This window comes from Talpa europaea, assembly GCF_964194135.1.
Source record: "Talpa europaea genome assembly, chromosome: 12".
NCBI classification, from domain to species: Eukaryota; Metazoa; Chordata; class Mammalia; order Eulipotyphla; family Talpidae; genus Talpa; species Talpa europaea.
The window spans coordinates 27,748,105-28,036,462 of record NC_140079.1 but is presented as its reverse complement, the minus strand read 5'-3'; the positions used below and the strand labels follow the sequence as shown (position 1 = coordinate 28,036,462).

Here is a 288,358-nt window from a genome sequence, read left to right as displayed (position 1 = left end):
TGACCAGTTACACCGAGGGATTGTTTTTGAGGAGGGGAATTTGTTAAATATCCACCCACTGAGCACTTTTCATGGTGAAGCACAGGACTAATTCTGTAGATACAAGGTTGAATGAGTTATGACCTTAGTCAGACAGGAAAATGATAACAAGAAAGACCAACACTACATGTCATCTCATATGTCACTGGTTCATGAGGAGAACTAAAGAGTGAGGTCCTTTCAAGGTTATACAGGGGATTTGGATTCAGGGGAGTGCACATGTTTCTCTCCAATATCCTCTTGCTTCTGTTGTTTTTGAAGAAGTCCTCTGCTGTTGACTGATTTTGTTTGAGGTCAACGCTGTGCACAACAGACCACTCCAAGTCAAGGACAGTCACCAATGTGATGTTCAACCCTCAAATTCTTCCTTCCCTTGTTACTTCTTAACAGCAACCAGGCAGAAATACGCCAATGACATCATCCCGCCAAGGATGGTCACAGGAAGAGATAAGGAGAACCCACCAAGTCTGGAAGTCCAAGATCATGAGGCCCGAACTCTGACCACAACAGAACTGACTAAAGGTCACTTGAGGCTGCCCAGTAACTGAATTTTCAGAAGAATCTCTGGAAATTTTTATGAACGACAGTGACCTGACAAGACTTGGAGAAGTGGAACCAACTTAGCGATTAACACAATGTCATTTTCCCGGTCCTCTCCCCATTGCTTTACTGACATTTACTCACCTTCACAGCTCAAACATGAGCTTATATTTCTGTCAATCCACATGTACTGTTTCCCACTCTGTCTCTGGTGAATCCTCTCAGCCCCCGCACCTCTGGCCTGTACCCCAGTTCTTGTGTGCATAAATAAATAACTCTTTAAAACACACACACACGCACACACAAACATGAGCCTGAAAGATCAGCACCACTTCTGCTGCTCTGATTTCCCTGCCTGGTCCCAACATGTCTCTTGGGCCAGGAGAGTGACCCTGGACAGATGGGATTCCTTCAGCAGAAGTGACCCTGAGGCGCCTTAATGATCCTGAGGGGGAATTTGATTTTACTGTTTGCAGCACAAACAGGATGCCACATATTTCAAGCACAACAGAATAATAAACCTCATGGAAATGCCACGAAATCCTTGGGGGGGGTGTGGAATAATGCTGATTCCGGAGAAAAGGGAAAATTGTAATAATGATACTTCCCCAAAGAAACCACTTAGAGAAGTCAGATGAATTTCTGCTACGGAGGGACTAAAGTAAAACACCACGAGCTAGAATGAATGCCAAAAGGAGGTCCCTTGAAACAGTCAATATTGCAACATGAATATCCAGATGGTTCTCTCTAGGGCAGGCTGACTCTACTGGAGAAGGAAGTAGGTAGGAGGGACAGGGAGCAGGGCAACATTCACACCAGGCTAGGAGAGGGAAATGTGCATTTGATTTTAAACTGTCCTCCTGGCCTCCCCACTGCTTGGGCCCATCAGAGAGTAGAGGCAAGGAAAATAGGCGCATTGTGCTGTGTGTCTGTGTGTGTTCTTGCTGCAGTGCTGTTTACACAGTTTGCATGAGTTACCCCAGGGCAATTTATTCCAAAAGGGGTCCTAGGCAGCCCCAATTCTTCTGGGAGATGTTAATCTGTGTTATTGTTGGGGAAGGAGAGGAAGCAATGTCCAGTGGTCAAACTATTTTGGAAACACTGAATTTTTCCAAATTTTATTGTAGCAATTCTAGGCTGCTTTAACATGCCAATCTGCATTGTGACTTTCCTGGCGGAAATAGACAGTTTATCCCAAATTTAGATGAATGGATATTTCCCATGGAGTGCTCTCTGAATGTTCTAGAAAATGTTGCCTTGGAAATACCCTCTATACCCTGTGCCTGTGTGGTGTCTGTCTCACCCTAATCCCAGGAACAGCAGTTCCCCTACTGGGCTGCCCAGGTCAGGTTCTTCACACAAAATCTATTCTACATGCTTCTCACAGCCTTGTTTTTATTTACCAAGCCCAGTCTAACCCCTCTAACTGCCTGTGAGGTCCAACAAAATCTGCACCAATATATCTTTACTCTTACCCCAAATAAGAAGGAACATGGCGTGAGTGCCTATTGCGTGTATAGAACTGTTCCAAGCACTTAAATTACCTCATTCAGTCCTTCCCACGACTTATGAAATAGGTACATTCTTTTAAATTTTATCAATGCGAAAGCTGAAATATAGAGAAGTTCAGTAACTAGGCCAAGGTCACATGACTAATAAGCAACAGAGTGACTGTATAAACTTATGCCATTCATCTGCAGAAACAAGACCCGCCAGAGCCACCTCTTGCTTGCCTCTGCAGTCAGTGCCTCATTTCGGCCTTCCAGGCTTAGCTCAGGAAGTCAGCCCAGTCTGGAATGTCCTCTCTCCCCTGCCTTGTCCACTGCAAACGGGGAACAAGCCTGGGTCAGACTTTGGAGGCTCTAGCCCTTTATGGAATTTTGACTTTGTCCTCTGGAGATCAGGGAGTCATTCGAGGGTCTAGGAAGCTGCACAGCAGCATTAGATTTGGGCAGTTAATGCACTATCTCTGGAGAAAGAGTGCAAAATAGATTGGGTTAAATTTGACAAAATCAGAAAACAGAGAATAAAGCTAATACATACAGCACATAAATGAATGAATAAATGAGTCCTCATAACCCTGTGAGGTCAGTGCACATTCTCATACCCCTTTTTTATAAATGAGACAGGAAATTAAGTTATAAAGTGGTTAGGGAATCTGCCTAAGGTTACCTAGCTAGAAAGTGAGGGGACAAAGATATGAGCTGAAACCATTTATTTCTAAAGTGATCCTCTCTAACCAAGAGCTGGAAACAACCTAAGCGCCCATCAACAGATAATATATAAAATGTGGTATAGATTCAAATTTAGCATTTGTGAAGCCTTGCATACTACTCTGCTTTCCTCCAACAATGGGGCGCCAACTGTCTTCAGGTGAATGGACAATCCAATGCCTAAATTCACTTTGAAAGTCTGCTCTCTTGGTACCAAGTGCCTTAGCTCTAAATCCCGGGAAATAGAACTTGAGACAAAGGCTTATCGGATCCCATTTAGTGGAGAGTGCAATTCCCAGGCAGGTAGCAAAATAAGGGGAGAGGAAAATGAGCCACAGCAAACAGAAGAAGTGAAACAGAGAGCTTCGTAAAATATTTTGGTAACCAGTGTAGTGGGTAGCTGCTCTCAGCTGTTTGAAACCCTGGGTGCTTTCTGAGTAGCCTGGTAAATAACCAGCTATGGGGCAGGTCAGAGAAGGAATTTGTCCTCAGGTTTTCTCCCATCAGGAAAAAAAAATGTGGTCCATATACACAGTGGAATGAATACTGCTCACCTATAAGAAAAGATGAACTTGTGCCATGTGCATCAGAATGGAAGGGCCTAGAGGGCATTATGCCCAGTGAAATAAATCAGGTGAAGAAAGACAAACACCCTATGATTACTTATATGTGGCACAAACAAGTAAGCTAAACAAAACAAAAATAAACTTTTAAACTATCAGACCAAAGTAGTGGCTACCAAAAGGCGTGAAGAGAGGAAGATATATCGGGTAAAAGGCGTTAACTGGTAAAGAATGGAATTAGAGGACCTCCTTGGTGGTGCAAGGGGTTAAGCACCACACTATGAAGCAATCCGCAGCCTCTGCAGCAAAAGTTCGATCCCCCGGCCAGGGAGCAACCCACATGGCGCAGCAGACCTCTCCTGTCTCACCTGCTGCTCCCCTCAGCAGTGTATTTCAGTCAATCTGCCTCTCTGTTCCCCACTCTGTCTCTGGTGAATCCTCTCACCCCCTGCATCTCTGGCCTGTACCCCAGCTCTTATATGCATAAATAAATAAATCTTAAAAAAAAAAAGAATGGAATTAGACTTTTAGAGGTATTTAATGTTATATATACATATAAAATGAAACCTGTACAATGTTATATACCAATGTCACATCAGTAATTTTTAAAAATAAAATGATACTCTCTTAATATTTCCAGTCTTACTACCTCTGCGGAAAGTTTTTATACTTAGAAAGTTGTTCTCAACTTTTCTCTGCTCCAAACATTTCATAAATGTTTTTCAGTGAACCGCAAGGGGGCAGATTGGCTGCAAACCTGTGAAGAGGTTGTTGCAGGTGAGTCACCCAGGGGAGTCCTGATGAAGTCTTGAACTAAGGAATGAGGAAGGGAGTATGCAGTTGAGTGGGCGAGTGGATAGATAAGAGAATAACCCAGGAGGGAGGCTCCACAGAGAGTGGTGCTGAATGAGGAGTAAAGAATGTGGGAGAAAGAAGAACCCATTCAATTCCAGTGTCCCAGTTGGAAATATGGGAACCATTTTTAGCTCTTACCGTCTCATACTAGCTGCCTCCTGCCTGGGCTGTCTGGCTTCCTATTCTGCAACCTAAATTCTATTCAGCATGTTACTGACAGTGTCATCTTTACCAAAGACTGCGTCAAGGAAGCATATTTGTATCACATTATTGTTTTTCTTTTTAGCAGAAACCAAAATTTCCAGATGGCACATGTTGTGTGCCTCGCCCAGTGCTAGGAATTAGGCATGATGGATGGAGTCATGGATAAAAGTGCATCAAATTATGTGTCTCTCTCAAAAAAAAAAAAAAATCTGCTCCACAGATAGCCTGAAAGGTTAATAGGAAACATTCTTATCTACTTATGATCTGCAGAATTCTCTCTGATATGCCAGATATCTGCAGTGATGCCTGAAACCCACTTTGAATGCCTGAAACCCCATTTGAGAGACCATAAACCTCCAAATAGATCTTGCAGCCTGTATAATTAGTCTAATTTTTCATAGGAAGGAATCGGGCCCAGAGAGATGATGTGATTCGTACAGCATCACACAACTTGTTACTGAACCTAGATTTAGAGTCCTGAATTCCCCTGCTGACTCTCTCTGGAGTCTTCTTTGATCATGAACATCCTTTCCCCCTAACAGAATGAAGGAGAGACAATACTTTGACATTCCTAGGACCTTGAATTCCTAACAGGTTTTCCTCTGTTCTCCAAAAAAAAAGGTTGCACTGGAAGCTTTGCTTAAGAGGCCACTGGTATTTTACCACAGCAATTCCTTTCTCCACAGCAGGCAGCTAGGATAGCATTCCCTGTTCTTCTCCAGGTTGCAAAGGGACATTGTCCTCAGAAGCACTATTGATGTCTCTGCTTAACCATTTGAGGAACAGTCTGCACACTTATTTTAAACATCTAGGGCTTAGCTAAGGCTTTGCTGGGCCCTCGGTCACTGAATCATAAACCTTTAGCAAGAGGGATCTCCATCTGGTCCAGCTCCCTGACTTGAGATAAGATTTTATTATCTCTAAATTTTTCAGATAAGGCCCTGAATCCTAAGAGGTTAACCATCTTGCCCAAGGTCACAGCGCTAGTAATTAGAACAGCCACTTAAAACTATTACCTACTTAGAATCCTAGTGGCATAGAATGTCAGCTCTGAAAGTGATCTTATAAATACAGTGACCATATTTTCAGAATTCAAAACTAGGCCATTTGTCCTGACAAACCCAAGTGCACTTATAGGGACAGCAAAGAGTTTATTTGAGTTGGTGCTGCCCCAGAAAAGGGGATTTATGGCTGTGATTCTTAGAGATCATCCAGTCTAAGCCCCTCATTTCATACTCCAGGCGACTGAAGCCTAGATGAATTGCTGGAGGTTGAGGTCGTAGGCAGAAATGTTTTCTGTTTTCTCAACTCTGAAGGTTGAGTCAACAGGGTGTGGGTGGGGGAGGACAAGAAGGGGCCATTGTTCAGACCAGTTTCCCTCAAGCTGACTGACCTAACCCCAGAGCGCCTGCTTTAATGGGTGCGGCTGTCCCCTGAAGACCCGAGAAATAACATTTGAAGCCAGATAAAGCTTAGGGTCTAGAGCGCTTGCAGACCTGGGCGGCTGGGCAAAAGGCACTCTGAAGACTTCAAGCATTTTTCCTCCAGGAGGTAGCATTCTGTGCAAAGTAGATGTTATTTTCGAGGGTTTTCTTGCTCTTCCCCATCCAGAAATAGTTTGTTAAAATGACAAGACAAAAACTAATACATAACCCCTCTGTATTTCTAAATTCTAGTGTAAATCAAAAAAACAGGTCAGACTGACAAGTATTTTAAAGGGATCTACACAACCCTTGTAATGAGCTAGGTACTATAAATATTTATTATTAAATCTTCAATTTGCCCCTAAACCCGCTTCACCCACTGTTTGGCCTCATTTTATATTTAGTAAGAGAAAAGAAGACTAAAGAATCAGTTCAAGGACTGAGGGTAAGTCCATTTCCAGGCAGCTACTTTGGCCCGGAGGCCCCCAACCTCTGGATCAACACTCATTCCCATATTAAAAAGTGCATTTCATAGTGTCCTTTAACACTGCAGCCATCCAAATTGGGACTCCAAGTAGCAGATGGAATCCTTCCAACTGTCAGCCTAACCTCTCCTCTATGCAAATGCAGAACCACTCTGCTGATAGAGAAATTGCTTCCCGGAAAACCAATTTCCTCCTCATTGTCCCACAGGCTGCTGTGAGATACCCTGCTGTGTGGGGTGGGTCTGCAGCCTGCTTATTCCACTCAGAGTGAAATTGCACAGCACATGTTGCTGAGACTGAGATTTAGAAGACGTGTTTGAATAGGAGTTGTGTTCCCAAGTCCCTGGTTTAGAAATTCTTTGCCTGATGCTTATTTTCCATTGGTCTAGTTGCTTTGCACCGTCCGAGGCCCTGGAGCTAGAGTTCTCAAAGCCTCACTGGCCACCATACACTGGCTATTGTCAGGGTTCAACAATTATTGCATTCATTACTTCGTTCATTCATTTCCTCTAAATTTGTTTCCAAAGAACCGTAACCTGCCATTCAAGACCACCCTCTATTCTACTGGCAAGGAATCAAGATGGGAGGTGAATGGCAGGACTCTACAATGTGCTCCTCAAGTCTCGGTCCAAATTAGAGCACTTTTCTGTGTCCACCATTCACCCCAACCTTCAATCCTGCTTTGGATGAAAGCAAATGACAGTGAACTTGAGAAGAGCCAATAAAAACCTGATCTCCCTGATAGCATCTTCTTTAATTATTTAAAGAAAGGGACAGCCTGTTTAAAAACTCTTCCTGTTCCAGTTCTTTTGTCAAAACTCCCTCAGAGTCAGTGACAGGTTGCAGAGTTGAGAGTAGGAAGGAGAAGGAGTTGGCTCTGCTGATGGGATACAACAGCAAAGAGTTTTTCTGGATGTCAAGGGAAGGGGTTGCAAAAGACCCTTTGTTTAAAAGAAAGTTGTGTATGCACTTACTTTGCCAACCAAAAATGTCAGAAAAAAATACTTTATGTATTAAAGAGCTGATTTACTAAGGCTAAGAGAATAGTCAAGTCTAACTTCTATGGGAATTTGCTGGTACCCGTGATTATGGTATAGTAAGCATGTGTGTTGGAAGTAGATTTAAGAACTGGTTCTGCCACTTACCAACTGTGAGACCTGAGAAAACTCATTTATAAGTTCTCTAACCTTCAATTCCTCCATCAGTAAAATGGGCATCCTAATTGCTGCCCGCTACAGGTGATTTGAGGTGGGAATGGGGAAACACCTAGACTTAGTACATAGTAAACACACAATAAAAATATGTAGTGCATTCAAAGAATTGAGAAGTCAATAGAGTTACTCACTGGACTGTCCTAAGATTGTTTCTGGTGGATTATTCCCTTGCTTGACCTTATAACCTGGAATATGCATTTGTGTCCACATAAATTTATTTATTTATTTTAAAAAAATTTATGCATACAAGAACCAGGGTACAGGCCAGAGGTGTGGGAGGTGAGAGGATTCACCAGAGACAGAGTGGGGAACAGAACAGGCAGATTGACTGAAATACACTGCTGAGGGGAGCAGCAGGCAAGACAGGAGAGGTCTGCTGCACCATGTGGGTATCTCCTTGGCCAGGGATCAAACTCATGCTGCAGTGGCTGCAGATAGCTTCACAGGTTGCGTCTTAACCCCTTGCGCCACCTGGGAGGCCCCAAGTCCACATAAATTTAATAAATATGTGCAGAATTAGAATTAGACCCTGCATTCAGGGGAATCTGAGTCTTTTCATTAGAGGTCACAAAAGGAAATTCACGTGGAGCTGCACACCAGTAGAGGGAATGGAAGGTGTCATTGGGCTAGACTTTGTTCATATATATTCTCAGTACATATGGGGAATTTAAAATCGGGTCCTGTTCCTTTCTGGAAAGAGAAAGCTCTGGGCAGAGGGAAAAGAAAAGATGGATATGGGTCCAGATCAGGGAATCTGTAATAGAAGAAAAAGCAGAAGCATGCCAGTCAATCTAATCAACAGCTGCCTCTTGCCTCTGCCTCCTTTACACCTGTGTGATCTTTAGATGAATGTCAGCAATATTCACAGAAGCACCTAGCTGGAAAAGTAACATCCAGATGTGGTAGAAAATAACAGGATGATTAATCTGATTTAATAACACTTAGGCAGAGCTTGCCCTGTGCCAGGTAACTTTCTAAGAACTTTATACATACTATCTTGGTGAATCTTCAAAGCAACTCAATAAGATGGGTCTTTTATTGTCCCTATTTTACAGATGAGGAAAGTGAAGCCTGATCATAATAACTACTTTTTATTAAGTATCTAAATTGTAGCAGAAGTTTGATGCCTCATAACCATAGTCCTCAGACTCTATAAAATAGGATCATTACTATTTATCCTGGACAGATGATGGCACAGAAATTCATGGAGCTCTAGTGACTTGCTTGCAAACACATACTCAGTTTGATTCCAACCACCAGACCACCTTCTGGATCTCCAGGACACACCTCTACTCTCAGAAAGCTGAGCTGAGATGAGGGATAACTGTAATATATCAGATGCCATTTCAGATGGAAACAAGTTCTGTAAAAGCATAGGAAGAATTTCCTAAATTCTGCCCTCCCTTCTCTTCCCTATCACCACCACCTTGCAAGAAGACCCCACTTACCGTGGGGTTAAATAATCCTTTGCAGAAAAACTTAAAGTGAGAGAGACCCTCTTTCCTCCTCCTCTAAGTACCATCCCTCCCCTCAGTGCCATGGTTATAATCCTGGTCTCTTTGAACCTTACTCTTTTTTTTAATCTCCAAGTGCATGTGATTAAAAAAATAATCACATGCCTGGGAAGGGAAGGGATCTCAATAAGGAAAGAGAGAACAGAGGAGGGGGTGGCTGGGCAGAGTAAAACGGCAGGGTCAGAGGACTGGGCAGGGATGATGGGGGGTAATGTCAGGGGGGTGGAGGAGAAAGTAGGGGTGGTTAGAGCCTGTAAATACCCCCTAGGCAGAGGGACACCCAGCTCAAGTTCTGTGAGCAATCTGCTGCACAGCTTCCAGAACTTGCGCTCAGGGTTCGTACAGACATCTGCCTTCGTCAGGGTGGAAAACCAATGCAGTTACCTGCATGAAAAGTAAGAGGTTGGCCAGGCACCTGAGGCAGGCAGTGGGGCTGGCTGTCCTGCTCTTTGCCCCTCCAACAGCAGCTAAAAGTCCCAGGTTTAGTCCCTGCTGCTTTGAAGCCTGGCTCTTTGTCTGGTTGAACAAGTCGAGGCAAACCTGGCCCAGCAGGTTGGTGCTGGGCGGAGCCCGGAGACCGCCTTGACCCAGGGCACTTGTTACCTGAAACGGGCAGAGAGGGCACGTAAAAATCAGGTGTGATCTGTGTTTACATTGCCTCCCCGCATAGAGGGGCCTAGGTCATTCTGGGAGGGCTGGGAGAGGGAGCCTCTTACCCTATGCCTGGGGAAGATGAATCAGAAAATTCAGATGCTGGGGAGAAAGACAGGACAGCATGCAGCAGCAGGTGGGGAATGAGCAGGGAGCAACCAGTCTGGGACAATTGCCGAGAATAAACACTATTGTCTACCACAGGTTTTCCATGCCAGCCTGGACCTGCTGGGTTGACCACGTTTAAAGGGCCAGTCCCTGGGCAGCAGAGGCAAACTGAGATGAGTCCTGGAGGAATAGATCATAACTATGAACCTGAGGTCCATGGCAGGATGTGAAGACAGAGGACAGGAGCTGGTGGGAACAGGACCCGGGCAGGAGGTGGGAAGTGAGCCAGATGTAGAGATGGGCCAGGATGAAGGCTGGGCACCAGGCGAGGTGACAGTTCATTCTGACTAAAGGTTGGCGGCCTGGTATCATCTTGATTGTTCGGTTTAACAGAACAAGACCTGACTAGAAACCTGGCAGCCTCGTCTAGATACTTGGAGCTGACTTCACTGGACACCCGATGCTTTCTTGTGCCCTGGAATTCACATGCTGTGGGCAGATTGTCCTTGTAATCCCTTCCATTTTTACCTACCTCCAAGTACTATTTCTCTACCCCAGGAAACTTGCATGCTTCTATTATTATAGTCTCTTCTCTGAAACCCAAACTGTGAAGACAAAGATTTAACCACTCTGAAATCTACATTTTACCCTCATTTCCCCCACAGTGATGTAATTCATCTCCCACTTCCTGGGGGAAGATTCATAGCCTCCTTCTCCCTTTCCCTTCAGACACTGAGTGCTGGGAAACTATTACCTGGATTAAAGGCCCATTGACAAGGGTGCTGTGGTTGCCTAGAAACAGACCTGTAGGAACTGTACCATCCAGATCAGAATTGGACTGATTGGTCTCCTAGGGGAATGGCCCCCCCATCCCCATCCTGAGGTTATTTAAATTCAGGAATGATAAGCACAGATCTCCTCCAGCAAAGCTCTTTCTGGGCCATTGATTGAGTCAGAAAAAAATCCATGTGGAGGAGAAACGGGGAGTTCTAGAAGGGAGACCCAAGATGATCTATTTGTATTGAAAGAAAGAAGGAGAGGGAGTGGTATGGAGAGAGGTAGAGCAGGGGAGAGAGAGAGAGAGAGAGAGAGAGAGAGAGAGAGAGAGAGAGAGAGAGAGAGAGAGAGAGAGAAAAGAAGGGAAGAGGAAAGGAAGAAAGGGAGCTAGGAAGCAAATGGGAATAATAAAGAGGGGAAGCAGTAGTAGTAGTGACAGTGCAATTGTCTACCTTTTTCCAAGCTGTAGCTTTCACCTTACAGTCAGTTATATATGAACAGAAACTAAATGGGGCAAAGGAAAATGGTGGGGCTGGAAGTGGAGGTTCTGGTCCAAGCAGAGGGATTATACTTCCTTTTACTTATGTCCCAGCCAAAGACCAATTCAATGGTCAATAAAGTTATGATTCCTTTTTCTGTATTAGGAGATGAGCATTATTTGCTCTGCTTTCCCAGTATTTCAGCCTCTTTACATTTCTTGTAATTTGTACATTGTGGTAGGAGAGGCAGTATATTTGAGGTTTCCTTGAGGACAAGGGCCCACCTGCTAGACTAGTACACTGCCTGAAAGCAATTAACAAGCATCTCTAACTTGAAGGCTTTTTCTAGTTCCCTGGGCTCCTATAACTTGGTTTCACAGTAGCTACTCTTCTGACATTCCTTGGCTGATACTCAAAGTCACTATTGCCATGTCTAATCTGGAAGCTAGTGACAGAAGGAGTAGCACGTTTCCTCATTAAACCTTTTCACACTTTCCCACTTATCAAGGTAGTACCACCAGTGCAGAGGCTGGCACTAGAACATTTAGGAAAAGCAACTTCAGAGCTTTGCCAGAAGTTCTGGCAGAAGCAGCCTCTTAAAGAACCTACCTGCTGATTATAGTACTAAAGTATTGCACTGAAAAGGGAAGATTAAATATGGTGTCTGGTGCCCAAAAAGTCTCTTGGAAAAGTTTTTGCTGCCAGAAATGGGGCTTTCCTTGAGGACAGACTCAACCAATCACAGTTTTTCCTGATGATGTAATGCTCTGCAAACAACTTTGATTGGTGGGAAAGCTCTTAGGTGTTGTGAGGGTGTAGAGTTTCCACTGCAGCTCAAGGAAAATTGTCTGTGGCTTCCTTTAAGGGTCTACTGAATTCCATCGTGCTTATATTTCCAACCAAGTTGAGTTTATATTTGGCATTTGTGAAAAACTGGAATATCAAGAAACTTTCTATTCCGCTGATGTCAAAAGCTTCTGATTTCCCAGTGTCAGTTATTCGGCTGTACTTACAGATCCTACGCCCTCCACCCCCAGGCCCCAGGAAGCTGACCAGCAGAGCATCAGGACACGTTAGTGGATAGGAAATACACCACCGCATGTGAGGTTGTAGAAAGGAACCTTTTGGGTGGAAAGGACCTTAGAGAGGCGGCTATGCCCGCACATATTTCCATCTGATGAATTCGCAGGCACGCACACGCCTTAAGTCCGCTCGGCACAGAGAAGCAGCACTAAAAATAGCTCGGAGCTTATTTCCCTCCATTCGAATGTGTTGTCCCCAGTTTTAGTGTCTCTCCTCCCCCAGACAGAGCCCCTGCTGTCTGCCAGTCTGCGCTGGAATTAGCACACCGGTGTCTGTGCAACTCAGTGTCCCTGCTGGCAGAGGCTGCCTGGCACACTTCCGCCGGAGTGGGGTTGGGCCCCTTGGTTCCCTGCATCCAGGAGGCCGGGAGTACCCAGCCCTAACCACATAGTGAAAGATGTCATCCACTGACTCACTCTCTCTGTTATTTCGGACAACAGGTTGTTGGTGCCCCCACCACCTGGCTGCCACACTACCTCCTTTCCTTCTGAAGAATGGGCTCCACCCTCACCTCATTCAGGAAACCTCCGAGTAGCTCCACCTTACTGCAGTCCCCCCAACCTCCAGCCAGTTCCTTTCTACCAGCTTTTATCTTTGCCACCCCACTTCTCAAATATGTGACACTTTATTATGACTGTCTCAAGCTGTGTTAGTGATTCATGAATATGAATATGTTGAAACTTCTATGTAGTACTCATATTTTCCCACCCACCGCTCACTCCCTGCCCCCCCAATAGAGTAGAAACAGCACTGGGATTGGACTTGAAGGATTTAGGATAAAATTGCTTATACTGCAGAGATTTTGTCGAATTAAATGAGATAATATATACTTGGCACATAGTAGGAGCTTGGAAAATAAAATTGAATCTGAATCGTATAATGTAAATTATTTAGACATTTGCTTTGCCTAGTAATTTGAGTGTCAATAAATCACAATAATGATGAATAATGCCACTTTACAATCAAGGCTCTGTATCTTAGGCTCCTCACACTATTTTCAGTGGCATATTCCAGGGCCAATGTAAACAAAATTGCTATGAGCACATTTGGAGACTCTGACTTGTCACTACAAAGGATCTTTCTCCAATGATTTCCTCTTACTCTTCTGACCTGTTCTTTTAGCTGACATTCAGCTAATTAATTCCTACAGAGGTTTTAACGGGTGAGCCTAGGCTGATAAAAGCTTAAGGACCCAGTCTGACTTGTTTTGCAAGCCCTCCCATCACATCTGCTAAGTGACTTCTAAGATGCAGAAACCCTTTGCAGGTGCCAAAGAAATGTTTTGCTTGGGATGAGAGAGGAGGAAGGGGCAGTGAGAGGCTGATGCTCCCTCAGTAATGGTTGGCTATTCAGTTACTGAGGGAGGCTTTTTGGATCCCACCTGCTAACTCTGAACCTCCGGTTCTTACTGCTGCCAGGAGGCCAAGCCAGACAGATTTAATACTGGGTTTCTCTCAACCTGTTGACTACCTCACTTCTCAACATCTTCTAGCTGTCATTTTCAGAAATCTGATCTTTTCAAATAGCCCCCACTCTCTCTTCTTGTTCCCTGAGGACCAGCTAAAGACAGTTCTTCTGAAAGGCTCTCTGGTCTTGTACAGAGTTCTCATTCTTGCAGGCAGGGTACCTACACTAACTGGAGAGGAAGCACCCCTGTGAACTGTGTACCCTGAACTGTACACTTGCATCACCTAACCCCAGCCTTGCAAAGTTGCTAGATGCATAGATATGCACACTCTGCTTATTTTTCAATTACTTTGGTACATTAAAAATATCTCCATAATCATTGCTTTATTTCATCTTTACTAGAACCATGTAAGAATTTGAAATTGACTCTTAGTCCACAGCCTGTCTTCCATGCTGCCCTTGAACACTCAAACCCAGGCATCCGTGCATAAAGGATACACTTGCTAAAGGGGTAAAACACCCAAACTTTTCTTGAAAATATTCTCTGTTTTTTAAAGTATCTTTCAAAGAAAAAAAAAACAAAACATGGGATTTGGGGTCTTCACCCAAAGTACTAAATAACACCAAACAGTAGCTTAGTAAATAATGATTGCTTGACCAATGAGGGTATATCGCCCATTCGGCATCAGTCCCTGATGACCGCTACCCACCTGAACACTGCTGCATCCAGTAGGAAAGTGTGGGTAGAAGAGTTGTGTGGCTGTTTCCAAGGCTGTCTGAGAAAGGCCTTTTTTTTTTTTTTTTAAAGATTTACTTATTTATACATATAAGAGTTGGGATGCAGGCCAGAGGTGCAGAGGGTAAGAGGATTCACCAGAGACAGAGTGAGGTGCAGAACAGGCAGATCTACTGAAACACACTGCTGAGGGGAGCTGGAGGCAAGACAGGAGAGGTCTGCAGCACCATGTGGGTTAGCTCCTGGCTGGGGATCAAACTTGTACTATAGTGGCTGCCTATACCTTCATTATGCTTAGTTTTAATCCCTTGCGCCACCAGGGAGGCCCCAAGAAAGGCCTTTCTGAATTTATACAGAAGTTGTGTTAGTGGATCTGTGCAGTCTCACTAAACCTGCCTTGCTGAAGGCACAGATGCTTTCTGTCCACAGACCCAGCTCCATCCCATTTTCAAGCCAATGCAGACCAAGTTAGGTAGGAGAGAAACTGCCTCTGTGTGTCTTTCTGTGCTAGTCCTGGTATTCAATCTGTCAGAGATGAGGCCCTAGGAAACCATACACCCCCATAGCTACAGTCTGCCTTCTTCCTTTCTCCTTGTGTAAGCCAGCTCTCCTAAGGAGGCACCGAATTGTGAAGCCCTGCCCCTTAGTAGAACCCCAGTGACAGCATCTCTTGCTAGGAATTTTTTAAGAGGTGGACTCTGCTCTCACTACCGCTAGCTACTTGTCAGGGTCCTGAGCCAAACATTTAGGAATAACTGCCTTCCTCTATCAACCACCCTCCCACCCCATCCCATGTCTCTGTACAGGTTCATGCCCGCTTGAGCATTCAATTCTTACTTTCTGGGTGCTTCCTGAGATTGTGGGCTCCCCTTATGGCCATGGGACTGCTGAGTTGCTTCATTTTGTCTAGCTAACCCATGACCATTTAAACTCAACTGACTACATGTCACAACCTGTTCTGTCTTAAGAACAAGACTCAAATGGCAGCACACATTTGAGCAAATTGCTCAAATCTCACTTTCATCCCCACCCCACATTCTTGGCTTTCTGTTCTGACTTTAATTCCTGCCTTTGGCACTGCCGGAACCTGGCAGTCTTCCGAACTTTTTCCATTCTATTTGGACCTTGGCCCTCCTCCCCGATTTCTGGCCAGCTCACCCTCTGGCTGGTATTTCCATTACTTCAATGGAGAGGTCCATATACTTTTGGTCTCTCAGAAATCCTCATTCCTTCTGGCTGACTCTTGTCATGTCTCAATCTTTGGTCTTCTCTCTCTATACTCCAACTACGTTTTGAGAGTTAACTTTATGCTTCAAAGAGTTAGAAGGAGAAGAATACCTTTAGTCTTGGAATCATCTTGTTCCAATTTCCTTCTCCTTTTTAACAACCAAGCTCACTGTTGACTATTTTTAAAACAATGGTAAGCATGCAGCTATATGTTCTTTTTTGTATATACATATATTTAAAATCAGTCCAAAAACCAATGATTTATTTGTCATATCCCCCCATCAAAGCTACAAAATATCTTGCACATTTTCCCAAAGCAATCCATATTATTCTGGAGTACCATCTTTAATCATTGCAAAGCTTTTCATTATGGTTGCCTCATTTACATACTCTTGGGGAGTCTACTGTCTTTCTCTGCCTAAATTGCTTTAGTAACATTTCTGTTCTTTTTCTCCATATTTTATCCCTTACTTTCCCTCCCACTCACAGACAGATTCTTAATCATCTACATTCATAGAATGCAAATGAGACAAACTAAAAATAATTAAAGTGGCCATGAAATTCACAATGTGATATTTTTGGATGGGGACAGAAGTAGCAAAGTTTTTACATGTATTCATCCTCCTAATTACTATTATTGTTGTTATTATTATTCTTTGCTTGGTAAATCTTAGTGTTTTTCTCCGAGTAGTAACTACTGACTTGCAGGGGCAAAGGAGATTCAAGATGAGGAGCAAGGAGAAGCTGCTTCAGTTAGGGTTTGAAGAAATGCTGCCATATACAGAAAAAAGGAATGAGTTAAAGGGAATGATGTGTAGAAAAGCAAATATTGCACATTTACACAGTAGACAATTTGACAAAGCAAAATTCTTATTAAAAACTAGCAGAGGGGCCTCCCTAGTGGCGCAAGGGGTTAGGCGTCAGCACCATGAAGCAATCTGCACCTACTGCACCATGAGGTTTGATCCCTGGCCAGGGAGCTACCCACATGGTACAGCAGGCCTCTCCTGCCTCGCCCACAGTTCCCCCCAGCAGTGCATTTCAGTCAATCTGCCTATTCTGTTCCCCACTCTGTCTCTGGTGAATCCTCTCACCCCTGACACCTCTGGCCTATACCCTGGTTCTTGTATGCATCAATAAATAAATCTTTAAAAAATAAGTAAAATAATCCAATCATTGGTGATTTAGTTGTGTATAACTATAAAACTATCTCAGATCCCATGGATGATGGTCCAACAAAAGGAAAATATCAATTACATCAATAATTGAATTTCATCAAACTCTTGCAATGAACAGATGGGCTAAATAAATACACATTCAGTGCTCTAATCCCTGCTGGATTTCTGAAATCAGCCAACTCCTTCTGAACGAACATGTGCTGAAGGAAAAACTGATAACTCCTTGAGTATCTTAATTAGCACCTGGTTTCATCAGGATGGTGCTATATGATACACCACGAGCTCAGAGCTGCAGATTCCATGGCACACCTAGGTCTAATTCCCAATTCCTCAAATAAAGGAAGTGAGAAGAGTAGGCTCTATATATAGGGGAAGAAAGCCAGTCACCTTCACACTTCAGCACCTCTGTTCTTGTTGCTTGAGCTGCGTAGACTCCCTTGTCCCTTATCTATATGAAGAAATTCTGTTCTTTTTTCTCATTCTTTTTTTTTAAACAGTTGCTTTCTTTCTTTTTTTTTTTTTTTTTTAATATTTATTTATTTATTTATTTATATAAGCACTGGATACAGTCAAAAGCGCGGGAGGGCGAGAGAATTCACCAGAGTCAGAGCGGAGAGCAGAGCAGGCAGAATGACGAGGTACACTGCTGAGGGGAGCAGAGGGCGGCAGGAGAGGTCTGCGCGCCATGTGGGACCCTCACCTGGTGGCCAGAGATCAAACCTGCGCTGCAGAGGCTGCGGGCAGACTGGCAACCCAGCACTCAACTGCTGCGCCACCGGGGAGGTCCTCTTTTTTCTCATTCTTTAAAGTACTATTCAAATTTTTGCTTCTCAGGATGCCTATTTCTGGACTCTCTAGTTGTATGTTTCCTTCACTCATTCATTCAGCAAACACTGAGCAAGTCTATCACAAGTGTGGTGCTGTCCTGGCCTGGGGTGGGGGGACTCGCTTGTCAACTCGCTTGTCTCTACCCTCAGAACACATCAACACCAGGTAGCTTGGCTGGTAGTGCAGTTCCCTTGATGGGCTGGACTGTCTAAACAAAGGAGAGTTTTTAGAAGACAGAAACCTGGTATTTTAATTAACAAATACAGAGCTCTTGCTATATCCCAGGTGCTGTCCTGTTTTATGCATTAAGTATGATGAATATTTTAAGTCATATAACAACCCCATAGGTTATTGCCTTATTCTGCAAAAAATGAAACTGAAGCATGGAGAGGTTAAGTGACTTGTCCAAGGTCATGCAGCTAGTAAGGAGCGAAGCTAAAATGAGTTTTAGGGATTCTGACAATAGAATGCATCCTTCACTAATATGCTCTGTTTTATTATTATTACTCACTATTATACCCCTATTATTGAATAGGATGCTAGAAATGCATTTCAAAATGTGTGTAGAATGGAAATGAGCTAGCTACTCAACATGAAGGCAAGTCATCCTCTCCAAGACATAATTTCTACAAAGATAAAGAGGAGAGATTGGACAGGAAATTTTCTAACATGACTTACACTTTCAATTAGTTTCTCATTCACATAGTAGATAGTCTTGAAGCTTGGTTCTGAAAGATATCTTGAAGATCCTCTGATATAATCCTGCACTTTAGCCACACTTCACCTATAGGACAAAGGTGGGAATTCTTTTAATATCTCAAGCCCTCTAAGATGTCCCACATTTTGACACTAAGGAATGGATGACTCACAGATTTTATGACTAATTTACTGTAACAGCATAGTTAGGATATCTAAAAAGTTCCTTCACATAATGAAAGATATGTGTTTTTCTCTCTGCATTGATGGCAGTTTTGTATCAAAGGATATTCTGAAAATATTTTACTTCAATTTTAAGAGGCCTTGGATTATGTACTTGTAATAGAGAGAACACTACAATGCTTCTCAGATCTCAAATGTTCATAAACCTGGCTGCAAACAATACCTTACCTCCAACAGACTATTCTAAATTACGTCTTCAGATATATTATGGCCTGACATTGTTTCCCAAAGACCTAAGGATACAGTGCCAGTCCTTTAGTGCCAGGCAGCAAAATCCCCATCATCTGACCAAATGCCAGTGTGGGTCATTTTACACTGGCCAGGCTTCTCCTTCCCGCAGCGACACTTGGCGACATAGGCCTCTACCATCCAACTCATGCTGCCTGGTAATCACTGAATTGGCAGAACTGCCTTCTCCCGTGAGTAATGGTTAGGAAACTGTCAGAAAAGTAATGGTCAGAAAACTGACTTGGACCGAAACTAACTGTAGGGGAGCATATTGGTGGTAATGAATTTCACTGCATCTAAATCCACAGCAGTATTATTTTCTCTGTGGGGCTGATGTCAATAGGCAGCAGGACCGTAGACATTGCATTTGAGAATTTAGCATACTTTACATAGTTTTGACTATTTGCTGACTCAAAAAATCCATGGTATAATGATTGATTGTTTTGCTGAGGTGAGAATTGAACATGTGCACTTTGAGATTGGTATAAAGTTCGCGTGAGTCACCTTGCCAGAGAGTGAGTCCAGTTACGCACCTGATAGCTCTATGTGGCTATGTGGTTCCATTTGGGCATCCAATGCCAAATCTCTTTTCATTTTCTCACTAAACAATTAAGATTCTTCTTATTACCCCAGTTTTATACATGAAAGAATTATATGTTCTGGTGCTATTCACACATTTAAAAATATTTGAAGGTCTAAGAATGTGTCCTTTCCCTCAATGCTGACTTTGTGAGGAGTAGAGCTGGGGGTAAACTGCAGTAGAGAGACATTGGTCTCCTTCTCCTTCATCACCATGTACAAAGGCTCCTCTCTTGATGGATTAATTTCTTCCCTTCACCCCCAGTCTATAATTTCATTTTTTTCAGCCATAAATTTTTGTAAATGATGTAATGTTCTGTATTATGTGTTTTTTAAATTTACAAAATGGTCTTGAACTTAAAACTCACTCTCTTTTTATATTTTGAATGCAAACCAATGTTTTTGATGTCCATGGATAGAACTAAATGTATATCGAGTTCAGTACTTCAAACCACAGCATATTATTCTACGGTATGCATTTTTATTTTACCTATTCAATTCCCTAGTTTTATATATGTGAGTATATATAACATATTGATACATAAAATAAAAATATAACATCATTATAATGTATAATATATACATAACATATATAATGTACATATTATAAATATATATGGCATTGATGTGTCATAGCACATATGTAAACTCACTTCACTAACTAGTGCCAGATGGTTTTGCAAATGATTGTACCTGTTCATACTCCCACCAGCAATTCATAGCACATTCTTTACATTACTCATCAAAATTTTATTTGAATTGATTTTCTTCAGTTTTTGTATAGTCGGACAATTAAATACAAATATTGGCAAATGAAGCACAGGGAGGAGTTGGATGGGTCTGGCCTTTTGGTCTCCTTCTCCAGTGTGTTATTCCTACCATTCTCTTATCTTTCCTTTTGTTCCTCATTCCTTTTATTTATTTATTTATTTGTTTGTTTAAGATTTATTTTTATTTATTCATGCATACAAGAACTGGGGTCTAGGCCAGAGGTGCAGGGGGTGAGAGGATTCACCAGAGACAGAGTTGGGGAGTAGAACAGGCAGATCTTCTGAAATACATCGCTGAGGGGAAGGAGCAAGCAAGACAGGAGAGGTCTGCTGCGCCATGTGGGCCGCTCCCTGGCCAGGGATCGACCCCATGTTGCAGTGGCTGGAGATAGCTTAATAGTGCTGACTTTAAGCCCTGTGCCACCAGGGAGGCCCCTCATTCATTTTAGATTATTCCAGAACCTGCAGAAGAAATTTTTTCCTCTGAACCTTCTCCCTGCATAGTTTCCTTCCTTTTTATCAGGGTTTTCACCATACCTTAACAGAGTGTTCTGCCTGGTCATAGCTTTAAGTGTCCAGATTCTTCCCATTTTATGAGGACCATTTAAGATGTAACTCCGGGCCTCCCCGGTGGCCAGCGGATTGAGCGCGGCGCTGTGAAGGTGCGCAGCCTCTGCAGTGCGGGTTCCATCCCGGCTAGCGAGGATTCCACATGGCGCTGCAGACCTCTCCTGTTGGGCCCGCTGCACCCCTCAGCAATGTATTTCGGTCCATCTGCCTGTTCTGCTCCCTGCTCTGTCTCTGGTGGATCCTCTCACCCTCCTGCGCCTCAGGCCTATTCCCCAGCTCTTGTATAAAAATTAATACAATACATTTAAAAAAAAAAAAAGATGTAATTCCTCCACAAAACCTTGTTTAATTAAGATAGCCTACCTGTGTCCTTTCTCATTTTAACTATATATCTACCATTTGAGGGACTGGTTTATACTCAATATAAGTATCTATTATGTTCTATGTAATTTCCAAAAAGAGAGATCAGACCAATGAAATGTGTAACTTGTGGTCAGACTCATCAATCCAGGAGGTCAATAGTCTTAGACCACAGCCTGTATTTGACTTGCACTCTCTTGGCACCTGTAGGAAAATCAGATCTGCCCAGGTAGCCTCACCTGCCACCTCAAGACAATCTTCAATAGGACTATAGAAAGAATTCTATAATATAGAAATATGTAACAAGTGTGACATCTGCAAAGTCGATATCCAGGGAGTTTTACCAAACCCCTCTTTTACTGATTATACTTATCTCTATTAACTCCGAGTTTGTGGAGTTGAAGAGTGGAAGATAGGTTCCAGGTGACCCTCTGGAACTCTGCTCAGCTCTAGCCTGCCCTGGTGTGTGCTGTCATCACGTGTCTTTCAACAATCCCTGCATGCTTTCCCTAAATAAGCAAGTGCCTGTCAGAAGTCAACTTTTTCTCCCGCTTTCCCATAGTCCACCCATCAAAATTAAATAAGTTGGGGAAAAAAACACCCACCACTGTTATGTTAAACTATTTTCCATTCTTAATTTTCACCTAAAACCCTCATGTTGTAACAAAAACTGCTATGTTTAACCAAGATTTTTGCCTATAAAACCAATTTGTTCACTTAGCCAAAATTCAGCCAAAACATTGACATTATTCAGGATGCATGAATGGAGTTATAAATCCACATTTTCCAATCTGTTTGGCAGTTGAATTTTATGTGACATTATATGTCACTCAAATGAAAACCGTGATTAGGTGTAAGAGTTTTAACCATGTTCTTTAAAGAGAAACACATCAGCTAGTATTCACCATCGTCCTTTATCCTCCCTTCTTCCTGCCTAGAATGTGCATGATGCCTGGGGGTGGTGCCATTTTGTTATCAGGAAGATGGAGACAGTTTACTGGAAGAATGGCTGAACAGAAAGACAAAAGGAATCTGGGTCTCTGATAATGTCCTGGAGCTACCACACCCACCCTAGACTGTTTCCTCTAGGTGCTTTCCAAGATAAGGAAAAATAAACTGGCAATTCTTGTCCCAAGACTTCCTGCCTGTATCCCTCAGGTGTCTCTTAACAAACCTTTCCCTTTGCAAAGTAGCAGCAGTAGCTCTCTGTCCACCTGTGACTATGCAGGTGACTTTCTTCCTTTCTCTTTTCACTAACAAACCTATCATTTTAAAATGAAAAAGAAGGACCTCCCCGGTGGCATAAGGGGTTAAGACACAACCTATGAAGCTATCCACATCCACTGCAGCACAGGTTTGATCCCTGGCCAGGGAGCTACCCATATGATGCAGCAGACCTCTCCTGACTCGCCCGCTGCTCCCCTCAACAGTGTATTTCAGTCAATCTGCCTGTTCTGTTTCCCACTCTGTCTCTGATGAATCCTCTCCTCCCCCACACCTCTGGCCTATACCCCAGTTCTTACATGCATAAATAAATAAATAAATCTTTAAAAAAAATGAAAAAGAAACCTCTAATTTGTTTAAACACCGTGTGTGTGTGTGTGTGTGTGTGTGAGATCTGCTGGAAGCAGTCAAACTGTAGTTGTGATTGTTGTTTATTTGCCTTTGACAAACATCCTCTCCCTGAGAATCTTGCACTAGTTCAAAGACAGCTTGAGAAGGAGAAATCTGCTTGTTTTTTTTTTTTTTTTAAAGATTTATTTATTTATTTATACAAGCACTGCGTACAGTCAGAAGCGCAGGGGGGTGAGAGAATTTACCAGAGCTGGAGCGGGGAGCAGAGCAGGCAGAAGGACCTAAGTACACTGCTGAGGGGAGCAGCGGGCAGCAGGAGAGGTCTGCGCGCCGAAATCTGATTGGTTTTAAGGAGAGCCCCATAGTTGTCCACACCAGTCCTCTTGTTATAGGACAGGGAGAGGGGCAGCTCAAACCCCGCAAACCTGCCTATTCTAAATGGGTTCTGCCATCCGCCGCATCAACACAAAACATATGAGACTTTAATGGGAAGGAACTGTAATAAAACTAGGAAACAATACAGGTAAGGCAAAGAGTCTAGTTTCTAAGTGAAGCACCCAAAGTTACCCGTCCCCTCGTGGGTAAAAGTCCATCCAAATGGGATTGGCCCAGAGCAAGGCCCCAAAGCCTGCCACGAGTCTAAAGCACCTTCCAGTGGGGACCCACAGCAAAGGGTCAGAAACAATCAGACAAGCCCAGAAGGAAAAGAGCAAAATCAACATCAAGATAAAAGCTGCCATTGTCACCTCCCCACGGGTCTCACCCACATCTGTGTCACCCAGTCCACAACCAAAAGACAAGAGCAGTTTCTTCACGTGTCTCTAGGCTCCATGTGCCTCCTCCAGGTCTCCTGGCTCCATCCTGCTTCCTTCCTCAGTCTCTTCTTCAGCTTCTCCTCTTCCTGCTCAGCTCCACCCTCCCTTGGGTGGGGCAGGGAACCTCCCCCTTTCCTGGGGACCACCCTGTTACACTCTGGTGTCAACATACCAAGCTCTGCCTTCCCCTTCTATCTCAGGACCTTGCTGTGGGTGCTATGGGACATTGCTCAATGGGGCAGAGGTTTCTGGCAGACTCTGCTGCTGGCACAAATGTCCTCCATCGATAAAGGCTGAAAATGCTACATGTTTGCTTTCCTTGTTTCCCTCATAGTTAGGGTCTGGGCATGTGGCCTAGTCCTGGCCAAAGAGATCTGGGGAAGGGGAGGGGTGGAAAACTTCTCTAATAAAAGGACATGTGGAAACAATGTCCCCTCTTCATTGCCTAGAAATGCTGACTCATCTTGTAATCAGTGACCTGGCTAAGAGGACAAAGACATTCATGAAAGCACTTGAGTCCTTGACTTATCTCCAAGACACACCACTGATCCGGGACACAACCATTGTTGAACATCTGGTTGTTGTTCACTGCACTTTTGAGATTATTCTGTAGCTGGCACTTGAAAGAGCTCTAAGTGATATATAGGTGTCAAAATATGGCTGGCAGCCCACTTCAAACTTCATAGTTTGCTTTCTGTAAATCAAGTTCCTCAATTCCTCCACATGTCGCTCTCCAGACAACTTGCCTTGCTGGTCAGCAAACTTGCCCAGACAGGTCTGAATCTGCAAGGAGTGGAGTCCAGGCTTTGTGCTGGAACTACCTTGCATGCTCATAGTGATCCCACTTCAGATTCCTCACTTTTTAGTAGCACAAAATTTATTAAAGCGACTACTACGTGATATGCCATTATTTTTTTACTTTTTAACAGTAAAACAATCTGGATGCTGGATAAAGAGCATTTACGAGGGAAACCTGATCTTTACCAAAAATCAGAATTGCATTTAAAAAATTCACAATTGTAAATTAAAATAGGTGAAGTAAACATAGGCCTAAACTCTTATCCCGTCATTGAAAGGACTTTTGAAATTATTTGAAAATAATTATTTCATCATAGTTACATTAATTATACTTAATAACTATAAATTACAATTATTTGAAAATGATTTGTAGAACTTCAGAAAATATTAATAGCATTCAAACATGATACCAAAGAAAAATGTCTAATTTGCTATGACGAAGTATTATCTTATTTCCGTAGGCAGACTGTGCAGATGAGATATTTGCCTCTTGTTAATCTGGTGGTCTTTATGTTCTAAATCAGGAAGGGCCTGTAGCATAGACAGGCTGACATTTAATATTTTCCTCTGAACCTTCTAAAATACATGTACATCTTAAGTTGTTCTTTGCACACAATGGCAGTAGTTTTGCTTAGCTGTTCGATTGTCAAATGAGAAAGTCCACCTCTATTTACCTGCACAAAACACTTGAGTGAAAAGTGAAAATTTCAGTTAATCTCTGAATAGTTTAGGATTGCAGGGAAATATACTAACTTCACTGTTTACTAGTGATTAGAGATCCCAGTGTTAGTGAAATTCCTTGCTAAGGTGAGGTTTTGGTTTAATAGAGATGCACATGATTTCTGTCCTATGAAACACATCATCTCTAAGATTTATGTTCTATTGGTTTGCTTTTATTTTTAAATCAAATCTGACAATCTTATCCTAAGCATTTCTTTGCTGAACTGCTTATAAGCACTGAGATTTTCAAATGCTCTCCAATCAATGATATCATCTTACTGATTTCATTTTCTTTGGATAAACACCCAGAAGTAGAATAGCTAGATCATATGGTCTTTCTATTTTTAACATTTTTTAGGAAACTCCAAAGGCTTTCCATAGTGGCTGTACTAATTTACATTCCCACTAACAGTACATAAGGGTTCCCTTTTCTCCACATCCCCACTAACACTTGGTATTTCTTGTTTTTTTGATAATAGTCATTGTTATCTAACAGGTGTGAGATCTCATTGTGGTTTGGATTTGCATTTCCCTATGCCTAGTGATGTTGCTTGCTTTTTCATGCCCCTGCTGACCAACCATATTCCTTGGAAAAATGTCCATTCAGATTCACTTCCTATTTTTAAGTTGGATTCCTTATTTTGCCACTGAATTGTGTTAGTTCTGTATACATTTTATTTATTTATTTATTTAGTAAGTTCAAAACTCATTTATTCATGGATACAAGAGCTGGGGCATAGGCCAGATGTGTAGGAGGGTGAGAGGACCCACCAGCGACACAGCGGGAAACAGAACAGGCAAACTAGAGAAATACACTGCTGAGGGGAGCAGCTGGTGAGACAGAAGAGGTCTGCTGTGCCATGTGGGTATCTCACAGGCAGGCCAGGCTGGTATTAAACCCGCGCTGCAGAGGCTGCGGATGGCCCCAAGCGCTGCTCTCAACCGCCTGCACCACCAGGGGAGGCCCAGTTCTGTATATATTTTAAATATTAAAGCTTTATCATATATAATAACCCTTAATCAGATAAATATAATATATAATTTGCAAGTATTATCTCCCATTTAGTACATTGCCTTTTCATTTTGTTGATGCAATGTACAATTTTCATGGAAAAAAACACACTATTAGCAAACTGACATAAAGGTAAGGTATCTTTCTGTAGCTCATTCTCTATTTGCACCTAATTCCCATTCCTTATACCAATATATTTTAAGCCTTGAATCCTCTGTGTATTTGTAGGGAGCTCTGTTTGAAGCTCACATACCAACTTACTAGCTTATTGCATATATATATTAAAAATTTATTTATTTATGCATACAAGAACTGGGGTACAGACCAGAGGTGTGGGGGGGGGGGGTGAGAGGATTCACCAGAGACAGTGTGGGGAGCAAAACAGGCAGATCCACTGAAATACACTGCTGAGGGGAGCAGTGGGTGAGACAGGAGAGGTCTGCTGTGCCATGTGGGTAGCTTCCTGGCCAGGGGGGTCGAACCTGTGCTGTAGTGGCTGCTGACAGCTTCACAGTGCTGAGACTTAACCTTTTGAGCCACCAGGGAGCCCTCCCCCCCCCCCCCCGCTTAATATATTAACCAATTTAATATATAGCAGTTGTGTTGCTTTCTAATTTACCCGTTCTCTCAAAAAACCAAAATTGTTTCTTTGAAAGGTAAAAGGGTTTTGTTTTTTTAAGGTTAGAAGTACTTTTAGGGCCTCCCCTGTGGCGCAGCGGTTGAGCGCTGGGTTGCGGGGCTGCCCGTAGCCTCTGCTGCACCGGATCGATCCCCGGCTGCTCCCCTGCTCCCCGGCCACCGGAGGAGTGTCCCACATGGCGCGCAGACCTCTCCTGCCGCCCGCTGCTCCCCTCAGCAGTGTACTTCGGTCCTTCTGCCTGTTCTGCTCCCCGCTCTGGCTCTGGTGAATTCTCTCACCCTCCTGCGCTTATGACTATACCCAGTGCTTGTATAAATAAATAAAAAATAAATCTTTAAAAAAAAAAATAGTCTTAAAAAAAAAAAGTACTTTTAGAGGAAGGGATCAGGACAGGTTGCACCACTCCTACTTTTACCAGGCTGCTATGTCCAGGTGTAGGGAAGGGGCCAAACACACAGCCTTTCCCTTTCTGCAAAAGGCCCTGGTTTCTGCTTCTGCTCTTCCAAGGGCCTGGCCCCCACTATAGACTGTGTGTAGCTGAAAGCTGAATACAGAATACTTTTCTGTGCCTCTTGCTGTGGAGCAGGCTTGTCTGGCCCAGATCACACTTGAATAGATGAAAAGAATCCGTTTTTTGCCTTGGCCCAAAACCTGCGGTGGAGGCCACAAAGGCCCTTACAGACATGCTGGAGAAGGAAGGGCAAAAAAGAAAGGAGAGAGAAGACTTGAGAAGTTTTAAGAAGAAATAAACAAATCTTCCAGAACATTTCCAGCTGATGTAGGTTATGAGTTATTCAAACGGTCCCTTTGCTCTCATTTGGAGAAATGAAAATTGCAAAGAAACTAACTACAGCTTCCTGTGGTTTCACTGGAATCCTGTCTCCCAACCTCTTTAAGGAAATCTAGGTAAAAATAAAGCCATGGGTGTGGCCCTGGGAGACAAAAAAACACACCATGAGCAAGATGGCGATCACCCCTCACCTCCCCCCCCCCCCCCCCCCCCGCCCCGCCGCAACCCCCAGCTTGATCCAGGAATTCAAGATATAACCAAAGTCTGAGAAATGCTGTTTCATGCATGAGGATGATGCTGGGAAACCTAGAAGCGGTTTTTATCAATGTGCTTTGTTTGGGAGGTAATTGTGAGAATTAGTCCCTTTATGTAAAAGCTGTGTTTGGGAGTAGTGGGAAAGGCAAGGCTCTGTTCTCTTTCTACTCTGGTTAGAAGCTGTGAAATGGGAATCTCTCTTCTGAGAAAAGAGCCTGGAGAGCTTTGCAAAATGCAGTCCCAGATATAAATTTAGGGGAGTGTTCGCTGTAGCTCCAATTCAGATAAAACAAGGAAGTAGGGGCTGCAGGAAACTGGATCCTTTAGTTACTGGATGGGTTACTCCTGGTTATTTCTAAGCGACAAGAAACACAGTTTTTGGAGAAAAGTAAGCAAACTATCAGAATGATTGTAATTCACAGGTGAAACCTCTTCTATCTTTTTTTCCTACAATTTATTTCCACCCTTATTGTTTATATGATTGTTTCTGGCTATGCTGATGTGTAAAGTGGTATTTTGGTGTTTTTGGCTCAGGCATCTGAGCGCCTGCACCAGCACCATCTGGGATGCATGCCAAAATGCAGACTCCCAGGCCCCAGCCCAGATTAATTGAATCAGAGTATCTGGGAAAGAGAAGTGTACAGATTTAATTATCTCAAATTTGAGAAGAACTGGGATTCTGAAGGTGAGAAGACCTGACTTCAAATCATAATGTTGCTGTTCCCATGTGATCTTAGGCAAGTTATTCAACATCTGTCTCAGTTCTCTGGCTGCAAGGGAGAGATCATTATGACTACTTGATATTGTTATTGCAAATATTAAGTACCATATTTTTAATTAGCACAGCAGCCTAGAATGGAGCAGATTAAGCATTCAATAGACACTGACAATTCTATTTGCTATCATTTCAAAAAACCTTGAAAGCCAGAGCTTGCAGAGCGGCTGCAGGTCAACCGGTTTGCTCCTTCCAGGCCTGTTCCTTCCTAGCACTTCAGTGACCTGTGTTCCCACACACTGCAAAGAAGAGACATTTTTTTTAATTAATTAAACTTTTTTATTTTTATACATTGTTATTCATTTTGTACAATATTTGATTTCTTCCCTTAGGTATAGTCTCCATAATTCTCCCACCACCACATTACCTGTGAACCATCACCACAGTCCCTTGTGCTCTTCCCCCCTATTTTTTTTTTTCTTCTTCCCCCCTATTTTGACCTTCTCCCTCCGCCTTCCCTGCTGTATGCCTCAGGTCTGTAGTTTGCCTGCAAGTTTTCTCTCTCTTTTTTTTTTTGACCCTTTGTTTGGTTCCCCTATATTCCTCCTATAAAGTGAAACCATCCAATTTTTTCTTTTTCCTTCTGGCTTATTTCACTGAGCATAATCCCTTCTAGTGCCATCCATGTTGCTGCGAATGGCATGAGTTTATCTTTTTTGATTGCTGAGTAGTATTCCATTGTGTATAGATACAACAAGGAAGAGCCATTTGATACAAGCTCTTGCTCAAGTGTTTGCCAGTACAAACTTCTCTGGTGTCCTGGACCTCACTGTTCCCTATGTTGGTCTTCTTTTTCTGCGCCCCCTGCCTCTGATCTCTGGCTTCCATACCTGCTGCTTTGCTCAACTTAGTGGCCTCTAGAGACTCCCTTTGTTGCATGATCTTTGCCTCTTTAATCTTGGTGTTATCTTTGGTCTTCCTCATAATTCTCTGTAAAAGACTCTTCCTCATCCATTCTTTTTCCTGTGCATCTTCCAGTGGTGCTATTAGGTCCCCAAACCCTGTCAGAGGAAGGAAATCCAGACAAACCACACCCTCAGCTCAAATTCTCTGCAAATAAACATATATAAAGCAGTAGAAAACAACTGGGGTATCTGCCTAAAATCTGGCCTCATAGAGTTTGAGGCTTTGGTCCTTACCCCATTTTTTGGAAGCCTCTGTGTTTCCTTTGAAACACACTCTCTGCCTTTTAAAGCTGAATAGTGGGTTTGTGCTGAGCTTTTTCAGGAAGGAAGGTGTGCTCGGTAGGGTGTATGAGAACAATTAAAACAACATTGTGAGCCTGACAGCTTCCAACTCCAGGAGTTGGTTATTAACTACTCAAAGCTTGAAATGCCAAATATGTGTACGTGGGTGGTTATGATTTCTTTTTCTCCCTCACCCACTCCCCCTCTCTCTGCCTCTCTCCTCTCTCATACTTGCTAAGCTTCAGCAATTGGGTACCCTTCCCCAGAGAGCAATATGGAAAAGAAACATCTTTAGCATAGTTGTCCTCCTTATAGTTGAGTAAAACGAATACAAGTGATATAAATGGAACATGAAGTAATAATGTTCACACAGAATCTCAAAACACCCACTGTAAACCAATTCATTCTTAAGTCTTTTTAATGGAAGGCATAGGAAAATATTGTTGCTGGTGTTCAGGTGCGAGATGGGAGGAATGGCAGCATATAGTCATGTCCCTAAGGTGGCTGGCTCAGTGAGTCTCTGGTGGAAACAGAACTTTAGTAACAATTAGCACTTAAATCCTGACAGTCCTTGACACTGCCAGACCCTCAGTCTCTGGAGATGGACACTCCTTCTAATCATGAGAAATAGCTCTCTCTCTCTCTCTCTCTCTCTCTCTCTCTCTCACACACACACACACACACACACACACACACTTGCATACTTGCATAGAAATAAGAAACTTCACTTGTCCTTAGGCTCTGTCTTTTACAACAGAACCAGTGTATTTTTTTTTATAATAAATTTTATTGTTATATTCCCCATACAATTGCAGCCCCCCCATTCTGACCCCAATCCCTCCCCTCCCGCCCCCGCCCCCCTAAAAGTGTCTCTGGTTCATAGTTTTTTGTTGATTTTGATTTTCACTTTCTTATAGTTATTCATTTTCCTGGTCCCTTATTTAAGTTTTCTAGATTCCTGCTATGAGTGAGACCATCCGGTATTTTTCTTTTTCTTTTTGGCTTATTTCGCTGAGCATGATCCCTTCCAGCGCCATCCATGTTGCTGCAAATTGCATGTGTTTATCTTTTTTGAATGCTGAGTAATATTCCATGGTGTATATGTACCACATCTTCTTGATCCAGTCATCTATTTTTGGGCATTTGGGTTGTTTCCAAAGCTTAGCTATTGTAAACAGTGCTGCTATAAACATAGGGGTGCAGGTGTTCTTTGGAATTGATGTTTCTGTGTCCTTTGGGTAAATACCTAGGAGTGGAATTGCTGGATCATATGGAAGCTCTATGTTTAGTAGGTCCAGAAATCTCCACACAGCTCTCCACAGTGGTTGGACCAGTTTGCACTCCCACCAACAGTGCAGAAGAGTTCCTTTTTCTCCACACCCTCGCCAGCATTTGTTGTTGCTAGTTTTTTTAATATGTGCCATTCTCACTGGTGTAAGATGGTATCTCATGGTAGTTTTGATTTGCATTTCCCTGATGGCAAGTGATGTTGAACATTTTTTCATATGCCTGTTGGCCATTTGCATTTCCTCTTCAGAGAAGTTTCTTTTTAGCTCTTCTGCCCATTTTTTGACTGGATTCTTTTCTTTGTTGTTGTTGAGTCTCATCAGCTCTTTGCAGATTTTTGTGATCAGTCCTTTATCATTAGTGTTGGGTGCAAAAATGTTCTCCCAGTTGGTGGGGTTTCTCTTTGTTTTTGTTATTGTCTCTTTTGCTGTGCAGAAGCTCTTTAATTTGATGTAGTCCCAGCTGTTTATCTTTGCCTTCACTATCACTGCTTTGGGTGATGTGTCTGTAAAGATGTCTTTGATGTGCAAATCACGTAGTGTTTCGCCTATATTTCCTTCTATATATTTTATGGTTTCAGGTCTTATGTCTAGTTCTTTAATCCATTTTGAGTTGATTTTTGTGTATGGTGTGAGGTAGTGGTCAAGCTTCATTCTTTTGCATGTAGCGACCCAGTTTTCCCAGCACCATTTATTGAACAAACTTTCTTTGCTCCAATGCATAGTCTTTGCTCCTTTGTCAAAGATTAGTTGACCATAAATATGTGGGTTTATTTCTGGATTTTCTATTCGATTCCATTGGTCTGTATGTCTGTTCTTGCAGAACCAGTGTATTTGATAAGACGTGTCAGAGATACATTCACTGAGATGAGGAAAGTCCTGGTTATGTGCATGAAAAAGCTGTACCATCTCTCTGGGGATATCCCGGTACCAGACCTGAATTCTAGGGGCACAGCTAGTAGTTATGTCACTTGGAATTGAAATGAAAATTGAGGTTTTAAATAAGTGACTGCAGTAATGAAGATAGGCTGTAAGGTAAGTCGATTTACATTTACTGAAGAATGAAACAAATATAAAATAAGAAATGTGAGAATAAAATTAATGAAAATCTGGATCAGGTATTGAGGGAATAAGCTAAGATGGAACATGTTTCCGATAATAAACTAAATTTAGGCAGTAATTAGTACCAGATAGCATTAACTGTGTTTCTAACTGCTCAAGGATTTTAGTCAATTATAAAAGTATAACAGTTCTTCCAGAATATGCCTGAACTTTGGAACTTTACTGGCCTCATCAGCCAATGTTCCAACAGAGGCCTTAGTACAGAAATAACCTTTGAGACCCTCCTCAGGACTTTCCAAGAAAAAATGGGAAATAAGTGTCAGCTGGCATTTAAGGAACACCTCTCCTGGGGAACTTTTTAACTAAACAAAATCCTTAAACCAAAGGGCAGACGTATTGAGCATGAAATTGTAGGTATCAGACAGTAGGTAAGGCAAGACTTTGTTCTGACTCTTGCTGGTCTATGATATTGGCAACCTACAAAATAGAGTCAAAATGAGACACAATGTCTTTTAATTCACACTGCCAATCTTCATCTTTTAATGAGTGCATTTCGACAATTTCTACTTAATGTAATTACTGGTATTTTAAGACTTGTCTCCCATTTCATTTTTGGGGGTTTTTGTTTGTTCTCTTCTTTGCACTTCACTGGTTTCATTTTTTCTTACCTTTCTATGGGTTACCCGAACATGTTTTTGGAAGTCCATTTTGATTTCTACATAATGTTTTTGAGTGTATCTCTTTATGCAGTATTGTTGTCTTTGACAAAAGCTGTTATTTTGAATTGGCTTTCAACCCACATCTTCTCTGTACATTTCTCTCTAAGAAATAGATCAGTTTTTATAAACCTTGATTTGAGAATGACCCTGGACAATGATATAAACATTCTAAAAATATATAGGGGATTATGGACCTACCTGGTGGCCTTGAGTTTAATTCTCAGCGCTTTCATCTCCACAGCCCACCAGGACAATGGCCTGAGTTCGATCCCCGGCCAGGGAGCTAACCCACATGGTGCAGCAGACCTCTCCTGTCTCACCTGTTGCTCCCCTCAACAATGTATTTCAGTAGATCTGGCCTGTTCTGCTCCCCACTCTGTTTCTGGTGAATCCTCTCACCTCCCTCACCTCTGGTCTATACCCCAGGTCTTCTTCGCAAAAATAAATTTTAAAAAATTAATATATATATACGTATCCCATATATATATATATGGGATACATATGGGATATATATGGGATACATATATATGGGAATAAATTGAATTTGGTTCTTAGGAAAAATTGAAAGGCAATCAAATGTTTATTTTGTGTTCAAAGAACTGCAATTTGGGGTGTGCAGTCTCAAGTAGAAAGCTAAAATGTGCCCCAAGAAGGAGTAGAAGTTGGGGGTTTATGGGAAAAAAAGAGGAAGATGAGGTAAGCGGTTAAATCAAAGAATTGATTAATGTTAACAAACTTAGACTATTCTTTTTTTAAAAGTTTATTTATTTATTCATTTGTTTATGCATAGAAGAACTGGGGTGGAGGTCAGAGGTGTGAGGGTGAAAGGATTCATCAGAGACAGAGTGGGGAGCAGGACAGGCGGATTTTACTGAAATACACTGTCAAGGGGAGCAGTGGGTGAGACAGTAGAGGTCTGCTGCACCATATGTGGGTTAGTTCCCTGGCTGGGGTTCAAACTCAGGCCATGGAGATGATAGCTCTGAGACTTAACCCCTAGGCCACCAGAGAGGCTCACACTCACACTATACTGACTATACATAATTGGTTACTGATTCTATCCTTTGGTAAAAAGTCCATAATCAGTTCTCCTGATCCAGATGACTTCTCAAACAATTGTTTGTAGGGGTGGTTTCTTAAAATAAATTGCTTTTCCACCCAGTCCAAAGGTCTTTGTCCCAGTTCACGGGTCTGTCTCTGTTTAAATGAGACAGGCAATGCAATTTCTCTGTAATGATTCCCAAGCTCCATTTTAAAATGGCTTCACAGATGTCAACTTCTCATAATGTGCACACACACAAGGATGACACACCAGCTATCACTAATTAGAGAAAAATAAACAAACAAACAAATAAATAAATAAATCACAGCACTATAATCGTTCAACAATAGGAGACTATTAAAGGAGTACGGATGGCCTCCCCGGTGGCGCAGTGGTTGAGCGCTGGGTTGCGAAGCTGCCCACAGCGTCTGCAGCACCGGTTCGATCCCCGGCTGCTCCCCGGCCACTGGAGGAGGGTCCCACATGGTGCACAGACCTCTCCTGCTGCCCCGCTGCTCCCCTCAGCAGTGTACTTCGGTCCTTCTGCCTGCTCTGGTCCCTGCTCTGGCTCTGGTGAATTCTCTCACCCTCTTGCTTCTGACTGTACCCAGTGCTTGTGTAAATAAATAAATAAATCTTAAAAAAAAAAAAAGGAGTAAGGTATGGACATGTGGTCATATAAAAAAGATGTAGATAAATATTTATTGACATGAAAAGTGAAAAAAATTGCTAGGGGGAAAACAGTTTGCACATTATTTCCCATAGGACAGCATTTCTGTTAAAAATGGTATATATTTATATATTTATTCATTTGTAGAGCTATGGACCAAAATATTACCAGTACCTCAGAATTGAAGGACTATGGATTTTTCCATTTTAAGATTTGTGATTTCTTAAGAATGACCTAAACTATTTTATCTTTCTACAAAGGTTTATTTTTTCAAACACAGGATACCGCACATAATGATTCTAAATAAAAATTACATTTTTATTTAAAATGAAACCCAAATGACCATTACTTCCTTTTGTCTCCTAAAGTAAAGAGAGCCATGAGCAGCTTAGTCACTCAATCATTTATGACTCCCATGTTCCAGGTGTGGAGTAGAGGAATCTAAGCTAAACAGACCTGTGTTGCATCCCTGTTCCTCCATAGAGAACACGAGAAATTTCCATGGTGCCTGGCTACCAGGCAGAATCTCCAAAGGAGGTAGGCTACTGTAGTTTCCTTTCTCGACAGACACAGGTAGATGATCAAGAAATTCTTTGAGGACAATTCTTACATCTCTGGGTCACTTGCTTGGGTTCCTGCTGTTGTTGGCCACTGGGGGAGTCTCTGACACTTTAAAATTAGTTACTGACACAGATTCTTAAAAGCATAGTCCAGCATATAAAAAATAAGTTCTGAGAAACAAAGTCACGTCAGCCTGAAAACCCGGTTTAGAGGCTGAGGAGCAGTGGACAACAGTTTACATAACAGTTGTCTTTGTTCCTCTAGCCATATGTGACCTTTCCACTCCTTCCTGCTGACACCATTCCCAACAGAAAAAAACAATCTGTTTAGCAGAATGTACCTCCTTCCCTCCTGAGCCTTGGCGGAGAATAATAACAGCAGCTGCATGACTTTTACTTCATGTAAATACTTTATTTACTTTTGTATTTAATTTATGCATCTGTCCATGTTTGCACAGCTGTTTGATGTCCATGGACCCACAGGTTAACCTTTGCTGAGTTTATCTATCTTAAATTTTAAGCATTGAAAAATAGAAAGAACACCCCATTCACTATTCTTTGCCCACCCTGCAGAATGGTCCCATACAGACAAAAACTTAATTAAGAAGGATGCTTCTGAGTGAGATTGAGTCATCTCCTCAAAGATAACTTTCTCATTTGGTGAAAACAAAAGCCCAAATTTCCTGACCCATCAGGAAAAACATAATTGACTTTGTTTTCCCTGTAAAAAGGACTCCACTCTATCAAAGTAACACTGAAGAGGTTTTTGTCTTCTTGGAAAAGTGCTCCAGAGATTGAGATTTTGGGCAAATAGAGAATGTATAAGAGCTAGCCAAGTAGTGAGGCTAGTAATTATGGAATGGGCTGGGATGGAAAAATTGCTCTGTTATTGAGGCTCACTTGCCCACTGAGGAAGGTGGTATATGAAATGCCAAAGCTTACCTGAGTACCAGTACCTGACAGTACATTTGTTTTTTTTTTTAATTTTTTAAAAAATTTATTTATTTATTTATATAAGCACTGGGTACAGTCAGAAGTGCGGGAGGGTGAGAGAATTCACCAGAGTCAGAGGGGAGAGCAGAGCAGGCAGACGAAGTACACTGCTGAGGGGAGCAGCGGGCGGCAGGAGAGGTCTGCGCGCCATGTGGGACCCTCCTCTGGTGGCCGGGGAGTAGCTGGGGATCCAACCGGCGCTGCAGAGGCTGCGGGCAGCTTCGCAACCCAGCGCTCAACCGCTGCGTCACCGGGGAGGCCCAGTACGTTTGTTTTTGATGCTGTCTTCTTGTGGGCATGGGCAAGTGACTGCCAAGTACACTACTGGAGGCTGTCCTGGAAATGCAAATGTGAGGGCCTCATGTCTTCTTTCCTCCAATAGCAAAGGGGAGTGAGGAGGGTGGAAAAGGTTGCTTTGCTTAGATGGGCTTTCTCCTGCAATGTACACAGAACAGTACTTTTAAATAAAAATTCTTGTCCAGTTTTGTGTGAGCTGGCATCAGCACATTTATTTTTAAAAAGGTAGATAATAAAGATCAAGTACAGGTTGAATTTTAGTTGGAATTTCACTTTCTCTGTGCCTCAGTTTCTCTCAAAGTTAATAGTGCCTCCAACCTGCTGATAAATCCTTCGGTCTCCTATTGAAACATGCTCCACAAGAAAAAGGAACTCTTCTGCACTGTTGGTGGGAGTGCAAACTGGTCCAACCACTATGGAGAGCTGTGTGGAGATTTCTGGACCTACTAAACATAGAGCTTCCATATGATCCAGCAATTCCACTCCTAGGTATTTACCCAAAGGACACAGAAACATCAATTCCAAAGGGCACCTGCACCCCTATGTTTTATAGCAGCACTATTTACAATAGCTAAGCTTTGTAAACAACCCAAATGCCCCAAAATAGATGACTGGATCAAGAAGATGTGGTACATATACACCATGGATTATTACTCAGCATCCAAAAAAGATAAGCACATGCAATTTGCAGCAACATGGATGGTGCTGGAAGGGATCATGCTCAGCGAAATAAGCCAGAAAGAAAAGAAAAATACCAGATGGTCTCACTCATAGCAGGAATCCAGAAAACTTAAATAAGGGACCAGCAAAATGAATAACTATAAGGAAGTGAAAATCAAAATCAACAAAAAACTATGAACCAGAGACACGCTATGGGGGGTAGGGGCCAGGAAGGGAGGGATTGGGGTCAAAATAAGGGGGTTGCAATTGCATGGGGAATATAAAAATAAAATTTATTATAAAAAAAAAGAAGCATGCTCCAAAAAGCACAGACAAACTCAAATTATCTAAATTGTCATTTTCTCAGCTCCTCTGCTCTGTCTATTCTATTGCAGGACTCTTTAATGAAGCTTTCTGTTGTCATGAGTCAGTTAGTTGCTATTGCTTTTTATTTTTTTGTTAAAATCCATCAAGAACAAAAGAGAAATAATTTTTTTTTTTGAGAATACTTTTAAAATTAGATCATGATCCAGGAAAAGAAGAATGAACTAGTAAGTTTGAGTCTGTTATCGGCTCTGCTTGAGACTGGCCTTTTATATCACTCTGAGGAGTAATACTGTTTGTTTTCACCATGAAATACATAAGAGAAAAAATTGAGTAGGGAACAGGGGAATAATATTTTGATAGAGAGTTTTATTGTTTTGTCTGATATATTATGACCCCTAGCCCTTTGTATGTCCAGGGATTATCCATACTTAATGTTAAATACAAAATAACTTCCAATGCCAAGGGCAAGTGATTTAAAAAAAATAATAAATGCCATCTATCACTGTCCTAGGAAGCCTCCTACTTCTCTACTGTACTAAGTTTAAGAAACATAGGTAAATTCTCTGCAAATGTGAATTTTGAATAAAGCAGGAGAACACAGATGTTTTAGACCTTCTGAGATGCATTAAGTTCTGGAAACTGGAAGCTATAAAGACAAAATCGTGGGAGGAGAATTGCAGGGAGCACCCTGGGAAAATCCAGCCCTGGAGTTGAATGACCTCTCTTTGATCTCCAACTTTCCCAAGTCACTTTCCCATGCACTTCCTCAACACTGGTTTCAGTTCTTTAGATCTAATAAAAGGCTTTGGGGTTGCAAGTATCACCAAGTATCTGAGTAGGGTGCTGATTCAGGCCGAGCTCTGAGGGCCAAGTGGAACACTTGGCGTGTTTACAGTAAAATGTGGTGTGTGTGTGTTCTCATGAGAAGTTGCAACATCTCACCACTGTCACAGTCACCAGCAGGAGATTTAGCTTCCTCCAAGTCACCCCAATGAAACATACAACCTAAATAATGTGGCAGCTTGCTGGGGACATAGAGCTTTCAAAAGTCTGCTGCCCTCTGTTTCCCTCCCAAACATATCACTGCTCCCCAAGGATCTCATATATAGAATGTCAATTCTTTGTCTTTTAGTTCTTTTATGAATTTCCACACTTGATGAGAAACAGAATTAATACTTTACACAGAAGCTTACACGTTGTGTAAGTTGTTACAAGTTGTATTTTAAAAATATCTTTCTTCCTCCTTTTCAAAATGTTAGATAAAGATGTTTGAGAAGCATCATGATTACTCTTAAGTGAGTGATCAGACCCATTTTATAGATGGAAACACAGAGATTTTAATTGATTTGTTCCAGATTACTATGGGGTAAGACAAAAAGTGAAAGGGAGAGCTAGCAGCTCCCAAAACTCACCATATTTATTGCCTACATGTTGATTATTTCAGTTGGGAATGAGAAGGTACTTTATATAATTTGGCTTTAATTTCTTTAACTTCTACCTATTAAAATCTAATTGCAAGGTTAGGCTATGATTTTGCCTTACAAGCATTAAATTCCTCACTTAATATGTACCCCTCTCAGATGAATATTGATATTTTCTTACAATTTCACTATAATTTATTTTGATTGGATTTTCAGTGAATTGAAAATTACACAATTTTATAATTTGTAATTGTCCCCACTTGTAATAAGTATAAAGACACTGCATAAAAATCAGCAACAGCAGAAAATAAGTGAGCATACAGATTCCGTACTCTGACAGTGTCCATTTATTCATTCATTTGGCAGTGTGGATACAGTGGTGAATTAAACCACATCCCTGCCTTCATGGAACTTACATTTTAGTAAGATGGGCAAATAAATAATTGCTTGACATAATCACTTAGTGATAAATGCTCTAAAAGAATTTCAGTAAGAGCATAGAGAAGCATCACAATTACTCTTAAGTGAGTGATCAGACCCATTATATAGATGGAAATACAGAAATGTTAATTGATTTGTTCCAGATTACATATGGGGTAAGACACAAAGTGAAAGGGAGAGCTTGCAGCTCCCAAAACTCACCGTATTTATTGCCAACACGTTGTGATAACTGCTCTAAAAGAATTACAGTAAGGGCACAGAGAAGGCAAATCTAGATAGTGGTTGAGGTTAATTTAAAAGGCAGGAAGGGGCGCAGTAGACCTCTCCTGACTTGCACGCTGCTTCCCTCAGCAGTGTGTTTCAGTCAATCTGCTTGTTCTGTTCCCCACTCTGTCTCTGGTGAATCCTCTCACCCCCTTACTTCTCTGGCCTATACCTGGGTTCTTGTATGCATCAATAAACAATTTTTTAAAAAAATAAATAAAAGGAAGGAAGGAGCATCCTGGATGGTGTGAGGAGCCATAGGTGGGTGTCTGAGCTGGAGCAGAGTGAACAGTAAGAGGTAAAGAGGAGAGGTGAGTACATGCTGAAGGAACTTGCAAGACTGAGGGAAAGACTGGATATTGCTGAGGTGTGATTAGAATCATAGAACACTGGAAAGTTAGAAGTAAGAGGAATCATGCTATTTTACTAATGTCTAGAAAGAAATTCTCTAGTTGCTGAGTAGATCAAGGAGGGGCAAAGAACGGAAGCAGGGAAGAGATTTTAGGGGGCATATGTAGGTTTTAGTGGTTATGGAAGTGTTTTGAAGGTAGAACTGGAAGGATTTCAGGCTAAGATGAATATAGTATTTGAAAGAGATATTTTTGTTCTGAGAGGGAAACAGGGAAAAAATTTTGGTTTTGGTTGAAATATCAAGAGTTCTGTTTTGGACGCTTTAAGTTTGAGATATCCAAGTGAAGATGGGTGGCAGCCGGGTATATGAGCTTGGATGCTGGGGAAGAGGTCAGGGTTAAAAATACACATCAGTGATTGGAGGCTACTTAGAGCCAAAGGCTTGAGGAGACTGCACTGGGGGAAGGGCCAAGGACAGAGCCCTGGGGCAGTCAACATTTGCAATTCCAGCCTAATGGGGGATTTAATGGAAAAATAGCAAAGGAGCTACTACCTGGCTGAAGGATTCAAAAGCAGACTTATAGACAAAAAATGGCAATCAAGTTGAAAGCCTGGAAATAGATCTTTGTGGATGAACAACCAAAAGTTCGAAATTATACTAATAGAGGCTAGTGAACCAAAATGCGACCAGGAGAAAAGTTGGAAAATCTATCATTTCAGTGAATGCCCTAGGGGGTGGGAGGGTGGTGGTGTCATATCCCAGGGAGCAAAAGTACTGCCAACTTCCTAAAATGTTGCTCGGAGTACTTTTTGTTGGAAAGGGTTCAGAGTCTAGAGAGTTTATTCCAGCGGCATTCATATTAGCTAGGAGAAAGCTACACATAGACAACATACCTTTTTAAAAAATCTAGTTCAGTTTTATGGGGACACAGTATGGAGCTGGCCCTTAGGCCAGGGAAAAAAATAAAGAGCATGTCAAATGCTACTTTAGGAAAATTCTCTATTAAGGCTGGCCTCTTTCAGCAACTCATTTTTCTCAAGACAGTCGTTGAGCATTCAATTGGGGATGAAAATAAGCTGCTCCTGTCTCCCATGCTCAATTCCCAGGTCTCTCTAAAACTCAAGGTTAGGTTAAATGTTGCAGTCATCTGTGTAGCTGGCCTCCTTGCTGGCTCTACTTGTCTGCACCATGACGTGGCTTCAGTGCCCAGAGGGGACTGCAGTGCAACAGATCGCTGATGCCAGGAGTGAGCCCAGATGCTACCGCCCGGAAGATGACAGTGCCAAGGCCAAGAAAGGAGGCCAGGATAAAACCTCCAACAACTTCAGACAGAGGGAATTTGCTTCCCTTCCCCCTTGTCCCTCACCTAGGGAATATTGAATCAAAACCTAACAACATGGAACACGAACATTATTTTATTGCTGGGCAGCCTTTTTCTTCCTTAGGAAATGTTGCAACCTTGGGGATTTCTGCATTGAGACTCTAAGCATGTCACTAGGACACAAGTAATTGGTTACACACACCTGAAACACTGAGTTCAGATGGCTGCGCAGTTGCCCAGAAATCACAATCTTCAGTTTATCTGCAGGTTTAGCAATGATAACTAATTCATGGGATATTGAATACTTTTTAGGAGAGAAGGTGCTGGCTCAGAAGGAGAGTACGGAGCATCAGCAGTCTTGAGCTTGCTTAAACACCTCTGACATTTGGAGTACACACATGGAATCCATTTGTTCTTTCTCTGTACTAGATATAACACAAATGAGGGAGGAGTTACCAAAATGTTTTGAGACTCTGAAGTAAAGTATCTGTGTCATCCAACATATGCATAGATCCTAGTTCTTTCATATATTATTCACCTCCACCAGCTGAGCATAAAACAGTTAACATTCAGCCACTGCAGCTGATTTTGGGGTGTGATGGCAAAACTCTGGAATGTGAAGGTTTTCTGAACAGAAGAGTGTCATGATCTTAAGCCAGAGCAACCAAGCCTTGGGCAAAACTTGCTTTCCACGGTGACTTGGTTTACTGTCCCATATGACTTCCCCAACATCACCAGAGCCTTTATACTTTTTGCTAACCAACCCAAATCCCTCCCTGCCTGCTCATCCCTTTCTGCAAACATGGTTCTCTGCGGCCAAATGCTGAGCCCGTGGAACTGCTTCATTTACCTAGCTTTTTCTCCAGTACCTGGAAGAACCCAGTTTCCAGGAGCCGGCCACAGCACCAGGACATAATCTGTTAAAGTAAGTTTCTGTAAGTGTTCCCATCCCAGTATGTGTGTCTATGCAAATCATCTTCTTTAAAGAATCTTGGTCTTTAAAGAAGCTTTGGTTATTCTAAGGCTGCCAAGAGTGGGATTATTGTATATGTGCACTCCCTAATTTCTCTCCTAGATAGGTGAAATCCTGTGTCATGTACGTGTCCTTGAAATTCTGCTAAGTGTGGTCAAGGCCATGTTTTATATTCAGTGACTCCCAATGAAATGACTAAATGCTGAGTAGACCTGAACTACTGCAGTGACATTAGTGTGATGCAGTATTTGCCATCCGTAGGTTTGAGGACTGAGTAACATTAAGTAGGTTAACCACCTCCCCTCAATACGCCCCCCCCCCATTTAAATACCAAATGAGTCAGAAAGAGCGAAAGGTACACATATACAAGAAAAAACTGAAAATACAAAACGGTAGTGTCAAGATCTTTGTTACACAGAAGGTTGTTTGCAGGTGTAAGTACCACCTATCTTTAACAAAAGGAACAGGGGAACCAAGGCAGTGGCCATCACAGGCAGGGGTTCCCCGCGAGCTCCTTCACTTGTCTCCAAAATCTCTTTTCAGTCTAGTCACGCACCTTCAGGTTTGCTACACTTTCACCCTTTCTTGTCCTTCCTCTGCCCTGTCATGTCACTTCCAATCTCCTGGTCCTTAAGTCTGCATGAAGAAGCCAACTGAAGGAACTTTTAGGCCCCTACTTGCAAATAATAGCCGGATGCGAGTTTTTAGACCAAAATGTGCATGAGATAGAGAGCGTCCAGGAGCTTCCTGACTTCAGGGATGCACCCTCTCCTCCCTCCTCCATCACCCCCCCCCCCGACGGGCGGGGACAGTATTCAGGGGTCAGCTGGGAGTGGAGAGGAGCCGCTGCCGTCGTCTCCGGTATGTCTCTTTCTGGTGTTAGTGCTGCTGCGGCAGGTTTTTTATTTTTGCAGCACAGCATAACGCAGAAAGGCAACAGACTCCGCTGGAACCCCAAAGGCAGCCGCTCAGCCCCCTTCCCTCCCCCCCAGCCCCTGCGGACCCCCCACCCGCTCCCCCCGCCCCGAGAGGGCTGGCCGAGCGCCCCTCGCCAGCCCCCCACCCCCCGCAGTGCACGTGCGCTCCCGGGACAACAGCAGGCGAGGCCCGGGCGCGCCCCCGCTGCCCTCGGCGGCGCGCGCGCTCAGCCCGCCCTCCTCGCGCGTGCTCGTGCCCGCGGCCGCGGCGGCGCGCCCCTTCTCCCCGCTGCGGGCGTCGCGGGTGCAGGAGGAGGCGGAGCGCGGGAGGCGGGGGCTGGGCCGGCGGCGGGCTCCGGCGGGGCGCGCGCCGGCGAGCGGGGCGGGGGCGCTGCGGGGGCGGCCCGAGAGCGTCGGGGTGAGGGGCTGGCGAGCCGGCCGACCGCGTCCCCGGGGCCGACTCCGCCGGGAGAGGGCCCGCTCGCGGGAGTCGGGGGTGGGGACTTCGAGGCCGCGGCCGGAGCCCGGTCCCCGCCCCCGAGCCTGACGGGGCGGCGAGGCGGGATGAGGCGCTGGCGCGGGGGGCGCCCGGCCGAGCCCCCGCGGCTGCCCTCCGCGGCCCGGCGCTAGGCTCGGCGGCGCGGGCGGTGCTCGGCGGCGGCGGCGCGGGCGGAGGACGGCGTCGGGCCCGGCGCCCGCCGAGGGCAGACACGGAGCGGAGAGCGGGGCGCAGCGACGCCGCGGCGGCGCGGCGGGGCCGCGGGGCTCGGTAAGGCGGGGGCGCGGGAGGGCCGGGGGCGCCGCTGACGTGGGCAGGCGCCGCAGGGCAGGCTGCGGGGGCCTCGCTGTCCCTGCTGGAGGAAATTCTTTTGCAAGGAAAGGCTCCAGATCGTGTGTTCCCAGCAGACCATCTCGGGTTTCCCCCGGACACCCCCCCTCACCCCCCCAAATCCCCGGACTGGTCGCCCCAGGTTGCCCGGGTGGACGCGGCTTCGGGCCGACCACCTCCCGCGCTCCATCTCGGGTGTGGGCCCCGGCGGACCAGGCGATCTGACGGGTTTCTGGCCTGCTGCAGTGTTGCCCGCCTCAGGCTCAAGTCAGGGGAGAGCCGCGACTCCCAGGCGGTGGCAGAGTGCCCCCCCCCCCCCCCCCCGGGACCCGCGCTGGGGGAGCGGTGCCCCCCGCTGCCCGGGGCGACCTCGTGGTGCCGCCCCCCCAGGCCGGGCCAGGCGGTTCTGCTCGCTGCAACCTCGGTGGAGTTTTCCCTCTCCTCTTTCTCATTGACAGAACTTGCTGCTGCAAATTGGACGATACTGGGGGGCCCCTCCCTCGCCACCCCCTTGTCGAGCCTTTCTCATTTTGTTGACTTGGATAATTGTTTATGTTGAAGAGTTCCGCAGACAGACACCAGAAGCGGTGGGGAGAGAAAGTCCAACCTGGTTTCTTAGCTCTAGTCCACGTGTGGACCCTCTTTCTAACTTCATCTTCTTCTGTTCCTCATCCTCAAGCCTAAAGAGGGTGAAGGGAAGTAGGAGACCCACAACAGGATGCTCGGGATGAAGTTTAATAGTTATCTCTTGGACAATAGAATTTGGATAATTATCATTTTGATTCACATGCAGAATGGCAATCCGCTTTTAACATGCTTGGGGCACTGCATGATGCTACAGGGATAGCTGGCAGCTGGGCCACATTGCATTGTTGTCAGCATCTCTTTTATTTTCCACAGAGTTTTATTTGGCACAGAGTTCAACCTTTTAAATCAATCTGAATGGGAATAACTTCTCATCCATCGGTGGCTTTGGCAAACGTTGTCTATATTCCTATTTATGGTGGAAGAAGAAAAAAACATGGTGCTGGATTATTATGGTGACTGTCTTAGAGTCCCGAAAATGTGCTAGTTTGATTCAGTATTTGGATTGTGTTGTAATAATTTTGGGTAGTGGTGACTGCGATTTATTAATGTGCTTTTCCTTATTGGGGAATTGAACTCTGTCTAATTCGGAATCTTGACATTTGTGCAAGTCAAGAGTGAAAGAAATAGAAAGAGAGAGTGAAAGAAATAGAAGCTTTCCTTCATGTTACAATATAACCTCAAAGTTTTCAACGACTCTGGTGTGAAATTCTTTTTATTGGAGCTACTTGTAAATAATGGGGTATTATGATCTTGTCATGTCTGTTTTCAGGAATATCTGTAGTTTACTTCCTTCCGAAAATTGGGTGTGTGGTGTTGGATTATAGATCACGTCTCCAGGATGGTGTGAGGTTGGAACTGTGCTCAAGCCAGTTACCCTCATACCATCGTCGCTATAGCAGTCCCTGGAATAAAGCAGCACTTTGGACAGAGACTTGTCCAGCTTTAGCTTGGGTGAAGCCCAGTTTACTGTATGGTCTCGCACTTGAGGTGGGTGATAGAGTCTAAGTGGGCCAGAGAGGAAATGTTACTGGGAGAACCTTCTTTGGTTATATAACTGTTTTGTTCTCTAGGGAGAGACTAAGAAGCAGCCAGGCAGGCTCAACTGTCATTAGAGTCTTTGATGTTGGTTTGGATTCCAGTAGTTATGTTCCTTTTATTTTCTTTTCCCAGCCCCCACATCATTTTCCAGTCACCAGAAGCTATTCTGCAGTTGGGCTGAGACTTTAATGGCAATACATTCATCTTCATTTCTCTCTTTTTCTCTTATTCTCCCTTTGCATGACTTATTTAGCAGTGTTTTCCCGTTCCAAGCAGGCCTGGGTGCATTGTCTGCAGAGTATATATAGATTCACTGTTGACTATAGATGATTTTAACAAATGTCAAGGACTAACAACTCTTTTCTTTGGAAGACTAGTAGCAGAAGAAAAATGGAATGGAATGAACTAAACGTTGTTCATTATGTTTTAACGGTTATATTTCTGTGTTGTATTTTAAAGATTATGACTGATTTCAAGAATTTCTGGGATTTAACCCATTCACTTGAAATCTGTTGTCCATGGAAGTAGTTAAGAAACAGCAAGGACTTGAAATCAGGTCATTGTTGTCAGTTCTGCTTAACAACTGTGTGGCATGGTAACCTCTTTGGGCAGGTTATTTAGATTTATGAGCTTGTTTTCTTATGTATAAAACAGGATGCATCAAGTCCTGCATTGTCTTCCTTACAGACTTGTGAAGGATTGCATGAGAGAAAGGATATGAAAATGCTTTGTGAAACTTTCTATACTTGTAAGATTTTACTGTCATCACTTATAAGCTTAGTATTTAACTACTTTAAATATTTTAACTATCAGCTTAAAAATGCACATAAGTAATGAATGTGTTAGGTCTGTTCTAGTTCCAAAATATTGTGATTCTACCTCATTAGGCAATTCATATGTAGTACTTACAGTTTTGGACTCTGGGATATTCAGTTGTTCTGGGACATATGTCAAGTTTATTGAGACTTTGAGCTTCTTTGAAGTTTCAGTTCAAAATATCAAAGGAGGTAACATGTTAGGATTTGTGAGAAGAGCTGTTGAGTTAAAAAAAAAATTGCGTTTGTCTTACTGAGGACGGAGTTGGAAAATTCAGCCTGTAGGCCAAGTCTGGTTCACAGTTCATTTTTTTTTTCTATGACCTGTGAGCTAAGGATGACTTAAAATATTTTAAATGGTTGAAAAACCAAAGAAGAATATTTAATGACATGTGCAAGTTATATAAAATTCCAATATCCATAAATAAAGTTTTATTGGAACAATCTCACTCATTGTTTATACATTGTCTGTGTCTGTGTTGGCAGTATAACAGCAGAGTTCTTGCAGCAGAGACAGTATGGCCTGCAATAACTAAAATATTTATTATTTGGCCTTTTACAGAAAATGTTTGCTAACCCCAGATATGGGACTTAAATTTTGCTTTCTTAGCTAGCACAAGCATTATTTCTGATTATAGCATTGTAGGAATTGAGACCTCTGGCAATGTACTGCCTTCTAAACAATTTTAATTTGTTTTAAAAATTTTAATTTTTATCTGACTGTTGTTTTGAAGTCTGGTAGGCTCGTAATGGAATGTTATCTTGTGATATTTATAAACTGGAAAACTAACTGGTAGATGCCTGGGTTTCCTTCTTTGTAATCAGAAAATAGCAATAGTATCTATTTTGGCTATGATTAAATTAAATGATACATGTCAAGACCTAATGCTATATAAGCATATATTAAGTGTTCAATAGATAGGTGATAGATGAGGATTATAAATTCAAATCCAAATGATAGCCTAAAATATTGTACATTGCCTTTGCCCCTGTATTACAGAGTTGTTCTCCTCAGTGGTATGCTACTTGCCATCAGGTTTTCTTCTGTATTGAAACCATTATTTTAGTTAACAACTGATATATAACTTGAGAAATTTCCCATCTGTTGTACTGTATTTTATTAATCACATATTTAGATTATTAAGAATGGGTGGAAAGATAATTCTGGTCTATTTTTCAGGGATTCTGGCTCTTGATAATTTCCTGGTACTATTCTGTTTGCAAATTAAATTTAAATATCACTTCTATTTTAGTACTTTTTTTGAAGAAGATATGTGAGAAAAATCTGTTTTAATTAGAACAGAGTTAGATAACTTTCCCTACATGTATATGACACTCTAAGTCTTCCTTATGATTTGCATTAGCAGCTTCTCTTCAAAACTGAATAATAAAACTTATATTTTTTTTCCCTAAAGATAGACCTAGTTTACTCATTAGAAGCCTTGATATTAGCTGCGTTTTGAAGTATTTGGTTTAAATTATGTTACAATTGAGAAATTGGATATGCTGCTCAACTTCAAGTGCTGGTTTATTTAACATTAATTCCACACTAAGAGTGAGCAAATAAACAAAGACCATTGTTCGAACTGAGTCAGACAAAACAGAATTGAGGTCATGGTGGCTCTTGCAGTCTTAACAGATTGTGTCGTCCATCCCGGGAAGATAGTTAAATGCAATGGGACCATCCAAGGAGATATGTGGGAGGATTTTAATGTTCCCCAGCTGTCCTTAGTGGAGCGGTGGGAAGGAGGCAAAGGGGTTCTTCAGAAAAACCATAGGGCAGTAGCACCTGGAAAAGCAAACTGCAGGGTTCTAAATGGTAGCCCCTCAGAAAAGGTAGACACCTAAAGAAGACCCATTATCATCATGATAAGGCAGGGAAAGGACAGTATGAAATGAGATGTTTGGTTTACTGTATCATAACACATGAACCACATTATTCACAGTGGAAATAGAATACTGTTTTTCAGAAAGATCCTGTTATTTGACTTATCATCATAAATCCATTTACTGCCCTATTTCATGCTATGGGTTATAATATAGATTGATATTGCAGGTTGTGGAGATGGAAAGCAATGAGGGGAAAAGCATATGGAGGTGTTATGGAGGTGTTGTGATCTGCCCATTTTGTCTCTAGAAAAGAGAGGTAGTGTAATCTGGGAAAGAATTCTAAAGTAGATGTCCTATTCATTTGCTCTTAAAAATAGTAAAATTGTTATTAACTGTGCTTCTTCAGAAGCCTTGTGATCTTGGTCAGGGCATTTGCCTGCACTGTTTTTTATTCCCTTGTGTGTAATTCCTTTTTTTCATTGGAGAGATATGTGGTAGAAGGATTCTTTTTTTTTTTTTTTTAAAGATTTATTTCTACATACAAGAACCGGGGTACAGGCCAGAGCTGTGGGGGTTGAGAGGATTCACCAGAGACAGAGTGGGGAGCAGAACAGGCAGACTGAGTGAAATACACTGCTGAGGGGAGCAGCAGGCGAGTCAGGAGAGGTCTGCTTTCCATGTGGGTAGCTCCCTGGCCGGGGATCGAACTCGTGCAGCAGTAGCTGCAGATAGATTCATAGGTTGCGTCTTAACCCCTCGTGCCACCAGGGAGGCCCCGGTAGAAGGATTCTTAAGATGAGTATCATTTTCAACAATTCTAAAGAACATATTATACCCAGTATATCAAGCACAGATAAAAAAGTGAAGCAATCTTAACAGAGAAAGGAAATTTGAACTTGAAGCCAGAGGGCCTGGGTTCTTAAGTCTGGAGTAAACAGCCTGACTTTGGAAAAGTACTTCATCTCTTTGAATCTCACTTTCTTATATGTAGAACCAGGGGTCAGACTAGATGTCTCTACAGTCCTTTTGTTTTGCTCCAAAATTCTATAATTCTCTGGTAATTTTTTTTAATAGGGGCCATACTCTCAGATTTATCCAGTTCCCATTTACTTTCTAATCAAGAAGAACCCATAGTCTTTACTAGTTGCTTTATATCCAGTGGTCTTCAGAGTCAGTAGCAATCCTGGCTGTAGTAGGATGAGGGAAGCCAAATCTCTTATCAGCAATTTAGAAGTACCCACTCAATACATACCAGGTATTTTGTACCATTCCGGATGCACTGGAAAATAGATATGAAAGAAGGTGGCACTGAGTCTCTGCCCTCAGGAAGTATTCATTTCATTAGGAAGATAGAACTATATTATGGAAAAGAACATTTTAAAAGAGTATGCCGGGAACACTGGGATCCTCTCTGATCAGGCAGTTCAAGGTCTTGAGATACTTTGTGGCCTTAAACATTTGTAAAATGAGTTTTGCAGACTCCCTGTAGTTCTGAAATTTGGTCATAAGCTCTTTGACAGAGATCGGCAGCTCTGAAGCAGCCTATCAGGAGACAACCCAAGTGAGAACTACTCAGTTCAGGTTAGATTTTTGCACCTATTCTGTGTGGAACAAAAGGGTTACTTTAATTTGCTGGAAATGCATTGAAGAGACAGTCTTTCTTCTGAAAAGTCAAGCATATAACAAGTGACAGGAGACCAAAATGCACCTGCTTTTGAGTCAGTGTGTTTGTGTTCTGGATCAGTCTTTTTGCCTTAAGTTCTTCATTTCTGTAGTTATTTTTCTTTCTTAAAAGATCATTCTTTCTTTATTGACCCCTTTAATATGCAAGCATGCTTTATATTATGTGCAGTAGTGATGATTAATCATTATTCATCAAATGCCATTCTCTGTATGGCTTCCTTTCTGTTATGCAATTGGGCCCTCAAGTTTTATCTGGGCTCATGTCTGCCCAACAAGCATCTGTCTTACAGCTTGATGTGGCCACATGATTAATTTTGGCTGAATGAATGTGAGCAGAAATGATGTGTGAGATTTCTGGGTCACCACCTTGGAAAGGAGGCTAGTTGCCTTCTACTTCTACCATCCGTGCCCCCCAAGTATGTGGAGAAGAGAATGCAGTGCTGGTGCATGTTACTCAACTTTACAGGTAAGAGAAATACTTTAGGAGAAGATGGATTAAAGAACTAGCCATGAGTCAATACTTTTAACTGAAAAAAATCACCTCTCTTAAACCACCCACTCCACCTCTACTTCTTCACTACCTATTCTCTACTTCTTCACTACCTAGTCTCTCTTTAGCCTGATCTTTTTGAGCTCCTGTTCCACCATTCCACTGAAACTGTTTTTGTTAAGGCTGCAGTGACCTGTGTTTTGTCAACATCAGCAATCAGTTCAATATCTGCGTCTTACTGACCTCTCATCAGCATTTCATGTTGGCTGACTACTTCCTCTGACCTCTTAGTTGTTCATTCTTTAGGTCTGCTGGTCAGTTTGTCTCTACCCTGGTGGCCTCTCACCCCCTCCTTAAAATTTGGAGTGTCCCTGGCCTCTCCTCAGCTGATTTAATCTATTTTCATGGTTTCAAATACTGCTTATATGCTGATGAGGTGCAAATTCCTCTCTCTAGTATTGATCTTTCTCCTCTCCCCCCCTTGAGACTTAATCTAAATTCCATTTCTCTACTTGGGTGTCCGACAGATACCTCAAATGTGACATGAACAGAGAAGAACTGTGGATTATTCTTTCTTTCATTTACTCTTCTCTCTACCCCTCTCAAGTCTTTACCAATCTCAGTAAGTGGCATCACATCCTCCAAGTTGTACAGGCCAAAATCCTTGGCGGCAGCTTCTATTTTTTCTCATCTCATGTTAAGTTCTTTCAACTTCAGAATATAACTAGGACCTGACTACATCTCATCTTTTTCACTGTTAAAAACCCCAGCTTAGCCTTTCTTTGGAAAACTGCTAAGGGATTTCCCTGCCTCTTCTTGTCTATGTCTTTCTCACCTATCCTATCCCATAGACCAAAGCCCAAAATAATGTCATATTTTAATCACATCCTATCTTCTGCTTACTTACTTTCTAATACACTTAACACACTTAACACTAAAAGTAAAATTTAAGATTTGTCATGGAAACAGCACCTTCATATTGGCTGCTTATGAGGACCTATAATAATGGTTCTCAAAATGGGGAAGATTTTCCCTTAAGGGATGTTTGCCAGTATCTGGAGACATTTTGGGTTGTCAGAACTGGGGTTGGAGCTTGAGGAGGAATGTGTCATAGGCATCTAGTGGGTAGAGGCCAGAATGCTGCTAAACATCCTGCAGTGCACAGGAAAACCCCCAGCGAAGAATATAGTCCAAAGTCTCTGTAGTGCATGATCTGACGCCTGGCTTCCTCTCCAGTCTCATCTTCTGTTTTCTTTATTCCCTGGGCTGCATCACAATGATGGCCTTTTTTTCTTTTTCTTAATAAACTTTATTTCTAAGAACAGTTTTAGCTTCTGAGTGAAATTGAGTTGAAGATACAGAGGTTTTCTATATAGTGCCTGCCCTTACACAGGTACAATGTCCCTTGTCAACAAATGTAACCAGTTACTTTTGTTACAGTTGATGAGTTTACATTATCCTCATCTAAAGTCTGTTGTTCACATTAGGCTTAGCACATTCTATGGCTTTAGACAAATGTATAATGACTTGTATCTACCACTGTAATATCATAGTTTCATTGACCTGAAAATCACCTGTGCCTGTTCATCCGTGGCCTCCACCCCACCCCTAACCTGCCTACCAGTGATTTGTTCAGTGACACTATGTTTTACCCATTTCCAAAGTATTATATAGTTGGAGTCAAACAGTATGACTCCTTTCACCTAGTAGTATATGTCTTAAGTTTCTCCCGTGTCATTTTATGTTTTTTTAAGCACTGAATAATACTCCATTGTGAGGATGTGCTATAGCTTCCTCCCACCCCCACTCACCTGCTGAAGGATATCTGGGTGCTTCTCAGTTTAGGCAATTATGAATAAAATTGCAGGGCCTCCCTGGTGGCACAGCTGCGCTGGGCTGCGAAGCTGCCCACATCCTCTGCAGTGCTGGTTCGATCCCCAGCCGGCTGGTGAGGGTCCCACATGGCACGCAGACCTCTCCTGCCATGCCCGCTGCTCCCCTCAGCAGTGTGTTTCATCAGTCTGCTTGTTCTGTTACCCGCTGTGGCTCTGGTGAATTCTCTCACCCTCCCGTGCTTCTGAGTGTACCCAGTGCTTGTATAAATAAATAAATAAATCTTTAAAAAAAAAAATTGCAAACATCCCTGTGCAGGTTTTTTTGTGGACATAGTTTCAGTTCTTTTGGGTAACTAAGGAGTACAGTTGCTGGATAGTGTGGTAGAAATACCTTTAGTTTTATAAAAAAATGGCCTAACTTTCCAGAGTGACTGTCCTGTTTTGCCTTTCCAGCAAGCAGTGAATGAGAATTTCTGTTCCTCCATATTCTTGCTGGTATTTGGTGGTGTTAATATTCTGGATTTTGACCTAATAGATGCGTAGTGATGATGTGTTCTAATAGATGTGTAGTGATGATGATCATTTTTATTCCTTGAACAAGCTAGGCACTTCTCAGGGATTTGCAATTGCTTTTCTTTTTGTTTAGAGTTTACTTCTTTCAGATTTTGCATGATTGCCTTTTCCTCCTTCCCCAGAGAGGCCTTTATGATTACCCATATACATGCAGCATTCTGATCTCTTTTGTCCATATTGCTCTATTTTATCTTCTTAACATTAGTTTATTATTTATTTGCTTATGTGTTTAACTTGTCATTCCCTTCTCTATAAGCTGTTTGAGGGCTAGGGGCTCTACTACCTGCTCTGTTTGTAGTAGTCCTGCTGAATAAATATTTGTTGAAGACAGAGAGGTGCCTGAGACCTTGGTGGGAATGGAAAACAAGGGTGATAATGATAAAACAGAAGTTCTAACTGGGAGCAATACAGAAGGTTATGGTTTTTTGGTGGATAGAAGATTATCTGTTGGGACAAGGCTGCTTTGACTTTTATTTAGTAGTTAAGTTTGTAGAATGGAGGCATTCATTCCCATTTTTGAGGAGGCAGTGACAAAAGTAAGCTGACCGTAGGACTTTTAAAGAAAGGTTATTTTAGGGTTTAACTTTCATTTTGCCTTGTTTCTGATACACTTGTTTCTGCATATTGAACTACATATTCATAAGGTTATTAAATTCTGCAGTTATGTAGACTTCTAAGGAATATGTGATCTTACTATTTCCCAATATCAGACTTCCTTCTACATTATCCTTGGAAGATAATCATCTGCTCTCTGCTTCTGTATTTTCTATCTGAAAACTCAGTTACTCACATGACAGCCCAACTTTTTAAAAAAAGACTTCTTATTGTTTCAGGATTCCTCATTATACTGAAGTGGAGTGCACCTCCCTGTGCTTCTAACACCACACAGATCTGCTTTATTTTTCACATGATAGCTCTTTAGCTGTCATGTGAAAAATAACTGATTCTTTTATCTTCCCACCAGCTTTTTCTCTTTCCAGGCTAAATGTACTCATTTTCTTCAACTATTCCTCATATGACAGGGTTTTTAGATCTTTTTCCAGGCCCATCCCTAACAATCTTGGGACTCAGGGCAAGAATACAAATGGAAGTCTGCCAGATGTCTAAACATTTATGTTATGGATCAAGCTAATCAGTAAAGATCTTCCATTGCCTACCTTACCCAATAATAATTACTGAAATCAGGGTCGAATTAAGAATTCTTCTGACTTCCACTCCAGAAGATGGTAAAGTGCATAGAAGCAACCTCCACCTAAGATTTCCTTTTTACTTCAGGCTCCTTGCATAAGGAACTTGGCATATGCATCTGTATGGACTCTGTAGCCCATCTAGTCCCACACACCTTTTAATTTTTTTTAAAGATTTTTATTTATTTATGCATATAAAAGCTGGAGTACAGGCCAGAGATGTGGGGGTGGGGGCGGTGAGAGGATTCACCAAAGACAGAGCGGAAAACAGAACAGGCAGACTGACCGAAGTACACTGCTGAGGGGAGCAGTGGGCGAGGCAGGAGAGGTCTGCTGCACCATGTGGGTTTCTCCCTGGCCGGCCCGGGATCGAACTCATGCTGTAGAGGCTGCGGATTGCTTCATAGTGCGGTGCTTATTTAACCCCTTGTGCCACCAGGGAGGCCCCCCCACACACCTTTTATATAGCTCCTCTTTGATCATCCTGTGGGTCTAGGTATAATTGCTGATTATAGAGTCATCTGCCTTTGAGAGGACCAGCTTACAAAAGAGACTTGAACAGACTCAGGAAATAGGCAGGAGATTTTAGGATCCAGGGCAAGATGAGGACTCGGGTGTGTAGGCTGCAGTTGAGCCAGAACAACTGAGCCCTGGTCAGAGGTGTGGCCAGAGGAAAGCCAGTGCATGGTCCTCCAAAATTCCAGGTCCAAGATAGGAGCTAAGCTATTGCTTAGCTCTAACATAAAAAATATTTATTTCAGTCAAACTGTGGACTTGATTCTGTTTGTCAGAGCCGATTATTATGGAAAATGTTAAATTCTCTCTTATAGTGCTCCAAATTAGACCTGGTATTTTTATTAGAGCTTCCTAACCAATGTCCCAGGCAGTGCTGTGAATGTGTTACAGATTGACCAGAATACAGATTTCCTTAGTTCTTAGAGGGGATTGTGGTGACAGTCGCAGAGATTCTATGCTAATTACTATTGGCCTCTGGTAGCATAGTTTATTTACCCAGAGTGCCTGTAGGAGTACTGTCATTTTCTGCATGTGTCATAAATGGAAGAGATTGGGTAATCTTGCTCTAGATCGATGTATGTTGGCTGTGTATATGGTTTTAGGAACTTTTTGAAAATCGGTGTTATTATTTGGTCTTCCTGACAGTGTTGGAGGTGTCGAAGTAGATTTGTGCTCTATTTGTTAATGAGGAAATAGATCCAGGTTAAGTGGCTTCTCTAGCTACATATTCTCACTGAAGTAGGGCAGATGAAACTAGAACTCCATTCTTTTGACTCTTATTTTGGTATATTCCCTCAACTAACCCAAATTGGTTTCCTTACACTTTTTTTTTTTTCGGGGGTGGGGGGCAGCTTCTCACCTCTGTTTCATTTAGGGCTTGCAAGCAATTAGATTTTTTTTGAGATTTTCTACCCTAAAGTCGTTCTGTCTGATTGTTGTTACTTTTTAATTTAGAGACCCAACTTTAATCCCTGTTAAATGGTGCCATTTTTAGGCAATCCAAATAATTGATCCAATGTTTTGAAACTAGTTTCTCTGTGTTGTCCATTGGGTAATTCTCTTCGTAAGGTTAGTTGTCATATTTAGTTATTATAGTGATGTTTGTCTGAAACATATTTAGTTATTATAGTGATGTTTGTCACACCTTCATAAAAGGTCAGATTACATTAAGGTAAGAAATGTGCAGTACATTTTAGAAATAATTCTTTCATAAACCAGTTCTGATATGAAAGTTCTGGCAACATGTAAATTCACTTCCCTTTTTATTTAGTACCCACTTTATGTTGATCTTTACAAATGTTCTTTTATTTAAACCTCTGAAAAGTGTGGTCTTTTGCTCTAGTTACCCACTATGTGGTGGATTGATTCAGAATCCAAATCTACTTTGAAGTACCTGTACTTTCCTAAATACTGCTCTACACGTAATGTGAGCGAAGTGATTTCTAAATATTCTGAACATTTAACTAGAGCTGGGAAAGGGATGTCAGGAAAGCTAAATCTCTGGCATTACTCATGCAGAGGTCAGCACCTCTACCCTACGCCTTTGCTAAACATCAGTACATAGTTCTGATATTGAGAAATCCTGCTTTAAGAACGTTAGTAGTCATGGTTTTACTTTGAGTAAGTGTGTTTGTATATTTAACTGACTATTGTGTGATGGTTGGTAGAGTGTGTGAGATGCAGAACTCCTTGTGCTCTGTAGTTCATGTTCTTAATTTATTTTCTTACTTGGGAACAGGTTGCCCATGAGAGTAGAGCATGATTATTCATTTCAATTCCCTGTTGCTTCTAGAGAATCTGGGATTTAGTACTGAAGACCTGAGTGGTGAAGGTTAGGCTTTTTATGTTTAATGCTTATTTTAATGAGAACATTTGATGGTTAAAAAACAACAACTTGTGAAACATTTAACTAAGCTGACTTTGGGGTACAGCAGGCTTGCTTTTGTTGCTATAATGTTGAAGGAAAGAAACACCTATGTTGAACAAGATGAAATTATTTGAGGACCTGCTTCCTTATATGTCATTTCTCTTAAAATTGCAGTTTCTAAGAATTTATGAGTAATGTTAAGTGAGGACTTACTGTATTGACCTGCCACTGTGTGATTTATATGAAGAATTGTCATTGGTGCAAGCCCAGGTTTGAAGGAATTGTTGCTTAGCATTTGAATACGAGTTCTTTTTCTTTTCCCTTGTTTTTGAGTTCTAAGGCATGACCAGTACTTTCCCCAATTTCTTCAAAATACCTTTCCCAGACTTGATTTTGTTTTCCTTTGATTTAGATTGCCATACCCACCTTCTTAAGCTTAAATTTCATTGTGTCATTCAAACTGACCAAGAACAATCAGAGGTTCCTTATTCCTGCTATTATACTTATTAAGCTCTCTTGCTTGATTTTCAAAGGAAACTTTCTTATAATTCCCAGTTCAGGATTGAGTTCCACTAAATGGAAAATTTGTCTCATTAATATTATCAGTAGCTCCTGTTATGTTAACACTGTTTGTTATTGATATGCCAGGAACTATGTGTGTGTTACCTGGTTTAATGATCACAATTACCCCATGAAGTACTCACACTGAGTTTTTAAAATTGTGATAAAATAACAGAACTTAATCATCTTAAACATTTGTGTGTGTACAGTTCAATAGTTAAGTATATTCACATTGTGAAACACATCTCTTGTAGAACTAAAACTCTGCCCATTAAACATCTCTTCATTTTTCCCTTGCACAAGCCCCTCATTATTCATTCTATTTTCTCTTTGGTTTTATTTTTATGATTTGTCTACTTTAGATATCTTATACAAGTAGAATCATACAGTATTTGTCTTTTTGTGACTGACTTTTTTACTCAGAATAATGTCATCCAGCTTCATCCATGGTATAGCATGTGAGATTTCCTTCCTTTTTATGACTGAGTAATATTCCATTTCATGTATATACCACATTTTGTTTATTCATCCATCCATTGATGGATACTTGTTGTTTATGCTTCTTGGCTGATACTAATAGTGCTGCTGTGAACATGGGTATGCCAGTATCTCTTTTAGATCCTCTTTTTATTGTGTACCCAGAAGTAGAATGACTGGATCACATGGTAATACTGTTTATAATTTTTTGAAAAATCACTACACTGCCTTCTATAGTAACTGTTTCATTTTACAGTAAATATACCTGTGCACACGGATTCCAATTTCTCTAGTCCTGGTCAACACTCGTTATTTATTTATTTATTTATTTATTTATTTATTTATTTATTTATTTATTTCATTTTTCTCTCTCTCTCTTTTTTTTGTGCAAGTAGCCATCCTACTTGCAAATGATGTCTCATTGTGGTTTTGAGTTGCATATCCTTAATAGTAATAGTATTTAGCGTTTTTTCATATGCTTATTGGTCATTTGTGTATTGTCTTTGGAAGATATGTCTGTTCAAGTCCTTTGCCTGTATTTTAATCATTTTTAGAGTTGCTAGAGTTCTTCAGTTTTTTCCAGACACAGCCATACCATGGAGTATTGTGAGTTTGGTTCCCAGACTATTGAAATAAAGTGAACATTGCAATAAAGTGAGTCAGACTAATTTTTGGCTTCACATTCCATATAAGAGTTATGCTGCACTATATTGAAGTCCCTTAAGTGTGTAATAGTATTATGTCTAAAAAAATTGTATCTTAATTAAATATGACACTGAGACATAAAGTGATTATCACAAGTTGTTGGAAAACGGCACCAGTAGACTTGGTCAACGTGGGTTGCCTCAAGGCTTCAATTTGTTTAAAAAATGCATCATCTTCATTTTTAAAAGTGCAATAAAGTGAACCACAGTAAGATGAGGTATCCCTGTAAATGATTTTAAATGTTTTCCCCCATTCTGTGGATGGCCTTTCACTCTGTTGATAGTGTCTTTTGATAGACAAAAAAGATTTTTATGAAGTCTTGCTTATCTTTAGTATCATACTCAAGAAATCATTGACAAATCTAGTGTCATAAAGTTTCCCCCTATGAATTGTGCCGTTTTAGCTCTTTTGCTTAGATCTTTGCTCCAGTTCATTTTTCTATGTAGTATTAGGTAATGGGTCCAATTTCATTTTTTTGCATGTGGATATCCAGTTTTCCTCATACTACTTGTAAAAAGCTCTGTCCTTTCCCAAATGAAAGACCTTGGCACCCTTGTTGAAAATTATTTTACATACATGGTAACACTTATATTGATTGCATACATGAAGTGATTGACATTGAGGTGTGACTGATTGACATTACCAACACATTTTCAAAAAGATTTAGATAACTCCAAAGTAATCTGTATTTGGTGCAGTAAAATGAAGGAGGTTTTTATGGTTGTGAGACCTTTTTTCGCGTTGCACTCTTCTAGGAGAACAAGTGTTTCCCTAACTTTGTATCCTAGTTCTGATAGTTTCCCAGCTCCATGTTCTAAACCACTGATTTTCAAACTCTTTTAGCAACAAAATTCTTCCCTTCACCCCAAAGGAAATCTTAGTTGGACATTCTGTGCTTCTCCTGATATTTTCTTGGTATTGGTTCGCCTAAAAAAATTCTGTGTAGGGCCTCCCTGGTGGCGCAGCGGTTGAACGCTGGGTTGCAAAGCTGCCCGCGGCATCTGCAGCGCCTGTTCGATCCCTAACCACCAGGTGAGGGTCCCACATGTGGTGCAGACCTCTCCTGCCGCCCGCTGCTCACCTCAGCAGTGTACTTCGTCATTCTGCCTGCTCTGTTCCCCGCGCTGGCTCTGGTGAATTCTCTCACCCTCCTGCACTTCTGACTGTACCCAGTGTTTGTATTAAAAAAAAAAAAATCAGTGTGTAATGTTAACCTATTTTTGCTAATTGATGATAGCACAAGTTCATTTGTGCTTCTCATTTTTAAAAATGTATGTATGTTATGGTTTTTAAAATTATGCCTGTTAATGATTTTAAAAATACATAATGATGTACAGGAACACCTTCAAATCAAATGTTTGCAGAATGCCTGAAACTCTGCTATGGAAGTCAGTGTGAAAGATGATGACTTACCATTGGGGGTCATTTTGCAACATGTGCAGAGCAAGAATTATAATGTCATGCACCTGAAACCTTATATAATGTTATAAATCAATGTTGTTTCAATAAAAATTGAAAACAACAAAGTAACAAAAGCCTAATAGCTTATTTAGATATCACTAAGAAGTTCAAATTGTGGTTTTGGAGAACAATTTTTCTCTCTATAAAATTAACTAGGGTGTTAAGTGTGAGATATTTAGTGCTGAGACATGGATCTAATTGAATAGTCCAATAACTAGCCCCCTCACTTCTGTGCTAAGGCTTTAAGGATAAGTGTCAAAAGACATCTCATTTGTGTGTCCTAAGAACAACTTAAGAACAATTCACATCTTGTATTTTAAGACACCAAGGTTGATAAAGATGCAGAATTTTTTTAGTTATAGGAAATTTATTCTTTGAGATTTGATTTTAATTTAAGTATGTCAGTAGCATTTATTAACTTTGTAATGGAAGATAGTAATTTTAGATTTTAGCAATCTTACATAAATTAAGGTCTTCGAGATACAAATCACTCTTTTTTTAAAGAGCTCTTTTGCTTAATGGAGTGCTTCCCAAGAAGTTACCATATTCATAATGAAATATACTATTTTTTAAACCTGAAATCATTACCTAATTACTGTGCAATGGCATTAAGTAAATTTGCAGAGCCTAAGATTCTTGAAAATTGGTGTAGCAGGGTGATTTTTTAAATTTAAAATAAGATAAAATAAAGATATACTCATATACTAATTTAAAATAAGATATACTTATTTAGGATATATAGTATAAATGTTGGGAAAATTTCTTTTGGTTTTGATTCTTTTATGCTCCTTGTTTAGCTTTCCCCTCTTTTGCCTTCTCCAACCTTTATTAATATTAGTATTATAACACATACTTTAAGTTATAATTTGGTGAGCTGATGCAAGTATGTTGCAAACCATCACCACAATAAAGTTAGTATTTCTATCTTTTCGCATATGTAACCATTTGTGTGTGTATCACATTTCCTTTATCCACTTATCTGTCAGTGGACCCTTAGATTCTTCCCATGTCTTGGCTATTGTGAATAATGCTACAGTGAACATGAGGCTGCAGATATCTTTTTGAAATATCAATTTTCTTTTCTTCAGATAAAATCACAGATGGGGGATTGCTAGATGAAATGGCAGTTCTGTTTTTAATTGTTGGGAAAATCTTCATACTGTTTTCCATAGTCTATCTACCAAAGGACATTCCTACCAGCAATGCACAGGATTTTCTTCACTTGATGTTAGCCAAAAGGCCAAGAAGTGATAGGATTTTCTTTCTCTCTGCGGTCTCATCAGTACTTTTTGTCACTTTTTGGTGACCATCCTAATTAGGTGTGAGGTGTAATAACTTGTTGAGGTTTTGATTTTCATTTCCCTAATGGTTAATATGTTGAGCATCCTTTCATGTACTTGTTGGCCATTTGTGTTTCTTTTTGGGAAAATGTCTTTTTGAGTCCTCTGCTTAGGGGGGTTATATGTTCAAACCTCTTTAAATGTATACATTCATACCCTGCCCACAGCCTGCTCAGAAGCTACCATGAACCGCTGAGCCCCTTCCCTTCTCCAGCCCCACCCTACCACTCATTGCCTCAGCTTTGTAGTGAGATGGTAGTATTATTGGTTTGGGTTTGACTGATCCTTTGTTATGTTTCTGAATTTTCCATATTTAAGTGAGGACATCCAGTATTTATCTTTCTCTTTCTGACTTCTCTTAGCACTATTCTATCCAGTTTCATCCAATTTGTTGCAGGTGGCAGGAGTTCATCCTTTTTTATAGCTGAATAGCATTCCGTGTGTGTGTGTGTGTGTGTGTGTGTATGTGTATATATGCATGCACATTTTTCTGCACTCCTGTGTTCATTGCAGCTCTATTAAAATGACTAATTTATGGAAACAGTCTTAAGTGCTGAAGACAGAGTAATGTTCAGAAATGGTTTTTAAAATTGTGGCTTTAGGGCCTCCCCAGTGGCGCAGCGGTTGAGCACTAGGTTGTGAAGCTGCCCGCAGTCTTTGCAACGCCAGTTCGATCCCTGGCCACCAGGAGAGGGTCCCACATGGCATGCAGACCTCTCCTGCCACCCACCGCTCCCCTCAGCAGTGTATTTCGTCAGTCTGCCTGCTCTGCTCTTCCCTCTGGCTGTGGTGAGTTCTCTCACCCTCCAGCGCTTCTGACTGTACCCAGTGCTTGTACAAATAAATAAATAAATCTTAATAAATCAATCACTCAATCAATCAATCAATCAATAAATAAATAAAATTGTGGCTTTAGCCAGATTTTTTTACTGCTCCTTATTTATAAGTTGGGTTAAATTATTATCTCAGAATTAATTTAGTGGTATTTATTACATGTCTATCAGAAGTGGGCTTATAGGTGATAGAAAGTAAGGATTTTATTTATGCCATTTAAATGCTAGGAATTTAAAAAACTGAGAGATAGAATAATTTAAATTACAGTATACATAAACTTCTAGTGTTAAGAAAAAATTCATGACTCAAGAGGTATATTTTAATTCTGCTTTAGTTCATATCTACCCTGCCCAATTAATTTTTTTTTTTTTTTTATAGAGGCATGTTTTATTTATTTGTTTGTTTGTTTTGTTTATACATGCACTGGGTACAGTCAGAAGCACGGGAGGGTGAGAGAATTCACCAGAGCCAGAGCGGGGAGCAGAGCAGGCAGAAGGACCGAAGTACACTGCTGAGGGGAGCAGCGGGCGGCAGGAGAGGTCTGCGCGCCATGTGGGACCCTCCTCCGGTGGCCGGGGAGCAGCCGGGGATCGAACAGGCGCCGCAGAGGCTGCGGGCAGCTTCACAACCCAGCGCTCAACTGCTGCGCCACCGGGTAGGCCCCCAATTAATTTTTTCATAAGTAAAATTGTGAACTTTTTGGTCAGATTTCTGTATTTTCTCTTAATTTGTGTAAAGGGCAAACTTTGTATCGCCGTTTTTATAAAGCTCCTTTTTCCTTTATCTCATACTGATTCTGTAAGGCTAGACATAAACATCCATAAGTTTGGTAATAAAAATTGTCAAAATTTAAAATTTTTTTCCTCGCAACAATGGCAAAAATAATTCCTATATATTATTGCTATTAGCATATTAATTACCTGCTAAAAGATTCTTATGTTTTTAGTTTGACTTTTCCCCCATTGCACCATTAATACTCATTTAGCGAGATGTTTAAGGTCTAAATTATTTTGATTAACAGAACAAGTTGCTTTATGAGCTCTTTGCTCCTGGTAGGAAGCAGTTTTCTTACATTTGTTTACTGAAAAGTATTTCTTGGAAACTGTTGTGAATTCCTCATCACCTGCTTGGTGAGCACGAAAGAGGTAAAAACAAAAAAAATGCTTGTTTTTCACTTGGTAGGTATATTTTAACATTACTTGTTAGTTAAAGTAAAGGCCGGGCCTCAGCCTGGAGAGATCTGCCTTCATGGTGCTGGAGCTGTGTTGTGGCTTATCATGAGAGGTAGGAAGAGAAGGCCTGAAACAAAAGAAAAAATTTAAAAGATTGGTTAGTCTTAGTAGATGAGTGACAAGAAAAATATTAGGATGTTCTTAGTGTTTCAGGGTTATGTACTTTAGTAGAAGTAGAATAAAAGAAACTCATGGTAAAATGAGCCTATGCAGGCATGAATGGTTTTGAAATATTTCAGAGTTACTGAATTTTATGTGAGACAAAATCTGGAGTAACTTATCTTTTTACTTTAGATCCTTTTTCTTATATTCAGCCCTGTCCAGAGCTATCTTATAGTCACTTTCAGCAGCATTTCTTATTACTGTGGATTTGGCATATATTCCCCCCCCCCATCTTTCAGCTTTATTCCCTTCCATTGTGTGCTTATTAAAATAAAACAAAATGAGATTGAACCTATTTTCTCTGAGGATTATGGTGTAGAGAATTTTGTTGGTGACTCAATGAATTATAGGTAGATTTTTAGTCTTCTAGAGACATCTGTCTTAAAAACACTTATGGACAGGTTTTTTTGTGGGGTGGGGGAGTGGGGGGAGTAAATTGTTATGGTTGTACTGATCAAGTTCTTCCAGCATCTTGCTTTAGATGATCTGTGTTATGTGGTTCTCAGCTTTACTGTTAAAAAAAGTTATTTCAAACTGTTTTCAAAGATGCTAAGTAATCTTTTTTGATTATTTATTGGATAATTTTTTAAAAGATTTATTTATTTTATATACAAACCGGGGTACAGGCCAGATGCGCGGGAGGGTGAGAGGATTCACCAGAGACAGAGCGGGGAACAGAACAGGCAGACTAACTAAATACACTGCTGAGGGGAGCAGCAGGTGAGGCAGGAGAGGTCTGCTGTGCTATGTGGGACCCTCGCCGGTGGCCGGGATCGAACCAGCGCTGCAGAGGCTGCGGACAGCTTCACAGCACTGTGCTCAACCTCCTGTGCCACCATGGGAGGCCCTGGATTATTTTTTGAGGGTAATTATTTCTTGATTATTCATCTGTAATACAAATTTTTTATTAGAGTAGACTTGGAGGTTGCTTTCGGCACATGAAAGTAGTAGTACTTTATTTAAAAATTGGTGCTTTAGGTGGATAGCTTAACCAAATACTTGACTTTTATATTTAAGTAGATTAAATATATAAAGGTAAATTACTTGCATTCTAAATTATTTTAGTATATTTACATTCTTCATTCTAATATATCTGTATTTAGGATCTTTTCTATTTTAACATAAATTTTATAACATTTCTTATTTAGATATATTTATTGTCTTGTTAAGAAAAAACTTTTCATGGCCTCCCTGGTGGTGCAGCAGTTAAAGTCTCAGTGTTGTCAAGCTATTGACAGCCACTGCCACTTGAGTTCGATCCCCCGCCAGGGGGCTAACCCACATGCCACAGCTGACCTCTCCTGTCTCGCCCGCTGCTCCCCTCAACAGTGTATTTCAGTAGATCTGCCTGTTCTGCTCCCACTCTGTCTCTGGTGAATCCTCTCACCCCCTGCACCTCTGGCCTACATCCCAATTCTAGTATGCATAAATTAATAAAATAAAATAAAGACAAGGATGAGAAGAACCCTGAGAAACAAAGTCAGTAAAACTTTACAAAAGAATGGTATGAAGAAGTATGATGATTATGACAGGAAGTCATAAGACCATGATCAGCAGTGATGTTCTTTATGTTTGACAGAATCAACAATCACTTATGCCCAGGTAAATAAGTTATTTTTTTCACAAAAGAGATTTAATAATTTATAGTTGAAGCGTAAGTGAAATACTATGGCCCTTCAGTTAAGTAATGCACATGCAGGCCTCAGATGTAAAAGTTCAGTCAGTGTAGTCGTTGCAGCCCATGTCATTGAAGGAATGGGGACAAAAGTCTGTTTGTAACTACCGTGGAACTGAGTACAAAGACAGAGAGACCTCTGAACTTTGGGGCTGTGCATCTGAACAAGGAATTGTTTGAGGATGGGAAAGGCTGCCAGTAGACTTGGGATATGTTTTCTCCTTGCTTTCCACAGAATTGTTGAATGACCCTACTCTAGAAAAACAAAAAAGCAAAACCCCCAAAAACAAAAAGCTTAATTGGGAGAAATTCTCATTAGTCTCAGAAAATCTTGTGTCCACATAGCTAAATCTAATTAGATATTCATACCCCAGAGTGACAGTCCCTGTAAGCATATTGTCTCTGCTTACAAAAATGGCAACGTTAATTATGGCTGTTTTATGCATTAACAAGGCTGATAGAAGCTTGTGGTTCCTTCCTTTGCAATTGTTATCTTCTTTTTAAAAGCTGTCCTCCAGCTCTGCTGGTTGAAAAGTCCTTCTGTATCTGGGTCACACTAATTCTTAGGTTTCTTTTACATTGTTTTTAAAGTTTGGGCATTTTTCAGAGTGGAACCTCCAAATATTTGTTGAATGAATGAATGAATAAACTACAGAAAAGTGTTTTTGTGTGAGGAAGTAGAACATGGCATTTGCATTACTTTTTTTTTCTTTCTCCCAATGTGGTTAATGAAATCTAGTGACCTCTCTCAATTTGAAGATGGCATGCACTTTCTCTTGCAGATTTAGAGTAACTCAGCTATTGATTATACTACTCTGGGTCACACTAGCCAGTTTCAAACTGGGCTCAGATGGCAAGGTTTCATTTCACATTCGGCGTCCTTGGAAACATCTGAAGAATCAATGTCACTGTTACCATTTTGGAGAAAAGATGGATGGTTTATATTGTTGCATATCTTATCCATGACTGATAAAGCAAGATGTTTGAAATTAATGTACCAGTTCACCATTAAATTGTCCATATATTTTGAGGTATATTTGTGTGATTCTTTTCATATGCTTTTATATAGATCACTTTCTAATCAGTGGTCAGCACCTTAATTTGGTTTACAGGTTATGATAGTTGCAGAAATCTGTAATCATATTGTGTCTGTGGGCTTCATTAACAGCTGTGTCTTTGTGAATGATAAGGCATAAGGTGGGCAAAATTAGTATGGTAGTTATGATAAGAAAGATGACTGGCTTTTTAGTGACTTTTCTAAATGTGCTTATATATGCTACCAGAAATTTAACATAAATTCTTAATTTTTTAATACTTAAATGATTTTATTCATCATACTCATATGCATAATAAATTAGAAAGTTTAACCTTGACACTTGATTTATCAACTACTATTTTTTTTGATTTATCAAGTAATCTTACAAAATATGACAATTTACTGGCAAAAGTTATTCAGTTTCTTTTTAGAGCTTTCTGATACGCTTAAGGTGAGTAGGGCCTCCGGTGTTGTTACTCCACAGTGGAGGTAGAGATAAAGAGTGGAGGGGACTGAAATTGTGATGGGAAAGGTTTGGCTATTGGGGAAGACTGTAGAAAGAGAGTGAGAACTAAGGGTTGGAGGGAGAGAGAGAAAGAGGAAGCTAGACAGTAAAAATTAGCCGCAGATGAGCAGCCTTTTCAACCTAACGGAAAGCAGAATGAAATCAGAACTGCTACTGCAGGCATCAGATGATCTTTGTCTGGTAGAAGAGACCATCCTTAAATGTCTCATTGATTAAAACAAATTAAATTCATCTTCATCTTCCTTGTGATAATTGATGTCTTTCATTCAGTTTTGGCTTTGGCTTATTTTAATAAAAATCTTTCTTGTGATACAGATTGAATTTAATTTAGACTTTAATTTGATAATTGTAAAAGAGAGAACAAGCAAAGTTTTGCACAAGAGACTTTCTTTGACAAAATACTATAAAATTGCCATAAAACATTTAGTGAATGGAATATTTACTTTTTAAAATATTCAATGAAATATGTTACTACTATTTTAGACAAAAATACAAAATTTTTTGAATAGTCTGCTCCATTATACTAATATGGATGGTTTATACAGGGAAAAGAGAGGTGACCAGAAGAATGTCTAATACTGGCTAGGCTGCATTATTCACACCTTATATACTGAGTGGAAAAGTTTGTGTTTGGATAATACATTCAGCAATAAAGTGCCATATCACTTGATATTCTATGAACTCACAAATGCCAGCTGAATTAATTTGAATGAATGGTGAACAGTGCTTTAGTTCAGAAAATTCATTGTTCAATTCTGAAAAGAATTGTCAGGAAATACACTATGGGATTTATGAAGTTGGGTTTTTAAAAAAATTATTTTTAACTTAACATCAAGGAACTGATAATTTTAGAAAACTTTATCAACTTTTTAATAATTTTTCTTTTTAAGAGATTAAAATTAAAACATGAAAGGAAAACATTCTGGACACTGATTTGTTGCTGCTAGCTAAAGAAATGGTGCTGTGCCTAGACTTTTAATGTTACAGTGCCTGAAATTAATTTCCTCCTGTGGTAAATAGTATGAAATATGCTTTGGAAAAATAGTTGCCAAAATTGTACCACAGAAAATTGCATCTATTGCCGTGATCCACACACTGGCAAGTTGCTAGATTAAAAAAAGTTTATATTTAAACACATCAAATGCTCATCATTATTGTCACAGGGATTCCTAACTGCCTATCTGATACACATTTCTCCTCTTTTTCTTTCCAATAAATGTAAATTTTGTTAGAAATAGAAGTGTGCTTAGTTAAAACTATGCTGTCATAGCCTGCCGTTCACCTGTAGTAACCCTGTGACATAGACCTGGTTGGTGAGCTATAGGCAGAAATTTCTAGATGAAATTTTTGGAAAAGCCATTTTAGCTATTTCTTTTTCCTCCTGTGTGGGAATTAGGCCTGAAGATGAGCTAGACCATAATTCTTTAGAGGAAAAAACAAGAGATTTACAGAAATCTTAATCTGTGTAGTTTTGAGTTGCCCAGCTCAGCAAGTGCCTCTCTCTGAACTGCTATTTTTTGAGAGGAATAAGAAGGGATTTTATCTAACTTCAAATCTCTGAGGCCCTAGGATTTCTAGAATTATTTGTTTTTTAAACTTGATTGGACCAGCTGGAGGAATATTGCTTACTGCTGGAGGTTTGAAGGAAATGGAAGGAAGTATTCATAAATAGTCTAGCATTTCCCACTGGAATTTCATCCTCTCTTTTATTTCAAGTCCCTGGCTTCATCTGACTATAATTTATATTAAAACTACTAGAGCTCCCTCTCAATGGAGGGATTTGCAGGGATTTATTGTATTATTAGGGTCTAGATTGGTTAAGGAGAGGAATCTGCATGCCAAAGTTAACTATAAAGATTATTCCCGCCCCTTTAAAACAAAACCTAAAAATGTTTAATGTACATGCAGGGAACATACAGAGAATATACATGCATAACTATGGTTTTTCACAAACTGAACGTATCTGTGTAACCAAGAAGCAAATCTATCTATGTGACCAAGAAGCAAAGAAGTTCCACTTTGCCTTGTGGATTACTAGTATCCAGACTTCTATCAGTTTAGATTAGTTTTGGCCTATCAGCATAGATTAGTTTGTATTTTATATATGTGTAATCATACAGAATGTATTCTTTTTTTTTTTTTTTTGGTGGGACCCTCGCAGGTGGCCGGGGATCAGAATGTATTCTTTTGTGTCTAACTTCTTTTGCTTAACATTCTTTGAGATTTATCCATATTGTTATGCATATAGTTGTAGATTCTCATTGTAGTGCAGTATTCCTTTGTGGCCTGAGTGTATCCTAACTTATGCATCTTGTCTACTGTTGGTGGACATTTGGATTGTTTCCAATTTTAATTATCATAAATACAGTTACTAAAAACATTCTAGTAGGGCCTCCCTGGTGGCACAGAGGTTGAGTGCTGGGCTGCAAAGCTGCCTGCAGCCTCTGCAGCGCCGGTTCGATCCCCAGCTACAAGAGAGGGTCCCACATGGCTTGCAGACCTCTCCTGCCGCGCCCACTGCTCCCCTCAGCAGTGTACTTCGGTCCTTCTGCCTGTTCTGCTGCCTGCTCTGGCTCTGGTGAATTCTCTCACCCTCCCACGCTTCTGACTGTACCCAGTGCTTGTATAAATAAATAAATAAATATTAAAAAAATTCTAGTACATACTCTTTGGTAAACATATATAATCACTTTGTTGGGTCTGTATACCTTGGGATGGGTTTGCTGGCTTATAGGGTATCAGTAATGGACTGGAGTTTTGGTTTGGCATTCTCAGCGCTACTTAATTTTGCCACTGTTTTTAACTTAGTCATTCTGGTGGATATGTATTTTGTAAAGTGCCTGTGCAAGTCTTTTGACCATTTTTCTATTGAGTTGTATGTCTTATTGTTTATGAGACTCCTTTTTATATTCTGGATAATAATCCTTTGATAATTGTATTGTGATTATATTTTTTCTATTCTGGGGCCTCCTCTTTCATTCTTTTAAGTGTCTTTTGAGGAATAGGTCTTGACATGATCCAGCTTATCAGCTTTTACTTTATAGTAATACTTTTGGTTGCACTATTAAAATGATCAATGCATACTCCAAGGCCACAAAGATGATGATCTAAATTTTCTTTTATAAAAGCTTTGTTGTTTTACCTTTTACTTTTAGATTTGGCCTTTATCAAGAGTTGATTTTTGTATAAGATATGAGGGAGGGTCAAAAGACGTTTTTTCCAATATGGATATTTACTTGAGTCACCTCCATTTATTAAAAAGATTATCCTTTTCCTACTGTGCTGTGGTGTCAGCTTTGTTGTAAAACAGGTAACCAACTATATGTAGCTTGTTTCTGGATTCTATTCTGTTCTGTTCCTCGTTTTTTTTTTTAACCCTTTTGTGAATACCATACTGTCTTAATTGTTATAGCTTTGTAACAAGTTTTGTTAAGTTTTCCAGCTTTTGTTCTCCTTTGAGAAGGTCTTAGCCAACTTTAATTATTGTCAAACTGGCTAGGTGGAGTTGATATTCATTTTATGTGCCTTATAGCTTATGTATACACATCCCTCATCCAACTGACTGAAATACTGGCTTAATCCACTGAGTCATCAAGAGAACCCAACTAGGACCTCTAACCTCTTAATGGGTTTTCAGATTTATTGAGTAAACAGAATAATTTTTTGGTGCACACATAATACATCACATTAAAAATCAGTGCTCACTTTTAGCATAAATTGCTGCAGTGTGCAGTAATCAAATATTTAGTTCAAATGTGTGTATTTAATTGCACTGATGCTTAATTTTCTCATTTGTAAGTAATCAGCTGTTTTGTTTATTATGGCCAACTCTGTAGATGCCATGTTTGGGAATTAGTTTGCTTCAAAAAGATGAAACAGGAATAGTGAAATAAAAATAAGACTGACTCCATCTGGAAGAATGAATCATCTGTGCATGACATTTAAAGGCAGTGATCTTTGTTAGTAACAACGTGATATTGTCAGTTGGAAGAAATTTCTACTCAATATCCTGCCTTTTCCCTTTCCATTTCATGTTTATTCAATTGTGGGAAATTATAAGATTTTTAAGTAAAATAACTACCTCAAAATTGATCATTCATAACATGACGTATTTCTGTAGGGGGTGGGGAATAGGGAGGAGGAAGGGAAGTAAGGATCGTAGACACAGTGACTGTGTTCCAAATTCCCATATGATATGTGTTATCTTTGATGCATTATTTAAAATTGATACTATCTTGGGAACTAGAAAATAAGTGATCAGTATAATAATTTTTTCCCCTTGTTCTTAAAATAAGGGGCCAAATAATCAGAGATCTATCTATATCTATATATATATATATATATATGTGGGTTGCATGAGTTTTTTCCCCCTCTTTTTGATTAATAAATGCTCAGTTACAAGGTTTCATGTTTGGTTTAGAGATTGAACTTGGATGTTAGTTAGGTATCTGAGACTCTGATCACACCTATCTGCTTTTAATTACAAATAAAGAATATACCACTTGGGCCTCCCTGGTGGTGCAGCGGTTGAGCGCTGGGTTCCAAAGCTGCCCGCAGCCTCTGCAGCGTCAGTTCGATCCCCAGCCACCGGGCGAGGGTCCCACATGGTGCACAGACCTCTCCTGCCACCCGCTGCTCCTCTCAGCAGTGTACTTCTTCGTCAGTCTGCCTGTTCTGTTCCCTGCTCTGGCTCTGGTGAATTCTCTTACCCTCCCGCTTGTATAAATAAATAAATAAATCTAAAAAAAAAAGTCCATTCTTAATATGTGAAACCATTTAAAAAAAGAATATACCCCTTTACATAGTATAATTTATTTTTTATTACTTAATTTTTAAAGATTTATTTTATTTCTTTATGCATACAAGAGCTGGGGTGTAGGCCAGAGGTCTGGAGGGGTGTGTGTGAGAGGATTCACCAGAGACATATTGGGGAGCAGAACAGGCAGATCTACTAAAATACACTGCTGAGGGGAGCAGTGGGCGAGGCAGGAGAAGTCTGCTGTGCCATGTGGCTCAGCTCCCTGGCTGGGGATAGCTTCATAGTGCTAAGAGTTAACCCCTTTCGCCACCAGGGAGGCCCTCACATAGTATAATTTTAATGTAATTAAACTTGAGCAGTTAAAGTTTCCACAGTTATATTCTGTGTTACAATAACAGACCATCCCAAATTTGCTTTGTTATCTTATAGCAGTTCATACACAAACATATCGTGTGCAAAAGTTCTCCTGTTTTGCAGGTCAGGGACTTATTTTTGTCTCGTTATCTCAGTGGCAGCATTTTTTGACCAGTTATCTGTTGAGTGCATAATGTTTTTCGAACACTTTATCAGCATATAAAGATAAGCTATTGATTCTGCCATCAGAACTTTACAACTAGAGTTGTTGGCCTTTATAACCTGGTGTATTTGCACACTGGTAACAATAAATAATTTTTGATTGCACTTTGAGGACTAAGGTTTTTCTACTTCAGTTATGTATAACGTTTTCTAGTACAGTGTACCAGATGTTCACATATTTGAGCTATTTTTCCTCAACCTACAATTAGTTAATAGCGTGTAACCTAGCTAGATTAGCCTTTTGCATTCTCTATGGAGAGCATATTCTGCCTGAAAATATTATGGCCCTGTTTGAATGTTCTGGAGATGAGCATCCAAAATGAATGTGCACTGCACTTTCTTACCTCCCTCTTTTTTGCTTGGGTTGGAAAATTTTGACAACATGTATACCTACCAATTCATCAATGACGGCCATGTTTGGTAACACAATATGTCCTTTTTCATAGAGATGATCTGTCTACTTGTATTACAAGTTCCTGTTTAGGAAACCAACCAAGGTAATGGACAGGGAGCGGGATAGAACTTTATTTGACAAAATTTAGATGATTACTCCCTAGGTATTTAGGAATTGAAGGGAAGATTAGGAGCAGTTTTATTCAAAATTACATAGGTGCCCATTCTCTTCTTTGTGTTGTTTTCCTCTCCCCCTTCCTCTGCCTTCTAAACTTACTCTCTGTCTCTTAATCCATTCCCTAAAAGCATACCTGGGTTTATTTTTAATCTCTATAGTTCTATTTTAACATCTTTTAAATCAATTCCAAATTTGTCCGCCTCTCTTGAGCTCCACTGCTACTCCCCCTAGTTTTAATATCCTCTTCTAGTTATTGCAGCAGCTGACTTATTGCTCTCTTCACCTGAAACTTTTCCATTCCAGTTTATTCTTTCTCCATTTTGAAGACAAGGTAATTTAATTAAGGTACATATGCAAGAATTGAGGGAGCTTCCCTATGTAATACTGCCTGGTTGAGTGTGGAGTAGGGCTTAGAGAGAGGCTAAGGCATGTTGTGTAGAGGGAGTGGCATTTACAAAAGCCATGTTTTAAACCAAGAAGTCTTTGTTAGTTAAGGAGACAGCCTGCAAGAAAGACTGTAGGGGCCTCCGTGGTGTCGCAAGGGTTTTAAGTGTCAGCACTATGAAGCTATTTGCAGCCACTGCAGCACGAATTCAATACCCCTTCCAGGGAGCTAACCACATGGTGAAGCAGACCCCTCTTGTTTTGCCCACTGCTCCCCTCAGCAGTGTATTTCAGTAGATCTGCCTGTTCTGCTCCCCACTCTGTCTCTGGGTAATCCTCTCACCCACCCTGCACCTCTGGCCTATACCCCAGCTCTTGTATGCATAAATAAATTAAAAAAAAATTAAAAATATTTTAAAAAGACTAGCTCTTTTATACTTTTTTTAAAAGATTTATTTTTATTTATGCATACAAGAGCTGGGGTACAGGCCCAGAGGTGCGGGGGGTAAGAGGATTCACCAGAGACAGAGTGGCGAACAGAACAGGCAGATTGACCAAAGTACAATGGTACAATGCGGAGGGGAACAGTGGGTGAGTCAGGAGAGGTCTGCTGTACCATGTGGGTCACTCCCTGGCCGACTGGGAATTGAACTTGTGCTACAGAGGCTGCGGATTGCTTCATAGGTTGCATCTTAACCCCTTGTGCCACCAGGGAGGCCCAGTTCTTTTATACTTAATTGTCATTCACCTCTAGGTATGCTGACAAAATCAGTCATGTAACTTTATGGTTATATATCCTTGCTTTAACCTAAATGCAAATGAATTGAAACCTTACTTTTATACAAATGAGTTTGAAAGACCTGTTTTGCCATTTATATTTAACAGCTTATTCCTTTGTCTTCCTGTAGTATTTGGTTCACTCTACTGTGTTTGTTTAGTTAATAGATAGAACTAATTCGTAGTGGTGATCAATATTTTGCCCAGTTCAGTAAATGCCTTTGGTGAGTTGGAATCCCTAGTCAAGAACAGAAGTTGATAAACTGTTTTTTGAAAACAGTGTATTAACATAGGCAATACCCTAAAGAGAACACAGGGCCCAGGTACCATTTACTAACTAACTGACCATTGTTGTCCTCTTAACCGATTTTTTGATAGTAGATCCTAGTGGAGCTTGTTGTTTTCTTCTATGGTAATCAAAGATTAGACATGATCACAGCTGAGGGTAAAGTTGTTAAACTGGCAGATCAGTTAGTGTTGTGATGGTAAAGGTGTTAAAGATGATAAACTATACTATAGATGTAAAGTTAATGTTAGTTTAGAATTAGTTTAAAAATGTAAATTGTCTTCTTTTCCTGTGGTGGCGACAATACAAGGCTGAGGTACATAGTCATAATGGCATGTTTGTGGGAAAGGTCCTTTGTTGTCTTTAACCTTCAATATTTTCTGCTCTGTTTCTTAGCTAAAATTTTGCTTATAAATACATGTAATATTCATATATTATTGATGTGTATCAGTAAGTTTGTGAGACACATTTCTGTCATTATATAATTTTAAAATATAGTTGCATTTAAACATTGGGTTTAAACAAATTAGATTTTTTTTGCGTGTATATGAATACATTTTCATTTATTCATGTAATCCAATCATTTTTAAACTTTGCTGTTTTCTGCCTTGAGATTTTTACATTCAGAGGCATATATTCTTCATAATAGAACTGTTCCAGGATTTTGTAATGTAGACTGCTGGAAAAATGATTCACTTATTAGAATTGTATTCTACAGTCAGGATTTTTGGAATACATCATATTTCATTGAGGGAAAGGTGCTTGAAAAGGAAAATCTTATAAACCAGATAACAGTAACAGTGTGTTGGCTAGCTACATGATCTTATCACCATCACCTTTGGAGTTCCTGAGTGGCGCTTCATCAAGATAAGTGTCAATTTGCTTCCTTGTTTGTCTCCTGTTGTAGTCTCTTAACCAATATCTAATCACAAACTTGGTGGTTTAGTTTATGAGCTATTTGCTGGGATCTGAGCCAAATTCGTTGTTGGATTTTAGCATTCAGTATAACTTTTGAAAGCTGTTTCTTGAGCAAATCTTTGAAAGGCAAAAAACAATGTAATAAAGTTCATACATTGCTTATAGGATGTTAAATGATGTGATTTTTTTCTGAGGGGCAATTTTGGATTATATATTAAGAGCCTTAAAATGTTACTTTTGACCTAGTAATTTTGTTTTTAGGAACTTGTCTTGAGACAGTAATATAAAATGTATAAAAGATTTAATGACAGATACTGTAGTATTATGTATAATGGTAAAAATTTGATGTCATAATGTCCAACAAATTAGTTAATTATAGTATGTCCATATAAAGGAACATTACATAGCCATAATGAAGTTTCTTTTTTTTTTTTTTAAATTTTCTAGAGGCATGTCTTATTTATTTATCTATTTGTTTGTTTGTTTGTTTGTTTTATACATGCACTGGGTACAGTCAGAAGCCGGGAGGGTGAGAGAATTCACCAGAGCCAGAGCAGGGAGCAGAACAGGCAGAAGGACCGAAGTACACTGCTGAGGGGAGCAGCGGGCGGCAGGAGAGGTCTGCGCGCCATGTGGGACCCTCCTCCGGTGGCCAGGTAGCAGCCGGGGATCAAACCGGCGCCGCAGAGGCCGCGGGCAGCTTCGCAACCCAGCGCTTAACCACTGCGCCACCTGGGAGGCCCCATGAAGTTTCTTTTTGAAGCCTGTTTAATAAGGGAAAATTCTGATACCAAAGTGAGAAAGTTATGAATAATGCTATAAAAAGCCCAAAAATGTGAGTCAGACCTGTATATACAGACCTGGAAAGATCATAAAACCTTATTAAATACAAAAAAAAAAAGATATGAATAATACACACACACACACACACTCGCAGAATAAAGTAAAACCCTATTTGTAGTCATGTATTAGCGTGTACAGTATAGAAAAAAATTTGCTCAAACTGTTAGAGCAGTTACTGGAATTGGAGACAGGAGAATGTACATGCACTTTGACTTCTATTTGCATTTTAACATTTCTTGTATTAATTTATAACTTGGAGTAAAGAACAAAAAACCCCTGAAACTTAAGATTTTAGTTTGTTAAAAAAAATTCACAAAGATAAGATACTTATCCCTGGGAGACAGGAATTCAGAGAGTTCTTAATTTTCTTTGTATTTATTTCTGTATGTGCTAGAATTTTGGCAATTAGCAGTTATTTTTACAATCAGAAAAATCTGAGAATTAAAAAAGCTGAAATCTCAGGTGATAGCAGTATGGTTTGGGGTACAGGACTAGGTGTGTGAAGGTATTGGGATGTTGATGCTTTACTTTTCTCACAGGATTTATTTGAATAGATGAGTATAGGCTAATTTTGATAGTGTTTACCCACATTTGGTGCTTAATATATATTAATTTCATTCTTGCTTGCTTTTTTTTTTAAGTTTTTTTTTTAAAAGATTTATTTATTTATACAAGCACTGGGGTATAGGCTAGAGTCGCGGGAGGGCGAGATAATTCACCAGAGACAGAGCAGAGGGCAGAACAGGCGGAAGGACCGAAAACACTGCTGAGGGGAGCAGTGGGCGAGACAGGAGAGGTCTGCTGTGCCATGTGGGTATCTCTCTGGCCAGGTAGGAATTGAACCAGCATTGCAGAGGCTGCGGACAGCTTCACAGCGCTGAGCTCAACCTGCTGCACCACTGGGGAGGCCCTTTGCTTGCTTTTCTTTTTAATGACATAGCAGTTAAAACACCCCACAAAACAGAATGAAAATACTATAAAACTATTAATAAACACACAAATGTATTGAAGAATTAGGTAGTTGAAAAGTTTATGAAAGTTTTAGAAAGAATGACACTGCAGGAGAGAAAGTAAATTAGAACAAAATAAAGAAGGTATATGGCATTTCACTCCTGGTGGAAGGAAGAGGCGGTTTGAAGCTTCATTGTTTTCTGTGAACCAATGTTAGTCAACAGCAATATGGGTTTCTAAGTATAGTATAAAAATTCCCCATAGGTTCAATCTGATTAATCTTTTTGAAGCTGTGTTGCAGATAAATTGCTGTCTTTCTTTATTCATTATGATTATCAATATTAAGAAACAAAAGTATTCAGGATTTCAGGATAATAAAAGTCACAACAGTAATTCAATATGTAAAATGAGATATCTTCATTAATTTCAGAGGTTATATTTCAGTGTCATAAGATAATTAGGGAAAATAGATACCAATATAGAATGCTCCCAGTAGTTGATGATTACAGTCTTTTTACACTCGTTTATTAGAAATACAATAGAAACTACGTACCATTTCCCCTATTTTGCTGAGCAAATACCACAGGCTTAAAAAGGAAGCTTGGTATCATACAGCCAGTGAAGTGGCAAAGTAGGAATCTAGTGCTGGATACTTTAGATACCAAAGCACCATTCTGTTTTCTCTAGTGGTGTTTTCATAAAAAGAAAGTTTTTTTTAAAGGGCCAGAGAGGTTTTTTTGGCTACAAATGTTTCTATCTACTTGCCTTCCTATTTAGTCCTATTTCTTTTTTTATTTTTTTAAAGATTTATTTATTTATTTATACAAGAACCTGGTACAGGCCAGATGGACAGGAGGGTGAGAGGATTCACCAGAGACAGAGCGGGAAACAGAAGAGGCTGACGAAATACACTGCTGAAGGGAGTAGCGGGCACGACAGGAGAGGAGAGGTCTGCTGCACCATGTGGGATCCTCGCCGGCAGGCCGGGATCGAACCCGAGCTGCAGAGGCTGCGGACAGCTTCACAGCATGGTGCTCAACCACCTGCGCCACCAGGGGAGGCCCTTTAGTCCTATTTCTTTTTCTTTTTTTTTTTTAAAGATTTATTTATTTATACAAGCACTGGGTACAATCAGAAGCGCGGGAGGGTGAGAGAATTCACCAGAGCGAGAGGGGAGAGCAGAACAGGCAGACTGACGAAATACACTGCTGAGGGGAGCAGCGGGCGGCAGGAGAGGTCTGCACACCATGTGGGACCCTTGCCTAGCGGTTGGGGATCGAACCGGTAATGCAGAGGCTGCGGGCAACTTCACAACCCAGCACTCAACTGCTATGCCACAGGGGAGACCCTAGTCCTATTTCTTGACTAAATTTGCTATCTTTTTTTTTAAAGATTTATTTTATTTTATACAAGAACTGGGGTACAGGCCAGAGGCACAGGAGGGTGAGAGGATTCACCAGAGACAGAACGGGAAGCAGAACAGGCAGACGGACTGAAATACACTGCTGAGCAGCTGGTGAGACAAGAGAGGTCTGCTGCGCCATGTGGGTATCTCCCTGGCTAGCCAGGAATAGAACCCGTGCTGCAGAAGCTGCGGATAGCTTCACAGTGCTGTGCTCAACCCGCTGTGCCACCAGGAAGGCCCAAATTTGCTATCATATATGAATGTATTTTCTCTTCTGATATACTTTCTCTTGTATTGTAGCCCTTAACAAAAGCCAAATATCGAAAGCCAGTATGGGGGGCAGACTTTCATGTGGTGAAAAGTGAGTGTACTTTGGGAAACCAGATTGCTCATGTGATTCTGAGCTAGCAGCAGGGTCTCAGTAGGTCGTCTGCAGTCAGGACCTGACATGTCCACTTTTTTTTTGAGTGTCTACTAGTAGTAAAATTTTCAACATGAATGCCAATTCAGTATCTTTGTGAATATGAATTTATCCCGTGAGTTCATTTCTGTTCTGAACATAAATATATATATATATTTTTAAAATATAAAAAATATATATATATATATGATCCTTTTCCTAAAAGTCAAAAACTCGTGGAATATACCGTCATTTTAGTGAAATTATATTTTCCTTACCTTGTAGATTTACCAGTGGTCAGTTATTTTTCTCTGTCTGAATAGCATCTTTATATTTTCAACTTGCCATATAGTTGCTTGAATCATAGGTTATCTGGGATGTTTTGTGCTCTTTTTAATGACTTCTAGACTAGTACTCTTTCGACTGTGTCCTTTTATTTATGGAAGCCAATCCTTTCCTTATCTAATTCAGTATATTATTGTCAACCTAAACTACATCATGTGTTGTAAGACCTTAACTAAATAGCATTGTGTTGTCCTTTTCTCTTGATTTGGTAAATGACCATGTGGAGAGCAAGTAGACTCCAAGCTGCAGGAGGGCAGAGAACATGTCAGCTTTACTCACTGTGTGTACTGTGCCTGCACAGCACCTGGGACACTGTTGGCATGAGTACATTTGAATGGCTGAGCAGTGACTGAGCACAGTTGTACATGAAGAAATAGTGGGGTCTTAGGTACTGTGACCTGAGTCATCAGTTTATTGTGTGGAGATGAGGCACAAGAAAAGAAGGATATTTTACTAGGTTTTTGGAAATATATGGACAAACTACTAGTGTTGATGATATTTTTGAACACATATATCAGGCACTGTGCTATGAACAATATATGTAGAGTCTCATTTAATCTTTACAAACAACATACAAACAACAGCACAAATTCTCAGATCATCAAAGGCAAGGCAATGCTTTGGCTAGTCTGGGGAAAAGGACAGTAGGGATGATTTAGGCATAGAGCACCACTTACAAAGATATTTTGGGACCTCCCTGGTGGCGCAAAGGGGTTAAGAATTAGTGCTATGAAGCAGTCCACAGCCACTGCAGCAGGAGTTTGATCCCCAGTCAGGGAGGTGACCCACATGGTATAGCAGACGTCTCCTGTCTCTCCCACTGCTCCTCTCAGCAATGCATTTCAGTAGATCTGCCTGTTCTGCTCCCCCTGTCTCTGGTGAATCCTCTCACCCCTCATACCTCTGACCTGCACCCCAGCTCTTGTATGCATAAATAAATAAATCTTAAAAAAAAAACAAAAGATATTTTGTACGGGAGTTGTCGGTAGAGTATAGTGGAATGATTTTCAGTGGATTAGAGATAAATTTAAAAGCTTTCAATTACTACTGTAATCAAAATAATGAGAGCCAAGACATAAATAAAAACACTATTTGGATCTTTCCCAAGGAAGTAATCTTGGTATAAAATTCTGTGAGACATATATTATTGGATGTTATGCTCATCCAAATTTTAGAAGAAAATAGGTCATCTACCCTAGATGACCAGATAGGTTGACAGAGATGAGTTTTCAAACTATCCTTTCATTTGAATTCTATTACTTCATCAGATTGGATATAAATAATTTTGAGGGAGAATGTTTGAGTTCTTCACTTAACCTTTTACTAAACATATTTAGGGCTAATTTAAATTGAAGATAGAGCAAATGTTTAAAAGGAAAATGTCCATTGACTCAGTTTAATTTTAGGAGCTAGAGAAGAATCAGTGTGTTGTATCCCCTTCCCATAACTGCTTGAAGTTTTCAAAGTTATTTGTAGTTCATACTTTGAAAATATGTAATTCTTTTCCTGTTTTGCTATTGCAGGGTTTTTATCTTCCAGAAAACATTTTTAGTAGAAAGCAAACATTATTCATAAATTTTGCATTGTTTTAATGTGTTAAAAATGACCTTCAAAAGTTGGATGGAAAATTGCTGTATCATACCTTTTATATGCTATAAAAGAAAGCCTTTTTCTTTACTTCTTTTAATGTAGAATTGGAAGATGAAATGAATTGATTTTATTAGATAAATTTCTTTGAAGCCAGATAATAAAATTTGGTACATTTTTGTTTTGGAGAAAATATTGTCACAATAGTTGTATTTTTCTGCTCCTTTGATGTATGTTGTTTGTGGGTTCTCTTTAAAATCCTTTCAAAAGTCTCATAGGTTGCTTTGAAGTCCTCAAACAGGAACTGTCAATATATGAGAAGATAAACCTATGAATGAATTTAATTAATCAGTTTAAAATGACTGCTGGCAGCTTGTCTCATATCCAGCTTTGAATGATGAATACAACTAGGTCTGCACGTCTTTATATATATATATATTTTTTTTTTTTTTTAAAGATTTATTTATTTATTTATACAAGCACTGGGTACAGTCAGAAGCGCGGGAGGGTGAGAGAATTCACCAGAGTCAGAGCGGAGAGCAGAGCAGGCAGATGACGAAGTTCACTGCTGAGGGGAGCAGCGGGCTGCAGGAGAGGTCTGTGTGCCATGTGGGACCCTCACCTGGTGCCCGGGATCAAACTGTCTCTACAGAGGCTGCGGGCAGCCTAGCAACCCATTGCTCAACCACTGCGCCACTGGGGAGGCCCCTTTATACGTTTTTTAATTGTATATGTCTTTAACCAAGAGTTGTTCACATGGAGTGTAATAATTTTCTGTTCACTTCCGAAAATCATGGAATAAACATTTTATTACTCTTTAATCTATTTAATGTACCTTATTAAACATTTTCTCGGATGCAAAGCACTGCTGAGCCTGCAAGGGAATGGTGAAAACGAAAGAATACTGGCGTTTCAGTGTATTTACAGTAGGCTAAGGAAGGTAGAGTTGGGTGAGGAAAAGGAGAACTGAGTGGAGGAAAAGGAGAACTGAGTGGAGGAAAAGGAGAACTGAGTGGAGGAAATGCTCTCTTTGAGCTGAAAATGAAATCAACCTCAGCAAGTTTCAAATTAAAACGTTGATCCTATGAATACATCTCTTACAAAACCCATTTTAGTAGCACGGTTGATGGTTAGAAAGGGATTCCTTTTAAAATCCTATCCCAGTGTTATGATCCATCACCCTGGCAATTTAGATTGAAATGCCTATAGAGCTAGAGGACTGCATTAGAAATTGCTAGACTGAGGGCCTCCCCGGTGGCGCAGCGGTTGAGTGCTGGGTTGCGAAGCTGCCTGCAGCCTCTGCAGCCGGTTCGATCCCCGGCTGCTCCCCGGCCACCAGAGGAGGGTCCCACATGGCACGCAGACCTCTCCTGCCGCCCGCTGCTCCCCTCAGCAGTGTACTTCGGTCCTTCTGCCTGCTCTGCTCCCCGCTCTGGCTCTGGTGAATTCTCTCACCCTCCCGCGCTTCTGACTGTACCCAGTGCATGTATAAACCAAAACAAACAAACAAATAATAAATAAATAAATAAATAAATAAGACATGCCTCTAGAAAATTAAAAAAAAAAAAAGAAATTGCTAGACTGAATGTGCCTAAATGTTAATATCAGCATTTGATTGTCTCTAGTGACCTACAGTTAAAAATAGTTCTGTTAAGCACTAATTTGCAGGGATATATGCACTGCAGTGTTCACTGCAGCACTATTTACAATAACCAGTTGTGGAAACAATCTAAATTCCCAGGGACAGAGTAGATTAGAAAAATGTGGTATATATACATACAACGGTATACTACTAAGCTATTTTTTTAAAAAAAGATAAACTCTTGCCATTTGTGACAGCAGGGATGGAACTGGAGGAGCTCTGTGAAGTGAGGTAAGTCAGAAGGAGAAAGACAAATCCCAGATGGTTTCACTTAAAAGTGGAATATACAGAATCAAACAGAGACTTAGATAAACCCAAACCAATAACAAACACTAGAAATTTGACTGTGAAATTGAGGCTACGGGAGAGGGAGGGGGCACAGTGGACTGTGGTTGAAGATCCTCAGTGCCTTGGTGGTAGGTGCGGTTTGAGGTGTGATCCTGTGCTTCTGAGTTACATGCAGTTTTGTAAAACTTATTTCACTGAATGGTGATTGATATTTTTATTTCAGGGTTTTTTTTTTTCTCAGAACCTCTCATTTATTGCATTTTAGATACTGGTTTATGATTTTATTTCATACTACAGGAAGTAGAACATAAACCTTTGTCTTATTTTATTTATCCTCAAAGGATCCTACCCAGTAGAAAGGATCCTGCCCATTAGATGGTTTTGAATTTGATGAACTCCTATCTGTGTACTCTCCATCGTTTTATAGATCATTTGTCCTTATCATTATTTTTTCTAACTAAAGGCTTTTATTTTTGGACTCCCTAAATTGACACTTCGTTAGAAACTCTGCTACATTTGGGTGTTTCCCTGTTTGAAATTTATCCCGAAACTTTCAGTTGGAATCAGTACTAAAACTGACTTGAGAGAATTCTTCCTTAAGACAGTTTCTGATCTGTGAACCAGTTCACCCAAGCTCAAGTTGACACTGATGTTTTAAAAATTGTGATTCTTTTGAAGGCAGAGATTTTATTTTGTTGATAAGACCAGGGGCTAGTAGTCAATAAGCTATTAGTTCTGGTGAGCTGTCAGTAGTTTTGCTGAATAAATGCAATATTGTCAGTGAATTATGACTGTCATCAAACATTTGTGATTAAGTGGCTAATTTCCTTTTTTCTGTGTAAATAATATGAAATAATAATGCCCAATATTTTATTGGGCATAGTATCTCTTACACATTGTGTATAACAATTGTAACAACCTCCTGAAACACTGGTCATGAACCTTAAGTATACTGCTATTTAGGATCAAGAACTATGCATATCATCTTCTCTCTGAACTAGAATGGAGAAAAAGTGGTAATAGATTGACAAGGATGCAGTAAAATTGTTACCCTTATACATTGTTGATGGCTGTATACAATGTTTAATCTTCTTAGAAAACATTTAAAAGTAAACATGAAAGCTATCAAAATATATCTACACTGTTTGACTTAATGTTAAAATTTTTAGTTTAGTGAAATAGTCCAAAATAAAAATCTAGCCATATATACAGAGGTGTTTATTGCAGAATTATTTATCTAATAATACTAAAAAAAAAACTATAGTACAATATAGTGTACAATGTGAAGATTGTAATGTTAAATCTTGAGTGAGTTACTTATCTCTGCTTCAGTTTTCTTTGCTGTAAAGTGGAGATAATAAGATTACTGTCCTCAGAGTTGTAAGGAATAAGTGAAATTTTACTTGTATGTTTTTGTCTGTCTAGACAACTCTATCTGTAGCTTATAGTAGTATCTAACATTCAAATATAAATGCACTCAAATTGGCTGCTACCAATTTTTTTTTTTATTGTTATTGATGCACAGGCCTCATTTCCTGGAGACTTTTTAAAATGGAATTGTGCTGGGCATTGTGATAGGTACAATGGAAGATAAGTAAATAAAATTTGTGGTTCTTTGGTGAATATATTTACAGATAATTTTAATTATAGATCAGTATGTGGTGAGACCAGAAAGTTACAAAAGGCAATGAAAGTGCTAACAAAGGGAGATTAGATTGCACATTCCTTTGAGTTTGTGGAGGTGGAGAAGATGACGTTTTCACTGAGAGGTAAGAGATAAAAAGAATTTTGAGAGGTAAAACTATGAGAAATGGTTTTTCATGAGGCAGATGAGCAAAGACACAGAAGTTGGAAAATAGAACATATGTATAGTGTGTATGTTGACATATATAGAATAGAAGAGAAGATCAGACTGAGGAGAGGGATAGAGTTCCTGTGTCGAAGTGGTTTGAATGCCAAACTGAGAAATTTTTTACTTTATTTACAGGATATTGGTAACTGAAGTTCTTTTTGAGTTGATAAGAATTACACTTTAGGAAAACTGAATAACTGCAGGATGATTTGGTAGAGGTAGGAGAGATGGGAAGTGGGAAGACCAGCCTTTTTTTTTCATTCATTCATCCAAAATCGACTTCTTGCTTGCTTACTTTGTACCATGTTTTATGCTTTGTACTGAGAATAGTAAGTTTGACCTATAGTTTTACTTGATCTGTGATTGTTAGGATCTTCTAGAACACAGATAATGGAGACTGAAACTAGTGTGGTGTTTATGGAAATGAAAGGTAGTTAAGATGTCAGAAGTATTTTAGAGGTGGGATGACAAACTTGATAATGTACAGGTGAGGGGGAGGTAGAAGTTGAAGACAACTTAAAGATTTTAAACCTGAGTGACTGCAGTATTATTTGACTTTGGGAAATAAGAGGATGAGCTAGAGTATGTTGGACAAATGGTATTTTATACTTGAATTATTTTACTTTATTGCCAGTGAAATAATAGGGCTTGCCTACCTTAGCCCTGCCTTGCCTGTAAAACAATAATAATGATACACATTCTTTTTTTTTAAAGATTTATTTATTTATGCATACAAGAACTGGGGTATAGGCCAGAGGTGCAGGGGGTGAGAGGATTCACCAGAGTGGGGAGCAGAACAGGCAGACTGACTGAAATACACTGCTGAGGGGAGCAGCAGGCGAGTCAGGGTAGCTCCCTGGCCGGGGATTGAACTCATGCTGCAGTGGCTGAGGATAGCTTCATAGATTACATCTTAACCCCTTGCACCACCAGAGAGGCCCGATACACATTCTTTTAGTGTGTATTTATTAGGTAATTCATATACATAATTTAAAAAGAAATGTAAAGAAAGTCTCCTGACCCTATCCATTCTCACACAACTTAGCCCTGTCTTGCCTGTCATTCCTGCTCTATAAAGGCAAATTGTTTTCAAGTCTTTCCCCTGAGATTTTTATGCTTTTACTGGTAGTTCTTGATTTGCCATATTTAGACATTATCTAAATTCATTTAGATATTATTGAATACTTTTTGATTTTTAATACTTTTTGATTTTTTTAGAAAGGCAGCGTTAACCCACATAGTGTAGCAGACCTTTCATTTCTCACCTGCTACTCCCCTCAGGAGTGTATTTCAGTAGATCTGCCAGTTCTGTTCCCCACTCTGTCTTTGGTGAATCTGCTTATGCCCTTGTACCTCTGGCCTACACCCTAGTTCTTGTATGCATAAATAAATGAAAATTTAAAAAAATCTAATAAAATTTTAATGATGTATAAGTTAGTGTATCTTTCAATAAAATCAGATATTTTTCTTAATGTTTATTTATTGATTGTAAGCTATGTGCGAGATTCTGACCTCTGCTTTTATATATGTTTCTATTTATTCCTTACAACTCATAGGCATCATTTTCCAGATGAGCAAAAGAAGAGTAAGAGAAGTTAAATAATATGCCCAAAACTTCAGTGGCGATAACTAGTGGAACCAGAATTCAAACTCAGAAATGTCAGACTTTCAAATCCATATTCTTAATGGCTAAATTAAACTATGCTCTGTCTCCTATTTTGGCTGCCCAGGTATTCCAGCGGTTCCTTTCTACATCTCTGCTGAAATGTTGCTTTTAAAGTATGGTCTTTAAAAATTATACAAATGGGCCTTCACAGGCACAGAAATTTTTTTGATTCATATTGAAGACAAAAAGTTTGTGAAGTGGTTTCTTATAACAGCTGAAAATATGACAACATATATATTTTATGCTGAAGCATTTGGGGCTTGGGAGAGAGGAGAGGAGAAATTAGTCTGAACAAATAGATTATTACATCTTGCTTGCTTCACAAGTATTTAATGCTTGTTTAAGGCCCTATTACATGTCTCAAGAAATTCAGAGATAAGTCAGATGGTCTTTGCCTTCAGGGACAATTGGACTAAAAATATTGTGTAAGGCAATGAAAATATCCTGTAAGAAGGGTAAATTAGATACTGTGGGAATTTACTGAAGACATAAAGAAAAGTTGTAGAAAAGGAAATGACTTGAGATGGTTCAGCTGAAGTATGGATAGCACAGTTACAGAGGGTCATTTCACTAGAAATGTACAGAGGCAGGAAATTATGGGATGTGTTTGTGGAATAGCAAATTAGTGTGCTTAATTTCTTTCCCCAGTTCATATAGTTAGTAAATGCTTGAATTAGAATTGGAATCCCAGGAAGTCTAACTCCAGAGTTTGCAGTAATAGCTATTGTGCTAAATTGCTACATCCTCACCAAGAAAATCTGCCTAGTAACCCCTAAGGCTAGAAGGGGGTGAGGTCTGTGAAGAGGCTGAGCTGAGCATACAGGGAAATTATTTATAATGGAACAAGTTTCCTGATGGGTCACTGGAAAGAGATGAAAAGGTAGTCAGCAGAGGAGGAGGATAGATTAAGGAAGAGGATCACTAAGAAGAGTGGAGTTCACTTTGGGGCAGTGATCAAGAAGGGTGGATAGAAATATGATATATGATGGAATTAGGTGACATCAAGTTTCCAAGTAGAACTGTGGTGTGGTAGATAAAAGATGATTGCATGTTCTTTGCTACACTTTAGAAGAGGCATTTAAATATACTGAGAAAAACTTTCTTCTGTCATATCATTAAAAAAATTGGTTCTGATAGCACTTAGTGAATTTTAGTGTTATTTCTGATTTGCATTATTAAAATTGTAAAAAATTAATCAGTATTGTAAAAAGCTGGATTGCTATCACTACAATTCTTGTCTTTAAGCCATATGGCATACCTTTATTTTCAAGAATATAATTTTCATACATGAGAAATAGAAAACAAATCTGTAGTGAAATATTTGGTGTTCAATTATTAGTTAATGGTGTTCAATTATTTCCACTGTATGATGCTATTATATGCTCCCATCTGAATAGGGAGTATCTATTTGGAAATTTCCATATTTTTTTTTTTATAGAGGCATGTTTTATTCATTTATTTATTTGTCTGTTTGTTTGTTTTGTTTATACATGCACTGGGCACAGTCAGAAGCGTGGGAGGGTGAGAGAATTCACCAGAGCCAGAGCGGGGAGCAGAGCAGGCAGAAGGACCGAAGTGCACTGCTGAGGGGAGCAGCGGGCGGCAGGAGAGGCCCGCGTGCCATGTGGGACCCACCTCCGGTGGCCGGGGAGCAGCCGGGGATCGAACCGGCCGCAGAGGCCGAGCTGTTATAGAGCAACCCCGATATTAAACGGGTTTCTGGCTGTGGGTCCTCACCCGCGCGCTTTAAAGGGACTTATGAATACTCTACTACAGACACACGCAAAAGGGTTAATTAAAGGTTTATTTACAAGAGAAAAAGAAATAAGGAAAATGTACAACTCAGGGAGAAGATAGGGAAATAAAGTCTTTAATGCGTCCTACCCGATCCGACGACCTGGAAACCCAAAGTCACTCTCAGAGCTGACCGGACGCTCCAAGCTGGCTGAGAGCCCAAAAATGGAGAGCCCCCAAAGCCCACGTGTCTGCCTTTTGTATCCACCTGGCTGCTTAACCCCACCCTCAGGTCCCAGCCACCTTCCCTTTGGTGGTGATGGGATTTGGAGTTCCCAGTGTCTTTGGCTTTGACCTGGGGTGGGGGTGGAGTCCACAAAGCCTATATGGAATTTGCTTTGGGACATCCTTTTCCCCCTAACAATTCCCCCCTTTCACTTGTTGCCACCATTTCCATGGTGATGAAGATCGAATATATGGAGGTTGGGATGCAGTCTCAGATGAACATTTTGTCAGGTTCCAGTGTGAAAGAAAACCAGTCTCTCCAGGTATTTGTCCATTGTGGAAAGCAGCCTCGCAACCCAGCGCTCAACTGCTGTGAGGCCCGGAAATTTCCATATTTAAAGCAAATTTTATCTCAACACAACATTTGATAAAGTTCAAAATGTCAATTCCAAATACTCAAGAATGATACTGAATGTCAACAGTTAAGTGTAAAAAAAAAGCAGATACCAGAATGATCTTTGGGCTCACTAGGAAACTTGCAAACCTTAGCGCATAATATGGAGGGTCTTGGTTTTGGCATATTTAAATTTGAATTATTTCCTACTAGGATTGTTATTTTGAGTAAGTAATCTAACCTTTTGTGAGTGTGTTTCTTTCTTTTTTTTTTTTTTAATGTATGAATAGGGAGGTATTTTTTTTTTTTTTTTTGGTGGGACCCTTGCTGGCGGTGACCAGGGAACCAACCGGCCCTGCAGGAAGCCTCACAGCCCAGCGCTCAACCACTGTGCCACCAGGGGAGGCCCAAATAGGGAGGTATTTGTATCATTTAGTTGGTACATAATGGTAGATGATATATCATAATTTTATGTGCATAGACTAGTGAGTGCATGTGTTTTCTTTGTTATTTTGATAGTTGCAATACATTATTTCTAATTTTCCAAAGGTATTCAAGAATATTAGTTGACTTTTTAATCCATCCAGTAGTTCATGAAATTTAGTCAGTTTGTTTTGCATTTTATTATTTTAAAAGCGGATATATTTTGAATCAATGAATTAAACATAGCATTAGAAGTTTTATTATGAGAAAATTACACAATTTTTCCTTCTAAATATTAACAAATTTAAGATGCACATGTGTGAATCTCTGTAATTGCATTGTGAAATCATACTGCGGATGTGCTTGTGCTTGGTCATCTCATTGATGATCGTGTAATAAACCAAGTGCACAATATGATTTCCTACAGTAGAATTATGTATTGAGATCTTTATTAGATAATGTTTTTATTACTCTGCAAGCTGTTTATGGCTAACATTGTGGTAAAGTTTTACTCCTTAGATAAAATTTTTTTATAGTCTGCATCTCTCTGGTGAGATAACTAACTGCACTTCCATGAAGTACAGATTTTAATGCACCGAGAGACAATAATAAGAAAAACATTATTTCTCCCGAGTCCTCTGAATATGAATTAGGAAAGCAATAAGATGTATATAGTGGCTTTATAAAAGCAATGTTGCTGTAATGACTGACCAAAAAAAATATCTACTTGTTATGTAGCTTATTTGATACGAACTTAATAGCACTATTCTGGTTACTACCTACAGAAAACACTGCTTAGAAACTTGCTTTGCCTCTTAACATCCTACCCCTCTCCTCTCTTTAGCTGTATACAGAAATGTAAAAAGCGTGGTTAAGCAGAATGAGTCAATGGATGAGAAAATGCAATAGACATTCAGAAAGTAAGGGGTAGTTATTTTGAAAGTTTTCTTATAATAAGCTGGATGTGCTGTGTAGGAATTTACAAATTGTCATTAAGATTTGCGCAAATATAAATGCAAGTCCTGGGTTTGTTCTTTTCAAGTACTCAAGACTATACTTCTGGAGGCAACTGCAACAGAAGTACCATTTGAGATACAGTATTGCACCAAATACAGAGTACTACAAAACAGTAGCAGCAAAAGCAGATTAGCAGAAGCAGGTGGTGTTTGCATTAAGAATAAGAACTTTGTGTCCTGTCCAACATACAAGTTATTAGTTGTGTGTAGATGCCTATACTCAGGACAACATCAGCAATTATTAAGCAGGTGGCAGAAGGGAAAGGCCAGACTCTAAAGCATCTTCTTTTTAAAAGATTTATTTATTTATACAAGAACTAAAGTGCAGGCCAGGGATAAAAGGATTCACCAGAGACAGAGTGGGGAACAGAACGGGCAGATCGACTGAAATACACTGCTGAGAGGAACAGCGGGCGAGTCAGGAGAGGTCTGCTGCACCATGTGGGTAGCTCCCTAGCCGGGGATCGAACTTGTGCTGCACTGGCTGTGGATAACTTCATAGGTTGCTTCTTAACCCCTGTGCCACCAGAGAGGCCCTCAAAAGCATCTTCTTTATAGGAGCTCTGAAGTAGTAAGCAAGGAAAACAAACCTGTTAGAGCAAAACATCAAAAAGTTATATATATTTTTTCAGTTTTTACATTAATATTCTGCTGAATATTGCCTGTACTATATTGTCAAGTAAGTAAATACGTCATTGCCATTTAGTGATCGTCTATAAACATCAAGGACTTAACAAGAACTGATAACCTAAATCAGTAATATTTTGAAATATACTAAGCATTTTAGTTGATGCTATCTTAACTGCTTTCAGAGTAGATACAAATATCTGGGGAGGTGGTAGTGAAGAGACTGTGTGAGTTAAATCCTATTATTTGTATATACTTTTTTTTTTATAGAGGCATATTTTTATTTATTTATTTATTTTATTTGTTTGTTTTGTTTATACATGCACTGGGTACAGTCAGAAGCGCGGGAGGGTGAGAGAATTCACCAGAGCCAGAGCAGGGAGCAGAACAGGCAGAAGGACCAAAGTACACTGCTGAGGGGAGCAGCGGGTGGCAGGAGAGGTCTGCGCACCATGTGGGATCCTCCTCCGGTGGCCGGGGAGCAGCCGGGGATCGAACCGGTGCCGCAGAGGCCGCGGGCAGCTTCGCAACCCAGCGCTCAACCGCTGCGCCACCAGGGAGGCCCTATTTGTATATACTTTTAACTTAGAATAAAACCAGCTAATGATAGGCTGGTAAGTCACAAAGTTTCTGCTGAGGATACCTAATGTCAGATGTGAGTTACCTAACTTAAAATTTCTTTGAAATTTCATATTTATCTTAAATATCCATTAAAGACCCCCACATGATTTTTGCAGTATACAACATTATAATATATATTAAAATTTACATAAATATAACTTTAAAATTGATACTGACCCTGCCCCCAAGATGTGCCATTTAAAGTTTCTGTATTCTTTGGTACTTGCTATAGTATATTAATACTGAGAAGTAGTGTAAAGGTGGTCAGTTTTAATTATGATTTAATTATTTAAAATTTAATGGTTTGAAATTCCCCATACTAGAAAGCATAACTAGCATTTCACTTTTAATGTGCATTTTCAGTGTGTGGTTGGGTGTACAAAGGTAATTATAGGACATTTTAGATATAAACACTCAGTTATCTAACACTAGGGGAAAAAAACTCACAGTTCTTATCAAAAAGCAAACAAGGCCACATTTCCCTCCACTGTTGTTTATTCCTCCTGGTTCTCTCTTTTTTCTCTCTCTTTTTTTTTTTTTTTGGTCTTCTTTTATTTGAAGTCCAAGCTTAATATTGTTTTTCTTATCCATACACCTGTAGTTGTGTTCCTGGTGCCATGTCATTTTACCAGTCCTTGAATTTCAGCAGGTAATAGCAGGATAGTACAAACTCACTTTTGCTACAGTTGAGTTGAAAGTTTCAGAATAACTTGTACGTGTTCAAACATAAAGCATCCACATGTAGGGCCTCAGATGAGGGTGTGGGGAGGACCACAGAAAAAATGGACTGCAGTTCTAGTGCAGTGTTAGGTGTTGAATTGGTAGGGAAGTAATTAGAAAGGTGAGATTTGTATTAATTACTGTCTTGGCAAATGACCACAAACTTGGTGGCTTAAAACTGCAGAAATTTGTTCTTGACTTTTGACTGCATAACTAATCACTGCTTCTGTTGTCCCACAACCTTCTCTGTGTCCTGGTCTTCTATTTGGTCATAAGGACACTTGTCATTGGATTTAGGGCCCACCTGAAATCTAGAATGATTTTATCTTGGTATCCTTAACTAACATTTCGAAGATCCTTTTTCCAAGTAATGTAACATTTACTGGATCTGGGTATTTTTTTAAAATCAATTATTTTATTGAGGGAAATTAATTACTCAAATGCTAACTGGGTGTAGGCAAAGGGAACAAACATGTTGGAGGTCATGTGTGTTGTTGGTAGAGGAATGAGTACTGAGGGCTTGGCACAAAAAATACTCAGAATCCAGACTTTCCATATTTCTCCTTAGTTTGATTTATCATGGGCCACTTTCCGTTCTAAGGATTCTGGAGGCCAATAGTAATGTTCGTACATGTTAGACAAATTTATCTCTATGGGGGTTGCAACAATTTGTACTCAAATTGTGTATTAGAATTGCTGCTGTGTATCCGCTATCAATAATTGGTTAGGTTAAATGTATTTTTATTATAGACATTAAAAATATATGTACTATATATTGTATATGTAAAAAATATATACAAAAGTAGGGAGTAGAGTATAATGAATTACCATGTACCTCTCGCCTAACTTCAATAGTTTTTAATATGTGGTCAATTTTGTTTCATCCAAAGCTACTCACTCTACCCGGGATTATTTTTAAGCTCATCTCTGCCATCATATCATTTGATCAATAACTATTTCAATGCATCATGCATATCTCTAAAGATAGATGCACCCTTTTTTTTTCAATTACTGAGATAACCACAAAATTGAGGTTACCACACCATATCCACCACAAAAACACCCATACCCCACAATCATAGTCCATTGTTCTCCCTCCCCATTTTGTTCTTGGCTACACTCTGTCCACCAACCCTCCCACCTGGTTTCTATAATCATTTTTCTAGGGTCCTTTGTTACTTTGGCTTTATCTGACCCTTCGATTTCTCTATATTTCACATGTAAATGACACCATCTGGTATTTGTCTTTCTCCTTCTGACTTTATAGTCCCTTCTACCTCCATCTATGTTGTTGCCACAAATGGCAAGAGTTTATCTTTTTTGATCGATGAATAGTATTTGATTTTGTATATATACCACATTTTCCTAATCCACTCATCTGTATTTGGGCACGTAGGTTGTTTCCATAGTTTGGCTGTTGTAAACCTGTTCCAAACCTCGGTGACACTTCATTAGATGTATTTCTGTAGTTACACTCTAATCTTTTGAAGTAATTGTTTAATGTTTTGTCCACAGTTGAGGGTTGTTAGTCTATATTGTACATAACTTGATGGAGAAATATGAACTACTCTACCATTGCTGGAATCAGAGCTGCACTCAGTTTTAAAAACTGACAGTTACATATGTTTGGTGTGCTAGCAGTATATCGTACTTATACTTGACAACACAGCAGAGCAAATATTTTCACAAGAACCTATTTACATGTTATGTAACTTTGAAAAATAGTATTGAATATTATATTGTCCTAGGTTCTTAGTTGATAGATTTTTACATTATAGAAGTTGTCAAACATTGGATTGATTTGATATATAATATTTGATACAGTTTCTATTGAAATCATTTAGTGCAGGGTATTTTAATCTTTTAAGATGAAGGGCACACATCTCTGAAATAATATTCAGAAATATTATTTTAAAAGTATATTCTAGTTTAATTTGGTGTCACAGATTTAGTTTGGAGAAGAGAAAGCTGCCTAAACTAAATAGTTGCTTGTTTTCTTGTCATATTCCAATGAAAGTGCTTTTCCTTAAGGTGTTTGTAACCAAATTAAAGACAAAATAGTACAAGTAAATAGATTATGGAATACAGTTACATCATTGTTTTTGCTTGCAATCCTCATTGTAAACTCAAATGAGAGTTTAGGGACAGCAAAGATGAAAGCTCCCTGACTTTTATCCAGAGCAAAAAACAACTGCTCACTTCATTAGCATCTGATCCATTTCCTTAAAGATAGGAAGTGTGGATTTTGAAAAAAATTAAGTAGTTTCTTTTTAGGTATGACTTACGAAAAAGTCTGGATGGCCTAAAGCGCTATGGTGTCAAGCTTCAGTTAGGTTCATGTACTCAGCCTGTGTTACAGTAATTATTTCTTTTACAAGACTGCCACCTGATGTTGTAGTTCTTTAGTAGCAACTAGCTGCATATTTCAGTTAGCAGCTTAAGTATATTTTTGTTGCTTGCTATCTGACTACATTAATGTTACATATATCTCTTAATATTCAGGGTATTCTTTTTTTTTAATTTTTTTTTTTTTAAATAGAGGCATGTTTTATTTATTTATTTATTTGTTTGTTTGTTTTGTTTATACAAGCACTGGGTACAGTCAGAAGCACGGGAGGGTGAGAGAATTCACCAGAGCCAGAGCAGGGAGCAGAGCAGGCAGAAGGACCGAGTACACCGCTGAGGGGAGCAGCGGGCGGCAGGAGAGGCCTGCGCGCCATGTGGGACCCTCCTCCGGTGGCCGGGGAGCAGCCGGGGATTGAACCGGCGCTGCGGAGACTGCGGTCAGCTTCGCAACCCAGCGCTCAACCGCTACACCACAGGGGAGGCCCCATATTCAGGGTATTCTTTTTAAATTTTTTATTTTATATACATTTTACATCATTTTTCATTTTTATACAATGTATGCATTTTCATCTTGGTCAGGGTGTTTATTCCAACCAACTTGATAAACATTAAAATCCTTAAGTAACTTAATTTATCAAAAGCACTGATTGATTGTAAGGGATTCGGTTTGTTATTCTTTTCCTGTGCCCCTCACTTTGCTGAAAGCCTCTTCACTGTGCTACCTATTATGCCCTGGCTATCTGTAGACCTCCAACTCTCAATTTGCAGTTAATGCAGTCATTGGAGTCACTTTGTGGTGGTATGGTGGTGGTAGTGGGTAGATTTTTATGATAGCACATTGTAAAACTAATATTAATTAGCTCTTTGACAATCCAGAATGCTTGATAGTTTAGCCAGTATTGTAAAATTTAATTAGCAAAGACATTTTCTTAAAAGATTTACTAATTAAATTGCTAGAAACATGATTGCATGAAAATTATTTAGAGTAAAAGCAATATTTTCCTTCAAATATCCATTTACTTGTGACTGATGCCTTAATTACAGATAATTTTTATCTGTTAATTTATACTAATTCCTCTAGGCCATCTATCAGTACATACTTTAAGTATGTGAAGTTAGTAATTAATGAAGACTTTTTCAATAATGCAAACTTTAAGCCAAAGAGAGATTATAATTAAAAGCCCATCTTTCACAAAATAATTAATATAGTTATATTCTGAAAAAATAGAATTAAGTGTTTCATAAATCCTGAAACTGGACCAGGCAGCACAGCATTGTGAAAGTATTTGTAAAGATGTGGAAAAAACAGATGACTTAAATTTTTACTTCTTAATTTCCTGGTTCTTTGTCCCAAGGTAAATTATGTAATAGCTTACAGCCTTAACTTCACTTTTGTGTGAATTGGACATAGCCAAAGGTATCTAGGCTAAAATTACAAGTATAGCTTAACAGTTTATTGTCAGTAATAGCTAAGGTCTTGTCAAATTGATGTCTTTAAAGGATTAACTTCTGGTTTTGTCCGTTTTCCTCCACTTTGAGTTTCTGATCTCTCTTTCTTCTTTGCTATCATTGCTGTTTTTGTCTGCTTGCTTTGGGTTTAGTTTGGTCTTCTACTAATTTTAAGGTAGAAGATCAGGTTGATTTGAGATTTTTCTACTTTTTAAAATACAGGCATTTATTTACAGCTGTGAATTTCCTATAATTTTTGCTTTCATTCCAGCCTTTTGATTTTATTTTCATTCATCTTAAAATGTTTTCTGGTTTCCTTGTGAATTCTTCTTTGATATATTTTTTTTGATGGTGTTTTTCAAAGAACTGGAGTAAAATCTTACTAAAAATCATATTGAATCACATAATACCCTAATAACTAAAGCAGTCTCGACAATGAAGAGAATGGAGGTATCACTTCCAGACCTCAAGTTATATTATAAAGCCATAATAGTTAAAACGGCCTGCTACTAGAACACCAGATGCACAGACCAATGGAATAAAATTAAGAGCCCCTAAATAAACCTGCATATATATGGACAATTGATCTGTGACAAAGGAGCCAAAGCACTGGAACAAGGATAACCTCTTTAGTAAATGGTGTTGGAAAAATTTGACAGCTACATGCAAAAGAATGAAACTAGACCTTGATTGTCACATCATACATCAAAATCAATTAAAAATGGGTCAAAGACATGGATATAAAACCTGCATCCAGAAAATACATAGAAGAAAATGTGGGCAGGGCCTCCCTGGTGGCACAGTGATTGAGTGCTGGGCTGCGAAGCTGCCTCAGCCTCTGCAGCGCCAGTTTGATCCCTGGCCACCGGCGAGGGACCTGGCGTGACAGACCTCTCCTGCCGCCCGCTGCTCCCCTCAGCAGAGTACTTTGTCAGTCTGCCTATTCTGCTCCCCACTCTGGCTCTGGTGAATTCTCTCACCCTCCTGTGCTTCTGACTGTACCCAGTGCTTGTATAAATAAATAAATAAATAAATAAATAAATCTTATAAAAAAAAAAGAAAGAAAATGTAGGCAAAACATTTCATTACCACAGCTTTAGTGATTCCTTTAGGGATTTGTTCCTAAAAGCAAGGAAAACAAAAGAGAACATAAATAGCTGGGACTACATCAAAGTAAAAATCTTTTGTACAATGAAACCATAACTATAACAGAAAGACACCAACTAAATGGGAGAAAATATCTGCATACCATACATGTGACAAAGGACTGATATCAAAGATATACAGAAAACAACAAAATACCCAATTAAAAAATGGGCAAAAGAACTAAACAGACTCTTCTCCAAAGAAGACACTTAAATGGCCAACAGGCACTTGAGAAAATGTTTGCAATCACTTATTAGAGAAATGTAAATCAAGGCCACCGTGAGATACCATCTCACACTTTTGAGAATGCCCCATATCAAAAAAACCAAAAACAAATATGGAGAAAAGGGAACCTTCCTACACTGCTGAGGTGAATACAGACTACTCCCAACTCTTAGGGAAAGCTGTACAGAGGTGTCTCAAAACATTAAAAATGGGTCTACCAATTGATCCAGTAATTCCACTGCTAGGCCACTACCCAAAAAATTCAAAAACACTTATTTTGAAAGGAAACTTTACTCCCATGTTTATTGCACTGCTATTTACTATTGCTAAATTATGGAAACAACTGAAAGGCCCCAGAACAGATGAGCAGATCAAGAAGATGTGGTGTATATGCACAGTGGAATATTACTAGGCGATCAAAAAGATAAACTCATGCCATTTGTGGCAACAAATGTGGATGAAGCGTGCTCAGTGAAGTAAGTCAGAAGGAGAAAGATAAATAGTAGATGGTGTCACTAATATGTGAAATATAAAGTAACTAAACTAATAGTCATAAAGGATAGCTTAAAAACTAATCCTTGATAACCAACTGAAAAACTGAAGCGTAGGGAGAGGTTGGGAGCAGGGTAAGCACAGTGGACTGTGGTGGTGGACAATGGGCCATTTGGTGATGGGTGCATTATGGTGGTAATATCTGATGGGGGTAATATTAATCCCAATATTACAATTAAAATAAATAAAAATTAAATGAAAATATTAAAAAGTAGGTTGTAAATAAGGACAGTGGCAACACAGTTTCCCATGGATATTTTTATTTAAATTTAGACTTCTTCATCCCTCTTTTGATAGAATCTCTCTACACTAGAAATTTATTTTCTTTTTTAAATGTTTTTCACAGAAATCTAATAAAAGATTTAGATTATATGTCTACTGAAGATAGGAGGAAATTTCTCATCTTTTAGAGCAGCAGGTGTAGCATTGTAGTTAAAAGATGAAGGGTTGAAAGTTCTCTTAACCTGTTCCAATCTACATATTGAAGAAAAGACTAAAATGTCAGTTTTGAGGTACTTGCTAGTAAAAATTGTTTCCACATGAATAACCAAGTCAGTCACCATGTTATGAAATATGTCCTTTGAAGACATAATTCTGAAATTTACTTGTCATATTTATTCTTGATAATAACATAAGGGAATATGATGATAGCATGAAGGTAGAATGAGAAACAGAAATTCACCAAAAAAAAAGAGATCACCTCCACTTAAAATATTTGATCAATGCTGAACATGAATGAGTGCTTCAAATGACATCATTTCTTTGGCCTGCCACCCAGTAAACTGCAGCAGTAACTATAGTTGTGAATAGTACAGAAGAAATTGGTCCCACAGGGCCCAGATACCTTTTATCTTTGTTCCGCCCCTAAAGTGAACAAAGATAAGTTTTGAGACTGTCATTACTGTGACCTGCTTTACATCTAATAAGAGATTTCGGTTGTATTTCTACTTAAGATTGGAGTCACAGTAATGTCAGTGTCAGCATGTCACGGTAATGACAGTCTCAAATATAGGACCCACTTTAGGTCCTGAACCTAAATATTCTTGATGTTCCATGGTGAAGAACACCAGTGATTGAGTGGGGTCAAGGAAGGAAAGAGAAGAGTGTAGCAGCACACGCTGGGTACATCTGGAAGGAACAGAAAGAAGTGGCCGCAGAGCACAGAATTTCATTGCCCACTGTTGGGACCAGGTTTAGACTGAGCCTTTAGGATGTCTGCTGAGCCTCCACTACTACTTGCACTTCCCTTATTGTTTATCTCCAGAATTCAATGCTGTGGGAGGATTGCAGAGAGCCCCAACTTCCTAGGCCTCAGCTCAGGGCCAGAGTTTGTTCTCTGCATCACTGCTGCCTATGACTTTTTTTTTTAAAACACACACACACACACACACAGAGTAATGAGTGTCTCAAAACTTAACCTTTTTTGACTTTAGGAGGGAACAAAGGTAAAATGTATATGTCTTCTCAATTTTTCTTGTTCATTAATACATGGACATTTGTGATGTATTATTGACACGTATTTCATAACATATTTCATAACATGGTGGCTGACTTGGTTATTCATGTGGAAATAACTTTTACTAGCAAGTACCTCAAAACTGACATTTTAGTCTTTTCTTCAGCATGAAAAATCATGCTCCCTTTAAACATTCATATGGCAATTTTATATGGAAAGTGTAATTAAAAAAGCCGTAAAGTAAGGCTTCTTGGTTTTGTATAAACTCTTGAATAAGCAATGTGGCTTTTCAATTTTATTTATTTTACATTGTGAAAAGTATGTGTCTGAAATATCAGTGTCCTCAGTTTCTAGATGTTATTTTTTAATTTTTATTTTCTTCACACCCTTTTCCCCTAATTAGAATGTATAACATCATCTGAGTCAGTAGTTTTAAACATGGCCTCACATCAGAATCACCTGGGAAGCTTTTAATAAATAGTGATGCTCTCACCCTATCTGTGCAGAATCTGATTTGGTTGGTGGGTCTCAGGCTTTGGTATGTATTAAAAGCTTCCCAGATAATTCTGCTGTACAGTTAGCTTTGGGAATGTTGTGTGGTTCGATTCAGTTTTGTCTGTTAAATAGTTGTAGAAATGGGTTAACACAGCTTGGAGCAAATATATTACTATTTTAAATTCTGTACAAAAACAGTGATAGAATTTAACCTGCAAAAAATTATCTAGAAATTGTTAACAATGCAGTGTTTTGAATCTTACTCATTTTAACCATTGTGGGATTGATCCTAGCAACCTGCATTTTTCACTGTTGTAGATGATTGTGATGCAGGTGGCTCGTGATCCATTGCATTAAGCCAGTCTGATTCTAGCCAGGATCTATGTTTACTGAGGAATTTGCATCTTCTCTTGTTGAGAAAACTTGACTTTGACAAGGTAAATATTTAAATGTGTTTCTTCTTGCTTTTCAGTGGTGGGACAGTTTTTGATCTACAGTGCAGTATTGATTTGCTGCTGTTGGGGAAATTGCTAATTTTTTGTTGTTGTTGTTGTTGCTATTTTCATTAACAAAATAGATATGAAAGTCTGGGGTGGGGTTAACTGTTGGCCAAAATGCACAATTTCATTTTAAGGGAATATTCATAGTAGACTTATTTGGACTCGAGAGTATCTTCACTGGAGATTTTACCTTGTACCTACTTCTCTTCCTGTGCAGCTTTTGAAAATGACCCTTTGACATTCTATCCTAACATTCAGTTTAAACCCTTCATTAGGCATAACATAAATTTCTCTGCTTTTAAGCAAAAAATTCTAAGAATAACACTTGGGCTTTCTTTTTTGGCAGACTACATTATTTTTCAGTTAATAAACCGCTGGCATAAGTGGTGTAAATTTTGCCTAGAACTGAAATGTGATCTTTTCTCTGTTGCACCAAGGCTGTAGTAATCTTTTCCTTCCCTTCCTGCTTGCTTCCAAAGCTTATTCATGTCTTTATTGTCTCAGTCACCTAGTCTCTTGCTCCTAATTCCCACACCATGTATAAACCTTTTCTATGCCTTAAAATTAAACTCCATCGTTATTATCTTTTTCCTTTGTTTTGTCCATTCTTGGCTCTCTTGATACTACAAGTGGTGAATAAACATATTATAGAAACTTAAGCTATACATTATCTCAGTTATGATACTCTGGTTTAAAAAAAAAAGTTAATCTGTTCTGGAGAATGGTCTAGTTATAGGGAAAGTATTTCATTGTTAAATGATCTGCGCTGCCTGAACAGAGTTTTCTTAAACAGTTTTTTCAAGTGCTGTAGTTTCAAAAACCTCCTTTGCCTGGAATCATAATTACTTTTCACTGTTTGTCCATGTCCTTTAGGATGAAGAGATGTGTTTGGAGATGGGATTGCCAGAATTTGTTTTTTCATGACAAAGTAGCTATGGGTCCCTCTGTTTGAGATAGATGAAAATAGGTGGATTGAAAGGAGCGTTGTGGGTGAGAGGGTAGTGAGTATGAATCTCCGTGCTTCAGATTGCATCTTACCTGTTAGTAGGGGCACACCTGGCTTCCTTTTTCTCGCTCTGGTAGACAGAGAGTAATAATTGTAGGATAAAAAAAGTTGTAGTGTGACCTCCCAAAGTTTGAGATAAGTCTTTCTTATCATCTTTACAGATACTGTCAATATACTGAAATTATCTTTTGAAATATTAGAAAAGTTTGAAAATCACTGAAGAAATATTTCTGGGCTACAAAATAGGAACTTTGGCTAGCCAAGAACATGATCTCCGCTGGTGTGTGAGACTTTATTCTTTACTCTTTTGTGCTTTCTACACAGTAACAACACAGTACAGCAATTTATAAACACATGCTATGTAGTAGTTACTTTGTCAAATCCACTGTGTACACTGGCACATTTAATTCTCCCTGAGTCTTTCTCAGGTGGGTGGTAATCTGATTTTGCATGTGAGGGAATTGAGGCTTAAGTTAAGTAGTTTGCCCAAGGTGCCGTGGTCATCAACAGGACTTGGATTTGAAAACACATTTGACTCCCAGGCTAGAGTTTTTTTTTGTTTGTTTTTTTTTAAGATTTTATTTATTTATGCAAGAACCAGGGTACAGGCCAGAAGTGTGGGAGGATGAGAGGATTCACCAGAGACAGAGCGGGCAAAAGAACAGGCAGAATGACCGAAATACATTGCTGAGAGGAGCAGCAGGTGAGACAGGAGAGGTCTGCCTCACCATGTGGATTGTTCCACAGCTGATGGGGATCGAACCGGCACTGTAGAGGCTGCGGACAGCTTCACAGTGCTGTGGTCAAACCGCCTGCGCCACCAGGGAGGACCCTCCCCCCCTCCCCCCCCTCCCCCGCAAGAATTTTTAAATACTTGGCAAAAGCCAACCTCAGGGATTAAGTATATGCCCATTTCTTTGACTGGAGTATTTATTTAGAAAGTCACAGTACTTGTTTTCTTAGTCATTTCTTAAATAAAGTTATTCTGATAATTAGAAATAGAGAGTAGGTAGTGTCGAAATTTTTTCCTTTTTAAGTTTATATTTCTAGTGAATTTAGAAAGCATTTCAGGAGCAATTATTATGTGATTCATGATATATAAATTGCTAAGCATATGTGTCCATGGTTATAAAAGAAAATAGCTTTAGAAAATGTTTGTAGAAGGGAGATGTCTCTTATACTGAACTTTAAAAAGTTAATGGTGCCCACGATTTAACATTTTCTTACCTCTTATGCAACATTAGATTTTGGCAAGGCATAATAGCCTGTGGTATGATGTGGTTCTAAGCTTGACCTATCTTTTATTCATGTCTTCATTAACCTTATAGGTAGTCATTGTTACTTTTTCATGACAGCTTTATGTTCAGAGCATAGAAGAAAGTTTCTGGGTTACTTGAAGAAAATAGCTAAGAAAAGAGGAGGAATATAGGTTTTGATAGCAGAATAGGGTTGAATTCTGTGAAAGGTTTAAAAGACACAATGAAGGTTTAAGTTGATAAAGGGTACATACTGATTCTACTTCACTTAACAGCATTAATAAATATAAAGTAAAATCAATGGGAAATAAAGAAAAATAGCAATTAAAGATAGCAGTGGATGAAAATAAGGACTTAGAAAAATTCTGTTAACATAAGGTAAATTTAATTAAAACACATTGAACTTTATCCTCTCAAAATAGAACACACCTTCTTTCAAGTTCTTTTGGAACATTACAAAAACTGATCATATGTTGGCCATTAAAAACACCCAAGAAATCCCTCAAAATAGAAATAGTTGAGGTAGAAGCCATATTTTCCAATATGGCATTAAGGATAGAAATCATCCAACACTATCACTTTGGAATTAATGTTTTAAAAATTATTTTTGTATCGAAGAAATAAACAACATATCAAAGACAAAAATAACAATGAAAACAGAATCTATTAGAACCTGCAGGATCTGGCTAAAACCACATATATAGGAAGATTTGTCTTAAATATACATATTAATATACACAAAAGCACTAGAATAAATGAATTATCCATCTCACTCGAGAAGAGAAAAATTGCAAAATATATCCAAAGAGAGCAAAAGAGGAAATAAAGACTGTAGAATAATGGCTTTTCTGGTATGTTCATGTCCAAATCCCAGAAACTGAATATATTACTTTTTTTTTAAAAAAGATTTATTTATTTTTATACAAGAGCTGGGGTACAGGCCAGAGGCATGGGAGGGTGAGAGGATTTCACCAGAGACAGAGCGGGGAACAGAACAGGCAGACGACCCAAAATACACTGCTGAGAGGAGCAGCGGGCACGACAGGAGAGGTCTACCACGCCATGTGGGAATCTCCCAGACCGGCCGGTAATTGAACCCATGCTGCAGAGGCTGCGGACAGCTTCCCAGCACTGCACTTAACCCGCTGGCACCACTGGGGAGGCCCTGCATATATTACTTTGAATGGTGTATTAGTCTCCTGTGACTGCTGTGACCAGTGACCACAAACTTGGTAGCTAAAACAACAGAAATTTATTCTTTCACAGATTTGGAGGTCAGAGTGTGATGTCAAGTGTTGGCAGAGCCATGCTAACTCCACAGGGTGTAGAGGAGGACTGGTTCCTCACCTTTTCTTGCTGCTTCGGTGGTTCTAGCATTCCTGTGCTTATGTCTGCTTCACTTCAGTCACTGTCTCCATCTTTTGCTTTTTCCTTTCCTGAAGGTCTAATCTCCCTCGCTCTGTCCCTTATAAGGATGCTTGTGATGGCATTTAGGATAACCTAGGTAATTGGAATTATTTTCTTATCTCAAGACCCTTAATCATACCTGTGAAGATCCTTTTTCCAAATAAGCTAATATTCAAAAACTCTAGGGATTAGGACATGGATGTGTCTTTGGGACCCAGATCAGATTACCACACATGACATCAGGGTCTTTGCAGATGTGATTAAGTTAAGGATATCAACATGGGGAGATTATCCGGGATACCTTGGGTGTTTCCAAGGTAATCACGGGGGTCCTCACAAAAGAAAAGCAGTAGATTCAGAGTGAGTGAAAGATGTGATGATTGAAGCAAGAGGTTGGAGTGATGTGTGCAAGAGGCCATGAACTAAGGAATACAAATGACCTCTCGAAGCTGTGAAAGGTAAGAAACAGTCTCCCTCTCCTCAAGGGACCAACCTGCCAGTACCTCGATGTTAGCCTCATGAGATTTACTTCAGACTTTTGGCCTCCATAATTGTAAAGAAATAAATTTGTATTGTTTTGTGCCACTAAGTTTGTTATAGGAGAAATTGGAACTTACTTAAAAGATCAGAGCAGGAATTAATACAATAGAATGCATTGTACTATGATGTATTCTGAGCTTGTTACTTACATGGACTCATTTAGTTCTCACAATATCCTTATGAAATAGCAACTGTCATTGCTAAAGTCAGGCACTGAAAAGTTAAGTAATATGTTCAGTAAGGTGATAGGTATAATTAGAGAAATTGAGCTGTTTTATTTTAGAAAACAATGATATAAAAGTAAGCCGTAAGAAATTTTATTTGGAAATGAGCATAGCAGAAAACATTTAAAGAGTCATAAGCTTTGTGTAATGATGATGAAACAAATGTGAGAAACTGAATTAATTGGATCGCTTTTCTAGAGAAGTTATAATTACTGAGCCAACCCAAGCTGACCATAGAAGAGAGAAATAGAAGCAGAACAATTATCATGGAAGAAAAAAATCACTAAAGAGCAGCTTATTTCCCACCTTCATCTATCAGATGTGGATGATATTGAAACCCACACATCACTCCAACCATGCCTTTATGAAGAGGGTAAATAGTGTTATTTAAATTAGCATAGAGAATAGGAAAGAAAGGAACAGTTTCAAAAATTTTAGAAGAGACTAGCAAAACTTGGCAAAGATTACACACAAAAAAGTGTTGGTTAATGTTGCAAATGATTATCAGTGTAAAAATTTGACAAATATTAGAGTCCAGTGCTCATTTAAAGACTAATATGCCATTATTGGATATTTATAGTTCCTTTTGTAAGTCACCATATAAATAAATGAAAAAAATCTCATTTTATCACTTCTATAAATTTAAAAAAAACATTTGTTAAAATTCAGCTTTCATGCTTGGTAAAAGAAATAGATCACCATTTGCTTTAAAATGATAAAATCTGTGTTTCTCTCTCTGTGTATGTATTTCCAAAAGCCAACATCATGATTACTGAGCAAACACTGGAAACATTATCATTACCAGAATGAAACAGTGATAATCAGTGGGTAGAAGTACTTCAGAGATAGCGTTGCTTAAGTTGAGTCTTGAAGGATGAGTCCTTGTTTACCAAGCAAATGAGTGAAAGACTGTTCAAAGGAGAGGACTTAAAATAGTACAAAGTACAAACAAAGGCATAGAGATGCAACAAAAAAAAAACCCTTGAGTTCACAGAAGTAACTTTAGATAGAATTTGAGTGGCATTCATAAAGGGCGATAACGTTAAAAAACATTTGATACTGACTTAAAATAAATAAATAGTCTTGATGAGACCTGCTATGTCTAATTGATTACACTTAAGCAAGTTACGATTACCTTTATAAACTTTGGGAATATCATATTTGGAAACTAGGATTACTTAATTAACTATCCATGAACCACACTTAAATCCATGAGTTTGTTCTGAAGTCAGTGGGCAAAGTAAAAGTAATCCCTAGTTTTCCTTGGAAACCCTTTGAGTTTACTGTAAAGATCAGAATGAAAACATAATCTTCACTAAATTCATCATAGATTTTTTTTTTTCCTTTCAGCAATGAAACACTTGCTATTTTTTTCAACTGAGTGTCAGGTGAAATACAGTGAATTAGATCTTTCATAAATTTTGTAACATTAAAAATTCCTGTCTTTATCTGGAATCATAACTGGTGCTGAATAGGTATTATTGAATTTGCATAAAGTAATCACATATGAAGATGTGCCATACTAACTATTGCAGATAGAGGTGAAATAGATAGTACTTTGTTTTCCTTTCCTATAACTAACACCCCCTCCCACAAATAGCCCTTGATTTTTGTCTAGAAATCCTTTCTTGTCCTAGTTTTGCTTCCTTAGGGACTACGCAGGGACAAGGGACGCTACCTTCTTGTTGCAAGGTTGAAACCCATGACTCAAGTCCAGGCCAAGCAACAGAGTACACTTTTATGGATAATGTGATTAGTTTAGAAATAAGTAAGAAATCTAAGGTGTCCCAATTAAACTGAATCTGTAGTGGTTACCATAAGAGTGGAGGGTGAAAGATTGAGGTCCCTGTGGTTAGAAAGGCTGCAGCTTGGAAGTTGTGAAGTGCTGAAAGGAGGCTGATCAGAAATCAGACTAATAGTCCTCATGCCCCATGTGGACGGTTGTGACTCATTTCCTGGTGAGGTGCTCTGTTCTTTAGTGGCTTGGTTCACCTGGGTGCAGTTGCTGCATTCACTTAGTGCCTGCTTGACAAGTCCTTTTTCTGTTCTAGGATACCAAATTACTTTTAGTCATCATTTCTCTGTGGAATTTTCTAGGTTGTGACAGTTACTCAAACTTTCCATGATTTTTGACCTTGACAGCTTTGACTAATAATGATTGATTATTTTGTAGACTATCCCTTACTTTATTTGGGCTTTGGTTAGACTGGGGCTGTAGATTTTTGGGAGGAGTACTGCTGCCATTCTATTTAAAAAATTGCTTTTTGAATAACAAGTAGGGACTTGATAATAGATTTATTCTTTTTTTTAATTAATAAATTTTATTTTTATATTCCCCATACAATTGCAATCCCCCCATTCTGACCCCAATCCCTCCCCTCCCGCCCCCCACCCCCCAAAAAGTGTCTCTGGTTCATAGTTTTTGTTGATTTTGATTTTCACTTTCTTATAGTTATTCATTTTCCTGGTCCCTTATTTAAGTATTCTAGATTCCTGCTATGAGTGAGACCATCCGGTATTTTTCTTTTTCTTTTTGGCTTATTTCACTGAGCATGATCCCTTCCAGCGCCATCCATGTTGCTGCAAATTGCATGTGTTTATCTTTTTTGAATGCTGAGTAATATTCCATGGTATATATGTACCACATCTTCTTGATCCAGTCATCTATTTTAAGATTTTTTTTTTTGCATTTTTTTTTTATAGAGGCATGTTTTATTTATTTATTTGTTTGTTTGTTTGTTCGTTTGTTTTTTTTTTGTTTATACATGCACTGGGTACAGTCAGAAGCGCGGGAGGGTGAGAGAATTCACCAGAGCCAGAGCGGGGAGCAGAGCAGGCAGAAGGACCGAAGTACACTGCTGAGGGGAGCAGCGGGCGGCAGGAGAGGTCTGCGCGCCATGTGGGACCCTCCTCCGGTGGCCGGGGAGCAGCCGGGAATCGAACCGGCGCTGCAGAGGCTGCGGGCAGCTTCGCAACCCAGCGCTCAACCGCTGCGCCACCGGGGAGGCCCTATTCTTAAAGATTTTTATAAATTTTAGTTAAAATTTTTTTATTAATGACATTATATTATTTTATATCCTTGTTTGTCTTTTTTGCAATATAGGTTTTCTCACTTCATGTGTGTCACCATAGTTTTCCCGCCACCAAGTCACCCATTTTCTTCTATCATATCTATTGTGCCTCCTCCCCTCTGGCCGCCCCCCCATTTTCTATTCTCTCCATTTCTTCCCCCTCCTCTTCCCCTCCTGGATTCCTCAGATCTATGGTCAGCTTTCAAGGGTCAGTTTTAAAGTTTGTCTTTGATCCATTGGTTTCTCTATATTCCACATACAAGTGAAACCGTCCAGTATTTATTTTTCTCCTGACTCACTTCACTTAGTTCATACATGTTGGCACAAGAAGATTAATGGAGAAATCTTTTTTGCATGCTGTGTAATATTCCATTCTGATTTTGTGTGTGTGTGTATGTGTGTGTGTATCTCTCACATCTTCTTGATCCCTCATCTGTTCTGGGACATTGAGGTTGTTTCCATATTTTGGCTATTGTAAAAAGGGCTGTTATAAACATGGCAGTGCAGATTTCCTTTCAAATTAGTAATTTATTTTTAGTTTTTAAAAATCATTTAAAGCACATACCCACCTTCCCTCCAGAAAACTAGAGTATATGGTCTCCTTCCCAATCCTTTCCTCTGTTTAGTGCCTCAGATTATCACTACTATAGTATCTTCATGTGAATTTTGTATTTTGTCTCTTACAGAGCACTGTATCTATTAAAACTAAAATCTCTTTTTAAATGGCTCATGTAGCATTATGAAAATGTTGCACAATCACAACATATTATCTGCAACATAAAAATTTAATTCAAGATGTGGGAATTTGTACATTTTCAATCTAATAGTTATATTTCAATAATGCAGAATTTATTTAATGCAACCAGATGGGGCACACTATTGTTGACATGTCTTGGAATCATATAAAAAGGGTGATAAGAGTCTTTGACTCTTAAATCTGTTGCTTTTCTCCATTACTGTTACAACACCTGCTGCCAGTTGCAGGAAACCTCAGCACATTATTACATGCTGTCATTAGCCTTTGGCAAGTAGTTCTGACAAATGTAAGATTAAAATTTAGCAGCTTATAGGTGGTAAAACAAATTCTTTGTGTTAGAATACCTCCTGGAGTATTTTCTGACTTAACTGAAGCAGTGATTTTGCCCATTTTCAGTGAAATGTGAGTTTCATTGAGCATAGCAGCATGTTAGTGCCTTGGGGACATATTTTGATTACCCTGTATCTCAACTTACATCATTTAAATTTCAAATAGCACAACTACCAAGAGAGTAGAACCGTTTGAGGCTTAAATAAATGACAAGTCATAGATTTTTTATACTGTATTTCACTTGAAATATACTATTAGGAAATATAAGCCATTGATGGGGTTTGGAGAATAAAATTAAGACATTTGTGTTTTGGGGGATAGCTAGGTAATGGCCAGATAAAAATATGAGATCCAGATCAATGATGTTTGGGTGAGAGGATTTACCAGAGACAGAGCAGAACAGGCATACTGGCTGAAATACACTGCTGAGGGGAGGAGCGGGTGAGTCAGGAGAGGTCTGCTGCGCCATGTGGGTATCTCCCTGGTCGGCCGGGGCTCGAACTCCTGCTGCAGAGGCTGTGATAGCTTCATTGTGCTGTACTTAACCCCTTGCGCCACTAGGGAAGCCCTGTCATTTTATATTTTGAATCACATAATTTTAAGTATATATATTTTTAGGTATATATACTTAAGTACATAACATGCTATGAAGTTTCCTTGGGCATCTTGTACAAGTATGCCTTGTTCTAATTGCCATCTGGAATGTTTACAGTTGTGTCATGTTATGAACTATATTCTACCAACTGTAGTTTCATAAAATAACATTAATAAGAATTATTAATGGAAGAATAAGTGTAAATTTTATTGAGGTAAGTTAAACAAATGGCTTACAGTGTAAATGGTATTGGTATAGCCTTAATTAGAATAATTTACCCCAATAGACCCAAGAATCAAAGAATTCCAAAATAAAAAATATGGTGACTTTTTTCCTTTCACATTACCAGAGCTCTGTGCCAAGAAAGTTAAACTTTCTACATGTGCAGATATTACAAACATCATAATTTTGCTCTCATTCCCCACAGTGAGGGCCTTATTTGTATACCAAGCAATTGATTAGGGGGTGTAGTTGTTTATGATGATGTTATTTTCACTCATTGACAGAGAGATAGTGAACATCCTTCCTTGTATGAATTGGTAAGTTTCTAGTTATAGTATTAAAAACTTGGTACTTACACAATTTTAGTAGTGTTTTTGTTTCTTTCTCATGTAAATACCTGAACATAAAACAGCTAGACTTCTCAGATAAATACAATCAACTAAAGAACTTCAAATGCAGGTTTTAGGTTCTGGTCTCTGGAAAACCTGTAGCTCTGTGGAGGGAGGGAGGGGAAAATGGGGTTTATATATATTTTAAAGCTACTTAAGTGATTTTGTTGGCCAAGTTTAGGAGCCAATCATAGCATGTTTGTGTAGTTCCCTTACATACATCTGAGGAACTCCTGACTTTTGGTTTATATGTTATAGAAGGAACAGAGATGAGTAAGGAATTAACTGTTGTGTTAGATGCCTAGCATTTTTTAAAAACAATTTATTTATTTATGCATACAAGAGCTGGGGGGTAGGCCAGAGGTGTGTGGGGGTGGTGGTTAGAGGATTCGCCAGAGACAGTGGGGCGCAGAACAGTCAGGTCTACTGAAATACACTGCTGAGGGGAACAGTGAGCATGACAGGAGAGGACTGCTTACCATGTGGGTCAGCATCCTGTCTGGGGATCGAATTTACATTGTAGTGACTGCTGATAGCTTCATAGTGCTGAGACAACCCCTTGTGCCACCAGGGAGGCCCAGATGCCTAGCATTTTTGATGGTAGCAGTTTTATGCTGTACTTAAGAATTCAAAGACTGACTGGCTAGAAATTGGTATTTAGTAAATACTGGCTTTTAGAACATTTTTATACAGGTTAAACATGTTACTCATCACAGCAGTAAAAATAATTTATGACTTTAGTGATGATGATGATGGCTGATTAATGGCTGTCATTTACTCAGGGTCTTATCAATACTTGGAAATGCAGTGGTTTCATTACATACATTACTTCTAATCCATCCATTAGCCTTACAAAATTATTATTCCTCTGACATAGATTTCTAAGCTGAGACTTAAAGTGATTTGCCCCAAAGTACATTATTTGTAAATAGCACATTTGAGATTTGAGTCTTTGTCTGATTTCAAAGTACTTCCATTTCCATTGAAGACCATTATTTTTTTTTCTGGCTTTATATAATTTTTAGAAATAATTCTTGCAATAGGGATGGTATTTTGTTAACATAGCCAGTTTTGGGGAAATTTCATTTACTTTTTTGAAAAGTTAGAAACATTCTCTTTTTGAAACAAAGAGAAACCCCACCAACTGGGAGAACATTTTTGCACCCAACACTAATGATAAAGGACTGATCACAAAAATCTGCAAAGAGCTGATGAGACTCAACAACAACAAAGAAAATAATCCAGTCAAAAAATGGGCAGAAGAGCTTAAAAGAAACTTCTCTGAAGAGGAAATGCAAATGGCCAACAGGCATATGAAAAAATGTTCAACATCACTTGTCATCAGGGAAATGCAAATCAAAACTACCATGAGATACCATCTTACACCAGTGAGAATGGCACATATTAAAAAAACTAGCAACAACAAATGTTGGCGAGGGTGTGGAGAAAAAGGAACTCTTCTGCACTGTTGGTGGGAGTGCAAACTGGTCCAACCACTGTGGAAAGCTGTGTGGAGATTTCTGGACCTACTAAACATAGAGCTTCCATATGACCCAGCAATTCCACTCCTAGGTATTTACCCAAAGGACACAGAAACATCAATTCCAAAGAACACCTGCACCCCTATGTTTATAGCAGCACTGTTTACAATAGCTAAGCTTTGGAAACAACCCAAATGCCCAAAAATAGATGACTGGATCAAGAAGATGTGGTACATATATACCATGGAATATTACTCAGCATTCAAAAAAGATAAACACATGCAATTTGCTGCAACATGGATGGCGCTGGAAGGGATCATGCTCAGCGAAATAAGCCAAAAAGAAAAAGAAAAATACCGGATGGTCTCACTCATAGCAGGAATCTAGAAAACTTAAATAAGGGACCAGGAAAATGAATAACTATAAGAAAGTGAAAATCAAAATCAACAAAAAACTATGAACCAGAGACACTTTTAGGGGGGCGGGGGCGGGAGGGGAGGGATTGGGGTCAGAATGGGGGGCTGCAATTGTATGGGGAATATAACAATAAAATTTATAAAAAAAATTAAAAAAAAACAAAAAAAAAACAACAAGAAACATTCTCTTTTTGAAAAGTTAGAAACAAAAGAAACAATGTTTCTAATGAAGTAAGTCTGCCATAACATGTAATGTTCTATTTTCTAGCAGAGTAAGTCATGTATGTCTTTAAAGTGATTAGTAAAGTGATCAATTAATGTTAAATTAATTGTATTCTTTATTTTTGATACTTAAATTTTACTTATATATTTTACATGTCATTTTAGTAGAATAAAGTGTGCATAATAACTGTCCTTTAGATAAATTTGTAAATAGAAACACCTGTAACAATGGTGGTTAGAAAAGCAATTTAAATATGTAAATAATCTAACTTAGAATGGATGCTGCGTAATTAGTATAAGAATGATCATTAGTGGATAACATTTATATACTATATATTGTGATTTTTACATTTGGAGGAAAGTTTTCAGTCATTGAAAATGTTTTAGAAGAATTCATGCTTAATTTTTCTTTATGATACAGTAATTTGATATACATATCTATATCACACCAAGACACAAACTGTTTACATTGGATGAGGTACTTTTTCAACACATCTGATTGTTACATCTATATTTAGTGTTGTAGTTGTGAAGCACTTGTGGATGAATTTTGGTTCCCAATTCAGGAGATGTTTATTGACTACTTGACTATCATGTGCTCTATTGAACAGATTTGATAAAAAAACAATTCTAACATTTTTTTTGTGGGAAAAGAACTGAAATGAGAATGTGGACACCATGGTTCTACACCTGCTGTGCTATTTTCTGCTTTGCTTTGTGATCCCTTAATGATGCCCCTCGTAGTCAGCCCAGATGTGTGATGGATGGTAGCTTCAGCAGTATCACTGCCTACCCTCCAATCCTGGAAGAAAGAAAAACAGCAAAACAAAATTATGACATCAAAGAGGGTTAGGTTTCAGAGCTGAATGTGGACTAGAGTAAAACTACACTTTCTTTCCATAGAAATAGAAATCTATGTGGTGATTAGATTTTAGGTTTATTTTTATAAAGTATTTTTGATGCACATTTATGAGTTGGATAACCCTGGACAAGTTATCACTTATGCTAAAGCTTGGTTTCTTCACCTGATATGTGAGCATCATAATAGCTCCTACCTCATAAGATTGGTGTGAGAATTATGTAATTAAGTAATTATATAATTAGTAATTATGTAAGGGCCATAGCACAGTGTTTGGCACTTGAAGTAAGTGCAGAACATATATTTACTGTTACTACTTTACTACTGTTAGTAGAAAAATAAGCCACTTGAAGCATATTTCTCTGGAAAAAATGCACTCTCTTAACAAGTTGGGTTTGTTAAGCTGTTGCTAAGAAGCTTTTCCTTTCCTACAGTGGGATTAAGAACTTTTCCCCAAAGGCTCCTTACTCTTGCTAAAAGAAAATCAAGACTCAACTAGTGCTAAACTTTTGATGGTGACAACTATGGATTAGTTTAGAGGTTTGTTTTACAAAAGTATGTTAAAGTCGGGAAACTGCCCTGGTTTTAATTCAGTCAGGGTTGAAGCCATCATGTGGTCTTCAGGATTATAGAGTCGCTTTCTCACACTTCAGGTAGTTTAGTGATTCACTCTGCTTTGTTCTTTTCTTGCCCCCCCCCCATTAATTATCTTTTGTTTCTGCTAGATTTTCATTAGCTGTTGAAGAAGGGAACAGAAAACAGAAAGACATTGGTTTTTGAAGTTGGAGAAAGTGTTTTAAACTTCTGATAACAAATTTGAAACAGAACAAGTTTTATTTATTTATTATTTTTTATAGAGGCATTTTTTTTTATTTATTTGTTTTATTTGTTTGTTTGTTTATACATGCACTGGGTACAGTCAGAAGCGCGGGAGGGTGAGAGAATTCACCAGAGCCAGAGCGGGGAGCAGAGCAGGCAGAAGGACCGAAGTACACTGCTGAGGGGAGCAGCGGGCGGCAGGAGAGGTCTGCGCGCCATGTGGGATCCTCCTCCGGTGACTGGGGAGCAGCCGGGGATCGAACCAGCGCCGCAGAGGCTGTGGGCAGCTTCGCAACCCAGCGCCCAGCGCTCAACCGCAGCGCCACCGGGGAGGCCTTACCTTGGTTGGTGAGAGAGAAGGCTCTCATTGCATTAAGGGGGTGTCTGGGCAGATAGGAATTTGAAGTGGCAGCAGGACTAGAAAAGATTTCCCAAGTGATTTTATGTAAGTCAGAATGCCCTTGGTATTTTGTGTAAAAATATTGCTTATTGTTAACGTTTTTATGTTTGAAGGGACTTGAGAAAGTTAAGATGTTAAATGAGATAATGAAAGGGCAAAAAAAAACAACAAAAGAATTCATGAATACGCATTCAAGCAGGTGGAATTGTTTAGAAGAAAAAGAACACCTAGATACATAAAAGTTTGCTTCTTTACTAAGGGTTATAAAGGATTGTATTTAAAATTAGATTTGTTGAGGGGGGGCAAATGTTATTTATAGTATATGTGCATCATAGAGTGAAAATGGTCTCCTCTTCTGCCTCTTTTTTCTCTGTGCTGTTTTTTTCCCATGTAGTCAGGGGTGTTTCTTCTACCTTTTCTTTGAAAATGTGAATGGCAGCATATCTTCTACACTATTCTTTGCCTTCACCTTTTCTCATGTCTTAATGATGTGACTTAATGGTTTGCTCCATATCACGACCAGTAGGACTTCCCTGTGTTTCGGATTTGATGAACTGTATAGTATTCCCTTCTATGAATACTCCATAATTATCTAGTTTTTTGAATGAGCAAGTTAGGTTATTTTTGCTCTTCTATTTTGCTATAACAAAGTTTCCTATAATCAGCTTTCCTTTTATTTCTACATGTAAAATAAGGTAATTTTTCCTTCAAGGGAAATTGCTGGGCCAAAAAAATGTGCATTTTGATTTGGGCATATTTTGTCAAATTGCCTGGCACAGGGGTTATACCAATATATATTCCCACCAACAATAAGTATTCTTTCCCCTGTCTTCTTCCAGTCTGTTAAAACCTTTTAAAATCTTTGTCTTTATGATAGCTTAAGAAAAGACAACTTACTGTGAATTTTTGCATGTCTATTATAAGTGAAGTTAAATGTTACTTTATCATGTTTTAGATTTTCCTCCAGTTTATGTCCCTTGCCTTTTAATCTTTTGGGTTGTTGGGTTATAACAATTTGTAGGAACTCTTTATGTATAAAAAATTAACCTTTTGTGATATTTTATAATTTTTTTTCTCGGTTACCTTTGACTTTACTTATAATGTTATTTTTGTTTTGGTTAGGGAAAATTAAAAATTTTTATGTTGTAAAATATATCATTCTTTTATGGTGTCAGGGTTTTCTACCATTGTATTTAGAAAGTACTTCCTGCTGTGGCATGATAAATGCTTTTCCATGATTTTCTTTTGTGATTTTATAGTCATATTTATATCTGATGGAAATTTAAGGATTAAGTGAGGAAGGGCTAAAATTTAATCCCATCTCTGGAATCTTTGGGAATAATAGGGACTTATAAAGAGATCTTAATGATCTTTTACCTTTTTTAATAAAGATTTATTTATTTAAACAAGCACTGGGTACAGTCAGAAGCACAGGAGGGTGAGAGAATTCACCAGAGCCAGAGCGGGGAGCAGAACAGGCAGACTGACGAAACACAATGCTGAGGGGAGCAGCGGGCGGCAGGAGAGGTCTGCGCGCCATGTGGGACCCTCACCGGCGGACGGGGATTGAACCCTGCTCTCAACCGCTGTGCCACTGGGGAGGCCCTGATCTTTTACTTTTTTAAATGATTATTCAGGACAAGATTTGCTATGAATTTGTCTTGAATGGAAATTATTAGGGCAGTTTTTAAGATATCTGGTCAGTTGTTGAGGAATTTTTCTGAATTAGCTGCTATCAAGAGCAGTTTGTTTTGTAGATTTTCACTCAGGCGTGACAACAAATTTTGATTTCCAGTTCGAATACCTTTAATGATGACACTTAGTAAGAAAAAAACTACATAAAATTTGGCAGAAGCAAGATTAAAACAGCAACATTATAAGGATTTTTCTTATTTTCAGATATGAACATCCAGGGGTATCCCATTTGAGGCCTTACCTTTTTTTTTTTAATCTGGTCTGATTTAATAGAAAGTCAGGACTCCGCAGTTTACTGCATTTCAGTAAAAGGCAGGTGGACACCCAGGGATATTTGACATGTCATGTTGGCACCAACATGACTGTCTTCCAAGTAATAATTGTATTGTAGCTGGTGTTATGGTTACTACCCTTTTTTTTCCTGGCAAGTCATATTGTTGCTGCCATGGGGCTCTGTAGTTTAAATTATATGTAAAGGGTTTTTGTGCTTTTTATTCGATGTGCTTGTCAGGGTCTTATAGTTCACGATACTTATTTTTCTGTTTGAAAGGCCATGGGCAAACCTGACTGTTATATTCTACTTTGGATACTTGAAAGAACGTTTGCATGGCAGTTATTACTGAGGGGAAAGAAAGATGGGTGTAATAAGGAAGGCATGAAGTTGGGCAGTTTCCTACCAGGCTTACCTTTTCTAGAAATTGTGATCCTCCTTAACTGATTATAACTCTGCTTCTCATTGTACTTGGCCCAGGAGACCCTGATGAATGGTCTTACCCTTTCTGGTCTTTAGTTTACCTTTCTTAATAAGAAAAGCCTACATTGGAAGAAAGCTGTTTCTTTAACTTATTAACTGGAAACTTTGAGAAGAGAAAAATATCTAATAAACTGAAATACCTAATAAACTGAAGGAAAAAAAAAAAAACACCTTCCTTTGGGTTCTGCATTTTCTTATGTAGGGCAGAGAGCCGTAGGCAGTGGGAGGGGTCTGGGTGTCGCAGGTGTAGCAGTCCGACGCAGTGAGTGTGCGGTGTGTGATTTCCTGTCTTTACCCCGACTGTAATTACCCTAGCGCATAATAGACTGACCCAGCATGAGCACACATCACTGTGTATTAGCCACACACCTGAGTGTACATAAATAGAGCTCAACAACCTGAACACTGGTGTTCTTTATTTCATGCCTTGAGGTTTAAATGGTTTGAATACAAAATGGAGACTGAAAGTGAGAGTAGCACTTTAGGAGATGACAGTGTTTTTTGGTTGGAATTTGAAGCGACAACTCCGGTGACTGACAGTGAAGAGGGAGGAAGGGAAGAACATTTCAGGTAATTATGGAATTCACATTTCCCTCTCGATCTTGCCTTTGTCTTTTTGTCCCTCCTCCCCCCACGACTTTTCTATCCCCTGTGTTTTAATCTCTTCTCCAGTAAGATTTCATCCCCCCTTTGGGGGGAAGGTCTGGAGCGGAAGAGGACAGGTTTCTAGTTGCATATAGCACTCTTCATTCCACAACTTGCCCTAAGCTTGTAAAACACATTTTAAATGACTTGTCAGAACACAGTGAAAGAAGGTGTTAGACAGGTTTTGTAGTAGCATTTCAGGAATTTCAAGTAGAGACTCTTAATGAACTACTACCCCTTCCTGTATCTGATTTGTACCTAGTAGATTTGATCTGAATTTGAATCTAGTAGATGTTTCCTCCTCTTCTTCTTAGGATATGTTCTCTGTGCACGTGTGTGTGTGTGTGTGTGTGTGTGTGTGTGTGTTTTGGTTCCTTTAATAGTGACCAAAATCCTTTGATTTACAAGTTGATTATTTTATGACTCAGCCTCACTCTTGTCCCTGACCTGATATTTCATACCCTTTCCCTTTGCCAGTCTTTCTTGATTTTGAATCTCTTGTTGCAACTTCATAGTTGAAGTTTTTAGAGAACTGTCTTCTGATTCAGCAGTGCTCAAAGTTCAGTGGCTGTGAAGAATGAGTTCTTACCCAATTTCTGGAAACAGTGCCATTTGTTTATTAATTTTGCTGTACTGCAGCACAATTTAGGAGGTTTTATTCTGGCTTTTCTTTTTAAACAAGGGTATTTAGCAAATTAATTCTTTTGGAAGCATTAAGAAAAATCTCTTGAAGAAGTTTGTATTACATATTATCACAGCCACCCACATGAGTAATTAAACATCTTTTGTAGTTTTACCTATGAGTACTTGGGTAGGTGACCATACCATTATTTTAATCAGATCTTGTCTTTATGTTTAGTGTTCAAAAGGAATCTCTTCCTTTCTCCTTTGTCCACAGATTTTATTTTTAAAGTATAGGCTAAATGACAGGAGGGGTTGAATATTAGGAACTTTTGATAACCTACACTAAATTTACTAATAGGTGTTAGTGTGTTTTAAAATTTGAAGAGCAGTTTAGTGTTCAAAGTATGAAAATGAATGACTTTATTACTATATGCAGTTTTGTTTGGTCTCAACTTTCTCATTCTCATAATTTTATTTAGCCTTTCTTATTTGAATAAACCACTTCTTTCCCAAGGTAGGCTGATGTTACCCATATTTCTTAGTTTTTGAAATGGTTAGTGACTCATGAACAATTAGTCATTATAAAGTATTTGCTTCCAAACTGTTTGGCCCAGCATTAAAGTGATGGAGATCATTTTGGGGTATTTGTCAAAGGAAGAAACAGCTTGGATTTTGTTATTGTAATAGATGATTCTTGATTTACTGATTAGGTAATATGAGCTCTTGGGGTTTTCTTCCAACAGCTAAATTTAAAAGCAAATCTGTGTAAGACTGAGCTTTTGTTTTCCTTAGGAGTAGGTGACAGCATGTCAGTCCTGAGAAACGGAGCTACTCGTGTGCATTGCTTTAGGAATCCATGATACCACAGGGCATTTGTCCTGTTTGTACACTATTTCATATCTCAATCTCTTCAAGTCTCTCCCAAGCCAAATATGTCTTTGAGATTTAATCTTATTTATAAGTTCAACAAAGAAACCAGGGTAAGGCCACATTTCATGTAGTGTTTCTCACCCATTCAGCACTGAGACATGAGGAAATGTGGCAGCAGGGTCCTTTCACAACACTCAAGGCGGCGGCGTTCTGGCTGAGATGTCTCACAGAAAAAATGCATGTGGGTGTCAGAGGTGAAGGGTTGGATAGTAGGAGTTGCAGCTGTAACTTTGAGAGAATCAAGCAGTACATTCAGTGTTTTATATATATGACAGTTGCTATTGTAAAATAAAATTTAATAATTAAAAAATATGTAGGAAAGTTATCATGTATTCCCTTAAAATCTATGGCTAATGACCTCTTGTGGCCCAGTGGTTAAGTCTCAGTGCTATCACCTCAAAGGCCTGAGTGCGATCCTCGGCCAGGGAGCTAACCCACATATGGTGCAGCAGACCTCTCCTGTCTTGCCCATTGTAGATCTGCCTGTTCTGCTCCTCACTCTGTCTCTCACAGAAGGTTTATATTTGTCCAGTAGTTTTTGGACTAGCATTTATTTTTGGACTTTGGTGGAGGAAAGGACACTTTTTCTTACATTTTAGCACTGTAGGAAGTTGTCTGGTTGTGTTCATGGAAGTACTTGACACTGTTTGCTGCTAACTCATACATCCCTTTATTTTCAGATTTCTAACTTGTAGAGTAAAATTAATATCCACCATATTACTTTGGGAAAGTATTCCTTAGATTAGAATTTTTAGAGATCCTCAGAGTTAATGGATTAGAATAGTCCTCAGGACATAGATCCTTAAATAAGAAAGGGGTAATAGGAGGCAGGAAAGGAAAAACAATGTCTTAATTCTTTTAACAAAGAAAAGTTTTATTTAGAAGTCATTATATGCAGTGTACTAAGCCAAATGTTACATTTTAAAAAAAGATTTATTTTTTTTATGCATACAAGAACTGGGGTTCAGGCCAGAGGTGTGGGGGTGAGAGGATTCACCAGAGACAGAATGGGAATCATAACAGGTGGATTGACTGAAATACAATGCTGAAGGGAGCTGCAGATGGGATAGGAGAGGTCTACTGCGCCATGTGGGTTAGCTCCCTGGCGTGGGATCAAACTCATGTTGCAGTGGCTGCCTGTAGCTTGATGGTGCTGAGACTTAATCACTTGACCACTGGGGCCACCAGGGAGGCCCCAAATGTTACATTTTATAGATTAGTTATCTGCATATCATTTCATAAAGTAGGTACTGTTTTTTAGATGAGGAAATTATGGCTCAGAAAGACCACATTGTTAGTATAATGTAGATCAAAAATTTTAACCCAGATGAAGTTAACATTAAAAGTGACAGATTTTTAGGTTTTTTTTTTTATTTTTTTAAAGATTTATTTATTTATACAAGCACTGGGTACAGTCAGAAGTGCGAGAGGGTGAGAGAATTCAGCAGAGCCAGAGCTGGGAGCAGAACAGGCAGAAGGACCGAAGTACACTGCTGAGGGGAGCAGCAGGCACGGCAGGAGAGATCTGCGCGCCATGTGGGACCCTTGCTGGTGGCCTGGGATCGAACCGGTGCTTCAGAGGCTGCGGGCAGCTTTGCAGCCCAGTGCTCAACTGTTGCGCCACTGGGGAGGCCCCAGATTTTTAGTTTTATTAAGGATTTTTGTTATATTTCTAACTAAATGTTAACCTCTGGTTAAGTGGTATCTTAGACACAACTGATACCTCAGTTGTGATTTTATTTTGAGGAAATTATATGCACCAGCGATGTACAGATTATGCAACTAATATAATATTAAGTAATGCATACACTGCAATTTTGTGAAAATATGACCTCTAGGACACTTAGAAATTTTTACTAATTCTTAGTCATGAAAGGTTCTAGTTCTTTAGTATTTGAGTGCAGAAATGTTTATCATATAAACTTGTTTATAAGCTTATGTTTATATGTTTATGAGATGTTACTACCAGGAACACTGGCAAAGTATGACATATAATTTGAAACAGTTACAGAAATATTTTAATATTTTGTACATTTCAGCTTTTTGGAATACCTATGTACTTGATTGGTTGGTTGGTTGGTTGGTTGGTTGTTTGGTTGGTTGCTTTATTCATTCTCTGTCTTATTTGAAGTGTTGACAAGAGTGAAAACATACTGCAGCAGTCCAAATAGGTAACGATCATTTGGAATATGGTATTCTATTTCATCTAGGTTTTTGCTTTTCTTTCAGATCTAGGATGATTTTCTTAATGGCTGAATTCCTAAAGCTCTCTCACAATTCTTTTACTGACATGACTGTTCTTTTGTCTTCTGCTGAAAAATATTGATTTTGGGAGTCCCCTTCAGCTCCTATGAACCTGGGAAGTCAGAGAGTTAGCATTAGCAATTAGCCATTTGACATAGATACCAATATCATATTCAGGTGTGTTGTATTCTCTGTTCCTTTTCATAGGCATCTCACCCTTCATAATCTGTTATGTATGGTATCAAAAAAGATGTGTATTTTGCAAAAAAGAATTTTATTACTGTGTAGACTTGGATGGATAACCTGGAGTATAACTTAACCCCAAAGCCCCTTTCAACATTAATAAATGTGATTTATGTCCAACATACTTATCAGTGTTACAATAATAAATTTAGTTGAAATTAGTAGTGTCTGATGTGAACATCCCTTTATGTCACAAAATTTTACTCAGTATAGGAGGCTAGCAATTAGGCTGCATTTATAATCTGTGAAATGAATCTGTCTTAACCATGAGGCATGCTACTACAAGACTTTCTTGGTATTTCAGTAATTAAACTCTTTGGGATGGAATCCAACATGACCCTTTCTTATATCTCTCTGTATGACTTTTTTTTATGTTCAGGAAGGACCTTAGCATACAGAAGCTATATAAAACTATATAAATGTTCCTAGTTTTTAAATTGTTTCTTTAAAGTAAAATTTAAATAGCTTATTTTTCTTTAACCTTTGTATTCAACTTAAAAATTGAATTCCCTTGAATGGTTAGTTGCATGTTCAAATTTAGTGCAGGGCCTCCCCTGGTGGCACAGCGGTTGAATGCTGGGTTGCGAGGCTGCCCACAGCCTCTGCAGCGCCAGTTTGATCCCCAGCCACTGGCGAGGGTCCCACAAAAAACAAACAAACAAACAAACTTAGTAAATAAAAATCCCTGAAACATTTCAAACTCTTTTTTATGTAATACATAGTCAGTTTCATTTAAAAAAAAGAAGTATTTTTGGCTCTATTTTCCTTACTGTCCTTTCTTATAAGATAAAGTTCTTTAATTTTTACTTTTTTTTTCAGCCCCCTTCTCCCTAAATGAGACTTTTTTTTTTTTTTTTTTTTTTTTTTATAGAGGCATGCTTTATTTATTTGTTTGCTGGTTTGTTTGTTTGTTTTGTTTATACATGCACTGGGTACAGTCAGAAGCGCGGGAGGGTGAGAGAATTCACCAGAGCCAGAGCGGGGAGCAGAGCAGGCAGAAGGACCGAAGTACACTGCTGAGGGGAGCAGCGGGCGGCAGGAGAGGTCTGCGCGCCATGTGGGACCCTCCTCCGATGGCCGGGGAGCAGCCGGGGATCGAACCGGCGCCGCAGAGGCCGCGGGCAGCTTCACAACCCAGCGCTCAACCGCTGCGCCACCGGGGAGGCCCTCCCTAAATGAGACTTTTGGTACTCTTTCATAACTGTATTTTTTTTTTTAAAGATTTATTTATTTATTTATATAAGCACTGGGTACAGTCAGGACTGCAGAAGGGTGAGAGAATTCACCAGAGCCAGAGCGGGGAGCAGAACAGGCAGACTGATGAAATACACTGCTGAGGGGAGCAGTGGGCGCGGCAGGAGAGGTCTGCCTCGCCATGTGGGACTCTCGCCGGCTGCCGGGGATCGAACCGGTGCTGCAGAGGCTGCAGGCAGATTCGCAGCCCAACTCTCAACTGCTGCGCCACCAGAGGAGGCCCTCATAACTGTAATGTTTTTGCTGAGATGGTTTAATATTTTTTGTCATATATTCAGATTTAATTGTATGTGTCACTGTTCAGTGACATATGTACTTGTATGTGTATGGTTTTTCTCCTTTTCATCATATCCTGTTTTAATGTGTTCAGCTTCATTTATTTTTGGTTGATATTTTCTGAAAATTTTGTTCAAATAAGGTCTATGGGTAATATACTCTAATTTCCTGCATATACGCAAGTGTCACTTTTTTTTTTTTCCTTTGCAGGTAACTTGTTCTTTCTATCTGATTGCTTTAAGATTTTCTTGTATCCTTAGTTTCCTGTATTTTCTTATTCTTCTGTTTGGAGCTAATTGACTTTTGATTTACATATTCAAGTCTTCATATTCAGAAAAGCTTTTTAGTGTATTCTATTAATTGAATTTTTCTTCTCTGTAATAGGTTTCAGTACTTACGGAACACGTTTATATCTTATTCTTTCATGATATAGTTCTCTTTTAATTATTGTGATTTGAAATATTTCTTGTACTTTAGGCCACTAACCATCTTTAATCTTCCAAATTCAATTTGAACAGAGAAGTAATTTTTAAAAGTTCTTCATATATAGATATGACATATGTACTGGCATATATTATTTATTTATTAATAAATTTTATGTTATTTCTTTTTCAGCTCTGCAGTTTTATTCATTCAGTGAATAATGTTCTGACTGGACAGAATTCATGCTTTTAATTGTTAAGCTAAACATCTGTCCCCCTTTGCGTTTTCCCCATACTGTGATTTCTTTGGTAGTTTCATGATATGTATTGCCTCTATCTTGCTTCTCTTAGGTGTAAACACCCACTTTAGAAGCTCTAATCCTTCTAATTGATTGTTAAATTTCATTACAGAGTAATTTTCTAGTTTTTATTAATTCCTTGAGGGCAAATATCTCTCTTGTTGTGGAGAAAAGTGGGAGTGCAGTCTCCTTGAACTTGGTCTTTTTCTTTTTTAGTTTACCAGTTGCTTTATATCTTCTCAAAGTTTACAAAGAGCTCTGGCCTGCTCATGCCACCTGTTCCATTCTGTTAATGACTAATTTCTCTTACTGAGTCTCAGAGAAGGAAAGATCTGTTTCTTTACATGTCTTGGAGAAGAGAGATCTGTTTTGAATTGAAAGTCTACTGATAGTGGTTTTTTTTTTTTTTAAATGAATTTTGAGAAGAAACTTAAAGGGAGGCAGACACTGGTCTTTATGACCCAGTGTAGTGGTTCTCTGGTGATGTGAATGGCCTGCTTCAATGTTATCTTCAGTCTGGGAAGTGGAGAAAATGTGCTACCACATCTGGAATGACTGAGATGTGTTAATGTGTTTTATTTTCTCTATTTGCACTACAGGGCTAGTAGCAATAGTGCTATCAAACATGCTCAAGTTGAAGATATAATGGAAAGAAAAGTGCCATTTTTAAGAGCATCAAAAAAATATAAAATACCCAGAAATAAACTTAATTAGGAACCCTCTAAGACCTGTATGAGGAATATGTAAAACATTACTGAAGGAAATAAAAGAAATCTGGGAGAAATGAAAAGATATATACCTTGTTCATAACAGGAAATATTCAACAACATGAAGATGGCAGTTCATTATAAATTTAGTATGATAAGAGTGCTTTTAAAAAGTCTGCCATAAACTGATCTTGAAATAATTTGATCTCAATTATTTGAGCTAAGTAATTTAGCTAAGAGACTTTTTGGGGACAAGAAAAAGGGGAAGGATAATGAGTAGAAGACTAGTAAAATTAGCTATCATACTATAAATTTTGAACAATTGAAATCTTGTGGCAATGGTACATAAATAGAAGGTATAATAGCATAGAATGGAAAGAGTAGAAATATTCACAAATATATAGGAAATGGTAAAAAACAGCAATAATGCAAGTATCTATCAGTAGGGCACTGATTCAATAAATATGGAATATCTAATTAGATATTAGCAAAGAAACTTCATATACTGATGAAAGTTCTCCCAGAAATATTAAAAAATGACAGAACATTGTGTAAACAAACTTTGTTTTTTTTTTTTTTTAATAGAGGCATGTTTTATTTATTTATTTGTTTTGTTTATACATGCATTGGGTACAGTCAGAAGCGCGGGAGGGTGAGAGAACTCACCAGAGCCAGAGCGGGGAGCAGAGCAGGCAGAAGGGCCGAAGCACACTGCTGAGGGGAGCAGCGGGTGGCAGGAGAGGTCTGCGTGCCATGTGGGACCCTCCTCGGGTGGGGGTGGCCGGGAGCAGCCGGAGATCGAACCGGCGCTGCAGCGGCCGCGGGCAGCTTCGCAACCCAGCGCTCAACTGCTGCGCCACCGGGGAGGCCCTGTGTAAACAAACTTTGAATGTAATGAAAAAAAACTATTTCCCCCCCCCCTTTTTTTACACAGAGTAACATATTCACATACTGTTTTTATACTTTGTGTGAATATGGAAAATATTTATATATGTAATGTATATTCATAAAGAAAGCCTGGGGAAGGTGGGGTGGGAGAAGTTAATAGGTATAAATTGGGCAGATAAGAGATAGTGAACAGAGAATGATTTTTCCTCATAGGCAGTTTTATACCTTTTGGGTTTTGCATGTTAGAATATCTATTAAGAATTAAGGTGTAGTGGGCATTTTCAGTTGCAAGTGACAAAAACTCAATCCCCCATGGGTTCAGCAAGCTTCTCTTCTGTTTTCAACACCAATACAGCTGATCCCACTTCTGTTAGAAGCTGTTTCTTTTATTTTTGGAATCTCAAACTAATAGCTAATGTTAGCACTTACTAGTGTGTATAAACCATCCAAAAGAAGGTTCCTGTATTTCAAAGGTTTTATGATATCATTTATCCATATCTTCTGAAGGTAGGAAAATATATTACTCCCCATGATGCCAGATAATGACTTATCAGTTTTAGACACATGGTCACAGAGACACTTGCATTGTCAGTTTTAAAACTTTATTTTATTTTTTTAAAAGATTTATTTATTTATTTATTTATACAAGTACTGTCAGAAGCGCGGGAGGGTGAGAGAATTCACCAGAGCTAGAGTGGGGAACAGAACAGGCAGACTGACGAAATACATTGCTGAGGGGAGCAGTGGGTGCTGCAGAAGATGTCTGTCATGCCATGTGGGACCCTCGCCTGTGGCTGGGGATCGAATTGGTGCCGCCCAGCACTCAACCGCTGCGCCACCAGGGGAGGCCCAGTTTTATAACTTTAGCAACGGGTTAAATGAGAACACTAAAGCCACCATTTCAGATATATGTCAATTTAGTGGAATTGAGATATATTCCTATAGAAACAGGCTTGCATAAATTTGCATTTCTGTTTCTGACTTTCATTTAGTTATTTTTATTAATTTAGTTATTAATTTATTATAACTTAAATAAATTTATTTATTTTTATTTATTTTTTAAAGATTTATTTATTTATGCATACAAAAGCTGGGGTACAGGCCAGAGATGCGGGAGGTTGGATGATTCACCAGAGACAGAGAAGGGAATAGAACAGGCAGATTGACCGAAGTACATTGCTGAGGGGAGCAGCGGGAGAGGCAGGAGAGGTCTGCTGTGCCATGTGGGTTACTCCCTGGCTGGCCGGGGTGGAAATTGTGCTGCAGAGACTGCAGATTGCTTCATAATGCAGTGCATAACCCCTTGTGCCACCAGGAAGGCCCAATTTAGTTATTTTTAACTGAGTAGGTTTCTCTTTCTATCTGTCAAAGACTGACACATGCTCAGGTCATAAAAAAGACTTCTCAGTCATTTTCCATAACAGTGGGAGATAACCTACTGCTCACAAGAATTGCAGAACTGGAAACAAACTTGGGAAAGAATCAGAAATAAAGAAAAAACAAAGGTTAGGGGCATAAAATGGGAAAGGTAAAGTTCTATTGCTGCTTGACCATTACTCCAAGGATCAAGAAAAGATATGGCTGGAGAAGGCAGTCCTTGAGGAATGCTTCCCAGAGTGTGTCACTTGGACATCTCTGAGGAATTTCAACACTGTCAAGTATACTACTGCATAGTTAGGAACAGTAATTTCATACAAATATAAAGTGAGTGTATGTCAAAGATTTATTTGTTTTTTATTTTTTTATTTTGTTAAATATTTATTTTATTTTTATACATGTAAGAGCTGTGGTACAGGCCAGAGGTGTGGGGGTCGGGGGACAGGTGGTGAGAGGATTCTCCAGAGACAGAGTGGGGAACAGAACAGGCAGATTGAGGACCTCCCTGGTGGTGCAAGGGGTTAAGCACTGCACAATGAAGCAATATGCAGCCTCTGCAGCGCGATTTCCATCCCTGGCCTGCCAGGGAGAAAACTACATGACTCGCCCACAGCTCCCCTCAGCAGTGTATTTCAGTCAGCCTGCTTGTTCTATTTCCCACTCTGTCTCTGGTGAATCCTCTCGTCCCCCGCATCTCTGGCCTGTACCCTGGTTCTTGTATACATAAATAAAAATATTTTAAAAGAAAAGATAATCAATAGTATAAAATCTGAGTCCAGGGCCTCCCTGGTGGCGCAGCGGGTTAAGACACAACCTATGAAGCTATTCATAGCCACTGCAGCACGAGTTCAATCCCCGGCCAGAAAGCTACCCACATGGCGCGCAGACCTCTCCTGACTCGTCCACTGCTCCCCTCAACTGTGTGTTTCACTCAATCCACCTGTTCTGTTCCCCACTCTGTCTCTGGTGAATCCTCACCCCCTGCATCTCTGGTCTACCCCAGCTTTTGTATGCATAAATAAATAAATAAATATAAAAAAAAAAAAAGAACAGGCAGATTAAGTGAAATATGCTGCTGAGGGGAGCAGCAGGCGAGTAAGGAGAAGTCTGCTTGCCATGTGAGTTGCTCCCTGGCTGGGGATCAAACTCGTGCTACACTGGCCATGGTCAGCCTCATAAATTGCGAATGAGAGAATGAATAAGATGGTAAGGCTGGTTACCGCAATATGAGGAAAATGTTTTTTTCTCTTCTTTTTTTCCTTTTGATATCTATGTTCAAGTCTAGAGATGATTTATAGAAAACTCTTGTAAATATAAAATTAGATTCTTCAGGTCTAATGATTGGCAAACCACTGTGGCTTTTTTCCTGTTAGATATGAAACTGCAGTTAAACACTTTAAAGGCAAAATTTGTCTATAAAATGGGCCTCCCTGGTGATGCAAGGGATTAAGTCTCCACACCATCAAGTGATCAGCAGCCACTGTGGCATGAGTTGGATCCCAAGTTAGGGAGCTAACCCACAAGGCTCAGCAGACCTCTCCCATCTTACCTGCTGCTCCCCTCAGCAGTGCATTTTAGTAGCTCCACTTGTTCTGCTCCCCACTCTGTCTCTGGTGAATCCTTTCATCCCCTGCATTTCTGGCCTACTCCCCTGTTCTTGTATGTATAAATAAATAAAAATAAAACTTCAAAAAAATTTTTGTCCAGAATTTTAAAAGCATAGAACAAAAGAATCAAGTAGATACTCAGTTTTTATGGAGTTGATTCACTGTTACATAATACAAAATGTATATAAACCTAAATTTTATACCTTTTAAAATGTTGTGTAACATTTGCCAATAAACTTTTACTTTATACTTTTAAGATACAACTTGCATATAACAAGTCTCACTAATAGTGTAAGTGCTTGAAAAATTTATATAAATGTGTAAACCCATGTAATCACAACCCAATTGACATAAATTATCTGGCACCCCACTTAAGTTATTTCTAACACCTTGCCCCTCTAATCAGCACCTTTCCCAAAGGTAGCATTATTCTGACCTCTGTCACAATAAAGTAGTTTCACTTTTCTTGAACTTCATATAAACAGAATTATGTAGTATGAATTCTTTGTTTCAAGCTTTATTGAGATATAATTGACATAATGTTTTATAAGTTTAAGGTGCACAAGGTGATGATTAGATAATTGTATATTGGGAACAGCATGTGCCTTTTTTTTTATAAAGATTTATTTATTTATCTATACAAGCACTGGGTACAGTCAGAAGTGCGGGAAGTGAGAGAACTCACCAGAGCCAGAGTGGGGAGCAAAGCAGGCAGGAGGACCGAAGTACTCTGCTGAGGGGAGCAGCAGGCGGCAGGAGAGGTCTGCGCGCCATGTGGGACCCTCCTCCGGTGGCTGGGGAGCAGCCGGGGAGCAGCGGGGAGCAGCCGAGGATCGAACAGGTGCTGCAGAGGCTGCGGGCAGCCTGGCAACCCAGCGCTCAACCACTGGGCCACCGGGGAGGCCCACAGCATGTACTCTTAAAACTGGTTTCCTTTCAGCAGTTTGAGATTCATCCATGTGTTACAAGTGGCAGCAGCAGTTCTTTTTTCACTTCTGTGTCGTATTCTGTTGTATAAAAAATAGTTTACTGGGCCTTCCTGATGGCTTAGGGATTAAAGTTTCAGCACTGTCAAGCTATCACCAGCCACTGCAACAAGAGTTGTATCTGGGCCAGGGAACTACCCACATATTGCAACAGACCTCTCCTGTCTCACCCACTGTTCCCCTCAGCAGTGTATTTCAGTAAATCTGTTTGTTCTGTTCCCCACTCTGTTTCTGGTGAATCCTTTCAACCCCCACATCTCTGGCCTATACTCCAGTTCCACAACACACAAATAAATGAATACATCTTTAAAAAAGAAAAAATGGTTTACTTGTCTTCTATGTTTCTCTTTAACAAGTAATTGTAATTGTATGATACTAGTATGTACAAATACACTTGATTTTAGCATTTGACATATTCTGTGTTCTTACAAACTTGTTTAGCTTATTTTAACTATTTTTAGTCTTTTTGATTGTGTATCTATTGTGTCCTCTTCAAATGATGCAAATTTTATTTTCCTTTATATTTTTTATGCCTTTTATTTCTTTTGCTTGAATACCAAGTGGGCTTTGCTACAGACTGCCTGAGTTCAAATAGCTACTCTGCAATGTCTGTTTTTTTTTTTTAAAGATTTATTTATTTATTTATACAATCATTGGGTATAGTCAGAAGCGCGGGAGGGTGAGAGAATTCACCAGAGTCAGAGCGGGGAGCAGAACAGGCAGAAGGGCCAAAGTACAATGCTGAGGGGAGCAGCGGGTGGCAGGAGAGGTCTGTGCGCCATGTGGGACCCTCCTCCGGTGGCCGGGGAGCAGCCAGGGCTCAAACCAGCGCTGCAGAGGCCGCAGGCAGCTTCGCAACCCTGCGCTCAACCGTTGCACAACTGGGGAGGCCCTGCAATGTCTTTTTTTTTTTTTTTTTTAAGTATTATCTGTAATGTTTTAATTTAATTGCAGAAACTTTCAAACATATACTAAAATAGGGCACTGTCATAAACCCCAAGTACTTTGTCATCCACGCATCTCCTCCTCCTGGATTATTTTTAAATACATCCCAGACCTTGTTTTCCATTCATAAGTCTTTCAGTAAGCATTTCAAACACAAAGGGATCTTTAAGAAAAACATAACCATAATAATATTTCAGAATTATGAAATACCCAGTCAGTGTTCACATTTGCTTATCTTAGAATTTATTTGCTCAAACCTGAACTCAAATAAGGTATGTACTTTGCAGTTGGTTGTTAGGTCTGTTATGTCTTTTGGGGAATTTTTGCCAAAAGTTAGATTGCTAGAAGTGACTTTGTTGGGTCAGAGGATAAAGGCATGTGTAATTTTGTTAGATGACATAAAATTCCCTTCCACAGAGTTACGGTAGTTTACATTCCCCTGGCAGTGGGTAAAAGTGCCCATTTTCCCACAGCTTCACCAAAGTATTGTTAAGCTTTTGGATTTTTGCTATTTTGACAAATAAGTGGTCACAACTGCAAATGGTTCCTGTGCATATTTGGAATCCTTATTTTTACAATGTAAGAAAAACATTTTTTCTCCCATTTTTTCCAAGAAGATATGAAAATATGGCAAGCATGGGTTTTAGAACAGAGGAACTCAGAAACATGAGCCAGTCAAATTCAAACTTCTTTTTTTTCCTCTTTTTCATTTTTTTCTTTCAACATTTATAATTTTTTACATTTTTTAGACAATATTTGCTTCCCCCCACCCCCTCAGATTGAGTCCCCATAAATCTCCTTCCCCAAGGTACCCATGCACCATCACCATAGTCCCCTCTACTCCTCCCTCCCTCCCTCTCACCCCCTCCCTCCTCCTCCCCTGCAGGATGTCACTGGTTTATAATTGTCTGTTTTTGCTTTGTTGTGTTTTGTACTGTTGTTGTTATTATTATTTTTGCACTGATGTCTTATTTCATTCCCTGTATTCCTGTTATAAGTGAAACCATCCAATATTTTTCTTTTTCCTTCTGGCTTATTTCACTGAGCATAATTACTTCTAGCTCCATCCATGTTGCTGTGAATGGCATGAGTTTATCTTTTTTGATTGTGGAATAATATTCCATTGTGTATATATACCACCTCTTCTTGATCCAGTCATCTATTTTTGCGCATTTGGGTTGTTTCCAGGTTTTACCTATTGTAAATAGTGCTGCAATAAACATAGGTGTACAGGTGCTCTTTTGAATCACTGTTTTTGTGTCCTTTGGATAGATCCCTAGGAGTGGAATTTCCGGATCATATGGTAGCTCCATTTTTAGTATACTGAGGAACCTCAGACAGCTTTCCACAATGGTTGGACCAGTTTGCACTCCCACCAGCAATGTAGGAGAATTCCTTTTTTGCCGCATCCTCGCCAACATTTGTTGTTGCTTGTTTTTTTGATATGTGCCATTCTTACTGGTGTAAGGTAGTATCTCACTGTGGTTTTGATTTACATTTCCCTGATTATAAGAGATGTTGAACATTTTTTCATATGCCTGTTGGCCATTTGCATTTCCTCTTTGGAGAAATGTCTTTTGAGTTCTTCTGAACAGTAAATTCAAACTTCTAAGTGCATATCCTGCTCAACACCTTCTGATGACATTGCATACTTTACATTCCACATAAAATGTCTGGCTATAGCTGTACAATACACTGCAGTGAGTGTTCAGGCCATTCTTCAGAGGAGGAAACTGTGTTACAGGCCATCTCAGAGACTCTCCAGGCTGAGAAAGAAGCCTGGGCCAAGACACAGTTAGTACCTTTGGGGACCTGCAAAATGGATTTTGGTCAGAGTTTGAATATTAGAAAGAAAAGATTCTTTCTTACTTCCTTTAAGAACTTAAAGGCTGAGACTCCAGTTTCTTTATCTTCTGTCTTCTTTGTTCCTCAGTTCCAGATTGGGTGTTTTTTTATTTATTCTGTTTATACAAGAACCGGGGTCAGATGTGTGGAAGGATGAGAGGATTCACCAGAGACAGAATGGGGAACAGAACAGGCAGGCTGACTGAAATACACTGCTGAGGGGAGCAGTGGGCAAGACAGGAGAGGTCTGCTCGCCATGTGGGTTGCTCTGAGGCTGGCGGGGATCGAACCGGCACTGCAGAGGCTGCGGACAGCTCCACAGCACTGCACTCAACCACCTACGCCACCAGGGAGGCCCCTTTTTTCCCTAAAATTAATTAATTAATTAATATTTTACATCATTGTTCATTTTTATTTTTATTTTTTAAAAAGGTTTATTTATGCATACAAGATCTGGGGTACACACGGTGGGGGAGGGGGCGAGAGGATTCGCCAGATACAGAGTGGGGAACAGAACAGGTGGATTGACTGAAATATACTGCTGAGGGGAGCAGTGGGCGAGACAGGAGAGGTCTGCTCAGCCATGTGGGTTAGCTCCCTATCCGGCAGGGGATCAAACTCATGCTGTAGTGGCTGCAGATAGCTTCACAGCTCTGAGACTTAACCCCTTGCACCACCAGGGAGGCCCTCCTATATACTTTTAAGGTTAAAAATTAGCTAACAGTTTAAGGGGAATTTCCATGATGTTGGACTTTTTCTCTATAGGTCTTTTGGGGGACATCCCCCCACAAAGCAAACAAAAAACCCATATGCTTTGTAAACCCCAGCTTACAACCTCTGCTTTCTCAACCTAGTTAGACTGCTGTTAATAGTTGGGCTCTATTTTCCATCATTTATTTAAGTTTCTAATATAAAAAGAATGATTAAATGTGGAATTTGCTTTGTGGTCATTTTTTCTCTTAATGATTATAGCCCTGGAAGTCTTACCTATATCGATTGCTTTCCTATACCTTCTGTGTTTTTTCTCACATTCATAGTTATTCTTGACAGTGCTGATTCAGTATACGATGCTTCACAAATTAGAATGAGAAGTACCATATTTCATCTTTCATCCGGAGGTTTTACTATGTGTAGTACATCTCTGTAAATATTGACGGCTGTTTCAAATCTTTGCAAGGTTCATACTGTGTTGAATAGATTTATCTTCTTGGAATAAAAGCAGGTGTTTGTTTGGTATATATCAGGAAAGTTCTCTGAAAACCAGAGTAGAAATGGAGGATCAATATAGCCATGAAAACTCTTAAATACATTTCAAACGTGACGTAATTTTTTGCTCCTTAAATTGTAGTCATTGAAAAACTTTCATAGAAATGGAAATTCTTATCACAGTCTCTCATGTTTTTGTTCTCTAGGAAGATGAAGTCCTCGGTACATTCTGAAGAGGATGATTTTGTTCCAGAACTACATAGAAACGTACATCCTAGAGAGCGGCCTGATTGGGAAGAAACACTTAGTGCAATGGTAAATCAGTTTTTGTATATGTATATAACTGTATTTTACTTACTTTAGTGAGGGAACCGAGGATACATTGTTCACAGAAAAAATATTTTTGTTACTTTGTTCATTTGTTCAGGAAATCTCTATTGAGAAAATATTCTAGCCAGGTACTGTTTTATACTCTGGGACAGAGCCCTGAACAAATCACAAATTTCTTGTTTTCTTGGAACTTATCTTTTAATGGGGTAGGAGGAGAAGAAAATTAATTTATAATATGGTAAGAGGTGGTAAATGCTATTGTAGAAAATTAATGCAGAATAATAGAATTACAGAGTGATAGGACAGAGTAAAAGCATCATTACTAGTTACATAGGGTGGACACAGATGGCCTTTGGGAGAAGGTAAGTTTTGAGCAGATGCCTGAAGAATATGAGGAGCAAGTAGTTTCTCTGGGGACACATCATTCTAGTCCATGAAAAACAATTTAAAGACTGTTGCATAGGACAAAAAAATAGACTGGAAGAAACGCAAATTGTTCCAAGATGGAATTGAAGTCAGAGAAGTTGTTTGAGTGAGTGAAGAGCTGGTTAGTAGTTTCTTGTAGTTCATTTTAAGGATTTTGTTCTTTTTGCCGAGATGGAAAATCATTGGATGATTGACATGTTCTGACTTAAAACTTTAAAGGAAGCCTTTGTCAGTAGGATAAAGGGGCAGGCAAAAGAGAATATACCTCCTTTTTTCCAGTTAGAAGACTATTTTATAATTGGTGAACAGTGATGATAGCTTGAACCAGGATGGTGATAGATATTATTAAAAAGGTTGGATTATGCATATAGTTTTATAGAGAAAGCCAACTGTATTTTCCTAATGATAAAAACTGTGAGATGTGGGGGATGACTTAAGGGTTTTTTGCATAATCAACTTGAAGAATGGCATTTATATTCATGAGGTACTGGAAAAGTACTTTTTTTGTTGGGAGTAGGTGGAAAATCAACACTATGGTTTCCACATAAGTTTGAGATAGCTATGTAATCTATTACTTTTTTATAATTCAGATCTATTAATAAAAGCAATGACATTTCTTTTGTGGAGGATAACATTTTAATTATGGTTCAAAACTAGTGTTATAAAAACTGAGTAAATGTTCATTGGTCAATGTTGATTTCTAATGAGATTTTTCATATTTCATTTTGAAAATGCTTTTTCACTCACTTAAATACTACTAAACACATGAGCATGTGATTTTAATTGACCGTATTCATTGCTTAGAAGACATTTATAGAAATCTTTTAGATTCTTTTCTTCATATTTGCCTTTTAGCATAACATTACATTGCAAAGTTCCAACTGATTGTGTGAAAGTTCCTCTATTGCAAAGTTAAATGGATTTTTAGTATGAAGATTTAATGTGGCACTTGGATTATGGTCTGAAAAACCCTGCTTGAACCTCTGTAGTTTGAGCTTGAAAAATACATTCACCACAAATTTATGTGATAATACAGTTCTCCCTTCTTATTTTAATGTTTGATAGTTTGGAAACTATGCATATAACAACTTGTGATTCTAACAGTATTATCACAATGTAAGTTTCCTCATACAAGCTATTTTTATTTTTCAGCTTGTACTTTTAGGTTAAATTCATTAAGAAATAGCAAGCCAGCAAAAGCTAATTACCAAATGCATAGAATTACAATAATAGAAGTTGAAACTTTATGAAACTTTTTCTGATCCACTTTTTTTTTAAAATGGGTCATATCTTAGTAGATTCCACTTCAGGATGTACTTAATTAATGTTTACTGAATTTATTTAAGAATAGTTTTCAAATGCAGTTTCCCCATGCGGACTGTACATACGGGATACTCTTTCAGCCAGTATATATTCAGCATTGATTCCTCAACAGCAGTTGAACAAATTTGGTTACATTCGTTGACTCATCAAGATTAAGGAAAACCACTTGAAATAATTTGTCTTGTATTTAATTCACTGTTTATTTTGCTTCCAGTGTCCTCGTTTCTTCAAGTAACTCTTCTCATCAAAAGGCTAATTATTGGCTTAACCAGTTTTTTTTTTCTCTCCTGTACACATTTCTCTGACTGTTATAGGTAAACATAATTTAATTTTTCTCAACATTGGTAAATGTCTTTCCTTCCTTGGCTAACAAATGAACTAAAATGTACTTTGCTTGCAATCTTGTTGGGTTTTTTTTTTCCCCTTAATTTTTGTGAACAAATTCCATGTGATGAATACTCTGTTTTAAATTTTCAAATTTTTCAGTGTGTTGCTTTCCTTACTTTAGAATATTGTGATGAGTGCATTGTTTGGTAATGATGTATATTCTGTTCTTTTAGTAAAATTCACTGCATAATGAACACAATGTTTTGCCATCTAATTAAAAACAAACATACCTTTCCCTTTGTCTTAAAGGGATGATATCCAAAGCCTACTTATCTCTTCTTTTCTTGATTTTTACGTAATGTGTATGAATTGGTAATTTAAAAAGTGTGATATGGCAATAGATGTAGAACTTGAAATGCTGTTGAGTTATATAACTCAGTAATGCTGTTTATGATGTACTTAGCAGCATTGTGAATTGATGACTGTACCACATAGTTTTACTTATGTAGCAGCTGCAAAGCTCTGCCATTGTAAAGCCATGGAAATTATGTGAGTATAACTGTGTTACAATAAAAATTTATTTATGGCCACAGATATTTGAATTTCATATCATTTTTACACTTTTTTGGAAACTTATTGAACAAATACGAAAATTTTAAAAATATGAAATTTTATATTAAATATTAAACAAATATAAAAATTGCTTTTAGCTCAGGGCTATATGAAAACAAATATTAAACAAATACAGAAATTACTTTTAGTTCATGGGCTCTATGAAAAATTTCTTGACCTTTGCATACTCCTATAATTAAAGCTTAAGAATTAAAATTTTCCTAAACATTTCAGATGGAAAGTGACTTTATTTTAATTCTCATAGTATGTTTTTCATGTTTCTATCATAATCCTAATCTCATCATATTCTCATTGGTTACAAATGTATCTGTCTCTCATACTGTATTGTGAGTTGTTTTAAGAAGGGTAGAGATTATCTTGTATTCATTTTCCTGAAAAATAGAATTTTTAAAAGAAGATGTAATTGTGACTCACACAATTATAAAGTAAACACATGCAAAAAATATTTAGCTTATTAATGAAGGAACCAGTCAAGTGTTATAACTGGTTCAAAGGAGAATTCAAAGCTTCTTACATTTCAGATCAGTCAGATTAAAATGGATGCAAATGGATACAAAGCTATTCAGTTCCTTTGGATACCATTTCCATTTCTATAGATAGGAATTATTTGTGGTCTCAGTTTGCTAAAAGGTAACTTCTACTCTGTGGAGATATAAAATAGCTTAGTCAAAAACAAAACCTACATCCCTTATTGAATCCAGTCATCCCTGAAGGTGCTAGCATTCCATTGGAAACATATTTAGTTATCTTTTTTTGCCCATTTAAAAATCTTCCACAGTCTTCTCTATAGTTTTTATAGCCTCCAAAAAAATCTATATTGAATGTATCAAATGATAGAAAGATGTTTTTGTTTTGTTATAAAATGTCAAATTCTAGCTTGAACAGACATGTGCAGAGCTCCCTACCCCAAAACTGCTGCATACACCTTTTTTAAAGTGTGCATGGAACATTTCAAGAATAGATCATATGTCAGTTGTCAATAAAACTACAAGATCAAAATCATGCCAGATACTCTTTCTGATGGTAATGCCATAAAGCTAGAAATCAGCAGCACTACCAAAAAACCTGGAAAAGTCTTAAACACATGGAGACTAAACAGCTTGCTGCTTGATAACTGTTGGATTTAAGAGTAAATTAAAGCAGAAATCAAGATATATCAGACTAATGAAAATGAGGATGCAAACTTTTAGCATTTATGGGATGCAGCAAGATAGTATTAAAAGGAAAAATAATTGCAATACACTTTTATGGACTGTGAGAAAATACTGGATAAAGCATACATGGTTACAGGCTCATTAGACTATTGGTTTAAAAAATGGTGTTTTCAGATCCTCTAAGGCTTCTTGGACCACTGTTTGGTTCATTGGCCTAACTATTACAATTTTGTCTTTTCAGACAGGGGTTTTCCTGTCAGGCCCCTTTGGATTGCCTGTGGACTTACCTTTGAGTCATGTTTCTATCCACAGACCACTCAGTTGTGGTTGCAGAGGTGTGTGGTTTATGTGTGTCTCCCTCATGTGGATTCTAGGATAGGTGGGTTTTCTCCTTTTCACTTTAGATGTGTGGTAGGGACATGTAGCACACAGAGATTTGTTTTCAAAAGACAGTCTACCTTTAAAGTCATCACCATTTACCGTGGAAAGGACCTCTCTTTCTTATTTTATGTTTTTAAGTCAATTTATGAATAATTTATAGAAGAAAAAGTAAAAATATTATTATAAATTTTAATAAGAATATAGGCACAGACCTCTTTATGTGAAGTAAATTTTGATGCACCAGCATAAAAGATGAAAGAATGTGTCACACATAATTTTAGCAAAACAAAGTGATTCTGGTTGTTTTTACATAATATTGTATGCCAGAGTACTTTAAGTTGAATGACTTGATGACGAAAAATGCCATATTTTCTTTCTGTTCAATAGAAATATATTGTTCACCCATAATTCTTATTTTATACACTAGTCATTTAGGATATTTTCAGCCTGGTCACAATCAATTTCACAATTTCACCACCATCAGTAGCATCTAGAGTACTGCTTTCTCTTTACATCCATTCTTTGTTATGCTATTCATGGTAAAATATCTTTCTTTGTCAGTTCTCTTTATATATAGAAAATGAAAGATTTGGAATTCTCAAATATAGTCACTGAAAATGAAATGCCAACTACCAATATGGTGTAGTGTCTCCAGGTTTTTCTAGTACATTCTTGAAATGGGATGTAACAATTTGGGCAGTGCAAAAAATAAAGCTGGGTGATGATTTATTTCACATTGCATTAATGTTGTGGGGTCACTGGTTTACAAACTTCACCTTACTGGCCACTTGTTTTTACAAATAAAACGTTGTTGGAACATACCCATTTATGTATGCCACTGCTGTTATGCTATAAATAACCAAGTTGAATGGTGGCAGAGACAGTGTCTAAAACATTTGCCCTCTACCTTTTCAGAAGAGGTTTGTAAATCCCTGTGGTAGGGGATTCACTAATTTTTCTTTCAAAAATCATTAATTTTTATTTTAGTAATTGTGCTGGTATGGTAAAGAATAATGATGAATGCTAATGAAATAATATGTAGTATTATGAAACAGCTACATTTTGAGATAGAGGAAAAAATAAAGTTATTATCTTAGATCTATAAAAATGTCCAGTGGATTTATATGGCAATTGTAAAATAGAATAAGTTTCATTTCATACTAAAAAAATAGTGAATTTTTTTTTCTTTGGAAAACTTCTAGAAAGAGATTGATCTTGAAATCAACCTCTTGATTCTAAGAAGAAATCTAGGAAAGATTCATCTTGAAGTCTCTACCCTTATAAACTTGTTTATTAATAATTAACTACTATTATCTATAGCAAGTTTAGCAATGCTAAGGATAGTAACCTCAGTAACAAAAATTGGGTCCAGTGGACCTCTAATGAATACGTATATACCACGGGTTAGTTCTTGTAAATTCATACATGTGCCTCATAGCTTTGGAAAGTCATTGTTTTTAGCTTTGTCCAGACTTTCTTGGCAACTTTTCAATAATAATATTAAAAAAGTAAGTTGATGTGTGTCTCTTAATTTCACTGCTTACTTGTATTAATTTCCTATAATGTGTCATGTGACATTGGCCATAATAATTCACTTTAAGTTTTCTGTTACAAATCTTAGAAAATTATAGTATATATTTGTTTAAGATAGATATTTGGATTTGCTATTTTATCTTGAGTATGAAGAACGTTTTGATTTTTCCCAGTTTCTGTTTTTAAATTGATGAAGCTGAATGTCATAAAAGTAAAAAAAAAATTCACCATTTAAGTTGGCAATATTATATACATGTCATTTTCAAATTTTAGTGTAAAAAATGCATGTTGTAATATTTATGATATCATAATTATATTCATATTACAATTTTAAACTTTATTATTAATCATTGTAACCAAAGTTATTTCAGCAGCACCCAGGGGAGATTTTAGTTTGTGCCAAGATACATAATATGTGAGCTGACTTTGAAATTTGATTTAAAGCATGAAAAACTTTATTTTTGCAGAAGCTTCCTTATACAGTACAATTTAATATTTAAATTAGGTGATTTTTTCTTATTTATTAGATTCAATATCTTATTTTAAAAAGAAGTAATTGAAACAATGTGTTCCTATTGGTATAAAGTCAGCAGAACCATTAATTTTAATCTTTTTTTAAAAAGTATTCATGCTAAAGGAATATTCATAAATCTTTCATCTTTAATGTTTTTAAAAAGGCAAGAGGAGCAGACGTTCCAGAGATTCCTGGAGACCTTACACTTAAGACATGTGGCAGTACAGCCAGTATGAAGGTTAAGCATGTAAAAAAGTAAGTATAATTTTACAGTAGGTATGAAAACAAATTCCTGTAAATCATCTCCTTGCTCTCTTAAAGCTTTTATTTAGATTCTTTACTAAATAAGCTTGTACTGTCCATGTATTGTTAAGCTTTAATTTATGTCTCAACAATTAGTTAAATAGGTCTGAAGATTATCTGCATGTTTAAAAATATACTGTATTTTTGTTCTTGAAACAACTTAATGTCATGAGTAATTTTGTACTTAGTTAATAGGAGCAAAACATGTGCATCTTTCTTGGTACTATTAATACATACTCACTAATTAGAAAAATCCTAAAATGGATTTTGAGAAATCCATTTGAGAAATCCTAAAGTGGAAATCCTAAAATCCTTTGAGAAATCCTAAAATGGATGCTAGTAGTTGATTTATATTTCTGAAGATATCTATTTCAGTTTTAAACAAATAAAGCATCTATTTATCAGGTGTAGAGTTAGATAGTTATGTTTCATTGTAAATAGAGAATAGACGAGGATAAAAATGTTTATTCTGCATCCAGACCCACCAATCCAGGACTGATGGGCTGCGACAACATTCACAGGTAAAAAATCTGGTTTCGTATTTTGTGGTGGGAATGCTGCTTCTCATGAGAAGCTGGCTGTTTACAATCAGATTCCATAACATTCACCAGAAGCACAGTTTTTCTATGGTCATTGACTTGGATCACAATTAGGAGAGTATAGTGATGCTTAAATTTTTTTTTTTCATTTTGCCTTATGCACCGAATGTACCATTCATTTGGCTCAGTGTATTTCTGAAAATGGTTGTGTGGGTATATGTGTGCTCATGCGCATGTGCTTCTTAAATAGTTTTGTTTGCATGAGCTCTTTAACCCCAGTATTTCCCCCCTAGGATCAGTAATTTTGGCTATTTCAGTAGCTTGTAGCTCATTTATTTCATTTGCTTCAGGTTACCCTTCACTAAAGGTCACTTTCCGAAGATGGCTGAATGTGCCCATTTCCATTATGAGAATGTTGAGTTTGGCAGCATACAGGTATGTTTGAAATACTTCCTGTATATTGAATTAAGATATGTCTATGTGTACATATCCAACAGGTGACACTCCAAATCAGTTTTTACTGTTTGTGTCTTATTGGTTGATGTAAAAACTTTCTCACTCTGTAGACTAATACATGATACTTGATGACTCCTAGTTCAAGTGGAAATAGAATCAATGTAAAATCTTAGAATTTTGATCAGATTCCTAGACAGTTTTTTAGAGTGCTTTACAGAGTGAAGTATTGTCACCTGACTTGTGTTGAGTTGTAGTAGTAATGGATGAGTCAGAGTCGAGATGAAGGGAGAAGTGCAAAAGAATTTTTTTCAATATTTTTTTCTTAGTATAAAGTATAAAGTATGTCCTTCCTGTGTTTCCTTTGTCTTCCCTACCCCAAAAATTACTTATGTCATAATTTCTGTTAATACTCATTATCTTTTTTTTTTAAAGATTTATTTATTTATTTATACAAGCATTGGGTACAGTCAGAAGTGCGGGAGGGTGAGAGAATTCACCAGAGCCAGAGCAGGGAACAGAACAGGCAGACTGACGAAATACACTGCTGAGGGGAGCAGTGGACACCGCAGGAGAGGTCTGCACGCCATGTGGGAACCCTCGCCCGGTGGTCGGGGATCGAACCGGCGCTGCAGAGGCTGCTGGCAGCTTTGCAACCCAGCACTCAATCGCTGCGCCACCGGGGAGGTCCTCATTATCTTTTTTTATAGCTTTATTATCTGTACGCATCCCTAATCAATATGGTGCTTAGGTTTGCCTGTACTTGAACTTTATGTAATTGAAATCAGTCTAATTCTTTCAGGAAACATTTACTAAGAAAGTACTATGTTCCAAACATTTTGTTAGGTACTTTGACCATTTGCGAACAGTACCACAACTAAAATTAAAGATTAAAGACACGTTCTTAAAGTGCATACAGTATAGCCAGAAAGATGAAAGCTGTGGGAAAAAAATGGATCAGAGGTACAAGGAGAATGTTGAAATACTAAACCAGAGTGGGCGTCTTTCTTTCTTGTTTCATTTAACATTGTGAAAGTTATCCCTGTAGACCCATGTAGCTACTTTTTTATTCAGTTTGTTCATTGCTGTATATAAATCCATAGTCACAGTCTGTCCATTTGTTACAACGCATATGTCACAATCTAGCCATTTTTTTTTATGTAAGAAAGGGAAATTCAATTTAAAGGAAAAATAAACCAAAGTGTCTGAAAAAACGATTGGAGCGGATTAACTCCTTAAAAAGACTGTTCTCTATGTCTTGGTGACCACATTTATTGGTCACCAAAGAGACAGTTGTATAAAGTCTGCTATTTTCCATATGGGATAAATTCTTTGTTTTAGCCAACTCTCAGTATAGTATAGTACCATCTCCCTGGACATTGAGCCTTGGGATATTCCATATTGTTGATTTATAGATCTCTTCATAGGTTTCTTCATCAATTTCTATAGTAGTCACAGTTTCTTCCACATATCCCTATATCATGTTTCAATGTTGATCCTAAGAATGTCTTTTTAGATGGTCTCATATCTCTTATGGTATTTCCATTTTGTTTATACAATATTTTCTTGACTTTCTCTCTTTCTTTAGTTTTTTAAGACTTCTTTAAAATAGCTGTCAAATTTGAAGTCTTTTCCTAGTAGATCCATCATTGTATCTATTTTAGGAGAGTTTCTATTGATTTATTTTTTCTGTTGAATAGGCTGTTCTTTCCTGTTTCTTTGTATGTATTTTGATTTGGATATTTGAAAACAATAGCTTGGTAATTCTGGAAATTACATTGTCCCCCTTCCCCAGGATTTGCTGTTGTCATTGTTTATTGTTTTCCTTATTGTTGTAGGCTTATTTTATGCCAAAAATCAGCCTGAGGTGTCAACTTAAGTTCTTCTTAGATGTTTTATGGGCCTGTACCTTTCCTTGGGTACATATGGTCAAATTCTAATTTTACTCATATATACACTTGCTTTTTATTTTATTGAGGTAATGTTCACTTACATTATTGTTGGTATTTTGGAAGTACAGTATACTAGTCTATAATGTTTGATCGCCAAAGGAGAAAAGAAAAATTAAGAGATAAAGAAGTACTTAAGCAAATTCTCTGGAAGTCACTCTAGTTGTTGAAGAAGTTTGCAGTAAAATGTATAGGTGTAACACAATGGTCACTGGTCTCTTCATTTTGCACCTCTGAGATCAGAAGCAGGAATTCACTATTAGAAGACAGATCCTTGGTGTTTGGAGGACATGGTCCTTTTTGCCTTGCTGGGCTTCCAAACAAGTTAATCTTTGAATGAATGCACAATTGCTTCACATGCTGAAGGGTTGGGGATAGGTAGCCACTACTGTACTGAGGACGAAAATTGACCAAAATTAAGCAGAATTTATCATGCAAGCCCTTTATTGAAAGTCAACAAGCCTTCAATAGACTGCATGGCTGAAAATAATTTTATCAGACAGGTTTGATTAGTGCACTTAGTGTCTAGGCGAGACAGTTTCCTGATGCTTCCCATTTTTCCATTGTCTCTCCTTCACCCTTCCTTATTTTTACCATAAGATTGGCAGTGTGTTCTGAGAAGAAAATAAATAGGGAAACTTAGTGAAATGTGTCTGGAAGAAGGCATCAATCTTGGCAGCCATGTTATGTCCCATTAGGTTATTTATACTGTCAGTTGACTGACTCAGTTGTTGCCTTTTAGTGTATGTGTCCATTGGAACATTCTGCAGTCACATGTTGGCCTTTTTTCATCCTGATTTTAGAAATTTCTCTCCAACTTTTTTGTGTTCATATTTATAACTCTTTCTGCTCAGATACTGAAACTTTATCATTTCAGTAGGCCATTGAATCCTAAAGGATGTCACTGTTCACTAAATTTTAAAAATCCAGATAAAATTAACTTTAGGACTTTCAGTGATGAAATGAAAAATACTATTCTTAGTCCTTAGTGTTAAAAGTCTGCTTTTCAGTTTTATTAAAACTGAAAGATACAGTTGCTCTTTAAAATGATTGGGATCGAAATAATTTGGGCCAGTAATATCATTGCCATATAACATACAAGGAAATTTTAATAATCTTCCCTTTGATTTCCAGTGCTGTCTTTCCAGCTGGCTTCTCTGCATCTTCACTTGGATGACTAATAAGCATATTAAATTTAGCATGCCTAGCACAGCCTCCTCTTAAACCTGCTCCTCCTGCTGCCTTTTCCATCTTGGTAATAACAACTCTTCATCTTTCCAAGCTTCCAATCATTCCTTGGTCTTTCTGGTGACCAGCCCCCATTCAGGAGTCATCGAGGAGTCTACCCCGAGTCACCTTAGTGTTAAGTAGAAGAAAAGATGCTCCTAGTGTTCTTATCACTCAGGAATTTGCAAGGATTTCAGGAGCTCTGTGCTCAGACTGGGAGTAGAGACCAATATGTATTTTCTCACATACTGTTATCAACATTGTATGTTTTTATATTATTTACCATTTTCCAATTTGATTTACTTTCGTTTATTCTTTGGTATTCCTAAGCTATCATTAACCTTTATGTGTGGGCATACCTTATTTCACTTCTGCAGAATGCAGGGTAATAGCACAGTAGTAAGTGCTCAGTAATACTCTTGAAGGGAAGATATATGATGATCATTATTAGATATGTTGGGGAGTCATTCATTTAACATACACTTACTTATTGTACATTTGTTGTGTTATTCTTTCTCTTGAGATGCTCCTACTTACATGGAAGAGACCAACATCTGAGAGGATAATTATAACATAAATGTTGGAAGCAAGCTATGTCAGCTTGAGGTTCATTTCATGTCTTCATGTATTTGTGCATATAGGTATACTCAACAAATATCGAGAAATTAGCTTTATTTTGAAGCATGAGAAAATGCTATGTATAGGAGGTGATGTTTGCTATTTTAGAGTAGAAGTTCCCTGGGTAGAGATTGGGACATCATGAACAATGGCCAATTGTCACAGGGTTTTTATGCATCACATCATTATATATAGTAAAAAATTAGAAATAAGAATCTTCACAAATAGGGTTGGGTTATGTAAGTTATGGACTCTTCATCCAGGGAAAATTCTGTGAAATCACTGAAAGTGATTTGCTGAGGTGGAAACAATATTTATGTTACATAAATGCTGATAACATGAACTCCAAAAGAGCAAGATACATTTCTGTAAAACAAAAATTTATATGTGATATAAAAATAATTGGAGGAGGGCCTCCCCGGTGGCGCAGTGGTTGAACGCTGGGTTGCGAAGCTGCCTGCGGCCTCTGCAGCAACGGTTCAATACCCAGCTGCTCCCCGGCCACTGGAGGAGGGTCCCGCATGGTGCGCAGACCTCTCCTGCCGCCCGCTGCTCCCCTCCGCAGTGTACTTCGGTCCTTCTGCCTGCTCTGCTCCCTGCTCTGGCTCTGGTGAATTCTCTCACCCTCCCGCGCTTCTGACTGTACCCAGTGCTTGTATAAACAAAACAAATAAAGTCAATCATTCAATCTACATTTATTTAAAAAAAAATAAAAAAAAATAATTGGAGGAACTTATAGAAATAGATAAAAGTTAGAATTTTAGAAGGAATGAATTGATAATATAGCCAGAAAAATGACTTCCATCTTTAAAGATTAGAGCAAAAGGTGTGATATTTCTTTGATACAAGTTTTGTAAAACAAATTTTCTCCCTAATTTGAAGGACTGAGTAGTTCTTAAATCATGTATTTCACCTTTTAAGAGCAGAGTAGGCACTGAGCATCCTTGAGGCATTCCCTTGTTTCTAATTTAATTTGCATTAGAGAAAATAATTCCCAGGCCTATATATATTTTTCCTGGTGGATTGGTAATATACACTTTAGATTGCACAGATGTGTTCATCCCTTTTCAGCTCATTTCTAGCAGATTTTAATCAAATTATCTAACTTCCCTGTTCAAATCTCAGTTCACTGCCTTCAGTTGTAACATGTATGTGTTATTGTCATGCTGAGAAGAAATGATAGGGTTGTGGTATAGAATGGGTGTGGCTAACTGGTAAGATGTTGTCATTTTACTCTTGACTACTATGGAAATAGTCACTTAATCATGGTCTTGTTTTCCTTATCATCCTGTTGAAAAGGATACATACTGTATCATACCCATTCCTGGATACCCGGAATTTGCTAAAGCAGCTAATGTTCCTTCTAGCAAAGACCTTGGATAAACCACGAATTCTGATTTAAATGAGTTGGGGCTATAATGGGTGAAAAGGAAAAAGAAGTATAATAGCACAGAGGCAGGAGAGGCTGTACCATGTCGTGTTCTTACTTTAGTCTACTTTTATAGAGCATGCATAAACTGTCTTTAAAAATTAGTATAAGGAATTACTATGGTCATGGCAATATATTGTCAAAACATCTTTATATTCCTGGAAGACATGCTATTGGATTAAATATTTAAAAATAAATGCCTGTTTTCACTGTACTGAAGTTTTATGATATTTGTGTCTATGTTTACTAGTGATGTTGACCTACATATTGTACTTCTATACTAGTCTGAGTTTGGGTAACTTCATAGTCTAGTCCCCTTTTTAAATAAATGCCCTGGAATAATTTAATTCGTGGTAATGGGAAGTAGTGTTCTCGCCCTCCCTCACTCCTTGTCACTTTCAACTCTCCCTTCTCATACCATTAATTCTTAAGCATACTTTTTTTTTCCAATCTACATTTTTTGGTGTTTGTTATTTTGTCATATAGCTTCTGTCTTGAGTTGAAAGTTTAGGTCTTTTTTTCTTGGAAAAAGTAAAAATAATAGTGAATAACAAATTATGCATTTACTCGGTGTTCAAAATGGCTTTGTCATAAGCCAGTCTTGTCAAATTTTAAAATTATTCTATATACACATCTTCTCTTTTCATTAGAGAAATAAAGTTCTATATAAGTACTGTTGATATTTTATTTATTTGAAGTCACTTTTTAATATGTGGATTTAAGTTGGGATTTTTCCCCCCGAATATTAATTTGAACAGACTTCACAGATTTTGATGTATAATTGTTGTATTATGTTTTGTTTAATTTATTTAGAGAAATTGAAATCTAAAAAGGAAAGGGAAAATACAAACGATTGCTCAGGACTGTTAAATCACATGTAGTTTTAAATTCTGTAAATTTATTATCTTTATTGCACCTAACCCTATTGTATCATGTCCATTGTCCGAAAACAGACTTACCTTTCACGAAATACTTTTTTACTAACATGGAAAATATTTCTTGGAACATGCGAAATGTGATCAGTTTATTCTGCTTGAGCCTTTACTTTCTCCCTGCTCTGCCCTCTAGTGTGCAGGGACTCAAAGACGGGTATGTGTGGTTTGCATTTTCTTTATCATCTGGTTATCTGAAGCTGTTGATAAATGTGTTTCTTTCTATCTAATTTCATAGAAAGCATTAAATTAGCCTCAAGTTTTGAACAAAATAAGGCACAGGGAAAGTGTGAATTTAGTTTTTCTATCTTGAGCTTTCTCTGCTAAAGCACCTGTGCAGGAGGCTTGGGCAATGCTCCTTGGGCTTATATCTTCAGATATGTTCTTGCTTTGATACTGACAAATAGGGAACACAATAGGAAGTTGGGCCTGAGTGTGGAAATGTGGAGGAATAATAATATGAAACGAAAAACCTGAATTTTCATTTTAAATGAAGTAATCAGAATTATTAATAGAAAAATACAAGCTACTATTAGATGTTTTCTGTGAGCCAGACGTTATACTAAACCCTATTGGTATGCTTTCTCTTTTATCCTCCACAACAGTTTCAGATGAGGAAATTGAAATGAAAAGAGTTTAGGAATTTTCCCAAGATCATAGTAAATAAGTAAGTGGTGAGGCCTATATTTGAATCAAGGCCATAAGCCATTCTGCAGGTTCTTTTATAGTACTAGAAAAACAAAAACTGACAACTACTATTTTAACAAGAAGGAATAAACAATAGTTTTGAAAAATCCTACATCTTTCATGTAGTTGAAGGTAAAAAAAATAAGATGCGGGCCTCCCTGGTGGCGCAGGCGGTTGAGCGCCACACTGTAAAGCTGTCTGCAGCCTCTGCAGCGCGGGTTCGATCCCGGCCGACCGGCGAGAATCTCATGTGGCACCGCAGACCTCTCCTGTCTCACCTGCTGCTCCCCTCAGCAGTGTTATTTTGTCAGTCTGCCTGTTCTGTTCCCCACTCTGTCTCTGGTGAATCCTTTCACCCTCCTGCACATCTGGACTGTACCCTGGTTCTTGTATAAATAAATAAATCTTTAAAAAATAATAAAAAAATAAGATGCATAATAATGTCTAATAACCTGTGTGATCTTATATAAACTCTGACTTCTCTGGTCCTTTGTTTCCTCATTTATAACAGAGGAAGAATTACATCTATTCCAAATATATCACAGAACACTGTGAGAATTAAGTGACTCTGTAATTAACACACATACCCCTCCCCACACCCTTCAATAAATTTTAAAGAACTTTAGAGAAAGGCATATTTTTTTAAGGATTTATTTATTTATTTATTTATACAAGCACTGGGTACAGTCAGAAGCGCGGGTGGGTGAGAGATTTCACCAGAGCCAGAGCGGGGAGCAGAGCAGGCAGGAGGACTGAAGTACACTGCTGAGGGGAGCAGCGGGCGGCCGAGAGGTGTGCGCGCCATGTGGGACCCTCCTCCGGTGTCCGGAGAGCAGGCGGGGATCGAACTGGTGCTGCAGAGGCTGCGGGCAGCTTTGCAACCCAGCGCTCAACCGCTGCGCCACCGGGGAGGCCCGAAAAGCATATGTTCTAAGGAACTTTGGTATATACAGATCATAAATCTGTAAAATGTGGAAAGTAATACTTATCCTGATGATTCTTGGGTAGTGTTAGGACTGAGGCAGTGGATATAGAAATTTTTTGCAAATAGGAAGCTTTCTAATTATAAGCAGTGTTGTGGCAAAACACACCTCACAAGAGAGACTGTACTGCAGTATTCTTAGTGATCTAGTAATCAATTTATTTAGTTGTAATACTCCTTTTAACATAGAAACTTATCTTCTATAAAGTCATGAAATGGACAAAGCAAGTTAAAATAACAGATGCCTTTCTATAATTAGCATTAATTAAAAAATTTAGCTCCAGTTTAAGATAGATTTAAACCTGTGACTTAGGTTATTGAAATTGTAAAGTATTTAGAAAGTTCAAAGTTTCAAAATAAAGTTAAAGGGAACAAGAGAAAGCACATGATTGCATTTCCCCTTTTTGAATACCAGCACTGAAAATCTTGTATTCACAGATTGCTAATTGGTAATATATTATATATGGATTCCACTCTTCAGTTTCAGTATTTCAAATACCACCAGTATTTCCACATTCAATTAACTATTGACTGTGGTTTCTTTTGGAAGAAGACTGGGTTTTCTTCCTGATTAAGAATTCATCTGATAATGTGCAGGCAAATCATGGATCTGAGGCATGCAGCAGGGGAGGAGGAGGGAGAGGAGTCAAAACAGGGTAGGGAAGAGCACAAACTACTATAGTGATGATTCACGGGTGATGTGGTGGTGGGAGAACTATGGGGACTACACCTGAGGGAAGTAACCAGTTACTGTACAAAAATAAACAATGATGTAAGAAAATAGAAAAAAAATAAACAAAAATCCCCAAACAAAATAAATAATTTCAAAAATCCTAACTAATGTGACCATCTATTATCTCTCTGATCATTTTGCCCTAATGATGAATAATGTCCCAAGAAATAAGAGAGAGAGAGAGATTGAGAGATTGAGAAACTCCTAACAAACCTTCTGATTTTGAGTATCAATGGCCAACTTAACAGGAGTGAAAGCAGAGTAATTAAAAAATGAGAAAATTTGTGTTAAATAAAGTTTATAAAAATATGTTTCAGTAACATGTTTTTATACATATCAGTGATATTTTTAGTCATCAATAACAGAATTAACTAATGAAAAGATTATTTCCCCTCATCTTGTTCAAATGACCTAAAGTTTTAGCATTAACTTATTAAATGTTTAGCATTAACTTATTAAATATTAAATTAGCATTAAAAAATGTCTTACATGGAAGTATGTATACATGAAATCACTTGAAACAAAAGCCATGTTAATTTTACTGTATACCAAACCAAACAAAGTTCAGCCCCACTTTTCTGTACATTCTATAGTAATACCTCCTTTTATGCTGGGAAATCAAGATTTAAAGTGGAAAGTTCACTTGATGAGTTATCAGCTCTGCTGTCATCCAAGTACTGGATTTCAGCTGAATCTCATTTGAGACTATCCCGTTAAAGAGCTGGTATGTAAAATTGGTTGAATGATTAAAAGATATATATTGGAGTCACACTACACATGCAATTTATTTCCTGGATATTAGCAGAATATGCTCGTAAAAATATTGTTGAGTCTGAAACTGAAGGGTTTGACATGTTACTCTACTTAAAAACATACAGGAACATGAGATCTGTGGATTAGAAGTGATACCCTTCATTTACTCCTAGGTAACTTGTGTTGGTTTCCTGTGCTTCAGCTCTCCATGCAGTGATGCAGTGAGAGCCATATGTAGCCGATGTGTACATTGAGGTTTTGTCTCTGGCACATCTGTTCATTTGCCCTTCTGGTGAGGGAGATTTTTTGCTCTGGAATGTAAACAAGTCCTTTCTGGGGGAAAGAAGAACAGTTTCTACTTAAAATACCCTGGAATATAAACATGGCTGGCTCTGAGAAGAGAAAGTCATTTCTCTCTGGAGGGCTCCATCATCGGCATTGCTATCATTTATCTTTAACCGGGGTGTCAGAGTTGTTGCTCAGAAACTCCTGTGCTTACAGAAATATGAAAATATTCATGAAGCAGTGTTTCCTGACAAGTGCGTGTTCTGGAGTGAACAGGGGAGAGGTGACTCTGCTGTGCTGGTATTTAATCTCATTTCCCATGTTGTGGGCATCTTATTGAGCTGAGGACTATTCTAGTGTTTATAGATGAGCAAATCAGTTATTTCATCGTGTACTCAGCTAGGCTTACAGTGCTTGTTTGGAAGGAAAAAGTGTTCGCTTTATGAGGATGAATATAGGTCAGTCACTAGCTTTTTCCTTATAAATTTGAAGTGAGATTTTTGTCTATTGTCAATTTTTGCTTTACGTACTGACATTAGACTTCTTCATTTGTTATTCAAGTAAGATGTAACGCTTACATAGTTATTCTGTATTGTCACTTTACTTCATAAATTCAGTGTACATACATTTCATTGTACTCATCATTCTCAGCTCAGTAGTTTTGAAGTAATATTTTCAGTGTTAAGTGTTAGGATGCCTAAGGCAGGGGTGAGTGAACTACATAATGCTTTGCAGCAGAAACTCTTTTTCATATTTCTGCATCTACTACAGAGACCATAGAGGTAAAGGAAACTACAAAATCCATAGTTATGTCACAGTGAAATTGCAGCCATAATAGAACTGTACAAGAAGAGAATTCTCACTGTGTTCCTGTGTTGATAAGGCTTTGATGAATTTATTTTTTAATGTGGGTGGAGATGTATTTTTACCCCTTTACATTTTTGATTTCCATATAAAGGACTTTTCTGAACATTTGAAGGCTTGCTGAACAGAGTTGTATTTTTAAAGATCCTAACAACATTAATTGTAGGTTGGTATCTATGGTGATAGAAAAAGTGAATTCTATGTATGAACAGTAACTCCTAAAATAGATTAGTAAGGAACATAGAAGTTATGGGAATTGGATGTTCTGGTTTCCATTTCTTGTAAACAAAATGTTGAGATATTGGGTTGAAGGAAGTAAAAATAATTTTAGTTATTATATTCATAAGTTTCTATGGGCAAATATAATCTAATCTTTCATAGTGTAAACTCTTGGTACTTGTGATTCAGCTACTGTATAAAACACACTGATTGCTCAGTCTTGTGCCTATGATATTTTAAAACCTACAAACACTTCATTCAGAATAGTTTTATTGAATGCCTTGTAAGTGCTGGATGCTTGTGAGAGTTTCATTGATGAAATAGAGAAACACACAATATACCAATAACCCTATTAAAAGAAGAAAAATGTAAGACATGTTCCAAGAATGCTTATTTATTCAAAGGCAAGAGAGGTTATTTCCTGTGGGAATCAAGAAAGACTTTATTGAAAATTGAACACATTTTGCATATGTAGAAATAAAGGTGAGGAATATTTAGAGAAGGAAAAATAGCACAGCCAGAGATACCTAGGAGGCAGTGGGATGACTAGGGTAGAATGATGATTGGAAAACATGAGAGAATATATTTAGAGAAATGCTGTCCTTCAAGGTTCATGTAAAGTATTTAGATTTTTGTATTTGCCTTACTTTCTTATTAAGACCTGAGAAAATATTACCAGATTTTGAGAAGAACCTTCATTAGTGAGGAATGGGGAATGTGAGAGGCTAGAGAGAAGACTATTGTAATCATGCACTTTGCAGCTGGCTATAGAGTAAGTAGATGCTGCAGAGATGACCCAGAACCAGGGATGTAAGAGTAGAAATGGGAAAAGGGGGGGGCAGATGTGATAGATAAGTTCTGTCTCTCTTAAGGGACCAAAGGTTGAGATTAGATCTTGACCCTGAGAATAGAAAAAGAAAAGAATGTGTGGGGGAGTAGGAGTTGTCCACTAGGTGAGTGGTTATACTATTTATTTTAGGAGGGGAGGAGGAAGAAGAGAATATGTGAGGAATGATAATATAGTTTTAAAATGAGTATTTTATTTTAGTGGGATACTGTTTATTTAGTCATTCGTCAAATATTTAGTAATCCCCACTTAAATTTCAGATACTTTTCAAAATGTTGGAGTAGGCATACACCTATGTCATTTTTTTCCATATATATATTATGATCAACATTATGTCAAAATGTAGATTACATTTTCCTTCTAGAGTGTGACTCATCATTGTACTTGTTTTATGGGATCCCTTTTGTGATAATTTAAAAGAATTTTGATACAATCAGTCTTATCAGTCTTTTGTTTTGCCCTTTTTGTGTTTGAAATTTTCCCTTGCCCTGTGGGCATGAAGATATTTTGCTGTGTCTCTATTACTAGGAATTTGGTTATATTATTTTACATTTTAAACTTTTAACTTTCACACTTAGGTATTTAATTCACCTGGAATTATTCTTTGGATGCTGCTGTGTGATAGGAATCAATCTTTTCCCCCTGGTTATCTTAGACCTCTGATTAAGTAGTATTTCTTTTTTCCAGTGATTTTTTTTAAGAACTAACTGGTTATAGATCAATGTCCATATATATATGTAAATAATCTTGTTGTCTTTTTTGATCCATTGGCCCATGACCCTCAAAAAAGTAGTGACTTCACATGACAACCATTTTATGGCAATCCATGATACCTGGAGTTCACTCAGATGGGCAGGTTTTTGCTGGTTTCCTTGAGTTCCTGCACTTGCAGGAATGTGATAATAGTAGCAGGGACTGGATGTTGGGTGCTTCAGTGATCTCCACATGGACTTTCTCTCCACATGGTGTTTCATGTGCTCTTTTTTTTTTTTAAAGATTTATTTATTTATACAAGAACTGGGGCACAGGCCAGATGCATGGGAGGGTGAGAGGATTCACCAGAGACAGAGTGGGGAACAGAACAGGCAGACTGACGAAATACACTGCTGAGGGAAGCAGCGGGCAAGACAGGAGAGGTCTGCTGTGCCATGTGGGATTCTCCCCGGCCGGCTGGGAATTGAACCGGTGCTGCAGAGGCTGCAGACAGCTTCACAGAGCTGCGCTCAACCACCTGCACCACCAGGGGAGGCCCTCTTCCATGTGCTCTTTATCCATTGATATGTAATGGACCTTTGATATGGAGGCTTAGTGCTCTAAGACTAAGGAAGCAAAGCCTCCTGGCAATTTTAATGACTAGAGTTGGAAGTCCCAGAACCTTGCTCTCCCCACATTTTATTGGTTCCAACAGCCATAAAGGCAGTATAAATTCAAAAGGAGGGGAAGAAAACTCTACAATTTGATGAAAAGAAAAGCAAAAACAAACAAAGAGGCTCTGAATTGCAGTTTCATAATAAGTCTTGATATCTGGTAGGACAAGTTTCTTGATCAAGATTATCTTGGTTATTTTTGGCACATTGTTTTTCCTTAAACATTTTAGTAATCCTGTGAAGAAAAAAAACGAGCTTGTGAAATTTGATAAGAATTGCATTTCTTCTATTGACTTACTGAGGGAAAATGAGTGCATTTACCATACTGAATTTTTAAGTCTATTTGGACTTATTTACATCTTTGTTTACATCTTTCAGTAATACTTAACAATTTCACCTGATGCTTTGAACATTTTTTGTTTAATTTATTTTTAGATACTTTATAGTTTTTGCTCATGTGAATAGGATTTGCTTCAATTTTATTTAAAATTAGGTTCTATTGATTTTTGAAATATTGTTTTTTTTCCACTTTAAATTCAAAGAATCTCCCCCTTTATGGTTTGAAAATTATATATGGTTTTTTTATTCTTTTAGAGATCACCATTAAAATTTTAACCTGAATACATAATTTTCAGTCTAACTTTGTGTATTTCCTACTTCTCTCCAACAATACCAATACTTGAATGTTTTAAGTGGGATGACTCTTCTATGTTAGTGTTGCTCAGGATTGTAATTTTATCTCTTTTATCTCCTATAATCATTATTTTTGTTGTACAGTAAAAATTTGTTTAGATGCAATACTTATTTCCTCACTTTTTTGCTTAATATTTCTACTTTACTAAGAACTAAAGATACTAGTTCTTTCTACTTGAAGCTTGTTTCTTCCTTCTCAATCACTTGCCTTGGAATTCCTCTTAAAGAGGATTTGTTGGTGGGAACTGTACATTTTTATTCATCAGAAAACACTATTTTTCCTAATTTTTGTCTTATAATTTCAGTAGAAATAATACCTAGGGTAATTTTTTTCCCTCAGAACTGTGTAGGATAATCTTAGATCTTTCCCATCTGTTATTGTCGAGAATTTAGGTGTTTTATGTGTATATAAATATTCACCCTTGGGTAGTGTTTACCCGCTTGTCCCCCACTGCAGTTCTGGGTTGTTTTTTTCCTGGTACCATGTCCCTTCAATCTGAAGAACTTGTTTGAACTTTTCTTGTTACACTGTTGAAGTTGAAGTCAAAGTCTCTCAGCCTTTGTCATTCATAAATGTGTTTATGTTTCATCATTTTCTGAGACTTATTTTTATGGGATATAGAATTGACAATTTTTTCTTGTAGCATTTTAAAGCTGTTTCTCTTTGTCTTCTGTCTTCTAGTTTCTGGTGAGAATTCAGCTGTTATATATGTGTTGTACATTTATGTAATTTTTTTCTTTGCCTGCTTTAAGGACTTTTGTCTTCATTTTGTTTTCAACAGTATGATATGTTCAGTAGTGATTTTTAAAATTTATCCTATTTGGAATTCCCTGAGTTTCTTAGATTTCTTAGTTGTCTTTCACCAGTTTTAGAAAGCTTTTATCTGATGTCTCATCACATGTTTCTCTGCCCCATCCCTTCTCTCATCTCATTCTGGTACTTACTTCTGTTGTACATATGGTTGTGAGTTTGGTGTTGTTTTAGATATCAAATGTACTTATTTGGTTGTTCTTTTTTCCTCTTCTTTTTGTTTTAACTTGAATACTTTCTATTCTGTTTTCAGGTTCACTGGGTTAACTGATTATTTCATCTAGTCTGTCCAGTTTGCTGTTACTATCTAATATAATTTTTATTCCTTACATTTTCCTTTGAATATTTTTGTGGTTTCAATTTATGTTGAGATTTCCCATGTTTTCTTATCTTTTCAACTGTGTTTCAGAATTCTGTGCAGTTAGTTCACAGTCTCTTCATTGTTTCAGTGTCTGGGTCAATTCTCTATCTGATTCCTTTTATAGTTTTCCCTTGATCATGGATCACAATTACTTGCTTCCATGTTTGTTTTATAATTTTTCTTTCCAAATATGTTATATAAATGGTAATATTGACTAAAGTAAATGATATTTAATTCCAGGAAAGGGTTTATCCTTCTTTCAGTCTGTTACATATTTGAGTTAGATGATGTATTCATGTTTAATTGGTGACTGAGTTAAGCTGATCTGCAGGTGATACTGATATGGCCTCTGTGGTTTTAGTTTATTATTACTTCTAAATAATTGGAGTGTATGTTCTAGAGCTTGTTTTCAGCAGGGAAGATGGAAAATTAGTGAGTGTCTGAGGATGTCTGTGCTTTACTAAGTCACTAGGTTTCTTACTGAAGGGGAACACACACTTTTCTCTTTGCTTCTCAGGCTGGTTGATAACTTCCTTTTGCTCTTGAACCCTCTTGCTGGCTTCTGTGTCACAGGAGGCTCACTTCACTCTTCCCCTTCCCATGCATGATGTGTAGTTGCCTTCCTTATATTGTATAAAGTCCTGAATTACCTCAATCCTTCAGTTGTTGCATTGTCTCCATATGTGTGCCTCTTCATACGTGTGCCTCATTTGCATGTGTGCCTCAGAGGGTCTTTCAGTTTTTCTGTCCTGTCCTAGCTTTCGTGTCCTGCTCCCCATCTGTAGAGGCTAGCTGCCTTGTGTTTGGGGTGACTCTGCATACGTCACAGTTATCAGAATTTCCTGTTCTCCCCTCAGCTTTTGCTGTGCTGACTCTATATACTTGTTGAATGAATATCTGTGCAATCAATTGATAAATTGGTGTTGACTCTCTGCTAGAATGTGCTCCTTGGAATTTTAGGTTAGCATGTGCAGTCATTCAGGGTTTGCTGGTTTCTTCTTAGCCTATCTAAGGAAGATTCTTTATCCTCCTATATCTCTGCTAGACATTTGAGCACATCTGTAAGTCTTTTCTATTTCATGAAAGTCTTGTCACTTTCTGCAACTCAGTTTATTTAGGTTCCTTTTCACCCTTAATTCTTTTTTTTAAAAACTATGATTTTATAGTTCATCTGGCTTATTTTTGCTGGTGTAAGAATGATCATTGTCTTGTGACATAGCAGAAGGCTTAAATAAAAACAAAACTTCCAGTGACATGCTTTCAAAAATAGTGAATTTCTTTTCATCAACCTTGATTTTTATAATATTAGCTATAATGACAAGTAACATTTATTAAGTACTTACTGAGTAGTACTAGGTACCTGGGTGAACATTTCAAATGCATTGTCTCCATTTAATTCTCACAGACTTGGGAATAGTAGGTATTATTAGACCATTGCCATTTGCAGAAGAGAGATTAGGTAGCTCAGTATTACAGTCAGTTAGCGACACTTTTGAACTCAGGAGTATGTGTCACTGAAGAGAGTTTACAAATTCACATCCCAAATGGGGGCAGGTATGTAATATAAATGAGAAAAGTGAGAAGGGTATAAGAAGCAAAGCAAAGCAAACAGCATGATGAATGGTAGTTAAATATCTGCCTAGATACTGGTAAAAACCAAAATCAGTTCAACTGGCAAAGGCTCTTGGAGAATATGTTCCATAGAGGAATTGCTGAAAGTTATGTATGAAAGTTCAATTTTATAAAATGGTGCCCTTTTTTTTCTTAAGTAGTTAAAGCAAATTAAACATTGGCCAGCATTGAACCATATCTGTAGCAACAGCATTTGATATAGTCAAAATTCTTGTGTTTAGGACAAACAAGGAAATAATGAAATGTTGTTTATAAGCATTATACACACACGCACACACACATTTATTTATATGTGATTATGCCTCCTTTCAAAAGAAAGTAAATAAAAGGAATGGGTAAAGCTCCAGGCATTTGTTGCCTATTTGAGAATATGGGCTTGATATCTCAAGGTTTGATTTTTTAATACAAGTCAAAAATCTGTATTTTTCAAATGAAATCATTCAGTTTCTAAATGTTAGTTGCTGGTTCAAATAAAAAAAATAACAAAGAATGTGAGTAACTACATGGTGAATCTGAAATAACATGTCTGCATGCCCAGCCTGTTCCCTGGGCAGCCAGCTTGCAATGTGTGGAGTCTGAGCTCTGGCTCAGTTGTGTGGTTTCAGTTGCATGATTACACTGCCTCTCAGTCCCCATCTAATGTCTTTCTTTCACCTATGTACTAAACAAATTAAGGAAGTAAAGACCTGCACTTGCCTAAATATGTTTCATTTACTGCTATAATTGCAGTTGTGATTGTTTAGATATTAACTACAAAGACAATTCTTAAAATGCATTTATTTTATATCCTGAGTTCTTCATTTTATCTGCCTTAAGCACTAGAATTCAATTTTAAGGCATGTCTTTCATTAAGTTGATGTGAGGGTACCAGTGTTATTGAATGTTAGTTAATGCTTGTTCATTAATCATGACTTTCCTTTCTTCTGTGACATAGCTTTCACTTTCAGAAGAGCAGAATGATATAACGAAAAATGGCTGTGAATCTAAAGAGCTGGTCTACCTCGTGCACATTGCTTGTCAGGTAATTTTGTAGATGTGTTCTCTGCTATCACACAACATTTGATAAGAATTATTCGGAGTCATTAAATTTCTTTCTCTAATGTGTTCTTCATATTACGTAATAGAATCCTCAGAAAGATTCTCATACAGTATTGAAATGAAATTGCTCTGTAACTATTGTTAAGAAAATAAATAGTATCTTTTACAAAAGATAAATAAGCATACAATGCAATATGGAATGTGCAGTTCAGTATGGAACTGCATATTTAGAAAAAATTTTTTTAGAGGCATGTATTTATTTATTTATTTGTTTGTTTGTTTGTTTATACATGCACTGGGTACAGTCAGCAGCGCGGGAGGGTGAGAGAATTCACCAGAGCCTGAGCAGGGAGCAGAGCAGGCAGAAGGATCGAGGCACACTGCTGAGGGGAGCAGCGGGCGGCAGGAGAGGTCTGTGCGCCATGTGGGACCCTCCTCCAGTGGCAGGGGAGCAGCTGGGGATCGAACCTGCGCCGCAGAGGCCGCAGGCAGCTTCGCAACCCAGCGCTCAACCACTGCACCACCGGGGAGGCCCCATATTTAGAAAAGTTTTAAGACTTTAGTTACTTGAGTGAATAACAGTGCCCATATAAACAAGTTTGTTTTGTTCTTCCTTCTATTTATATTGGCATTTTTACACATACTTAGAGTTGGACTAGTCAGTTTAGTATAATCATTTTTATAGATATTTAATTTACAAACGAAAATTCTTCTCTGAGTAAAGAAGTCTATCAGTTATTGATAATAAGATAAAAATAAGCCAGCCATTTGTCACATGTTACAATAAAAGAACAGACTGAGTTTTCTCCTCCTCAGATGCTCACTTTCTAACCAATATGGTTCTACTTCCACTTACATTGTTAAAGCACTGCGGTGGAACAGTAGGATGTGTAGATGTTTTAGAAGCTTGCTTTTTTTTCTGGATTCTTAGTATTAGGGTAATACCCATGACTTGTTCTTACTGAGGTTTAAAATATGTCATTTGTAGCATTATTTCCTCCATCAATAAACAGTATCGATCCTTTATTCTCCTTTCATTGAACCTAATGCTTATGTTTGAATTTTTAATTGTAAAATGTCTTCGAGAAAAGCCTTCTTCTATATAGATCTTTTAGTTTTCTTTTGGAAGCATAAAATGAGGGTATTTATGTTTTTTTCCCAAAAGGTATTATTCACGTACCTGAAGTTAAAAATTAAGTCATCTAGAAAAGTCGAGTACTGGACCTCCCTGGTAGAGTAGGGAGTTAAGTCTCAGTGCTATCATGCTTTTACTGCTTTGGCCTGAGTTCAATCCCCGGCCTGGGAACTAACCCACATATGGCCAACAGACCTCTCCTGTCTTGCTCATTGCTCCCCTTAGTGTTTCAGTAGATCTGCCTGTTCTGCTCCCAACTCTGTCTCTCTCTGGTGAATACTCTCACTCCTCTGCACTTCTGGCCTACACACCAATTCTTCTATGCATAAAATAAATAAATTTTTTTTTAAAAAGTTGACTACTTATATGGGAAATGCTTAAGGTCTGAGCCTAGATGATTCTAATGAAAAGCTTTCAGAAAAAAAGCTTTTATTGAAAATATTAAAATATGGGATAAGAAGTTGAATTGAGCTTGTGTATGAATAAGATAGCTAAAGTTACATATTGTTATACAGATTTTGTTCTATGTGATCTCTATTCCTTTGAGAAAATAGGGAGCTCTGAATCATTCAGTTTCATGTGGTTTTTCATAAAATTCTTCAATTTGGTGAGCTAATTTTTAAGTGGAAATATCAAGTACTTTTATGAAATATTATAATGTCCTTATGTAACCATATCTTCTTTATCTAGAGTAGATAAAGTAGATAATAACCTGAATTTATTAATTCTCTACAGCCTAACATCTTGTGGCATCACTTCTCACCATAAATTTCCCTATGCTTCAACAATGCAAGTGTTTTTATTCTTATAAATAAAGTATCAAAAATACCTATACTGTTTTTTAAAATGACCTTTAAAATGTAAGCAAGGTATTTTGTTACCACACATTAGGATATGTAATTGTTATTTGATTATGATTCCTTGAATTAGTGACCTAAATAGTTAGGCTCTTTCCTGGTTGTAAATATCTCATGAAGCTGGTTAAAGAATTTCAGATGACTTGGTATATACTACTTATTACATCAAAGTAGTAATTTGCTACATTATAATAATGCCATTGAAGTTCTCTACGTCTCTGTAAGTAATCATTGATGCAACCCATGGCTTACCTTCTGTTTTCATGCCATACAGAATTTAGATATATGCCATGCTAAGTCAAACACAAGTCATGTTAAACTAGAATCATTTTTATGTTTTTTTAATAACTGAAAGTCTCAATCTCTTTAATTTACAAAGGAGAATGAGAAACTCAAATTGCTGAAGTAACTTTCCTAAACTCTTGGTATTTGAAATTTTAGCAGGCACTTTTTAAGCACTTCAGCTTCTTGATTGCCAGCTTCCTTTACTTCGTTGACATTCACAATTTAGATTAGATTTGAGGTCTCAAGATGAGATGACCACTATACTCTGATGTAATCTACTCATTCCAGAAGCTATTTATCCACATATTTCACATTTCCACTAATTTCTAATAATATACACTTCAGTTTCTTTTTAATGTAACCAAAAATTATTGGCCCTTTGTTGCAACCCACATTTCCCTGTTCTGTTGTCTTAGAAAGTGGTCAATTAAACAATCAAGCTTTTTCCTTTCTGCGAGTTAAGTGATGTCCATTACTTTAGATCTCATCTTTGGACCTTTTAATTGTGTATTTGCCTCTCCTCTGTTTTTCTTTTAATTTGTGTATCCAGAAATGTAAACTATATCCTTCCATGATGAATAGATTCAAACTCAGTAAGCATTTTTGATCACTTATGTGTCTACTACACAGATATTATGCATGCAGTATGTCATTTAATTCTAACAACAGCTCTATGAGGCAAATAGTCTGATTTTCCATTTTACAGATGATGAATCTAAAATCAGTAATGTTAATAACTCCCCACAATCATAAAATTAAAGAGGATGAACAGGATTTGAATCTTAGCTTTGTGTTTTTTTTATTTTTGTTCTCCTGTTTTCCAATTTGATTTGTACCTGGCTTGTTACTCTGAAATCTGGACGCATATCCCAGATGTTAATAAAGAATTATGGAAATAGGGAGCCTCTCTGGTGGCTTATGGGTTAAAGTCTCATCTCTATGAAGCTATCATCAGCCACTGTGGCATGAGTTAGATGCCAGCCCAGGGAGCTAACCCACATGGTACAGCAGACTTCTCGCCTGCTGCTCCTCTCAGTGTGTATATCAGTAGATCCAGGTGTTCTGCTCCCCACTCTGTCTCTGGTGAATCCTCCCACCGCCTGCACCTTTGGCCTACATCCAGTTCTTCTCTGCATAAATAAATAAAAATAAATCTTTAAAAAAATTATAGAAATGTACTGAAACTGACCATGTCTAGTTTCTTTACATGATTTCATTGGCTAGGGCCCAGCGACTATCAGTTGGAAACCTCAAATTTAGAACCCTGAGGATGATAGTCCAGGTCAACTGGGGACAATTCCATTCCAATAGACTAGTGAGAACAAAAATATTTAACAGCTGGTATAGCATAGGCGCAAAGTAAGTTGAATAGATACTGGCCATAAAAATCTCATTTGGCTGTGTGTGTCTCAACTGAATATTAAGCATGGATAAAGCTACTCTCTTAGATGCCTCAAAGAATAGATTTATAATGCCCCGTCAGAGCCCCCAACTCCCTCCCTCATAAGTTGTTTTAATGAATGAGGCATGTTTTGCCTCAGATTTCCCCCCCCTTATCTTTTTAATCAATTCTCCAAGTAAACAGGGAAAAAAAGTATTACATAGAACAAGCAGGTTAGCTAGTGTAGATAAAGAAATATTCTTTCCAGTTTGCATTTCCCCCCACTGGTACATTTTCTGTTCTGAAAGCCATACTAATGTTTCCTCTGCACATTCTCTACTTTTCAGGAAACCCAATGCATTTAGTTTCAAATCAGTGGAAATTAATGGAATCCTCAGAAATTCAGGAATTCTCAAGTGGGAAAAAAATACTTTACTGTCTCAAATGTTGAAAAATCAGTAATTTAAAAAATATCAAAATTAGATAAATTCTGACATTAATTGTATTGAACCCTACTGCACAGAATAAAGCCCTTGTAAGTACACTTGCAGTAGTGGTGAGTCTTAAAAACATTCTATTATTTATCTTTTAGTAAATAAGGAGATACTAACTTTAAGTGTTAATTTGAAAAATGGCAAATTTAAACTTACATGTTACAAGAATTCATTCTACATGTGCCCTAGAGAAAATCCTGTTCTGATCTTTCCGCTGTATGTATAGCTTGGGTGGTGTAAGAATGATTATTTTTGAATAAAATACTGAATATTATCCCGTAGTAAGCTTTAATATAATTGATTAATGATTCTTACTGAAGGGAGATTACATTAAGTCTCTTTGTACTTAACCAGAATTCAGCAGTCTACAATAGTCTATTTTTTCTTGAAGTTTAAGTTTTTCATCAATATTTATAGTAATTTGAAGGCTCCTTTATGTCTAGGAGGTACGGTAAACAGTTGGTTTTAGAGGAATGTTTTCCTGCCTCAAAATATCTCCTGTATTCTGATGCTCCCATGCATGAAATTCCACCATCACATGCATTCCTTGGTTTTATATAGCTAGTTCCATTTAGAATATGCTATCACTAAGAGGTGTGGTTCAATATTAACATTGTGGAGTGTCAGTATATGAACAAAATATTTACTCAAATTGCATTCTTATTTAAATTAAACCTCATAGCTCTTTAATGAAATGTAGGTGGTGTTATTCTGATTTTATCAATGAATAAACTACTGCTCACAGGTGTTAAGTGACTTGTGTAAACTCCTATATCTAGGATAGGGCCAGGCTGAGATATAAATCACATCTGTCTCCTTTCACCGAACATCACACCATTATAGATAGTTCATAACATTAATTCTTTTTAGATAACTTTCCCATGATAAAGGACCTAGTTTTTAGAAGGAAGAGCAAATGTATTTAGAATTTGTCCATCTCTTTCTCTGTTGTTACTTGGCTTCCCCTAGCTGCTATCTCTTTCTCATGTTGGGCCAGGGCGATAACATCTGTGTTTGCACCCTATATTTAATTATAAGCATTTAAGCTCCCACAATGGTGGAATCTACATGTAAAATGTAAATTGAAACATCTTACTCTCATGGTTAAAATTCTTTAATAGATTTCTGCTGTATTAGGACTAAACCTAAGTACTCCCCAAAACTTGTGAGGGTCCTGCATAATCTGAGCCTTGCCCATCTCTTGTGTATCATGGCATGACAGTCTTATCTTCACTCCCATGCTCAGGTCACACTAGCTTTCAGTCAGTTCCTAGAAGATCCTAAGTTCTTAAATGCAACAAGGCATTGAACTTTGGTCAATCTGTAACTCGATTACAACCTTTTTGCTATCACAAGAAAATTATTTTAAGAGTTGAAAGAAATCATTTCACAGATAATTTGAGGAAGTAAAATTTGAAATCCAATCCCCTTTGTTACTTTTTGAAGCTCTGAAGATTATTGTATTTATGTGATTGGTTGTTGATAACTAGTTTCCTTTGAGGCAGAGTACTTAGATGGAAAAGAATGTGATTACTTTTTTAAAATTAATAAACTTTATCTTTTTGGAACAGTTATAGGTTCACAGCAAAATTGAGTAGAAAGAACAGAGTTCCCATATGCCCCTTGTCCACACGTGTGCTGCCTCCTCCGCTATGGACCCATATCACCAATGATATGTAATTAGTGAACCCACGTTGTTGTAATTAGTGAACCCACATTGACACACCATTGCCATCCATGGGCTCAGTCATGCTATTTTTCATTTTGTGATTTTGGTTAAATTTATATTGGTACCTCTATCTACCATTATACCATCATGCAGAATAGTTTTGCAGCTCTAAAATTCCTGTGCTCTACCGATTCATCTCTTCTCCCTCTAATTCCAGGCAACCACTTATCTATCTTTCATCTGTCTCCATCGTTTTACCTTTTCCAGAATGTCAGTCTGTAGTTGAAATCGTATAGTATGTAGCCTTTGCAGAATGCCTTTTTTCAGTTAGTGCTATGCATTTAAATTCCCTTCATGTCTTTTCATGCTCTGGTTTACTTCTTTTTATCCCATAGTCTGAGTTATCAGTTTGTATTTATCCATTCACCTACTGAAGGATATTGTGCATGCTTCCGGGTTTTGACAGTTATAAATGAAATTGCTATAAACATCTGTGTACAGGTTTTCCTGCCTGAGCACTGTCTTCCACATAAATTACTGCTTCTGAATTTTTGTCTGATCAATTGTGTTTGTCTGCATTTACCCCTTGATTTCTTTAATTTGGGGATCAGCAGTTTGCCCCATTTCCTGATGGATTTACAGGAGGGTTGTTGATTTTCTTTCAGTTCAGAATCCCATTCATGAGGACTTTTCACTGTCATGATTGCACCAAGCGCTACCTACCTCCCAAAGGGTTCCTTTCCTAATACTATCACATTGGAGAGTACAGTACTATTTCAACATGAGAATTTTGGGGAGATATATTTATTCAGTTCACAACACCCTAAATTATGTCAAAAAATTCTTCTGTTTTTAAGGAATGTTTACTGTAAAAGGGTTGGAAACAAGCCAATTTCTGTTTTAAAAGCACCAGGAACCCACAAAAAGAGGACCATATTTCATTTATATTCACCACTTTGCTTAGTCAGTTGGCTGACAAGGGGTAATAGATGTGACTATACTTGGTCATTTCTCTCTTTATCTCTAACACAGTGGTATTATACATGTTTGTACAGTTGATCTGATTGATTGCTCTGCTTTTCCACTAATGATTTAAAATCCTATTTATATATTTTTTTAGTGAAAAGGAGCAGGGAAAAAAAAAGGAAAAGGTCACCAGGACTTATGAATTATTTTAAAATAATGGTATTAAACTCAAAACTGAAACTACTAATTTAGGCTTTATGGAAAGTAACCTTGATCTCATAAAGATATGTTAGATTTTCCCTGTTTGAAATCCTGTTATGCATAATGGAATACTGCTTAGCTATAAAAAAGATGAACTTTTGCCATTTGCAACAACATGGGTAGAACTGGTGGTGATAATGCTAAGTGAAATAAGTCAGAAAGACAAATACTAGGTTTCACTTATATGTAGAATTAAAAGAGACAAAACAAAGGGTCAGACAGGACAAACCAATAACAAACCCTAGAAATCTGACTGTACAATTTAGGGACAATCAGAAGGTAAACAGCAGGGTGTAAAGGGCACCCCCTGGATTATGGTGAAGGACTGTGGGTGCTTTGGTGGTACGAGTGTGGTAGTAACATATATCTGAAGAGCTGTGTTTCTATAACTCTCAGTCATATACAGTGCTGTAAACCATTGTTAACTCAATTAAAATAATGAAATTCTGATATATGTAAATGTAATCAGTAATAATCTTTCTTGTCCTTTGAATTGCTAAAATCTTGGTGACCACTTATTCTGCTAATATCCTCGGGGTTTTTTTTTTTTAGAAACTTCGTTCCCCTTTGTGGTATGTTCAGCCCACCATAAAAATCTCCAAGTTAATAAAAAATAGTAATAGCATTAGTATTAATACATTGATACGTTAGCATGTATTGAGCAATTTTTATCATCTGCTGTTCTGCGAAGCACTTTATAGCAGTTTATTTAATTTAATTCTTAGACAGCCAGAATTTACAATTTTAGTGTTTTGATCCTAATGTTAAGTTTTTAGCTTTTTGGTTATTTCAGGAGTTGTAAATTATATATCTTGTGATGGTAATGACTTTAGCAAATTAAACTTTGCTGTGCTGTACCTAAATATATTCAAATACACTTTTTCAAAACACTTAATGCCAATCCCAAATCAGAAGATGAAATGGATAAAGTACCATGAGTGATGGCAGTAAATGCTTTCTTATCCAAATGAAAATTTGAATTATTTTATTGGACACTTATTTTAATTCCTATTATTTCACATGGGAGATTTTGAGCAAATTCCATAGAGAAGGAAACAAATTCTTATGTTACTTCTCTTTGACAATATGCTGTAAACTGAGGGCAAAACCCCAGACTTTGGAGCAGGTGTCTGCAATACATGTCAGTGATAAAAGATGATTTTCCCAAGACTGGCAAGTTATAAATCAATAAGTAAAAGTTGTCATTTTAATGGATAAAATGAACAGATTTCTGGTAGGATTGAACAGTTCACACAAAATTGGCATTATCACTTTGGAGACCAGTTCGGCAAATTTGAAATCAGGTTGATGATGGGCATATATTATGAGTTAGCAGTCCGCCCTTTAGGTTACCCCTGTGCAGAACCTCTCACAATGGGTGGGATGAGACATGAACATGAATAAAATACAATTGTAGAAGAAGGCCTGATTCATAAACATTTCTTAATAGAGAAGAATCATGAGAATCTTTTTTCCTTATTCAAAGGGCAAAAGTTGGATTGTTAAAAGAAGTTATGAAGATTTTCGGGTTCTTGATAAACACCTTCATCTCTGTATTTATGACCGACGATTCTCCCAGCTCTCAGAGCTTCCCCGTTCTGATGCCCTGAAGGACAGTCCAGAGGTAAGCAATTAGTACCTACAGAAATAGTCACAGCATTTAAATTAGTGGAAAATTTTGCCCATATACTAATTAAAGGCTTATATTAAACACTCAGGATGATTCCTTAGATTACTTAACTATTTCATAACCGAAAAATTAGTAATGCTATGTAGGCTGTTCATAATTAAAGTATGTTCAATAAATAATTTTATAAATAAAGCTCATATCATGACATATAAGTAAGCAGAATTTGAGCAGAGCATTCTTCAAAGAGAATTTAGGATATGAAAAATGTAGATATCAATCAAAGAAATGCATTTTGAAAAATGCTATTTGCTTAGTTTATGATGGCAGGCTATTTATACACCTGTACTTCCACTCCTGCCAAAAATTTCTAGGGAAAATATGAAAAGAACTTTAAATTTTTTAAAAGAGATTGTTTATAATATCAGAAAATAAAAAGAACCTCCAGGGAATGAAAATTTGTAAGAAATGTTTGATTTTTAGGGGTGAGAAAATATAGCATAAGAAACATGCAAGAGAATTGCAGAAGATAAAACAGAAATCTTAAATACCAAAGCAGAATTCAAAATAACTGAGGTAGTTCAGAGTCATGATTACTATCCTCAGAGAGAATGTGAGGCCATCACATCTTTGGAATGAGATCAGATTTTTATGAAAAGAAAATGATGGATCTTAGAAATGAACATCTGGTCATTGAAGTTAATTTCTATAAGAGTAAACCTATCCAATTGGACTATATACAAAGTGGACACAAATCAAGAAAAAATTAGTGAGTTGGAAGAGCAGTTTAATTAATTTATAAAATTATAGCCCTCCAAGGGATTAAAAAATTAAAAGTTGTGAGAGAACAGCTGGAGATCATGGAAAATAGATCCAGAAGTTCCTACTTTCCTCTCATAGGGGTTTAGAGGAGGAAAGAGTGGATGAAAATAAGTAAAACTTAATATGAATCCCCCATCCAAGAAAAAGAGACAACTCCCTAAGTTTTCAGATTAGATGGACCCATTAAGTACTAAATATGAGTGAGAAGACATACATGTAAAAATACTGGTTAGAAATTTCAAAATGTCAAAATCGAGAAAACCCTGAACACTTCCAGACAGTGAAAACAAAGAGACCAAGCGTTGTATTGACAGTAAACTCCTTACCACCACAATGGAAACTTGAAAACAAAATTCCAGATATCTTTTAAGGTCTGAGGGAAAGCCCTTATCAATATATAATTATAGAATCCAATGTATTTAAGCAGATAGGGCAAAATAAAGGCATTATTACTTATGCAAGAATTGCCACTGCCACAGGATCTCAGGAATTTAAGACATGATAGAAAACCTGAAGTTTTTCTACCTCCATTTCCCACCTCTGCTTATCTGTTGTACTTTTTTGCTAAGACCATTGAGAAACATGACTCTACCAAAAGATCCCAGGTTTTTATCCCATTTTAAGACAGCAGCCAGACTGAATTGAAATTTTGTATCACAATTTCTAATTCCTACATTTACTTGTCAGACCAACTAATATTTGATGATCACATTCCTAGACCAATCAGCTGATCCATAGTATGGGACAAAAAGGTTTGATTATGACTGTCCTGCCATAGGTAAGTGCCTGGAAGATTATAGCAGGTGTTGGAGAAAGGTTTCTGAGGGCAGGGAGAAACTGGGAAGGAAAACCAAGTATGTCTCTGCTATTATTATCTTTTTGTATTTTCAGAGCAAAAATAGAGAAAGCAAACAAATTAGAATCTATAAAATAATATGACCCCTGATGATGGAGGGTTAAAGTTTACAAAAGACAGAGAATTACTATCTAAGTGCCCCTATTTTCAGTTCATGGAACTGTGAAGCCACTGCCAAAAATTCTCTAACTGTTAAAATGTCTAAAAATCTGCAGTTTCCCCCACCATAAAAAAGAACAAACAAATAAACAACAACAACAACAAAAAAACCCACAACAAAACAGTTTACATCAGTTCCTCTGACAAAGCAGAGTACTTTTATTCTGAGTTACCACTGAATCTTTTCTTTCTCTGTAGTCGGTCACTCAGATGCTTATGGCTTACCTGTCCCGCCTTTCAGCTATTGCTGGCAACAAGATCAATTGTGGACCTGCCCTTACCTGGATGGAGGTATTATCTAATTCCATTTTAAAATATTTTTAAAATTTATTTCAAAATCATGTACTTAAGAAACAATTTAATTTTGATAGCTATTATGTTTCAAGTATAAAAAATAAAGATTTTAGAACAAGGAAAACTTGCATTGAGATCTTAACTTTCATTATTGGCTGTGAGATCTTGGACAAATTTCTTAATGTCATAAATTACTTAACTTTTTTTTTTTTTAGCTTTAGCATCTTTACCTTTAAATGATAAATATCTTTTAGAATTATGAGATGAAATAGTATATGTTATATGCACAGCACAGTGATTGGCACACATTAAGTACTCAGTAAACGGTAGTTTATTTTAAAGAGGTTCTTTGGATTATGTTCTCTCTAAATCAAATTGAGGTATCTTTTATAGATAGTCAACCTTTTCTAAGTCCCATGTTCTTAGTAATCTCATGGTACATTCTCCTTCAGATTGATAATAAAGGAAATCACCTTCTAGTTCATGAGGAGTCATCCATTAACACTCCTGCTGTTGGTGCTGCCCATGTTATTAAGAGGTACACTGCTCGAGCCCCTGATGAATTGACCTTAGAGGTAAACAACTAAAGACTGCGATGTGTTAGCCTGGTCCTTGCTACATTTTCAGCCCCGTCTTTATTTGTTTTAATCACTTCTATAATTAGAAGCACCAGGTTTTTTCATACTCTATTTTCATCCTGAAATGCCATCTACTACTGTACTCATCCTTGAAAATTCATCTGAAATAGCTCCCATTTCTTGTAGGAAGTCCTCCTTGATCTCCTCCATTCTGCATGCTATTACATGACTCCCCACAGGATACCCTGGATTAAATATCATTCTGAACTGTTCTCATGGCTTATCTCTAACATATCACTTACTGCATGCAGTGATGATTGTTTTCTTGTTTGTCTTTGTGAACTTTTCAAAGTCATGTCTCAGTCTTTTGTCTTGTGTTTTTAGTAACTAGCAATTATACCCAATGATGCTGTCTTCTCATTGTTTGTTCAAAGATGAATTAAAGAATAGATAAAGAGCAAAATGAACATTTCTTACAATCAGATGCAAAAGAAGGGGAATTAAGTTTCCTCCTTTAATATTGATTGATGAGAGACAAAAATGCTGACTATTCAAGAAAAGACAGTATAAATTTTTTTATTATGTAGAATTTGAACTGTTCTCAAGCTGAAAGGTTAGGTTTTATCACAAAGGAATGTAGATCTTGAAAGAAATCATGACTTAGCAAATATAGCTTCATGAAGAGGACTCACTCATGACAATTTTCTTAAAAGAAAATTCTTTTTTTTTTTTTTTAAAGATTTATTTATTTATTTATACAAGCACTGGGTACAGTCAGAAGCGCAGGGGGGTGAGAGAATTCACCAGAGCTGGAGCGGGGAGCAGAGCAGGCAGAAGGACCGAAGTACACTGCTGAGGGGAGCAGCGGGTGGCAGGAGAGGTCTGCGCGCCATGTGGGACCCTCCTCCGGTGGCAGGGGAGCAGCCGGGGATCGAACTGGCGCTGCAGAGGCTGCGGGCAGCCTCACAGCCCAGCGCTCAACCGCTGCGCCACCGGGGAGGCCCAGAAAATTCTTAAATACTTAATTACAGTACTTAGTAACATTACTATGAAGATGATTTTGGAGATCATCACTTATTTTGAATGAAGAATATAACTTCCATTATATATATATATGTGATATTTATATTTATGATTTTGTTCATATTTGTATAAACTCACTAGTTTGTCTTTTAGAATGTAAAAAGAAAGCGATGTAGTGGATGTAGTACCGTCTATCAAAAGACGAATATTTGTTGCCAAATTTTACATTTACTAAGTAATATGTAAAACCTGTAAGAAGTTGTAGGTATCTTAGGCCTTTCCTATTTGATTAAAAAAGGATAGTGCTCAGTACAGTGTCTGGTATGTGGTTAGTCCTCACTAAATTGGTTGTAAATAGGATCTTTTGTTCTAAATATTAGTATTTAAAATTATCTTTTTAAAATCAGTGAATTTGATCACTTTTAGTAACAACACTAACAGTATTTTAACAGAAGTGGTGATCGTAATTAAAAAACCTCATGTTATAAATCTGACTTTCTGAAGTTGCTACACGTGTTAGTTGGATCATAGTCTTTGTGTTCACCACTTCTTAATAAATGTAAGATTATTACGTTCTTTAAGGAAATGTTATTTTTTTCTGGAAATCGTTAGTGAATAAGATAGGATCTAACCTTCTTGTTCAGATGAGACTCAAATTCTATACATAACTGCTGGTTTAAAAGTTGGCTAAAAACATTTCACTTTTTTTTCTCCTAGGTGGGAGACATTGTTTCTGTTATCGACATGCCCCCTAAAGTGTTGAGCACTTGGTGGAGAGGCAAGCATGGATTTCAGGTAGGCAGCAAAGAATGAAATGGAGAAAAGTTGAAAGAACCATTTTTCCTTATGTTTCAATATTATTCCTTTTTACAACATTTTACAACATATACTGGCAATGGACTTTTTTTTTAATCAGGAATTTTGTCTTTAGTGATAGAAAAATGGACATAATATTAGACTTGAATTTCCTTTTCTGGTTACTGTTATGATGGTTTTATCATTATTTTTCTTTTCTAGATGGTAATATATACAGTCAGGGTGAGCAAAATCATGGATTTGATGACTACTTTTTGACTGTCAGACCTGACTGCCTTATTTTTAATATTAGTTTTAAATCATGATTCACATTATTTAAGTTACTTAAGCTACGTCGTCAGTTTTACTGAAAGGATATTTCATATTTTAATAAAATTTTTTGTAGGAAGAATTCAGATTATTATCTAAACTAAAATTGTTACTTTACTATGGTGTATGTTTCCCACTTAAAAGTAGATGGTTAGTGCATAGAAAGTAAACTTTTATGACATTTTTGAAGTCCTCATTATCAATATATTTACTAAAAATGAAAAAGTTTAAAAAATAATGAGTCATTTTCTCTAGAATTCAATATTTTTCTTTAAAAATGTATTGTTAACTGTTAATGTGTTAAATGTAGAGCAACAGAATTTAAAGCAGTCTCATTTCTTTTTCCATATATGACTAAATTATTTGAAACCTGATAATGGCATCTTTTAGATTGAGTAGCACCAATTTCCATAGGCTAGATAGGTTTTCTTTTATCTTTTAAAACTACCAATAGAAGAATATCTGAAAATGCCTTACAATTGTATCCTTAATATATAACTTGTGGGTTTTTTTTTTTTTGTGGTCTACTTGTGTTAAAGTGTTTCTAAAATGTTACATAAATAAAATGCTGTTGGTATTTAGTGAGGAATATTAAAAACTATTATATAAATATCTTGAGCTTTAACTACATATTAAATAAATGCCAGTTATTAGGTTTTGATAACATGTATTTCATTTTAAAATAATCACTCAATTTAAAGCAGTATAATGTGGTGGCTAAGAGCATAGCATCTGATGCCAGATTGCCTGTGCCTTTAATGCTGGGTTAGCACTAGCCTTAGTTTCCCCATTTGTAAGATGGGGATTGTAGGACTATCTTTATAAGATTTTCATGAAGATCAAAAGTGTGAGAATAATATATATAGTACTTAGGCCAGGTCTGATGCATAATTTTCATTCAGTCAATATTGATTTTTTAAATATAATAATCTTGTTTTTTTAATTTTGTAAATTTAATTTTACCTTTCCCATTATCTATTAAAATTATCTATAGCAATTCATCATACCCATGTTACCCTGCAAATGTTCTTGTCTCTCTCTGTGTTTTCATTTCTTCTTAACTACTATGAATAATAGGTGCTTTCAGTTAAAACTAAATAGAAGACAGGGGTTATCATTTTTCAGATTTGGGGATCAGTTTTCCATGTTCATGGAAATGAGCTATAAAGCCCTAGGGTCGCAAAGATGATCAAAAAATAAATTTGGCTTTAAAATAGTTTTGATCTTAATGTTGCTGCCTTATATATAATCTTAGACAAGTCATTTGCTGTCTTTGGAACGTAGTTTCTTCTTAAAGAATTCTCTCTAGTTATTGTTAACATTTTAATTTCATGATTGTAAGGATAGCAGCAGATTTTCCCTTCTTTCATGTAACAGTTACTTATTATGCTAGGTATAGATTTGTCTACCTAACTTTTCTAGAGTCACACAAATTAGTTTATTGCTGAAACTAATTCTTTTAGAAATCAGTACAGATTAACTAGTTAAAATTTAATTGCCAAGAAAAATTATTTAAAATAATAAAACAGGTTTTAAAACTTCGAGAATGAGGAGTTTTTCATAAAGGAATGCTATTTTTCATCCTGATTGGTCTGGGAGAGGCAGGCCTGTCTGTTTAGATCATGTTGGAGCTAGAAGAGGAATTGATTTGAGGTGCCTTGGGAGCGCCCATGAAACCACAAGAGGATCTTTACATGTCACTGTCAAAGACTTCATTAAAAAATGGCATCCAATACTTTAAGGGAAGAGTCTACATAACTTACTTTTCCTTGCTGTTTGTTTGTAGATGCGCCGCATGGTGTATTGCAGGGGGAGGTGATCGGGAAGGCATGGATGGAGCATCTGTTATGCACAAGGTGTTGCTGGGTACTTTTTACACAGTGTTTTCTTTAATCTTCCCAAATCTTCAAGATAGCTTTCATCTCCCATTTTATGGAGAGGGAACATTTTCGAGAGGGTTAGTAAACAGCCAAGGTGCCAAATCAGTAAGTGTAGGGACTCAGATTCATGTCTGCTTGATCACCTTGCCTGAACAGCACTCAGCATGGTTTCTACACTTAATCTCATATTATCAACTTTCTCCCTGTAGAAAGGAACATCTTGCCTAAGACTGTAGTACAGATTATCCACCTGTGGACTGCAGAGCATACAGGTTTACTGTTACAAGATATTACATTGTTATGTGATGATTTGTATATTGTATCTAGGAGAAAACTCCTTTTTAGGTTATTGGTGATGTTTTCTACCCCCATTAGGTATTTTTTAATTGTGAACATATGTCTGCCCTTTAAATATTTCTGTTGAGAGAGGAAATAATTATAATTTAGTCCCTGTATATGATATTATGTATAGGTCCCCTTAATATTCTGATATTTAAGTTTTAATACCTGGAATGACTGAGTTGTTTTCATACTTTTTTTTTTTTAACCCCAGTGGAATTGTTAATCAAAGATAATCTTACATAGAACCTCAATGTGAGAAGAGGTAACACTGCCCTGATGAGTTTAAGTTTAAGGCACGAACTTTATGCCCTACAAACAGGCCTGGTGGCATCCCTCAGGCCTCCTGCAACATCCCAGAGGAACCTCAGTAGAGCTGGGTACAATCATCACTCCTGGGATACCTCTGATTTTAGTTCTGGTAAATTTTACCTTATGTGATGGATATTGTGCATCACAAGCCATTCTTACAATTTTGATTTTTAAAAGTATTAGAGAAACATATTCTTTATAAGAACACCTTTTATGTGACTCCTTTTAGAAGGGTTATCCGATTTTTTAGTTTTTCTAATTAAATCATGCTGAATTCCTGTTATTTCATATATGTTGGTATAGGTGGGTAATATAAATTTAGAAGTAATAGTAATTTTATTAATTTTTTTTCTATTATTGAATATTGCTGCTCCTAAGTTTAATCTATTCCCTTATTTGTTTAGTCCTTGCTCATTCATATTAGGTCTGCCATAACAAAATACTCCTGGGTAACTTAGTGAACAGCAACTTATTTCTCACAGTTTTAGAAGTCCAAGATCAAGGTGCTGCCATATTTGGTTTCTTCTGAGGCCCCTTTGGCTCATCTTCCAGATAGTTGCCTTCTCATAGTGTCATCAAGTGGTCTTTTTTCTCTGGTGTCTTTGTCTCTATGTCCTAATCTTCTCTTCTAAGGACAGCAGCCAGGCTATCTTAGGCATACCCATATGACCTCAGATGACTGTAATTGCCTTTTCAAGATCCTAGCTCTATAGAGTTACCTTCTGAGGTACAGAGGATCAACAGCTCAGCATATGAGTATCTGAAAGATACAATACAGCCCATAAGAGTATCAACCAATCCTGGAGGGTGAGGTAGGTGGGTCCATATTTAGGGCTGGTTTAGACCCTTCAGGGGCTCTCCTTATACAGACTTGATCAGAAGCAGGGCCCCACCAGAGCCAGGCTTGTCCCCATGCCAAGGGCAGGCAGTGCTTTAGGGCATTGGCCACAACTGCTTAATAGCATGAAGGTCTCAGAATAAAGGGGCTTGGGAATGAATGCTCTATGGGTGCCCTGCCCTTCCTGCCGTCCTCAGACAGGAAAGTGTGGGGCAACTTCTGAGAAGGAACCCCTGTTCTTGTTCACAGGCAGTGATTGAACTTCATTTGTGGCAGCAAGCCCTCTGAGCATTGGACACCTTGCCCTGAGGCAGGACAAAGAGCACAGGCAGGTCTTGCTGCCCTCCTCTGGGACTCTCTGATAGTAGGATGGCAGCGGTGGTGGGGAAGGTGGGGGGGGAGGGCTGTGGTTCAGAGCCCAGTAGGAATTCATGCAAGGTCCAGGAGAGCTCTGGGGCAGGGAATTCGTACTGCAAAGTCTTGTGTTGATTGTCTTCTGAGAAGAGGATATCCTGATGACCTGGGCAAGGATGGCTGGTCTTGGAATATCGTGCCCCTTGGTTAGCCAGTTTGGCTGGCCCTGGTCACACAGATGGACTTTTGTAAACTGGGCTCTGTCAGTGGCTCTTGAAGGATGAAACAGAGGCAGGAAGTGTGTCTTCCCAAATAATATAGCAGGAGAGGAAGGAGACTTGAGGTGATTTGGACAGTGATCTTCCTTGGTTTAAGACCATTTAGACTGAGCATTCTCAGGAGAGAGAGGAAAGGAGAACAAGATGTGGGCTGTTGTTTCTCAGAATGAAGAACACCTCCGCAGTATCCTGTTCTGAGCACTGCTGGAGAACTTTCTGGAAAAGTGATGTGGGTACACAGGGTCCGGTATATCTTCATTTGAAGGTCTGCTTATCCTGTGTGTTTGTGTTGTATTATGTGGACTCTACTTTTTCTTTTGTCATAGTCACATGTATGTTTGCTGTCTCCTTCCCAGCCTGCTCTCTCAGAACGTGACAAAGGTTCAGGTGTCAGTTCGGAAGCCTTTTCTTTATATTACTGTGACCTGATGCTGGGCAGTTGCTTGGTAGTGACTTTTATTATTATTAAAAAATAATCAGTAGACCTTATTTTTTAGTTCATACTTATAGAATAATTGAGTAGATAGTACATAGTTTCATATAATGCCTGTCTCCCCCCCACACGCACATACACAGAGTTTCTCCTATTAACAGCTTGCTTCAAAATACATTGAAAAGAATTGGCAAAGTGATTATTTTTATCAACCACCTGCTGAATTTATAGTCTCTTCTAACTGACTTATTTTACTTAGAAATATCCATTTAAATTTCCTTCAGATCTTTCCATGGTTTGATAACTCCTTTTTTATCACTGCCTAATATTCACTGTTATGGCAGTGCCAGAAGTTATTCATCCACTCACTGATTAAAGGACATCTTTGTTGCTTTTGATTTTGGGCTGCTATGAATAAAGCAGCTATAAACATCCATGTGCAGGCTTTGTGTATATATGTTTTCCATTCCTTTGTTAAATAATAAGGAATATGATGGTTGAATCATAAGATAAGAGTATGTTTAGTTTTTTTTTTTTTTTTTTAAAGATCTTTTTTTTTTTTTTTTTTTTTTTTTATAGAGGCATGTTTTATTTATTTATTTGTTTGTTTGTTTTTGTTTATACATGCACTGGGTACAGTCAGAAGCGCGGGAGGGTGAGAGAATTCACCAGAGCCAGAGCAGGGAGCAGAGCAGGCAGAAGGACCAAAGTACACTGCTGAGGGGAGCAGCGGGCGGCAGGAGAGGTCTGCGCGCCATGTGGGACCCTCCTCCGGTGGCCGGGGAGCAGCCGGGGATTGAACCGGCACCGCAGAGGCCGCGGGCAGCGTCGCAACCCAGCGCTCAACCGCTGCGCCACCGGGGAGGCCCCAAGAGTATGTTTAGTTTTGTAAGAAATCACCAACTGTCTTTCAAAATGGTTGTACTATTTTGCATTCCCATCAGCAGTGAGTGAGTATTCCTGTTGCTCTGCAGCCCCACCAGCATTTGATATTCTCAGTTTTTTGGGTTTTAGCTATTCTGATAGATATGTGATAACACTGGGTAGTTGTCATGATTTACAAAAACGCCAGTCCAAGGAATAGCATTTACTAACCCCTAGGTGTGCCCTACTGCTACCTTTATTCTCCTATTACCAATAATTATTTCTGTTTTTTTCCTTTCACACTGATTCTCAAACTTTAGTGTATTCAAGAAGTACCAGGGGAGTATATTAAAATATAAAACCCAGAATTCTATGTCGATAGTTGTAGGATAGGATGAAGAAGGTACTCTGATCTGTGTGATTTGGGCCCATTTGTTCCTCAGACCACTCTTCTAGAAACAGTGCAGATAAAGTCTGCTAATCAGCTGGTGGTTGATAAAAATCAGCATTTTGCCAAGTTCTGTGTATTGTTCTAGCCTACACCATAATTTGGATCTGGTAACAGAAGGTTTAGTTCATCCATGTGTTAAAATTATACCACGACTCTGTTTCTTTTCTTAAACTTTTAGGAGTAGGAAGTGTGAAATTATATTAACTATAGTAATTTGAAATTCTGAGATTTTTTTTATTAGCCTCCTAAAGAGTGTATTGAATCTTTTAGCTTTATTTTCTGAGTTGTTTTGTCATATAATACACTTCTGCAAAAAATAAAAACTTTTTGCTTTTTTTCACTGTCTTTGAAAAGTAAATGACATCGATTTTTGTGATTCTCTACATTATTATTAGAAATGTGAGGTGAGGTGTCAGGAGAACCTTTTTTCTTACATAAAAGGCACAAAATGTAATTAGACAAATATAAAATATTTATATCTTTGAGGATTATTGGTGTGTTTTTTAGTGTTTTATTTGGGAGCTTCTAGCATTAGAATGACCTGAGAAATATGCTGTAACTGCATATTACTAATCAGAATCTCAGAGGATGGAGATTGGGTCTGAATTTTATGTTTCCTCAGGTAATTATTAAGCATAAAATGTGAAAATCACTATCCCAGCCTCACTTGTTTTCTTGTGCACAGGTAGAAGAAGGAAATTAAACCTGGTTTAGCAAGTGTTCTATACCCTCTTCCCAAGAAATTATCTTCTTTAAAACATACTCTGGATGCAGTTAATCTAATGGATAAAATGCCATCTAGAGATGGAATTTTAATTTGTAGCACATGTTCTCTTGGGTCCCCACAAGATGATCACAGATCAGATATTTATTTTCCTTTGTTACCCCAGTAACAATACAGATTTCCTTATTTTGGGAATGTAATGTGGTTCCAAATAATTTATTTTCAGAAAAGTATTTTTTATCCAGAAGGGAAAATATTTGGAAGCCTTAATCCTTGTAGTAGTTTAATAATGAAAATATTTCTGCTCATTTATATAAAAACCATCATGTTTACATACGAAATATAAAGCTGTGCCTTTTCATTACTTAAAATTAAATAGAACAGCATATTTCCTGTCCAGTTAAATAATGGGAAGTCATGTACTATAAATATTCACCTGACAGGACATATAATTTCAAGAGGAAGTATATGATCTATAAATAAAAGTAATTATCTATAAATAAAAGTAACTTTTTACAAATAAAAGTAATTGTCTGCAAATAAAAATAATTATAACACTCCTCAAGTACTTTTTACATGTGCTGTGCTTAGTGCTTAACGGTAACCTTCATTTCTCACAACTCTGTGAAGAAGATAACTGTTATTATCTATTTTACAGATGAAGAAGCTGAAGCATAGAGGGGTTGAAACCCATTGTTATTCCACTGTTTCATGTCAGAGCTTTAGATTGAAACATAACCTTTTTGGATAAATAATAGAACATGGTAGTAGTTTAACAACCCTACAGTTTCTAATTATCTACTGATATGAATCATAGATTTCTGTAGTAGAAAAGACAGTAATGGGTCATTTGGTCCTAAACCGTCATTTAAAAATTACAGAAATTTAGAAACAATGGAAGCTAAGATAAATTGCTCTGGTTCACAAGGACCACAAGTAATGGTGTAGCCAGAACCAGAATGCAAACTTGACGAGTTCCAATTTTGTATTTTCCACCCCCCTTGGATCACAAAAATATTTAAATTTTCTTAAACTATTTTGTGTATTTCTTGTTTTTATTTTTCTTAATACCATTAGCAACTACCATTGATGTTTACAGAGAAATTCATTCCTTGAGAGACTTTATAATTTATAATTTACATGTTATGATATTAATTTATAGCATCATGGTATGTCCTACCAAATGATGGCTAAACATTCAGTTTCTTGGAAGTTATTAGCAAAATGGTTTAGAGCAATGTCTTAACCTCATCAAACCCTATGACCTCTCCTTGCAGGAAATTTTTCTAAAATCCTTCCATATGACTTTGAAATGAAATTTATAAATTATATAACTACTTGCATATAAAAACAATTTTGAAAAAATCAATATAATTTTTCACATAAAATATGAAGAAGAAATAAAAGTAATTTATATTTAAAATACAAACTGTATATTTAAAAATTTCTTGGGGCACGTGTATGAGAATCTAGTTACTCTAAATGTAATCCAAAGAGTAGCAGCATTAATGTCAGTCAGAAAATATAATGAAACCCATTTATAACAGCATTGAAAATACTTAGGGATATATCTGAATAAAGATATGAAAGATCTGTGTGCTGAAAACTACTGGGCTTTCCTGAGAGAAACTGAAAAATTTCTAAATAAATGGAAAGATGATATCCCTCTGTTCGTGTTGGAAGTCTTGTTACTAAGATATTATTTCTTCCCAACTTGACCCCAGTGGAAATCTCAGCAATCTTTTCTTGATAAGTAGATAAACAGATTAAATAATTCATGTGGAAATGCAAAGGACCTACAATAGTCAAAAGAAATCTGAAAAAGTACAGTTGGAGAACTAACACTAATTAATTTGAAGATTTACTACAAAGGTTCAAAATCAATTCTGTGAAGTAAGTCTGGTCTATTTTACAAACAGTATTGAAACAATTGACTATTAGTATGCCTCCCTAAAAACTAAATCTGTCAAAATTAACTCAAAATGAGCAATATGCCCAAATATGAAGCTTAACTATAAATCTTATAGAGGAAAGTATATTTCCAAAAATTGGAGTATATTTTTGTGTGGTTGGGTTGGGTTGGGCAAAGATTTTGTAAATGCAAAACCAAAAGAACAACTCAAAATAAATGGAATTTTATCAAAACTTAAGACTTCTTTTTGAAAAACATTGCTGGTAAAGTAATAAAAAAATAACCACAATCTAGAAAAATATTTGCAATGACTGTCTGATAGGGGATTTGTATCTGTAACATATAAAGAACTTCTAAAACTAAACAAGAAAACAGTTCAGTTTTACAATTAGGCAAAAAATGGAATATTTATATCACAAAAAGATATATAATAATTGAACATGTAAACACATGTTCAACATCAGTTGTCATTAGAGAAATGCAAATTAAAATGACAATGAAGTACTGCTGCATACATAATTAGAATGGTAAGGATGTGGAAGAATTGGAACTTTCATACAGTGCTGGTGGAAATGTAAGATGCTGCAGCCAATTTGGGAAACAGTTTGTCAGTTTCTTTTTCAGGGAGAATTTTTCCATATAGAGCTGTATATTTGGTGTGTCTGTGGGAGGAGGTGAGTTCAGGAACTTCCCACGCCGCCATCTTGAACCGCCTCCAGTTTCTCAAGTTATACATACACCTACTACATAACCTAGCCTTTCTATTCCTAGGTATTTATGCAAGAGAAAAGAGACCTTATGTTCATATAAAATCTTATGCATGGATGTTCATAGCAGCCATAATAGCCCCAAACTGGAATCAACAAAAGATTAAAGAATAAACAAAGGTTGTTATCTGTACAGTGGAATACAGCAGGTCCTTGAATAACATTTTATTTTAATGTTGATGAGATAAAAAGAATCTTGGCCCACATTGAACAAAATGTTTCATTATCATTTCACATAAAATTGTAGTTTTCAATAACCTATCTTCACCATTAAGTTAGGTTCCAGGAATAAAAGGGAATGAGTTATTGATATTTACAATAATATGATCTTCAAAATAATTGTACTGAATGAAAAAAAAACAACAAAAGAATACATTCTATGTGACTCCATTCCTATAGAACTGTAGGAAATTTAAAGTAATGTATAGAGATGGGAAATATCAATATATCAATAGTTGCCTGGGGAGCAGGAATAGAGGGCAGGCAGAGAGAGAGAGTGAGATCACAAAGAGATACAAGGAAACTTTTGGGTTTGAGGAATATATCCTTGATGTGTATTGTACCTATATTTTTAAGAATGTCAGAATTTATCAAAATGTTATACCTTAATAACAGAAACTTGCTTCCAGTTTTTTTTTTTTTTTTTTACAATGTAGTAGTAGCTATTGCTTCTTTGTTTCATTCTCTTCTTAAAAACAAAGAAGGAAAATGTCTTCATTCTAACAACTGAGTGGAGATAAAGTTTCAAACTTAGATCCAAAATCTTAGTAGCCAGATTACTTGGCTCATTGATTTGTGGCTTGAGTACCAGTGCTGGGATGGTGTGAGCAGGGCCATAGAGGTCTGACTAGAAAGAGACCCCAAAGGGGAAAAGATTCTCTAGAAAATTTGGGGAGTGGAGTGAAAATAATTGGCATTTCTGGATGGGAGACTGTGAATTCATATCGGTTCAAATCTCAGTGAGTGATTTTTCTCCAGCACTGCAGAAGTATGCAAAATAGAGAAGTAGATTGATTTAACTTTGAAGATTTATTGTGCTGTTTTGGCAGAAGGTTAATATTGCAAGGAAATTAAAGCTAACTGATTATTTTTGAAAACTCATTTGATCAGTCACAGAGTACATAATAGGTAGCAAAAAAAGAGATTGGAATGGGGAAAGATAACTTAGGGGGAAAATATAGGAAAGAGGTGTGATACTTCCAAATTTGAACTTCATGCATTTGAATACTAGAGACCTGGTGGGATATGAAGTTGTACTCCAAAAAACTGGAAAAATTCTAAGGTCAAATATTTCCAACTGATGAAATATCTGTGGTATATATCTGTGAATAAGAACATTACTAAGCTTAATTTAAAAAAAAAAAAAAAAGGCTTGTTATGCTTAAACCCCTAAAGGTTTACTAACCCTAAATTAAACAAGCCATACAATAAGAATTTCTTTAAAAGTCTGCAGTGAACATGTTGTCATGTTGAATTTTTTTCAGCTTTTGATGGGTTTCCTTAGAGAGACCATGGTTGGATCGATTCCTTTCTCTTTTCATTGTGGACAGAGCTCCAGACTTACTTTATTGCATCAATTTCTAATGCAGTATTCCCTCTAAGTTTTACCAAAATATTTTTCAGTATATTCACTTTTGTAGGCAAACCAGCTTTTCTTTATAGCTTGAGCATATCCTCAAGGTAGAAGGTCTGGAGAAGCAAATTGCAGTCCCTTTAAATCTCTCCTTATTTTCTGAGGGTCAGAGAGTAAGCCATATAACTTGTCAAACTGCTGGAAACCTTATCCTCACGAGCTACTTGGGGTAGGTAGTTCAGGCACAGAACCAAACATACAGATAAACATTAGTGCTGAGCCTGGAGCCAGCTATGAAATTTTTAGGAATTTGGAGGGGAGTTATTGAACACAGCCATTATTAAAAACTAGAGTATGTAGGTTTATATGTATTGATGTATTGAAAGCAAAGCTAATAAAGACTTAGAATTTTTTTGTAATCATTTTACTGTTATCTATGCTCACAGGGTTATTTTCATCTAGTATGCTATATGGTGTAAACACTACATAACAAGCTGTTCCCCATCTCTTTCAACTCTGCATTCAGTGGTGTCACTGTGTAGCTTGAAACCAGCCATGTAGGAGTATTTACACCATGGGCACTTGGCAAACACTGTAAATCAAAGCTTTTCCCCTTGAAGTGCCACATGTTAAACATTTATCACTGGACCATGGGATATAATAACACCTCTGACTTCTTACTTTATCTCAAAAACTTAGAGGGAGATTACCAAATCAAAGATTTTCTTAGTCCATCCCTAATCTGTTCCAGCTACATCTTTACATTGCCCACCTCCCACCCCCTTCTATTACTGTATTTTTATTATCTAAACTTTTATCCCTTTGGGCCCTAGATGGTGTTTTTTTGTTTTTTTTTTTTTTCTTCCACTTTTCCATCTTCTTCTAGAGTTGATTCTTATTTTGATCCCTGGTAATATATATTCATTTCCCTTCCCTGCCATGTAAATTAGAGCTTTAGAATTTGCCACTGCTGCAGAAAGACTAATATATGAAACTGAATGACATAGTTTATAGATCATATAGCTAGAGTTTCAGTCACTTTTAACATTTGACATTTTGAGTGTATCAAAATGATACATGTTTGGTAAAATAACTTCAGTATGAATCAGAAAGGTATAAAGGCTCATCAACTATATTTTTAAGGTTAAATTCTTTTGTATATTTTTAACAGAACATAGTTTCATTTTTTATGATGGAAGTCTTATAATAGGAAAATCAAATCTGTTTGCCTTTCATAAATTTATAAAATCAATGCTGATTTTATAATAGTAACACTCTTAACATCCTTAATAGTAACACTCTTAACATCAATAAGCAGAAAAGTATTGAACTGAAAAGGTGACCAATTGCTACTGTTGGCTCAGCAGCTTAATGATGGTAGGCAGAAGTTTCTGAGGTTCTCTTGACCTTCTATTAAGGTCAAATGATTGCCTCTGCAGAGCCAGTGTTGCATTCACAGCAGAAAGGAGACAGAATGCTTACATGTGTGGTGGCTACAACTTGATACAAGGAGTTCTGGGAGCTGAGATTTAGGTTAGCTAATATTTAGTGATATTACACATCATAATAAAAGGAGCAAGGACGAATATTAGGTATCTAAAAAACCTTACAGACCTCTGTATAGTGTACGAATACATTCCCCCCCCATATACCTAAACCTAATGCATAAAGACAAATTTAAAAGGTGAAAGTGTTACTGGTTTATATGATAATGTTCCCAAGAGGAGTTCATTAAGCTTCATTTAGTCTTTGCGAAGAGGTAATGTAAAATTATTTTTATTTACTGAAAGATATTCAAGTTTAGAAACTACATCCTTCCACACAAGCTATTGAGGTAGCTAATGTTATTCCCATTTTTACAAATTAAAAGTCTGAGACAGATGTTAAACAGTTTGCATCAGATCACAGTACCTAGTGAATAGGTCAGCCAAGTTTAGAAACTGGTCTTCTCTCTACTTTTGAGGCTATGCTATTAGCCATTAACACCATAAACTTCTCATGACTGTTTTATGTAAGAATGAGAAAAGATTTTTAAAGTTGTCTCTCACCTGGTTCTAACCAATCTTGCAAGAATTTCTACTTGTTTAAATAGGAAGTTGAGTACAACATGGTATGGAATTTCACCAACAAATAAAACAACTTTTTAAAGCAACATTTTGGAAGGCAATGCATAAGAACTTTAAGATTCACAAGTTTAAAATCTTTGAAACAAAACTGATAATTTGTTAAGAACCCCTTTTCAGCTCATGATAACTGGTTGTATCTTCATAATTTTAAAAACTATCATAGTCTATTGATCTATAAGTTGAAATAAGAATACAGCAAATGAAAATAACTCCCACACAGATGGAAATTATACAGCTCAGAAACTTCATGATGAATCATACTCTTGGAAGACCATCCCTTTTCTTCCCCAGAGTCTGTCAACAGAGGGATGTACAAAGTGAAGTAATTTTCAAGTTTCAGCTTTAACATCTGCTATACAGCAGCCCATTTATATCCCTATCTAAGGAAACATCTATAAATATTGGTAAAGATTTTGTTTTTACTTTTGTTTCCAGGCTCATTATCTTTATATTTATTCTGTGGTCTATAATGCATTTCTGGGTGATCTAAGGCTCAGTATTTTTCTAATACAACTTCTTAGGATTCTTCTGAAGCCTGTGAGCAATTCTATTACCAGGTCAAGGTGGTATGTTTCTCAAAGCCAGAGTCTGTCTCTGCTGCTGAGATTGGCTGTTTTCTTCTTTCTTGCTTTCCCACAAATCCACACACTAATAGCTGTTTAACAACAGTGAATACTAGGATTTTAAGTGCATGATTGTTTTACCAATTTATTTCAGCCCAGTCATTTCCAATGAAACCTGTGGGAAAATAAAGAAAAAATTTACAGAAAGTTTGAATGTAGTTTAGGGTTGATTTTTAAGAAATTACAGAGAAGACAATAAATACATAAGATTTGGCAATAGAGATATGAATACAATCAGATTTAAATTTCAGCAAAGTAAATTGTTAGGAGACAAAAATTGTGCCTACTATATGCATAACTTGGTATTGGACTTAAATATTCTAATTGGTTTAAAAAATGTAGGTAATTAAAAGCACACAACTAAAAAAGCAGACAGATATTTGGACAAATAAAAAAATGTAACTATTCATAGCAACAGATTGTTGTATTATTTGTTTGTGTCATTGGCATCATTTGTGATTTAGAGTCTTGGAATAGTAGAATCTTTTGGGAGCAACCATGGAGAACATTACTGGAATTGATTTGGCAGTTCATACACTGGTCTGTTCTCTGGTTTAGACTCTTTGCTGCCTGTCTTCCTTAGGTGGGACTCTTCCCTGGACACTGTGTTGAGTTAATTAACCAGAAAGTTCCCCAGTCAGTGACCAACTCAGTGCCAAAACCAGGTGAGTACACTCTTTCATTAGTGTGATTATTTTATCAGTTGCTTCAAGATGCAGATTTTCTCTTCCAGGGGAGTACATAACTTGGTTTGCTGTTCTTTGCATTTAATGATACAATGTGTATTCCTGGTTTTATGTGATTTTGATTTTTAATATGTTCTTATTTCTCTATTGATCATTTCACCAAGGTTTATTTACATGCATACATTTTTAAGAATTATTTGCTTCACTAAGCATTGTCATTATTTACTTTTATATTTTTATGATAGGAATAAAGCTTATTTTTTTAAATAAGATTTATTTATACATACAAGAATTGGAGTACAGGCCAGAGGTGTGGGGTGTGAGAGGATTCACCAGAGACAGAATGGGGAGCAGAACAGGCAGACTGACTGAAATACACTGCTGAGGGGAGCAACAGGAGAGGTCTGCTGCACCATGTGGGTAGCTCCCTGGCTGGCCAGGGATTGAATTTGTGTTGCAGGGGCTGCGGATAGCTTCATAGTGCTGGGTTTAACCACTTGTGCCACCAGGGAGGCCCGGAATAAAGCTTATTAATGAAAAAACAGTAAAAGAAAACAGGTTTAAAGAACTGACATGAAGATAGTATAATTAACTGAAAATTAATAAATGAAGGAAATACATAGCTTATCTGTGCCTGTGAATATTAAAACTTTTAAACAACAGTCCTTCATATTTATATAATATGTTCACAATGCTTATAAATATGTGGATTATCTTACAAATATGTAGAGCAGTGTTACAGGGCCTTAAGATAAAAAAATGATTTTTTGTTTGTTTTTATTGGTGTCATTTTTTTTAAAGATTTATTTATTCATTTATGCATACAAGAGCTGGGTTACAGGCCAGAGGTGCTGAGGGTGAGAGGATTCACCGGAGACAGAGTGGGGAACAGAACAGGCAGATTGACTGAAATACACTGCTGAGGGGAGCAGTGGGCAAGGCAAGAGAGGTCTGCTGCGCCATGTGGGTTGCTCCCTAACTGTCGGGGAATCATACTCGTGCTGCAGAGGCTGCGGACAGCTTCATAGTTTGCGTCTTAACCCCTTGCGCCACCAGGGAGGCCCTGGTGTCATTTCTTAAGGGAAATATTTTGTAGAATACCTAGTCTAGAACTTTTTGGTGTGTATTAAATTTTGTAAAGAAATGAAATCAAAGACTAAGGAGAGAAGAGGAAGCAATCACATTTATTTCTCCCTGTGGTGTGATTATTCCCTCTACTGTTTCTGTTACACCACTCCTACTTCCATCTCCCCTCCCCCCCAGTGGAAAAGGAAAAAATCCTGGCCTTAGAATTTATTTGGACTGTTTTCTTTAACTTATCTTCTACGTTTCAGACCTGTGAAAGTTTATTCATTGCTTAGTTCATACTTTCTTACCTCTGCCCCCAAGGCACATACCAAACCCATTTAGGTAATTGTAAAGAACAGTAATACCTTGCCCTATGAAGCTTATTCATAGTAGGTTAGGGACTTAGTATTCCAATTTTTCTCACTGAAATTTAAAAATTTTAGATAGATTATCTTTATTTATTGAGTAGAAAAATGACTGAATTAGTGTCCTCTACAGTTCTACTTTAGCCAGTATTCTCATTGCCTTTTCAAGGCATTTGTTTCCTCTGTTAAATCCCCCTCCTTTGGGTAAACTTACTAAAAAAGATTTCTTCAGGGTTTTTGGTTAATAAATGTTCTTTGTGATTGTGATGACTACAGCTTTTCTCTTTAAAGTATGGCATTAGTAACTTAAAATAAAATCCTCTACCCATTGGCAGAGATTATTCTTCCTCTCCCCAGCCCTAAGCAGCTACTGACCTGCTCTTTGTTCTGTAGACTTACCTATTCTGGACATTTCACATAAATGTAGTCAAACAAAATGTGGTCTTTTATGATTGGTTACTTTCATTTAGCATAATGGGTTCACTGTTTATCCCTGTATTGGTATTTAATTCTTTTTATGGTTAAGTAATATTCCATTATATAGATATATATCATATTTTATTCAGCCATTCATTATGGATTGTTTTCATTTTTGTCTGTGATGAATAATGCTGCTCTGAACATTCATATATAAGTTTTTGTGTAGATACATGTTTTCATCTTTCAAGCTCTGCTATTACCAAAGAAAGGATTTAACAAAGGATAAAAATGTCTTGAAAAGAGCCTGGGAATCCTGGCTTAAGTGAACTGCAGGTTTTGTGTAGATGTGTCTCTCAAGTATATGTAGAAGTTTTTAATTTTGATGAAGCTCAGTTTATATTTTTTTTAGCACCTTTCTTTAGACACCCTTGGTGTCTTATCTAAGAGGGTTTTGCCTCAATCAAGGTGAAGATTTACTCCTACATTTTCTTCTAAGAAGTTTATAGTTTTAGATTATACATTTTAGCTTATGATACATTTTGAGTTAATTTTTTTGGCGGGAAGTCCATCTCCATTGGATGTCTAGTTATTCCAGCACTATTTGTTGAAAAGAGTATCCTTTCCCCACTGCATTGTTTTGACTTCCTTATAGAAAATCAGTTGACACATATAAATGGATATACATCTCTCTCTCTCTCTCTCTCTCTCTATATATATATATATATATATATATAGATCTCAATAGCAGTTTATATGTGTATTTTTAATTCTGTTCCATTGTCTATATATCTGTCCATATGCCAGTATTACCTTGTTTTGTTGCTTTGTGGTAAGTTTTGTAGTTGGCAAGTACTCTTACTTTATTTTTCAGGATTGAGTTGACCTTTCAGGGTCCCTTACAATTGCATTGGAATTTTGGAATCAGCTTGTCCATTTTTAAAAGAACCACCTGGAATTCTGATAGGGATTATACTGAATCTGTATAAAATCTGTGAAGTAGTACCATCTTTTTTGTTCTACTCCCCTAAAAGTATTTTTTTTGTTTTACTTCCTTAAAAAATATCATTGGAATTTTGATAAAGATTGCATTGAGGGCCTCCCTGGTGGCGCGGCAGTTGAGTGCTGGGCTGCGAAGCTGCCCGCAGCCTCTGCAGCGCCGGTTCGATCCCCGGCCGCCGGGCTAGGGTCCCACATGGCGCGCAGACCTCTCCTGCCGCCCGCTGCTCCCCTCAGCAGTGTACTTCAGTCCTTCCGCCTGTTCTGCTCCCCGCTCTGGCTCCGGTGGGTTCTCTCACCCTCCCGCGCTTCTGACTGTACCCAGTGCTTGTGTAAATAAATAAATAAATCTTAAAAAAAAAAAAAAAAAGATTGCATTGAATCTGAATGTTGCTTTAGGTAAGATGTCCATTTTAACTATTACCTCATCCATGAGCATGGATTATCTTTCCATTTCTTTCTGTCTTCTATATCTTTCAACAATGTCTTGTAGTTCTTATCATACAGGTCAGGTCTTTCACTTGCTCGGTTTGCTCAGTTGTGAACAAGAGTGTTTTCTTAATTTCTCTATTGTCTAGCTCCTTGTCTGTATATAGGAACACAATAGATGTTTGTATATTCATTTTGTAGCTTGCCTCTTTACTGTTCTAGGTTATTGTTTCTAGTAGTTATTGTGGAGTCTTTAGGGTTTTATATGTATGCTATGTCATTTGCAAATAATGATAGTTTCACTTCTTTTCCAATCTGGGTTCCTTTTATTTTTGTTGTTAATGTCTAGTTGGTCTAAGTCCTCTAATAATTTTGTTTTCTTATTATCATAATGCATAGAAATACAATCAGCTGTATATTAATCTTCTGTCCTGAAACCTTGTTGAGCTGTTTATTAATTCTAACAGTACTTTAGTGGATTCTCATGCATTTAATGGGAACATTTCTCATAGTGAAAACTTCCAGAAACTTTTAAAATTTGGGAAAGTCAAACAGTTATTGATAGTTCAGGAAAATTATTTCTACTTAATCCTTTATGGCATTGTTATTTCTAAATTAGTGATGTTGCAATGACAGCATACCTTCAAAAGCTATTGTTTTATGTTTTGTGAGCAGCATTTCAGAGTTGGTATAGGGAAATATGCATCCTCAATACATTTTATAAAGGATGATATGAATTCTATCAGCACTAAGCTTGTTTCACACTTTAAAACTCCCTTTGCCTACAGTATAAACAACTCAAGTGTTCTATTTATTTTTATCATTACCATCTGTCACTGTTAGATGCCAGATCTGAAAGATGCAGCTATAGTTTCAGACTGAAAATTTAAAGCTCCCTATATTATTACACAACATGGTAACAGGAAAAAAAATTTCCTTTTGGGGCTCTTCTTAATGTTCTCAATATGTTAAATTATTTGTGTCTGTAAAAATAAAATTAATGAGTCACCATGTCCTGGCCAAAATAACCAGTATTCATGGTACCTTAAGGAAAAGAGAGAGAAGAGGGAAAAAAAGGAAGAAAGGTAAAGAGTTGGCATTTGGTTCAACCATCCCTGGTTATGGTTTGTTGAAGAAAATGAGGTTGGGGTGGGAGGAAGAGGAAGGTAAAGCACATGCTTAATAAATGCTAGTTTTTTTTATTGATGTTATGTCTTTTAAATTCAGAAAGTATCAGAAATTAGTTATTTACTTCATGTAGGTCCTTACTTAATATGTTATTTGTTGACATAGATCTATATGCCAGTATCTAACAGTATGTAACTGAAACAAATGAATTACAGTATTTTTTATGGGTCCCTGTGGGGGAGGGAGCCTCTTTGGATGGTCACTGGAATCGAGTTTACTTCATCATTTTTTGTTGCCTTTTTGATCACAATTGAATTATTATTTTGTTTTGGTTATTTTTTTTGACTAGCAAACACAAAAGGCTTTCATTTGGGGAGAAGATGTAATAATTAGACATAACTGATGAAATCCTTATATAAATTTAAGACGTAGTTTATAAGGTGACAATCAGCCAGATTCTGTAGCTTAATCTCGAAATTAAAAAAGGCCTTTGTGGTGTTCTTTTAGGAATCTGATCCTCTTTTAGTATCTTGCTTTGTTATTTTACGTTTAATTTTGACTAATTATAGTATTTTTCCTTTGTATTCATTTGTTTGCTTCTGGATTGTCTCTATATCTAGAACTTTGAGTTCCTAGACCTTTGTTTTTCTGTAGCTATGTTTCTTTATGTGTCATTTTAGTATGAAGTGACCATACCTTGTATCAAGTAAAGTAGTCCAGGGTTTTACATATCTTATGTGGAATATTGTATTGAATATTCTTCCTATTGAGATATGCTTACATGTGTCCTGAAAGCTAATACTTTAAGGATCAGATATTAACATCAATACCATAGGGAGGCACTGATGTAAGATTCGAAGGAGTACCAGCATGTTGTGGTACCTGTGAACATTTTCTCCCTGAATACATTGCAAGGGATAGAACATTTTCTCACTCTGCATCAGGGAAAAACAGAAGATTCATAATACCATATTTGCAATATGCTTTAAAATTTATGAATACTTAAATTTTCCCATTTAAATTGGATTTTGAATTTCAGTACAACACTGTGAGATATTGAGGTTAGAGAATGTATGTCTATTTTCCCCAAAAAACCTCTCTCCTTCTTTAACAACTGAAGCACTGAGACCCAGAAAGGTTAAAAGACTTGCCTGAGAGTTCACAGTGAGGATTTACCGGAGCCTTGTGACACCCACCCGTAATCATAGTCAACATTTACTTAGTCCTCATGTGTGTGAGGAAGGTGCTATATTGAGCACATAGCATAGTTTAACTAATCTGTTATTTATTAACTCAAAACCCAGAATTATTCTCACTGGAGATCATTGAACAGAGCTAGTTTATTGTTCTCTCTCTGTCTCAGAACAAATATTTATTTAATATCATTTGCTTTTATTACAATAGGAGTATATAATTGCATTTGAATTTTCACAACAGAACAGAAATCAGAGCAAAAGATGAGACACATTGAAGATGTAGGAACCTACTTGCTAATTTAGTTTCAGCCATCATTCTCATACCTCTGGTTAATTCAAAAATATTTTTTAATCTTTTTCTTTCTGAACTATTTTTACTGCATTTTCAGCCATCCTGTTTTCCATTCTCCTGTCCTAACCTTTCTCCCTGTGTGCTCTGCTGGGCCCTCTGCATTCTCTGACATTTCATGTGTTTTTCCCTTTCCTTTTGTTCCCATAGCTTTCCCTTTCCCTGCTGTTGCTACAGTCTGAAGTGCCCTCCTATCCATTTAGGTCAGTTGAAATCTTCCTTGTATTTCAAGATTCAGGCCATTAATCTGCTTTGCCCGTGAAAGCTTTCCTGATCCCATTCTCCCAGACCTCATCTCCCCTTTACCCATAAGAGCAGCTATTTCACTTGGTCGCTAAATTGCAGTCCCCTCATGAGTGGCAAGGATGCCTCATTTATCTCTCATCCAAGCATGTGTAATCGTAGATGCACAGTGAACACCTGTTGAATGAATGCTTTCTGATATTTACTACAAAGTTTTTTTAGAATTAAACTTTTGTCTTGTAAAAGTTTTAGAAAACTTCTGTGATTATCTCTATGTGCCAGGGTTATGCACAAAACCTTTAACTTAGAATTTAAGGTATTCCATAAACACTGGAACTAAATCTTAGTAACTTCTTTTTCTCCCTTTTCTATATTCAGTGTCAGTAGCATATTTCCTTACTTCCCTCCTTTCCTTGCCTAGGATCTCTCTCCTGCCTAAAATGACTTACTCTGTCTTCCATGAAGGCTCCAGGTCACCAATCTGCAGAGTTAAATGTGCATTCAATTTGTCTAAGAGATTAAGTTAAAAAGAACAAAGTAGGGAGGGAACATAGTGACCTATGGTAGTGGACTATGCGTGGCTTGGTGGTGGGTGTGATGTGGCAACAACACCTGAAACGGGAGATCTAGTATTTCTAAAACACAGGCAATGTGGTAAACCAACGTTACCTCAATAAACAAAACAAAACAAACTACATCATGACTCATTAGGGCTGGGCTGGGGCCTGTGATTCTGCATTTCTAATAAACTTTCATGTAATTCCATTCTGTTGGTCTTAATACAACATTTTGAATAACAGAGGACTGCATTTCAGCCTACAGTAGCTCTTGTTTATGTCACTCATTTGGAAATGTGTATCACAATGAGTTATCTGAATTTGAATTTGATGTTTCACTTTTTGTGTCTTCTTCCTTACCTAGAATGTTTTGCTTGTGGGCAAACATTTCATTTTATACTAATTTGCATCTTCTGTATATAGTATTTGCTCCTGAACAGTTGATTGGTAATTATAAACATGAAAAAGTTGCTTCAGAGTTTTCAAAAATGTTTCCTGAACTCTAATATGTTCTTTAACCAGTGCTAAGATTAAGTCCCTATTAGTCTTCCTTCCTTACTGAATATATGTTTACTTAGCACATACTAAGTAACTACTCAGACTAAAACAGTGAACACAGCAGACAGAAATATTGTCATTTTGGTGTTTGTATTCATGTGTAATAAGAGGTGGATTAAAAAAGTAAGCAAATTCTGCCAGCTTCATGGCCAAAAATATATCCAGAATCAGATCACTTCTAAGCACTTTAACAGTTATATCCTGGTCTAAGCCACCATCACCTTTTGCGAATTTCATTGTAATAATCACTGCCAGTCTCTTTCTACCCATCCATCCACAGCAACCCAGTGATCCTTTAGAATGATAGTAAACATATGGCAAAACATATAGTGTGATAGCTAAGTGCTATGAAGGAAAAAGATCCTTGAGGATAGCCGGGGTTAGGAAGTGCTGGGAAGTGGTTCGTGTGGGGTTATAATTTCAAAGGATAGAGTGGTCTGGGAAGGGCTCATTAGAAGGTTACTTTGAACAGACCTGAAGGAAGTGTAGAGAAGAGGTTGACACACAACTGGCAACTGTAGTTGCAAGAACACTGAACTGGACGTGTGTCAGGCTTGTCAAAGGAGCGGCAGGAAGGCCAGTTTGACTAGAGCAGTGAGTGAAAACATGAGCTGAGGTTGAAGGTGAAAGAGGATCAGATTCTTTTTGGAGCCTCGGTGCCTCTGTATGAATTTTGGCTTTCATTTAAAATTAGATGGGAAGGCTTTAGGAGGCTTTGAACAGAGGTGTTGTTTGACTTCACATACCTTGTCAAAAGGATCACTTGTTGCTGTGTTAAGGAAGGGCGAGGACATGGGTGGAAAGAGACTGGCAGTGACTATTAGAATGAACTTGGCAAGAGATGATGGTGACTTAAACTAGGATGTAACTGTGAAAGTGCTGAGACGCGAGCTGATTCTGGATATATTTTTGACCATGAAACTGACAGAATTTACAGATATACTGTGAAGGATTTGAATAATTTAGGTGATTTTTTTTTTTAGTAGAATGATTGGAAAATAACCACCATTCATTTTAGTGAATTCTGTTGTTGTTCCCACCACCCACAGAGATACATCTTAGCTCTTCACAGGAGAGCCTACAAACATTTTGTTAAACATGAGAGAAAAATAACAAGTGACTTATCTGATCATAAACAGTTATTAAAAGACAAAGTGTAGTGTTTTTCAGTGAGCCATATATTTTTTAACTTTCTATTTTAAAATAGTCTCAGAAGAAGTTACAATGGTACATAACTATAGAGTGCATTATCAAAACCAGGAAATTGACACACTCTTAACAGTTAACTAGATGACAGGTCTTTCTTCATCTTCACCAGCTTTTGCTTACACTGTTTTCTTACCATGTATTTTTAACGTGTTGTAGAGTACAGCCTTTCAGGTTTTAGATGAGAGTTATTATTCATTATGTAAGTCTTCTACTCAGGCAAGCTATTTCCCCATTTAATATTTGTCTCCTTATATGTTAGATAATTGGAGGGGCTTAGGAGTTAGAGTAAGTATTCCCCCAAATGCCTTTTATTCTTTCTGTCTTTCCTTCCTCTTTCCTTTTTCTTTCCCTTGCCCTCCCTAGATGTCTTTGGTGGTAACCAAGGAAAGGTTGGGAAGAGAGGTATTTCTTAATTGAAATATTAAAAAATAAGGGTGGGTTTGTCTTCTCCACTTTGAATAAAATTTAAGTCTCTTTTCCTACTCAACAAAAATCCATAAATCCACAGCTGTTTCATAAAGTGCCTAGAATCCTGCCTGGCACAGAGTAACATTATTTTGTTAATTAAAAACAAATATCTGAGTGTGGATACACATTGGTATTAGTAAAAAAGTCACTTGGAATAGAAAATATGTTAATCTCTTCCAGTTCATTTATTTCTTCAAATAACCTAATTGGGTTAACACAGTGTAGTACTTTTATTTTGTATAAATATTAAACCTCTTTAATATTTATATAAGTGGAGTCACACATTTAACACTTGGGCAGTATATAAAGAAGGAGGTCATACTCAGGAAAAATCTCTCTCATTCTGGATTTTCAATTCTGAAAAAAGCTTTCTTTATTTCTTTCCCTGCAGTACACTTAATAGATTGTTGTCTCAGAATTTTTCACACAGTGACAGTGTAAATTGATCCTTTTTGAATATGTTAGTAGAAAAGCAATCCCAGTTCAGTATTATTAACAATATTAGAAAGTATGTTTTCCTGGCTTGTTGATGATAGTTTAATGATTTAGCTTTTTTACTTGGTTATACTTCCTGCTCCATCAATTCCTTTCCTCATTTTATTTGCCCCTAAAGTACCATCATTTTTATTGGATACACTGTCTCCCCTCTAGTAGCAAATACAAATTACCAAATAATAACTGTTTAAAAGATTGAAGACATAATTAAATATCGATTTCATACTGCATTTTCTGAGCTGGAAGTCTCACCTGGGTGATGTGGATGGGTGGGGCTGCACAGGGAAAGCCTGTTCTGCCAGCAGCAGTCTGGGCGGGCCCTTCTGTGAAGTTGCAGAGCAGAAAGAACATGCTGAGAGGGAAGGATTAAGCTGGTGAAGGCTAGTCGTCCCCCACACACAAGCCAGCTTGCTCTCCCTGACGAGCAACTCAAAGCAGGGCGAAGAAACTGCTGAAAGGGTGCCTGAAAACACAGCCGGAGCCTAAAAACCTTGTGGAGGTTAAAAGCCTTGTGGAGGTTAGATTCAGAGTTTCCTGGTGGTGGATAAGGTTGAAAACTGTGATTATGATTCCTTCTGTGCACTCTGGCACGGACTGCAGAGCTGTGGTATCCTGTGGAATCTACTGCTAAGCACAGTCATTTGGAATAATTCTAATTATTGATCCTAAGACCTGTGCCACAGCAAGAGGTAAGGGCATCACCTCTCTCAGTTTATTCAAATGTTTAACTCCAGCACGTCCTGATATTTTCCTGGGACAATTTTTTTTTATTTTATATTTGGGCACATGTTTCCTTGGTTGCTTTCAGGTGAACAGTTTAAATGTTTAATTATCCAGAGATTGAGTAATTGAACTTTAATATTTGTAGAGAGAGAATCATTTTTTGAAGTAGATTATACCACATAGGTATTAGGCAGTGTGTCTCTTATTTTCCTAGTCAGTTTCAGGAAGTTCCTATCTTTTTAAATTTTAAATGAGCTTATTTCTTAAATGTCTTCTAGACCTTAAGGTTGATGTACAAAAATTTTCATGATTCAAAGAACTTACCTTTGTTTTATTTATAAGTAATCGTGTATATCGTATTTTTTTTGTTTATTTTACTTTTTCCTGGTAGACTAATAATATTTCTGTTGATGAATGAAAAATAGGTAGCTCTGATTCACTAAAATGAATTTGGTAAGAGACTATTCAAATTAGCATAAGGAAGTAACCCTCTACTTTGTATTTTCAGGTACTATATGTGTTTTTTTCTTCTCATTGGTATTAGTAAAGATCATCATCTCTACCTATAATTATTTGTATTGATTCTTTTTCCTCTTGCAGGGTCTTTTTTTTTTTTGCCATTAGGGTCATAGTCCATATTCACATAGAATTTAGACATTTGTGGTAAATGCTTTTTATTAAAATAACGTGGAGACCAGAAATTTTCTTAATCTCAAATCAAACCTTTTAAGATTTTGAACTTTTTTTTTCTTTTCAGGAATATTGCACTGCTCTTCAAATGATATCAGTATTTTAATTTTCAAAATTGTAAAGGGGAAATTTCAGAATAGAGAGTGCACTGTCACCTTTTTATAAAGCACCTATTATGTGATAATGGATGAGACTAAAGTTTTCCTTTAAAAATATTATATGTAGAAGAGAGCAGAAATCTAAGTTTGCATTTGAGACAATTTGAGAAAAAGCCATACCTTGCTCTTGTGCACCCTTCTTTCTTGACCTCAGCCCTAAATTGAAGAGGTACAACCAGATTCAGTTTGGATTCATATTCTGGTTTGGAAAGCTGACTCAGATTCTGATTAGCTCTGTACCATGAAGGATTCTCAAAATTTTTCAGAAGAAAGATAAACAGAAATTATGATAATGAAAACATTCCTGTTTATTGACACTTGTTAAGTGCTTGGTACATATAATTTCATATAAACATCAAAGTAATACTGAGTGATAGGTCTACCCCATTGTGTGGTTGAGGGACTTGAGACTTAAATAGGTAATTTGCACAAGATCTTGCAAATTGGGAAGTGATTAGAGAATGGATTAAAACATTCAGGTTTATCTGATTCCAAACCCATGGTTTTATTCCCCCTTGCTAAAGGTCCGTTAGCATACAAAAGCAGCGCAGGCTTCTAAGACATTTTCCTTTAAATACAGAGTCATTACTATCAGTTATGAGCTCTCCAAATATAGAACCTTTCCCCTCTATACCTTTATATCTCTTGGAAAAAAAAAAACCCAACCCACTAAAACAAACAAAATCTAGCTATGATCATATCAGTGTTCCACACCAAAGTTCATAGCTTAATAAAGTACAAAGGATTATATGACATCAAAGTGAATGTGATTACATTTTAATCTAAAAAGTTTCAAGAAAAGAGAATTTTAAGCTTCTAAAATTCATGTTTTTAATAGTACTTTTATCTTTGATGTTACTGAATTCCTGAAAATACGTACTTTTACACTTTTGTAAATGAATATATAAATAAATGTCCTCCTGAATATTAGTTTTTAAGTTTTAAATAAAATAGTTCTAATTCATCTTGAAAAATTAAAAGTCCAGATAATTGTAAAATCCTTAGCAGAGAGGCTCCTATGGTCTGTGTGTTATAGCCTGTGCTAGCATTGTAATCCTTTAGTGTCAGAATTTATATCCACCTCATGATTCCTCCTACTCTCTTCTGCTAAAATGCAAATCTTTTTGTTCTGTATTTAGAAATGAAATTAGTCATAGTCTTTTATATAATAACTGGGGTGGTAAAGTCACAAATTGAAAAAAATAACTCTGATTTTATACAAAGTTGAGGAACAAAACTACATTTATTGTTTTAATCTGTAACCTAAATCTTTAAATAAAAATTACTGTTGTTTTAACAGGAAATCTATAACTTTTTTATTTTACCCCAAAATCATATAAGCTAAAGTTGAGCCTCCTTTGATATTTATACTTGAAATTTATAGTTCCTGGAAAAGTAAATGTGTAATGTCAATCGTAAGAGTGTCTTATCTTAACCTATGACCATTTTCCACAGGGAACAATGACTTTATTTTTTTATATAATAAATTTTATTTTTATATTCCCCATACAATTGCAACCCCCTTATTTTGACCCCAATCCCTCCCCTCACGCCCCCTACCCCCCATAGAGTGTCTCTGGTTCATAGTTTTTTGTTAATTTTGACTTTCACTTTCTTATAGTTATTCATTTTCCTGGTCCCTTATTTAAGTTTTCTAGATTCCCGCTATGAGTGAGACCATCCGGTATTTTTCTGTTTCTTTCTGGCTTATTTCGCTGAGCATGATCCCTTCCAGTGCCATCCATGTTGCTGCAAATTGCATGTGTTTATCTTTTTTGAATGCTGAGTAATATTCCATGGTGTATATGTACCACATCTTCTTGATCCAGTCATCTATTTTTGGGCATTTGGGTTGTTTCCAAAGCTTAGCTATTGTAAATAGTGCTGCTAGGGAACAATGACTTTTAAAGATGGAACATATCATGTCCTTTGTACGTAATACCTATTCATGTCCTCTTCTGGAATGGGCACAGCATGATGTTACATTGGTTTCATTCTTAATCCTGAGAAAAAGATACATTTTTATTCAAATACCCCGATATTTTAGTAATGGCACAGGCGTACCATTCCACCTATGAGTTCTGCTGGAGATTCTGAAGAAGCAATTGGTGCTTGTTTTCAATTTGTCAGTCCTTCCGTCCTTTCTTCCCTCCTTCCTTCCCTCCTTCCTTCCTTCTTTCCTTCCCTCCCTCCCTCTCTCTTTCTCTTTCTTTCTTTCTTCTTTCTTTCTTTAATTGTTCCTCTCTTTTGTGTCTGAAAAGTTCTCTTCTTTGTCAGTTTTATTTTTGCATCCCTTAGTGTCACCATTGGCATTCCAGTTAGTAATGTCTTTTGAAATGCTTTCTTTCACAAGTAAATGAAAGTCTGTTTGACTTATGTAACTGCTAGTAGCTCTCCAATTTTTCAATCAAGGGCCATTACTGTCAATGCTATTTTTAATTCGGCATTGCATGTACATGACATTTCTTAAATACCTGAGTTCTTCCTTTGAGGTTGGTATGTACAGATATCAAAACTTAGAGTGTCCACATTCCAGAACCTCATCCCTGGACTGAGTCCCAGATATTTTCTTGTGGCCATCTCTTGCAGCTGTTACATTCTTCAGTTAGAGAACTGTATTTATTTCTTTCACTTTCAAAGTTGTTTATGATTATCTTGATAAAAATGTTGCTTTATTGTTCCACAATTACTTCAACAGTTTATTAAGATTTAATTCTCAAATCAACTAAAGATTTTTTTTTTGATACCTACTTTGGGTAGAAGTGGAGAATGAAATCCAAGGCTGAGGGCCTCTCCGGTGGCGCAGTGGTTGAGCGCTGGGTTGCAAAGCTGCCCGCAGCCTCTGCAGCACCAGTTCAATCCCTGGCCACCGGGCCAGGGTTCCACATGGTGCGCAGACCTTTCCTGCCACCCATCACCCATTGCTCCCCTCAGCAGTGTATTTCGTCAGTCTGCCTGCTCTGCTCTCCCCTCTAGCTCTAGTGAATTCGCTCACTCTCCTGCGCTTCTGACTGTACCCAGTGCTTGTATAAATACATACATACATACATACATACATACATACATACATAAAAATCCAAGGCTGAAACTGCTGTATTTTTGCTTTAAAGATTAGTACTAATCCCAGTCCTAGAGAGACAACTAGCATTTTGCATTTTGGGTATTGATCTGGTAGAATGTAAGTTTTTCAGAAGTTTAGAACCTATGGGTGAGTTTTTTGTTTTTTAACTATGGTGAATTCCTGAGACCTAATTCAAAATTTAACCTTTATAAAGTATATGGCATTTTCTAGTAAAAATAGTATTATAAATGTCTATTGTATTGTTCACTGAGGACTTGCTAGTAAATAAATCAAAGAAACATGCAACAGTTTTATCATACGGCATGATCAACAACTGTGAATATGTGCAGCAATTAAGGATAGTGAAATTCATCAAGTCTTGAGATGGTTATAAGCATATTGTTATATAAAGACTATTACTGAATTTCTATAGAGAAAAAATATTTAAAATTAATTTAACTTATAAAGTACTAAACCTAACATACTGTATGTAAAAAGTAAAATTTAATAATGATCTATCGTATATTTTTATACCACCTTTTTAAAGGATGGTTAAGAAAGTCTCATTCTTTTGACATAGTTCTCTAATGAAGTTCTTTTCTCCTTCCTAATAAATTTTCCTAAAGCAAAGGCACTTTCCACAGACTTCAGAGCTTTCCATGATGTTCTATCATCATACTTTCTGAGAATATCTTTCTCAACTGTTTCCACTGAAATTAAAAATTTTGCTCTATTACCTAGAAATTTTTCTTTAAAAGATATGTAGAGTGAATTCACTCAGTTAAATCATGGCTTAGTTTCTGAATCCATTTATTTTCAAATAAAATAAATGTACTTGACATACTCAAAGCTATGCATGAAATAATAATTATGTCATATTTCTCACAGCATTTACTATATTTTAGCAACTAGGAATAGGGAAATTCTTTGATATTTAAGGTTTATACACAAAACTCCACGAAAATTTTATCCTTAATGGTGACACTTAAGAAGCAATCTGTTTAAAGTCAGCAACATGATAATCAACTATTGGATGTTTGATGAAATTAGGCAAAAAGAAAAGGACTGGAAAGGAAGAAGCAAATCTGTATTCAGTTGTCTACAAGTCCAGAAGAATCCTCATCAGATTATGAAAATTTAGATAAGATAAATGAAGTGTTGGGAGGTAGATATTTGTCTGCAGCCATGCAGCTATAAGGTGCAGAGACACAACTGGACCCTCATAGTCTGATCGTGCTGCTAGTTGCATTTCTGTACACATGTAATAAGTGATAGAAACTATATTTTAGAAAATACCACCATTTACAATAGAAACAAAAACTGTGAAGTTCCTTAAACTTGTGATAGCAGAAATTTGTAAGATCTTTAAGGAAAAAGATTAGAAAGAGCACTAAAGAATCTAAGTGAGTGGGGAGAAACACTGTGTTCATGGACAGGAAGGTTCAGTATCACAAAGAAGTAAGTTCTCCAATCTAGTCTGCAGTTCAATGCAACTTCAATTGGAGTCCCCCAATTCCTTTTCTTCCAGGGAGACATTTAGGAGGTAGCTCACTGCGCTATTAACTGTAGTGACAAAAACTTGAAAACTCTCTAAGGCAGTCAGTAGAAGACCACTGTAGTTCAAGTGAGTGTCCTGAGTCACAATTGCTGCTGATAAACCTCAATATAGATATAGTTTTGAAGATTTGATAGTATGATTCCAATCCAGCAAATTTTAGAAACATATAAAGTGATAGTATGTATTGCTTATGGCTTATATACTTCTAGTTAAAGTATAAAAATTCAAGGAAATGGTCATTAAATTCAGATAAAAGGATTGGGGAGATATAAGGGTTCAACTATACTTTTGTGCTTTATTTTTTAATTTACAAAAGGAAAATAAAATAAGGCTAAATATTAATGTTTGAAAAAAACTAGATGATGGGTACATGGATATTGTCATATTTTCCTCTTAAACTTTTCTGTATAATCAAAATACTGAGTAATTTTTTAAGTAAATACACCTGCCTGGGTCTCTGATACTTGGATGTCAGTTCCTTAGTTTTTGGTTACCCAGGATAATCATGACCTCAGGCCTATCCCGTGATGTTTTCCAGTTGCTTTGTCCTGACAACCATCTGAAAAGATTTATGTTACTGTAAAACTAAGCAAGTTTAGGCCAGTAACCTTTTAAATAGTAATCACAATAAAGCAAAGCATAATGCAGTAGGCTTTTTGTCTCAGTCTTTTTTCCTTTCTTAAACATCACCTTTAAAATGTTCTTTTGAAGAGTAAATTTTATTAATCTGTGTATGTAAGACGGTAAGAAAAATATCAGTTTGGCATTGCTTAGAAAACAACCCTTCATACTATTGGTGTGAATTTTGTCCACTTAACTTTCTGAATTTATTACAGATCTTAGTACTTGATGCATAACCAGTAAACCTAATGCTGAGGCCATTGCTGGCACAAATCACCTTTCTTTTTACCCAGAGAAGTTAATCCAAGCCCAGACTTCTCTCAGATCAGTCCAGATTTCTGAGAACCAGTTTACGGATTTCTGGTGTAGGCAAAGAATTATGAGAAAATAAAAATAGTTTGGCTTTGCTGGAGAAATATGTTTGTGTAATAGAAACCTCTCTTCTCCATATCAAGGTTCACTGTGGCTTGCAAACTGTATGTTTTCAGTATATCCCTATTAACTGGTTATTGGTATCATAAAGATTTACCTCAGAGATATTAGCATGTGTTTCATCCTGGTAAATCTTTTAACTACTGGAAAGACTGGTCTGTTCAGGTATGTCTCAGATGAAAAAGATTGCAGATATAAAATCTGTCATGTTTACATAGCACGGAAGAAGTTAGCGTCATGGCGCATGTTGCATTTTAAGTCTAAAATAGGGAATTTGAATATTAAATAGTATGATTTGCTTTTGTCTTTGTGTTTTATGTATTTCATTTGTGGAAATGCCATTGTTAGCATTTTAGTTTTTATATACTGCAACGTATTTGGTGGACCTTCAACCTAACACCTTTACCACTGCCTTCCAATGTTCCTCCCTTGAAGTGGGTTTATAGGCACTAAACCATCTAAAACCAAACTTTCACTCTACCTTCCTCAGTAGAAGTCTTCTGATGTAATGTACCCGACATGTAATGTTCATACTTTGACTCCTTGAAAATTAGTTTTGCTTGTTCAGCATCACTAATTATCAGGGAAATACAAATCAAAACCACAGCGAGTTCCCACCTCACTCCAGTGAAAAAAAAAAAACAGAAACAACAAATGCTGGCAAGGATGTGGAGAAAAAGGAACCCGCTGATGGAAATGTAAACTGGTCCAGCCCCTATGGAAAGCTGTGTGGAGGTTCCTCAGAACACTAAAATGGGTCTCCAACATGATCCAGTGATTCCACTCCTAGGAATCTACCCAAAGAACACAAAAACACTAGTTTGAAAGGAAGCATGCAAGATATGGAAACAACCCAAACACCCCCAAATAGATGAATGGATCAAAAAGTTGTGGTATATTTATTCATTGGACTATTACTCAGTGATCAAAAAAGACAAACTCATGCCATTTGCGACAACGTGGATGGAGCTGGAAGGGATTATGCTAGCTGAAATAAGTCAGAGGAAAAAGATAAATACTGTATGGTTTCATTAGTATGTGGAATATAGAGAAACCAAACAAAAGGTCAAGAAAGAAAAAGTCAAAACTTGCAAGCTGACCATAGAACTGAGGTATATGGGTTAGGGGGGAGGGAGATCAAAATAGGGGAGGAAAGAACACAAGGGAATATGGTGATGGTTCACAGGTGATATGGTGGGAGGAGAACTATGGGAATTATAGCAATGTAAAAAAGAAGTTTAATTAATAAAAATTAAAAAATTAGTTTTGCTAACTAGTTTACTAGTTTGTTATAATAAATAGAAAGGCAATGGGTGGAGGACAATGTAAATGTCCAAAATAAGTTTCTTTTGGTCATTTTGTTGTCTAATTAGTGGGGAAAATATAAAATGAAGGAAAAATATATGAAGAGACATTTATATTTGGAAGTGTTGTTAGATCTTCCAATATGTGTATAACTAAACTGAATGTTCATTAGTTTTAGTTTTTATTGCAATGAAATTTATTTTGATAGATAGCTAATTATTTAATTACGGATGCCAGAACCTTTCATCACAACTATCTCTACCACAGTAGATTATAATGCCAATTAAAATAATAACAGCAACAGTAAATCTGTGCAGAACATAGTTTAACCTTCCTTTGAAGATTTAGAAATTATTTAAGACAGTATATCCAGGCACTATTATGTATATTAGTTATTTATGTGTCTCAGATTAGGATATAGATACCACTCCCACTATTCCCACTCCCACCACCAGTTTAAAGTTCCCAATTTATATAGTAATTTTTCTTTTTGAAAAGTAACAAGCACGGTGGCCACACGGACTAGAAAACTGAGTTGCACATATACCAGCACAATTTCTCAGAACCCTCAAGGACTGATGGGCACCCACAACTGCTAATAGCACTCTCCACTGCTCTTAATTTCACATCATACTACTGCTTCTACTGAATTGTATTTGAAATCAGTATTTAGGGAAAATAAACATGAGTAGTCTTTACCCCAACAGGATAAGACAGTCAACTGTCCTTGTTTTTGAGCCAAACTTAGGACAACAGAAGCAGAATCAATTCCACTTAGTCTGACTGCCCTCTAATTAGTTGGATTTTATTGTGTATTAAAGGATGGATTAGAGGGTCATAATTATAAATCCGTTTCCATGAAGTTTGTGTGAATTGTGAACATGTGTATTGCTGGTTAATATAAAAATTAATTTCAGTCAATAATTCCAGGTATGACAATGCTAATTGATGTGAAAGAAACACATTTTTTCTCTCCTGGTGGAGAGTCAGTTCAGTATGGCACACTACCCATGCAGATTTTAAAATGTAATAGCTTGATTTGTGCTCTCCTTATTTCCCTCCCTCCCTGCTTCCGAGCACAGCTATGGATTCATGGGTAGTTATTTATTTGATATTTTATAGTAAGTTATAGACATTCTTTATGATGTTGGAATCTTTATGATTTCCCAAAGCAGCCAGTAGGGATCCTTTCAACTCTCTCCTTTAGCTCAGCACCTAATGAGGGGAGTGTTTTCCTTACTTTATGTTACAACAAAATTTCCCTACAGTGATTTCCCTCCAGTTAACTAGAAAGCAGGCATTTCTCCAAGAAGTTCTGGTTTATTTTAATATGGACTGGTATTTAGAAACTCAGATCTGAGCTGAAAGGAGTTCACTGCACCTGATTGTCATTGTTACTATGTGTTTTCAATGACTTCAGTTTAGAGAAAATGTACATATGTTTTAATTTTGAGTTCATGTTCACATTTCCTCAAAGTTAACAGGGTTTTTGTCCCTTTTTAATTTTATTATTGTAGTTAACTTTTCTCACATGCTGATAATCTGGGTTCCTAAATAACGTTAATGTTTTCATTTGTTCCCAAATGTGTATAAAGTTGTTTCAGTATCAAATTATCAATAGTAAACAGTTGAAGTCAACTATTATTTTGTAGTATTTTTGTCCCTACATTCGGCATATACAATCATTTTACTGTTTATAAGCCATTTGATATTCTATTAGATAAACTTTTTAGGTTATGTCAGTATTAGGATTTGCTTTTTTAATGTTTTAAATTTGTTTTTGAAAGTATAAGTCAAACTATATAAAAAGATATAGTCAGAGCAATCTCTTTCACACTCTCCATCCTTTCTCCACCCAATTTGTTTTACCCATTTTTATTGATTTTGGTTTATTTTTCCAGTGTTCCTTTTTTGCAAAAATTAGCTCTTATATACACATATACATGTGTTTGTGTGAATTTATGTTTGTGATATCTATATTTTCAATCCTTTCTGATGCTAAATCTGCATTCCTTTTGATTTGATAGGTTTCGGAGATTATTCCTATCAACTAGAGATGCTGGGTAAAAAAAGCTCAACAGTAATTCTCTGTGTACATGTATCATAGTTTATTTGACTAATTCCTTATTAGTACACATTTGAGTTTCTAATATGCCCCTTGGGTTATTTTTTAAGTAACCTTTCTAAAATATTTAAACTATTCAGTGTGTTCTCATTACATGAAATCCAAACTCTGTGTTATGGCCTGACCAGTACCTGACTTGTGCATACCTCTTCAGCTTCATTTCATGCTACTATTCTTTACATGTCTCCCAACCCAGGTTTGACTTTCCCAGACCTTCCCTTTCCACCCTAGCCAATGTAATTTCTTTCTTCTCAAGTCACCATTGCTTCACTTGGTTGATTTCCTTATATGCTATTTTTAAAAATATTATATTTTATATAATTCTTACATCATTTTTCATTTTTGCACAATGTATGCATTTTAATTTTGGTTATATTCCCCATACAATTGCAACCCCCTTATTTTGACCCTAATCCTTCCTCTCCCCGCCCCCCATAGTTTGTCTCTGGTTTATAGTTACTTGTTGATTTTGATTTTTTCTTTATTATAGTTAGTCTTTTTCCTGGTCCCTTATTTAGGTTTTCTACATTCCTGCTATGAGTGAGACCATCTGGTATTTTTCTTTTTCTTTCTGGCTTATTTCGCTGAGCATGAGCCCTTCCAGCTCCATCCATGTTGCTGCAAATTGAATGAGTTTATCTTTTTGATTGCTGAGTAATATTCCATTGTGTATATGTACTACATCTTCTTGATCCAGTCATCTATTTTTGGGCATTTGGGTTGTTTCCATAGCTTAGCTATTGTAAATAGTGCTGCTATAAACATAGGGGTGCAGGTGCCCTTTTGAATTAATGTTTCTGTCATTTGGGTAAATACCTGGGAGTGGAATTGCTGGATCATAGTTCTATCTTTAGTAGGCTATATGCTGTTTTTTAAAAACAATTAACAGCAACTTGAAGTCACCTTCTTAATTTAGCTAGTGTCATTTAGTGGCTGAGAGCTTGAGTTTTACAAAGCAGACCACCTGATTTGGAATCCTATTTTGACCTTAAACATGTTGTTTTAGCACTGTGTGCTTGAGGGTCTTCATATAAAAATGGGAATAACAATAGCATTTTCCTTATAAGTTCCATGAGAAATGAGTGGCTTTGGGGTGTAAACCCTGTGCGGTTGCTGATACTTACTAAGTGTAAAATAAATGCTGTCTACAATGGTTTTATTATTTAATTGTTCATTGTCTTTCTTTCTTAGTAAACTCTGGCAGCAAGGAACATGTCTGACTTGTTAGCCACTATAAACTCAGGTCTTAAAACAGTTCCTGAGAGATAGTTGTCACTTACATACTATGTTTCTGAATGAATAATAGTTAACACTCAATTCCTGTATCTTTTAAATGTTCTTGGAAATCTAAGAGCAAAATAATGCTTTCTCAGAATAAACTACTATTTTTGTTATGAATGCATACTATTAACATGTGTCCTGGAAGCACTGTCCGTTTATCAAAACTAAAATAGAAATTAAAAATCATTGCCATCAGAAAAAGACTAGAATTATCATAATTGTCACAATTTGATGTCCATGAAATATGAAAGGATCAATTAAAATTTTCCTAAAATCAAGAGTTTAGTAAATGACCTGATATTTTTACACTACACATAAAGAAATAATTTTTTTCCGGCATTCTAATAATTACCAGTTGACACCATAATGAAGAAGAGTCTTATTCTGTAAAAACAGTGACAGATTTAAAGTATCTAGCAACGTGGAATGTGTCATTTATAAAGAAAACTAGAAAACTTTAATGAGATATAAAGAACTGAAAAAATGATGATATGCCCATTTTCTGGGTAAAATTTTAAATATTGTAAAAATTAAAATTCTTTGAATTTTCATTTAAAGACAATTAAAACAAATACATAATGTTAATATTATATATATATGTTATAAATTCAATGATAAATTTTCACAAACCAAACTTATTTGTATTTATTTGGAACTCCTGTCAAAAATTATTTGAAATTTTATGTGGAAAATGTTGGAAAATAAGCAGAAATGGTTTCATCCGATGTCCAGTCTTTAACAAAGACCATAAGAACACTCTATCTGCAGAAGCTGGAGGAGGATACAACTCAAATAACCTTTAATATAGTAAAATACATGATTAACTTTTGACGTTATCCTAGTCAGCTGTAAATGTCACCTCAGCAGTAAAGAGAGCATATCATTTAATTTTACAGCAAGGAATCTGAGTTACACACCAGTAATTTAGCTGTTGAGAGTATATCAATGTACTGATGATTCTAAATTTTAAATAATTGACATAGAAAGAATAAATTACCCATTTAATCTGTGCGCAATCATAGGATGGCCATCTTAGAGTGGTCCCCAGTTTCCCTAGGAGTTTCCATGGTTTTAGCTCTAGCAGTTTCAAATTCCAGGAAACTAGGGGAAAATCAGTTATGATTGGTTACTCTCATACAGTCTATAGGAATGATGCTTATGGCCACAAAGGTGTTTCCTAGAAAAATGAAAAAAAAAAAAAAAAAAAAAAGGATGACAAATGTCTGACCTAGTGGAGTAAATCATTTATTTGTTCATTCATGCTACAGGTTAACTCTGGGCACACTGAATTCCTATATGAATCTTCATTAGTTCCAGGAATTCTTTTTTTAAACATTTATTTATTTATTTATTTATTTATTTATACATACATACATACATACATACATACATACAAACACTGGGTACAGTCAGAAGCGTGGGAGGGTGAGAGAATTCACTAGAGCCAGAGCGGGGAGCAAAAGAGGCAGAAGGACTGATGTACACTGCTGAGGGGAACAGCAGGTGGCAGGAGAGGTCTGTGTGCCCTATGTGACCCTCGCCAGTGGCCAGGGATCAAACCGCCAGTGGCCAGGGATCAAACCGGCACTACAGAGGCTGCGGGCAGCTTTGCAGCCCAGCGCTCAACCGCTGCGCCACCGGGAAGGCCCAGTTCCAGGAATTTAAGATTGGGGTTCACTCAACAATCTATAGTAGAATTCATTAAGACTCCCAGTAATCATCTGCTAGCTGAGTAAGGCCATGTTGCTTAGTCTTCTATACTACAGCTAATCTCAGAGTCCATGATAGTTATTGTATGTTGGCTTATGATTTTCCCTGTAGACTGTACTTAGCAAAACTCATTTTCCTAGGGATTCACTATTTTCTAATTTATCAATCATTAGAAATATTTTTACTGTATAATAATTTATCTCTTGCTTTGATTTATAAAGGTTTTAAGATGATATATTTAGTCTATTATAGGTGAATCTAGTAGATATACTGATACTTTTATATGTGTGTATGTTTTTTGTATTTAGAAAGATAGCCATTATGCTGAGAATTTCCTGCAGAATATAAGGTATACTCATAATGGATTAATTTGCAGTTAGCCTGTTGAGATATTCATTTCTTTTTGCACTAAGTAGAATATAACCACTTGCCACAACTAAGATAGTTTCTCTTTATTATTGTTTTTTAGTGTCTAAAAAGCACGGCAAGCTCATTACTTTCTTACGCACATTCATGAAGTCTCGTCCAACAAAACAGAAGCTAAAGCAGCGGGGGATCTTGAAAGAGAGGGTGTTTGGTTGTGATCTGGGGGAGCACCTTCTGAATTCTGGTTTTGAAGGTAAAAATAAAATGTATAAGCTCATTATTTCAACTCCTGGCCTCTACATATTGTTTTTCTATAAGGAATTATGAAACCGCATTAGGAAAATATTGTATGTTTCATTTAAGTTCAGTAACATATATTGAATGTTTTCAGGTGCTCATCTTAGTTCTGGAGGTAGCCGAGGATGAAGAGAGGTTTGTCTAAGAATGTACTTTTGCTTCAAAGATGCTTATGACCTGTTAGGGAGAGTAAGACTTTCACTTAAATAATAAAATAGCACTGTTAGTTTACATCACTTTTATTAGTTGGGAAAAATGGAGTTTTTCTTTAACTTTTTAAAATAGCACTTTCCTCTACTATCTCTTTTAGAGATGCTAGAATATTAAGGAATTATCTACCTATAATGTTGGTAAGTACCAGAAGTATATGATTTATGAAATTCTGAATCCTGATGGGAAATACTTTTTGTACTTTTTGCGAAAACCACAAGAGAATACCTTTAGTAATATCAAGTCCAATGTAAGACTTCACTCATTGTTTAAAGAATACAGATCTACTTATAATATGAACTTAATGTAAACTATACCATGTTTCTTGAAGAAGACAAAATATTATTTTAACACAGGTATTATTTCCAAACTAATATCAACTTGATGCAATTACTAAAAACCCACAAGCAAATAGACAAAACCCCTGAAGATTATTTTCCCGACTAGTCAAAAATACTTGGAAAAACAAGCAACTGAGAACATAAGAGACCATTGTGGTGGAAAATGTAATAGGATAGGAGCTATCTAGTTTTAACAGATACTAAAACAAAATTCAGAACTAAAATGTTATTAGTTCAGAGACCGTGATGTGAACGAAGCAGTTTGAAATTTTTGAACAAGTGGTTGTGATAGATAAGAATCCATTCTGCTAAAATATGCTTTTAAAAACCATGTCATGAGAAGGGTTACTTATAAAATATGGAAAGATAAATAATGAAAAATAAATGTTACTTTAAGACACTATGAAACACTTAACTATTTCAAATTGAATTGCTTATGTGAAGTGATTTTGTTTTGAAATAGAAAAGAAATCGGAGCTTTCTCAGATAACATTAGAAAGGAAAAGTTGATTTTGTTAGCATGCAACTGAAGGGTACCCAGGGACCTCAGACTGTTAAGGGGTACACACTCTAAAAGGGATTTGGCCATCCATGATTAATGAAAGAATACTTTCAGTGTGATAGATGTTTAATAGAATTGGTGTACATAGAGAGGGAAGAAAGGATTTCAAGTAACAGTGAACTTTGAAAATTACCCATCCCCTAGTGGGCAAATGACCAGTCAGACAGGCGCAGCCTGAAGAGGGGCCACTGAGGCCTGAAAGATTTCCAGAAGTCTAAGATACCTTCTGGTAAGAAACCACAAGAAAGAGGGTAGGCAGGTCCTAGAGATCTGGGACAGGAGGAGAGACTCAAGATTTAAAATACACCACATCAAGAAAACAGCTACCATTGTCTCTACCAAAGACCAGGGGTGGCCTCCCCATGTATCTCTTACTACATGTTTCTCCTCCATTTTTCCTTCCATATGTCTCTTCCAGTGGTACTGGGGTGCAAGTCGAAGCCAGAAAAGCAAAAGTTTCTGAGCATACGTATGTTCAGTTATAAGTCAAGCAAGGCCACTGAACTCCACCCCTAGTTCCCAGCAGCTTCCCATTAAGGAAGTCACATGGCATGCTGCGAGTTGTAATTTTGGGCTTGAAGAAATGAGGGTGGAGTCTGTAAAAATGTCAGGGGATAGATTGTTCCTCTAATAATTTCACACATAATTTCCATATAATGAAAATAAAGGTAAAAGAAAGATATAACAGACTGGGACACTGTTTACATATGGTGAAATGCTATTTATTAATGCAGCATATGCAAATATTTAAATTTCTGAAAATATTAAATCCTGAGTACTAGAATGGAAATTTAAACATAATTTTCACACAGATATAGCAAGTAAAATTCAGAAAAGTAGTCACAGAACTGTACCTTTAAGCAATTTTACATAGATACATATTAAAATAACAAAGCTAGTTTTCTAAATTATGATATCTAGTGCTATTAAAAACAGTGATTTCTGAGAGACTGGTTTTGTGATATAATTGAACAACTCATCCTCTGAATTGTGGAACTTCTTAAGATGTTCCAAAGGCAGGATTGTATGGGAACAAAAGTTTATACCTCAAACAGGTTTTTGGCTCAAGGTTTATTTCATGGCAGGGGTTCTAAAAACTGGGTGGAAGTTGCTTTTGAGTAATGTATATATATATGTGTGTGTATATATATATACATATATATATATATGTATGTACATATATATCTGAACTGCTTTCTATGATCACCTTTTTTTGGAAGATCTAAATCTTCTTACTCTTTTCAATGTAAAAGACCTTTGCTTTCCCCAGTAAATGTCCTCACTGATTTGACGTTTTTCTGGCTGAGCTGTATATGATGGTCACTTGGAGAGTTACTCAATCTTCCTGGGTCTCCCATGTAATCAGGAGGTATACACAGTATTATTAAACTTCACTGTGGATTTTTCTCTTAAAAAAAATAGCAGGGATTTTCAGGTAGTTCTGTGAAGTATTATGATTTGAAAAATGCTTTTGTACTTTGTAACAGGAGACTTTATATTTCCTTTCATGTAGCAGTTCTCCTTAGGAGTTTATCCCAATGCTATATTTCTGTATAAGTAAAATATATTCATTATACTATTATATATGAAAGAAAAAAATGGACTCTCAACTTTCAGGGAAATTAATATATAAATTATGAAGATAATTAACACTAATATGAACACATTGTCAAAATTTGGAATATATTATATACAAACAGTACATACATACATACATACACCTTTTTTAATGTTTGGCTGCTTAGATGACATTTAAAATGAATAGAATTATTGTAGAGTATTAGGTGAGGAGAATATTTTTGTGAGTTTTTTCTTAGTTGTTTTCCTTTACCCATTAAAAAAGAAAAAACACAAGAAGAGTATTTGAAATGAATTTAATAGTGTTTGAAGAAAAAATTCTCCTGAAGACTTGCTCAGAGGAGATAGTCTATATTCAAATCATTGAAGAGCAAAAAAAAATTAACTTCTGGCATTAGGTTGTAATTTGAAACATTTAATACCAAGATCATACACATTTTAGCTTACTTATTAAAATAATTTCTGTTTGACTGGGGATGGTGAAAAATGAAGAAATGTTTATATGAAGGGCCTGAATTCGAATATTCAAATATTAACTAGATTAGCAGGGAAAGGGAAACCTTTAAAGCTTACTAAAATTTTTTAGGAAAGAAAATGATTTATGATATTAAAATGATTTAGTAGACTTTGATTTGCTAAATGTGTGAAGAACTAGTCTTTAAAGATTTTTTTAGACTTCATATATCCTATACATAGTCCAGTACTGTAGTTATACTGTTACATATGTATTGAGAGAGACTTTTAAAAGGCCTAAATTAAAATATGGAATTGAATGTTTGTATTATGTATAATATTTATTTATTTATTTTTAAAGATTTATTTCTTTTTATATAAGAGCTGGGGTAGGCCAGAGGCGCGGGAGGGTGAGAGGATTCACCAGAGACTGAGCGGGGAGCAGAACAGGCAGACGACCAAAATACACTTGCTGAGGGGAGCAGGGGGCATGACAGGAGCACTCTGCAACACCTTGTGGGAATCTCCCTAGCTGGCTGGGAATTGAACCCATGCTGTAGATGCTGCGGACGGCTTCACAGCACTTTGCTCAACCCGCTGTGCCACCAGGGAGGCCCTATATATAATAGTTAGTAGTCTAAGTGAAAGCAATAAGAATAGTCAGGAGGACTATTTATATAATACAAACATAATTATGGGAAGTAAGCTATAAATATAGATAGCTAGATAGATATAGTTACATGATATTTATAATTATTGTTCCTCATTATTCTGTTTTAGTTTGGATCCTTTTATATAAAATAGATTTTTCAATAGATTTTTCTTAGACATCAGTATAATGTTTTGCTAATGACTCATCCTCTAAATTGTATTTCTACTGAATAATCAACTTTTTAGAGAGATTGTCCTGTTACACTTCCTGAATGTTTGAGTATCTCCCTCTTATAAGAAGTGACAAATCTGAACTGTGTCTTTTATAAAAAGTGTTAGAAGAAATTATGTAGTATTGTGACAAGGCATTTTACTTTTTATTCTTATATTTTCTGATCCCTGGTGCCAGGATTCACTCAGGATAATCTGACAGTTTCAGCTACCACAAACCACATGCTTATAATTGAGTCTATTAAAGATTATATCACATTTATCTATAGAACTATGAGTTTTAAAAATATCTACCCACATAGTCCTTTTTTGTGCATAGTTCAGACAAATTTGTCATTTACATAGACATTCTTAATTGTGGAGTCCAAATGTTTTTTGTTATGTTAGTTTCTTTTCTCTTTTGTATCTCCTTTTCTCTTTGTATTGCTTTTGTATCATTTTATTAAGCCTTGCATAGATGTGATCATTACTGTGGGGGAGTGTTTTCCAGTTCTGCCATGTTTTTTTAGCTTTCCAGCATCATTTCAGCAAGTTGGTTTTTTTTTAAAAGATTTTTTTATTTATGCATACAAGAGCTGGGGTACAGGCCAGAGGTGTGGAGTGTGAGTGGATTCACCAGAGACAGCGGGGAACAGAACAGGCAGACTGACTGAAATACACTGCTGAGGGGAGAAGCGGGCAAGACAGGAGAGGTCTACTGCGCCATGTGGGTTGCTCCCTGGCCAGCCAAGGGACTGAACTCATGCTGCCGAGGCTGCAGAAGCTTCGTAGGTTGCATCTTAACCACTTACGCCACTAGGGAGGCCCTAATTCAGAACGTTTTAGCTGTAGTTAGCAGGTGTTTTCATTTTAAGTAAGTAGTATAGGAGAAAACAGATACCAATAAGTAATTTCTTTCTGGAAAAAAAAATAGGTTTAATAACTGCAGTGGTCGTGCATCTCCTTACCATGATAAAAGCTGTGCAGTTGAGAGTTCTTTCATAGGACTTGTTTTATTTGCTGCCCATATTCAAAACTGAATTTCCTTAAAGTAAAACCTCCTTTTTTTAAAAAAAAAGATTTATTTACTTACACATACAACAGCTGTCCTATAGGTAGGTAGGGGTGGAGAGGATTCACCAGAGACAGAGTGGGGAGCAGAAGAGGTGGACTGACTGAAATACCCTGCTGAGGGGAGCAGCAGGCAAGACAGGAGAGGTCTGCTACACTATGTGGGTCAGCTGCCAGGCCGCCTGGGGATCGAACTCTTGCTACAGTGGCTAGGGATGGCTTCCTAGTGCTGAGATTTAATCCCTTGCACCACCAGGGAGGCCCAAAGTAAGACTTTCTTTGAAAAAGTAAAAAATATGTAGGAAACTTGGTAAACTACTATTTTGTACACAAATTTATCTAAATTATAGAATGCTTGCATGATGCCTGGCATTTGGAAGGGACCTGATAAATGACTAAGTGAGCCAGCGAGTAAGTACTTAGAGGAAAAAGAGCAGAAAAGAAACCAAAACTCAAGAAAAATCAAAACTCAATACTCCTCGTGCTTACATATCTTGTATTTCTTTTAGCCATGATTTTAATCTAAGTGATAACTAGTTTTAATTTAAACATTTACTGTAAATTGTATTGTTTGAGATAAAATACTAAAAATGTCTAAAAGTAGATCATAAACATGTTATTTGCAGAGTGTGGGGATAATTCTTAAATTATCATCTCCTTTTGAAGAGTTATTTTAGAGGTTTCTAATGTTAAATTTTGACTGGGTCACTTTTTAATGTGCACTTGGTTGGTTTGATAGGTGGTTTTGAGGAAAGAGATTAAATAAAGTGCCTTTTTAAACTAGAGTTTCTTTCAGTCATTTATATGGTTCTCATATTGTTTTCATAGTAAAAAATGTGAACCAGATCTCTGCTCTTTTTATCTTCTGACACTGATCTTCAGTTCTTACTATTTTATTCAAAGTGAAAGTTTGTGCTTTTTGTTTCATTTTGTTTATTAAACATGTCTCATTGTCTTGCTTAAAATTCTAAGTAGTAATGATGTTCATTTATGTAATTTTATTTAAAGCCCCATCATGTGATTATTTTGTGGACATTCAGTCCTTTACTTAGGAACATTAAAGCATACAGGAACAATGCAAATATTTTCCAAAGTATTATGTATATAGAAGCTTAGCCACATTACTAAGGATAGACCTCCAACTTTGTAATACATTTTCAAAATTTGCTTCTTGTTTGGGAGAACATAAACAAGTCTAAATCTAATATATGGATACAGTAGTCCCAAGAAAGTTATCCTTTTTAATAGATGATGACTTATTTTTGTGATTATTCTATAATGTGGTAGGAAAGCCTGATAATATAGAAATATAGCTCTATGCTCTGAAAGGCTTTCTTTCAAGGCAACCTTTGTACCTAGGTGAGTGAGCATGCTAATTTGGAAATACTTAATGAGAAGGAAACTTAAAAAAAAAAAATTAGCTCTGTTTTTCTTCTTTTAAATAATTATCCCAATAACTTCAAATATGTTTCCTTGGAAATAAGTGATAGAAATTTTCCAGCCCTAAATATTGATTCCACCTGTAGTTAGTAGGTTAAAAACCTGGGGTACAGTGGGGTTATCATTAATTGAGCAATATTAGAAATATGCCTGAAGCCCATAAATATACCTTATATTTTGCTTTATATATTTATGTTACTTTATACTATCATGTATATGATACTATATAAATGATACTATGTATCATGTTGACATAGAGATAGCTTATAATATTGAAGTCGATAAGCATAAAATTCCTGAGATGTCTGCTTGCCCTTCATCTCTACCATATAAACATATTTCTTTTTGTTATTAAAATTCTTGAACAGTTTTAGAGATGAAAGCATGCAGTGGAAAATGAATACAGCTCAATATCTCTTCTCTGCTGACTTGATCAGATGATTTTATCAGGCTCACAAGATACCTATAAATTAATTCATTTTCTAATTGTACACATTGTGTCACAATTGTGTATTAGTTTCTCAATATACAAAGATAAATGAAACTCAGTTTTTGCCTTTTAAAAGCTTGGCTACGAAAGGGTAAATCATTATATAAACAAATAATAGTATTTCAAAATAACATAGTCTGTGAGTATCTGGAACTACTTGGGAATATTCAAAAAGGCTTCAGAGTGAAAGTTCAATTAACTTTTGAACAAAAACTAGTAAGAAGATGGTGATAGAAGGAGAGTCCCGTAAATGAAATTTTGTTTTGAGGAAGTTATAGAATGGCTGGTATGTATAGCAAAAGATGAGACTTTGGTTGGCCTCAAGTTATGAAATACAGGAAATACAACAATAAAATAAGTGAATATTATGAAATACCTTACATTCCATGCAGTATGTTGCCATAGTTAAAAATTGACTCTGTACTTGGACTAGTTAAGTTAGAATTTCATTTCTGCTGATTGTGTCCTCCTTGCACTTACCTCCTTTTACTTGCAATTGCTTTGCTTTATGAAATTGAAATTTACATTATGGCAGTGTTTTGCTTAATTATTGGCTATAATTTGAATTAGCATTAATTAGGAAAAGATGAAAGAGGCTTTTTTCAGTTTTAAGTCTTCTTAAGGCTCAGTTTCCCCTCTGTAAAATGGAGTAATGATAAAACTTCCCCCAAAATATTTTAGAATTAAGTGACAGTATCATTTGTAAATCACATAGCCCTACGCATATTATATTCTCGACAATACAGTTGATTTAAAAAATTATTTAAGATTAGGGAATTTAAGTTTTAAATGTAAGTTATAGGATCTGGTAGAGTTTAAAATAATGATCAGGGAAGACGATAAAAGGCAGAAAAGCTAAGGAAAAGTCAAATGTAATAATACTTTAGCAGATGTAATCTTATCAAAGCATATTATTTCATTTACCTCTCTCAGTGTTTCAGCCCTAGTATATAATAGTGTTTCTGTAGACCAAATAATGTTCTATTTTGAGGGATTTTTAACTAACACTAGGAAGTAAACATAGTCAACTAAAATCTATATATTCATCAGTCTGCATTGCAAAGCAAAGTTCAAATTCAGCTACTGCAAATCTTTTAATATCTATACAGTTTTTTATTATATGCTTTGAGCATTCTGTTCTAATAATCCCAGAGTAGCTGTCCATTTGTGTCAGATAGCATCCTACTTGTCCTTGTATACTCATTCTTAAAGTAATCTTTTTGATGAACTGATAATAGTAAGTCAAAATGTCAGTAATTTGGATGCAGGAAATTAAAAGATTCCTTTTATTTGCAACTGATTTGCTTTATGAAATTGAAATTTGCATTATGGTGGTGGTCTGCTTACTTATTGGCTATAATTTGAATTAACATTAACTAGGAAAAGATGAAAGAGGCTTTTATTTTTAAGTTAAAAAGTATAGTACAGGCAGTTATGTTGGGATAAGCATTTAACTTTGTATCTTCATTTGCCACAGCTGAATAACTGTATCTTTTAAAAATCTGGTACAGTACAGTGCACGTGCTAAACAGTTCATCCTCCTCTTGTTAAGATGCTCTAAATGAATATACGGCAGAGGATCTTAGAGAGACTCTCCTAATTGCTTGTGAAATCTTTCTTTTACCTAAATATAATGAGATACAGCCAGTCTTGATTATTCAGGAACTAGTTATCTAGTTTCGATGTGAAATTAAGTAAATATACCCTCATTTTTTTTGTAGGTTAATCACTGCCTCTTTTAATTTAAATTGACAGATTTTATTTTGCTTATAAAACTAAGATGTTTTCACTGAATATTCCCAATTTAATTCTTTAAAAATTCTCTTCAGTGCCTCAGGTTCTTCAAAGCTGTACAGCATTCATTGAAAGATATGGCATCGTGGATGGAATTTATCGTCTCTCTGGCGTTGCCTCCAATATCCAGAGACTACGGTAAAACTTTACATGGCATTTTCTTTTTACTCCTGGTGACTTATTTTCAGTAAGATCATTTAGGTAATATGAAAATAGTGTGCATATTGTTTTCTATATGTATTTTTCTAAATGCCATTTCTTCATTTGTAGTATCAGAAAACTATGTCCCTTAACCTCATCAGTCTATACTTTGTCTTGTTACAATTGGCAAAATACTGGATATTCAAACTATTGGGAATTAGGAGTCCTGTTTTGGATCTGTGTGTTAAGTGCTGCTCATTCATATGCATTTCTGAGATTGCTGTCCATTCCTGTAGTAAAACTATTCCTGTAAATTTCATGTAGAAAAACACCTGTAATATGACCAGATATCCAGTTACTGCTGAAGTCCATGTATAACTTACATGAATTATGGTTACTTGAAGAAAACATTAACCACTGTTTGAGGTTAACATTTTGCTTTCTGTTTTTCCTTAGAGAAATTATTTTGTTTTCTTTCTTTTCTGTTTTGCTAGCCATGAATTTGACTCAGAACATGTCCCCGACCTGACAAAAGAACCATATGTTCAAGACATCCATTCTGTAGGCTCCCTCTGTAAGCTGTATTTCCGAGAACTCCCAAACCCTCTGCTCACTTACCAGCTTTATGAGAAATTTTCCGTGAGTACAGGTCACTTTTATAAAGCTCTGTTTGGAATTTTGCAGTGGTTTTCTTCAAAAGTATTAAGAAATTGGTGTGGTCCTGTAAGAAATAGTTTTATGACTGTGCTGTCACCTTTAAAAGCAAACAAAGAATACAAAGCAGTTATTGCATAGTTTTTGCTGTTTTCACATTTTCAATCTGTTAGTTTCTGGCTTTGAGCCATTTTCTTATCACCCTTGATTCTGGTTACAAGTTTTTTAAAGATTATCTTTTAATAGAATTCAATGTCCACCTCTGTGGGAACAAAGTTTACTTCCTTAATACTATGCTGAGTCTCCTTGTCATTCAACATCAAAGAGTGAATTAATGTCAGAGTAAAAACTAAATTGTAAGTGAGCTTTCATTTTCACCAGCAAAGCCAACTGGTTCATTTTGCTTTATGATCTTTATAGGAAGCTGTTTCAGCAGCAACAGATGAAGAAAGGCTGATAAAAATCCACGATGTCATCCAGCAGCTCCCCCCTCCACACTATAGGTGAGTCATGTGTCATTGAAAACCAGCCAAAACCAGAAGTCAGTTCATGTGTAAAAGCAGTATTTTTCTTTGCATTTGTGGCTATTTAAACCTCCATTTTTTAAATGCCTTTATATTCATTTATTTGTCTTTGTATCTCGATGGCCTGGCACAATGCTTGGCATCCAGTGGGTATTTAATAAACAGTGAATGAATGAATGAATAAATGATCAAATGGATAGCTTACTAAGCATGTTTTGTTGTTTTTATTTTATCCTTGAGACACTGAAAAATATTGCTAAAAGTACCGGGTTGTATGATGTTTTAGTAATATACAAGTTAACAGTGCTGATTTTTATTTCAAAGTGACATTGCTCATATGTATTTTAAAAATCACCACTAAATTCAGCACTTAATCAGTACCAGTATTTTTTCAATTGCTGTCATGTTCTTTATTTCTTACTTACATTAGTTACCAAAATGTATGAAACATTTTAATTTCTTACCCATAATCTCTGATTTCTATTAATCTCTTAGCCTTTTATCTCCCTAGAACTTTTATATTTTCTAATCTGACCCCTTTCTCAACTGTGCCTGTTCCATAAACCTTTTTACTTTGCCTTCTGAAAAATCACAATCATCAGCAAAATTTATTTTGTCTCAACTTCATCCATGAATGATCCTTTCACCTTTTTGTTTTTAAAAGATTTATTTATTTATGCATACAAGAACTGGGGTACAAAGGATGAGAGGATTCACCAGAGACAGTGTTGGGAACAGAACAGGCAGACTAACTGAAATACACTGCTGAGGGGAGCAGCGGGCAAGACAGGAGAGGTCTGCTATACCATGTGGGTAGCTCCCTGACTGGCCAGGGATTGAACTCATGCTGCAGAGGCTGCAGATAGTTCAGAGTGCTGTGCTTAACCCCTTACGCTACCAGGAAGGCCCCCCTCACCTTTTTGTTTTAACTTGAGATAATATTAGTTTATAACATGCATGTGTTTCAGATGTATTGTTGTACTAAAATTTTTTTATTAATTTCTTTTTTCTCTTTTTTTTGTTTTTTAATTTTTAAATTTTTTTATTTTAACATTTATCATTTTTCACATTTTTTAAGACCATATTTTCTTCCCCCCACCCCCTCAGATTGAGTCCCCATAGACTCTCCTTCCCCAAGGCACCCATGCACCATCACCACAGTCCCCTGTGCTTCTCCCTCCATCCCTTTCACCCCTCTCCCTCCTCCTCTCCTGCAGTATGTCTCTGGTTTATAATTCTTGTTTTTTCTTTGTTGTGTTTTGTACTGTTACTATTTTTTTTTTTTTACACTGATGTCTTATTTGGTTCCCCTCTATTCCTGTTATTAGTGAAACCATCCGTTATTTTTCTTTTTCCTTCTAGCTTATTTCACTGAGCATAATTCCTTCTAGCTCCATCCATGTTGCTGTGAATGACATGAGTTTATCTTTTTGATTGCTGAATAATATTCCATCGTGTGTATATACCACATCTTCTTGATCCAGTCATCTATTTTTGGGCATTTGGATTGTTTCCAGGTTTTACCTATTGTAAATAGTGCTGCAATAAACATAAGTATACAGGTGCTCTTTTGAATCACTGTACAGCTAAAATTTTTAATCAACATTTAAGTGTCACCATAGTTATTTTTAGTCAATGCTATAGCTATAAATGCCTGAGTGTCAAGAGCCAGAAGGTAATAGCATTGACTCATTTTCCTACTAATGTAGTCTTCTGGAAGAGTAACAGATTAACAGGATTTTAAGGACTCATTGAAGAGTGAAAAGAAAAATGTTCTTGGGCCTCCCTGGTGGTGCAGAGGGTTGAGCGCAGCGCTGTGAATCTGTCCACAACCTTTGCAGTGCGGGTTCGATTCCCGGCCGGCCAGGGAGATGCCCACATGGCGTGGCAGACCCCTCCTGTCATGCCCGCTGCTCCCCTCAGCAGTGTCTTCGGTCCATCTGCCTGTTCTGCTCCCTGCTCTGTCTCTGGTGGATCCTCTCACCCTCCCACGCCTCTGGCCTGTATCCCAGCTCTTGTATAAAAATAAATAAATCTTTACCAAAAAAAAAGAGAAATTTATGTATTTATCCCTGAAAAAGAAGCCTGGGGAGACCTTGAAGATTATCTCTAAGGGGTGAGGGAGATTTCATTTAATTAAAGAAGTGGAAATCTAGTACAATATAAAGGGTTTTGACGTTAATAGACCTGAGTTTGAATCTCTAACTTTTTATCGTTTACTATGTGACCTCTCCCAAGTGTCAGTCTCCATATCTGTGAAAAGAATACCAATCGTATCTTCCTTTTTTTAAAAAAAATATTTATTTATGCATACAAGAGCTGGGGTACAGGCCAGAGGTGTGGGTGGGGGGTGAGAGGAATTACCAGAGACAGAGCAGGGAGCAGAACAGGCAGACTGACCGAAGTACACTGCTGAGGGGAGCAGCGGGCGAGTCAGGAGAGGTCTGCTGTGCGATGTGGGTTGCTTCCTGGCTGGCCAGGGGATCGAACGCCTGCTGCAGAGGCTGCGGACAGCTTCATAGGTTGCCTTTTAACTCATTGCACCACCAGGGAGGCCCCCAATCGTATCTTCTTAACAGGATTTTTTTTTTTAAGATTTATTTATTTATTCATACAAGCACTGAGTACAGTCAGAAGCACGGGAGGGTGAGAGAATTCACCAGAGCCAGAGCGGGGAGCAGAACAGGCAGACTGACGAAATACACTGCTAAGGGGAGCAGCGGGCGGCAGGAGAGGTCTGCGCGTCATGTGGGACCCTCACCCCGTGGCCAGGGATCGAGCTGGCGCTGCTGAGACTGCGCGCAGCTTCGCAGCCCAGCGCTCAACCGCTGCGCCATCAGGGGAAGCCCATAACAGGATTTTTTTAATGATAAAATGAGATCAGATGTTCATGAATGAGTGTGGTCCTTTTTTGTTAACACAAAGCATAGCAAGTCAGATGATAAAGTCATGATTCTTGCCTTGGTAGTTTTATTTGAGATGCCATCTAAATATACCTTCTTGTCTAAATAAAAATATGATCAGTATAACATGCTGTTAAAAATGGTTAAGAATGATTAATGAAGATGATTTAGGTGATAGAAACTAGCATGTCACATAGTGGACATGAAGTCTTCTTTCTGGGAATAGCAAATTAGGGTGGAAGATGGGAAGTTTTATAGGATAAATAAAAACTAGTGAAATGAAAAATAAAAATTACCTGATTGACTGAGTCCACATAGTCAAATTAGTTAGGGATGAGGAGACCCAGAGTTGACTTATGTGTGGGGTTTGACTGAATTAGTTGGGTAGACTATCATTTGGTCATGTGGAGCACTTACAGGCACATGGAGGTTATCTAAGGTTTGGTTTGCTGACGTGGACCCCTGGGCTGGAGCAGCTTCATCTGGGGCCTGAAAGTTCCCTTTCATAAAAAACTGAAAGTTCTTTCAGTAGTCCATAGTTTTTATTAAGAAGTCAAATGGTATATGGTAGCAGTCTCCTGCTTTACACCTCCCCATCTAATTTCTCTTTCCTAAAATTCACTATTCTTAATTCTTCAGGAGTATACTCCTGTTTCTAAATGATATGGTTATATTTTTATTTCTTTATTTTTCATATATCTATATAAAATTTGTTCCCTTTCATATTAAATACAAATTTAGCTCCCTTATAACTCCCTCCATCCAATACCACACACTTCCCCATCTCATTTTTAATCTAAGCCAGTATTCAGTATCTACATTGTAGTAAAGATATTACTACTATTTACAGCTGCACCAAATAGTACACTAGAATTATATTTCCTTCCTGAGATAACTTTTTCTGTTTTCATGGAGTGCTTTCCGATTTTTGGCTTATTAAGTTTCTCGTGTCTTTCCCAAAAATTCTTTAGCAGAACTATAAATGTTTTCTCAGTGTCTTCAGTTATCAAACAGCTTTCCCCACCATGAAAACATCCCTTTGAGGGCTTCTGTCCTACTGCTCAGTCCAGGCTTGATTGCTCTCTACACCTAAATATAGCAGGCCATGCCCCTCATCCTGGAAATTCCCTTCATCATATCCCTCCTGCTGAATCTCCTGCTGACGTTGAATCTCCTGCTGACGTCTTGTTTTTACCCCATCATAAACTTTTTTCCTCGGTATTCTCTAGATGTAATTATTATAGAGATCATAGAATTCATAATATTTGTCTGACTGCTCTGTAGTAACAATGCTATTCAGTTCTAATAGCAAAAAATGTTGCTGGGATTTATGTTTTTTTTTTTCTGTAGAAAATTTACTAATTAATTAGTGGAGCGTTTATATTCTACATTGTTACATAATTTTGTAGTTAATATGTTGTATTTCATTTTCCAGAACACTGGAGTTCCTAATGAGACACTTGTCTCTTCTAGCTGACTATTGTTCCATCACAAATATGCATGCAAAAAACCTCGCAATTGTTTGGGCTCCAAACCTGCTACGGTGAGTTGCATTTGATTTAAGACCTTATATAGACTCAGCCATCTTAAGTGAAAGTCTTAATACATCAGTGTTCCTTCGGGACAGTTTTAAAATGGAAAACTTATCTGTAGTTTTTATGAACAGCTCCATTAAACAGGTAACTGGGGCTTAGGCAAGGAACTGTAAAAATATGATTTCTTCCTCTGCTTTGTTTATAATTTGCACATTAAAATTAAAAAAAAATTCCTTTAAGACTGCTGTCTTTGGGAATTTTTCATGGTCCTGTTGTTTACCCAACAGATCAAAACAGATAGAATCTGCCTGCTTCAGTGGCACAGCAGCTTTCATGGAAGTGAGAATTCAGTCTGTGGTTGTTGAATTCATCCTCAATCACGTAGATGTCCTCTTCAGTGCGAAAATCAGTGCCGTCATTCAGGAAGGAGCAGGTATGGCTCTGATGGATTTGTAGTACTAGGAAATATATTCAAACTCCTAAAGGAATGGGAAATTACATTTCTTATCTCAGTTTTCCCCCCAAAAAGCAGCTGAATTTGTCTCTTTCCCAAGATGAACGATGTAACAGTTATTTTGTGTGTACATAATGGATATTATACATTGGACTTATTGTGATCTAAATCCACAACAGAGAAAACACTATCTCCTTTAATGATGTGTGTTATGGTATAGTGTGGAGCAGCAGAGGAAAATGCCCCCTGAACTAAAAATACATGAGTGATAACAAGCAATTTCTGGCCTCTTTTAAGAAAGAAAAATAAATTACTTAAAGGATTTCTAAAATATGTGTGTGTGTGTGTGTGTCACTTGTTAACAATCTGTATGTCACCTTCTCTTCCTCAGTATAAAGCACTATTAATTTTATTTATTTTCTTCCATTGTTAGTTATTTTTGTATTTTGGTTTTTCCCCTTAGGTATAGTCTCTGTGGTTCTCCCATCACCATATCACCTTTGACCTATCACCATATTCCCTTGTGCTCTTCCCTCCCCTGTTTTGACCTTTTCCTATCTCCTTCCCCCTCCCTTGCTATAGGCCCCAGATCTATGGTAAGCTTGCAAGCTGTGTCTTTTTCTTAACCTTTTATGTGGTTTCTCTATATTCTGCATATGAGTGAAATCATCAGGTATTTATCTTTTTCTTTCTGACTGACTTCACTTAGCATAATCCCTTTCAGCTCCATCTATGTTGCAACAGATAGCATGAGTTTATCTTTTTTGATAGCTGAGTAGTATTCCATTGTGTGTGTGTGTGTGTGTGTATGTATGTATATATACACCACAACTTTTTGATCCATTTGTGTGTTTTGGGACATTTGGGTTGTTTCCATATCTTAGCTATTGTAAATAATGTTGCAATAAACATACGAGTGCAAGTTTCCTTTCGAATTAATGTTTTTGTGTCCTTTGGGTAGATTCCTAGGAATGGAATTGCTGGATCATATGGCAGATCCATTTTTAGTGTTTTGAAGCGCCTCCACACAGCTTTCCATAGGGACTACAACAGTTTCATTCTCACCAGCAATATAAGAGGGTTCCTTTTTCTCCACATCCTCGCCAACATTTGTTATTTCCAGTTTTGTTTTGTTTTTTTTTTTAATATTGATCTATCTCATTGGTGTGAGGGTTATCTCATTTTGGTTTTGATTTGCATTAGTGATGTTGAACATTTTTTCATATGCATTTTGGCCATTTGTATTTCTTCTTTAGAGAAGTGTCTTTTTAGTTCTTCTGCCCAATTTTTTGATTGGGTTGTTTGCTTTATTTTGTTGAGTTGTGTAAGTTCTTTGTAGATCTTTGATATCAATCCCTTATCTGTTGTATGATTTCTCCCCTTCAGTAGGATGTCTCTTCCTTTAGATTACCGTCTCTTGTGCTGTATATAAGCTATTTAGTCTGATGTGGTCCCAGCTGTATATTTTCTCCTTGATTCTGGAGGTGAATCCTCAAAAAATGTTTCTGAGATTTATATCATGTTTTACCAATGTTCTCTTCTATGTATTTTATGGTGTCAAGTATTACATTTAAGTTTTTAGTCCATTTTGAGTTGGTTTTTGTGCATGGTGTGAGATAGTAGTCTAGTTTTATTCTTTAGCATGTGGCAGTCCAGTTCTCTAAACACAATTTATTGAAGAGGCTTTTCTTGTTCCAGTATATATTCTTTGCTCCTTTGTCCAAGAGTAGTTGACCATATATGTGTGGTTTTGTTTCCAAGCTTTTGATTCCATTGGCCTGTGTGCCTGTTTTTGTTCCAGTGCTGTGCTGTTTTTAGTATAATGGCTAAGTACTATTATTTTTGCCATTTGAAAACATAGTGAAAAATTTTAAAATAACCCAGACAGGTGGATAAACAGATTGATAAATGCTCACTCACATATCTGTATTTATATTTTTCCTGCATGCCCCAAAATTTGACTGTATTTGTTGTTTTTCTTCTTAAGTTTCTCTAGCAAGACCCAAGTCCCTGCTGGTTCCCTCTCCATCTACAAAGCTGCTGACATTGGAGGAAGCCCAGGCACGAACACAAGCTCAGGTCAATTCTCCAATCATGACTGAAAATAAATACATAGAAGTAGGAGAAGGACCTGCTGCACTTCAGGGAAAATTTCATACCATAATTGAGTTCCCACTTGAAAGGTAAAAATCATTAAATCCTCCTTAATTAACAATATGACTCTCATGTGTTGTTTTCTTTTACTTTTTGAGTTTTATTATTCTACACTGATTCTGGCTAGGCAAGTCCCAGAAAAACCTGTTTCTTTGATTATAGAAGATACTTCACAAGGAATGAGAAAAATGATTCTCAAAAAGGGATATAAGAGCATATCCTTTCAAAGAAGAATAAACTCAATTGTACAGGGAAAGTTGTTAGGAAAATGATACATTTCCATGATAGAGGGTGTGATTTTTCTGTCTGAGATATATTGTTTAGAAATTTCTTTAGAAATAAACTGTGGGAACAACCTGTTCAGAAAGTAACCAATGGATAATGACTTGTCTGACATCAGCTCCACGTTAAGTCTAGAATAGACTAGTGTGTCTCCCAGTGTGACCTTCCAGCCAGCAGCATCAGCATCACATGAAGTTGTTAGACATGCTCATAACCCCTTGGATATCTTTATGGAGATTCTTTTCTCCTTCATAGGAGGAGGCCTCAAAACAAAATGAAGAAATCTCCTGTGGGCAGCTGGCGTTCCTTTTTCAACTTGGGGAAATCATCGTCGGTTTCTAAACGGAAGCTGCAGCGTAATGAAAGTGAACCCTCTGAGATGAAAGCCATGGCTCTGAAAGGTCTGTGCCCATTCACCTGGCCTGCGCTCCACAGTGCGGGGATTGGCATACGCGGTTCGCACGTCTGGCCCTGCCCTGAGGCTGCCTCTTACTCTCTGGCCTCGTGCTCCTATGTTGTCACATGCTTCAGTATGCTGTGTGCTGCCACATGTGGGTTGTCTTCTTTTACCAACTCTTTATTCCCAGATACATAAATTATCCGTGAATGTGTTGATTATGCCCGATTTCTTATTGAAACTTAAGCTATATACACAGTGAGAATGTGGTTAGGCATTCACAAAATATTTGTAACATGGTATGTATGTCGTTGGTAATAAAAAACAACTGCTGTGGTGTTTACATTTATTAATCTATTTTTTTAAGATTTATTTATTTATGCATACAAGAACTGGGGTATAGGCCAGAGATGTAGAGGTGTGAGAGGATTCACCAGAGACAGAGTGGGGAACAGAACAGGCTGATCTACTGAAATAACACTGCTGAGGGGAGCAGCGGGTGCGTCAGGAGAGGTCTGCTGAGCCATGTGGGTTAGCTCCCTGGCTAGGACTTGAACTCGTGCTGCAGTGGCTGCGGATAGCTTCATAGTGCTGTGCTTAACAACCCTTGACCCTGATCTATATTTCTATAGATTAAATTAAAAAGAACCATGTTTCAACATGCCTTTCCAGTTTATAGCTCTTAAAAGCAAAGAAACCTTCTTTGTACTAGATGACTCATTGATGAGAATATCTTATTGGCTCAAATAAATTTATCCACTTTTAAAAGCTCTTTGAAAAATAGTTTAAAATCCCTGTTCTATTGCTACTAACAGTTTCTTAGTCTAGGAAAGGTAGTGCTTTCTTCTCAGGTAAGGTTCAGTCAGTTTGCAATCAAATACTAAGCATGTGCTGGATTTTTTGATAGCAGCCTCTGCCCCTGCCTTAGAATCTACTTGAGAAATTATGTGTGTAAGAAAACAAGTTCATGCGTAATCATTGCTATTGAAATAGAGGCTTATGTAGGTATTTATGGTAGGAATTGTCAGTTTATGTGGGGCGAAGGATATCTTGTGGTCAGAGAACACAGCCTTTTATTTGGATTTGGAGCCCTAGTAGGCATTCATCTGTTCAACAAGGGACTGAAAAAGAGGAAATCAGAGCAAAATGTGTGATTGTATGTGAAACAGGTAACCATAAGAATTTGTGTTTGGGTAGTGTGGTACAAAAAGCAGTTCAGATCAGTAGAGAACTTGTATGTGTTCCAAAGAGTTTTGTCTTTTCTCACATTCTGGAGTCGTTATTGAATGGCTTCAGTATGTAACATGAGCAGATTTGAATTTAAGAAAGATGACTGTGGCAGGAGTGCAGGGATGTATGGGAAAAGAATAATAAATTCAGAGACAGTTACAGTTGTACAAAAAAAAAAACCGAGGGCCTGGAATCAGCAGTGGCAGTGGGTAATAGGAGTGATCTCTAGGGAGCAGAATCTACAGGACTGGGTTTCCAAATGATCATGACAATGAGGGGGGAAAAGGATTTTCAGGATTTGATGGAATGCCATTATTCCTATAGGGAGTAGCAGGTTTGAGAAGAAAAGTAATATATTTATTTTGGACTTAGTGAGCTGGACATGCCCAAGAGATGATTAGTAGTACGGGTCTGGAAACAATAAGGGGGCTTAATATAATGGGAAATACAGATGGAAAGTCATCAGTATATACCCCAGGGTGAAAACTCTAGTGGTAGATTAAGAGAAGTAGGTTGGGGGCTGAATCCTGGAGAAAAAGCAGCATTTAAAGGATTGGAAAAGGAGAAGTTGTTATGAGAAGAAATGGTTAGAAAGGTCAGCAGAGAACAAAAGAGATGAGTGCTATCATCAGAAAGAACAGAGGAGGGTTTTTTAAAGAATGTGGCAGTAGTCATAGACTTTGCCAAAAATGAAAGAGGATGAAGATAGGTAATAGATGAGGTTTGGCGAATAATTCAGTGTTAGTTTCCAGGGGCTACCATAACTTGTGACAAGCTGTGGCTAAAAACAACAGAGCATTTATTTCCTCGCTGTTCTGGAGTCTAAAATTTGAAATCAAGATGTCACCAGGGCTGTGTCCCCTCTAAACGATTCAGGGAAGAATTCTTGTTTCTTTCGGTTTTTGGAGATTCCTGATAATCCTTGACTAGTGGTGTCCCTATAATTTTTGTCTCCCTTTTCACACAGCCTTCTCTCTGCATCCTACTTAAAAGAACACTAGTCATTTGACTTAAATGCCAATATGCAGTATGGAAGTTAAATCATCTTCAAATACAGGTTATCCCCACCTGTTGGAATAGAATATTCCTTTCTGGTATGATATGGTAAATTATTTTTTGATTCTGCGAATGAGAAAAAAAAATCCACATTTACTAATGGGGATAGAGTTCTCTGATGTAAAAAAAAAACCAATTGAATCATAGAAATAGGAACATTCTCCTTTCAGCTAGCAGGGGAGGCCTGCATCATAGTGCTCCTCAGGAAACAAAAAGGATAGGCGTTCTTAATTCACCTCTGTTCTCAAGTTCATAATTCTTTAAAAAAGAGGTTTTTCTTTTCAGAAACTAAGAACAATACAATGTGTTATATAATATGATACTAAATGGAAGGTAACTGTTAGCTAATGGAAGTTAAAATAAGTATGGAGAAAATATTGTTTCTTTCACTACATATGTAATACTGAATACAGTTTCATACTATTTGGTTTTGATTCTTCAGGTGGCAGGGCAGAAGGAACCCTCCGCTCAGCTAAAAGTGAAGAGTCTCTTACTTCTCTCCATGCAGTTGATGGTAAGACTAAAAGCATCCATTGTTTTAATCTATATTTCATAAAAGAACACAACAATTGAGAATATTTTATAAATATATGCTTGATGAGTGGGCTGTAGACTGTCATTTCCCAAGGATACTGGCATCAGTTTAGCTTTGTCCATTAATGTTTTAATATGATACTGTCTAGATTAATCTGTCTATATTCAGACCATACTCTTTTTCAGTATCATGGAGTATCATCATCTTGTTTATTAACTTATCTAACTAACTGCCAGCTCCTCATTGACTAGCGGGGGGGTCTGTCTGATGTGATCCAAGAAATCCCGTGCTTGGGTGACTGATCTCTTAGAGTTTTTTTTCTTGATTTTCCATTTTACTGCAGAGAGAATGTTTCACAAAAATGATGCAGTGGCCTGGGTAGACCGTAGTATTAACCAGAAAAAATTGTTTAGGTAGGGATTAATTTTATAAGTGGTCAACATACTAGTGAATAATATTTATGTTAAGACAATTCCTTATTGCCTTTTTATAGTACATTTTCACTGTTGTACTTCCAGTCATTGTAGTAGAAAGAGGAGATGGAGGACTCTTACCAATTGGGTATGCAGCAGTATCCTAAATTGTGTGATACTTTGCCACTCTTGAGAACTTCTCCTGAGAAACTTAAAGCCTGTTCTTATTAAAGAAAGCAATAAATCATTTTTGTTAAAGTATCTGAAAAGAATCTTAACTATATGAAAACACTTGATGAAATTGTAGAGCTTTTAAATTAAGTTCAATTATTTTGAAACTGGGTTGTTATGAGGATTTTCCCCACCAAAAAAAATCTCCTCTGTCATTTATCCAAAATATTTAAAGTGATAAATTCTATCTCATAAGTCATGCGATAAAATAGCACACAAAGAAATGAAAACTTGCCCAAAGTCACAATAAGAGTCAGTGCTCGTAATAGAATCCACGTGCTCTCAATCCTTTTCCCTGTTGAAACTGTTCCATTCTGCCTTCGACCTCTAATTACATCACTTGTGTTTTTCATTTCACTTTTAGTTTGGTAGTTTTATCTGTGCAACCCAAGAGACAATTACCAGAAATAAAATAAGAAGTAACATTTTCTTACCCTGTACATTTCTGCTATACCAAGTAGGTGGCTTAGCATGGTATTATGTATCCTATGACATTCACACTTTGATACTGTTATCCATTTTTACCAGGTGATTCCAAGCTGTTCCGACCCAGAAGACCCAGATCTAGCAGTGATGCATTGAGTGCCTCTTTTAATGGAGAAATGTTGGGGAACCGCTGTAATTCCTATGATAATCTGCCCCATGACAATGAAAGTGAGGAGGAAGTAGGGCTGCTCCATATTCCAGCTCTGATGTCTCCTCATTCAGCTGAGGATGTGGATTTGAGCCCACCAGACATTGGAGTAGCCAGCCTGGATTTCGATCCAATGTCATTTCAGTGTAGTCCTCCTAAGGCCGAATCAGAATGTCTGGAGAGTGGTGCTTCCTTTTTAGATTCCTTAGGATACTCCAAGGATAAAACAAGTACCAGTATAAAGGATGCAGAAGCAAGTGGTAACCAGTCGCAGACTCCAGGAAGCACTGCAAGTTCTGAACCTGTCTCTCCTCTTCAGGAGAAGTTGAGTCCATTCTTTACCCTGGACTTGAGCCCAAATGAAGAGAAATCATCTAAGCCAGCCTCATTCACTGAAAAGGTTGTCTATGCTTTCTCTCCAAAGATTGGACGTAAATTAAACAAATCACCTTCTATGAACATCTCTGAGCCAATTTCAGTGACCCTTCCCACGAGGGTATCAGAAGTCATGGGTACAATTTCAAACACAGCAGCTCAGAATCCACCTTCTCCAACCTGGAACAAAAGTATTGAAGAAAGTGATGTCACAAATAGATCTCCTACCCAAGTAGTGAAGATGAAAATAAATGAGAACGAGACTCAAGCAGAATGTGAGTCTGAAGTCCAGCCCCTGGACCAGGTGGCTGCTGTAGAAGTAGAGTCGCCAGGGAAGGAGGAGCAGGTCGTCTCCAGCAGTCAGAGTAAGGCTATACCTTCTGGACAGACTCAGACAGGTACCATTTGTTTTCCTCCATTCTTTGTTTAAGATAAGAGGGCTCTTCAATCCTGTGTGCCATCCGTGCCTTTTAAGAGAGAAATTTGCTCCACAGCTAGCCTTTAATCAAAGAGAAAGTTTCTCTGTTTGGTGCTGATGGCTCAAAGCCCTAATTAAAAGCAATCAAACAAAAGTCCCCCAAAGGGCCAGTAGTCCTGCTTCAGACCTTCATAAAGTCCCCTTACCTTTTTGGACGGTCAGAATTCGTGGATAATTTTTGCACAACTTCGTAGCTCTTGATTTCTTTTCTAATAAAATATCTGTATTATAGCCTTACAAGTTAACCAGCCAGCCTGCACCATCAAATGTAAAAACTAATAACAGTCTGCAAGCACTTGAAGCTTGTTTTCTAAGCAGTCTTTTCTGAGCCAGATGAGGGACCTGCTTTTTCCCCCCATCTCTGTGGCAATTCAAGAGGAGATTGCAGTCTTTAAACATTCTTTGTTTTACATTTCCTTCTGAACCAGATGTGTTTTCTACAGCATTTGCATGTGGGATAGAAGATCGTGGATTGTCATTTTGAAATGTGGAAGGCACCTATTTTTTAGTGATCAAAATGGGGAGTGTTTGGCTTTCCGTATAGGATAACAAAAGCTACCTTTTCACTCTCATTTTTTTTCCCAATTTCCCACCAGGAGCAGTTACCCATGACCCCCCTCAGGATTCCGTTCCCGTCAGTTCAGTCTCTATTATCCCACCACCACCGCCTCCGAAAAATGTTGCCCGCCTACTGGCGCTAGCGTTAGCTGAGTCTGCGCAGCAAGCCTCAACTCAGTCACTGAAGAGACCAGGGACTTCCCAGGCTGCTTATACAAACTATGGAGACATAGCAGTGACTACAGTTGAAGACAAACCACCTAGTTCCTACTCTAGTGTTACTCTAGATAGAGCCTGTTTCCAAACTGATAGGCCAGCCGCACCATTACACCTCCAGAACAATGCATCTGGGAACTGTGACCAGCCTGTGCCAGATGCAGCAGTCATGGAGGATCACACCAATTCCAAAGCAACTGAATCTGGGGAGCAACTCCACCAGGCAGACTTACCAGGGACTCAGCCACATCGAACCTATTTATCCAGAGACCCAGAAAAGACCAGAATCACTTCAGTTCCTTTGATAGACTCTAAGTCTGATGATCTCATAAATTTCTCTGAAGACCAGCCAGGGAGGACCAGTATGCCAACGGTCTCCTTTGCGGATCAGGACCAGTGTCAGCTTCATTTCTTCAGTGAAGAGGAGCCTCCTTCTTACCTTGGTGCAAGTGTGGAAAAGTCCCAGCACCCTTCAGAACTTGCAGACAAATCTCTCACACCTTCTAATTTGCCTCGTGACAAAGTCTACCCTCCTTCTGGGTCCCCTGAAGAGAATACCAGCACAGCCACCACAGCTTACATGACAGCTACTCCAGTAGCAGCTGAAATAAGCGCCAGGGAAGCCAACTGGGACTTGGTGGAACAATCCACCGCAGCGGACTTTGCTGCTGCCACCCTTCAGCGTACTCATAGAACTAATCGTCCCCTGCCCCCGCCTCCTTCCCAGAGATCAGCAGAGCAGCTACAGGTCGTGGGGCAGGTACAAGCAGCAAGCAATATAGAATTAACTAATTCCCACAAGGTAAGTAGGAGAGGAAGTCTGCGAGATGAAATGTACTTTTTCCAAAGGTATGTCACTTTTCCGCAGGGTGCATTATTTTCTTTGAGTCAGATAAAACATTTATTTTAAGTCTTACAAGAACCATTTCACACTTGAGCTTGGAATCTGCTATTACCTTGATGCTGTTTTTTTTTTTTTTTTTTTTTTTTCCCCATGAGAAAGGAGCAATTACTTGAGAACTATAGTTGGGCTATGCCTGCTCCTTTTTCTTCTAAAACATACTTGTGGTTTCTTCATGGTCATCCAAAGAGATCATGATAAAATGAGTCAAGCTGAGCTTTATGTATCAGGGTTTCATAGTTGTTGTTTTTTTCCTTAATTCCTCACTGACTCATTGTGACCTTGGGCAAGTCATTTAAGCACCTTCTGCTGGTTACACACTGCATGATGAAGGTGCTTTATTCTCTAAATACTTGTAGGACTTTCTGCCTTGTAGGCTTTTTAAAAGTGTAGGAGATTATAATGCATTGGGACTTTCTATTATTTTCTCAACATTGACCAAAATAGGTAAGCACCAGTGAGAAGAATTTTGCACAAAGCTAGGGTTTCTTCCTAATTTTCTTGTATTTTAAAAAAGCACCCTTTTTTTGTGGCCACCTTGAACTAAAAGGACTTCAATATCTAGTATTTAGTAAAAGCTTCTGTTTCGAGTAGTTGCTCCTCAAGAATAGCATCTTGCAGGGCCTCCCTGGTGGCGCATGGGTTGAGTGCAATGCTTTGAAGCTATCCGCAGCCTCTGCAGTGCCAGTTCGATTCCTGGCCCGTCAGGGAGATTCCCACATGGCGAGCAGACCTCTCCTGTCTCTCCCCCTGCTCCCCTCAGCAGTATATTGCGGTCATTCTGCCTGTTCTGCTCCCTGCTTTGTCTCTGGTGCATTCTCTCACCCTCCCGCACCTCTGGCCTATACCCCAGTGCTTGTATAAATAAATAAATCTTTAAAAAAAAAAAAAAAAGAGTAACATCTTGCAGTGTTGCCACGAGGATCAAGTTTGAACTTTGGTGCCTCACAGCAGGGTGGAATAGAAGGTGGGGGACAGACAGCAACTGACTCATTTTAATGCACTCTAAACAAGTCATTTTATTACCTTTCTTTAGATTTTGAGGCTCAGCTATGAGTCTCTTCAAATTTCACTCCAGATATAGTTACTATTTTTTTTAAAGATTTTATATTTATACATACAAGAACTGGGGTACAGGCCAGAGTTTTGGGGGGTGAGAGGATTAACCAGAGACAGAGTGGGGAGCAGAACAGGCAGATTGACTGAAATACACTGCTGAAGTGAGCAGTGGGCCAGTCAGGAGAGGTCTGCTGCGCCATGTGGGTCACCTCCCTGGCCGGGGATAGAACTCATGCTGCAGTGGCTGAGGACAGCTTCCCTTGCACCACCAGGGAGGCTCCTATATTTATTATTTTTAACAAAATGGTGGTGACACTAAAGTAGACAGATAATCTGGGTGTATGTGTTTAAACTTGACTGGTATTTGATTTAAGATAACATCTGGTAAGATAATGCCATAGGCAATCTCATCTCACGTGTAAAACATGTCCTAAATTAGAACCATTCTCCAGAGATGGTAATGGTTGTCGCTGCACAGTGCTATACTGACAGTGGGACAGGTTGGCCTTCCGGCCTGTCCACTGCAGTACGTGGCTTGGGGAAGTTCAAGTTGCGACCCACAGCCTCAGCTTATAAGTGACAGATTTAAACAGTGTTTGAGCCCATAGAGGGGAGCACAAAAACAAGTATATTATCATCTTTCAGCAGGTTCAAGCAGGAGTCCCAGCTCCAGAGAGGCCACCTGAACCCAGAGCCATGCATGACCCTGCGGCTGTCCTCGTCAGTGATGGCAGTCTGGCTGCTCAGTGTCCAATCTCTGCTCCCGCTGTCCAGCCAGGCCTTCCTGAGAAGGTGCGGGAAGGTGCCAGGGCCCCGCCACTGCACCTGCGTGCCGAGTCTGTCCCTGTATACTCCTCCTGCGGCTTCAGCGCGCCAGTCCCCCCAACCAGGACACTGGAGAGTAAAATTGCTGCCGCCATGCACTCTAACAGCGCAGATGCCACAGGCAGCTCCAGTTTCCTTCCCTTTGTCACGGCTCCCTCGGCCTCTGTGGATGATCTTTTGCCTTTACCTCTTCCTGTCCCACAGCCTAAGCATGCTTCGCAAAAAGTGGCCTATTCTACCTTTGTTAGGCCTGATTTCACCACTGAGCCCTTTGGTCCAGAAAACTGTGTGCATTTCAATATGACTCCAAACTGCCAGTACCGCCCCCAGAGTGTACCTCCACATCACAATAAATTGGATCAACACCAAGTATATGGTTCCAGATCCGAGCCACCAGCCTCCATGGGTCCTCGCTATAACACCTACGTGGCCCCGGGAAGAAATGCATCTGGACACCACTCCAAGCCATGCAGCCGGGTTGAGTATGTGTCTTCGCTGACTTCCTCCATCAGGAGTGCTTGTTACCCTGAAGATATCCCTCCGTACCCCACCATCCGGAGGGTGCAGTCTCTCCATGCCCCTCCATCTTCCATGATTCGCTCTGTTCCCATTTCACGGACAGAAGTTCCCCCAGATGATGAACCAGCCTATTGCCCGAGACCCCTGTACCAGTATAAGCCATATCAGTCCTCCCAGGCCCGCTCGGATTATCACGTAACCCAGCTTCAGCCTTACTTCGAGAATGGTCGGGTCCACTACCGGTATAGTCCATATTCCAGTTCTTCTGGTTCCTATTACAGTCCAGATGGAGCCCTGTGTGACGTGGATGCCTATGGCACAGTACAGCTGAGGCCCCTTCACCGCCTGCCCAATCGTGATTTTGCTTTCTACAATCCGAGGTTGCAAGGGAAGAACTTGTACAGTTACACTGGTTTGCCCCCACGTCCCAGGGCCAACATGACTGGGTATTTCTCTGGTAATGACCATAATGTACTCAACATGCCTCCAACTGCTGATGTCAAGCACACTTACACCTCATGGGATCTGGAGGACATGGAAAAGTACCGCATGCAGTCCATCCGGAGAGAGAGCCGTGCTCGGCAGAAGGTGAAAGGGCCAGTTATGTCTCAGTATGACAACATGACCCCAGCTGTGCAAGACGACTTGGGTGGGATCTATGTCATCCACCTGCGTAGTAAATCAGATCCTGGGAAAACTGGACTCCTGTCAGTGGCAGAGGGAAAGGAGGGGCGGCACCCAGCCAAGGCCATCAGTCCCGAGGGAGATGACCGCTTCTATAGGAAGCACCCAGAGCCAGAGTTTGATAGAACCCACCAACACGGGGGATATGGCAATGGACAGCCAGAGAAACCATCCCTCCCTCAGAAGCAAAGCAGCCTCAGGAACAGGAAGCTTCATGACATGGGTTGTAGTCTCCCTGAGCACAGGGCACATCAGGAAGCAAGCCATAGGCAGCTGTGTGAATCAAAAAATGGGCCACCTTACCCCCAGGGAGCTGGCCAATTTGATTATGGGCCCAAAGGGATTCCAGACACTTCTGAGCCAGTCAGCTACCATAACTCTGGAGGGAAATATGTCACATCAGGGCAGGAGTCTTTAAGACTGAACCATAAAGAGGCACGGCTCTCCAAAGAGCTGGAGAGGCCTCGGGCTAGGCAGCCTCCTGCCCCAGAGAAGCACTCCAGAGACTGCTACAAGGAGGAGGAACACCTCACTCAGTCAATAATCCCACCCCCTAAACCAGAGAGGAGTCATAGCCTGAAACTCCATCATCCCCAGAATGTGGAGAGAGACCCCAGTATGCTGTACCAATACCAAACACATGGCAAGCGTCAGAGCAGCGTGACTGTCATGTCCCAGTATGACAACCTGGAGGGGTACCACTCCCCGCCCCAGCACCAGCACCAGCGAGGAGGCTTTGGAGCAGCAGCAATGGGGACATATGTGCCCTCTGGCTTTCCCCATCCACAGAACAGGACATATGCCACAGCTTTGGGTCAGGGGGCCTTCCTGCCCACAGAGTTGGCCTTGCAGCATCCCGAAACACAGATCCATGCAGAATGAGCCCTGGGAGCAATAGAGTTGAAGCAGCCTCTGCTGGACAGTGGACTGTTCTATTTTTTTCAATAACCAAAAAGAGTTAAAAAAAAAAAGCTACAAAACCCCTGACCACATTAAAAAATATGAAGAAAAATAAATCACCACTCTTTTCCTCCCTTCCCTGCTTCATTACCACCTCTTTCATCTATAGACTGTGTCATTTTTGTCATTAAAAGAGATCTGAATGATGGTAAAGCACTGTGTTGAAAACCTAGTGAAGAAATTTGTCACAGGCCATACTTGCCACGTAGGGCGACTTTGTAAGAGCTTGAGGACGCCTTTAGCTGAATTTGAATTTAACACTGTCCTTAGTGTTTGCTGTCTAGTTCAGAGCAGTTTGCAGCTGTTCCTGGCAGGCTTTTGCACTTTCTCTTGTGTTTCTGTTTCCCTCCGTGGCCATGCAGTCTGCCCAGATTGACATTCAGTTTTCTCACTTCATTCTCCCAGTCTTTGAAGGGTCTTGTGAGTGAAATTAGATCTGAACAACTTCTCCCTGATCCTTCAGATAAGTCTTTCTGACAGTTCACAATGTTATAAAATCATTAAGCCTTTACATGAAGAGTCATCATAAAGTGTCAGACCATGTAGATGCAGACTGAATCATACCCTTTACATTATTTTCATGCTTGCTCTCACAGTTCAGTGAACCAGGCTCAGGTCTCTGCAGAAAGGAGTTTTTAAAGTTAGAAGTAAGGACGTTTCTTAGGTGGAAGTCGGTGAAATTGGTGTCAGTGCTTCTAATGTGTTGCCTGCCTTCAGTTAATTTTTTTCTCAGTATTATTTGGCAAGTTGTAATCCCAGCAAACATTTCATACCATATGGTCTTCAACAGCAACTTTTTTTTCACTAGAAAAAAAATTAAATAGCGTCAAAAACCAGCATGATTTGACTAGATAATTACACAATTTATCATGATTACAAATCTACATGTTAATTTCTTTTTGTGAACCAGAATAGAGGTTTCCTGGGAATTCTCACGGTAGCTATGAATTATCTGTTAGTAAGGTGAAAATTCTTACAGTAATCACTAAATGTATACAACCATTCACTGGTTGGAATTCTGGCGCTTACCGTGTGTCCTCAGGAATCATCATGCTGGTTGTTCACTCTGTACTCTCTGATCACAGTCTCACTGTAATTGTCATCTATACTAGCGTGTCATGTATAGCTTTTATACTGTAGACATGTTAAACATGTTTAATCCCCAAGACTTTCTTTTGAAAGTTGCATTCCTGATTAGAGGTAAACGCCTCTCTCGCCCAAGTCCATTTCAGTTTCTCAGCCCTCCTCAGACTAAAAAGGCAGTCCTATATTTACAAATTGAGTTTTGGTTGTCATTTCATTCCATAACTCTGAATAGTACTTGAGTTTCATACATTCACATGTTTTAAATAACTCAGTTTGTAGAAGACACTAGGAGAATTTCATTCCGTGTATTGGATGATTGCTGCTCCAGCTTTTTAAAACTTGTAATTTTATTTAGAGCAAAGGAAGAAATCTTCTATGAGACAAAACTCATGCTGCTATTATTGCTGTGAAATTGTGTGAAGATTAGGGTTCATGCCAATTTTTTTTTTAAAAATTAAGCGTGCATTTTCAAAGGTTTATATTTAGAAAAAAAATCTTAACACATTTATGTATATGAAAAAATCTATAAGGTTTTCTTCTGTTTCCCCAGAATTATCAGAGGGATTCAATAAAAACCATGGCAGAAATCTTGAAATACAGATATGGGAAAGGTCTGGAAACTTATAGACCTTTCCACTAAAGTGCAGACGCAAGGGGCATCATCCCGTCATAGCAGTAATCCTAACAGGCTGCAGCTCGTAGCACGCAGGCACCTGGGTGCTGTGTTCAGGAGTTTGATCTGTGGTGACTGCAGCTCAAATTAACTTTTTTTTAACTGCAGCCATATTTTGTCCAGTAGGCAGCCCATTGCCCCTTTGAGATCATACAAACCCTTTTAGGTTCTCAACCAGCAGCGTGGAGATTAGAGAGAGTTGCTGGTGTGACAAGGAGCTACTGTTGGCTTAACTGAACCCAGAAGCTTGTGGCTGAAGAAGTCCTGTCCAATTTTAATATTTGTGGATTTGTCATCATTTTGATTACTCCTGGAATCAAAATCTATTTTATAAATACTAAAGTTAGTTCCTCAAAGTAATTTGATATCCTCTGGGTTTGAAATTATCAGGTAAATATTTTGAATGCAGAATAATGACTCAGATTACAGATGTTAAGTGTGAAACGCAAACTTTAGGTAAAATCTAGAGTTGTTTCATTTAACGTACATAGATACAGCCTTAACTTGGATTCAGTTATTTGAAGCACTTTGCCTGTATCTTTTCCTTTCTAATCTCATAGGGTAGAAATTGGATGGCAAATCACTGTGAGCCAGGTTACCTCAGCATAGTTCACCTTGGGTGTGACTTCACAAGAGCAAGCAAATGTTCTTTCTTGGAAATGTTGACATGGAGCATTCTGATCAAAGAAATGGAGCCGCCTTATGCATTAAATCTACAATTTAATTCTACTGGTATTTTCATAGTCATTTTCCAGAGTTTATCTTTTTGATAAAATGTTGATGCCACAGCTTGGTTTGCTGAAATAAAAATTCCCTGGAGTCTGGCCAGAACCTTTGCTAACAGCCCCGGAGGTGCCATTTTCTTATTAATAAATTTCATCTGAGCCTTATTGCTTACTGTACTAGGTTTCCTTTTAAACATGCAAGTCCCTGGGGGTGGTCCCAAGGATAGGGCCTGAATATATATAATGACAAAGCATTTTTTCAAAGTTAGGGTCAGGTTGAAAAATTCTAGGACTAACTGTAGAGAAGAGGGACCATTTACGTGAGAAAGCACAGAAGGGTAGGTTACCATATTTGAAGCAGCAATACATTCATCCCATGTAAACTTGAAACTTTTCAAAGAAGCCTGCAAAGTCCATATTTCTGTTCCCAGCCCTGCCAGTCAAACATTTTCAGTATGCTTCAAAGTTTCGTCTGAGCAGAATGTGTAAGGAAATAAGAATGAAAGCAAAAGTATGTCAGAAAGTTACTTCCAAATGGTTAGAGGCATGTGATTTTCAGTACTGTGTGTTATGGAAATGTCAGGAATGGTATATTTTAACTGCAAGATAATGTCAGTGTGCACAGAGGGTCTTCTTTTCCTTTTCTGATTAGTACTGTTAGTGTTCAAAGAGTAAAGATGGTTGTTTTACAGTTTAGATTCCAAGGTAGCAAAACCTGATTTTTCAACCATGACCTGCATGAGAGAAGCATCCTAGAAAGTCTTAGATCATATTTTTAAGTTCTTAACTTTAATTTATATAGTGTTTTTTTATGTTTTAATATTTTTGTGAACTGGTGTAAATTGTTAATGCATATAAGCTTGTGTATTTTTGTAAATAGTTTTGTGATTTATTTCTTGACCCATATGTAAATATTTAGAGTCTCATTTCTTCAAAACTTATTTGAAGCTGAGTTGTGGGTTTGGGGTTTTGTTTGTTTCTTTGTTTTGATTGGGGGTGGGGGGCGAGAAGGGATTTTGTACTCTGCTAATCCAGATAACGCTATCTTGTGGTTTAAAGCAAATGTCCCACTGGAAGCAATTCAGATATCAACAAAATTATTTCAGGTTAAAACAGACTTCTTTGTGTATGTGTTTCCTTTTTAACCTAACGTGAACTATAACAAAACAAATGGGACACTTGACTGGGGATATCAAGACCAAAAGATTAATGTTTATTTGACATATTATTACATCAAATGAGATGTTTTGTGAAGGAAGGGATTTAATGATGATAACTGTACAGTATACTACTGCCTGGCCCAGTTTTCAACAGGTCAAACATTATTATCTTCAGAACTGCTGTGGGCTCTTGATCTGGACAAAGTCTAGGATGGCCATAAGGAATCTCTGCTCTGCCCTAACTTCTAGCTTGCAGTTCCCAGGAAACTGAATATTAATTGGCTGTTCTCAGGACTCTCCAGAAGGGGATTCTGAGTAACAGCCATATTTCTAATGATCCCCACAAGGCATCTTGAGCATGCCATTACTTTTCAGTGTAGAATGACCCACGGGGAGTCACTCCTGTATTTGGTCACCTGCAGCAAGTGGGTTTGTGGCAGTCAAGGTATAGTGTCCCAATGAGATGTCATAGGTCTGAACCAAGTGCTGCAAGTAACCCAGCTGCCCAACAGGGTCCAGACTGTGCTGGGCGAGAGTCCTTCCCAAAAGATGTGTTTCAGTATCAGTCATGATGTTTAAAAGAAAAGGAACCCACTTCAGTATTCAGCTATTGAAATACTAGTTTTTCTACTAGGAATCATAAATTACAAGTCATTCTGTAAAATATGAAGTCTTATCCCATTTTGCCACTAATAGGGAAAGTGGTCTCACCAGTACTGATGGCCCTGGTGAGGCACCTGCATTCCACACTCTGGACTATAAGCAGTGATGCAGCTGCTTCCTATAAACACTCCCGATTTGGGTTCCTGTGGAAACTGATTAGAAGGGATTAAAGGAAAGGCATGGATCACATTTCCATTGGATCGTCTAAGCTTTCTGGGACTCTCATTTTCATACCAACTATTTCGTCTCCCAAGTTTACATCATGCTGATGAAAATACAATACTACTACTTAAAATGTATATTGCTATTTGAAGAATTGGTGACACATACATTGATGGTATTTGGGATTTTAGTCGTTTTGGTTCTATGGGAAAAGGCACACATTTTTAAAGTAATACTAATTTTCCACTACAGTGAAAATTTGGGCACGTATCTCACATAGTTGAGAATGTACCCCTTAAAAAGATAAAACTGTGGTTAAATTTTTGTTTCATATATTTGAATTTAAATATTTCCAGACTATATTTCAGACCACAAACTCTGCTGTAGGAATCCCTGAAGGTTCATCATACCCATGGTTTTCTGTACCATAATGTAGTGAAACCCTTGGGGAAACAGAGCAAAGGAACGTTTCCTTCTATACCCAATGCTCTATCACCACTGCTCTTTTATGTTCTTGCATTTGTTTTTTTGATTTTCTAAATCTTTTGTTTTCTGCTATCACCTCTTGTTACTGTCTGCAAACTACCTGTAAACCTTCTTCCTCTAAATAACCTTTTGAAATAAATAAGCTTGTCAAAATGGTGAGCAGAAGAACTTCTGAACTGGAGCCCAGAAAGAGTTGGACTTTGTGTCAGATATTTTTTATTACCCAGAGCCTCTTTCCTAATAGTTTCTTGGACAGCTGAGTTTCAGAAAGTGAGATATTGCATGCGTTTCTTAGAACATCTCCTTAGAAGGGAGAATGAAACAAAGATGATTGAGTTCTCTCTGCATTTGACATTTTATGACAAAGATGTATAATTAGACAATGGCATTTTCCCTGTTTAGAACTGCAGACTGCTCGCCATGGACACTAGTCCATAGGAGACAGCATCCACAGGGAAGCCGTGTGCAGAAAGATCCCCATGCACACTACAGCTTCAGTTGCCACTGAGTCTTTCAATCCATGTTCTGTTTTTCGTTTCCTGAAAACATTTTGAAAAGCACCCTGAGATTTCTCAATCACTTGTTCACATTTCAAACTGAACAAGTAGTTCTCACACTTCAGAACCCACAGAAATACCTGGAAAAGAAAGCCAATTAAGTTTCCTTGAGCCACCATTACATGGTGATTCAGTAGGTCTGGGATTGGACTAGGAATCTACAATTTTAACACCACTCCATGGGATTCTGGAACAGATGGTTGAAAAATATGGCCTGGAGAAATGCTTAATAGGTGTCTCTCACAGCAAATCCATCTAGTTATTTTAGCTCACCTGCATCTTGGTACCCTCTCCCATCAGTGAAACTAGAACAAAAATATATTCTTCATATCTCTGACTCCAGCATTTAATTAGTAAGCCCAGATTTGTTACAGTGACATTTCTCAAGGGTTGAACAGAACACTAGTACCCAGTGAAGGCTACCCAGATTCTTTACTGTCAAGTGCTGCAAAACTATGCAGCAGTTAACAGAAAAGAGGGAGATAGTATGCATATGTACTTGTGTCATTAAGAATTTAATAAGTTGGGGGCCTCCCCTGGTGGCGCAGTGGTTGAGCACAGGGCTGCGAGGCTGCCTGCAGCCTCTGCAGCGCTGGTTCGTTCCCCGGTCACCGGGTGAGGGTCCCACCAAAAAAAAAAAAAAAATTAATTAGTTGGGTCAATCTTCCTGAGAAAGTTTTCATGTAGTTGACATGGGCCTTGCAGGAAGAGAGTCTTAGTAAGTAGAGATCCGAGACATAATTTGGTGGTTAAAATAAAACATCAGGGGAAGTTGGAATGTCACATGGCAGTAGAGAAAGCCCTCGCTTCCTAGACAAGCAGCGTGATGGGAATGGAATCCTGTGTGGAACTGTCCCTGACTGTTACTACAAGTAATGTCTATAGCCCACATAGAGCAATGTCGCCCTTTCATTTCACTGCATCTGATAACTGTGGTTCGGTGAAATGGCCTGGGCCTCTTAGTCTCTCCTGCTAAGTCACTTTCTAAGCTGGTTTCACTGCATGGCTTGCCCTGCCCTTGTGCTCATTTACATGCTGGGTGGCAGGGGTGGGAGCAGAAGAGGACGATGAGACAGGGCTGGGGCTTTATGAGAGCTGCTAAAACAGGCAGCGTGACTCTTCACGTCTGAATGTTAAAACTTGGTAAGTAAGGGTCTTTCCATTCTTAAACACACATACATTTTTCCAGATTCAAGATTTGTGAAAGCTAAATGCTTATCCAAAGAAGAGAGTGGAGTGATGGCCCTAGTGGACTACTATAATCAGTTTCCTATTAATTCTCTATTAATTACCACGCATAGGGCAATTCTGAAGAGTTCTGTGAATATTAACGCTAGCTCAGTTTTCCTAACACTTACGTGAAGTAGCATTATTTCATGCCCCTTTACAGATTAACTCAGGGCCAGAGGATTGACGTCACATGCCTGAGCTTATATCTCTGAGTTTGGTGGGATTCAGGCTAACTCTTGGGCCTGAGTCTGCATCTCCACTATGCCACCTGCCCAGTAGGCCTGCAAAACCATGAGTTCTTTCCCTAACTCTGGAGTGGGGAAGATAACAAGCTATTCATACTGATTCTCTGGGGAATCAACCCTTCCCTATCAGTATAGGCTTGGTATCATCACCAAAATTCCAGTACTAATTAAAAAAAAAGTGTGTTTTTCTGCTTAAGCAAAGTCTGCTGCAGATCCAGCTGACTATCTGGCTAACAGTTGTCTGTGCAGCTACTCGTCCATCCAGGCCTCCAACGACTCCCTGATTCTTTATATCATCTGAAGCACAAGTTCCTTCCTGGGAGGGGTGGCCAAGGGGAGCACACTAGGGATGTGACCCAAGTTTAAGTGGGCCCAGAAGCAATCAAGTTGTTCCTGCTCACAGCTGACAACCAGAACAGGCCTCAATGTCCTGACCCCAAATAGGGAGGGCAGCAATTTCAGTGTGTCCACTGTGTGTCAGGAAGGTGGTGTCCGAGAGGGACTGACTCTTAAGTCGGCCACGCCACTAGCCGTTGGCTCGGATTTTCCCACTTACATGAGTTACTGACAGTCCTCTTGGTACCCGGAAACAGCGCTCCAGGTCACATCCTGAGACACGCTTCTCACGCCCATTAGACAGTAGATCGAGGGGCCATGTAGAGCTGGCAGGTGAGCGGTTACTTTTGGGGTTCTTGCTATGGTGGCAAGAAGTTGACCCTGTACCCACACATTCATATTTCTAACCATAGGTTGGAAGGAGGCTTCTGGAAGTAAAAAGGGTGTGTCTTGCTCCAGTCCCTGAGAAACAAGGAAGCTTGCAAAGGAGCAGACGGGCTCTATGATGCTGTTTGAGAGTCAAATACAACCCCGCCCTCTGCCTGCCACCCAGGCCTGCGACCTTGTTCTTCCCTAAATAAACCCAAACTCACTTCCACCTCAGCCTTTGCACCAGCCGCCTTCCTTTCCCAGCAAATCTCAGGTACCAGACATTGCGCGGCTTCTTCCTCACTTTAAGTCTCTTCCTCCTTGGAAAACTAGACTTTCTTTGATGACCCTCCCTAAAACAGCATCTCTTACACTCTCAACCCATATTCTCTGCTTTTCTAATACATACATGTAATAGCCACATCTCTAGAATCTGAGCTCCAAGCCTCCCTGGTGGCACAAGGGGTTAAGACACAACCAATGAAGGTATCCGCAGCCTCTGCAGCACAAGATCAATCCCCAGCCGGGATGACCCACATCGCGCAGCAGACCTCTCCTGACTCACCCGCTGCTCCCCAGTGTATTTCAGTCAATCTGCCTTTTCTGTTCCCCACTCTGTCTCTGGTGAATCCTCTTAACCCCTACACCTCTGGCCTGTACCCCAGTTCTTGTGTGCATAGATAAATAAATCTTTAGAGGAAAAAAAAAGTCTTTCCACTTCCAACTACCAGTGCCTTCGACGGCACTACAGCCTCAGTCCTCAGTATTTGTTGAGCAGATGAACCGACGTGTCTTATCCGTGCTGGCACGGGCAGGCATGTGCGCGGAAACCCTTTGTTCGGGAACTGCAATCGCGCATTTATCTTTCTTCAGCAGCAAGACTGAGGCGGACATCACTTGCTTGGCTTATGTTGCAAGCACAGTGAACAGCCTGCTATTTGTTGACGGCCGCAAAAGGAAGCCAGGAGTCTGAGATTAGCTCAAATTCAACTGCCAGAGCGACAAGACGCTGCTAGAATTAGTTCAGAAAAACCTTCTCACAGGAGGTCAGCTTTAAAAGTGTTTGGAAAGTAGAGAAGGGAAGTTACTTGGGCATGAAATGGAGATTTTCTAAGTGCCCGGAGAAGGCTCCCCCCACGTGCTTGTCCCCCTGCTGACCATCTTAGGGTGTGGCTGGGGAAACAGGAAATGAACCCTTCCAGGCCATGGCAACTTTGGAAGTGAAGAGAAGGTTAAGGCTTGGGTAGTGTCAACAAACATATATACAGATGGTCTCCAGCGTGTGATGCCTTGATTTTTCCATGGCATGATGGTGTGAAAGTGAGCAGGGGCCTCGCTGTCATGCTCTCGTGGTGCTGGGCACGGTCTGGAGCCATGGCCCCCTGTCAGTTCTGCCAGCTTGCAGAGGGTATATCTGGATGCAGCCCACCCCAGGTCAAGGAAGATTTGTAATAACCCATGACCCAAGTTGTGCACAAGGGGTGGCAGGGTGGAGGGAAACAAATGACTTAGCTCCCGAATCCTCTGCTTCCCTCAGTCACCTGAGGGGTAACTAGAACCCCTCACTGGTGTTACCTGGACCCTAGAGGATAAAGTCACTGGGACTCCGAGACCCAGAAGCCTTGAGAACTCTCTGAAACAGGCCCGATCTCACTATTGCTTGGTGCCTCCTGTTACAGATGAGACCCTTGCTTTGGGGGTCCTCTCCAGGTGTTTTACCTTGACCCTTGACCCTTATCATTCATAATTATTAGGGTGCCAAAATCTATCTTGGCTTTTGATTTCTATGACCCTTCTCTTAAAAATAAACTAAAACATGTAGGAGTAGCTTCTTTAGGAAAAGGCAACACCATCCAATGTTGGACTCAAAAAATATTTCGTTACACCAAAACAAATGAGTATTCCAGGCTGCTGTACTAAGCACATGATGTGCCTACCTTGAGTAATGTCCTGGGTTTTCTTGAATTTTCCATTTTACAGGGATGAATATCTTTGTCCCCTCTTTTAGAGAAGGTGACACTTGTCCAGACACCACCCTGGTATTCCAGGTAAGCACCCGACACGCTGGCGCCTCCTGGGTTCCTCAGCAACACACTCAGCCAAACTGTGACCACATTGTAGTGAGGAGAGGAGATTAGGATCAGCCTCTTGTTAGGAGAGGATTTAGACTTGTCCTGCTTGACTCTAAAGGGTAGAAGCAATCAGAAATGGATATTCATCCAGCAAGGAGGCTGAGGGAGGGATTGAAACACTGGATGGATTTTGAAGACACTGGAGTCCCTCCCAAACCTGAGCTGTGTGGTATTTGTGAAATCCTAAGGATCCATGACCTAGGCCACCTGCGGTCACCCGGGAGCTGCCTTCTCTGCTGCCCAGTGGGGGAGAACTCTTCCTCCTCTCCCTCTACTTGGCATCTGCCCCTCCATGACTTCAATAGCGTTTAAGATGAAACCCAGACTATTCATTCTGGCCTGTGTGATCCAGCATGTGCTCTGTCTCTCCCCAAACCTGTTCCTATTCCAGGTTCCTTGTACAGGCCTAGAATTTTGCTTTTAGTTGCTCTGCCTAGAATGCTCTTCTCGGGCCTCCCTGGTGGCACAGGGGTTAAAGTCAGCACTATCAAGCTATCTGGCAGCCTCTGCAGCACTAGTTGGGTCCCTGAGAGGCCAGGGAGCTACCCACATAGTGCAGCAGACCTCTCCTGTCTCGCCCACTGCTCCCCTCAGCAGTGTATTTCAGTAGATCCACCTGTTCTGTTCCCCACTCTGTTTCTGGTGAATCCTCTCACCCTCCTGCACCCCAGCTCTTGTATGCATAAATAAAAATAAATCTTAAAAAAAAATAGAGTGCTCTTCTCATGGAAGTTCACTTCTCCTGAGATCTCACTCACTTCATAGAGAGGTTTTTCCTTGGCAACTTTGGAAATTATCACTTCTCATCTCTCAGAAATCACTTGCACTTATTAGTTTATCTATCAGTTGTCTCCCTCTCTTCACTAGTTCGTAAGCTCCGGGTTAGCTTGGCAAAAGGTAGGTACTCCACTAGGTTTGTTGAGTGAATAAATGAATGACTAAGAAAATAAATAATGCTTAAGAAAGAAAGGGATCATGGCTACAATAGCTTTAGAAGTGTTCTTTTGCCTGAGCTCAGCCCCGTAAGGAAGAGCTCTTCTCTGTAACCCCTGGAGTCTCCTCAGCTACAGAGACTAGGAAGACTGCATGGAGGTTGGCATTTGAAGGAACCACCAGATTGCGCTGTTGGCACATTTTTTTATTCACAAAGCTCCTGTTTTTTGAAAAGGCTCACTTGGGCCTCCCAGTGTAACTCAATAGACAGCTGTTTTCTTCCTCATTTCATTTCACTCCACTTTTGCCAGAGCAGTTTAAGGGCAGTGAACTGACAGCAGATACAGGGAGCTCATATGAGAAGCCACACTGAAAAAAGAGGGTAAGATTTAAACTGTGACACCGGATTTAGGCAAATGTGTAGGAAGAACCCTGGAGAGGGGTTTGCTTTCATTATGAGGATTCTATAATTTCTAAGGATGATTTCATAGTTTTAAAATCTCAAATATTATTTACTGCTATTTTTAGGAAGTGGCAGAAAGACAGTCTGGCCCCTCTGTTTTCATATGCTAAGTGCAGGCAGAGATTTGGAAACAGCAGAATTTGCTAAGCTGGTACAAATCAGAATTCCTTCCACAGCTACAAAAATACAGATATCTGTGCCCCACTAAACTAGGTATATTTTTGTTGTCCAGGGGATTTGTATTTTCAAAAGGCACTTCCCAGAAGATGTAGCATCATCTGCGATCTAAGATCCCCAGAAAAGCTCTAGCTCCCCCACCCCCAGCATTTATTCTATAACATTATCCAGTGGGCAGGAGTTGCATTAGAGAATACTCTTGCTTGGGGGAGAGAGAAAGAGAGACAGACAGACAGACAGCGACAGACAGAGACAGACAGGGTAGGGGGGGGCGGGCATTCAGTATGTTAGCACAAGAGTTTGGGGTAACTGAACCACAACTGACCTTCAGTTACACCCCTTTGGCTGGGAATTAGCCTCAGGCAAGATATTTTGTTCTTTCAAAAAAATTTAAAAGCCTCTTAATACTGCTATGGTTCTCATAAGTTTTTTCAAAATGAGTCACATCTGTATGGTTCTATTTTTCTTGAAATTATAAAAATGCATTTAAAATGTCTTCTAAAAAAGAAATAAGTACCAAGCCCAAAACTATATTTCAGGTTTAGATTTCCCAACTCAGGCAATTTGGAAAATAACTGAAAATATTTTTATCACTAAAAGGAGCATCTCTGAGCTGTCCTTTATTACCTGACTCATCCATTAAAAATGCGTCATTGGGCTTTCACTGTTTTTCTGTGCTGGGGCTCTGAATATTGGAAGTGTACCCTCTTAGCCTCAGAGAATTTATAATCTCGCTGAGACCAGACAGGTGAAAGCCATCTAAAGTGATGAATATGTATGAGCTCATGTAATGAAATGTACATATATTATAGAACTTAATGGCAAGGAAGAACATTCAGGAGTTATTCTGCTTCACTGATTATTTATCATAAACCCTCATGGCAATTCACAGTTGTTGACCGTTATTGGCTTCTTTGAGAAATTCAAAAGTGCCTATGTGATCTCAACAGCTTCATTTATTAATAGCCACTAGGATCTATGATATGAACTAAAAGTGGTTTAAAATAACAGGCAAGAGTGCAGGCATGAGTCAGTCGCCTGGGCATAAATTCTTACTGGTTTTGTGACCTTGGTTGAGTCATTGGACCTCCTTAAACCTCTGTTTACTCTTATCTAAAATAAGGATAATAGTACCTGTTTCATAACATGCTTGTGTAGAGCAAATGGGTTGATAGCAGGACTGCACTGAGAACAAATTCTGGGGCCTGCTGGTAAAACACTCCATGGAAATTCTTATTTTTCTTAAGGTGCATTCATAGTTAAACATTGACTTGAGAGAAGTGAAGTATAACTAGGAAAATACTTTGTGAGTTATTAGCAACAGCACACACATGAAGAAGGAAAGAGGAAATTTTATTTTGTTCCTAGTCAAGAGCTATTGAAACAAATATCCTTTCTGTCCGCTTCACTAAAATGTGAAGAGTAGAAAGGCAGTTTTCACTTGGTCCTTCGAAAGTATCTTTTTGATTTTTCCTATATGCACACCTGAAAGAATCAGCTGTGGCAATTTTACTGGAAGAATTTTTACCTTCTAGATGTGCAGGATGCGGGGCCTGGGTGAAGGGGCTCACTCATGTCCATGGCTCCTAAACTCTCACAACCATACAGCTGTTCGCTCCATGAATTCAATCCTTTTTCCTTTTGCCCCTAACTAGAACATTTAATTTGGGTTATTGCATTCCTCTCATTTTGATTTTTGAGTAAACTTATTAAATAGTTTGGGATAATACTTGAATAGAATTTTATTTATCAATCACCACAAACCAAAACACTGTCTTGTTAAAATTAAAAAATATCCAAAATACACCAAAATACTTACTCTAATAATAAACCCCATTCATTGGGTACTTTTTCTTGCCCTTTAATGTTGATATGCCTGAAAACCTTCTTGTGCTTTTTCTCTGCTCTTACATTCTTCATGGGAAATCACATCCATGTCACAGATTTTCTTTCTCACATATTTGTATCTGTTGCTCGGGACTTTCTCTTGAACCCTAAACTTCAATCCAATATCCTCTTGGATCTCCCACCCGGAAGTCCCACAGGCTCCTCAAACTCAGCTTGTCTAGAGCAACTAAGAATTTCCCTCCCTAAATTACCCTGTCTTCAGAACTCTCTAATTTCCCTTTAGTAGCTCAGTCTCTCCAGCCAGAGACTCCAGAGTTACTCTAACCCCACTTCTTGTGGCTTAGTTCAAATCCTCGTCAGTTTTCACTTGCAGTATTATAATAACCACTTGTCTGGGCTCCAGTTTTTAAAATTCATCCCATAAAGTGCAACCAAAGCAACCCATTTGATTGCCTTCCCTCTGCTTGGGTTCTTGAATTAATCTCCCCATCAGTGTTTCCAAACAAAGTTTGCGTAGGAATTCCCCCGGGCATCTTGAAAATATGTGGCGTCCCATGCCCTCCCTCAAGGATTATTATTCAGTGGATCTGGAATGGGCTCAAGAATCAACTTTTTTTTTTAATTTTTTTTTTTCCAAAGATTTATTTATCGGGCCTCCCTGGTGGCGCAAGGGGTTAAGACACAACCTATGAAGCTATCTGCAGCCTCTGCAGCACGAGTTTGATCCCCAGCCAGGGAGCAACCCACATGGCGCAGCAGACCTCTCCTGTCTCACCCGCTGCTCCCCTCAGCAGTGTATTTCACTCAGTCTGCCTGTTCTGCTCCTCACTCTGTTTCTGGTGAATCCTCTCGCCCCCCACACCTCTGGCCTGTTCCATTTCTTGTATGATTTATTTATTTCAAGATTTATTTTTTTAAAGACTTATTTATTTTAAAATAAATAAATTTATTAAAATTAATAAAAATTAAATAAATAAAAATTAAATAAAATAAGTAAAAATAAAATAAAAGTTATTAAATTTATTTTTTAAAAGATTTATTTATTGGGCCTCCCCGGTGGCGCAGCTGTTGAGCGCTGGGTTGTGAAGCTGCCCACAGCCTCTGCAGTGCCGGTTCGATCCCCCGCCACCGGGCGAGGGTCCCACATGGCGTGCAGACCTCTCCTGCCTCCTGCTGCTCCCCTCAGCAGTGTACTTCGTCAGTCTGCCCGTTCTGTTCCCCGCTCTGACTCTGGTGAATTCTCTCACCCTCCCACGCTTCTGACTGTACCCAGTGCTTGTATAAATAAATAAATAAATAAATAAATAAATCTTTTTAAAAAAATCATTTATTTATTTATGCATACAAAAGGTGGGGTACAGGCCAGAGTTGTGGGGGGTGAGAGGATTTACCAGAGATGGAGTGTGGAACAGAACAGGCAGATTGACCGAAGTACACTGCTGAGGGGAGCAGCAGGTAAGTCAAGAGAGGTCTGCTGCACCATGTGGGTTGCTCCCTGGCTGGCCAGGGATTGAACTCATGCTTCAGAAGCTGTGGATTGCTTCATAGTGCAGGGCTTAACCCCTTGCGCCACCAAGGAGGCCCAAGAATCAACATTTTTTTTTTAAAGATTGATTGATTGATTGATTGATTGATTGATTGATTTATACGAGCACTGGGTACAGTCAGAAGCATGGGAGGGTGAGAAAATTCACCGGAGCCAGAGGGGAGAACAGAAGGCAGATTGACGAAGTACACTGCTGAAGGGAGCAGCGGGAGGCAGGAGAGGTCTGCGCACCATGTGGGACCCTCTCCGGTGGCGGGGGATCGAACCGGCGCTGCCCAGGCTGCGGGCAACTTCGCAACCCAGCGCTCAACCACTGCGCCACCAGGGAGGCCCAAGAATCAACATTTTTAACAAATGCTCTGATCAAGGTAGTCTTCAGCTCCCATCCTGAGAAGCACTGCAGGGCAGGACAATTCAGGACTCATCTCTCTAACCTTACCTGTGTCTGTTCTTCCACTCATGTCCTAAAATCCAGCATTCAGGGTCAAGGTCCAGGAGGGCATTAGGCTAGGACCTCCATGCCTGCCACTCACTGAAGTCCACTTTCAGGATCTAAATGAAGGGGCTCTATCCCACAAATATAATAGGCAGAGGTAAGAGAAGTACCATGTTATTAATAGTTCAGACTAAGCCCAGTGCCCTTCAATTCATGGTTCTCTTATAAAAATTGAAATGCTGAACTTAACTTGCCAGAAGATAAAGGGAAGGAAGTGAGACGCTTCGCCAGAGTCAGCAGTGGCCAGGTCTACAAAGCTGCTTCTGAATTCATCCTCCCCATGGAAGACCGTGGCCTGCCCACCCTCGGGCTGAGATGTGAGAGGAGAGAGGGCTGCTTGGGTGAGGAGAAAGGCCTTACACAGTGAGCCGATTGCTTGGGAGCAGATTTAGGACAGTACCAGGCTTGGCCAACAATTTTTAAGCCACAGCAACTGCTCACCAAGTAATTTCTCTTCCCTGACTTCAGGTGAGGGGTCTTGGAAGGGAAGATTCTGGGTCAAGGCCAGAGATCCTTCTGGCAGGTCTCAGGTCGCTGAAGGAATGATGAACTCCGAGTCATTCATGGACACAACTCACGCTCCTCGCTATCAGACTTTGAAATACCCAAAGAAAACATTTATACAAAAAGTATTTGCAAAATTATAACTTTTGATTGAGGAATGAGACAAGGAAACTTGAATTACATTTCTTAGAGAATACAAATGAGTTTTGATGAAGCCTGTGGCATTTCTCAGGGTAAGATGTCTTATCTGGTTTAATTAAGACTTCCAAGATTTCTATTCTATGAGTGTCCATCATTCGAGACCTTTCTCTAGGGTAAAACCATAGCCAGTGGGAAGTTACCCATTACGAGCAATAAAGGACTCCAAAATACAAGCATCTCTCAGGCACTCTGCGGGGATAAAATGGGATCATAGGTCTGAAAGCTAGAAACATGAAATGGGGATTAAAATTAATATTCCGCCTGTGATAACATCTTCAGTGGATGAGGTTTCATTCAGAATCTGAGAAAGCTGGACTCTCTCGTAACCATAAACTACATTTAAGCTGATCCAAAACTGCATCAACAAGGCAAGGCAGCCTGTTCCCAAAGAAAGCTGACTCTCCACCTTCAGCTGCTGCCATATTCCTTGGCCTCATTGTGCTGGAGCCTGACTCACGCTTCTGTTGGGCCTGGCCATTAGGATGTGCACAGTCTACAGGGAACCAGCTGCTGAGGGAGGACAGAGTATTGGAACAGAGCTTGGCTGCTTTGGAAAACGAATCTGCAAAGGAAACTCCTTTAAGACAAGGTCCAGAGGTGACAGGAAACCGCCTTGCTGCCTCCCTGTGTTGCCATCCCAGCCCTCAGGAGAGCCCTATTTTAAGTTGAGAAAAAAAAGGTGACAAGAGTTAAAATAAGCTTCCTGGAGACTCCAGATTTCCATTTCAAGTCTGTGAAATAATTTGCACATCAGGAAAACCTGCCAGCCTACTGGCCACTGGCAGGCTCCAGGCTCCTGGTCAGCAGGGTAGCCCCTCTGCATCGCCTCCCCCACCCACTGCTCCCACCAGCAGCACCGGGAATGAGCAGGGACCAGCATGCCCAGCCAGCCCCTACCACTGTCAGCTTGCCAAGAACAGGCAGGTCTGGACCGTTTCCTGAAAAGGGCCTGTGGTATTTGTGGGAGAGCCCCAGGGCCTGCTCACTTGCTTCTGCTTCTGAAGGGGCTGAGCTCTGGGTCGTCCACCTCACCCACCTTGGCACCTTCGGAAACCTGCACCCCCAGTTGTCTGAGGGCCAGTGTGCAAGAGGCCATTTCCAAAGTCTTGGAAGGAGAGAAGGGAGTGAGCCACACTGATGCTTCGTGTTGTTTTTTTTTTTAAAAATTTATTTGTTTATGCATATAAGAGCTGGGGTACAGGCCAGAGGTGCGGGGGGTGAGGATTCACCAGAGACAGAGTGGGGAGCAGATTGACTGAAATATACTGCTGAGGGGAGCAGCAGAAGATACAGGAGAGGTCTGCTGCACCATGTGGGTATCTCTCCGGCCGGGGATCAAATTCGTGCTGCAGAGGCTGCGGATAGCTTTATAGTGCTGAGTCATAATCCCTTGTGCCAACAGGGAGGCCTTGCTTCTTGTTTTATCTAGAGTCGCATCTCTGTGAGTACATCCAAACACAGCCAGTGTTGCTGAGCTCTTACATCATGTTAGCTCATCAGATCCTCAAATGTGTGAGGATGGTGTAATTGTTACCATTTGCAGAGGACACCAGCAGAAGGCCACCCATATCAGAGGTCTCAGTCTTTGCATACATCAGATTCTCTTCAAGGGCTTGTGTGAACAGAGTACACTTTCTGATCTAGCAGAAGGGGACTCGGGGGTCCAAGACTTTGTGTTTCGTCAGTTCCCAGGTAACACTGACGCTGCTGCCGCAGACACAGAGGTGCCCAGGGCCTCAGACCAGACACTAGAGGGCCACCTGTTTGTGAGAAGGGCTGTGTGTTGGGGGTGGGGGGTGGTGGTGGGGTGGGCATGCACAGGCCTGCCCAAGGCAGGACAGAGGCAGGACTCCACTTTACATGACTTCTGAAAGAGTTGGGTGTCTTCACATCACAGTAAATGGAGCTTCTTCCTCCTTCCAGCCCCACTTTTGGGTCAGAACTACTCCAGACTAATAAATTAGAGTTCCTTCAAAAGCAGAAACCACATAGTATTTTGTCCATGGAAAGTTTAATATAAAATATTAATGACGGGCCTTCCTGGTGGAGCAAGGGGTTAAGCACTGCACTATGAAGCAATCCACAGGCTCTGCTTCACAAGTTCGATCCCCAGGCAGCCAGGGAGCAACCCACATTGTGCAGCAGACCTCTCCTGACTCACCCGCTGCTCCCCTCAGCAGTGTATTTCAGTCAGTCTGCCTGTTCTGTTCCCCACTCTGTCTCTGGTGTATCCTCTCACCCCCTGCATCTCTGGCCTGTACCCCAGCTCTTGTATGAAAAAAATAAATCTTTAAAAAATTAAATAAAAAATTAACGACTATTTATAGGAGATTGGCCATGAAGAGGGAATAAAACAGAACTCAAAGGAACAACACCCTAAGGCTAAGGCAGAGTATTGCAAGGGGGCCCTCTCCCCAGGCCTGGAATAATCTCTTTAGAGAGGATATGACAGAAGCACAGACTGGATGGGGAAGAAGCTGATTGGGCACCTCTGGACCACAGCTGGTCCACAGCTGGCAGACTGTGGTCAGAAAGCAAGAAACACAGATGGGACTGGCAAAAGATAGAAGTTCCCCATTGGACTCCTAGCAGACCAGGGAGGGTGGGTAGGGAGTCATGGGTCCCGAAAGGGAGGCCCCTCCTGGGGTGCTGCAGGCCAGGACTGGCACCTGGCAACCAGCTGGGACTAGCAACAACATTCGGGGGAGGTGAGTACCACTGGACTTCTCCCTGCATGTGCCTGGCAACCATGAGCAAGTAGAAACAGAAGCGTAGACCAGGAGTGAGACCCCTTACTCCTGCTGTGTCCTGCAGTGCTCACATCATGCTATGGCAAAGGAGAAACGTTTACAGGGTCTGGTTTCATGATCACATCATAAGACATTGACAGGAGTGTTTGGAGCTGAGAGGTCATATTTTGATAACCACACACATCAGGATCCAGTTACTTAGACTAAAGTGTGAATGGTCTTTGGAATCAAGAAGCACAGTGGCCCTGAGAGAGGCATCACCCAGCTGGGAAGTCTTCCTTAAAATGCTTTCTATTCTATCTTGGACAGCCCATAGAAATCGGCTAAAGGAACAAAAACAAAGACCTGCAGGCAGAAAGAACAGTTTTTATGAAGGCACAGAGCGGGAGAACTTGATGAAATTTCCCTAAAAGCCATTCAAGAGAGAGAGCTGCAGATATGGAGCTTTTTGTCTTCCTAAGAAAAAGTTCCACTTCAGCAAAGAGCATCATTTCCTTGGACTAAAGATGAAAGCTCTGACTTGTGTCCCCTCAATCTTTGCTACCACCCCCCTCACTGATTCCTCTTGCTTTTCTCTCTACTTGCTGCCACCCCTTTCTTCTAGCTCTGTGCAGGGGTTCCAGCACCTTGCATTTCTTCCTAGTAGTTTCAAGAATCTTCAGAGTGTGATCTGGAGGCGCATGGAGGTGGTTCTTTGCCCCCACTTCTGACCTTTCTGCTTTGGCTTGAAGTGGTTGAACCCACCGATGTTGTTGATGCCAACACTGCATCTCCAGCAGCACCTACCTGCACTGCCCTTCCTGGCCGGTGCCCCCTTTAACTTGACCTGGATCACCTCTCACTGTTGGCATTCAGCGTAGTTCTTGAAAAGAGGGATACCACTGCTCCCCTTTTCCTCTGCCCAAGCTGTTGCAGGGTGCCAGGCCCCTGTCACGAGGGCACTGGCTGGACATGACCAGTGACCCCTGAGTGTGTCCGGTCCAGGGGGAGCACAGGCCCGCCATGGAAGGGCATTAGCAGCATGCATGTCTTGCTTGTCCTGCCAGATCTGCTCACCTCACTCTTCCTTCCACTCAGCACCCAGGATACTGACGCATGCGCCATGGCTATGGAGTTTGACCAGTGAACAGAGCTGTGGTGATCAGGAGATGGGAAGAGAATGAAATAGGTTATTTGCTTGCTGGGTCCCCTCCTTTCTGGGCAGGGCAGGCTGCACCCCTCTACAAAGGCTCCAAGCAGGGGCCTGCTCCACTCTGCTCTCTGCCCGGGTTCAGATCAGACCCCCAACCCCCTCACCCTGACCCTTCAGTCCAGAGGCAGCATCCTCCACCCGGCTCCCCCTCTGACCAGGCCCCTGCCTTTGCAACCACACTGCTTGAAGATATCATATATTTCCAGCTGGGATGGAGACTAATAATGGGTGACTACTTGGGTCCAGTCCTTCTTAGGGGGGTGGCCTCTGAGGCCAGACGGTGGGCATCAAAATCATGTCTCCGGCCTTCTGAGCTGTGATTCTGGGCACATCTGGGTACAATAACCATGTGCACTTGGTGATTTGCTGTGAGGATGTAATGAGGCGGCACGTGACCAATGCCAGCTCAGTGCACTTGAACGGCTGCCCCTGCTCCTCCCCACCCTGGACCCCCACCCTCCACGCCTTCCCTTCCCCTGCACTGCCTCCTCAGCGGGGAGGTGGGCGGGCCTCCGTTTGGGCAGCTGGTGCTCAGTCTCCGGGTACATGTGCGAGGAATCCGTGCAGGCAGCTTCCAGCTCAACGCCTGGGCCCTGATGGATGAGTCAGTGTTAATCATTAATATGATTTCTTTCCATACAATCATGAGATTTTACAGCCATGGAGAATCATGTCAGCCCACACTGCATAACAGTGGAAATGAGGTAACTCTTCCCTGGAGTCGCCACTGCAAACCCAGCACAAACTGCTTTCAGCGGGCATCTGAGAGAGCATCTCCGAGGTGCGTGAGTAGAGCCGGTGGTTTTCCTCTGGGTGGACAGGCACCCCTCTTGGGGAGCAGAGTAAAACTGAAATGGGAATCAATGAACCCTCACAATCACTGTTCTCACCCCGTGCCTCCTTCCATATCCTGCACTGTTTTCTGACCCCGTAGGCACTGGCTCTGGCAGCAATGAGGGGAAGCCAGTTCCCCACTATTTGCACGAAGGGCTCCTGGGGGAAGCTCAGAAGTGACTGCCTGGACTTCTCTTGCCAGTGGGCGCAGGACGACCATGTTCTCATGAGTTACTTCGTCCTTGAGTTGGGTACCCGGATCCCAGTGACTCAGTGGCAGAGGCCTCCCGGCCTGCGCCAGCTGCTCCCAGCTCTGGGGACAGGGCAGCGCAGGGGATGTAGGGGCTTAAGAGCTCCAGGGGAACACGAGCCCTCCGTGAATTCTACGTGTGTCAAGAGGCAGAGAAGCCTCTTCTCTAGAAACAGCCTGGGCTTTTGGAAAACAGGAAAGGTTCATGGCAGGGGTGTTAAGTGGGAAAGAGCGAAGGGGTGCCGCTGAGCAGCAGCAGACTTGTAGGAGAGCTGGGGCGGGCACCGGGGAAGGTTCTGCCTGTGTCCTTCAGCCCGAGAGCTGTCACAGCTCAGCTTCCAGATGAGACAAACCTCAGCGCAGGCATCCTTGACTCCAGGAAATCTCCCGAAGCTGATAATGGAGATTAATGGAGATGACGCACTTGGAAACTTTGTGACTCCGAGGAGGGGGAGGCAACGGGGGACATTTATGTGCTCCCAAAATATGAAGTGCGTGTCTCCTGGGGATCAGATAAAGGGCTGGGGCCAGGGAGTCAGTGAGGGAGCAGACACCAAACCCCCAGCATGGTTCCGGGTTGTTGGGGTCTTCCCCGCACCCGCACACTTGCCAGAAGGCTGGTTTCTCTCCCCAGAACTCACAGGCAGAGAGAAAGGTCTGGGGGCGCGGGCTCGAGGGCAGATGGACGTCACCTGGCCTGAGCAAACGGCCCAGCTATTTGCTGTCTCTCGCTCCACTCTCCTTCCCTGTGATGGCCTTGAAGAACCTTTTGTTCCTCCTGTCCCAGTTCCGTTTCCATGGGAACTGGAGTGGCAGCAGCATCACTCCGCTGAGGTGAAATGCCCCCAGGATGCCAGGAATACCTGGGGAAAACTACCGGAGAAGAGTAAGCCATCTCAGAAATTACCCTGCAGGGGGCTTCCTTCTCCTCAGGCCTCCACTCAGTCCTGAGTTTTCCCTGGTGTTAGATTTACGTGCCCAAGGTCACGGAGGCTGCCGGGGAACAGGTGCGCTCCTGCACTGCGCCTGGGTCTTTGGTCCCGAGCACCTGTCCTGTACCTGGTTGGTGTGGGATGGCTACTTACTGGGTGAAATCATAAGCATGGGCTGGGATCACGTGACGTCATCTGATGCCCTTTCAAACCTCTCCCCCAAATTGTCATCTGCTACATGACTCATGACACACTTTTGGACTGCTGTGGATATGTTTTAATTGAACTTTTCAAAAAACCCAAATGGTACATTTAATAGTGGTCACTTAACTGGCAGGCTAGTTGACAGTCACTGAATGTTTTGGAGTGGGGGGTGGGGGGTGGGGAGGGCTATTCAGCAGGCCCCAAGCAATGGAGAGATTTGGAATTGCTACAGGGTAATGTCATAGGGGAAGGGAGGTTCCAGGTTCCCTGCCCCACCCTAAGGAAGGGTGGAGCTAAGAAGGGAGAAGCTAGAAAAGACTGGGAGAAGGGAGGATGGACACCAAGGGGAAGACCTGGAGGAAGCATGAGGAGTGGAGACACATGGAGAAGGTGCACTTGCTTCCCCGCCTTGGCCTTGTACCAGGGACTTGGGGGGCATGAAAGGAGACAGAGGCATGGATGGGAGAGGGACCTGTGGAGAGGCTGACAACGGCTGCCTTTATCTTGACTTGTATTTTGGTATTTGCTCCTTTAGTTCCCCTTCTGCCCTGTTCCTGTGGTCCCCACCAGAAGATGCCTTAGATTTCTGGCAAGCTTTCAGGCCTCCGTGGCCCAGCTTTTGGCCAATTCTGTTTGGGGGATGGGTAACTTTGGATACTTCATGGGGAAACCATTTTAACTATATTCTTTCTCTTCTATTGCACACTAATTGTATTAAAATTCCCTTCCATTGACGGTCTTATGCACTAGAGTATGTTTTGTCTTGATGTGAGAGATGGCAGAGACTATTTAGAGCAGAAAGTTTTGGGGTTCCTGGGGTGCCCCTCACCCCACCCTGTAGCTGATAGAGCTGGCTCCTAACTTTAGTTCTTGCAGAGTGTTGAGAGCATGGACTCTGGAAACTGTCTGCCTGGGTTCAAAGCCTAACTTTTCTACTTAGGCCCTGTGTGAACCTGGGTTAGGTACTTAGCCTGTCTGAACCTCAGTTTCTTCATCCATAAAATGGGGCCATGATGGATTCTATCATACAGATTTGCTGTGTATTTAGTAAATGAATATAATACAGCATTCAAAATTGTCCATGCCTGTATTAAGTCCTAGATATCTTATTACTACCATTATTACCTTAGTTTATTCATTCTGAAGCACATCTTTTCCCTATTTTGGCATGTCTGAAAGCTGAAGATCTTTTTAGTCTTTTTTGGTACATGAAATGGCATGCTTTACAGTGGGTTGTATTTTTTTTTTTTTAAAGAATGCAAGTTCTTTTTTTTTTTTTTTTTATAGAGGCATGTTTCATTTATTTATTTATTTATTTGTTTTGTTTGTGCATGCACTGGGTACAGTCAGAAGCGCGGGAGGGTGAGAGAATTCACCAGAGCCAGAGCGGGGAGCAGAGCAGGCAGAAGGACCGAAGTACACTGCTGAGGGGAGCAGCGGGCGGCAGGAGAGGTCTGCGCACCATGTGGGACCCTCCTCCGGTGGCCGGAGAGCAGCCGGGGATCGAACTGGCGCCGCCGAGGCCGCGGGCAGCTTCGCAACCCAGCGCTCAACCGCTGCGCTACCTGGGAGGTCCTGGATTGTGTTTTTGATTCAATTACATTCATTGTGTATTGCTGTTTTCCCTGGTCTCTAGCACCATGTCTAGTCCTTACACTCTAGGAAAGGCTAAACTCCCTCCCTCCTAGGATCTCTAGGCCTCCCTTTCCTGGGGTCCCTTGGTCATCAGTGTGGGCTCAGAGGCAGTCAGGATGGGCCTTCACTCATGACACTGACCTGCCATCATCTCACCTCCTACGCCACCAAGCCAGATATTTTATCTGACTCTTCAGTGCTGGGGGGTGGGTTGTCTGATTTTGCTTCATTCTGACAATGGGAGGGAGTTTTGTGTCTGTATTAGTCAGAGTTCTCCAGAGAAAGGGAAACAATAGGATGAAGGCTCAGAGTAGAAAACTTAGGATGGAGGCGTTACAAGATCAGAAACTAGAGGTGGGGGTAGAGATGATTAACATAATTATTAAACCAGCTATAGAAATGAAAAATCCTTAAGGCATCAACTACTGTAGCAAGTACCAGACTGCTATAGAAAGTATCAGAGGCAGAGGATATGGAGGTGGAGGGTCAGTGTAGATTATGAATGGTCCTTACAAATTAACCTAATCACACCCTAGAAGCGATTAATTTAATAAAGATTTATTTTAAGGGGACCTCCCTGAGGGCACGGAGGGTTCAGTCCAGCCTATGAAGTTATCTGCAGCCACTGCAGCATGAGTTCGATCCCCGGCCAGGGAGCTACCCACATGGCACAGCAGACCTCTCCTGACATACCCGCTGCTCCCTTCAGCAGTGTATTTCAGTCAGTCTGCCTGTTCTGTTCCCCACTCTGCCTCTGGTGAATCCTCTCACCCCCCACACCTCTGGCCTGTACCACAGTTCTTATATACATAAATAAATACATCTTAAAAAAAAGATTTATTTTAAGGGATTGACTTCATGTGTTTACATGGCTGGCAAGTCCAAAATCTGCAGAGTGGGCTGGTAGACTGAGACTCCGGACCCAATGCAGCAGTTCAAGTCCCAAGGCTCTTGGCTGGAGAATTCCCTCTAGTGTGTGGGGAAGTCAGCATTTTGTTCTAATCACATCTTCACTGATTGGATCAGCCCCACCCACATTATGGAGGACAGTCTGCTTAGAGACTGCTGAGTTAAATGTTAATTTCACCCAAAACACCCTACAGAAATATCCAGGGTGTTTGACCAAATATCTGGGCCCATTGGCCAGTCAGGTTGACACATAAATTCACCATCTTATGGTAATAATTTTATGGGGAGAGTTCCCCACAAGAACTGAAGGGGGAAATTTCCTGGAGTAAAGGTGCTGTCCTTGCTGAAGACCATGCTTGCCTTGGGGACCCCTTGTCTCCTGCCTTTGTGATTTCCCCGTGTTCAGCTTGACAACAGTATTTTCTTTGTCCTCCCAGCAGTTCTGCACCACGGGCAGGAGACTCTTTGCTTTCCATGAGAAGAAACACGCATCAGAATTTAAACGACTTATTATTAGATAATTCTGGGAAGCTAGAAGATGCATTATTAATTGTTTTCTCTATTTTTATTTTCTTACATTGTTAATTTTTGGACAGCACATGATTTCTCCCCCCAGGTATAGTCCCCGAGTTTCTCCCACCACCATATAGATGCATTATTTAAATCCAGTTTCATCTCTTTTTAGCTCTTACTTGTCAAGAGCAATAGTAATAATAATTATTATTATTGCTGTTGTTTTATCACTAAGGCTCATTATGTTTCAGGCACTGTTCTAAGTACCTTACATGTATTAACCTGCTTAATTAGCTCCACATCCTAACCATCCCCTAGAATTCTGAAGACAGATGTGACAAGTTGTCAAAGGTTTGAAATACTCAGGTTCACACTGCTTGGGCAAGAACCCGCAGGAGGGCCCTCCTACCTGGGGCTGGTTATCTCCCCACCATCGGATCTTCTTTCCTGCTCTTTTGTCCCTGTTACATTTTTACTGAGCAGCGGACTGGGGTGTTCTGTTGTGTTCGCACCTCATTAGTTCTTAGCACCTTCTACAGGCTTCTGAGATTAGCTCCTATCTCAGTTTGATTCATTTGATGAGCAGAAGATGACATACAGGCATCAGGGATCTGTCCACACTCTCTGGGCTCTTCTGCTCCTCCCTCCTGCTCTCTCATTTTGCATCTTTTCTAAATTGCCAGTGGATCAGTCCTACCCACCTCCTGAGGGATAGGGGCCTTGTTAAGGGATGTTTGTCTGCCTGTCCCTAAGTGTTCACTCGAGGGTGGAGTCCTGGTGAGTGTGGGGAGCCAAAAGGTCTTCTACTTGACTCCCGGATGAAGACAGCAGGGCAGTAAGGCCTCATTACTTTCAAGTCAGTCCAAAGTTAGGTGCTGCTCCATTCAACTGATAAGGGACTGATCACAAAGATATACAAAGAACTCTTAGGGCTTAACAAAAACAAAATAAACAATCCAGTCAAGAAATAGGTAGAACTCAAAAGACATTTCTCCAAAGAGGAAATGCAAATGGCCAACAGGCATATGAAAAAAATATTCAACATCCCTTATCATCATGGAAATGCAAATCAAAACCACACTGAGATACCACTTTACACCAGTAAGAATGGCACACATCAAAAAAACAATCAACAACAAATGTTGGGGAGGATGCAGTGAAAAAGGAAGTCTCCTACACTGCTGTTGGGAGTGCAAATGGGTCCAACCACTGTGGAAAGCTGTCTGGAGGTTCCTCAATCTACTGAAAATGGAGCTACCATACGATCCAGCAATTCCACTACTAGGGATCTACCCAAAGGACACAAAAACAGTGATTCAAAAGAACACCTGCACACCTATGTTTATTGCAGCACTACTTACAGTAGGTAAAATCTGGAAACAATCCAAATGCCCAAAAATAGATGACTGGATCAAGAAGATGTGGTATATACACACAATGGAATATTATTCAGCAATCAAAAAGATAAACTCATGCCATTCGCAGCAACATGGATGGAACTAGAAGGAATTATGCTCAGTGAAATAAGTCAGAAGGAAAAAGAAAAATATTGGATGGTTTCACTTATAGCAGGAATATTGGGGAACCAAATAAGACATCAGTGTGAAAAAAACAATTATTACAGTACAAATCACAACAAAGCAAAAACAGACAATTGTAAACCAGAGACCTACTGCCGGGGAGGAGGAGGGAGAGGGATCAGAGGGAGGAAGGGAGGAGCACAGGGGACTGAGGTGATGGTGCACGGGTGCCTTGGGGAAGGAAATTCTATGGGGGCTCAATCTGAGGGGGTGGGGGGAAGAAAATATTGTCTAAAAAAGTAAAAAAAATTGATAAATGTTAAAATAAAAAAAAAGTTAGGTGCTGAAGGAGTCCCAATTAGAGAAGGAACATGCTGCCTCCATCAGTAGATCCATTAGGGAAGGAAAGTGCCAGCAAACCCGGAGGACAAGGGTGTGAGCAATGAGTGCTTTGCAGACCATGGGACCTCATCACTGGGAAAGGAGCGTAGAGGGTTGGGGTGGGTAAGAAGAAAAAAGGATGGTGACTTCATCTGACAATGAAGGATAAACAGGATTTTCAAAAAGCAAAGGGAAGGGAGAAGGAAGACAATGAAGAAAATCAGAGGGGAATAAAGGTTCCTTTCTCTGCACCCAACACCCAATTTGAAGAGCAAGGGAGCTAATAGTTAAAGATACCACTTTGCCTGGGGAAATCTCCATGAATTCTTATTTAAGGCCCTGGCATTCCATGAGGTGGTCCCTGCTGTTCTACGGCAGAGAAGGGACTCAGGTTGTAGGGCAAATGAAGATTGCTCGTGTTTTTGCACCGTTGGCCTCTGTGGCTATCACCTGCGGCCTTGAGTGCAAGTTGGTGCTTGGGAGCATGGGCTTAGGGTACACATGCCTGATGGTGGGTACCTGGCATATGGTGTGGGGCAAGTATAAGTGGGCACACCTGAGCTGAGAAACAGCATCTAAGGGTAGTGGGAGTGAGCCCCAGGGAGTAAGCCTCAGGGAGTGAGCCCCAGGGAGTGAGCCCCAGGGATCCCCCAGTTGGAAATGAAGACATAGCTTATGAGGCACAAAGACCACCCTTAAGTGGATAATATAGGACTTTTTGGAACGGGTAGTTGAAAGTGCAATTGATACTGTTTCCAGAACAGGGCATTCTACATAGAATGAATATAAACTAAGTGGGGTTAGGGGCAATAAGGTAGCAATCAAATTTTGTATTAACTATTGATAAAGCTCTCTCCTTAGAGTAAATTTCTTAAATCTCGCCCCCCCCAATCTCATATTGCAAAAGAAGCCATTTGTGTCATTTGATACACCAGCTTTCTGCCCACCAGCTATTTCACAGGACTCAGTGTCTTCTCTCCAATTGATACTGAAAATGCAAATCTGCTAGGAGAATATGGAAATTCACTCTTTTAAGCTAGCTACATGTCAGACATTACAATAGAACCAATCCAGGTGACATCCAGTTTAAAAGAAAGCTTCCAGAATGAAAATACGGCATTTAAATGGGCAGTGGAAATCAAAAGAAATTGTAAAGCTACGATGTAAAAAAAGAACTAATTAGGAGAGAAGTTCAGAACAACTGAGATCATATGACATTCTAGAAGGAAAGAAAAATGGGCCACGTTCAGAGGGAAGAGCAGAGGTGTCAGAATGAAGCCCAGCAATGCTTTTTTTGAAGATGGGCTGCTCTTAGCATCCTGGGATCCTGGGTGCCCTGGGAGCAGACAGGTTACTGCTGGGTGTGGTGACTGTGCTGAATGGTGCCAGGGGAGGGAAGAAAATGCCGCCTGCCTCCAGTTGCTTGGTTCTGCATGTATTCACCTCCTCCCTCTCCTGTGGGCCCCTGGCTCAGCATCTCCTTGACATCCCAGGAGGGGCTGGAAAAGCAGTAGCTGTGCTTGTCTCTGGGAGGAGGCTCCCTGAAATTAACATCCATGGAGGGCTGAGGCCAAGGGAGCACCCAACTCCTCTTGAACTCCTTTGCAGAGGCCGCCTCCTTCCTAGGCTGACCATTAAGTGAAGGAGTTCAAGGGTCCGTCCTGGACCCACTTCCATCTCCATTCTCTACTTCCTCTAGGACAGTCTCATCCAAGCATTCAGTTGTGGTTCCCACTTACATGCCGAGCATTTGCAAACTTAGAATTTGCTGTTCTGTCCTCCAAGGTCCAGGTTATATATTTAAAGGGCAGGTTTTGAGTGTCCTCAAATATAATCATGCAAATGCAGTGCAGTTTAGTCAAACCAAACTCATCCCAGTCACCTTTTACCAGCATCACCACCAAAATTAGATCCTATCCAGTGTGCTTAGGCTGGGCCTGGGGGGAGGGGCAGCCTCCTCTCGGATTCTGCCAGCCAGAAACCTGGGCATCTGCCCTGACATTTTGCTCTCCCAGGATCCAGTCCGTCTGGTAATTATCCTCCTTGTTTTGCTCCACACTCATTTGCAGTCCTTCAGTTCTGCTGCTGCCTTCTTAGACCAAGTTTCTATTTCTCATCCAACTGGACTCCTAAAGTGAGTCTTATCCCTTTCAACCAATTTTCCACTTTTAATCAGAACAATTATCCTAAAATGCAGATCTTTCCATTGTACTTGGACAACAATCAAAAACTGTGTGACGCCTGCCTTGGTGCAGACCAGGCCCTGTGCCCCCCAGCCACATTTCCCAGCACCTTCTCTTATGCCCACGACCCTTGCCCAGCTCCCTGGCTTTTTGTTAGAGACTCATTCCCCCTCTGATCCAGTCGGAGTCTTTCTCAAAGCAAGGCTTACACCTGGAGGGTCTCCCCCAGTGCCTCCTGATGAAGCACTTCTCAGGCTAGCATGCCAACACCACCTCATCAGACCAGGCAGGACCCCTGCTATATGCTACTTACACCATAGACCCATTCACAGGGCTGGCCCGAAGAAGCATCTGTGGGATGTGTGGGGCTAACAGTCATGCCTACCCGCCCCTCCCCGACATAGATAGAGGCACCTAGAAGATAAGAATGATGTCTCTTCTGCCCCCTGTTAGAACTTTAAACCCTAGCACAGTGCTGGGTCCATTGTCCTCACCCTTGGCATGGATGCTATGTTGGAGTCTGCTCAGGCAAGGCTGTGTAAGAGGCCTGGGGTGCAGGTTCTGAGGAAATTAGGAATTAGTCTGAAGCTCCACCAGTCTCTTTAAATATTTTATTTTTTTATTAGCTTTTTTTTTTGTAATAGAGGCATGTTTTTATTTATTTATTTATTTGTTTGTTTGTTTGTTTGTTTTGTTTATACATGCACTGGGCACAGTCAGAAGCGCGGGAGGGTGAGAGAATTCACCAGAGCCAGAGTGGGGAGCAGAACAGGCAGAAGGACCGAAGTACACTGCTGAGGGGAGCAGCAGGCGGCAGGAGAGGTCTGCGCGCCATGTGGGACCCTCCTCCAGTGGCCAGGGAGCAGCCGGGGATCGAACCGGCGCCGCAGAGGCGGCGGACAGCTTCGCAACCCAGTGCTCAACCACTGTGCCATCGGGGAGGCCCTCCACCAGTCTCTTTGTGATTGGTTAGTTCTCGGCTGTCTCACTCAATCTGCTACTGAGCGGGGATCTTTACATTCCTTTTCTAACAGGTGTGTCTCTCCCCATTTGTTGCATCTTCCCCTTGTTTGATAGATTTATCTTTATGGCCCAGTCTCCCAGATGAGCACCTCTGCATTTTAGGGAAGAGAAAGTTAAACATCAGCTATTGAAGAAAAATAGGCTGGCGCCCACCGGTCTCAGTGCTGACTCCTTCTCATCCCCCCCTTGCATAAATACCCCTGCACTCTGACACAGGGGAGGACAGTGCTCTACCAGACATTAGCCTGCTGCCCTCCTAATTTGTCCATAAATTAAACCACTCTCCGTTTCCCCAAACTCCACCTCCCTTTATCACCTGAGGGAAACCAAGGCCAGCGTTAACACTGTTGTCCTTGGTCCTGGAATGTTTATTATTCCCAGTGGAATTAGTTACATTCCTCCTGCTGCCCTTATCGCTGAAGCTTTCCTTAATTCTCCTAAGGTCCCCACCTGCACTGTCCTTGAGGCTGCCTAATTCTCCCTAACTTGCCCTTGGATTCAGAGGGTCTAGGATGGAAACTGGGAAGAGGGAACAGGAAGGGGTGGAAGAGGAGGGAGAGCGGATTTCTCTGAGTGTCACACAAAACAATCCCAGTTTTTGAGAGGTGATAGCGTGTCATAGCCGAGAGCAGTGACTTGGAGAATGAAATTTTCTTTTAAAACAGAAAGCTTTAAAGCCTTTGAAAAGAGACTCGTTTCCTCTTTCAGGTGCTGCCTGCGAATGTTGCAAAGAAAAGAGCCTGTAGTCTATCTGAAATGAATGTGGAATGAGTTGTCAAGGTCAGCGCTCACCCGCTGGAGGCTTCCTGATATTCTTCAGTAGCCCCAGTACAGCCTGACAACCAGTTTCGGGGCTCAGTGAGGCTGGTTCCCAAATACAGGAGGGAATTGCAGCAAGTGGGCCTTGGGTGTGGTTTGTAGCCCTTGTAAGGGTCTTCGTGCCACCTGATCAGTGTCTTATATGTAAGAGTGTGCACTAATATTCAGAATGAATTTGTACAGAATGACTCAGAAATACTCCTGGGTTTACACCTTGGAAATATTTATGAAGAACTAATTAGAATTATCTGTGGAGGTTTTAGAGGCCAAGGTTGAGTTCAACCAGATTGAGTAACTCAGAAAGTGTCCCAATGTGGCTGCTTACCTGTGACCCTTGGGCATGAAAGGGTCATACAGCTGAGACCACACCATCTGGAAGCAGAACCCTTTCCACTACTAAAAAGTGAAATTCATCTGAATAAATTTAAGATCTAAATGGCTTCATTAAATAATTCATAACTTGGGCAGCTTCCCATCTAGCAAATAGAAAGTCTCTCCAAGGAGTTGGATCAATGGAAGACCCTTTGAGGCAGAAAGAGGGCCAGAGAAGGGGAAAGGAAGTTGTTTCAGGTAGGGTCACCCTTCTTTGGGCTTTGAAAAATCTCTCTCAGGTAGATACCTCATTGGTAATTCTAGATGGCTGGGCTAGAAGTGACATTTATGGGAGCTGTTGCCACTGCAACTAGTTTAGGTATTAAGTCTTGGTTTGCTGATGTAAGGCTAAGCACAAGTGACTCCATTCTGGGCCTGTTGTCTCTCTAACACCACTGTGCTTGGAGTACAGTTTATACTCACAGCCAGGTCTTCCCCTTAGCACGATCCGTGCGCCATTTCTCTCCTTTCCCCCAGTGCCACAGCCTCCCTGGCCTTTTCTCCCTGCTTCCTCCACCCTGCCCCCACCTTTGCCTGATCCACCTTTATGTGAAGTCTTGGGCCCTTTGCAAGTCTTTGTGTCTTTCCTCAGGCATATCCTGCTGTTGGGACCTTAGTACTGTGTAGGTTTCCTTCATTCCTTATAGCAAACTGCAGTTCTTTCACTTTGTGTGCTTTTTCTGTTTCTCCCTGCTCCCCACGGCACAGTAGGCTCCACAGCAACAAAGATCATATCCGTCTTGCTGGCTGCTGACTCCATTGTGACTACTCTCATTTCTGGCACAAAAAAAAAATGGTGCATAGTAAGTATTTGTTGAGCGAAGGAGTGTGTAACAAAATGAAGACAATGTAAAGTCCAGGCCTTTGGACATTGTGTGGAGTCTGCCTATGTTTTCTGATGAGTCTTATTTAACCTCTAATAGAGTGAGATAAGGTAAAAAGTATATAAATAAATAAATAAATAGCAGAGGCAGTTGCTGGAATGCCTGCCAGCTCTTCCCTGGCCTGAGGGCATGGTAGGGAGGGGTGCATGATGGGCTGGGGTCAAGTTCTCCAGCTACTGCAAATCCCCTTGGCTTCTAGGAGACAGGCGAAGAGGAACAGCTGCCCCACAGGATTCTCCCCTTATACATGCAAAGGCCTGGCGGCCCGTCCATTGGACGGAATTCTAGTCTGGGGCTTCATCTGAAGAGGAAGTATTATAGGACAGGGAGAGGGGCAGCCCAAACCCCGCAAACCTGCCTATTCTATGTAGGGTTCTGCCATCCGCCGCATCAACACAAAACATATGAGACTTTAATGGGAAGGAACTTTAATACAATTTGGAAACAATACAGGAAAGGCAAAGAATCTAGTTTCTAAATGAAGCTCCCAAAGTTACCCGTCCCCTCGTGGGTAAAAGTCCATCCAAATGGGATCGGCCCAGACCAAGGCCCCAAAGCCTGCCACAAGTCTAAAGCATCTTCCAGTGGGGACCCACAGAAAATGGTCAGAAATAACCAGACAAGCCCGGAAGGAAAAGAGCAAAATCAACATCAAGATAAAAGCTGCCATTGTCACCTAGTCCATGACCAAAAAACAAGTGCAGTTTCTTTACGTGTCTCTAGGCTCCATGCACCTCCTCCAGGTCTCCTTCTGGCTCCATCCTGCTTCCTTCCTCAGTCTCCTCTGCAGCTTCTTCTCTCCCTGCTCAGCTCCACCCTCCCTTGGGTGGGGCAGGGAACCTGGAACTTCCCCCTTTGCTGGGGACCACTCTGTTACAGAAGGATGGTGAGAGCTCTCCCGGTGCGAGTATTGACTCGGGAGGGAAGCAGCCACATTTCTGTCCATGAAGAAGCAGTTGGGTAAAACAAATACTGTCTCCTTTTCCCACCGTCTCCATGGAGCACACCCAGCTGGACTCTCCCTCTGGGAGGGAGCAGAGGGAGGGGGAATTCCTGGATTTGGTCACTCCTTCAGGTTAGGAAGGAAATGGTTACAGCTGTGGAGACTCAGAGCACTCAGGGCTGCCTGCAGTCTCTGCCAGGCCTATGGGAGAGGCAACATGTGTGTGACACTGACTTTCAACATCTGCACATGAAGCACCCTCAGTGGATGTACACACCATCTATGCCCTCACTACCTCACTCAGCCCTCCATGTCTCCACCTTCGCTTTTGCCACTTGGTGGAAGAATGCAGCTGAGAGCATACTGTAATACACCCCAATTCTCATTAATTTCTCCTCTATTGTTTAGAGCTTTAACCTAAACTAAGGGAGTGTCTGGGGGACAGAGGGAAATTTCCACACCCTTCTGGGTTCTCTGAGGCTGGACAGTGACCGAATTAATATCAGACACATTAGTAGGAGAGAAAGGCAAAATTTAATAACCTACATATGGAGAATTTACATGGCTGTTAATTCTAAAGTAAAATGGGGGTGATCCTGTGGTTTATGTCCTATTCTAAGGGGCCTGGGCATCAAGGAGAGAAGGTGTTACCTGTTATGAAGAGGGGATGACACCATCTGTAAGGGTTGAAAGAAGAGTTTCTCTGACTGAGTGAACAAGTTCACTGGTAAACCTACACTGGGACACAGCCCCTTCCCCAACTACATCCTTTTAGGTCATTAGGGGAGCAGCAATCTATTCTTTGATTTGGGGGAGAGGTTGAGGGAAGACAAGAGCTTCTCTTTACCCTCCAGGGACTTGTTGGACCCTAATTCCCGATAATAATGATACCGAAATTGTCAGGCCTAGTCTCCCAGCCAGGAACGGATCCCAGGCTGCAAGGGCAGCACTGAGCCCCAGCCACTAGACCCCCACGGGTTGGTGTCTCGTGAAGCCGCAGCAGGAACTTTGCAGACGCTCAGGCAAGCAAGCGAGAAGAGGCAGGTTTGTTTAGAGAAAGAAAAAGTTTATTGAGGAGAAAAAGAACAGAAATAAAGTGGGACTCCCAGGCCAGGGAACCAGGCCATGGAGGGGCAAGGAAACTCAAGTGGAGTCGTGTCTCAGGGAATATAGACCTTCTTTCCCTCATTATTCTGAAGCTCCACCAGTCTCTTTGTGATTGGTTAGTTCTTGGCTGTCTCACTTAATTTGCTACTGAGTGGGGATCTTCACATTCCTTATCTAACAGCTTTCTCTTTCCCCATTTGTTGCATCTTTATCTTTATGGCCCAGTCCTCTGGATGGACATCCCTGCATTGAAGTTAAACAGCTGCCCTTCTAATGTGTCCATAAATTAAACCACTCTCCATTTCTCCAATCTCTGCCTCCCTTTACCACCTGAAGGAAAACAGGACCAGCGTTAACAATGTTGTCCTTGGTCCTGGGATGTTTGTTTTTCCTAGTGGAATTGGTTACACTCCTCTTGCTGCCCTTATCTCTGAAACCTTCCTCAATTCTCCGAGGTCCCCTCCTGCAGTGTCCCTAAAACTGCCTAATTCCTAGCTTGCCCTGTGTCTCAATAAGGTGACAAATATTAGAAAAAAACCTCTCTGACCCTTTTGAGGAAACTGATCCCACAGCAGTCAAGTCGATTTTAGTAGTAGCATCTGAGCGAAAGTAAAAAGTCCCCAGAGAAAAAGTGAGCAGAATTTCTGTTCCCCAAACCCTTCCTAGTCATTATTTGCCATAAATTAGTCAACACACTTTCTGGCTGGCATCTAGCAGGGTCTACAAGGACATAAGGGTCTATACAGGGCATAAGTCTCATGTGGGTCCTCTGACTGGCACAAGCTGGGCTTTCTGGGTAATGTTCAGATTTTTGCTTTTTATTAGACAGGTGTATACAGTTCTCCTTTGCTCAAATTGCCAGCCAAGCCTGACTGGCAAATACCCATTTGAAGACCCATGTCTTGCCCTTACATGGAAACTCCCTATCTCTGTCCTGGTACTGTAGTATTTGTAGTAGACTCCAGGCAAGAGGTGTTTCCACCAGCAAACAACTGATTGTACCCAAGCTTTCCTTCCTGGCCTCTGTGTGCAGTTTTTATTTTATTCCATGGAGTAAAATATCCAGAGGGAAAGAGGGTTTTCTCTAGATACCAAATCAGTTTTGACTTTGGACTTCCCAGCCTCCAGATCTGTAAAAAATAAATGTTCATTCTATGGTATCTTTGCTATTGCGACCAGGATAGACTAAGACATACTGGTCTCCATATCAGGTTAACACTCCCCCACAGGTCAGGGCCACACTGCCTTTCCAACTTAAAATGTTGCTTCTCATTCTCAAGCAAAGCCCTGGCCGGCTGTCTTATCCTTGCAGAATGATTAGAGCGAGGGATCATCAATGAATCTTGTTGGTGGGTCTGAACTGTCTATGTCCCACCGGACGGATGAGAGCAGAAAAGAAACTTGTCTGAAATCCTCTACTGCTGGTGGCATATTCAACAAAAACTTTGTCCTTCCCTTGAAAAATCCTGAAGTCCTTTGCAATATTAAATGTCATAGCTCTGCTGCCTCTTCCTCTTGGTCAGTAATATGTGGCAGTCATTTTGCTAATTAATGTCATGCAGCAGATTGCCAGTCCAGGGATTCCCTAAAGTGACTATTTAAAAAATTACTCTATTTAAATAAAGTAGATTCTGAATATTTAACATTAAAGAATGTGTGGAAATGATTTGGGGGGAGGGAGTGGATGCACTAACACAAGAACCTGCTCATATTCTCTGCATACCTTGTCTCTCAGCTGTGCTGTGGCACAGAGGCTGAGCCCTGGCCATACCCAGCTCTTCTCTTCCAGCTTCCTCCTCCCAACCCACGCCCAGGATCTCACCTCTACATGGTCTAGTTGTCGATTTTTAGGCTAATGGAATTAGAAGGAGAAGATTGCTTAAACTGGCAATGAACTTGAATGGAAAACCAATGATCATGTATTTAAAACGAGAATGAGTGGTATAAGATCAAATCCAATTTATTGGATGAATTTTTAGCAGGGCACTGGTGTTCTTATTAATAAGAAGATTGACAAATCCTACACAGGGAGAAAGAGATTTGACAGCAGATTAAGGAGATTTCCTTAGCGAAAACCAAGCCGAGCAGAATAAGTGGCTGTTTCCTAAAAGCAATAATTCCCCACCTAATCTCCTTTCACAGCTCATTAATTCTCTAGGAAAAAGAAAAGAAAAAGGTGTTTCCCAATTATCCTGCCACAGGAGAACATTGCTGGTAGATGGAGGCTGAGGCTCGTCAGCCAGCCGGGTGCACAGTACATAGGCTCCCTGGTCCTGCAGCCAGAGCTCCCGAGATGCCCTGGGGCAGGTGTTATGCAGGATGTGGCCCATCTGGGTATGTTGGGGAGACATTTGGCATATGAGGCCCTGCCCGCTATTATTATCTGTGGCCTTGAGCAAAGTAGTTAGTCTCTGAACCTCAGTTGTCTTCATGATTACCGAGAGCTCTGCAGTGTTTTTAGAATGAAGTGCACTGTCCAGGTGAAGTGCCTGGCCCACTGCTGGGCATAGAGCCTATGCTCAGCTAGTGGTGTATGTGCAGATACATGTTTAGGACATATTTGAGACTATAGATAACATTTAGGGAAGGCAACTTCAATACAACAAATTCAATTTCTGTGGCTCTCAGCTCACACGAGACACCTGGCGGAGACATGCTGGAAGGTGGGATATGGGAGGGGTCAGGGGGAGGGAGATGCCTATTTGTACAGATCAGAAGCAGGGAGGGTTCTCCCAGACAAAGAAGGGAGGTCAAACCGGGGTCATCAAATCAGCAGAAGACATGACAGGAAGTGGGTTGAGTACAGTCAGGTTGGCGTCTAGGGGATGGTGGTAGTCAAAGCCCCACCTGGCGTGGAATCAGGGCTTCAGGGCAATGGTGTCAACACCTATCAGAGGATGTCAGACCTATGGAGAGAGGCGAACTAGGAAACTTACAATCTCTGAGTTCCCAGAAGCTTCTCCCTTACAGAACATTTCCAGAGAGGAAGGACATGAAATCTAAGGCAGCAAGTTAGTTGCCAAAACATTCGGAGTCTGACCAGTGAAATTATGTTTTGGGGTTTGGGAACTGCCAAGGCCTATGGGAATTACTGCTGACCCTGTACTCCATCTTGCAGCCTGGCTCAACTCTCCAGGGCCCATCAGAAGAGAGGGTGAGGGCTGGGCTCAGAGCAGCGAAACCAAGTCCCACAGTGGCTCATGGCAGTGCCCTCTGCCCTCATCAAACAAGACATTTATTAAGTCCATGTTTATATAAGAGCATCCAGAAAATGGTTTGAAGAGCTTTTAAAATTTTAGTAGGATCAATTAGTCTCCAAGAAGGATTCACTTGGGCATGACGGGCAGTCTTCTTGTATTTGAACTTCCGTGGGAGAAACCAGCTAATGTGCATATTGGGGTTGGTATCTCACTATCCCCAGGGTACCACTGCACTGGCCATCAGGGGGTTGTTTAGAACAGGAAGGCCTTGATCTCTTCCTCTTCTGCAGCCTCCACAACTTTGGTAGCTGGCTGAGAGGCGTGATTTGGCCCAGGTTCACGGAGGCCACTGCAGAGTTAGAGAACTGGAGACAGGCCCAGTCAATACCTGGGGGATGCTTCAGAATGGTAATGGAGGCAGGTGTGAAACAGATTCTAGGCCCCAGTTCAGCTGCGAGGCTGCTTCCCCTGGCTTCCTCACTCCTGCCCAGCCACCTCAGAGAGGACTCCTACCTGCAGGCACTGATTAGTTCTGACTAAGGCAGGTTTCAGATCTGCCTAGAGGGTGAGGAAATTGTCCTGCTGGGTAAGCCCTTGATGTGTGGGCAATGGCTGAGGACCTGCACCCACTGGAGAGTTCCAGCTGCAGCTCTTCCCCCTCCTAGGAATCTGGTCTTAGTAACGGGCTCCTGGCCTTGATTCCTGATGGCTTGCAATTCCCCAGTGGGGTGCAGTAGGCTGCCTGCTTCCCTTTGCCCTGAGGGCAGGATTCCAGCCCACTCCCTGTTCCTTCCAAGATTGGCTTCATCACAAAGGATGTCTGGCATAACATGACTCAACATCACTTCCCTTGTGGGAGACCCTGCTTGTTCCATGCCCCCTGCAGCCTCTCTCCAGGTCCCACGTGCCTGAGTGCAGCCTGAGAGGCAGTTCTTGGCCCAGCCCCAGGACCTGGCCAACCCAGTCTGAGTGGAATTGGGCCTGAGGATTAAACAATGCCTGTCCTTTGTAGTCACTACCTCTCTGCACTCTGTCTACTCCTGGGGAAGGTGCTTTTTCCTTTCAAAGTCTGGTTGAGGGCTGTGAAAATTATGTTTGCAACCCACAGAAAGCAGGGGATATCAGAGTCTCCCTAGTCTCTGTCAGTGCCAGGCATACCTCACCCACCAGGCAGCCCTCCTCCATCTTTTCCTGTGTGTCTAGACTGGAAAAGAAAGCCCTCTAAAGCTGACATTTTTAAGCCTCTTCTCCATTCTTTCTTCTGTTAACATTCACCCCCCTCCTCAATTCTTCCACTGACTCCCCACCCCGCAAGTTGCCAAGTTGGAGGAGAAAGCAACTCCCTCCCTCTTCTGAGCAACACCCTGCTCCCGAGGCTTGGGAAGGGGCCTCAGGAGGGGGTTGGGGACTGCTCAAACCAGCCTGGGCTGGCTCCATGTCACCTCTCTCTCTCTTCACATCCTGTTATTCCCAGAAGTCAGAGCATCTCACAACCACTGGTGCAGATGCTTATTTAAAATGTTAGTTGTTTGCCTTTCTCTGTTTCCTTCCCCTCCTGGCCCTCCCTGTTTCAGACCCAACTGACTCATCTGCCCCTGAAGCTCTGCTTTTTCCCTGGTTCAAACCACAGGCCCACTAAGATGGTGAAAGGAAACTACAGTGACAGATAGAAGAACTTTGAAATTCTTGAGTCAACAATACTAGAAAAGAACAGCTGGAGCTCTCCGAGTGGAAGGTGAGGACGTAGTGTGAGGGCTGGGAGGCGGGTAGCAACCGGGCATGGTCAGAGTTCTCTGTGCCCCCTGGGGGTCACCCAGGACAGCTGATGTGTAGGCTGCACTTGACACACGGAACACAAGAGAGGGACGCACACACGTCACGGATTGCGCCAGACCATCACAGGCCTGTTCACAGCTCTCAGTGAGCGGTCGCAGGCCTCAGATTAGAAAGGAATTGCCACTCAATTTGCATTTCCAGGTGGGCAGAATATCTCCTCCTTGAATCCATGAGGAGCTTGGGGTGGTAGGAGTGAGGGGCTGGTTTCTCGGTGTAGCCCCTGGAGGAAGCTGTGGGTCGGCCATGAGAGTCAAGGAGGGAGGCGGTCAGGCTGAATGGCAGAGAGGTGTGTGTGTGAGGACAGAAGTCATGTAACTACATTGTGGGGAAGCCCAGCTTGGCCTGGCGGCTGATGGAGGGCCCCTGACAGAGGCTGGAGGAGAAGAGTCAGTATCGCCATGGGGGGACCAGGTCGGAGGCCACCTGCTCACGGAGGCCTTGAGCTGGAAGGTTCCTCTCCACAGAGCTTTGATGGTGCCTGAGTCCCCAACAGTGCACTCAGCTAATTCTCCCCCTTTTCCCCCAGGCTCTGCAGCGTCTGTGCTCATAGAAGCCAGCGGAGAGAGGTCCTGAAGACAGCACAGTCTTCACACCAAGCCCCTGGTTTCCCGGGACCCACTCAGCCCCTCGGGCTCATTCTCTCCATCCTGCTCGGCCTTTATATTCAGTTCTGCCTCGGCAGAGCCCCCTGGCAGGGAGGGGTTGGGGAGGTAATGGAGGAGCCGGCCTTCCCGCTTCATTTCTGCCAGCTCTTTGGCACAGCAGCTGGGCGTGTTGGTCTCATAGGTGTCATGGAAGGTGTTGTAGTCCACCTCATAGAAGCCTTTTTCCAAAGTGAGGACTGGTGTGAACCGGTGACCCCAGAGCACCTCTGTATCCATGTAGGAGCTCCGTGCTTGGCAAGTCATACCTGGGGGACAGAGGGCCCATGTTTTAGGAGTAGTCACAAACATCTGTCTATCCATTCATCCATCCATTCATTTGTGCATCCATACAACTCTCCATCCATCCATTCATCCATCTACTCATCTACCCAACCATCCATCCATCCAATTATTCATATGCCCATCCATGCATCCATCCATGCATCCATCCATGCATCCATCCATGCATCCATCAAGGATTTGTTGAACATCCAGTTCATGTTAAGCATGAAGCAGATATAAAGATGAATAGAAACTGTTCATGGAAGAGCTCAAGATGCAGAAGAGGCAGAAAATTAGAAATCAACATGCAAGATTCTGGAATGAGTTCTAGAAACTGGAGTGGATAATTCTGGAATAGCTGGAGCCAGCAATGTGGCTCATCAAAACAGCTAAGGTCTAGAAGAATGAACAAGTAAAGAGACAGGAAAAAGGTTTGAACAAAGATAAATTTAGAGTGAGTGATTTAGACTGAGTGGAAGCTGACAAGCAAGCATTTAGAATACATGGGGATTGTTTTGAGGGAACACATATGGCGAACAGTTCTCCTCCCTCACCTTACACACACACACACACACACACACACACACACACACACACAGAGCTCCTTGATTTGCACATGTCCCAATGCCCCCATCCCCTGTCTGCTCAGACCTCACAAGCCTGCATTGTTTTTAGGTGTTGCTTTTTCTCCTGAGAGGGAGGGCAGCTTCCTTTATGGATGAGGAAGCACTTGTGCTTTGGTTAAGGAGGCCACTGGCTTGTGCTTTTTGGTAACTGCAGGATACGCCTGCTCAAGTTCCAGTTTTCTTGATCAGGTTCTCATACAAACCAGACCCAGGACAAAGGCTGCTTGCCTCCACCATTTGTGCTCCAGTTTGGGCAACCCCAGTGTACCCCACAACCTTTGTGCTCACAGCCTGCACTCCACCCTGTGTGTGGGGGTGCTACCTGGACCAAGCCTCTCCATTCAGTCACACAGCCTCAGCAGAGGTGTAGAGGCCCATGCTGGCCACTGACCAGCCTAGATGAGACCAGATATCTGCGGGTGCAGGGCCTCAGGTGAAGCAGTGGGTGGAGGCCTCTGTGCAAGCCTCTGGGCCAAGCTTCCTGGGCCTCTGCCTATCCTCCTTCTGTCCATCTCTTGGGATGTGGCAGGGGCTGCCCCGGCGGGTTAGGGCCCACCTGTGTCCTGGGCAGTCATCTCCCTGGGCGTTTGGAAAGGAAAGAAACCCCTGTAGGTGTCAAGCTCTATAGTTCACATGTCACTCCTTTTGATTACTTAATCTTCCCAACAACCCCATGAGATAAATTATCGTCATTTTGTTGACAAGCTAAGCAATGTGCCCGATCTCATGCAGGTGGCCTACAGCCAAGCTGGCTATGAATTCACAGCCCTGCTTGGCCCCGCATGTGACACAACCAAACCTTTAGGTGATTAAGATGAGAGGAGGGAGGGCCCTTTCCCTATCTCGGGGGTTTCCCTGAAGTCCCAGGACAGCAGTCAGGGGAACTCAGGCCAGGGGAGGGGAGGTGGTCCACCAGGGAGGGCAGGTCAACTGCAGGCCACTGAATTTGAAGGAGGTGAGGGGGATGGGCCTGCTGGGTGGGGTCAGTACTGCTGCCTCACTGTAGGGGGCCTTGAGGGTGGTGGAGGGAGCAATAGGCCTAACTTTCCCTTCTCTGTGGTCTCACAGTAGAGGTCTTTCCCGGGAAACTCAGCCCATGTTCTGATCTCAGCCTGGCACCAAGGACAACATAATCTGCAGGCTCCCAGCTCTGCTATTGGAGGTGCCTGTGTCCTCAGCCCCAGGCCTCCCACAGCTGCCACCCTGTGCTGCCTAGCTTGGCTCCAGCCCCAGCAGATGGCTGAGCAGCCCCAGGAGTCAGTTGAACTGACTCCAGATGGGAAGGTCTGAGGATGCTCTGGCATCTCCTGCCCAGCAGTCAGTGTCCCCAGAGAGAGGAAGGCTGGTTTGGCCCCCTTTGTGACAGACCCCTGCTATTTTAAGGAGTCCATGGGGTACAGTAAACAAAACTCTGTAAGTGAAAGACTTGAGTCTGAATATTTCTTGTCTGCCCCAAGCCATAGCTTCCACATCTGTAAAATGGGGTTGAAGCTAACCCTATACCTATCTTTCCCAGCCTGAGTGAGCTTTTGTTCTCAGGGCCGGACCTGCTGCTTAGCATACTTGGTGAGGAAAAGAGAACAGAAAGGGAAAGGAGAGAGAAAGAAAGCAGCTAAAACGAAGCCTGCAGGGTTTGCAGGAGGCTCCTCTCCCCAGGACATCCAGCCTTGTCTCCGGGAGTCCCTCAGAGAGCTGGGCTTCGAAAGAGGAATGGTGGATGCTCTCAGCTGCCAGCTGCCTGTGATGTGGGGGCTGAGGTGAGGTGCCAGACTGACCTGAGGGGGCATTTGCTGGGACCCTGGGGCTGCGGACCCCCGCTGTGTGCAAGCCTGAGCTCACTGAGCCAGCTTTCTGCAGGAACAGGAGGGGCAGGCTGCTGGGGAGTGGGAGTCAGAAGAGCCGCTCCCCTGGGTCTGGAGCTTGAGTGTTTCCCCCCAAAGAGGATTTTATGACTTTTGGAATCCTTGGCTTTGGGAAACACTAACTCATACAGCGATTCATACTATGTAAAGACTCCGCCGTGAGGGTTTTTGGGAAAGAAACCAGTGTGATCGCCAGTTTAACCTGGTGTATCCCAAAGTTATTTGATCACAGAACTGCTTCAGGACCAGGGTGGAGGGAGCAGTGGGCCTGTTGGAAATGTGTGCCAACTTTGGGGTTCCCCTACCTTGATGGGTACCCTGACTTTACGGCTTTAGTGCTTGCTCTTGGGCATCTAATTTGTCTGTCAGTGCCTCTGTTTCCTTATCTTCAACTTAAGGCAGAGATCTCACAGAGATGTAGGAGGGCATGAAATGAGATAATTACATGTTTAAAGCTTAGAACCCTGCCTGGAAACTGGGAGGATTCAAAAAAGGTCAGCTGTTGCCATTATTCCATCTTAAGCAACAGTAACCCTTAGACCACAGTTCAGGGGTTGAGTTGGTTGAGCTGCCATCCCAACATTCTCAGGTGCCAACTTCCATCTTCTGGAGTCATAGTGACTAAGCTCTTGGACATGGTGAGGGCCTGGGAAGATGGAATGACTTACCTGTTGCTTCCACCATCCCTTCTAGAATAACCACGACTTCAAACTCCTCCTGGTCCAGCTGAGCTCGAGACATTTCCCAGAAAGGGCTCTTCTCATTGATCTCATGGGAGATGATAAGCGGGGACACCAGGAAGAGACGGTCGTCCCCAGTGTCAAAGCCCACGTTAATGTCGGTCTGGTTCAGGGGGATGAACTCCCCTTCTTTGGTCTGCCGGGACTTGATGAGCTTGGCACGGATGGAGGCCTCCACGATGTGGGAGTTGCGAAGGTCCCCAACCCGGAACATGAGGCAGAGCTTCTCATCCCGCATGGAGATGACGGCATTATTGGAGAACATGAGGGTCTCCGCTCTCTTCTTTGGCTGACTGATCTTGACAAACATGCAGCCCACCATGAAGGCATTGACAATAGAGCCCAAGATGGCCTGGACCAAGAGGAGTATGATCCCCTCTGGACACTTCTCTGTGATCACTCGAAAGCCATAACCGATGGTGGTTTCTGTCTCAATGGAGAACAGGAAGGCAGACACGAAGCCACTGAGGTTCTCAACACAAGGAATCCACTTTTGGTCACCAACATGGTCCAGGTCACCCCGGATATAAGCAATGAGCCACCAAATGAAACCAAAAAACAGCCAAGTGATGGTGTAGACCATGGTGAAGACGAGCAGGTTGAAGCGCCACTTGAGGTCTACCAGGGTGGTGAAGAGGTCGCTCAGGTACCGGTAGGTTTCCTGGACGTTGCCGTGGTGAACATTGCACTTGCCACTCTTCTCCATGTAGCGCTGGCGGGGCTTTTTGCCTTCTGCCAGCAGGCGTGTGCGGTCGGTGGCGATGGGAATGTAATCGCGGGCCTGTTTGGGCATCTTCTTAGGGTCCCTGGGGGGAACTCCAATCTCCATATCCTTACTCATAGCATTCCTGGAATCACCAGCCATAGCTGGGGCACCTCAAGCTAAAAAAGACATCATCAGTGAAGTGGACTGTTCTGGTTCAAGGAAACACAAAATATCAAGGTCATGCCCACCTTTGGCCTGGCAAAGGCCACTCATCTAATGGGCAGGAGACTGGAATGCAAAATTCTCAAGGTCAGGCACCACATTTTCTCCTATAATTTTCTTGTATGCCTGGTGCCTGGTATAGGTTCTAGCATATGACAGAAACTAAAGAGTTGTTGGCTGAATGAATAAATGAACAGTTTCTAGATGGCAGCACCCATTAAGAATTTGAAGGATTTGGGCCTCCCCGGTGGCGCAGCGGTTGAGCACTGGGTTGCGAAGCTGCCCGCAGCCTCTGCAGTGCCGGTTCGATCCCCCGCTGCTCCCCGGCCACCAGAGGAGGATCCCACATGGCGCGCAGACCTCTCCTGCCGCCCGCTGCTCCCCTCAGCAGTATACTTCGGTCCTTCTGCCTGCTCTGCTCCCCGCTCTGGCTCTGGTGAATTCTCTCACCCTCCTGCGCTTCTGACTGTACCCAGTGCTTGTATAAATAAATAAAAATAAATCTTTAAAAAAAAAGAATTTGAAGGATTTAAGGAAATCTGGGAGCAATTTTTAAAATGATAACCATAACAATTTATTAGATGCTTATTATAGTCCATGCATTGATATGGAGGGTCACTTTTCACCACAATGACCATCGAAATTCGATCTCCATTACATAAATACTATGCTGTTTGCTTTTGCAGGATATTTATTTCTAAAGTCTGTCTTCCTCTGCTGGAATGTAAACACCACAAGGGTGTTTTGTGTCTGGTTTGTTCCCTGGTACATTTCAAATACCCAGAGTGTAACCTCGCCCACACTGTGTGCTCTAAAAGTAGCATTTGAATACATCAATGAATAAGTAAGAAAACAATCCCAAAGGGCTTAGATGACACCCAGGCCACCAAACAGGTAAGTGGCAGAACTGACGTTTGGACTCTTGCTAGTCTGGCTCAAATACTATACTAGTCCCTTTATTCCTGCCTCTCTCCTTTCTTTGTGTCTGAGATCTTAGCAACAGACACAAAGCAAAAGGCAGCCTGTGTCTGATTTACCATGTGGTCACTTCTGCTGTCTGAGTGGGGAGCCTGAGTACTTACTAATATGACAGATTGCTGGGTAGACCTACGATTAAGATTTTTTAATGCAGTTATTCCCTGCCTTTTAAGAAATTGAGATGGGCAGGATATTAATTTTAGGTTTTCAAAAGAGCTGTAAACTTGTATGTGGACTCTAAAACAAAAAACCTCATAGATAAAGAAGACAGATGGGTGGTTGTCAGAGGCTGCGGTTAGTGGTGGGGGGCTGGTGGAATTCATGAAGGTGGTCAAAAGCTACAAACTTCCAGTTATAAGTCCTGGGATGTAAGGTACACCACGATGGTGACAACATCTAGCAGTGCTGTATGGCTTATTTGAAAGATGGTAAGAGAATAGATGGTAAAAATTCTTGTTACAAGGTCATGCCCACCGATAATTGGCTTGTATCCCTGGTGCCTGGTATAGGTTCTAGTATGTGACGGAAACTCAAGTGTTGTTGGCTGAATGAATAAATGAATAGTTTCTAGGTACCAACAGCTCATTAAGAATTTGAAAGATTTAAGGAAATCTGGGAGCAATTTTCAAAATAATAACTTTATTAAATGCTTATTATAGTCCATGCATTAATCATGATGGACTTTTCACCACAGTGACCATCAGAATTCAATCTGATAATCTCCATTACATAAATAGAATACCACACTATACAATTAGGAAAAAGTTGTAATTATGCAAGAAGATGGTTGTTAATTAGATTTATTGTGTCGATCATTTCACAATATATACATTTAGCAGGTCATTATGCTGTATATCTAAAACAATATATGTCAATTATATATTTCAGCAAAAAATTAATTTAAAAAGGGCTTTAATTTTTTTTTTTTTGGAACATACGTCTCACTTGACAAAACCTGTGACATTCATCTAGTGTTTTACTGATTCTGCTCACAGTCACCTAAGATGCCACAATACTCTCTCATGAAGCTGGGTGAAACCATGAGCATCTCTGCAGTGAATAATAAAAATTTGAATTTCTGACAATTCATGAGCCAGGCACTGTGCTAAGACATAGGTATCTGTTAGCTTCTTTAATCCTCACGCAAAGCTATTAGACAAGTACTATTATTACACCCCCATTTTTCAGATGAGGAAAATGAATCTCATATAATCAGTTAATGAGTTGGATTTTGGATCTATGTTTATCTGACACCCGCCTGAAGATTCACAACACTTATGAAACAATGACTTAGATCTATGAGCTGCTCCCTCCAAAAAGTTCTAAGAGTTTCTGACACTGGGAGAAGTCACCTTAGGGGAGAAGTCACCACAGGGGATACTGTCATCCAGTCTTTATTCATCCTTGTAAGCAAACTTTTCTGGATTACACAGGTAATCCCCTACCCAGGAAACAAGTCCCTGATAGAACAACCTGGATAAATGTTGTATAAACCATTGAACCAACTGCCCTATTGACTGACTAATGGAGGAAGATTTCACCCATCACAGACTGTCAGATGTGATGCCTGGTGGCGCCACAGTTCCAGAGTAACTTTCCAAACAAAGGGTCCCTGGAGGGGTGTTTGCCATAGACATCCATTGGCCACTTCCCATTCTACACAGGGCCACCTGCTCCCTGCACCCCCACATGGCAGTTACAAAGATAAATGAAAATAAAGTAGGAGGGAAGTTTTATGTGCTGCTTTGCAGAATCCCAGCATGATTTTGCTCTGCCCCAGGATAGGAGATTTTGTACTGAAAACCTCTTTGGAGGCCCAAACAGAAAGAATTGCTGCTGATTCCACAGTTCTGTGTGCCCCTGGGGACCCCAGGTGTCAGAGCCCAGAAGGGGAAGTTCTCAGGGAGTGCTGGCTGTGAATTTCCCAGACCAACTGACTCAGGGTAGGTGGGCAGGGTGAGGACAACCATGAGCAATTTTCAGGGTGACTGGGGAAGGTGCATCCCCCTGCCCACAGCTTTTTTTTTAAAATCAGGTTTTTGCTGATTTTCTGCACGCTTCCATCTTTATTTTTAAACATACTTTCATCCATTCTTGTAGAAAGCAGCATGGGCTGTACTAGAAACAGAAAAAGGTTTTCTAGGACACCTCAGCCCAGATCTGAAAATGTTTTGTGTCCAGCAGACAGGAAAAAGATTTACTCCCAGTTTGATTCTGGAATACATTCCCCAAGTGTCCTGCCCTCAGGAAGAACTCCTTGCTCAGCTCAGGGAAAATCTAGATTCTAGCTCAGCTGTCTCCAGTCTTGCTCTGTGATCCAAAGAAAAATAGTCCTAACTTCCTTTGCCTCAATTTACTTGTAAACCTCATATAATATCTCTCCCCCTCCAGCTTTGGGGGCCATGTGGGAACAGAAACAAAAAGTATAAATATCAATATAGACTCATTAATTTTCTTTGAATTGAGATTTAATGCAAAATCCATTAACCCCATTTTAAAGATGAAGAAAGAGGCATAGAGCATCTAAATGTCTAAAGCCCCAGGGCAGGTAATGAGCTGACACCAAATCTCTCCTACCCAGATTTTTAAAAAAAACACCCATTTTAGAAATCTTGGCTCATGAGCCCATCAAGTCAAAAGGAATTACAGGAACAATGGGAATGAGCTTCTTTAATCAGATTTTCAAGATCCAGTCTAGTAATGCCGGCATCCACTCAGGAAGCATTAACTGAGGAGCTACTATCATTCAATTCCTGTGCTAATGCCTGGCGATGAAGCCTTGAGTAAGACAAATGCAGACCCACCCTTGTGTGGTTTACATTGTAGATCACAGCTTTGCACTCAGGGGTCCATGCAGAGCCTGGTGGAGAAAGGCAGGGAGAAGGGCTTTGGCAGGGCTGGGGAGAGCTGAGTACCTTAGCTGCTCTCTGCAGGACCAGGCACAGATTCCAAGAAATCTACTCCTTGCTGGTCTCCTTTCATCTGCTGTGTCTATGGAGGTGAAGCTGTCCTGAGGCTTTTGGGAAAGACTAAATAAAGTTTAAACTGATATGAAAACACAGGTGGGGAAAGACTCAAAAGCAGTAATATCATAGAAGTTGTGTTACAGATGATGTATTTTATATGATGACATTCATTTAAATAGACCTGTGTATTAAGAATCACCCCCTCCCAAGAAAACTGCAAGGGGGTGCTCTGGAAGGTAGCAATCCTGGCTATAACAGTTTGAAGGGAACTGCAGCTGGGACTAGCAGGGCTTCCTGAAGAGAGCACTAGTGTGGGTGTCTGGTCTCAGATTGTTTCCCTACTTTGAAAAGAAATCATAGAAGTCCTCCACGATTTCCCTTTATTTCCTTTTTTTTTTTAAAAAAAAGATTTATTTATTTATTTATACAAGCACTGGGTACAGTCAGAAGCACAGGAGGGTGAGAGAATTCACCAGAGCCAGAGCGGGGAACAGAACAGGCAGACTGACAAAATACACTGCTGAGGGGAGCAGCAGGTGGCAGGAGAGGTCTGTGCAGCGCCATGTGGGACCCTCGCCTGGCTGCCTGGGATCGAAACCAGTGCTGCAGAGGCTGCAAGTACCTTCGCAGCCCAGTGCTCAACCGCTGTGCCACCAGGGGAGGCCCCTTCCCTTTATTTCTTATAGGTCTCAGGGAATGTGTAGTAGGGTTTTTAGTGACCCCCTTCTCTCAGCAGACTCTCCCTGGTCCAATGCCCCCAGTAGGGTGGAAAGAAGAGTTGTAGTCTCTTTCCTGCCTTATTGGTCCTTGCCAGGCACCAGCTCAGAGACAGGGGCCTGGAAGGTGCTGGAAGTACCCCACCTCACCCAGCCCCTGCCCCTCCTCCAGTCCCAGCAGAAGCAGCACCGTGGGGGCAGGAGGGTTCTGTGGGAGCAGACAGGCTGGTCTCTCAGGAACAGCAGGGCTGGCTGGAAGCTGTGTGTGAGCTCCTCTTCCCTAAAGAGGGTCAACCACAGGCTCCAGTCTCCCAGGATGCCCCAAGTCACACAGGATGGGTTGGCTCCCCCGAGGGGGGCCATTCCTGGTTTCCCAGGTTTCAAAGAGAGGAACCTTAAAAAAAAAAAAAAAAAAAACCCAAGAAGCTCTTTTTAGTGTCTTTTGAGGTTTAGTGGCCAAGAGCTCACGTAATAAATCTTTAAAAATCCATGAGGTATTTTATTTAAAAGCCTCATCATTTTTCAGCTCTGTGTTCTTATCAACCTAGCTGAAAGTCTATTCTTTAATTCCTGAATGTTTTATGGTTTTGAACCCAAGGTCAAAAGTATCTGGGTGATACCAGCTGAGATATTAGGAGGCTAAGCCCATCAGAACCTGTGCCACGCAAATGCACCTGTTCATTGTCCATCATGAAAGCCCCACTCAGTTTGCCTTGCCCCTGTGGGGTGGAAGGAGGTGGGACAGCACAGTGAGACTTTTCTGTCGTCATTCACAGGAATCATGTCAAAATGAAGACATGTATTCAGTAGGTCTGGGGTCCCATTCAGTAGGTCTGGGGTTCCCAGAGTGCATTTTTTCTTTTTTTTAAAATTAATTTATTTATACATACAAGAGCTGGGGTACAGGCCAGAGATGCGGGGATTAGAGGATTCACCAGAGACAGAGTGGAGAACAGAACAGGCAGATGGACCGAAATACACTGCTGAGGGGAGCAGTGGGTGAGACAGGAGAGGTCTGCCTCGCCATGTGGGTTTCTCCCTGGCTGGGGATCGAACTTGTGCTGCAGTAGCTACAGATTGCCCCACAGTGTGGTGCTTAACCCCTTGCGCCACCAGGGAGGCCCCAGAGTGCATTTTTTTTCAAGGATCTCCTGGTGATGTTGCTGGTCCTCAGCCTGGGCTTCTCCACATTGGGTGCATGGGGTGTTCAGCCTGGAGCTGAGGCCACGCTGAAGGCTAGGTCCCATGCCAGCGAACCTGATCTGGGAGATTCTCATAGGGAATGGAGACTGAGGACCTTTCCTCTATATTCTGCTCTCAGGCTATTCACTGTATAATGGAGGACATGTAAGCCAACAATCAGGAAGGAAAGCTTGGTGAAGAAGGTGACAGTGAGTTGGATGAGGTGGGCCTTTTTGACCTGAGAAATGGTGGGACGGTAATACTAGCTTAAGTATTGAGCGCACATTCTGTGTCACCTCTGAGCCAGGTGCTTTTTTTGCATTGTCTCATTTCACAAACAGATCTGTTAAGTCTGTCTTAGTAGCCTCATT

At 39.3% G+C, this 288,358-nt stretch overlaps 2 protein-coding genes across 3 annotated transcripts; one reads left to right on the top strand and one right to left on the bottom strand.

Moving 5' to 3' along the window:
• Positions 1-116,179: 116,179 nt before the first annotated feature.
• On the top strand, positions 116,180-237,669 carry ARHGAP32 (Rho GTPase activating protein 32; the record flags this gene model as incomplete). Of its 2 annotated transcripts, XM_084250451.1 has the most annotated exons (23): positions 116,180-116,295; positions 132,430-132,538; positions 139,008-139,099; positions 139,627-139,668; positions 140,037-140,121; positions 157,463-157,549; positions 166,101-166,238; positions 168,277-168,369; positions 168,825-168,947; positions 170,691-170,768; positions 185,156-185,237; positions 208,873-209,022; positions 217,902-218,004; positions 218,502-218,646; positions 219,082-219,164; positions 223,524-223,631; positions 223,911-224,056; positions 226,065-226,260; positions 226,769-226,914; positions 229,639-229,710; positions 230,904-231,782; positions 232,459-233,438; positions 235,245-237,669. In XM_084250451.1, the coding sequence occupies 23 exons, from the start codon at positions 116,180-116,182 to the stop codon at positions 237,504-237,506; spliced, it is 6,315 nt and encodes a 2,104-aa protein (XP_084106577.1). In that variant the 3' UTR covers positions 237,507-237,669. The 2 variants fall into 2 exon arrangements, with proteins under 2 accessions (XP_084106577.1, XP_084106578.1); XM_084250452.1 differs by lacking the exon at positions 139,627-139,668.
• Positions 237,670-277,650: 39,981 nt separating this feature from the next.
• KCNJ5 (potassium inwardly rectifying channel subfamily J member 5) lies at positions 277,651-282,082 on the bottom strand (the record flags this gene model as incomplete). Its single annotated transcript, XM_084249677.1, has 2 exons — positions 277,651-277,973; positions 281,146-282,082. 2 exons carry the CDS (start codon positions 282,080-282,082, stop codon positions 277,651-277,653), a joined length of 1,260 nt encoding a protein of 419 aa, XP_084105803.1.
• Between the last annotated feature and the right edge of the window lie 6,276 nt (positions 282,083-288,358).